The sequence below is a fragment of the Dermatophagoides pteronyssinus genome, unplaced genomic scaffold, assembly GCF_027571235.1.
Source record: "Dermatophagoides pteronyssinus isolate colony J.1.1.1.1 unplaced genomic scaffold, Derpt_VIB-CSIC_2022.12 sq0005, whole genome shotgun sequence".
Classification (NCBI taxonomy): domain Eukaryota; kingdom Metazoa; phylum Arthropoda; class Arachnida; order Sarcoptiformes; family Pyroglyphidae; genus Dermatophagoides; species Dermatophagoides pteronyssinus.
Window position 1 is genome coordinate 432,393 of NW_027461529.1, and position 267,552 is coordinate 699,944.

The 267,552-nt window shown below is 29.4% G+C and overlaps 48 protein-coding genes across 58 annotated transcripts; 22 read left to right on the plus strand and 26 right to left on the minus strand.

Annotated features, from left to right (window-relative positions):
* Positions 1 to 974: 974 nt before the first annotated feature.
* Positions 975 to 8,164, plus strand: LOC113789930 (toll-like receptor Tollo). Its single transcript, XM_027339529.2, has one exon. It carries the CDS (start codon positions 2,239 to 2,241, stop codon positions 7,618 to 7,620), a length of 5,382 nt encoding a protein of 1,793 aa, XP_027195330.1. The 5' UTR covers positions 975 to 2,238; the 3' UTR covers positions 7,621 to 8,164.
* A 21,634-nt stretch (positions 8,165 to 29,798) lies between these two features.
* LOC113789835 (uncharacterized) lies at positions 29,799 to 30,938 on the minus strand. Its single transcript, XM_027339425.2, has 2 exons — positions 30,788 to 30,938; positions 29,799 to 30,728 (listed from the first exon to the last, which is right to left on the minus strand). Exon 2 carries the CDS (start codon positions 30,702 to 30,704, stop codon positions 30,144 to 30,146), a length of 561 nt encoding a protein of 186 aa, XP_027195226.1. The 5' UTR covers positions 30,705 to 30,728; positions 30,788 to 30,938; the 3' UTR covers positions 29,799 to 30,143.
* Positions 30,939 to 30,985: 47 nt separating this feature from the next.
* On the plus strand, positions 30,986 to 32,206 carry LOC113789660 (protein-L-histidine N-pros-methyltransferase). Its single transcript, XM_027339229.2, has 2 exons — positions 30,986 to 31,696; positions 31,752 to 32,206. The coding sequence occupies exons 1-2, from the start codon at positions 31,098 to 31,100 to the stop codon at positions 32,077 to 32,079; spliced, it is 927 nt and encodes a 308-aa protein (XP_027195030.2). The 5' UTR covers positions 30,986 to 31,097; the 3' UTR covers positions 32,080 to 32,206.
* On the plus strand, positions 32,199 to 33,170 carry LOC142644989 (uncharacterized). Its single transcript, XM_075819930.1, has one exon. The coding sequence runs from the start codon at positions 32,248 to 32,250 to the stop codon at positions 33,037 to 33,039; it is 792 nt and encodes a 263-aa protein (XP_075676045.1). The 5' UTR covers positions 32,199 to 32,247; the 3' UTR covers positions 33,040 to 33,170.
* Positions 33,171 to 33,288: 118 nt separating this feature from the next.
* Positions 33,289 to 34,764, plus strand: LOC113789834 (uncharacterized). The gene is made up of 3 exons (XM_027339424.2): positions 33,289 to 33,781; positions 33,847 to 33,951; positions 34,013 to 34,764. The coding sequence occupies exons 2-3, from the start codon at positions 33,890 to 33,892 to the stop codon at positions 34,659 to 34,661; spliced, it is 711 nt and encodes a 236-aa protein (XP_027195225.1). The 5' UTR covers positions 33,289 to 33,781; positions 33,847 to 33,889; the 3' UTR covers positions 34,662 to 34,764.
* Positions 34,739 to 36,315, minus strand: Mcad (Medium-chain acyl-CoA dehydrogenase). The gene is made up of 2 exons (XM_027339422.2): positions 36,168 to 36,315; positions 34,739 to 36,097 (listed from the first exon to the last, which is right to left on the minus strand). The coding sequence occupies exon 2, from the start codon at positions 36,092 to 36,094 to the stop codon at positions 34,802 to 34,804; it is 1,293 nt and encodes a 430-aa protein (XP_027195223.1). The 5' UTR covers positions 36,095 to 36,097; positions 36,168 to 36,315; the 3' UTR covers positions 34,739 to 34,801.
* A 117-nt stretch (positions 36,316 to 36,432) lies between these two features.
* LOC142644987 (methionine synthase-like) lies at positions 36,433 to 40,657 on the plus strand. The gene is given in 3 exon segments (XM_075819928.1): positions 36,433 to 36,887; positions 36,889 to 39,757; positions 39,816 to 40,657. Coding segments are annotated over 3 exon segments (3,759 nt in total). The 5' UTR covers positions 36,433 to 36,776; the 3' UTR covers positions 40,595 to 40,657.
* On the minus strand, positions 40,588 to 42,185 carry LOC113789829 (glutathione synthetase-like). The gene has a single exon (XM_027339418.2). It carries the CDS (start codon positions 42,100 to 42,102, stop codon positions 40,660 to 40,662), a length of 1,443 nt encoding a protein of 480 aa, XP_027195219.2. The 5' UTR covers positions 42,103 to 42,185; the 3' UTR covers positions 40,588 to 40,659.
* Positions 42,186 to 43,140: 955 nt separating this feature from the next.
* LOC113789828 (methionine synthase-like) lies at positions 43,141 to 47,792 on the plus strand. 2 transcript variants are annotated; one of them, XM_075819927.1, is made up of 4 exons: positions 43,141 to 43,299; positions 43,363 to 43,840; positions 43,898 to 46,891; positions 46,951 to 47,792. In XM_075819927.1, exons 3-4 carry the CDS (start codon positions 43,912 to 43,914, stop codon positions 47,727 to 47,729), a joined length of 3,759 nt encoding a protein of 1,252 aa, XP_075676042.1. In that variant the 5' UTR covers positions 43,141 to 43,299; positions 43,363 to 43,840; positions 43,898 to 43,911; the 3' UTR covers positions 47,730 to 47,792. The 2 variants fall into 2 exon arrangements, with proteins under 2 accessions (XP_075676042.1, XP_075676041.1); XM_075819926.1 differs by having other exon boundaries at positions 43,142 to 43,299; positions 43,363 to 46,891.
* LOC142644988 (glutathione synthetase-like) lies at positions 47,723 to 49,363 on the minus strand. The gene has a single exon (XM_075819929.1). It carries the CDS (start codon positions 49,361 to 49,363, stop codon positions 47,795 to 47,797), a length of 1,569 nt encoding a protein of 522 aa, XP_075676044.1. The 3' UTR covers positions 47,723 to 47,794.
* A 214-nt stretch (positions 49,364 to 49,577) lies between these two features.
* Positions 49,578 to 50,502, minus strand: LOC113789837 (uncharacterized). Its single transcript, XM_027339427.2, has 2 exons — positions 50,156 to 50,502; positions 49,578 to 50,094 (listed from the first exon to the last, which is right to left on the minus strand). Exons 1-2 carry the CDS (start codon positions 50,365 to 50,367, stop codon positions 49,989 to 49,991), a joined length of 318 nt encoding a protein of 105 aa, XP_027195228.1. The 5' UTR covers positions 50,368 to 50,502; the 3' UTR covers positions 49,578 to 49,988.
* Positions 50,503 to 50,505: 3 nt separating this feature from the next.
* Positions 50,506 to 52,033, minus strand: LOC113789830 (uncharacterized). Its single transcript, XM_027339419.2, has one exon. The coding sequence runs from the start codon at positions 51,926 to 51,928 to the stop codon at positions 50,573 to 50,575; it is 1,356 nt and encodes a 451-aa protein (XP_027195220.1). The 5' UTR covers positions 51,929 to 52,033; the 3' UTR covers positions 50,506 to 50,572.
* On the minus strand, positions 52,031 to 53,645 carry LOC113789832 (bone morphogenetic protein 7-like). 2 transcript variants are annotated; one of them, XM_027339421.2, is made up of 2 exons: positions 52,521 to 53,645; positions 52,031 to 52,453 (listed from the first exon to the last, which is right to left on the minus strand). In XM_027339421.2, exons 1-2 carry the CDS (start codon positions 53,494 to 53,496, stop codon positions 52,131 to 52,133), a joined length of 1,299 nt encoding a protein of 432 aa, XP_027195222.1. In that variant the 5' UTR covers positions 53,497 to 53,645; the 3' UTR covers positions 52,031 to 52,130. The 2 variants fall into 2 exon arrangements, with proteins under 2 accessions (XP_027195222.1, XP_027195221.1); XM_027339420.2 differs by having other exon boundaries at positions 52,031 to 52,459; positions 52,521 to 53,636.
* Positions 53,646 to 53,984: 339 nt separating this feature from the next.
* On the minus strand, positions 53,985 to 57,470 carry LOC113789696 (uncharacterized). The gene is made up of 4 exons (XM_027339265.2): positions 57,130 to 57,470; positions 56,417 to 56,820; positions 56,155 to 56,337; positions 53,985 to 56,083 (listed from the first exon to the last, which is right to left on the minus strand). Exons 2-4 carry the CDS (start codon positions 56,793 to 56,795, stop codon positions 54,792 to 54,794), a joined length of 1,854 nt encoding a protein of 617 aa, XP_027195066.1. The 5' UTR covers positions 56,796 to 56,820; positions 57,130 to 57,470; the 3' UTR covers positions 53,985 to 54,791.
* A 9,167-nt stretch (positions 57,471 to 66,637) lies between these two features.
* Spt-I (serine palmitoyltransferase subunit I) lies at positions 66,638 to 68,987 on the minus strand. Its single transcript, XM_027339448.2, has 6 exons — positions 68,578 to 68,987; positions 68,255 to 68,513; positions 68,053 to 68,185; positions 67,740 to 67,959; positions 67,096 to 67,662; positions 66,638 to 67,022 (listed from the first exon to the last, which is right to left on the minus strand). The coding sequence occupies exons 1-6, from the start codon at positions 68,734 to 68,736 to the stop codon at positions 66,798 to 66,800; spliced, it is 1,563 nt and encodes a 520-aa protein (XP_027195249.2). The 5' UTR covers positions 68,737 to 68,987; the 3' UTR covers positions 66,638 to 66,797.
* Positions 68,988 to 69,089: 102 nt separating this feature from the next.
* On the minus strand, positions 69,090 to 71,251 carry LOC113789721 (uncharacterized). Of its 2 annotated transcripts, XM_075819892.1 has the most exons (4): positions 70,884 to 71,251; positions 70,499 to 70,807; positions 69,784 to 70,440; positions 69,090 to 69,696 (listed from the first exon to the last, which is right to left on the minus strand). In XM_075819892.1, the coding sequence occupies exons 2-4, from the start codon at positions 70,779 to 70,781 to the stop codon at positions 69,194 to 69,196; spliced, it is 1,443 nt and encodes a 480-aa protein (XP_075676007.1). In that variant the 5' UTR covers positions 70,782 to 70,807; positions 70,884 to 71,251; the 3' UTR covers positions 69,090 to 69,193. The 2 variants fall into 2 exon arrangements, with proteins under 2 accessions (XP_075676007.1, XP_027195095.2); XM_027339294.2 differs by having other exon boundaries at positions 70,499 to 71,251.
* LOC113789657 (uncharacterized) lies at positions 69,839 to 72,844 on the plus strand. 2 transcript variants are annotated; one of them, XM_027339227.2, is made up of 3 exons: positions 69,839 to 69,981; positions 71,803 to 71,880; positions 71,981 to 72,844. In XM_027339227.2, the coding sequence occupies exons 2-3, from the start codon at positions 71,808 to 71,810 to the stop codon at positions 72,805 to 72,807; spliced, it is 900 nt and encodes a 299-aa protein (XP_027195028.2). In that variant the 5' UTR covers positions 69,839 to 69,981; positions 71,803 to 71,807; the 3' UTR covers positions 72,808 to 72,844. The 2 variants fall into 2 exon arrangements, with proteins under 2 accessions (XP_027195028.2, XP_075676008.1); XM_075819893.1 differs by lacking the exon at positions 69,839 to 69,981 and adding an exon at positions 71,366 to 71,532.
* Positions 72,845 to 72,933: 89 nt separating this feature from the next.
* On the plus strand, positions 72,934 to 74,143 carry LOC113789569 (Golgi apparatus membrane protein TVP23 homolog B). The gene is made up of 4 exons (XM_027339123.2): positions 72,934 to 73,200; positions 73,265 to 73,736; positions 73,798 to 73,953; positions 74,016 to 74,143. Exons 1-4 carry the CDS (start codon positions 73,082 to 73,084, stop codon positions 74,076 to 74,078), a joined length of 810 nt encoding a protein of 269 aa, XP_027194924.1. The 5' UTR covers positions 72,934 to 73,081; the 3' UTR covers positions 74,079 to 74,143.
* On the minus strand, positions 74,107 to 76,102 carry LOC113789656 (uncharacterized). Of its 2 annotated transcripts, none has more exons than XM_075819895.1 (4): positions 75,986 to 76,102; positions 75,071 to 75,348; positions 74,712 to 74,984; positions 74,107 to 74,618 (listed from the first exon to the last, which is right to left on the minus strand). In XM_075819895.1, the coding sequence occupies exons 1-4, from the start codon at positions 75,996 to 75,998 to the stop codon at positions 74,286 to 74,288; spliced, it is 897 nt and encodes a 298-aa protein (XP_075676010.1). In that variant the 5' UTR covers positions 75,999 to 76,102; the 3' UTR covers positions 74,107 to 74,285. The 2 variants fall into 2 exon arrangements, with proteins under 2 accessions (XP_075676010.1, XP_075676009.1); XM_075819894.1 differs by lacking the exon at positions 75,986 to 76,102 and adding an exon at positions 75,488 to 75,966.
* A 2,965-nt stretch (positions 76,103 to 79,067) lies between these two features.
* Positions 79,068 to 106,396, minus strand: jeb (low-density lipoprotein receptor domain-containing jelly belly protein). Its single transcript, XM_027339159.2, has 6 exons — positions 106,027 to 106,396; positions 96,020 to 97,118; positions 94,105 to 95,877; positions 80,557 to 80,717; positions 80,388 to 80,452; positions 79,068 to 80,277 (listed from the first exon to the last, which is right to left on the minus strand). Exons 2-6 carry the CDS (start codon positions 96,723 to 96,725, stop codon positions 80,274 to 80,276), a joined length of 2,709 nt encoding a protein of 902 aa, XP_027194960.2. The 5' UTR covers positions 96,726 to 97,118; positions 106,027 to 106,396; the 3' UTR covers positions 79,068 to 80,273.
* Positions 106,397 to 107,263: 867 nt separating this feature from the next.
* Positions 107,264 to 108,241, minus strand: LOC113789763 (uncharacterized). Its single transcript, XM_027339342.2, has 2 exons — positions 107,691 to 108,241; positions 107,264 to 107,606 (listed from the first exon to the last, which is right to left on the minus strand). The coding sequence occupies exons 1-2, from the start codon at positions 108,147 to 108,149 to the stop codon at positions 107,352 to 107,354; spliced, it is 714 nt and encodes a 237-aa protein (XP_027195143.1). The 5' UTR covers positions 108,150 to 108,241; the 3' UTR covers positions 107,264 to 107,351.
* A 16-nt stretch (positions 108,242 to 108,257) lies between these two features.
* On the plus strand, positions 108,258 to 110,681 carry LOC113789759 (polypeptide N-acetylgalactosaminyltransferase 11-like). Its single transcript, XM_027339339.2, has 5 exons — positions 108,258 to 109,014; positions 109,080 to 109,476; positions 109,542 to 109,659; positions 109,726 to 109,878; positions 109,942 to 110,681. Exons 1-5 carry the CDS (start codon positions 108,384 to 108,386, stop codon positions 110,602 to 110,604), a joined length of 1,962 nt encoding a protein of 653 aa, XP_027195140.2. The 5' UTR covers positions 108,258 to 108,383; the 3' UTR covers positions 110,605 to 110,681.
* Positions 110,682 to 110,816: 135 nt separating this feature from the next.
* LOC113789756 (telomerase-binding protein EST1A-like) lies at positions 110,817 to 115,958 on the plus strand. The gene is made up of 6 exons (XM_027339336.2): positions 110,817 to 112,875; positions 112,951 to 113,744; positions 113,806 to 114,184; positions 114,243 to 115,296; positions 115,370 to 115,514; positions 115,583 to 115,958. Exons 1-6 carry the CDS (start codon positions 111,209 to 111,211, stop codon positions 115,735 to 115,737), a joined length of 4,194 nt encoding a protein of 1,397 aa, XP_027195137.2. The 5' UTR covers positions 110,817 to 111,208; the 3' UTR covers positions 115,738 to 115,958.
* A 1,040-nt stretch (positions 115,959 to 116,998) lies between these two features.
* Positions 116,999 to 120,311, plus strand: LOC113789758 (V-type proton ATPase 116 kDa subunit a 1-like). The gene is made up of 2 exons (XM_027339338.2): positions 116,999 to 117,574; positions 117,661 to 120,311. Exons 1-2 carry the CDS (start codon positions 117,430 to 117,432, stop codon positions 120,138 to 120,140), a joined length of 2,625 nt encoding a protein of 874 aa, XP_027195139.1. The 5' UTR covers positions 116,999 to 117,429; the 3' UTR covers positions 120,141 to 120,311.
* Positions 120,312 to 121,194: 883 nt separating this feature from the next.
* LOC113789761 (protein GDAP2 homolog) lies at positions 121,195 to 123,536 on the plus strand. Its single transcript, XM_027339340.2, has 2 exons — positions 121,195 to 121,875; positions 121,972 to 123,536. The coding sequence occupies exons 1-2, from the start codon at positions 121,439 to 121,441 to the stop codon at positions 123,434 to 123,436; spliced, it is 1,902 nt and encodes a 633-aa protein (XP_027195141.2). The 5' UTR covers positions 121,195 to 121,438; the 3' UTR covers positions 123,437 to 123,536.
* Positions 123,537 to 123,690: 154 nt separating this feature from the next.
* LOC142645037 (copine-9-like) lies at positions 123,691 to 127,833 on the minus strand. The gene is made up of 2 exons (XM_075820161.1): positions 124,478 to 127,833; positions 123,691 to 124,406 (listed from the first exon to the last, which is right to left on the minus strand). Exons 1-2 carry the CDS (start codon positions 126,498 to 126,500, stop codon positions 124,330 to 124,332), a joined length of 2,100 nt encoding a protein of 699 aa, XP_075676276.1. The 5' UTR covers positions 126,501 to 127,833; the 3' UTR covers positions 123,691 to 124,329.
* A 140-nt stretch (positions 127,834 to 127,973) lies between these two features.
* LOC113789765 (tax1-binding protein 3 homolog) lies at positions 127,974 to 128,790 on the minus strand. The gene is made up of 2 exons (XM_027339345.2): positions 128,529 to 128,790; positions 127,974 to 128,465 (listed from the first exon to the last, which is right to left on the minus strand). The coding sequence occupies exons 1-2, from the start codon at positions 128,574 to 128,576 to the stop codon at positions 128,139 to 128,141; spliced, it is 375 nt and encodes a 124-aa protein (XP_027195146.1). The 5' UTR covers positions 128,577 to 128,790; the 3' UTR covers positions 127,974 to 128,138.
* Positions 128,791 to 128,909: 119 nt separating this feature from the next.
* On the minus strand, positions 128,910 to 130,133 carry Ak2 (Adenylate kinase 2). The gene is made up of 3 exons (XM_027339341.2): positions 129,732 to 130,133; positions 129,505 to 129,672; positions 128,910 to 129,447 (listed from the first exon to the last, which is right to left on the minus strand). Exons 1-3 carry the CDS (start codon positions 130,131 to 130,133, stop codon positions 129,220 to 129,222), a joined length of 798 nt encoding a protein of 265 aa, XP_027195142.2. The 3' UTR covers positions 128,910 to 129,219.
* A 6,143-nt stretch (positions 130,134 to 136,276) lies between these two features.
* Rpe (ribulose-phosphate 3-epimerase) lies at positions 136,277 to 137,209 on the minus strand. The gene is made up of 2 exons (XM_027339344.2): positions 136,998 to 137,209; positions 136,277 to 136,933 (listed from the first exon to the last, which is right to left on the minus strand). The coding sequence occupies exons 1-2, from the start codon at positions 137,189 to 137,191 to the stop codon at positions 136,423 to 136,425; spliced, it is 705 nt and encodes a 234-aa protein (XP_027195145.2). The 5' UTR covers positions 137,192 to 137,209; the 3' UTR covers positions 136,277 to 136,422.
* Positions 137,210 to 137,526: 317 nt separating this feature from the next.
* LOC113789757 (uncharacterized) lies at positions 137,527 to 140,087 on the minus strand. Its single transcript, XM_027339337.2, has 2 exons — positions 139,809 to 140,087; positions 137,527 to 139,677 (listed from the first exon to the last, which is right to left on the minus strand). The coding sequence occupies exons 1-2, from the start codon at positions 139,989 to 139,991 to the stop codon at positions 137,527 to 137,529; spliced, it is 2,334 nt and encodes a 777-aa protein (XP_027195138.2). The 5' UTR covers positions 139,992 to 140,087.
* Positions 140,088 to 153,279: 13,192 nt separating this feature from the next.
* LOC113789817 (peroxidase-like) lies at positions 153,280 to 160,109 on the plus strand. The gene is made up of 7 exons (XM_027339405.2): positions 153,280 to 153,969; positions 157,908 to 158,470; positions 158,544 to 158,648; positions 158,710 to 158,986; positions 159,039 to 159,599; positions 159,668 to 159,837; positions 159,908 to 160,109. The coding sequence occupies exons 1-7, from the start codon at positions 153,467 to 153,469 to the stop codon at positions 160,090 to 160,092; spliced, it is 2,364 nt and encodes a 787-aa protein (XP_027195206.1). The 5' UTR covers positions 153,280 to 153,466; the 3' UTR covers positions 160,093 to 160,109.
* A 431-nt stretch (positions 160,110 to 160,540) lies between these two features.
* On the plus strand, positions 160,541 to 165,189 carry LOC113789646 (macoilin-1-like). Its single transcript, XM_027339213.2, has 7 exons — positions 160,541 to 161,593; positions 161,649 to 161,784; positions 161,866 to 162,016; positions 162,105 to 162,364; positions 162,440 to 164,120; positions 164,193 to 164,358; positions 164,431 to 165,189. Exons 2-7 carry the CDS (start codon positions 161,699 to 161,701, stop codon positions 165,063 to 165,065), a joined length of 2,979 nt encoding a protein of 992 aa, XP_027195014.1. The 5' UTR covers positions 160,541 to 161,593; positions 161,649 to 161,698; the 3' UTR covers positions 165,066 to 165,189.
* A 71-nt stretch (positions 165,190 to 165,260) lies between these two features.
* AspRS-m (aspartyl-tRNA synthetase, mitochondrial) lies at positions 165,261 to 167,416 on the plus strand. Its single transcript, XM_027339304.2, has 2 exons — positions 165,261 to 166,709; positions 166,767 to 167,416. The coding sequence occupies exons 1-2, from the start codon at positions 165,357 to 165,359 to the stop codon at positions 167,352 to 167,354; spliced, it is 1,941 nt and encodes a 646-aa protein (XP_027195105.1). The 5' UTR covers positions 165,261 to 165,356; the 3' UTR covers positions 167,355 to 167,416.
* On the minus strand, positions 167,381 to 184,349 carry LOC113789643 (uncharacterized). Its single transcript, XM_075820102.1, has 6 exons — positions 182,919 to 184,349; positions 170,721 to 171,283; positions 170,358 to 170,614; positions 170,138 to 170,282; positions 169,067 to 170,062; positions 167,381 to 168,993 (listed from the first exon to the last, which is right to left on the minus strand). Exons 2-6 carry the CDS (start codon positions 171,124 to 171,126, stop codon positions 167,666 to 167,668), a joined length of 3,132 nt encoding a protein of 1,043 aa, XP_075676217.1. The 5' UTR covers positions 171,127 to 171,283; positions 182,919 to 184,349; the 3' UTR covers positions 167,381 to 167,665.
* An 11,427-nt stretch (positions 184,350 to 195,776) lies between these two features.
* On the plus strand, positions 195,777 to 197,692 carry LOC113789543 (uncharacterized). The gene is made up of 2 exons (XM_027339094.2): positions 195,777 to 196,118; positions 196,227 to 197,692. Exon 2 carries the CDS (start codon positions 196,279 to 196,281, stop codon positions 196,873 to 196,875), a length of 597 nt encoding a protein of 198 aa, XP_027194895.1. The 5' UTR covers positions 195,777 to 196,118; positions 196,227 to 196,278; the 3' UTR covers positions 196,876 to 197,692.
* A 135-nt stretch (positions 197,693 to 197,827) lies between these two features.
* Positions 197,828 to 203,855, minus strand: Su(z)12 (Polycomb protein Su(z)12). The gene is made up of 6 exons (XM_027339093.2): positions 201,508 to 203,855; positions 201,123 to 201,450; positions 200,917 to 201,065; positions 199,178 to 200,856; positions 199,040 to 199,119; positions 197,828 to 198,954 (listed from the first exon to the last, which is right to left on the minus strand). Exons 1-6 carry the CDS (start codon positions 203,399 to 203,401, stop codon positions 198,243 to 198,245), a joined length of 4,842 nt encoding a protein of 1,613 aa, XP_027194894.2. The 5' UTR covers positions 203,402 to 203,855; the 3' UTR covers positions 197,828 to 198,242.
* Positions 203,856 to 204,777: 922 nt separating this feature from the next.
* Positions 204,778 to 210,338, plus strand: LOC113789786 (sulfate transporter-like). Of its 4 annotated transcripts, none has more exons than XM_075820155.1 (6): positions 204,778 to 204,797; positions 207,480 to 208,365; positions 208,441 to 208,871; positions 208,937 to 209,279; positions 209,345 to 209,547; positions 209,609 to 210,338. In XM_075820155.1, the coding sequence occupies exons 1-6, from the start codon at positions 204,793 to 204,795 to the stop codon at positions 210,207 to 210,209; spliced, it is 2,469 nt and encodes an 822-aa protein (XP_075676270.1). In that variant the 5' UTR covers positions 204,778 to 204,792; the 3' UTR covers positions 210,210 to 210,338. The 4 variants fall into 4 exon arrangements, with proteins under 4 accessions (XP_075676270.1, XP_075676271.1, XP_027195168.1 ...); XM_075820156.1 differs by lacking the exon at positions 204,778 to 204,797 and adding an exon at positions 205,032 to 205,277; XM_027339367.2 differs by lacking the exon at positions 204,778 to 204,797 and adding an exon at positions 205,035 to 205,277 and having other exon boundaries at positions 207,827 to 208,365.
* A 114-nt stretch (positions 210,339 to 210,452) lies between these two features.
* On the plus strand, positions 210,453 to 214,095 carry LOC113789818 (uncharacterized). The gene is made up of 3 exons (XM_027339406.2): positions 210,453 to 211,113; positions 211,182 to 211,737; positions 211,823 to 214,095. The coding sequence occupies exons 1-3, from the start codon at positions 210,606 to 210,608 to the stop codon at positions 213,882 to 213,884; spliced, it is 3,126 nt and encodes a 1,041-aa protein (XP_027195207.1). The 5' UTR covers positions 210,453 to 210,605; the 3' UTR covers positions 213,885 to 214,095.
* A 335-nt stretch (positions 214,096 to 214,430) lies between these two features.
* LOC113789799 (uncharacterized) lies at positions 214,431 to 223,531 on the minus strand. Of its 3 annotated transcripts, XM_027339382.2 has the most exons (10): positions 223,285 to 223,528; positions 219,862 to 220,157; positions 219,448 to 219,742; positions 219,138 to 219,361; positions 218,832 to 219,039; positions 218,551 to 218,762; positions 217,868 to 218,099; positions 217,146 to 217,780; positions 216,791 to 217,088; positions 214,433 to 216,732 (listed from the first exon to the last, which is right to left on the minus strand). In XM_027339382.2, the coding sequence occupies exons 2-10, from the start codon at positions 220,148 to 220,150 to the stop codon at positions 214,707 to 214,709; spliced, it is 4,419 nt and encodes a 1,472-aa protein (XP_027195183.2). In that variant the 5' UTR covers positions 220,151 to 220,157; positions 223,285 to 223,528; the 3' UTR covers positions 214,433 to 214,706. The 3 variants fall into 3 exon arrangements, with proteins under 3 accessions (XP_075676269.1, XP_027195182.2, XP_027195183.2); XM_075820154.1 differs by having other exon boundaries at positions 214,431 to 216,732; positions 217,146 to 218,099; positions 223,290 to 223,531; XM_027339381.2 differs by having other exon boundaries at positions 214,431 to 216,732; positions 217,146 to 218,099; positions 223,285 to 223,531.
* An 8,663-nt stretch (positions 223,532 to 232,194) lies between these two features.
* On the plus strand, positions 232,195 to 236,365 carry smo (smoothened, frizzled class receptor). Its single transcript, XM_027339087.2, has 2 exons — positions 232,195 to 232,696; positions 232,771 to 236,365. The coding sequence occupies exons 1-2, from the start codon at positions 232,580 to 232,582 to the stop codon at positions 236,293 to 236,295; spliced, it is 3,642 nt and encodes a 1,213-aa protein (XP_027194888.1). The 5' UTR covers positions 232,195 to 232,579; the 3' UTR covers positions 236,296 to 236,365.
* On the minus strand, positions 236,293 to 238,604 carry LOC113789537 (abl interactor 2-like). The gene is made up of 3 exons (XM_027339088.2): positions 237,821 to 238,604; positions 236,753 to 237,752; positions 236,293 to 236,690 (listed from the first exon to the last, which is right to left on the minus strand). The coding sequence occupies exons 1-3, from the start codon at positions 238,061 to 238,063 to the stop codon at positions 236,527 to 236,529; spliced, it is 1,407 nt and encodes a 468-aa protein (XP_027194889.1). The 5' UTR covers positions 238,064 to 238,604; the 3' UTR covers positions 236,293 to 236,526.
* A 307-nt stretch (positions 238,605 to 238,911) lies between these two features.
* Positions 238,912 to 239,716, plus strand: LOC113789541 (uncharacterized). Its single transcript, XM_027339091.2, has one exon. The coding sequence runs from the start codon at positions 239,000 to 239,002 to the stop codon at positions 239,648 to 239,650; it is 651 nt and encodes a 216-aa protein (XP_027194892.1). The 5' UTR covers positions 238,912 to 238,999; the 3' UTR covers positions 239,651 to 239,716.
* Positions 239,610 to 241,021, minus strand: LOC113789540 (transforming protein RhoA-like). The gene is made up of 3 exons (XM_027339090.2): positions 240,566 to 241,021; positions 240,419 to 240,469; positions 239,610 to 240,332 (listed from the first exon to the last, which is right to left on the minus strand). Exons 1-3 carry the CDS (start codon positions 241,004 to 241,006, stop codon positions 239,769 to 239,771), a joined length of 1,056 nt encoding a protein of 351 aa, XP_027194891.2. The 5' UTR covers positions 241,007 to 241,021; the 3' UTR covers positions 239,610 to 239,768.
* Positions 241,022 to 242,691: 1,670 nt separating this feature from the next.
* pasi2 (Protein) lies at positions 242,692 to 245,712 on the minus strand. Its single transcript, XM_027339089.2, has 5 exons — positions 244,545 to 245,712; positions 244,245 to 244,480; positions 244,031 to 244,160; positions 243,766 to 243,953; positions 242,692 to 243,703 (listed from the first exon to the last, which is right to left on the minus strand). Exons 2-5 carry the CDS (start codon positions 244,425 to 244,427, stop codon positions 242,954 to 242,956), a joined length of 1,251 nt encoding a protein of 416 aa, XP_027194890.1. The 5' UTR covers positions 244,428 to 244,480; positions 244,545 to 245,712; the 3' UTR covers positions 242,692 to 242,953.
* A 620-nt stretch (positions 245,713 to 246,332) lies between these two features.
* LOC113789939 (putative acetylcholine receptor chaperone) lies at positions 246,333 to 247,696 on the plus strand. Its single transcript, XM_027339541.2, has 2 exons — positions 246,333 to 246,991; positions 247,065 to 247,696. Exons 1-2 carry the CDS (start codon positions 246,643 to 246,645, stop codon positions 247,523 to 247,525), a joined length of 810 nt encoding a protein of 269 aa, XP_027195342.1. The 5' UTR covers positions 246,333 to 246,642; the 3' UTR covers positions 247,526 to 247,696.
* Positions 247,645 to 251,170, minus strand: LOC142645011 (uncharacterized). Its single transcript, XM_075820021.1, has one exon. It carries the CDS (start codon positions 250,800 to 250,802, stop codon positions 247,761 to 247,763), a length of 3,042 nt encoding a protein of 1,013 aa, XP_075676136.1. The 5' UTR covers positions 250,803 to 251,170; the 3' UTR covers positions 247,645 to 247,760.
* A 350-nt stretch (positions 251,171 to 251,520) lies between these two features.
* Positions 251,521 to 252,455, minus strand: LOC113789940 (mitochondrial pyruvate carrier 2-like). Its single transcript, XM_027339542.2, has 3 exons — positions 251,998 to 252,455; positions 251,860 to 251,926; positions 251,521 to 251,801 (listed from the first exon to the last, which is right to left on the minus strand). The coding sequence occupies exons 1-3, from the start codon at positions 252,121 to 252,123 to the stop codon at positions 251,629 to 251,631; spliced, it is 366 nt and encodes a 121-aa protein (XP_027195343.1). The 5' UTR covers positions 252,124 to 252,455; the 3' UTR covers positions 251,521 to 251,628.
* A 323-nt stretch (positions 252,456 to 252,778) lies between these two features.
* On the plus strand, positions 252,779 to 256,529 carry LOC113789642 (uncharacterized). The gene has a single exon (XM_075820020.1). It carries the CDS (start codon positions 252,991 to 252,993, stop codon positions 256,357 to 256,359), a length of 3,369 nt encoding a protein of 1,122 aa, XP_075676135.1. The 5' UTR covers positions 252,779 to 252,990; the 3' UTR covers positions 256,360 to 256,529.
* Positions 256,530 to 267,552: the final 11,023 nt, after the last annotated feature.

The window sequence follows — 267,552 nt, forward strand, 5'->3', positions numbered from 1 at the left end:
TGGTCTGGGGAATGGAATGTCGTTTTTTTTTGTTGTTGCAAAGTTTCTACAAATTCATTTGTAGACCACTATCCGAATCGAGGATACATTCATTCATTTGAAAATATCATAACGAGGCAGATGTATGAATGAATGATAAATAACACATTGGAATGTATCTGATATCAATACCACTTCCACATTGTGGATCCAAAGAGAACACACTATCCAATTGAATTGAATAACGAGAACAAAAGTAGCCAGACGAATGAATGAACCATTCAAAAACTGTTCACCGTCCGTCGGTGATAGCCGTTTGCAAGGGAATATTGCCGCCAAGATTTTTGTTTGATGAAATGTTTTTATTTTGTTGAAATGCCAATGAATTGACCATCATCACTGATATTTGTTTGAAAAGAAATTTATCTTCAAAAAAAAAAATGATAAATCCTCTAATGCCAATCATCAATCCATCTCTATCTTTCTTATTTGTTTGTGTGTGTATTTTATATTTTTAATCTTTGTGTGATTGGCTATTATTGTATGAAATAATACGACCCTCACTTGGTTGATCCATTGTCAAACTAACTATATCTCTCTCTCTATCGGTATTTCTGTGTTTGTGTGTGAATGTGCGCGCATCCATTAATTTTTTTAAACAAGTTGGATGTATCATCGAATTTATTTATTATTTTTTTTTTTTTGTTGTTGAAAAAAATTTAATAATAAAAATGGGTCACATTTAATACTGATTGGATTTTTTTGTTGTTGTTGTTACCATCAAAAATTCGGTCATCATTAAATTCTTGAAGTATCTATTGTGTGTGTCACGTCTTGTTTTTGTCTCTTGTCTCTTGTTTGTTGGAAAAGGGATTGATGTATTTTTTGTATTGTATTCATCATCATCATCATAAATATCATCCCGTTGGACAAACTACCATTCTTTTTTGTCGTCTTCATTTTGTTATTGTCCTCAATGCTTCTTTGATTGAAAGCAACAATGCATCATTTTTTTTGTTTTGTTTGTAACTTCAGTTGATAACTTGAATTGAATGTCCATTTTTAAACGTTAAAATAAATGAATAAAAATTTTATATTTCGCGTGTTACATAGGAATTTGTTTAATGAAGATAAAAATATCGATGGCAAAACAATGACAAATGATTGTTCTGTTATTCATCCAAGATCAAGTTTTTACATTTACCAATGTAACACACATCAACGATAACAAGAAAAAAGACTTGGTTTCCGTCACAAATCAATCATCATCATCATCATCATCATCGTCAAGATTATCCGAATCAATTTCATTTGATGATCATCATATCATATCATTATTATTGAATGTACAAATTTATTAATTAAGACGAATCATCAATGACAATGATGAAGAATTCTTTATGCTGACGTTTTCATTTGATTCTTTCTCAAAACACACATCATATGTTTGTTTACTTATTATTATTATTCGCTGGATCGATGTTGCCTTTCATTCGAAACAAACATAATATTCTTTCTTCGTTTCAAGCATCATCATCATCATTGGAAAAAAAATTGATGTGACCAAAAACAAATGTAAACAAAAAACAATGGAATGGAATATCATCATTTTTAGTATCCTGGTGACGATGCCATCAATTATGATTAGATGAATTGTTGGTTGATTTATTTATTTACTTACCAAAATACATTATTATCATCATCATCATCATCATTGTTTGTCTTGACATTTTTATCAATGAAACAAACAAGCAAAAGATTGAAAATCGATCACTTTCTCAATGAATGATTCCGTCATAGATGCGCCAATATCTTTATCTTTTTGTTTGTTTGTTTGTTTGGCCGTTCACCGTTTGTTCATCGACCACATATTTGCCTTTGCACATCAACCAACAATCGTTTTTATTTTTTTTCCTGTTTGGTTGATTTGTAATTCATCAATCGATGTGTTTTGTATAAGTGATGAGTGAATGTCCGTTTACCGGACGAATAAAAAACATTGAATCATAATTCAATTTTTGCACACTGTTTCAACAATTCTCACCGTTTCAAAAACAAAATAAAGAAAAAATATCGATTTTTTCTGTTATATACTCGGCATATGTTTGCTCACATAGCAAAGAACACTTTTTTCCGTTTTTCGTTTATAAAATATCATTCAAATGTGTCAATCGATTGATCGATATTTTCTCTAGCTTCAAGTGTCAACGACACCATCATGAATATCGAAAAATCTTTTATTTTCAATTATTCAAAACAATGAAATCGAAAATATTCTCAACAAAAGAAATGACCACTAAAATTCAACTGAAAATGAAAATGTCAGCAAATCGTCACCGGCCACCGGATCCTTTTCAAATTGATGGACAACAACATTTTTTTAGGGATCCTTCGCCATTACTGCCTAAGAATAATGTTGTTGATGATGTTGATTGCTCAACCAAATGCCAAATTAATAATTCAGTGAGAATGAGGAAATCGTTTTCATCAAGTTTGTCATCACGTTCGTGTATTATACCCACTGTGATCTCTTTGAGAAATGATTCCACTTCGAAGTGGACCATGATGAGGACCATAAGCAAAGATTATCATGATAATAGAAATGATAATACTCAACAATCATCAAGGTTTCATTGGCCAATACGGTTGTTGTCAATATTGTTGATCATTATAATTGTGATGAATTTATGTCCACCGATCCTAATGATTATGCCCACTGTGAGTGGTGTTTTAATTGCCAACAGCAATAATCATCAATCGGTAACACCGGCCGGTTGTGAATGGCGCCCGTTGCGTACATCATCACATCATCATCAACAGCAGCAGCCATCAACTGGCCATTCCGCAAGTCATTCGTCAATGGATGATTCATCATCATCACTAAGTCATCTTTCGATACAAGCTCATTCTTCCACACACACCACTACGATGGGCACTTTACCATCATCATCATCATCCTCATCATCTTCGTCATCATCATCATCATCATCGTTATCATCGATAAATCAGCTATTACAGTGCCATTTTCGTACATTGAATGGTGCCCTCGATTCTGGTGTCAATCTAAGTCTAATACCGGGTGATCGTACACATGCATTACGATTACAATGTGAAGATCTTCTATTTCAATCACAATTACCGGAACGGGCATTTCGTTCATTACATCAATTACGTGAGCTTTATATAGAACGTTGTAAATTAAGCGAGCTTCCGGCTGATGTTTTCATTGGTCTTCAAGAGCTACGTCATCTTACCATTCGTACCTATAATACTGATTGGGGTGATCTAAGTCTTCGTTTATCAACGACAACATCGTCAATATTTTCACCAATTCGCAATCTTGAATCACTAGATCTGAGTGAAAATGGCCTAAGTCAGCTGCCACCCTCGATTTTGTGTCCATTAAATCGTTTGCAATATGTCAACATTTCGGCAAATTCATTTCAAGATGTTGCATCATTAGGTTTTAGCGCTAAATCTTCATATGAAGCAACAACATCATCGGTTCCGGTGACAACTGGTTCGATGAAAAATGATTGTCGTCGGCTTGATTCCATATTGAATCTGGATGCTAGCCACAATCGAATCAAAGTGTTGACCGATCGAGGTTTTTCTCGTCTTCATTATCTTCAAGTGCTCAATCTACGACAGAATCTGATTGCTCGTGCCGAAGAAACATCATTGGCTGGTCTGGCCGAATTGAATCGTCTGGATTTAAGCAACAATCAATTGGTTGCATTACCGGCCCGTTTCTTTCAAGCGGTCAAAACAACATTATCGGAACTATATCTGCAGAATAATTCCATATCGGTCATACCACCAGGTTTATTCTCCGGTCTATCACAAGTGACTGTTCTTGATCTAAGCAATAATGAAGTGACATCTCATTGGATCGGACCGACAACATTTGCCGACATGTCTCGCCTATTATCGTTGGATCTATCGCATAATAAACTATCGCGTGTAGATGCGACTGTCTTTCGAGCACTGTATACATTGCAATCATTATCGTTGAAGAATAACATAATCGAATCATTAGCCGAAAATGCTTTCATCAGTAATCGTAATCTTCATACACTATCGTTGAGTGGAAATCGGCTACAAACATTGGATGCAGCCAGTTTCACCGGTCTAGAAGTTTTGAACGCCTTATTCTTGGACGATAATCGATTACATACTGTTCATGCATCATCTTTTGCCAACATTACCGGTCTTATGGAGTTGAATGTCGGCCGAAATCGTTTGTCAACAGTACCGCAAGCTATACAAACATTACATTCATTACGATCGCTAGATTTATCGCATAATCAAATTCGTGATATTTCCAACAACGCTTCATATCGTGGCCTCGAACAACTATATAGTCTTAATCTTGAGGGTAATATGATTGGAAATCTAAGTCGTGCAGATTTCCTTGATCTACCTTCACTTCGTGTGCTCAATTTGGCCAACAATTCAATTCAATCGGTAGAACAGGGAACGTTTGATAACATTCCGGATTTACATGCATTACGTTTGGATTCGAACAAAGTTGCCGACATCAACGGTTTGTTTGTCAATCTTCGTGATCTTCTCATGCTAAACATTTCGGCAAATCGCATTCAAATGTTCGATTATGCAATGATACCGGTCGGTCTACAATGGCTCGATCTACATGATAATCTAATTGAAAATCTGGGCAATTATTTTGAAATCGAATCCGAATTAAAATTACGAACATTAGATGCATCGCATAATCGATTAGTAGAAATCGATTCAAAATTGATACCTGATTCGATCGAATTGGTCATGCTCAATCGAAATCTTATTCGTAAAATAGCACCGTTTACGTTCCTGAAGAAAGATAATCTTACTCGTGCCGATCTCAGTGATAATCGATTGACCACATTAGATTTGAATGCATTGCGTTTAAGTAAGCCACCTACACGACGACCATCGCCCGAATTTATGATTGCGGGCAATCCATTTGTTTGTGATTGTAATATTGAATGGTTACAACGTGCAGCAGCATTATCGACACCACCATCATTTCCATCATCATTGATAGGAACAGATCCATCTAGACAGTTACCGCGTGTAGTTGATGCTCATCAGATTCAATGTCGACTTGCATTCGGTCGTGGTCAACAACCAATGATGACTACATTAGCTGCAGCTCGTCAATCTCAATTTTTATGTTCATATCGTTCGCATTGTTTTGCATTGTGTCATTGTTGTGAATTTGATGCTTGTGATTGTGAAATGACATGTCCGGACAATTGTACCTGTTTCTATGATCAATCCTGGAATACGAACATTGTGGATTGTGGCCGTAATGGTCATTTTCTGGTGCCTACTCGTATACCGATGGATGTTACCGATCTATATCTTGATGGCAACAACATTGCCCAACTAAGTCCGCATACATTTATTGGCCGTAAAAATCTTCGTCATCTTTATCTGAATGGATCACACATTCATACCATCAATAATCGAACATTTAATGGTCTAAAATCATTATTGGTGTTAAATCTTGCCGACAATCAATTGGATACATTATACGGTTTCGAATTCGAACGTCTTACCGATTTGCGAGAACTATATCTCGAAAATAATATCATCTCGGTGATCGCTAATCGAACGTTCTCTGCATTACGATCACTGAGAACATTACGACTGGACAATAATCGAATTGTAGAATTTGAATTGTGGTCAATGTTGTCAGCGTTACCATCATTACAGGAACTATATCTGGGCGGTAATGCCTGGTCTTGTGATTGTCAATTTGTTGGTCAGATGATGGAATGGTTGCCTTCGCGTCAAGATATAATTCGTGATATTGCTCATATCCATTGTCAATATAATGAAACTTATGCTCTTCCATTGGGAGCGGTTGCCGCTGCCACCACTATGGCCAATCTTTATCAAATGAATGAAATCGAACAGGCTCGTGCCAACATCTCAGCTGCATGTTCACTGTACACAAAACGTGAATCGATCGCCGCATCTTCATCATCGTCATCATCATCCAGTGTCGGCATCAACGGTGGTAGTATTTCGGTGAATGCAAATGAAACTGCTAATCAGATTGAAATGTTTCTACCGATATTGGCATTGATTGTGTTCTCAACATTCGGCGTATTGCTGTTGCTTGCTTCAATCGTAACAGCCGTTCTTTATCGTCATGAGATTTCTGTATGGTTCTATGCACGAACCGGTATTCGACTGGCCGGTGGTTCAGGTGGCGGTTCCAACGGTAAAGGTAGTCACGGAAGACGTGGCCGGCATGGTCGCGGTGGCCGTCATGGTCGTCATTCAGATCCCTATGATGCTGATTCTGGTGAAAAATTGTTCGACGCATTTGTATCGTATTCGAAAAAAGATGAACAATTTGTTCAACAAATGCTTGCACCGGAATTAGAATATGGAACTACACCAATGCGTTTGTGTTTACATTATCGTGATCTTCCTGTTGCATCGGGTTTTGTTGCCGATGCAATCATCGAAGCTATGGCTGCTAGCCGGCGTACTATTCTTGTCATTTCAGAACATTTTCTTCGAGGTGAATGGCAACATTTTGAATTCAAAACAGCTCATCAAGAAGCATTACGTTCCCGTGCTCGACATAAGTTGATACTCATTTTCGTCGGACCTGTCGCCGGTAAAGATTTGGATCCGGATATTCGTGTTTGGCTTAAAACTACTGGCAATACATGTCTTCAATGGGGTGAGAAAATGTTTTGGGAAAAACTTCGCTATGCAATGCCTGAAATACCAACAGCTAGTTCGGGCGGTGGATCCACAGTAAATTCATCGTCATCATCGACGACCAGTTCACTGTATGGTCGAAAAACCTTACAATTAAGTAGTAATAATTGTAATAAGAATTCTACATTGCCATTGAGTGTGAGCAACAATCAACAAATGATGAACAGTAATCTTCGCAACTTAGATAGCTATCAACATCATCATCAATTGCTTGGTGCACAACAATTACATCATCCATTGTTGGGCAGCGCACAGACAACTACCACATTAGGTCGGCAACAATTATCGTATGGTCATTCACCGATGATGGATCAACCATCATCGATGGTATGTGCTCATCCATTATATTCACCATCATCGATTCATAGTCAACAATCAACATATGCCTATCCTACCTATCATCCGACCGGTATTCCTCCGCCAAATGTTGCACCACCATTACCACCAAATCAATTGATGAATGGTATATCCCAATCAACACCGCCCCCATTACCACCATCACATCCATTGCACCAACGATTATTTCATAATCATTCTAATGGATCTGGTTCTGGTATATCGACCAGTGTTACAACTATGGAATCATCATCCGGATCTGGTGCTTCAGGTCCGCCATCATCACTACATCATCAACAACAGCAACCACCATCACTACCAGCAACTTCGACATCGGCCACAGTCAATATTGGCCATCATTTTCATCAGGGATCAACATCATCAACATCAGGTCGTCATCATCATATGAATCATCTGAATCAACAACAATCGGCCAGTCAAAATTCAAATGATTCAAGTTTGATACTCACATCGAACGGTTCGGATATATCCGGTCAATCAACAATGCCATTTGTACCATCAGCAACATCGACAACGGCTGTTGCTGTTCATATTTGACCAAGTAAACTGAACTGAACAAAATTGCTCACTTTTTGCCTCATCAATTCGTATAGCAATAAAAAGAATGTTTTATACTCTAATACATAATTGTAGATTTTTCCCCTTTTTCAATTTTTTCCTCTTACCCAAAATAATAATTGTAAATATTCAATTCTGATGACCATGAATGGTGATATCTCCTTTATAGAAAATAAGATAAACTTAGCAGTTTTTCAAAAAATCTGTTTCAAATTGTTTGGTGGTAGATTCGAATACTACCCTAACAAAATTGTTAATCATAAACCAAAATGTAACAATACAATGTATAATATGATTGAAATAAATTCCCAATTACAAAATCCCAGTTATTTGGAATGAAAATATATTTGTAAAATAATTTTTTTTTGAACATAATTATTTTTTGCTTGCTTTCCTTTTTTTTTGTTTGCCCTTTTCCCATCCATCCATCCATCCATCCTTACATCCATCCTTGTATCCAATAATTTTGATTGAATATTATTATTTGAATTATTAAAAAAAACAAAAATCAATGAACAAATTATTTTTCCTGTTTGGACTATGTTTTTTTTACAAAAGAAGAAAATCATCCTTCTTTTCAAAATCGAAAATAATGATGATTTCAATTTTAGATGTTTTTTTTTCCTGTTATCCAAACATTTAAACCAAATACAAATCTGGTTACAATCGAACCAGTAAAAAATGACCATGAAATTTGTTAGCATAACAAAATTCATGGTTCAGTTGTGTTTTTCTCTTTCTATGTGTGTGTGTGTTTAACAACAACGAAAATAATTAAGGCATCATCATCAATGAATCTTGAAAAAAATTACCTGAAATTTGGTTTTTGATTTTGTGTGCAAAAAAAAATTTGACATTTAAAAGTGCATCGAATCGTGAAATGATTGTTGGTTGATTAGATGAAAAGAATTTTTTTGTCATTTTTATTTTGATGATTGTTTGTTTGAATATTTTTTTTCTGTCATTAACATCATCATAATATATATTGGATTTATTTGCTTTTGATTTTGTTTCCGTTTGTTTCAATTCGATATTGAATGCAATTCAAATCTATATTATATTGTCCAAGTTGATTAAGTTTAGTTTGTTTGGCTTTGGCCAATATTTCATCAATTCGATTCAAAAGCAATGATCATTTGGATTTTGTTGTTTCCAATTCATTCAACATTTTTTTTTGGATAATGATCATGATCATTGTTAGCAAAGAATATTTTTCGATTTCATTTGATTTCTTTCATTACATTTCTTTTTTCTCGTTTTCCGGTTCTTTTTGTTGTTTGAATTTCTTTCCGGTCAAATCTACAATTCCCTTTCAATCATCATCGTTTGCTATTTTTTTAGATTTCCATGATTTCCAGGATTTTTTTTTGTTTATCAAGCATGGAGATTTTTTTTTGTTGTTGAAAATTTTCAATCGAATGGATTATTATCATTATTGTGAATGGTGATTGTTTTGATTTTTCGTTTTGTTTTGTTTTGGTTTGTTTCATGATGTTCATTGTTTTTAAGCCACATTTACAATTCTTTAACACTCACAGACAGCTCCTTTCAGATTATTTTATGTGTGTTTGTGTGTGGCCAATCTCGCTCAGTCAGCCAGTCAGTCAGTCAATCAGATCCAATAAGGACAAGGTCTGGCCTTTTTCTTGTCGAATGTGTGTTATTTTTTTTCGCCCATTGTTAAGAATATGGATGATTTATTATTATTATTATCAGTAGTTCTAGGATTCTAACTTTTTTTTTGTTTGGTCCCTCCTGGCCCATGACTATAATAATATTCTATGTTTTTTTTTCGTTGGTATGTTTATTGTGTGTATGTTTGTGTTTGCATATCTTCATCTCCTGAATAAACATAGTGTGTGTGTGTAACAGGAATCGATTGTGTGTGTTGTTATTATTATTTTTTTTTATATTTGTCATTCATCTTGTTAGAATCTACCATGTGTATGTTTGTATAGTATTGAAAGATGCACGTCATCATAAGTTTAGGGATTCATGAAAATTTTTATTGAAATTGCCATGAACAAACATGCATACAACATTTTGTTTGGATATTTACTTGATTCGGTTATTATCAACACTAATGATGATGATGATTATGATTATATCATCCAACAACAATTTAGCACTTGACTCCCTCTCTCTCTCTCTCACTCTTTTTCTAGGGAAAAATGTATGTTGTTGGAATCATTCTTCTTTTTTTTTGGATACTGTTCTGGTATGCGTGTGTGTGTGTGTGTCTGGTCTGATATCATTGGTTTCTTTAGATTCGCCCGCCGAATCATTCTTGTATTATAAATGGTTGTAATGTTAACTATATTGCTTTTTTTGCATCGTGTTTGTATTGTATTTGATAGTTGTTTTTGAACATGAAATCTCTGCATCAACCAATTCGATAGACTAACTTGGTTCGACTGAAAAATAGAATATAGAGATGCACAAAAAAAACATTGCAAACATTCGAGACCATTTGAACAGAAATCAAATTTTGAAACAAACAAAGATTTTGGAAAAGACCAAAATAAAAAGAAATGGATGCACGCACACATGTTGTTCAACGATGATGATTAGTTATCTTGCATGTTGTACATCATTGGCATTGGATCAAGAAAATCATTATGTAGAGAAATGCCAGTTACCTTCTTTGTGTCGTTTTAGTCATTAGCATTGGAATGGATTATGATTTTGGAATCTGGAATGGCCATTGATTTAGAATAGAATAGTTATGGATGTTGTTATTCTTTACAATCTCATTGTAGATCTCTTTAGAGATGAGAAAGAAAAGATAATGAAACTCTAAGTGAAAAGATGTTTGTGAAATAGAAATGAGATTTTGGGCTGCCAGCCAAAGTTCCACAATTCAGGAAAATTGCATATTCTTTTGCACCCACATGACAACAGATTCATTGAATTGGTTCATTATTTGTTTGCCTGCACCGTAAATATAGTGATGATGGTAGCAGTATTGAAGAATATATACTTGACAAAGATAAACGAAACAACGCGAACAAGAATTGGCCCGTAAAAATGGTTGGAAAAGAAAAACAATGAATGAATAAAAGTGTTGGTGCTCGGTAAATAATTCGCTAGTATTGCTCACGAGATAATAAATTCTGAAGCTGAAGTTTTTATGCGCCCGGCATCATCATCATCATCATCGTTGATTTTTTTTCAGTCCAAATAGTCAAACATTGAACATCTCATTGGTTGGTGTGTGTGTGTGTACGGACACTTTTTTTCTTAAATTCAATATCTCAATGCCACAAGCAAATTCAAGTGAAACTTTTTTCCTTTTTTTCCATTCATTCATGATGATGATGTTGTTGTTGGGCTAATATTTGATGTTGGGCTACGTCCATAAATTGACAGCAGTTAGTCCTGTTGTTTGAATTGTGCCTTATGAAGCCATCAAAGAACGAAGGTTCGATTTTTTTTACAGTAATCATTGATTGTGCCAATTCTTTCTTTCTTTCTTCCTTTCATTCTTTCTTTGGATCATTTCGTTAGTTATTTTCAATTTGATTGTTTTTTCTCCAAAAATCACTTTTAATTTTATATTGAGTTAATTTGTGTGTGTGTTTGTGTATGTTAACCGGACAAGCTAATGTGATGTAAGTTTGTCTTTTCGTGTGTGTAATGTGTTCGTTGGCCTGAGTTCGTTGATTGAGAAAATTAGCGAATAATGGGTCCAAACTGAAAACGAAAAAAAAAGACTCACTATATAGATTGAATTCCGTTTCAAAGAAGAGACTGAGGAGATTGAGAGAAAACAAAATCTCAACATGATTTGGGGGCTAAAAAAATGGGAAGGAAATAGCAAATTCTTTCATCGTCATGATGATGATGATGATTATTATTATTAGTGGTAGAATAACTTAAAAAGTGGAAGCCTGAGCATTCACCGAAACGAAGAATTCGAATGATGCTTGAATTGAATTGAATTCAATTGAATTGTGGATGTGATGTGTTTGTTCTATTTTGTTTGGGTCATATACTAAGGAGGTTGAACAAACAACAACAACAACAACAATATGGAATACTTGAGAATCCAAGACATTTACCGGGACTCATGATGATGATGATGATGATGATTATCATTACTGTGTCTGAACGAAAGTTTTCTCTTTCATTCATTGATTCATTCAGTTATCATTATGGAGATTACCAACATTTGCCCAAACAATAATAATGTTGTTTGAATGGAAAAAAACTTTGCCAATGATCTCGATTAAATTGATGTTTGTAATTTGCATCGATCTTCTTTTCGCTCTTGGTGGTGAGAGAGAGAGAGAGAGAGAGATAGATAGAAAGAAAATCACTTGCGTTCATGATTCATCGATCCCTTGCAATAAGGTGATCATTGAAAAATTATAGCTTGTTTGGCTATTGGAACCCTAAGAATATATTTTTTTCTGTTGCAAGTTTGAATCCTAATTTTTTTTTCTCTGTTCACAATTCCCCAATGATTCCGACCGTTGCCGTTTCCGAGGAGCTTCATTTCTTTCTTTTTGACTCTATGAAGAGCGAGAGAATGTGCCTCGCATTCATTGATTGATTCTTTCATTTTGTTTGTTTTGATGCTCACTATAAACAAGATTCCATCGATTTTGTTGCCCAAATACTAATGGCAGTGGTTGTGATGATGATGATGATGATGATGGAATTTTGGAAACATTTGGAAAGTAAAGAAAGAAAAGCCAGTTAGTAGTTGAATCTAGATAAGACCTTTGAAAAAAAATGAACATAAATACATGGTTGTATCGTAAAAAAAGACATTCTTTTTTATTCTAAATCGTTTTTGATCATCAAATTCAATCATCATCATTATTATTATTGTGTTTATTTGGATGTGCATAACATTGTGGCAAGCCAGAAACAGAAGAGAATGAAATGTAAAATGTCAATCATTTTCATTTGATGATCCAGTAACATTTTGTTTAGTCTGTAAATGGGAAAGTTAATTTCTTCGAAATGTATGATTGATACGACCATATGGGCATGGGAATCAAGAATTTGCATATTGCACATCACTCTTGTATTTTTTTTATTATTTATGTTTAATCATGTTTAGGAAGAATCGATAAGCGCAACAAATCTTTTCTTGGCTAACACCAAAACATACACTCGGATGGAAACAAAGTGACCAATCTTTAAGTTTTTTGATGATGATGATGATGATGATGATGTTGATGATCACGATCATCGTCGAACAAAATGGTTGAAAAAGTAAAGTAAAATAAAGTATTGCTACACAACAAGAATGATTTGACCGATCGCCAACTTGATTGCTTTTCTCATGATGATGATGATGATGATGATGATGATTGTGTGATGGTGATGGAGATGATAATGATCCTCATACCATTCTTTTCATTTTTTGTTGTTGTTGTTGTTGTTGCCTTTTTTTCATTCACCTTTCCCGCTTGCTTTAGATGGGTTCAGCTTTTAAATCGAAATTGTTCAACGATGTTGATGTTGATGATGATAATAATAATAAGCAAGTAATAATAAACAATGATAGACTATAGATTGAACGAACATAAATCTAAAACACGATGGGTGAATCTTTTTCTCCTAGAGAAAAAGAAAATGCCAATCCAGTTTTCGATCGAATCGATATATGAAAGGTAATGAATAAAATTGCTAGGTCTAAATTTGCCTCTCTCTGTCCGTGATTTTATCTTTTCTTTCATTTTTTTTTCGTTTCGGTCTATTATAATGATGTATAATCCCATAACACTAAGAATTGAATCCTATGTTGGGCCATCAACACTTTGCTGTGAATGAAGAAGGAAAACAATTTCGAAATTTTCGATGCTCACACCTGATGATGATCATTTTACATTTATGCACGGTTACCATAATAATCATCTTATGTGGTTTAAGCTTCAATTTTTTATAGAATTCACTGAATGATGGATTAAAAAATCAATGGATCAAAAATTTCTGTCAAAAATTGATCAATGTGTTTGTGAAGATGGTCGTCAAATAATTTACAAAAATTAAATCTAGGATATTTTTTGTTTACCCCTAGCGAATGTCCAGACAAACAATCCTGTTGACCTTTTGATTTTCGGTTGTAATTGTTAATTCAATAATAATTGTTTCGCATAGAGATAGATGAGAATGAAAAAGAAATTATTGTTTTGTAGAAATAAAATAAAATTAACATGAAACAAAATGGAAACAACAAACAACCATAATAATGATAATAATGATGATTAGTGTCCTGACATGGCTCATTTTCGTTTGCAAATGACAATTTTCAACAAGTTTTGCCATCCAACTTGAACGTGCCGACCCGGCATCTCTATGTTACTTACAATCATCATCATCATCATCATCATCAATGGAACTAACAGAAGGAAAATTTCCCTTTCCTTCATTCTAAATAATCCTTGATTCATTATGTGTGAGAATAGATAAAAATGTTAGTTTGAATTCATTCATAGTTCGACATGACTTCAAATGAATGTCATTGTCGTTGTATATGATAATAATGATGGTTTTCCATTGAAAGTTTCATCAACATGTAAAAATGCAAACTAGATCCAACTTTGATGATCTGTGAAAATGAGATGATAATGACAAGGTTTCATTGTTTGCTGCTGTTGTTGTTGTATTGTTTTCAAAATTTATATGTGGGTCTTGTATATTTTTGTTGCTTACAGGTTGGTGGACAATGGCCCCCGGGAATTGACTGTAAAAAAAATTATCGAAATGAATGGGCCTGGCCCACTCATTTGTCTGTTCTATTAGAAAATATTATGTACGTTATCCGGTTGATTTTTTTTTTGTTAGTCTGAATCTTTATTGGCAATTGACAATTTGTTTTCAATCAAACTTTACAAGAAAATAGAAAGAAAAGAAACAAGTTTGCCCTGTTATCAGTTATATATCATGTGATATGCGAATGAAAAAAAAAAATTTCAAATTGAAACCAATTCACGTACTCCACCCATTGAAAGAATTTTAATTTATTATTATCACTGATTTTATTTTTGCGTTGGGTTTGATTCGTTCGGATTTTTGTTTTATTTTTGTTGTAACAATGACCAACATCAACAAGATTGGGACCCCTCGATTGATGACAACACGATTTGCAATGATCATCATCATCGTTGTTAGTTTGTTAGTTTCATTTTGAGCTAAGAGGAAAAAAACTGCCCAAAATTAGATTTATTATCACTTTTGGTTGCTGGCAACATATACCGCTGCTTTCTCCGCTTTAAACTCGCTGCTCAAGTTTTTTTTTTTAAACTTTAAGATCAAAGAATATAAGATGCGCATGCCTTATTCGTGTTTCTATCATCATTATTCGGAACCCTACGGTCATGTTTTGCATCTATCCTGGCATTGTGTTGTATATTGATGACAGCCAGCATAAAGAACAAAAAGGACCCAAGTGCTCATCATCGATTATGACCGGTTTTCGAGTGTGTAAATGATACTTATATACTGGCCCAGCAGATCGATAATGAATTTTTCATAAACAAATGAGAAATATAGCATTGCACGAATTTTTTTTTTTTTTTTTGCTAAGGAAATTGTTGCACACACATATAACATATCCATATTGAGATTCATTTACACTATTATATGAATTCCTAGCTTAGGTGTATATAATTTTCCTTCTTAATTCATAAACGTGCGTGAGAATTTTTTTTCTAGACCAATAAACTACAATAAATCCGATATAATTTCCAATTGGTTGGGTGGTTTTTTTTGTTGTTTTTTTAACAAATCCTGCCTACGGGTCTAGAATCTTATAGAAAACAAAACTAAAGAATGCAGATCTCTGAATGTTTTTTTTGGATCATTTTCCTTTTTGGATAATTTGAATGATAATTGGTAATGCAATTATTATTATTATCATTTTGTGTGCCTATTTTTTTGTTTTGTTTTGTTTTGTGATGTTGTGCTTTTTTTCCATTTGCTTGGAAATAATTTTATTCAAATGTAATGATGATGATGGTCATTGTTGATAGCGAAATGGCCGACATTCGCGAATGATAACTTTTATGGTAAGCAAACAGTGCCACACACACACGCAAATACCCAGGGTAACTGATTGAGAATAAAGTGAAAATACAAATAATGACCATATTTCTATCCATGTTTGTGTTGTTGAATTGGAATTTGGTTTTTTTTAAAATAATAATTATGCAAATTTATGTTACATTCGTTGTCTGTTCAATTCATTCAATAATCTTTTGTTTTTTTGGTTTTGTTTTTGTAATAACTTTGTTTCGTTTAATAATAGCAACCATGAAGATTGAAGATGAGGCATATTTTTTTTTTAATTTTGAATTTTCTTTCTTTCTCAATAATCATTTGAATTGACTTGATTTGCTGTTGTTGTTGTTGTTGTTGCAAATCTAAATTTATCTAAATTTTTGGTCTGTCGTGAATCTCTCGTCGAATCCAATCCAATCGAGTCGAATTGAATTTAAATTTGAATTGAATTTGAATCTGATTTTCTTTTTCTGATCTCAAGTGATCAGGTCATATGATGATGATGATGATTATGATGGTTGATCAATCATCATTTCGACTATTGATTACTACGGATATTGCTGTGGCTATAATTATGTTTATTAACTACAAAATGAAAATGATCAGTGATGGTAAGTAGGCGGACGAGTATCGATTATCCAGAGAGTGAGAGAGAGAAGGAAAAGAGTCAGAGGCGTTGGTAAGACGGAACTCGGTCGTATCGATTGATTAATCAATCAGATTGAGTTATAAATTATAACAGTTTGATTAAATTTGATGAGAATTGACTTTTTATCCGACAAAAATGAAAACATTGAAAAAAAAATGATTTGAATTTTTTCAATGTCATTTTGAAAGAATGAATTTGAAAATTACTTATTTTTCAAATATGGCACATTGTCCATTTGTTTGTTATTGATGTTATTGGCGTCATCGTTTATTTTCATACAAAAATGATCGTTGGTGGTTTGCATTGAATTGTTATTCGCCAACGACAACAATAACAATGAATACAACAGGAGAAAGGGTTCGTAAAATTGAATGGTTGACCTGATTTGGTGAATTTCCATTATCATTTTTTTTTCTACACACACAATTGATGTCACGACAAACTAAGCTATTGAGCTATTTGAAAAGGGTAAAGTATAATGTAATTTATAAATATTACATAATGAACTAATGTTGGTTAATGAACTGGGCATAATGACAAGGGTGCAAAAAGGTTAATTCAATCTGATTTGTCGAATGAAATTTGGGAGAAGAATCTCATTGTGCCATCATACATACTTCCCGAGGCGTTTCGCTTAGTTGTGTAGAAAATAAACCAAATGGAATAATGACGATGATGATGATATCTAATGCGATTGGTTGCTGGGCTTTAAATTTTAAATTATAATTTAATTCCTTATAAAAGCATACACTATTTACAAACACACACACACACACCTTTACGCTCTTTCGTAATCAAGTGTTTGTGTGGCAAAAAAAATGATGCTTGGTTGATTAAATTGTACGTTTGTTACATTCATTCTTTCATTCAGATCAAGGTTCGGTCTCTCTGTCTCATACACATCCATCGATGGTAAAAGAAAAACCAGATAAGATGTGAGGAAACAAAAAACAAAAACAAAAAAAATATGAGGTGTGATCCATACATGGAATATTGGCAATTTCATAACTTGTTATAATAAACTTCTCACACACTGATCGACACATTTATCCATATGAAAACATGAATGAATCTATCTGTAATAGTCTTTGGAAAGAAAAAGAGAACATAATAAACACCACAAAAGCGCGAAAAAAGGTTAGGTGTTAGTCAGTAAGTTAATCAACGAAGAATAATGATAAATGCAAACCGGTCTTACCAGTAGACATTACACCTTATGATTATTATCATTAACCATATGAATATTCATTCAGGAATCATAAGCAGAATCGGATTGATCATGATGATCGACATGAGTTCAATTCGAAATATTGGTCTGGAATAGAATTGGTCTGATTTGCTTGCTTTTTAGCTTAATCATTGTCGAATTCGTTCAATGACCGTGTGTGTTCACCTATGATTGCGAACACCATCAACCTGAAGGTCAATATTGATGAATCGAACTGAAACTGAAAATGATAATTTTCCTTACTTAAGAAGACTTGCCATTTACCATGCCAAAGGCCAAAGATCATAGGGAAAAATAATGATAGAGAAAAAAAGCATTGCATGATTATTCACCAACTTTGGGGTGTGCGTGCCTTGTATGAAATCGATAATGATTGGAGCGTGATGGACAACAAGCCAGTACAAGACGATAACGAAATTGCTGTTGACATGGATCATTCTTTTATCCATTCGAACCCTTTTCAATGGATCGACTTTTTTCATATTTATTTATTTGCACGACACACATCAACACGATTGATCAAATTGATGATGATCTGATTTTGCATTTGTGCAGTGTGTTTATTTTTGGGTTTCTAGTTTTTTTCTCTCTCTCTCTTCGAGTATGGGGGATTTCCATCACAACATCGCTTCATCCATCATATCATTCATTTTGATTTTTTTCTTTCTGCCTGCTGCTGCTGCTGCTGTTGAATTATCCGTCTACACTGGCCGATGTCAGATGTAATAGATGTGTATGTATGTATTTATGGAAGAGAGGATTATTACTCAAATGGATCATTCACTCATCATCATTACATAATTAGAGATGGGGAAAAATGATAAATTTTTTTTGAAAAACTGAAAAAATATCTGAAAAAAAGACGAAGAAAAGGGATGCTACTGGCGTTTAATGGACGATCATGGATGCATTTTTCGATTCATCATCGGGGTTATATTTGACTTGGAAATGTTTTTTTTTTTTTGGAAAGTTGGAGTGAAGTGAAACGTTCAATCACAGAAAAAAATGGTAGCTAAAAATATGATGATCATGTTAATCGTCATGATGATTAGTGGCAAAAAAAATATGCTTAATCTAATCATGATTATTATGATTATGATGATTGAATGATGTTCATTGATTATTAATGAAAAGTTTCTGGATGAAAGAATTTTGTTTACTAATTTGATTCTTTAAATGTGAGCGATGAATGTGCAATGTTTGTCCAAGCAACACAGAGAGACAATTAATCAAATTGTAATTATCAACACTTTGTTGGGGAAACAGACCTATTCAATGATGGATAATTAATATTGAAAAAATGCCGGAAGATAACAAGTGTGATTGTAAGTAAGAAGTACAACCATGACCAATTCAAACTTGACAAATGAAAAATATTAATCAATATTCGCGATCGATTCAATTGAATTTCAATTGATTTTTTTGTGCAATGCGAATCGAATCAAAAAAAAAAAATGATGAATCGGTTAGTCCAGTTTGTGTGAATGATGTTGATTCACCGTGGACATCATCTTTCCATAATAATAATATTCAGGTTACAATTGATTCTATGATTTCGCAAATGATGTCAGTCATCTTTTTTCAAAACGAAATATTAATTAATCACCTTGCGTGTGTGTGTGTCAGAGAGTGACCAAACGTAACGGTATTTGCTTCTTTTACTTCGTTCAGTCGTTTTTTTGATTTGATTCGATTCGATTGAATTCAAGGAAATTAGAAAAATGTTCAATACAAAGTAAGCAAAAGTGGTCAGGACGAGAAAGAGAGAGAGAGAGAAAGAAAATTGCATTTGGCAAAAATTTGGTGATGTCGATGATGATAAGAGAGAGAGAAAGAGAAAGAGAAAATATTAGATTAATGAACTCTTTGTAATAATTAGTTTTTCATTGGATACATATATGTGTTGTAAATGTTCCAAATGTGATGTTGGAATTGTCCACCAAAAAAAATTCAATGATCATCATCATTGTAATCATTATCAACATTGACATGATGAGCATATTATTATACCACAACACCGAAAAGTTTAAGGTTAGCCACAACAAATATTACCCAAATGTAATAAATGAAATGAATGAATGAAAATTGTAGGGCACACCTTAAGGTTTGGTGGTATTCTTTCTCTCGCAACATTTCAATGATTAATCTTGATGATGATCACACTATACATGAATCTCGAGATGATTAGCACTTTTTATGCCAGCCAGCTAGCAAGCCAGATTTAGGTTTGATGGTCACTGTTGAATATTGTTCATGCAAAGATCATGCGACAAAGACAAACTAAACGAGTTCATCATAATCTTTATCGTTATGATGATGATCATCATCATTGAATCAAAATCAATAAGTGCCGCATTCACATAACACTGGTACTCTATATTTTTTGATTCCTGGCGATGACTTTAACATCATCATTCAACGTTATCGTAATTACCATTCTCATCGTCATCATCATCGTTATCGTCATCGTCATCGTCGGCAGCATCTCAATTAAGTCAATTTTCAAGTTTTTCTTGTCAATTTATTAAATGTCTCGACTATGATGGAATTCATTAAAATTATCAAACGATGAGATCGAGTTGAAAAGAATATAGCAGAATATGGTGGTTGAAGATTTGTGTGTGTGTGTGTGTCGGTGTCATCATCACCTGAACAATCATGACATGAAGAGGTTAATCCTTCAATCTCATTGATGACAATTTTCATTGAATTCGATGACGAGGTAAAAAGAGGTGAGAGTGATAATTGGATGAACGAAAAAAGAAAGAAAGAAAGATGAATTTCAATTGCTACACATCTTTATCAAGGATCTTTTGAATGTTTTCAAATAATGATTGCAAATAAAGAAAAAAATATATAATCCGATCTTGGTAATTGCCATAGTAATGATGTTAAGGATGAAATGTGAAAAACGTTCACATGAAAATGTTCGGTTCGGTCATTATCATTCACTATCTTAATGGTTGAATCTGTGAGATTTTCTTTCTTTCTCTCTCTCTCTACTATTCGAATGAATCAATCAATTTGACTAAAGTATTTTTGAGTAAAGAAAAATTCTTGTTGCCTGTTCAATATTTCAATTCGGTTACTTGGTTGAATTTGCAGTTAGCGTGATTATCATTATGATATGATGATGATGATGATGGGCTGCATATAACATGATTAGATTGAGGTGATCATGATCATGATGAACATGATTGAGATTATGATTGTCTTCAAACGGATCATAATCACAATAATAGAGCAACCAGGCTATGCAACAATATTATAATGATGATCAATTACATAATTTATGGTTACTATATTTAAATCCGCTTCGTTTAGAATGCCATCACTATAGTTGGTATGGATGAACCAATTCGAATTGATTTCCAATGTCTATTCATCGATTGTATAGATTTAAACAGAGACTGACCAGAATTGTTTGCTATCCACAGAATTAGCTTTGGGCACCAAAACAAATGCAAAAATGACCAAGTTTTGAACAGAACAGAACAACACACGCCTTGAGATTGTATTATTCATCTTAATTTTTGGTGCCTTTAGGCCACTCGTCCAACCAAACAAAAGGACCTTGCCCTTTTCAACATTGAACGTGCAATTGATGATAAAATAGATGAATTGTTTAAATCGTTTGATCCGGACCGTCGATGGTCGATGGTCGATGGCGAACTTTGACCTCGCCGCACCAGCATCGATGGATGGATGTTATGGATGATGCCATCCTTATGATCATTATTCTGATATTATTGACTGCGGTATATTTTGACAGGTTGATCAATTTTGTTCTGTTTGCCATTTTCGTGTCTGTTTTCAGTTCAGATGTCGAAATATGATAAGAAATAAAAAAAGGAAGGAAAAAGTGAATTGGCTAAACTAGCTTGGCCAGTCCAGTTTGGATTCACATTTCCAATCAAGTCAATCGACCAGTATTGCCATCTGTCTTACAATTGAGTCAAATTGTGTAAGAGGAAAAAGTTTGTTGTTTGTTTAATTGAATGAATGTTTTATTATTAATCCAAAAGTTAACCACACAAACAAAAGGAGAGACAGGAAAGAATGCTATCCGGAACAACTCGATTATTTGGCAGTTATTCACGTCAGAATTCATTTCGACCGAATTTGTTTTTCTAACGTTCATCATCATCATTGTCATTGTCGTCGGAGTTTGTTTAATTTGATGATTCGTTTTTTTTTGAACCAGTTCCGTCCGGAAAATCGCTTCTCTATCGAAAGGAAAAAGTGTTTTCGAGGAACCAAAAAAAAAGAAGCTCATTTAATTTCATTTTCATTTTTTCGATTGTGCCGTACGACGGTTTGGTTTTGGTTGAGAGAGAGAGAGAGAGAACGAAAGAGCTATTAAAAAAATTTTTATTCCAGGAATGAATGGGAAAAGAATCTACTTAAATTGATAGGATTCAATTGAAAATGGGGAATTTTTTCATTTCTGCCAAGTTTTATTTGGAAAAAAATATTCACTTAAAAATTGAAAATGATACTTGAAGTTTGATCTACGATGGAAACAAATGGAAATGGAAACTTTTTTCAAAATCAAAAATCATATGGTGGTGGTGTGGTGGTTGGGTTGATGAAATACGGGTATGGATAAGGGGGTGTTTGGCAAGCTAAAAAACCTAGTTGTGACCAATTTTTCACTTGAATGAACGCCTGAATGTCTTTTGCAGTTTGAGGAACATGTTTGAATTGGCCAAATGAGATTGTATGCTATATATATGAGCAAGTGAAAGAATGGTACTTATTTACTATCATCATCTATAGTTAATAGTGTGGAAGAATTGTTCATTTTTCTAACTGGGGAATGCCCCACGGCCTGTCGCCAAGCGCATGCTAAAAATTCCATTCGGCGATCGATTCATTCGTATGCGAAAAAAGAGATAATGAATGAATTTGAGAAATTGGAAATTGAAATGATGATGATGATCAAACAAAGAATACTGATGAATCAATCGACACTCGACTGCCGTTCGAGATTAAGAGGAAAAATTGGTTGGTGCTAAAAGATATTGTGACAACAGCACGTGTTTGGTTTGGTTTGGTTTGGCTTTTTTGATGATAACGACAAATCGACGAATCATTGAGCCGTATCGAACTAAATGATAACAATGATGATTATTTGTAATTTGTAGTGATAATTAAATATGACGCGTGCTCATTTATTCTGATAGGAAAAAACTAAAGAATTCCAATCAACTTTCTTTCATAGATGATTAAACAGCTAATTGTACTTGACCAAGTTGTTTGGATTTTAATGAAGGTGTTATTGATTCACTCATGGTATTAATGAGTATCATATTTCGATGATCATGTTTCATTGACATCAACAAAAAACAAAACTTGTCTTGAATCATTGATCAATTTGAAAATCAATAATTGAATATTTCTTATTGAATCGATGATGATCACTGTCAAAAAAACAAAACAGACAAAACATCTGATCCAAGTCAAAATAGTTTAAAATTTGTTTGATTTGATAAAATTTTTGGTTTCAGGTTTCTTGGGTTTTTCTACAAATAATAAAAAATTGATAGTGTAGTTTACACTCAATGAATCATTAACCGTCATTGATGTTGGTGAATTGAATGTGAATTTTGGTCAGATCTAATGATAACCTGGATGATATTTCATTCATTGTCATTTATTATTATCATTAGATCAACGGTTAACGACATATTGTGTTAGAATGTGATCCATATTTTATTCTTTCTTTCTTTTTTGAATATCGCACCGAAATCGGTTGGTTTCTTATTTTCCGTAACTTGATCAGTGAAAAAAATGTGACTAATTGAATAGGTGCTAAACCGAAAAACATTTTTGAAACCAACTTTTCCAAATGGCTGAATGTCTTGTTTAGATTCAAGCTTGCATGACGACCATGATGATGATTGTGGCAACAACCATGTTGACAGAGGCAGAAAAAAACAATTAACATTTTATTTTCAAGTGGCCAAGTTCGCCATCATCATCATCATCAACATGATGATGATGTTCTTCATCATGACGATAATGATGAGATTGAAAAGAATGTCAATTTCTTCTTTCTAGCTTATCATTATGTACCTTTTGCTTTTTATTTCAAACTTGGTTTTAATGTTTTCGACCATATTCAAACATCTTGATGATGATCATGATAATGATAATGATAATGATAATGATGATGATGATGACAACGAATAAACTCAACTCAACCAGGTATGACCACACACATATGCTCAGTCAACAATGACAATCTGATGTGGTTGTGTGTGTGGCGAACAGGTGAACAGTGTAGAAACGCCCTATATGTAAACGGAAATTATATTGGCATTTCAATCAGGAAATGAACAAATAAATGAATGAATGACTTTTGGGCGCCATCTTCTAATGGATCTTCTGCAAAACTTATGATGTTATCCATATTACCTGTTGTTGTATTACATTATCGTGATGAAAAAATAAAAATAAAAACAAACAATGTCAACAAAATTGATTTGATTGGACCAATGTTTCACAATTATAATCTCTCTCTCTCTGTTTGTCTGTCCGTCAGTTTTTGTTCATTTATCACATTGAATTGAAAATCTGGACAAAAAATAAGCAATAAGCTTCTTACAAGCGTCATTTATATCTAGACTTAACGATGAATCTAAAAAAAAAGAATTGGCAATTTCGTTTTTTTTCATGTTGTATAGTTGTTGTTGTTGTGTAAATCCTGACATATAATAATAATAATAATCAAATTTCAATAATTTGTGCTTCCGGTCGACTGAATCGGAACAAACTGAGTGTGCGAGATTCTCCTTATCTCTCTATATATAAACAGTCATCATATGATGATCAAAAGGAATGAATGTAATTTTATCGCAGATCGATATAAGTGAATGTTGGTGAAAATGAAATTAAATTTGGCAGACTTGAACATCTTGGAATTTTTTTTTCACTAAATTTCAATTTGAAGGATTTAGCAATGATTTAGCCAGCCTGCCTGCCTGCCTGCCTGACAATCATATCGATTGCTATTTTGGAAATTCCATTCGATCAATATAAAGGTGTAGTGTTTGGCAAATTCAATTACGTTCGCAGATGAAGATTAGAATTTGTCATTGAAAAAAAAGAACATTCATTGATTCATGTTTGGCATCGATTTATTGCATCTAGATCCTGTCTGATTAACCCAATTGCTATCGATATGACATCCATTTGGAAAACTGATTGGAGCTGAACGACAAAGACAAGTTAATTTATATTTAAAATGCATCGATGCATGCATTCTGGCTCCAAACATGCCATCAATTTCTATTCGAACATTCTGGTTTTTTTTCTTTGAAATTTAAATTTCTACATTTTTTCTAGAAAAGAATAGTAAAGTGAAACAAATGATAGGAACACACAATCCAATCCAATTGTGTGTGATTCGTTTTTTTTTGGTGAAGCAAGAAAAATAGCTTACCATTTCGACATAGGAAATCTTTATATTAGAAACAAAACGATAGAAGGAAAAGAAAGTAAAAAAAAATAAGCTTATAGGATTTAGATGAATTGAAATAGACAAAATGTGCAGGCATCAATGTTTGTGATGTAACAAACAAACAAACAAATGAACAAACGGTTGAATGGTGAACGACAAAAGAACATTGGAGCAGATTTCGATCCATTCAAGCATTATAACATTTTCCCCAACGACGACACTTTGGGATTTCTTTTTTTACATTGATTTGGATTTTCAGATTTTGGAATTGGAATTTGAATTTAATGTTAAGTATAAGATTGTGATTGGAAATTGGTTATCCTCCCTAAGGGACATTTGTTTACCAATATGAATATGATCCAATCAATGATACAACATTTCCTAAGGGTAATTTAAATCGATCATTTGATGACCATATCATGTCATGTCATGTCATGTCATGTCAATCAATGATGATGAGAATGATAGGATAGTGATGAAACGTTATATTGCATATATGTTTGAACCAAGTCATAAAATGTTTGTTTTTGTTTTCATTGAAAAGAGTATGACAAGATTTACGAGAAAAAAAAGAGAGACATTTCTTCAATTTTTTTTATGGCCATCCAGACGAATCATAGATCGAACTACTTTTAGCTTGAATCGATTCGTTGTTTGAATGAATAAAATGAAATGGTCGTAAAACGTCATTTTGGGGTGATTTGCATTGCTTGTTTTATGATGTTGTGTCTGGCCGAGCAGAGAATTGTTGACAGGTTACCACCTCGTTTATGAGATGCCATTGTCATCTCTTTCTTTTTTTTTCCTTCATACGATTTGAATGTAATGGGTAATGTTTTGGATGTTTTTGAAAATTTTCAAATTCTCATGTCGAATCGAACGAGCTAATCGTTTTGTGAAATGTTAATCTTTATGTTATCGGTGATGATGGCCATCTGGCTTCTGGATTTGCCATCCTTTGCTTGTTTTTTTTCACAACGATCATCATTAAAATTTTACGACAACATCGTATGATGATGCTATCAATAAAATTGTCCTTATCTTTCTTTTTCTATTTTTTTTCTGTTGAATGTTGGATACATAATTATCCTTTTTGATTAGCATAAATGAATGATTACCGGCTATGCAAGTGAATTTTTCAATTCCTCATACACTTGATTGAGTGATGAAACAAAATTCGATGCGGTAATAAAAATTTCAAGTTTTCAACGAGATGAATCCAGTATGTGAAAACAAAAAGGAAAACAGAGTTTATTCCTGTGGACCACATTGCATTACCTGGCTATAGCATGGCATTCTTGCGAATCAGCTAACGACATCTATGAGAGAATTGTTGGAATCAATGAGGAATGAATTTTTGTTTGTATCAGATAATTATGATTGATGATATAAGAAGCAAAGGTTTTTTGAACTGGGCAGTTTGCAGTATACGGCAATTGATATGAAAATTCATAATGGCTATTTTCAAACTTTTTTTTTCAGAAAAGAAAAAACATCCCATTGGAATCGATAACGATTGAAAAGTTTGCTTCTAATTTGCTGCTTTTTGTTTTGTTTGACACGTGGCTTTGCATTGATTGATTTGAAAAAGAATTTCATTTGGGTGTTTTTTGTTTTTTGTTTTGTTTTTTTTTTTTTTGCTCAACAACATAAGGTAATAAGGGTTTCTTTCTTTTTTTTCATAATCAAGTGAATTCATAAAATAAAATTGAATCCTTAGTGTTCCGTGTAAATAAAAACTAAAACATTTCAGAATTACGAAGAATTCTGAAGATGAATTCTGGCCCAATTCTGCTTCAGGGATTTGGATTTTGAACGAAGAAATTAATTATTTGAATGTAAACACACAGTGAATGAAAGTAAAGTTTTGAAACACCATTTCACTTTTTTCAAAACATTGATGATCCGATGGGATTCATGTTATTTTTTGAATGTAAATTCTTTTTTCACTTTAACATTGTCGAATGTTTTCCGTATAATTAGTTACTGCCGGCATTACTCACTCAGAAATTTCTCAGAAAGTTATTATTAATGATGTACCAACACTTAATGATTATGTGGCTGCCAAAAATAACAAAACAAAATGAAAAAAAAAATGAAACATGAACAAACAAAAATTTCAATGATGATGATGATTATGGCCGCAACAATAACAACAACAATAATCGCATTATCATCATGTTGATTGGACAATGCAATATGTTTTTGAGAAAAAAAATATCCTTTTCCGTCGAACTGGATGGAAATAAAATCCGATTAACCGTTGATGATGGAATTTTAAATTGGTCCAGTCCCCGTTCTCAATGATGAACCAACCGCCAATATTGATGTTATTTTCAATCCATTCGATTAGTGGTTTGATCACGAAGAAAAAATCACTGCTGGTTTTGAAACATTTTTCAACGAATGTCACGTATCAATCATATCGAACCGAACAAACTATGAAAAAGCAAAAAAAAGGCTTTTCAAAATGAATGAATGAACATTGTACTTTTTTTTGGTTTGAATCAAATTTAATTGATGCAATTATTAGATGATTCAGCGGTGCCTGGTTTCAGTTTTCAAAAATTATTATGATAATTTGTTTCTTTTTGCTCATTTGGTTTGTAAATCTTTGTGTATATGTGTGTGTGTGTTGACATGACAATTTGTTTTATATTCACCTGTTGTTGGCTGCTTTTGTCGGATTTACGAATTCTAATTTCAACTATTTAACTGAAGGACACAAAGAATAATTACTGAAAATACATATTTTTTTCGCTGAATGAATGAATGAAGAAGACAGTGATATGGTGGATGATAATTGATGATAATTGGTTTAATGCGAAAAAAAGTGCAATCTTTTTTTTCGATAAATGATGATAATTGGCAGAACCAACTACAAAAAACGATCGATTCGTTTTGATTTATTCTTTACTCTTTAAATCCTAGTAATACAAGAAGCTTATCATTGTGTGTAAGGTCTTAATGTAGATGAATGGAAAAAAAGGAAAAAGAAACATGGAGAGCTAATTACATGAAACGCGATTAAAGTGTAATTATTCTGTGTTGGTGGCGATGCATAACAACAACAACAACAAGATTCACACACCCAGAAACATGAGATGAGTTGTTTTGGTCATCATAATAGTTGTTACATCGAAAAAATTAGCATTTCTATTTCAAGCCGATAATGATGATTTATGACAATGAATGAAGGGATGAATGTTATACCTATATCCTTTATGGTCAAGATGTTTAGATGTAAAATAATGGTGACAACATCGTTCTATCAACGCCATCTGTGTTCGATGTTGTTGTACGAGAATATAGGCTAAAAATTGAGAAATTAAATTCGAATGAATCGATTGCCAGCGGCATGAGTCCGGCTTTCCAAAAATATCAAACAAAAAAAAAAACTTGATCTCGTTTGCTGTTCGTAGAGTGTGAATTGAGTGAAAACTTGTCATTGCATTTCGAATTCGTAATTGAAAATATTTTCACATGATTATCATGTATCGTATCGAAGAGATCATCTTGACTGTGAAGAAAAAGAAGAAGAAAAAAATACTTGATAAAGAGAGATAGAGAGATGGACAAGTTACTAATTGAATTAGCGAAAGATGTTTGGATTAGAAATGAGAAAATTTCAGGCAACAAACTTGAACAATTTTTCCCGTTCATGTATCCTGAATAATTGATGTTGGAAACGTTAATATATATCCTGACCATGTCCACAATGATTGGATGATTAATTTTTAATGGTCATTGCAGTACATACACAATGCACTATTGTTTATGAGATATTGTCTCCATAGCAGAACACTATATTCATTTTGATCATGAATGACGATTGTTGAGAAAGGTGATTAAATATTTAACCAGCCTTAACAATAATCGAAAAATTCTAAGGGTTTCCTATTTCAGGCTCAATGATAACATTCTTGCTTTATCATTATTCAGTGTGCAATGTTTGTGTGTGTGTGTTTTTTTTTGGATCGCGCATAAAGCAACGAATCGTGTTTGTCATACGAAATGCGCTGAAAGCGAAAGGAAAGAATAAAAAATAGTATGGTATAGTTTAATAGGTTTGTTGGAGCCAATTAGTCAATTGGTAGTGTGGAATGGAAAAGAATGATAGTCTTTTTTTTCCATAATTATTAATTAACTCTATCTCAATTGGTGTTGGTTTCATAAAGATTATAGAGACATCATAACATTAATCGATTCTGTTGCGTTTGAAATAAATTGTCAATGTCATCAACAGTTTCTTTTATTTCTTGGTTTTTCGATTGAATATTTTAATTAATCGAAAATGGAAGATGGGTTGAAGTGAACAATGTGAAAAAAAGAATGGGCGGAGGTGTGATGCTTGGTTCGTTTGTTTTTTTTTTTGTTTAGCAAAAAGAAAAGAATGTTTGGTGGCGCTAACATATAATTATCGCCCGTTACCGAGTGACCGTATCCCTACCATTATAATGGATTATTTCAATTAAGGGTTTGTTGCAATGTTGTCATTATCAACAACAAAAGTATACTCTATCTTTCTTTCTTTTTGAATCGATGTGAAGCAGCTGGCCACGAATTGAAATAGAGAAAAGACTTTAATTGAAACTTGAACACAATCAACAAATTATTCATTCGAAACATGAATGAATGCAAAGAATTTATGTTAATGATCGGTTTTCACCATGATCATCATGCATGGGGAAATCCGTTTTTTTTTCATTCTTAATGATCAACAACAACATTAATGGTTCATCATTATCATCATCATCATCATCCATCTTTTGAGTGTAATGCCCGTTTGGAATCGAAAATTGGTTTCTGAGATTTTTTTTAATGAAAAACTTTGCAACAAGTTCATTTTCAAATAAATCAGTTTTGAAATATTAAATTGATAAATAAAACAAAAAATTAATGTATTATATTGCTAATCTATGTATGTATGTATGTGTGTTGTGTATATGTGAAACATTGCCAGAAACATCAACAAATGAATTAAATTTATCTATATTATGATTGTTAGGAAATTATTTTGAGCAAAAGATGATTGTTTGTGTTTACATGTTGGTGTTAAAAAAAAGACCAGAATTCAAATGACCAGATGAGCAAAATGGTTCTGTTGTGATGATAATATATGTGTGTGTATTTATGTTAGAAGCTCAAGCTTGATTATTGGTCGAATCAATTTCTGAAACCTGAATTTTGGTGTTGGAATAGTGAACTATTGTCCGACTGTCATTTGAATTTTGTTTACCGCTGTCATGATTCTCTTTTTCCTCGTCATTTTCGTGATCATCACTGTCATCGGCATCGGCAACATCATCATCTTTTTCCTCTAGTTCCATCAATTCGAGCATCAAATTGACATATTCAAGTCGTGCTTCCATCAATAATTTCAAATGCTTATACGGATGCTTTTCCAATGGAATTTCAAGACGATATTGACTGGGATTTTGATCCCATACTGCTCTTGGATTCATCATATAGCCAATGTGTTCTTTGAGTTTTTCACCTTCTTCGATTCGTTTGATGATTGCTTCACGACCTAACGATGTCACATATCGATAGTAATCATCATTATCTTTGGTTTCAATTGTTGTACAATTTGTTCGTTCTCCTTTTTCATCACTGTCTTGAGCATTTGTGTCATCAACACCAGTATCGTTTTGCTCATTGTTGATAGTTTTTCGTTTACGTGACGAACTTCGTGTGTTTACCATGATGATTTGTTTGTTTGGCACACCCTGTTTAATTTTGACAAATTATGATATAGATCATTACCGTACTTTAGGAAAACACTTACCGAGAAATGAATTAGTCAAGGCACTTGAGATAATTTCAACAGTTGTCCCAAATATAAATATCTGCAGTAATATTGATCAAATCTCATGTGAACATGCTGGCTCATATTTTTTTTGATTATTGATCCAAAAGATGGCGGTTGTGCTTGACCATACAGTTGAACGGAGACTACTTTCAACATATAAAACATGAACAATTTCGATCCAATGTTGTTTACATTTTCCAAGTTTATGAATTCATCACATTTGTCAGTGAAAGAAATGATGAATGAAGCTTGATGTTGAAAAGAATATCATTTCTGAGTGTCTCAAATGCCTTTATTTCGACGTTCGGTACATCTTTATCTATTGGAACGACATCGTCGTGAAATGACATTATCCGGATTGGATAAATCACGATGGTATCGTTTGTGTTTGAATGACGTTAATGTCGACGATGAATTGTGGAGCAGATTCATGGAATGTCATCTGGATTCGGGCACTCAGCAATTCATCGACCATTGTTATTATCAATCGCAATGTTTTTTTCGTTCCTTATGGATATTGATAATGCGTTCCATATTGAAATTATTTCTATCATCTACATCGATCTGTGGCCTGCTCAACTGTGGTCGAATGTTTGTGTTTAGTGATGAACAAATTGAAAAGTTTTGTTTTAACACACTCGACATGCAATCGATTGATGGTCGTGTAAAACGACAAAACTACGGCACATTATTGGATATTGGTGCTGGTGATGGTAACGTGACGGACAAACTAGCCAGATATTTTCATCGTACCTATGTAACTGAATTGTCACGTACAATGCAAAATCGATTGATTGAACGTGGATTTCATCTGCTCAATGTGGATGAATGGCATAAACACCCCGTTCATTTTGACATGATTAGCTGTTTGAACGTTCTCGATAGGTTTGTTTAAAGCATAATGTTTGCCAAACTAATGTATGAATGATTCGATTTACAGATGTGATAGGCCATTGGAAATGTTGAGCCAGATTCGCCAATGTCTGCAACATTCGGGTGGTCATTTGTTGTTGGCAATCGTGTTACCATTAGTGCAGTATGTAGAGTCGAAACGAAATCATCAACCGGAACAACGTCTACCGGTCGAAGGAACGACATTCGAACAACAGGTGCAATCATTTTTTCACAATGTTCTTGTGCCGGCCGGATTCGAATTAATTTGCTGGACCAAGCTGCCATATCTTTCGGAGGGCAATATTGATCTTACTTATTTTTGGTTGATAGATGCTATTTTTCTGCTCAAACCGGCCACTTGTTATTCACTTTGATAATTTTTTTAATGTTGTCAATTCATTTTATTTTTATTTTTATTTTCGCACACGAAACGTGCTTATTCCAAATTTTTTGATTAAACATGAATGTCTAAATAAACGTGATAGGTATTTAATTTTCAAATTTCAAAGTTTGAAACTGTATTCATTTGATGATTCGATTTGATGATCGACAGATCAGATTTGGTTATGAATATGAAGTATTTGAAATCGATATCCTGTTTTACAGTTTTACTGCTGTCAGCCACTGTAATAACAGCTCAAACAAATTCGAATGATGATACGAATGGAAAGAAAGAAAGTTTTGTCATATTGCATGAACAACAAGATGAAGATGAAGGAATCCTGCGGCGAGAATTCGAACATCTGAAAACCTTTTTGGCAAACAATATGCCCATGGTGAATGTAATTTCCAATTGGATCTCGCCATCATCAAGAAGAATGGTCTTTGATGAATCAGCAGAGAAAGAAAGATCAATGATTGGTCGTTCAGTCATTGATGATACGATGAACGTCATTTACAATCGCCTGATCGATTATGGATTCCATTCGGTGGGCATCAGTGATTCATGTCGAGAGTTGGCCATATGTAATACATCCAATTACGTTCTTACCCAGATGCCTGCCTTTCTCGAAGCCTATGGTCGTGAACGTTTGATGAATTTTCCCACTTCAGTGTTTGGAAATCATGATTATACGAATGCCTGGATTGTTGGTCTAAGTTCAGCAGAACCATCATTTTGTCCGTCATTATTTGCATGCGATAATAATGATCAACCTAGCAGTATATCGGTTACTGAAATGCCTAACATGGCGACCGTAAAGATACCGATTCAGATGAATCAACAGACAGCCTATTATGTTTCGAATGCAAACGAACCGCAGCAACCGAAACCGCCTTTGATGCTTTTGATCGAGGTTATCCAACCCGGTCAAAATAATAGCAAACGGAATTGAATGTCCCAAAATAATTGTACCCTTATCTATGAATAGCTCGAACATTAAAACACGTGACAACAACAATAAATCAAAAAAATTTTAATGATTAAATTGTAATTTGTTCCATTACCATTATCCTAATTTTGAAATGAAGGTTTGTTGTTTTTTGTTGTTGAGATGAATGGGTCTGGGTCAACTTGGAAAATGATTGCGCACTAGAATTGAACTAGATTCTAATATTTCCAATAATGGCGACTACATTGATGCTTAGTCTATATATGTGTATCACTTATGTCGGTTGGATGTTTTTGGCCTTATTTGATTTGGCCCTATGGTCTGGCGCATCGCAAAACTGATTCTGTGTAGTATTAACATATTCTATATATAAATGAATGATTATTGAACCAGACCACAGAATAGATGATATAATTGTGTATTGTGAGTAAGTGAGTGAGTGATTGGTGATTTCCTTGAATTAGATTCAGCGATTGATGATGGCGAATGAAATATGTATTGATTATTGATTTGATAATAATATTCATTATTTATTTTAATCTAGATTAACAAACATAACATAAGCAGATAGAATGAATAGCTAGAGATATTGTGATTCGATTTGTTCATCATTGAATTGCTCAACGACAAATGATTTTTTGTTAAAATTAAAAATTTTTATTCAAAGTGTGATGATTGTTTTGGATAGAAATATATTTTGTTACCATTGTTATTTCGATTGAATCAATAAATTGTGTCGTGTATGGTATGTATTATTATAATGAAAATAATGGTGATATTGACGTGTGTATATTATGGATCAAAAAACAGATTACCGATTGAATCATCATCAATACTCGAAGACTCGACACTGATGGCTCACAAGACATCCACATTCAATGATGCTTTCGAGGATATTAATCTAGCTGAACAAAGGTAAATGAGTTGAATTATCATTGAATATCAAAAAGATTTAATGTTGATCCGAAAAAATTAGACGTCACCGACAGATGGGTTTTACCTGTGGATATTCGGTGGGCGAAGAAGCTGGCTGGCGTGATGGGTACATATTTGGTATGCGTAAAGGTGCTCAGTTATCGGCCGAAATCGGCTACTATCAAGGATTCGCTCATGCTTGGATATCGATCCTGGAACATGAAGATACGAACAAACAACGCAAACTTAATGCATTACATTCCCTATTAGAGATGACCCGAACCTTTCCTCGAACCAACAACCTGATGGAAGATGATGCTGTTCAAAAATTGGCTCGAATCCGTGCTAAATTCAAACAAGTCAATGCATTAATCCTTGGCACATCGACAGCATTTTTCAGTTCATCATTTACTGGTGGTGGTAGTGGTGGTGGCAGCGGAAGTGCCCCTGGTGGTGGTCCGCCAACTGCTAGTCAAGGAGCTGCTACAACTATACACGGTTCTTCACATCACACACATGCACCACACTTGGGTGGAATATATAATCGTGGCGGTACATCCTGTACTTCACAAGAATCAGGCGTCGGCACATCATCATTTCGTGGTGTATCGCCCACTGCAAATAATAATATGACCACATCATGTCCACATCATCACCACCATCATCATCATCAAGTAGCACCGCCACCGAATGTAGAAATGTCATTCTAAACTAAATAATCATAGTGTTAATCTGTTAAGTATTTTTTCTTTTCGTTAAATGAAAGAATTGTTTATTTTCGACAAAATCTCGATAAATTATTCCTTTATTGAATGCAATTGTAATCAATATTTTTTAAAAAACTCACACACTATTGGCCCATTGTTTGTTGAAAATGTTCTCGAGCAATGATCATACGTTGAATTTGGGCCGTACCTTCGTATATTTGAAATATTTTTGCATCTCGCATTAGTTTTTCGACGGGATATTCGCTGTTGAAACCGGCACCACCGAATATTTGTACAGCATCGGCAGCGCATTTATTGGCCACATCACCGGCTAGACATTTGGCGATGGAAGCCCAATATGTATTACGACGGCCATGATCGAAATCGTATGCGGCACGCATGTAAGCCATTCTAGAAGTGGTAATGCCTATAATCATATCGGCTAACATGAATTGAATGGCTTGATGGGTAGCAATCGGACGACCGAATGTTGTTCGTTGTAGTGAATATTGTGTGGCCTCATCGAGAGCTCGTTGCGCTAAACCGACAGCACCGGATGCGACTGGAGGTCTTGTAAGATCAAAAGCACCCATGGCAATACGGAATCCTTTGCCTTCGCCGACCAGAACATTTTTCTTGGGTACAACTACACCTTCGAATGTGATGCCACGTGTGTCCGAACATCGTTGACCCATATTCCATTCTTTACGGCCAATGGTAACGCCGGGTGTATCAGCTTCGACTATAAAACCAGTGAATGCTTCTGAAGCTTTAGCTTTTGGATCCGGATTCGAGCGTGCCAGAACGAAGAACCAGTTGGCATAACCGGCGCCAGTGATCCACATTTTTTGTCCATCAAGTACGTAATCACCATCAGCATTTTTTGTAGCTTTTGTTCGAACACCGGCTACATCGGAACCAGTACCCGGTTCGGTTACAGCATAGGCACAGATCAATGGTTCAGCAGCACATCGGCCAAGATAATCTTTCTTTTGTTCATCGTTGCCGAACAAAATAACCGGTGCCTGACCCAATGTATTGGCCGATAATGCAGTACCGACGCCTGTACAACCATAGGCAATCTTTTCAGCAATCATACAATGATCTAACAATGGTAATCCCATGCCACCGTATTCGACTGGTAAAGTTTCGGTGACGAGACCAAGTTCGTGAGCTTTTTTGAATATTTCCATTGGAAAATCACCCGTTCGATCGAGTTCGGCTGCTTTAGGCATTACCTCTTCCTTGGTGAATTTTTCGGCCAAATCCAGCATACTTTTTTGATCTTCAGTTAGTTCGAAACATATTCCACCTTCACTAGTTTCATTTGAAGTGGAAAAACGATTTCGATTGATTGTACCGAGAGAAGGATGATTCACTGTTCGAGTCAATCGAATCGTTTGTGATAACGCAGACCTTACCAGATTAAAAGCCATTATCTTTTTGTTTGATCAATCAGGAAAAAAATTAAAATCAGAATGAATTTTATTAAGAATCGAGAATGATTACCTTGTTTAATTAGTGTTTACTATGATGTTAGTCGGGTACAAATGTAGGACTAACTTAATTCGTGCGAGCCTAACTTAATATTGAATAATGTACTCAATATTGTTTTTCTTTATATAGCCACACATGTATCACTATCGATGATCTTATACATACAATCGATAGTTGGTCCATTTATTTAGAAGATTCATGTTACGATTCATTCGCGCGCGAATAAACTTGAAACCATAGGATTGCGCAATCCGAAATTTATGCAAAAAAACTATGGATTGTTTCAGGTTTGGTAGTGGTTCATCACAACACTATTCCAGGGCCACTTCAAGCTGTTGAGCGAGTAATATGAGTGCGTGTTATTTATTTTTTATTTTTTAAAATACAACTTGTTGCATGAAATAATAACAATGTAGTGATTGAACAGTTCAACAACTTGATTAGTTATTACGATTGTATTCGATTTATTGGATAAGATAATGTCATGTTGAATGAATAAAGCAAGCAATTTGAGTTGAAAAATCATCATTTTTGGCTATGTAAATTGGATGTAAGTCATCCCCATCATCGGTTTGTTTGTTTTATTCAAGTTTGAGTTTTGATTCAGGATTCGAATTGAAAATGATTGAAAAACAATTTCGTATCCAACGATTACTGGAATCGTTAGAGTCAAAAATATTGCTCATCGATGGAGCCATGGGAACTATGATACAACGGCATAGACTCGAAGAAAAAAGATTACCAAGGTTGTCTGTTTGATGAGCATTCGTGTCCAATGAAAGGAAACAATGATATATTATCACTCACTCAGCCGGACATAATCTATTCGATTCACCGGGAATATTTGGACAGTGGTGCCGATATTATCGAAACAAATACGTTTAGCAGTACTTGCATAGCTCAAGCTGATTATCGTTGTACGGATTTGATTACTGAAATGAATTATAAATCGGCGAAAATTGCCCGTAAAGCTGTGGAAGATTTTATGGATGAATATCCAGAAAAGGGTTACAAATTTGTTGCCGGTTCATTGGGACCGACAAATAAAACATTGTCAATATCACCTCGTGTGGAAGACCCGTCATATCGAGATGTTGTCTGGGATGAATTGGTCGATGCTTATCGTGAACAAACTCGAGCCTTATTGGACGGTGGTGTCGACATCATACTAGTCGAGACGATTATCGATACGGCTAATTCGAAAGCGGCGTTGTTTGCCGTACGATCTGTGATGGAAGAACGACATGAAAAAGATATTCCGATATTTGTTTCCGCAACCATAGTGGATAAAAGTGGTCGAACATTGTCCGGCCAAACAAGTGAAGCATTCATTATCAGTACATCACATGCCCAACCGATGGCATTCGGATTGAATTGTGCACTTGGTGCCGACGAAATGGAACCATTCATTAAACGGATTAGTAATTTTGCTAGCAATACATTCGTCATATGTTATCCGAATGCAGGTTTGCCAAATGTTTTTGGAGAATACGACGAAACACCGGAAACTATGGCTGCACACATTGCTCGATTCGCAGAGCAACGGTTGATCAATATTGTGGGAGGTTGTTGTGGTACTACTCCCGATCATATTCGAGCTATTGGCAAGGTGGTTAAAGATATTGAACCGCGAAAGATTAAAGGTTCATACAAGCAATTTTTGACCGGTGCTACTTATCTGGCCGGATTAGAACCATACATTTTTAATGAAACAACTTTGTTTGTCAACATTGGTGAGCGATGTAATGTGGCCGGTTCGAAACGATTTGCCCGGTTGATTCGTCAGAAAAAATATTCGGAAGCGTTACAGGTTGCGAAAGAACAGGTGGAGAACGGGGCACAAGTGTTGGATGTTAACATGGACGAAGGAATGATAGATGGTCCAAAAGAGATGGCCAACTTTATGAATCTGATCAGTACCGAACCGGAGATTTGCCGTGTGCCAGTCTGTATTGATTCATCCAAATTCCAGGTAATTGAAGCTGGCCTAAAATGTTCGCAAGGAAAAGGCATTGTCAATTCGATTAGTCTGAAGGAAGGTGAAGCTGATTTTATTGCCAAAGCTAAAGTGATCAAAAGTTTTGGATTTGCTGTGGTTGTTATGGCTTTCGACGAAAACGGACAGGCTACCGAAGAAGATGATAAAGTGAAAATTTGTGTCCGTAGTTATCGATTATTGGTGGATGAATCGATAGTTGGATTCAATCCATGCGATATCATATTCGATCCAAACATTTTGACTATCGGTACCGGAATGGAGGAACATAATTTGTATGCGATCAACTATATCAACGCTTGTCGACGAATTAAACAGGAATGCCCCGGTTGTCATATAAGTGGTGGTGTATCTAATCTTTCGTTTTCTTTTCGTGGAATGGAACGAATTCGTGAGGCAATGCATTCGGTGTTTTTGTTTCATGCAATAAAAGCCGGCATGGATATGGGAATCGTCAACGCTGGCGCTCTGCCTCCGTATACAGATATCGATAATGAACTGTTAGAATTATGCGAGAATATTATCTGGAACCGATCATCTGATGGGACTGAAAAGCTTTTGGAATATGCTCAGACACATGCTGATCAAGGCAAAGCAAAAGTGGATGTTCAGGATTGGCGTCTCGAATCGGTGGAGAAACGATTGGAACACTCGATTGTGAAAGGTATCGATAAATACATCGAACAAGATGTAGAAGAATGTCGACAGAATGTGGAGAAATTTGTCCGTCCATTGCATATTATCGAAGGACCGTTGATGAAAGGAATCAGTGTTGTGGGCGATTTGTTCGGTGATGGAAAAATGTTTCTGCCTCAGGTTATTAAATCGGCTCGAGTGATGAAAAAGGCAGTCGCATACCTGATACCGTTCATGGAACAAGAGAAACTGGACAATCCTGATTCGCAAGCCGATGATCATGTATCGACGGTCGTGATTGCCACTGTCAAAGGTGATGTACATGACATTGGCAAAAACATTGTCGGTGTTGTACTCGCATGTAACAATTTCAAAGTAATTGATTTGGGTGTCATGACACCATGTGAAAAAATTATCGAAGCTATCGAGCAACACAAAGCCGACGTTCTAGGTCTTAGTGGTTTGATCACACCGTCATTGGACGAAATGATTTATGTGGCAAAAGAATTGCAACGTCTCGACTATCGAATTCCGTTGATTATCGGTGGTGCAACTACATCAAAAAAACACACAGCAGTGAAAATAGCACCTCGATATGTTGGTCCAGTCATACATTGTTTGGATGCATCTCGTAGCGTTATTGCCTGTGCGAAACTGTTGGACGAAAACAGTAAAGATGACTATCTAGAGGAAATTGGAGAGGAATATGAAGAAATTCGAATCGATCATTATGATTCATTGGCCGATCGAGTCTATTTAAAATATGAACAAGTTAAACGCAATAAATTGATGCTCAAATTTGATGCGGATGTGATTAAAGAACCAACATTTCTGGGAACCAAAGTGTTTATCGATTATGATCTTGGCACGTTACGTCAATATATTGATTGGAAACCGTTTTTCGATGTATGGCAATTGAGAGGCAAATATCCGAATCGAAATTATCCGAAAGTTTTCAACGATGAAACAGGTAAAATAATAAACATTTGTTGATGAATTAATTACTATCTCGCTTTGTTTTTCTATAGTGGGAGCTGAAGCTCGTAAAGTTTTTGATGATGCTCAACGTATGATTGAACGATTTATCCTAACCGGTGAACTAAAAGCAAATGGTATTGTCGGATTTTATCGCGCCAATTCGATTAATGATGATGACATTGTTCTTTTCGATGAAAATAACAAAGAAATTGGTCGTCTTTTTGGTTTACGGCAGCAAGCAGCAAAAGATAGTCAGGACAATTCGCCATATATTTCGTTAGCTGATTTTGTGGCTCCACGAGAATCGGGTTTTACCGATTATGTAGGGTTGTTTGTTGTGAGTGCTGGTTTCGGTTGTCAAGAACTTTGTGAAAAATACTTGACCAATAATGATGTTTACAATGATATTATGGTAAAAGCGGTTGCCGATCGATTGGCCGAAGCATTTGCCGAACATCTCCATGAACGTGTACGGCGTGAGCTCTGGGCATATGATCCGAATGAACAATTTGAAACGAGCGATCTTTTGAAAGTGAATTATCGAGGAATTCGACCGGCTCCTGGTTATCCATCACAGCCTGATCATACCGAAAAGATAACCTTTTGGAAAGTGATGGATGTTGAACGGCAGACTAATATTCAATTGACTGAATCGTTAGCTATATGGCCATCGGCATCTACCTGTGGAATATATTTCGCTCATCCTGAGTCTAAATATTTTGCTGTTGGCAAAATTGACAAAGATCAGGTTGCCGATTATGCCCAACGTAAACAACAACCGATGCAAGAAATGGAAAAGTGGTTAGGCACTTCGTTAGCATATTCATAACTAAGAAAAAATGAAACTATTATTTTAAAAGAATAAAGTAAAAAAAGTTTTTTTCTCTCTTAACATTAAACTAAAAACGGTGTGTCGATAATACCGGCACCTGATAAAACTCCGGCTTCTTTTTCGCCATATATTTTTGATCGCAGTAAGTGTCCTGCGTTCTGGTTGGATACAATGTTGTTGCCATTTGTTTCGATCAATATGCTGCCATAGATGCCTAATTCACTGTCGACTGAATGATAGGGAACAGTGTTGGAAAGCGTATTTGATGGCAGTTGTTTTAATATCAATAAGGATTCAATTGGTTTTTGTTGGATGAATTCCATAAGGAAATGGGCATCATTATTGTTTTCGTTGTTGTTGAGCATTCCGTCCAGTTTGTCAATAATTTGTTCACCGAAAACATTGTTACCGCCACCTTCCTGATTGGATTTCAGAACAAATCCGGACGGGTTTTTCACAACCATATCACGACTCGATTGAGAGATATTCCAGAATTTGACGTATGTATTGAATAATTGGTCGGCATTCGGATGGCAACAAAAGCGATCGAAAATGGTTCGATCACTGAGCATTGGTTGAAATTGTTTGAAACCAGCCAATTGTAATTGTATGGATGGACACTTGATTGCACGTGATTTTTCCAATAAAAGTCGTAATTTCCAAGAATTTTCGTGCCGAAAACAATTGGACGAATATGCTGTTCGAAAATAAACCACAGATATTTCTATTTGCATACGGTCATTATCATGATCAAGGGTAAGCAAAAGTTGTTTGTTTGGTCCAAGCGATATGATTCCATTGTCAAGTTGACAAAATGAGCGTCTATAGATTTGCACATAGGGTTTTAATTTCCATTCGATCATTTTCTGATCCATGATGTTTGACTCGTTTTCCTGGACAACAAACAAAATGGCGGCTGAATCTGCATTAGGATAAAGTCGATGGGCATCGATCAATGATTGTGCTACACGATCCAATGAATCGTTGGTTGTAATATGTTGATCAATCTGATCATCACTAAGACCTTGATAGTGTTTGAGCGTGTAACGATGAAGTTTTGTTACTTGTTCGGTCAAGGCACATAAACCACTGGAAATGGTGTTTACTTCGACTTGTTTCAGATTTCTATGTTTGTCGATCATGTAATCGGATCGGAAAATGCCCAGCTGATGTGAAGCAGCATAGCCTTCTTTCATTACGGTTTCATAGATGTTGAATAATTTGACTACAAATTCATCGGGTAATTTGAGCAATGATTGTTCAAGAAACTGATGATTTATAGAAATGTTATGAATCAATTGATTTATTGGTGGCTGTAAATTTTGTGCCCGTTGAAAGATTGACCGTTCTATCGGAGTTGGGAATAAAGTAACCGGCAAGCAGCACATGGATCGTCGTTCGTCCATTGGAATCTTACGGCAACAGATTCCCAGCGATAAAGCATAAAGTCGTACATCGTCTTCCACATCGATCCAATTGAAACGTTTGTTCAATTTCATTACCATGTTGTTGTTGCTAGTAAAGTTGTTGGTTGAGCAAAAAGTGCGTGTGCAAATCGTGATATATATAGAGGGTGCATTGTATAAACAGCGAATGTAATCAATACATGCATGCATGTGATTATTATTCATTTGCGATTAGATGATTTTTGTTTTTTTTTTTTTTTTTCGGTTTAAAAGAACGAAATTTTATTGACTTTACTGTTATTTTGTCCTTGGCAGTGGCCAAGGTTGGCATATCAAATTACAATGTTTTATCAATTGGTGTATTATCTTGTTAGGCAAAATATATAAGAGAATGAAAAAGAAGAAAAAAAAGAAGTAAAAGAGTAAAAGAAAAAGTCTATTTAGTATAATTTGTTTTGCAAAATTTATTAATTGTATCTTGTTTTTTATTGTTATCATGATAGACTACGAGCGGCTGTGTACGATGGAGATTGGGCAACAATTGGCAGGATCAATCATCATATGGTTCTTTCGGCAGGATGGACAGCATAATTATCAATGAAAGCACAGGAAATACAGATAGCATGGATCAGGAATACATTGGGAGGATTATCTGGTTGTAGGCTGGAGTACTGGAATCGGGGTGTATAGCTATAGATTACGATATACCTTACCAATAGCTCTCTGGAGCATTCTCTGGTATATTGGACAATGATGATCTAGTGCTCCGTGTGGCTCTGTCTGTTGTTGTTTTACCATATTGCAGTTGCAGCATGTCGGCGGTTTTGCTTTGTTTGGGCATTTTTCAAATTCATGATTACCTGCGCAATGTGAGCATATGGATACTTTAGATGGACACTTAGTTGAGATATGATTAAAGCCCATGCATTTATAGCATTGTGTGAGAGGGTTCATGTCCTCTGCATGGATGGTTTCCCAGTCCAGCATGACCTGTCCCCCCATATCACTAATAATGGTATCTCTAATCGCTGGATGGACTTGAATAGCAATATTGACTAACTCCTTTGGACGTTTCCGATTGGTTTTTAGAAAGATGATTTTTGTTTGGAATAGAATTTTTAGCTCGGTTATGGTCGGGTCGTTATGGTTACTATTTATATGTTTAAGGTTTCATTTGCTAGTTTTTGTTGTTGGTGGTGGTTTTGGAAAATCAACGACAAAGCGATTCATCGATGTTACGATACATATTAATTATTACCGTCATATTAATAGTGGCCGTTGTATTTAATCAACGATGTTTGTTTCAATTACTTTATTCAAATATCATAATAATAATTATTATTCATTACATTTATACAGATAATAATCAAAAACAAGAACGACATCGAATGGCGATTCCTTTCGAAACACCATCGACGTCAGTAATGCTAAATGATGATAATGAGGAAGAGGAAGAGGATAATTTGAGACAATTAGGTATATCCGAATCACTTATAACAGCTAATGATGATGATGTGAACGATTTGGATGATTATTGTCATACCATTTGTCAGCTACATCAATGTGTTACCGGCCGTCAGGATTTACAAGGCGAGAATCTATTCCAGGGCCACTTCAAGCTGTTGAGCGAGTAATATGAGTGCGTGTTATTTATTTTTTATTTTTTAAAATACAACTTGTTGCATGAAATAATAACAATGTAGTGATTGAACAGTTCAACAACTTGATTAGTTATTACGATTGTATTCGATTTATTGGATAAGATAATGTCATGTTGAATGAATAAAGCAAGCAATTTGAGTTGAAAAATCATCATTTTTGGCTATGTAAATTGGATGTAAGTCATCCCCATCATCGGTTTGTTTGTTTTATTCAAGTTTGAGTTTTGATTCAGGATTCGAATTGAAAATGATTGAAAAACAATTTCGTATCCAACGATTACTGGAATCGTTAGAGTCAAAAATATTGCTCATCGATGGAGCCATGGGAACTATGATACAACGGCATAGACTCGAAGAAAAAGATTACCAAGGTTGTCTGTTTGATGAGCATTCGTGTCCAATGAAAGGAAACAATGATATATTATCACTCACTCAGCCGGACATAATCTATTCGATTCACCGGGAATATTTGGACAGTGGTGCCGATATTATCGAAACAAATACGTTTAGCAGTACTTGCATAGCTCAAGCTGATTATCGTTGTACGGATTTGATTACTGAAATGAATTATAAATCGGCGAAAATTGCCCGTAAAGCTGTGGAAGATTTTATGGATGAATATCCAGAAAAGGGTTACAAATTTGTTGCCGGTTCATTGGGACCGACAAATAAAACATTGTCAATATCACCTCGTGTGGAAGACCCGTCATATCGAGATGTTGTCTGGGATGAATTGGTCGATGCTTATCGTGAACAAACTCGAGCCTTATTGGACGGTGGTGTCGACATCATACTAGTCGAGACGATTATCGATACGGCTAATTCGAAAGCGGCGTTGTTTGCCGTACGATCTGTGATGGAAGAACGACATGAAAAAGATATTCCGATATTTGTTTCCGCAACCATAGTGGATAAAAGTGGTCGAACATTGTCCGGCCAAACAAGTGAAGCATTCATTATCAGTACATCACATGCCCAACCGATGGCATTCGGATTGAATTGTGCACTTGGTGCCGACGAAATGGAACCATTCATTAAACGGATTAGTAATTTTGCTAGCAATACATTCGTCATATGTTATCCGAATGCAGGTTTGCCAAATGTTTTTGGAGAATACGACGAAACACCGGAAACTATGGCTGCACACATTGCTCGATTCGCAGAGCAACGGTTGATCAATATTGTGGGAGGTTGTTGTGGTACTACTCCCGATCATATTCGAGCTATTGGCAAGGTGGTTAAAGATATTGAACCGCGAAAGATTAAAGGTTCATACAAGCAATTTTTGACCGGTGCTACTTATCTGGCCGGATTAGAACCATACATTTTTAATGAAACAACTTTGTTTGTCAACATTGGTGAGCGATGTAATGTGGCCGGTTCGAAACGATTTGCCCGGTTGATTCGTCAGAAAAAATATTCGGAAGCGTTACAGGTTGCGAAAGAACAGGTGGAGAACGGGGCACAAGTGTTGGATGTTAACATGGACGAAGGAATGATAGATGGTCCAAAAGAGATGGCCAACTTTATGAATCTGATCAGTACCGAACCGGAGATTTGCCGTGTGCCAGTCTGTATTGATTCATCCAAATTCCAGGTAATTGAAGCTGGCCTAAAATGTTCGCAAGGAAAAGGCATTGTCAATTCGATTAGTCTGAAGGAAGGTGAAGCTGATTTTATTGCCAAAGCTAAAGTGATCAAAAGTTTTGGATTTGCTGTGGTTGTTATGGCTTTCGACGAAAACGGACAGGCTACCGAAGAAGATGATAAAGTGAAAATTTGTGTCCGTAGTTATCGATTATTGGTGGATGAATCGATAGTTGGATTCAATCCATGCGATATCATATTCGATCCAAACATTTTGACTATCGGTACCGGAATGGAGGAACATAATTTGTATGCGATCAACTATATCAACGCTTGTCGACGAATTAAACAGGAATGCCCCGGTTGTCATATAAGTGGTGGTGTATCTAATCTTTCGTTTTCTTTTCGTGGAATGGAACGAATTCGTGAGGCAATGCATTCGGTGTTTTTGTTTCATGCAATAAAAGCCGGCATGGATATGGGAATCGTCAACGCTGGCGCTCTGCCTCCGTATACAGATATCGATAATGAACTGTTAGAATTATGCGAGAATATTATCTGGAACCGATCATCTGATGGGACTGAAAAGCTTTTGGAATATGCTCAGACACATGCTGATCAAGGCAAAGCAAAAGTGGATGTTCAGGATTGGCGTCTCGAATCGGTGGAGAAACGATTGGAACACTCGATTGTGAAAGGTATCGATAAATACATCGAACAAGATGTAGAAGAATGTCGACAGAATGTGGAGAAATTTGTCCGTCCATTGCATATTATCGAAGGACCGTTGATGAAAGGAATCAGTGTTGTGGGCGATTTGTTCGGTGATGGAAAAATGTTTCTGCCTCAGGTTATTAAATCGGCTCGAGTGATGAAAAAGGCAGTCGCATACCTGATACCGTTCATGGAACAAGAGAAACTGGACAATCCTGATTCGCAAGCCGATGATCATGTATCGACGGTCGTGATTGCCACTGTCAAAGGTGATGTACATGACATTGGCAAAAACATTGTCGGTGTTGTACTCGCATGTAACAATTTCAAAGTAATTGATTTGGGTGTCATGACACCATGTGAAAAAATTATCGAAGCTATCGAGCAACACAAAGCCGACGTTCTAGGTCTTAGTGGTTTGATCACACCGTCATTGGACGAAATGATTTATGTGGCAAAAGAATTGCAACGTCTCGACTATCGAATTCCGTTGATTATCGGTGGTGCAACTACATCAAAAAAACACACAGCAGTGAAAATAGCACCTCGATATGTTGGTCCAGTCATACATTGTTTGGATGCATCTCGTAGCGTTATTGCCTGTGCGAAACTGTTGGACGAAAACAGTAAAGATGACTATCTAGAGGAAATTGGAGAGGAATATGAAGAAATTCGAATCGATCATTATGATTCATTGGCCGATCGAGTCTATTTAAAATATGAACAAGTTAAACGCAATAAATTGATGCTCAAATTTGATGCGGATGTGATTAAAGAACCAACATTTCTGGGAACCAAAGTGTTTATCGATTATGATCTTGGCACGTTACGTCAATATATTGATTGGAAACCGTTTTTCGATGTATGGCAATTGAGAGGCAAATATCCGAATCGAAATTATCCGAAAGTTTTCAACGATGAAACAGGTAAAATAATAAACATTTGTTGATGAATTAATTACTATCTCGCTTTGTTTTTTCTATAGTGGGAGCTGAAGCTCGTAAAGTTTTTGATGATGCTCAACGTATGATTGAACGATTTATCCTAACCGGTGAACTAAAAGCAAATGGTATTGTCGGATTTTATCGCGCCAATTCGATTAATGATGATGACATTGTTCTTTTCGATGAAAATAACAAAGAAATTGGTCGTCTTTTTGGTTTACGGCAGCAAGCAGCAAAAGATAGTCAGGACAATTCGCCATATATTTCGTTAGCTGATTTTGTGGCTCCACGAGAATCGGGTTTTACCGATTATGTAGGGTTGTTTGTTGTGAGTGCTGGTTTCGGTTGTCAAGAACTTTGTGAAAAATACTTGACCAATAATGATGTTTACAATGATATTATGGTAAAAGCGGTTGCCGATCGATTGGCCGAAGCATTTGCCGAACATCTCCATGAACGTGTACGGCGTGAGCTCTGGGCATATGATCCGAATGAACAATTTGAAACGAGCGATCTTTTGAAAGTGAATTATCGAGGAATTCGACCGGCTCCTGGTTATCCATCACAGCCTGATCATACCGAAAAGATAACCTTTTGGAAAGTGATGGATGTTGAACGGCAGACTAATATTCAATTGACTGAATCGTTAGCTATATGGCCATCGGCATCTACCTGTGGAATATATTTCGCTCATCCTGAGTCTAAATATTTTGCTGTTGGCAAAATTGACAAAGATCAGGTTGCCGATTATGCCCAACGTAAACAACAACCGATGCAAGAAATGGAAAAGTGGTTAGGCACTTCGTTAGCATATTCATAACTAAGAAAAAATGAAACTATTATTTTAAAAGAATAAAGTAAAAAAAGTTTTTTTCTCTCTTAACATTAAACTAAAAACGGTGTGTCGAGAATACCGGCACCTGATACAACTCCGGCTTCTTTTTCGCCATATATTTTTGATCGCAGTAAGTGTCCTGCGTTCTGGTTGGATACAATGTTGTTGCCATTTGTTTCGATCAATATGCTGCCATAGATGCCTAATTCACTGTCGACTGAATGATAGGGAACAGTGTTGGAAAGCGTATTTGATGGCAGTTGTTTTAATATCAATAAGGATTCAATTGGTTTTTGTTGGATGAATTCCATAAGGAAATGGGCATCATTATTGTTTTCGTTGTTGTTGAGCATTCCGTCCAGTTTGTCAATAATTTGTTCACCGAAAACATTGTTACCGCCACCTTCCTGATTGGATTTCAGAACAAATCCGGACGGGTTTTTCACAACCATATCACGACTCGATTGAGAGATATTCCAGAATTTGACGTATGTATTGAATAATTGGTCGGCATTCGGATGGCAACAAAAGCGATCGAAAATGGTTCGATCACTGAGCATTGGTTGAAATTGTTTGAAACCAGCCAATTGTAATTGTATGGATGGACACTTGATTGCACGTGATTTTTCCAATAAAAGTCGTAATTTCCAAGAATTTTCGTGCCGAAAACAATTGGACGAATATGCTGTTCGAAAATAAACCACAGATATTTCTATTTGCATACGGTCATTATCATGATCAAGGGTAAGCAAAAGTTGTTTGTTTGGTCCAAGCGATATGATTCCATTGTCAAGTTGACAAAATGAGCGTCTATAGATTTGCACATAGGGTTTTAATTTCCATTCGATCATTTTCTGATCCATGATGTTTGACTCGTTTTCCTGGACAACAAACAAAATGGCGGCTGAATCTGCATTAGGATAAAGTCGATGGGCATCGATCAATGATTGTGCTACACGATCCAATGAATCGTTGGTTGTAATATGTTGATCAATCTGATCATCACTAAGACCTTGATAGTGTTTGAGCGTGTAACGATGAAGTTTTGTTACTTGTTCGGTCAAGGCACAAAAACCACTGGAAATGGTGTTTACTTCGACTTGTTTCAGATTTCTATGTTTGTCGATCATGTAATCGGATCGGAAAATGCCCAGCTGATGTGAAGCAGCATAGCCTTCTTTCATTACGGTTTCATAGATGTTGAATAATTTGACTACAAATTCATCGGGTAATTTGAGCAATGATTGTTCAAGAAACTGATGATTTATAGAAATGTTATGAATCAATTGATTTATTGGTGGCTGTAAATTTTGTGCCCGTTGAAAGATTGACCGTTCTATCGGAGTTGGGAATAAAGTAACCGGCAAGCAGCACATGGATCGTCGTTCGTCCATTGGAATCTTACGGCAACAGATTCCCAGCGATAAAGCATAAAGTCGTACATCATCTTCCACATCGATCCAATTGAAACGTTTGTTCAATTTCATTACCATGTTGTTGTTGCTACTAAAATTGTTGGTTGAGCAAAAAGTGCGTGTGCATATCGCGATATATATAGAGGGTGCATTGTATAAACAGCGAATGTGATCAATACATGCATGCATGTGATTATTATTCATTTGCGATTAGATGATTTTTGTTTGGAATAGAATTTTCAGCTCGGTTATGGTCGGGTCGTTATGGTTACTATTTATATGTTTAAGGTTTCATTTGCTAGTTTTTGTTGTTGGTGGTGGTTTTGGAAAATCAACGACAAAGCGATTCATCGATGTTACGATACATATTAATTATTACCGTCATATTAATAGTGGCCGTTGTATTTAATCAACGATGTTTGTTTCAATTACTTTATTCAAATATCATAATAATAATTATTATTCATTACATTTACAGATAATAATCAAAAACAAGAAAGACGTCGAATGGCGATTCCTTTCGAAACACCATCGACGTCAGTAATGCTAAATGATGATGATGATGATGATGATGAGGAGGAGGAGGATAATTTGAGACAATTAGGTATATCCGAATCACTTATAACAGCCAATGATGATGATGTGAACGATTTGGATGATTATTGTCATACCATTTGTCAGCTACATCAATGTGTTACTGGCCGTCAGGATTTACAAGGCGAGAATCAATGCGTGTGTTATGAGGATGATGGTCAACAACGGTGTGAAATTCAATCTTAGAATCTGTTAGTTTGTTGAAAAAAGATGGTCTAATAAATTGTTGTTATTATCATTGTTGTTGATGTATGTTGAAACGGCTGTATGTAAGACATTCTCGAAGAAATACATAGATATCATCGGGAGGCACACCCAATCGGATTAATGTCAAAACGTTTCTAGAATCATAATGGAGTAGTAATGGATTGATCACCAATTTATTATACAAAGTAAACTTACCTAGCAATCTCATGAGGCAGATTTACATTAACAGTGCGAGCTAGGTCACAAAAAGTAACTGTCCAATCGTTTGAAGTTGATCGATTGCGAGAATCTGGACTGGAAATTGGACCGACTGATCTGGATCGAGCGGAAGCATTCATTGAATTTTGGCCGATAAATGAGGAGGATAGACATTCCAAATTATCGTCAGTATTATTAAGATGAGACATTGCTCAAAATTGTTTTTTTTGAAATAGCTTGGTTTTACCAAACAATGTCAAACTATTTCTCGGTTGAACTTAAAATCACACTATTTCATGACATGTAACGTGATTGCTCAATTGCTCAAATAAAAACATTCGAAACCGTTCATAGACAATGTGGCTCGTTTATTCATTATTTTATTGTAAAAAAATAACATTTAGTTTTTTTCAATTAAGTACATGGTCGATTAATTAAATAGGCAACTAAAACAGCAAATATCAGAATGATGATGGATAGGATGAAAAATGTGGAAAGGGTTAATGGAAAGTTTGATCTGTGCACCGTCGATGTAGGGAGTAAAAAGTTAAAATCTGATAGACAACGCAACAATTGAGGATTATATTCGATGAAATCATTTGGATAAGATTCCAGATACTTGTTTACAATGAGCAATGATGTACTTTGATACGAAAGACTGAGATTATTGAGTCGAGCTGTGTATGGTGTACAATTGGTGATGAAATTATATAATGACATTTCCACACGACAGACAAAATCAATGACCATATAGTAACAAGTTGTGGTGTTGTAATCTGAACAATATCGACCTTTCATCAGCCATGAATGATTACAATGATGACAGTCCAATGGATTATTATAGATTTGTATCATTGTATAGTAACGGAATAATGGTCGAAATGTGTTTTCCTTCAGAAATCGAATCGAGTTGTTTGTCAGTCGTAGTTCGATCGAACAATTTATGTTAAATGTATTCGGACTGAATGATTCGTCTGTCAGATTATTGTAACTGAGATCGATGAAATAATGAATGTCTCGACAACGATATGAATCACAACATGGTTCACCTAACGACAGATTCAATGAATTGGCTGGCAAATCATTGATGAGATTTCGACTCAAATCGAGTATTCGTAGAGATTCCAGTGAATTGAATGTATTAGAATCGATTTGTCGAATTTGATTGTTACGAAGATCAAGACGTGCAAGTTTCGATAATCGATGAGAAGAATGGGCGAATGCATTTTTCGGTATGAATGGTAGGCCACAATTCTGTATGGTCAATGATTCCAGATGAACAAGATTGGCGATGATTGTGAATAGATTGTTCACAGATTCATCATTAGCGAATAGATTCGGATTCGAATTTAATGTCAATGACTTGGTCGTCGGACCACTGAACAGTTGGGGTTCCAGTTTAGAAAGGTAGTAATTATTTCGTATCGATATGGAATCAAATTTGAATCTGCCAAACATGTTGTTCAACAAGATTTCCAATGACGAATTCTCTATGGCCAGATGTCGGTAATGATAAAAACTATTGTCATCACTATGTGCTGCCATCATCAACGGGACACTGTCTCGAAACAGATACAAAACGTTCATTGGCACCGAGAAGCCGAGTCCACAACGAATTTCGTTGGTAATATCGTTACATTGGCATGGTTCGAATGATTGTCGATCTGGACAGACATTGTACGATGTGATTGAATCTGTGCTTGACGACAGAACTATCATCATGAAGATGATGGTGCTAACGAGCACTTGATATCGTTTCATATTCTGCATGTCATTGTAATTGAATTATATCTGAAATGACCACTGGTCATCGAAATTCAACAAGTGTCAACTACACACTCAACAACAAAATAACATGGTAAACTCAATCGATTAATGGATAAAGTGGCGATAGATGACACCACTGATACATGTAATTTTTATTATCATTAATGTTATTGTATTGTTTAAGGGATATTGAATAAAAGCCATTTCACACACAACCACAGGATTTGGCCACCATGTTATCGAATTTTCGAAGAATAATATTCGATTCGTTGTTCAGATGAAGTATCGATATCGGTGACAATGATATGGTTGCACAAACTGGTCTCGGTACTTTATGATGCATCATTCGATGTAGCTGTTGAATAATGGCATGATTAGTGGCATTCATAGAATCATCGGTTGGAAATGAACAGATTCCGTGACAATAGTTTGCGGAAAAGCCATCCGGTGCGATTACCCATTCGTCCCATTTTATATCACGAAAAGAAACGTATAGTGTATGGCGTTGACACTTATATGAAGCCTTTCCTTTCTCTTGGCGAATCAATTCACATAAGTGGACAAAGTGATTTGTAAATGTTAATCATATACTTACTCAGAAAAGGATATTTCGATTCGGTAGAATTTGAATTGAACAAATCAGCATCATTTCGTCGAATACGCAATTTTTTCCTTAATATTCGTTTTGATGGTGTAAGCAGCATATTTTTGGCATTCAATTTGATAAATGCCGTCATGAATGGTTTGTATTTTTTTGAGCCACGACGATTCACTATCCCAATGCTTTGAAGATTAAGATCTTGGTCTGTTATTACTGTGTTGTTGTTGGACAGTGCCCGAATCTGTAGATAGAGACCAAGATTTTGATCCGGAAATTGTAGCCAATCTATTAATGCCGTGGTAACATTAAATCGTAACCATCCTTTTTGTTGATGATTAATTTGAATTGAAACAATAGATTTGTTCACTATTTCACCGTGATTAGAGACAAATTGTAAAAGTGTCATTTGAAACGACTGCGCATTCGATTTGAGTTGTTGAGTTTCGTTTCGATAGATTCTCAATTCAGCGGCGATGATTTTCGAATCGCTTTGAATATCACTAATGTTGAACCAGAATCGTCGATTAAGTTTGTAGCTTAAATTTGAATTGTTTTGTTGTTTTCGAATTTGATTATTAAAACTGATGACCATATTTGATTTGGCCATATTTAGCAGATATTCGTTTGGAATGAGATTCGAATCCTGAACCGGAGATGGATGACCATTATTGTAAGAATAGTAAAGATTTATTAGGAAATTTGATGCTGATTCTTCGCTTTCATAGTTTTTCGGTCTAGGCTTGTGTTTTAAACCGAATGCAAGAAGCATTCTTTGTTGTAGTTGTTGATGTTCTTGCTTGTCGATTTTCAATTCTATACTTTGTTGCATAGAATCATCCGTATAGAAATAACGTCTTTGCATTGGTTTCTCCGAAATGGTCACATTGTCTGCAATAATCCAGGAACAAAGATTGATGATGTTGATCAAAATCAAAACCGTAGTAAGAATCGATTTGGCTTTCATTGTCATTTCTAGATTGATTGGTGAGGAATGAGATTTGAATTTGAATTGCAAAACGATATTTATAACATGATGATGATGATGTTATAATTTCTGAACAAAAATGATCATTAGCGTTGTTTGCTGATTTTTTTTTTTTTGATCATATTTGATTGACAATTGATGACGCATCCGAAAATTGTCAGTGTATAATTATTATTCATATCAATCCATTAATTTTATGGATTGGTGATGAGATCCTAAATCATGCATCATTCACAATTCTGAATGATCAATTTAAATGATAAATCCATTAATTTAATGTTTTTTTTTCTCGATTTGATCATGTTTAATTATCAATATTATTATGATTCATCTGTTGGGTGACAAGTATTTGATCTATTTTGAATATTTTAGTTGTTTTTTTTTATTGCACACGATATTGTGTTCATTTAGAACATTTACATCAAATGGATTACTATCTGGATTTTAAATAACAATAAAGATTCATAAAAGAATCATAACTATGATATTATTATTATTATTATTATTTTGATTTATTAATTATACATGAACAATATAATGATAAAATTTATGAAAATTCATTAATTTTTGTTTTTTTTTCTCGTGTTTGATATATCAAATATCTGTTTATATAAATAAAATTAAATCAGAATCAATGTTTGTGAGTGTATTTAAACATTAAAAATTATGCAATATTTTCGGGTTTATTTTTTATTTTTTTTTTTTGTTTTTGTTGTTGTTGTTGTTTGAAATCGAAATTATGGCAAAATTAAATTATATTTAATTTATTATTATTATAAACTTTAATGATGGCAATTAATGACAATGATGATGATGATGATGATAAGGAAAAAAAAATTCTAAATTGATGAATTTTTACGAATCATGATGAATAATAATGATGATGATGATGATGATGATGAATCATTGTTTTGACTGTTTTAATTGATTCAATAAACAAAACAATGAATGATGATGATTTTTTTTTCTTCTGTTTGTTAGTGTGATAATTATGCAATAGATGATGATGATGATTAAGTAGGAAAAAAACATGAATAAAAAAAAAGATCTTAAAGAATGAATGAGAACGAATGTGTTTGTGTGTTTATGTATGTAAAAAAAAGCGAAAAAAAGAGGCAGTTTCAAAAATTGAGTTCTCAGAATAAACATTTTTTTTTTTGTTGTTTTGTTTCTGTTTCCCATCATTATCTTATAATAACATAAGCATCAAACAGGATATTTATCGGTGTAATTACATTAGTATTTTTTTTTTGTCTTCGTCGTTATTGTTGTCAAAAAATCTAACAAACTTTCCATGATAATGGTCCAACTTTACCGCTGGAAGGAACAGCATTATTTCCAGTGTTCGTACCGAAACCACTTCCAAAGCCATTTGGTCCGAATGATGTTGATGTTGATCCAAAACCACCAGATCCACCATACCCACTACCAAAACCACCGCTAAATTTTCCATTTTCATTCTGATATCCTCCACCTCCTCCACCACCACCACTATTACCACCATTATTATTAGCTCCTACAAAACCGTTTGCAAAACCAGGACCAAATGTAAATGCATATGGACCATGATTATTGGAAGCAGCCGCTGCAGCAGCATGATTTAAATTCGTTAGGAATTTGTTCACCTGTGGTGGAATAAAAGCGGCACCTGGAAAAGCTGCCGGTCCAAATGGTCCCATCATTGCTGTCGGATTACCACCATACGATCCACTTGAACTGAAACCTTGTCCGACGAAATTTCCGGGACCAGAATTATGAAAATTACCAGGATGATTTTTGTTATTATTATTATTGTTGTTGTTATTGATATTGTTGTTATTATTATTTTGAACATTATTATTGAATGGTATTGGATTACTACTGAAAGTATTAGATGCTGAACCAAAATGATTATGATCAAAAGGTGATGAATCCATTAAATGATTAGTATGTTGTTTGTTAACACCAGATGGTGACATCAGGTTTGAAAAACCATTAAATTTGGTATTTTCAATGTTGGCATTATTATTGGTATTGTATGGACCAAATGGAACAATATTATTATTCATATTGAATGGTTGATTACCACCACCAACACCACCATTATTATTGATACTATGCATAAAGTTATCTATATGTTGATGACGTATATCTCGAATCGGTTTCTGTAAATTATTGACAAATGTTTCACCACCACGATAGCCTCCATTATTTGGAACAGTATTAAAATTCGAACCAAATGGTGGTGGAAATATTCCATTATTACCATGAAAACTATGGCTCATATGGTTGTTGTTGTTGTTGTTATGGTTATGATTATTACCATTGTAATTCGAAGTAGTTGATATTGATGATGGCGGTGGTGATGAATCCATTGTCATTGAATTATAATTACTTATTGATGTTGATGCTTGTTTATGAACAGAATTACTGCCAACATTATTATTATTATTGTTCATCATCATCATCGAAGATGTCATTGGTGATTGTAATTTTCCATTATTATTATTATTTGAACTACTACTACTTGAATCTTCACTTTTCTGTATGATAATTACCGGTATAACAGGTGATTCTTCATTAAAATCATGTACTGTATGAATATGAGAAAAGAAGAAAAAACAATTTTATAACAAAAAGTAACAAGAAAACGAATAAACTAACCGGAACTAGATCCAGAATCACCATAATTACCACTGGATGACATTGATGATTCTTGATAATCACCATCATTTGGTCCATTCGAACCTGAACCATAAGAAGATGCTTGTGCATAGCTACCCATATCGTTGTTATTGTTAACATTACCACCACCATGATGATGATTATTATTACCACCGTTCATAACTGAATTATCATCAACAAACAAAAAAATAAAATTATAGATGTTACAAGCCCAAAACTGAAAGATCAATTTCAATCATACCATTATTATTATTCGTTGTTGAACGATGTTTAGCCGTTTTGACAGGTATAACCGGAAGATAAAGAACTTTATATGAAGATTTCTTCTGTCCATTACCATTATTACCGATTATCGGATTATTTTGACCACCATTATTCGAATTAGAATCATAACCATGATTGTTGTTGTTATTATTATTATGATCATCACGACGATCATTCATCATAACAAAACCAACATCATGGCCAGATTTATGATGATCATTATGATTACGATTCAAACGATTATTATTCACAGGATTTCTATGACGATTTTTATTATAATCATTTACATCTGATTGACATTGGATCGATATAGCCAATGTAATGATGACAATGACAATCATCGACAATGAATTCATTTTATGTCGATGTTTATTTGATTTCCTGGAGAAAATAAAATTTTTTAGATTCTGAGGCAAAAAAAAATATTTTTGAAAAATTCATCATCATCATCATCATCAATTTCAAAGAAAATGAAAAAAAAATGCTAAATGAAATTATCCAAACAAAATCAATTAATCTGGATAATTTCATTTTTAAATTTAAGAAATTATTTCTTCTTAAATATCGATATTAATAATTTAACAAGGGAAAAAAATTTCAATTCATTTCTCGTTATTGATGAAAGATTGATGAATGAGATAAATCCAATCAATTTAATGATTTTTTATTTTTTGCAAAAATAAAACTTACAAATTCTCTGCTGAAATTCAACAACAATCCGAAGCAAAGAAGAAAAAATAATGTTGAAAACAATAAATTTGTAAAAAATAATTATTAATTTTTTGTCGGTTGCAAATTAATTAATTAATTAATTAATTAATATTGCATCACTCAACAAAAAAAAACAAACAAACAAACACAATCACATTAACAAAACACAAACACCGAATAATGATGAACAAACATTCATCAAAAAAAAATAATAATCACAAACGATTGTTGATTCAGTAATGTTAAACCGAAAAAAAAAACTAAAAGACAACAACAACAATATAAAATTCAAAATTGGTTGTGGGTTTTTTTAAAAAAAACTTTTTGAAAAGATAAAATGTTGAATTTTGTGAAAAACAACCTGTATGATGATGGTTTTTATATCATCACAATTACGATCCAAAGATGTTTGAATGTTTGAATTTGGAGAGACAAATTTTTTTTGTTTTCGGTATCATCAAGCAAAATAACCGTACTTTCTTTCTTCTACCATACTTCTTGATTTTTTTTTTTCTCTGGTCAATTTGTGTTCCACTTGTATTTCGGATTTTTTTTCTCTCTCTCTGGCTTTACTGTTTTGGGAAAAGGATTCAATTTTTTTCATTTCTTCTTCTCTGTCTGATTTTTTTTCAACATTAAAATAATTTCTCTCTTTTTTTCATTCAACTAACTAGGATAAATTGAAGGGAAAACAAGACCAAGAAAAAAAAATCGTGATAAATAATCATAGGTTTTTTCGGGGGTTCACTTTCTCTTGATTATTATTACTACTACTATTAATGATTGAATATGAATTAGATGAATTGAATTGATAAATTAAATTATATCTTCTAGTCGATCACGATTTTGTTTTTTATGTTATAATATATTTAATTTTGAAGAAAAACATCCGATCAATTTTCTTTTCTTTTTTGTAAAAAAAAATCGGTAGCCAATGATAAAAAGTGTTGACAATTGAAAATTATTTAACATTTTGGAACAGAATAAAGAAATGATTCAAAAAAAAATGAATGAATGTTTATTGATGTTTACGAGATATAGAATCTGATTTGGAAAAAAAAGATACGAACACGTTTTTATTTTTAAAAGTGAAAAAAAAAAATTTAAAACGGTTCTTTCATTTTAAAAAATTATATAACATTTTTCTTTTATTATGATAACATCACCAATAATAATCATAATAATAATGATAAATTGTCAGCCATAATTGGAATCAAAATTATATAAATCACATCACATTCATTCATTCATTCATTCATTCATTCATTTTTTTACAGACTATTTTGTTGTATTTTATTATATAATGTGTAACAAACTATGTGCTTGATGATGATGATGATGATGAATAACATAAATGTGCTACTACAACTTTTACATCAAATAATAATGAATATAATATGAAAAAGGGAAAAGAAGAATACAATAACAAGAAAAGTTTTTTTTTGTTTAATATTTATTTCGAGGTTAAAAATAACCTCGAAACCAATTCATTTGGCTTCATCATCATCTTCAAACCAATGATGATGATAATAGCTAAAGGCCAGTAAAATGGTAAGGAAAAAAACAAGGATAGTTCAAAAATGCCAGAGAAAGCTAATAGTTGAAAGAGAAAAGTTCTTGGAAAAAGTTTTTTTTAGGCAAATTCTCCTGTTTTCAATATGGATTCATTTGAAAAAATAACAACAATAATTATGTTTAGAATATATTTTCTGGTTAAAAATGTCACAATTTTTTTCAATCTTTCTTTCTCTCTGGGTTTTCTACTTTGTTTCAAGCGATTCATATTCATTAAACAAAATTATTTCATTTTGTTAACTCATTCATCATCATCAACAAAAAAAACATCATTATTGAGAATGCCAAATTGAACAGATTTCGGGAAATAGCCGTACATACATGCACACAATATTTTAATTTATTCAATATATTTGAAATTGATGAAAATTTCATTCTTGCCTACTAAAATTAGGATCTAAAATTATGTCTATAAAGATGATGATGATTTTTTTTGTTGAAAAGAATTCAACGATCAATGATCGAATGATTGATTGATCGATTGAATTTTCTATTGGTGATTTGTTTGATAATTTTCATTTTTTTTCTTACTGTTCATTCTATTCGATGATTATTCCGGTTCAATATTGTGTTGATGAAAAGATAATTTCATCACAACATACACATACAGATAGATAAAGAGACTATTTCGACCCAATTATTTACCAAAATTAGATTCATCTTTTTTTAAATGGGATTGTAACACCTATGAATTAATTTGATTCAAAGGATAATTACAATCTAATAATGTACAAAAATTGAAAAATAAAAATATAAAAAAACCAGAAGCTAAAACATCATTGATGATAATGATAAGAAAAGTAGCGAGAAGAAAAAAAACCGGCAATACATCCGATAATGATCACAGACACAAGAGAGAGAGAAAGAGATTTTCAAAGAAAAATTGATTTTTTTATTTTCTTATAAAATCATCAATATTACTAGGTCAAATAGGTATGGTATATGTGTAAATAGAAATAAAAATGAACAAAAAAAAATAAAAAATTAAATCCATTATAATGTGAAAAAGGAAATATTTTTTTTGCAAATGATAATGATGATAATAAACATAAAATAAATAATGAAAATTTTCGATCAACAGAAATTTTTTGGGAAAAAAAGATGTGAAAACTTTTCAATCATTAAAATGAAAAGACAAACTGATAACAATAATGTTATCATCACACACACACACATACACAAAATAGACTTATTTCATTATATAACATTATATAACACTCTGAGAAATGTCCATTTTGGAACAAATCAAGTAAAATGAAATCTTTTCTCGTTCGTTTTATAATAATCATTGTTGTTGTCATTTTTGTCATGTCTTTTTATTATTATCGTCATCTAATGAGATTAAGCAAAAAAAAAATATGTAATTTCACACATTTCATGATTGTTATATAAATTTCATCCGTTATCACTTCTTGTTTGACAAAAAAAAAAAACAAAAACAAAACAATAGTGAAAAGCCAACAAAACAATTATGTCCAAAAGTTCCTGGCTCGTAAGTATAATCCAGGCTTTCTCTAATAAGTTAACCTTGTCCTGGTCATACCAATATTTTTATTCATTTGAAATTAAACTATGAATATTGGATTTGAAAAAAATGAAAATAAATAAAATCAATTGAATTGTTGATTAGAATTGATCGATTTTTTCTGATCGATTTTTTCCATTATATAATAATCATCAGAAAGAAAAAAAAACTCTCGATCTTCAAAATGTTCATTTTTTTTTCTCAATTGAGTTTTAAGATTTTTTATATTTTCAACTTTTTTCTGCATTTGTTGTTGTTAAAGTTAAAATCAAAACTCTAAAAATGGACACACACAACAAACACAGATTCGGTCATCATCATCATCATCGTCGTCGTCGTCGTCCATCTCAATTTGAAGAGAGATTGAAGTCAACATTACACACGAACAAACAAGATGATGATGATGATGATGATGATGATGATGAAGAAAGGAAAAAATCTCCTAAAAATAGCCCGATTAGCTGATTGTATTCGTTTGTCCATCTTGACCATCCATCCATCCATCCATCTATCCATAGCTATATACCAATGGAAAAAAGTCTGTTCGAAACGAGATGGTCAAAAAAAAAAAGAAAATGTTTGAAGAACCACCAATGTTCGTTCAATCATCATCAATTGTCTGCCATTAAGTAGGTAGTAGTAACAACAGCAGCATATTTGTTTATAATGTGAATCTTTGTTCAAAAAAAAAGAAGAAAAAAAATCAATTCATTTTATAATTGTAATGAAAATTTAAAATGAATTTTGTCTTGTTATTTTTCTTACTTAATCTCGTAGAATAGAAATTAGCTTGTGACAAACTAAATAAATAAAATGGAAAAGACAACAAAAAATAAAAACAGTGGCCGGTTTTAAATCTCATCTGCATCTTGGATTTATCGATCAATTAATCTTTGTTTTTTTTTGTCATTGTTAAATGTGTGACATATACATAGAAATTGAATAATTGGGGACATTGATCATCATCATCAATACGATCTTTCATTCGTTTTTTCTTTTGTATAATTATCAAATAAAGAAAATAATTTTGGTTATTATTGAAAAGATTTTTTTGAAACCATTATTTTGATCATCAATTTTTTTCAGGTATCGCTGTTTGCGTTTGCGAATACATTTGAAAATTTTCACACTTTCACTCTATCCAGTTTGTCTGATTATAATCAAAATGTGTAGAACTATTTTTGGTAAATCTTTCGAAGAAAAAAAAAATTGTTCAGATTCACTTTTTTTCTTCTAATTGAATTATAAATCTGATTTGATATAGGAAAAGAAGAAGAAGAAGAAGAAGAAATATGAATAAAATTAAAAATGAATTATTATCATCATTTTGAAGAAAAAAAAGCCATATCTATATATATTTATAACGATTACAATCATCATAATAATCATCAACAATCATAAGATCAATGTGTGTGTTTGTGTGGTGTAGAAATAGCGAAAAATGAAGGTTTGGTCAACAATTTTTTTTCACGTTTGTGTGTATTTCTACTTTTCAATCAATTATCATTATAAATATAAAAATAAAAATAAAATTTACATAAGAAATTTATTTGAATTTCATAATTTTAATAATAATAAATTCTCTTTAGACATTATACACACACAAACAAACACAAGCACAAAAATGTGTCTGTGTATCTGAATTTTCTAATAAATTTATTCAAACTTTTTTGATTTGCTTTTTCTTGTTAAAAAAAACTTTCGCTTCAATCAAATTAAAACAACAACAAAAAAAAGAAACTAAATTCTGATAAAATCATCATTTATCGATAATGAAAAAATCAATCAATTAACATAGGAACATTAGTTTTTGTTGGACCAAAGAAGAAAAAAAAAATTGAAACGAAACTTGTGAATGTGTAAAATAAAAAACAAAATCGAGGTCAGATTGATTTTTTCAAATCAAATACAATTTAAATTTTTTTGGAAACTATTCTTTTTTTTGAATGAATGAATGAATGAAATGAAAAATAATTTCAAATCATTGATTTTTATCATCATCATTGAATAAATAAATCATTCAATGGGTTACATTATATAATGATGATGATAGGGTTCATGAATTCAAATAATTCTAATAATAATAATAATAATAATAATAAGTTGTACTGTAATTCATCAAACAAATAAAATGATTTGAAATTGAATTCAAAATTTTTTTTCGATTAAACATCACGATAATCATGTAAAAAATGGTTCATGATATATGTTGAATAGAAAAGAAATTTAAATATAAAATCAATTTGAAATATACATTTTTTTTGTTGATGATTATGATGATGATGATTACTATGATTGATTTTCAAAGAAAAAAGAAGAAATTTCTGAATTAGGGGTGATAATATTCGTTTCGATAACAAACATTTTGTTGTTGTTGTTGTTGTTCATATGGTTCATAATTTTTGTCATGAAAATATTATCATTCATAATCATTGATCATTTTTTTTTTTTTTTGATTATTCTTTAACCAGTTTTTTTGTGTTGTCATTGTTGTTGAATATCCGGCCAACATAAATGAAAAAAATTCGGTTTTTTTTGAAAAAAATTTCAATTTCAATATGATGATGATGATGATGATAAAAAAGGAAACTAGGAAAGAGATAAGAAAAAAAAATTCCATTGATGATGACGGATAACATGGTTGTGATGATGATTGATGGATGGATGGATGGATGGACGGTTAGATACGGTTTATTATGATTAACGTCAAAATCCATCGTACTTTAAAATCATAATCATAATAATAATGAAATCCTTTCAATCTAATCTTATGGATATATTTATATATTTATATTTTGGATCATAATTATGATTTATCACTTATGATTATCATCATAATCATACAATAATTATGATTCAATAAAGTTTTTTTTTGCTTTTGAAATCAAACAACAACAACAACAAAATTCAATTAAAAATTAACATTTATTGTTTGTGTGTGTTGGAATCAAATTTTTTTTTTGTTGAATATTTTATGTTGACCGGTAGCAAACGAAAAAAATTTCTTCATTTTCGTCTTCATTCGTCGTCGTCCATTTTTATTCACCCGGTATGTGTTTTGACCAATATTATAATAGTGAAATTTTTTTTTAAGTTTTTCTTTTTAAATTTTTATTTGTTCTATTAGAATTGAATGAAAACATGAATTGGCTTTCCTTGTGCACATTATCCACCAAACATCATTATATAATTAGATCTTTTAGATGTTTTATTTTTGAATTTTATTTTTTTCTGTTTTTAATGTCTAATCACATAGATGAAAAAACTGGTGAATATTTGTTTTTTTCATTTCATTTCTATTTATCCCATTTTGGTTGTCAAAATTTTCAAAATAAAACAACAACAAATGACTTTTGACATATGATGATAGTTCCATAATGTCGAACATACACACAATTTATATCCGCTTCGTGTTTTTTTCCTGCTCTTTTAGTTTCAAACATAAATCCATTGTCAAATAATTCGTGGTTGCATGTTAAATGGTAATAATCACATTAGTGAAAAATAATGCTTACAATAATAATAATGATGATGGCAATGTTCAATCAAGTTTTACAATCAAATGATTTGCATTTTAAAATTCAATTTTTTTTTGTTTGTCATGTTGGTGATAATAGACGAGCAAAAAATAAACGAGACAATTCTCACGAACGGATTACAGCCGGAAATTCTAATAAATTAATTAATTTCTCATAGAAATTTGTATTTGTCAATTTAATTCAATTGATTTTAAAATTAAAATTAAACAAATGAATCGATTGGTTTGAAATCAATCACTGAACAAAAGCAAAAACAAACAAACAAACAAAAAATACATTATTTTTTCGAATCGTTAGTTACGAATGATCAATCATTCGGCAAACAATTCCGAATTGGATAAACAAATTTTTTTTCTGATTTTTGTTTCAAAATGTAATCGATTTGGTAAAACGCATACAAACAAAAAAATCACCAGAAGAACTAACATATGAAATTTTGGCTTAACATTCATTATTATTATGGCTATATTTCTATTGAATTTAAATCGGGTTTTGGAAATTTTATTTCCGAAAAAAAAACTTGCGATTTGATTACTCAATTAACCGTGAACAACATACAAAACAGAACTTCTAAATTCACTTACAATTCAAACATTTTTTTTTCATTTTTTAAAAAACTTTTATTTTTCAATCACCTGTACATATACGGATCATTTTCAATTTTCAAAACAAAAGAAATAATGATGATGATGATGATGATGAAAAAAAAATCGATTCAATTCAAAAACGAAAATCAAAGAATGTCAATAAAGAAGAAAAGAAAAGATGAAAACAGGATTCAATTCAATCAAATTCGATCTAATAAAAATATGATTATCATCAAATGTATAGCAAAATGAAAGAATAGAAGATTGACCCACCACAATCAAATATGATTTTCCGCCCCCGCTTGCTTACAGTGCTTGTTGTTGTTGTTGTTGATTGCTTACAAACACACAAAACAAGTGAATTTCGAATGAATGAATTCTAAATTTAGCTCAACAACCAAAACCAAAACCAAACAAAACAAAACGGGAAAAAAAATTCAAATTCAAATTTTTTTCTTTCTTTCTTTCTTTCAAAACCTAACGTATATTATTTGTCACAAATAACAACAAATAATGTAATCATTTTTCCATCATCATCACAAAATAATGTAACGTCGTTCAGTACATCGTACAGTGTCTGTGTGTATATAAAAAAATATCATATCTCGTTATAAATTTCCGATGGCTATTTTGTTATGTGTGGTTTTGCCACACACACATAATATTTCAAATATTTTTTTAAAGTTTTTATTTTGTCATGTAAGTGATGAATCGCAAAGAAAACTTTTTTTGCAGAAAGAAAAACTTTACGGGTTTTTTTCCATTCTTTTTCTATTGTTTGTTTGGCAAAAAAAAAATCCTTTTTTTTTGTTGACTTGAACAGCTATCTATTGGATATAGGATGAATAGAATAGATGTTTGAGATCCATCGATCAAATCTTTATTATTGATCTGATCATATTGACAAAATGTTCTTGATGATGATGATGATGATAAACCTACTGATGATTGAATGAGATAGATGAGAAAAAAGAAAAGAAATTGATGAAACTATCGATGATACTCTCTCAATACAAACAATCGACATACCCGTATACCGCATGATGATGATGATGATTAACCCGTTAATAATGGACAAAATTGAACAGGAGGATATAGAGGACAACACTTTCTCTTCTTCATACCATCATCATCACCATCATCATCAATAGATTTTTCCCATCCTATTCTCATCATCATCATCATCATCATGTGCTAAAACCGACATCCGAAAAAAAAAATTTCCTTTCTTTTTTTCTCCATTTAATATAAATCATCATTATATTGCCGAAAATTGACTAATTCAAAGAAAACAAAACAAAAAGATGTCTAAAACATCATAATTCAACGACAGTGAATGAATGAATGAATGAAAAAAAACGGTAGTGATGATAAATGACTGATTGTGTTAGAAAAAATCAAAAAAAAAAATTAGAAATCAAAACCAGATTGATGTAATCGATTGAATGAAACAAAAAAAAAAAAAAAAAAGAAAAGAAAAAAGAAATTTTTCCAGCTTCAAAAAAAACTTACCACCAAATCTAATCGTGATCTTTTCGTAGGATAAGTAAAGTAAAAGTAAAACGATTGGATTTTTTTTTGTTTTGTTTATCTTCTTTTTGGTATTTTTTTCAGTTTGCTGTAATTATATAATCGGATATGATGATTTTACCAAAAAAAAAAAAGATGATGATGATGAAAACCGAAGAAAAGTGAAAATTTTCGACAGGAACTGATAAACAACGAAGACAAGGAACTGATAATTTAGTCATTATCATAATCATAATAAATAATAAATATAATCGATAAAATATGATCAACATCACCATCATATTGAAAATAATAATTTATTTTTTTTTACTATCCTTGTTGACAACAAGATATATGATTGTGGTCACACAATCAGTTTGCAAAGAAAAAAAATGAACGATGTACCGAAATATTTTGCAAATATTTTCTTAATTGTTTGCACGATTTTTTGTTGTTGTTGTTGTTGCAAAAACACGCATACTTATGTAATACCGATTTTCTTTTTCACAGCTAAACGCATGAAAAAAAATGATAATGATGATGGTTTATTGATATCAAATTGATTGTTTTTCAAGCAAAATGTTTTATTGAATTTAATTAATTAATTAATTTTTTGTTTTGTTTTTTGATCAAAAATTTTTTTAAAAGTGTTCATGATTGGTGAATATATAAAATCAAGTGATAATTATATAATTATTAATACAAGGCAGCACAAATTAATAATATATTGAAGAATATATAATAGAAAATAATTCTAGAAATAATTCATGATTGTTATTATAGATGGAATAATTAGAGAATAAAATAATTGTAATACTTGATTGAATATATTGAATAATTTTTGTTTGTGTTTGTGTGTCACTGGGTTGGTTTCATTCGGTTTTTGATTGATCGATTCATTTATACAATCATTCATTTGTTTGTTTGTTCATCATCTGATGATATGTTGAAAAATTTTCCATTGAAAAATATTTTTTCAACTTCTTCAAATGTTTCAATTAGCATAATGGATATTGATTCTAATTCTTGGCCAGTTAATAATGAATTAATAATTAAACGAATACTTGGATTTTGAAGTTTATATTCAGCATGTTCAAGATAACGAGCAACAGTTAAACCATAACCACGATTGTATGCCTAACGAATAATAACAAAAATATAGAAAAAATGATTTTGTTTCAAAGTTTTTAAAATGATTTTCATAACATACACAGTCGACAACTTTTTCTAATCGCATTGTATCCAATTTATGGGAAATTGAAATTTTATCATTTGAACTAGGATTTGTCATTAAATTATTAATTTGATCATCATAATCGGGACAACGTTTATCATTAAGCCATTCATCTATAGTACGAGTAAAACGAAGATGTTTAATTGGCGAAATATCTAATCCATTTATGGTAATTAATGATTGATGAGAACGTAATAATTCATCAATTCGAACACAATTATTACGTAATTGAACCAATAATTCAGGTGTTTTTTGTATCTTTTCAATAGCTTTTAATGCATATGCCGCCTGTAATGGTGGTAATGATGCACTGAAACAATAACCTAAACCGGAAAGACGTTGATGATCGATAACAAATATGGTACCGGTACAGAAACCACCATATGAAGCACATGCATATTCAAGACTAGCGGCAATCATATCGACATCATCTAAACTACAACCACTGTGTTCAACAATACCACGACCATGTTTACCAAGTACACCAAATGAACAGGTATCATCGATAAATAAACGAACTTTATGTTTACGTTTTAATCGAATCTGAAAACAAACGGTAATAACAATAAATAATTAATATTATTAAAAAAAAAAAATCATTTTGCATGGTTGTCAATTACTATTTCGGCCAATGGACAAATATTACCAGTATTGATGTATAAACCTTCAACTATCATAAAACGTGAAATTCGTTTTGCTTCTTTAGGATTTTTTAAATCCCATTCCGATTGATCATCCAATAATCGTTCTAAATCTTTCGTGTCATTATGTTTGAAAAATTTGATTCGAGATCGAGATGCAATCAGACCTTGTTGGATGGCAAAATTTACCGCTTCATCACTTTTTTTGGATTGGTTTTTTTTGATGAAATTGATTTATTAAAAAAATGTTGAAAAAAACAATTACCGATCGATGGTAAATGATTAGACTTACACAAAAATAATATCGTTTGATTTTGAATAGGCAGGAATGGCACTTGAAATAGCTGCATAACCATATGAATAAAGTATAGCCTCTTCAGTCTGCATAAAACGGGCTATTTCCTGTTCCAATGTCAAATGAATATCTGTCGAATTTAAATTAATGATTTTTTTTTGAATTAATCAATTAAACAATGTTTAATTATATTCATTACCTACAGTGCCGAAAAATCCACGTGGACCACAACTACCAACACCGTATTTCTTTACCGCTTTTACGGCTTCATCAATACAATCACGATCTTCAGCAAGGCCAAGATAATTATGTGTAGCTAAATTCAAACATTTTTTATCATTAACAATTAAATATTTGCCATACATCGATGATATGATTTTGGGATTCAATGCAAAATGGCTATAATCATAATAAGGTACTAATGGTTCCGGTTGCCAAGATTGTATCTTTTCCAATTCCTATTAATTGTATTTTACAACAAAAATGATGAAGATTATTATTTATAATCACATAAATATTCACCTCAGGTGTTAATTGACGATTCTGATGACGACGTTTAGAATTTGAACGATACCTAAACCAATACCATATACCAATGGCAATGGCTAAAGCATGAATTACGAGAAAAAATCTCGTAGATTCTAATAATTGTTGTAATGTTGCAATACAAGGCATCAACATATTTCTTTTCCTAATTATTCAAATTGACAACCTGTTGGAAAAAGAATTTTTTTTTTCGTAGAAATTCAGATACAGATGAAAAAAATTATTTAAATAAAATATGATGAAATAAATAATGAAGGCCACACAAAAAAAAATTCAACTTATCAAAACAAGTATGGAATAACTGTAATAATTTTATTTAAAGAATCAATTTTTTCAATAAAATTCATATGCTGAATGACAACGCCAATTGAAATATGAACACCTTTATTACAAACACACACATTGACATGTATACATAAACAAATATCAATTAACACTCATGTTGACAATTTGTCTCGAAATAGAATAGAATTTTCGGCCATCTAGTGTTGTTAATCAGAATTTATTTTGAATTTTATTCATTTAACTTTTAAAACAAGAGTAAGTGAGAAGAATTTAGGGTAAAAATAAATGATTTTTAAAGTTTCATGTTTTATGTTGAAGTAGTTGTCGAATTTGAATTCTGACCAATAGCGATCGAAACACGTCTTACTTTAATGTTTAATAATGGAAATAAAAATTGATAACAAACATACCAACTAATAAATGCCCATAACATAGCAATTAATTTCTCAATAAGACTATGATAGAAAAATATTGTCTGAATTATCATAAAATCCCATATAATTGATAATAATGTAATGGATAAAAATAAAAGACGTAATTTTTGACTATGTGAACGATAACGTGACCACGACAGAAATAATTTTCGATTCATTTCAATATTATTTGCTATCAATATTGTTTGTTGTGATCCAATCACTATATTCATAAATTCAACACTTAATGCATAGAGACGATCACCAAGTGGTTCCCAACCAGTCATTATTGTACATTCTTCAATGATCATTAGATTTGAAAAAATCAATATAAATATATGGCCAGATATATCAAAACCATTTGATATAACATTCACCTGTGATACGGTTGCCAATTCTGTTATTGAAAATATATTGGAAAATTTTTTAAATATTATCATTATCACATATTGATCAACAAAATTTCAAATTTTCAATAATTTACCATTTGATAATGATCGATTTCGAGTGGTTGAAAATTGTATCATAGTAAATAATGAAATCGATGCTAAATAGAAAGCACTACAAATTATGATACGAATCAAATCTTTTACCCAAGCAATTTGAATAATTTTCTTTGCCGTATAACCAAACCAACGTAATGAATAACGTTGACATTGTCGACATTGATCAGCCTGTTCAAGTATTGCTTGTTTATATTGTTCAATTAACAATTGTGATCGATTTTGATTCTGACATAATGATTGTAATGTTATAATGTTTGGTGTCTGTTTGTTTGAACCAGTTTCATTTGTTTGTAATGATGAATTTATAATCGATTTATTGTTTATTGTTGTTGAATTGATTTTACGTTGATGATAATCTTCAATAGATTTATCCACTTCAGTCAATTGTATTGAATCAAGTAAACATAATGTTGAACTTGATAACATGATCAATGGTACTAATAGAATCATATTCCAAAACCATGCTAATTTAACAAAATATTGATTTAAAAAATGTTCAGGAGATAAAGAAATTATAAATGCACGAATTATTAATGATGCAAAATCTTTTAGTAAGCCACCGATAAATATAAGAAATAGATAAATTATTATTCGTCTTTGTAACAATGAACGATTTATTATCTGACGACAAAGACCTATTCAATTATTTATCAAAAAATTAACAAATTAATTATCAAACAAAAAAAAACTTACTCATTATGATAAGACTAACAACATGAATAAATTCAGTGGATGAATTGAAAATTTTTCTTCGTCGAATTGTATCAATATTTCCAGCAGAATTCTGTGCCATCTGTGAATCTGATTGTTGTTGTCTTGAACGTGCCCATGTAACCGATGTATTGGAAAATTTAAGCCAATTATTTCCATTATTAAAACCTGATGATAATGATGATGATGACGAAAATGATGATGAAAATGGTGATGAATAAGGTGATAAAGATGAACGATGTGAACGATTTGTTCGTCTACTCATAATCAATCATTAATTATTTTTAAAATCTTAAGAATAACAACAAAAAAATTGATAATAATTTAATCAAATCGATTATATTTTCATTATTAATTAATTGAATACATTGGATTCAGCATGGATTTTTGTTTGTTTGTTTCGTCGTCGTCTTCGTTTGATGTTATTTTTATTCATATTGTCTTTGGTTATTGTGTAGCATATCAGATTTATGATTGGGTGGATGATTTGTTCTAAAAATAACTGTACTACCAACATTCACAATGATCATATAGTTGAAGAATAAAATTTTTTTCTTGTTAGCAATTCCTTTTCAAAAAAAAAAAAATTATTCAAACACGTCGTCTATGAACATATCGAATTCGAAAAAAAAAATCGAATAGAAATTCGAATACGAAACACACACACACACCAACATATTCGTTCGATCCGATTCATTTGATTCGAAATTATTGAAATATCAAACGGTGTGTAACAAAAAAAAAAAAAAAAAAAAAAAATTCATTCCATTTCGAAAATATTTGTTTGTTTTTTTTTGTTGTTGTTGTTTTCAATGTTCATTCTCATCGAATTGAATCAGAATCATAAATTTTAATAAATCTACAAACATTTAGTTTTTTTTTTGAAAAATAATCATTGTAATTTTCCATTATGGAAAATTTAACTTCTCTTACATCAATCATCAATAATAATGTTATTATTCGAGAAAAAACTACTAAAAAATCCATTTTAATTGATACAATGGACAATTCAGATTGTTTGTTATTTATTTACATTAATATTCAATGATTAATACACAGGAAAATATGAGATAAGAGCAAAGCAAAGCCAAAAAAAAATCAACAAACAAACTTGTTCCTATTCCATATTTCCATAGGCATTTTATTCTTAAATTATATGTTTAGATAGTGTGTGAGAGCGAAAATCTTTTTTGAATGTAAAATCTACAAAAATTAATAAATCAATTAATTAATTATTATAATTATTTTTATTCTATTTTCCTGTTTTAATTATTATTACATTCTAGTAACAATGGACATCTTAATATTTGCAACATTGATTATTTGTGTCATTCTGTTAGCATTATCATTCTATTATCTTCGAGGTAAATTTTTCAATAAATCAACCTGCTGCTCATAAAATGTCTTTATTTGTTTTTTATTTTTCATTGTTCATCTCATTATACTTTGTTTTTTTTTGAATAGCGTTAAAGACATCAAAACGAACAGAAATAACAGCAATGGCAGAACATTGTCGATTAGGTAGATTTATATTAGATGATGATGATGATGATGAATTCTATATGGAACAACGACCAACAGATATTATCTCCGAAACATCGACTATTCATTTTGCGGGTGCACCTTGCTCAACACCAAATGGTGGTATTCTTAAATTTTCTCGAAATGAATATTCAAGTATTAATCTTGAAATGAATTCACTAAAGCGACAACAACAAATATCAAAAATCGAAAATATTTTTCCAGAACCATCAACCATTCATTTATCAACAGGTGCAACTTGTTCATCACTGAATGGTGATTTTGAAATGAATCAACTAAAACCACAAAGAAATCCAAAACATGTTTCTTTTGAACAACGACCAACTGTAATTTATGTTGATATACATGAAAATCCAAGCCCAACAACCGATAAACAGCGAGCATCATTTTTAAATTCATTTATTAATTGGTCGAATAATGATGATTTTGATAATAATGACAATCGTAGTCGAATAGAATCTGTAATAGATAGAAATCAAATTATCAATGGAATTGGAAATATTGTTGAATGTTCATACAATCGAATTTGTAGCTATTTAAAATGCAAAGAAGAGCACAAACAAATTGATCAACATTTGCCCGATGATGAAAATGATAATGTTGTCGATGATGATGATGATGATGATAGTTATGATGAACGACCATTGCCATCATTTATTGAATTTCCAAAAGGTATTCGTCAGAATTTCGACATTTTAAATAAAAACAACAATGAAATGTCAAATTCTTTAAATAAACATTGTGCTTAAAATGTCAAAAGTATACTTATTTTTTATTTTATGATTTAAAAAAAAACAAGATTATAATTCAAAAATTAAAAGTTTTATATTTCATCTACTAGATGGTGGTATTGTCCATGTTTTTTTTTGTTTGATCAATGAACGGTGTGCTGTTGTTGCTCACCTGTACATTTTTTGAAGTGCTTTTTCTCTAATTTCAATGATTTTTTTTTTATTGATTGATTTTTATTCTGGATTCTTATTCGTATATGCTTATGAAATAAAAATTTCCTAATCATTACATATGGGACAGAATAAATCACGTCCAACGGGTGTTGAAAATGCCGGTGGCTATGGATTCAGTCAGGATGGTACATTCGGTGTTGTTAACGATAATAATGTTTCGATAAAACCTAAATTTCGGTTCGTTTTTTTTCATTACTCAATCCTTTAGATAATTATCAATCTTTATCTTTAATTTTTATAGACATCCATGGGCTGTTGCCTTTCATCTAATATTCAAGATTGGTGCAATATTTATCTATTTATTTGGTTCAATATTTGCACAGGATTTTCTCGGTGTATTTGTTATTCTAGTATTTTTGATCTCATTGGATTTTTGGCTTGTAAAAAATATTACTGGTCGTTTATTGGTCGGTTTACGTTGGTGGAATTATATCGATGATGATGGACAATCACATTGGATGTTTGAAAATCGTAATCAATCACAATCGAAAAATGATAATACAAATGTACAAAAGCCCGGCACTTCTAATGATGTCGAATTTATATTATTTAATCAACAACAACAGCAGCAGCAACAATCTAATGAATCACAATCACAAAAGTTAAGTGGTGGTTCGGATTCTACCGTTTTTTGGATCGGATTATTTTTATTCACTATATTCTGGTTCTTTTCACTTATTTCAGCAATATTTTCATTCAACATTCATTGGGTGGTAAATTTAATGTTAATGATGATTCTTTTTTTCAACAATTTTTAATGAATTTTTTTTCAAGCTTTTAGTTGGTATTGGCTTGGTATTGAGCGGTTCAAATTCCTATGGCTATATTCGTTGCCGTTTTGGTGGTGGTGAAACAAATGCAGCAACAATGGCCAGTAATTATACTAGTTCAATGTTTAGTCAATATGTTGGACCAAAAATGTTGTTCAATGTAAGGCCAATCATTAATTTTCATTTGTCCAAATTATAATTATAATTTTTTGTTTAATATAGATGATGCGAAATGCTGCTACAACATCAACATCGCAACAACAATCGAATTTAACTAACAATTAAATTAAATTTGATTTGATAAATTTTTAATTTTTGTATTAAAGAATAAAATATTATCCCAATCTTTATTATTATTATTATCATTTTTTAAAAAAATAAAAATTCCGTTATCAACAACAACAGATTTATAAGAAAATAAAATACAATTCAATGTAAAATAGAAAAGCAAAAATCAAAACATAAAATAAATAAATTCCAAAAAGATTCATATTAACGAACAATATAATTTTCATTATGAACACGATTTAGATAACCACATTTGATTGCATCTTGTCGTACATCATAAAAATAGATAATAGTTGTCATCATCATTATGATTGATGTAAATAGATTTAAAATCATAATTGTAATCATTAATATTTCATTAATATTGATAGATGTATGAGATTTTTTATCATTATCATCAATCGAATTCCAAAAACCATTTGAATCATTCACCTTACAGCATATTTGCGCATTTGTTGATAAACATTTTGGTCGTTCATATGCAATATATGATGCATATAATGTCGATATGCTAACAATGAATACTATGATTATTGACTGATGATGATGATGGAGAATAGAGATGAGAAAAAAAGTTGTTAATTATTTTATTATCATTATTATTATTAACTAATGAATATTTATACTTACGATAAAATGAAATATATATTTATGATCAACATTTTGTTTTGGTACAAAATCAATAAAACAATAAAGAATAATTAATGAAATACATAATAATGATATTGAATGTAGAATATATAATTTAAGAAAAAATCGGCTAATCAAATTACTAATCATTTGTTCTTGTTGATTTTGATCGGTTATCATCATTAATTGTTGTTGTTTCCATTCCGATGTAATTGATTGTGTTTTTGTACATTTTTGTGAAATTAATATCAATATTGATACTATTATCATTAGCTATTGATTTTTTTAAAAAAAATATGATTAAATTAATTTGATTAGATTTTAATTAATTTATTTATTTTACAAAAATTATAACTTACCATTGTTAATGGTCCAATTATTCTATAATATAATATATGTTTTGGAAAAGAACTTTTCAATACCATTCTTTTTGATTGTTTTAATTCTTGTCGTTGTAATGATGATGATGATGATTGAGGTTGTAGTAGTAATGGTGGCGATCTAATCAGATTAGTTAGTTGATTAATATTTTTTCCATTTCCTACACAATTATTTGAACAACAACACCCACCACCACTACTGTTACTACTGTTACTTGAATTCGAAGGTAGATGATTTTGATCAATATTATAATCGGCTATTGAATTCGAATAAATTAAAAATAAATGAAAATCATGATAAAAAACAAACAAATAGAAAAAATTTGAAAAATTGGGGGAAAATTTATAATTAAAGCAACGCAAAATATAAATAAAATACACGTAGATCTCATATACCTTGTGGCATATTAGTTGAAAGTGGATAACAATATGGACGATAAGAATTTAAATCGAATTGAATCATCATTTTTAAAAAAATAAATTGAAAAAAAACAATTTTAAATTGATCTTTAAATTTTCTAATCAAGAAAAATTCATTAAAAAAGGTGATTAGTAGAATGAAAAATTATTTATAGAAAAACAAACAAACAAGCAAAAATATAAAGTTAAATGAAATTGATTGGAAAAATAGAATTTCAATGTTGTTTGAAAGAAAAAAATTAATCGTTGAAAGAAAAAGGAATGACAGTAATTAAAGAAAGAAACATGATGAGATCTTCAAGCCAATGATGATGATGATGATTGCAAATCGAATCCGGTTAGCCGGATCGATTGATTTTTTTTATATATAATAAAAACAATTTTCGGGTATATGATTTCGTCGTTTATATGAATGTCTGTTCTGATTTTTTTTCTGTGTTTTTTATTTATCTATTTTTCACTTAAAATAATTACAATTCTGACACATCTTAATTGTTTTGTTTTCTTTAATTCAAGTGCCGAATTCTAAAAGCCAAAAAAACAAACATTTAAAATAAAGTATTTTCAAATGAAATAAACCAAGTGAAATTTTTGTTTTTCCCTTCGCAATTCGTTTTTTTAAATATTCTGTCGTCGTAAATTTGTTGTTTATCTTGTTGTTGTGTTGATCACATTATTTCTTTATATATTTTGACAGCAACAACAAAAAAAGAATATCGTTTTTAAAGAAGCAACAGAAAAAAGTAAATGTTGAAAAAGATATAAATTTCTGCTTGCAGTATTTTCAACAACAACAACTATGTTGTTGGCTTTGATTTATCCATTTCCCCCTCTCCTCAACCCCAACAACGCTTGCAATGTCTCACTTCGATAATGTTCATTGAGAATTAGTTGAGCTTTTTTTTAAAAAAAAAGTTTGAATTAAAGTTTTCTTTCTTTAAAGAATTTCTCGCCTAACTGACAGCTCAATGATGATGAAGATACTGGTATTGAATAAATAAATAAAAAGAGGTGTGTAAAAAGGGAGTATTTATACTGGATGAATTGAATTTTTTTTGTTCGTTATCAGGAAAAATTTTAAATCCTAGACCAGCGAGATAACAAACAAAAAAATAAGTTCACAAAATTCAATCTCCGATTCATAATTTATTTTGACCGGAATATTGAAAAAAAAATTGTAGTCTTTTTTTCCCATTTATCTCCTGTTTAAAGATAATAACAAATATTTGAATTATTCATTTGAACGAACCGAATCAACAAAATCAACAGAAACAATGAAAAAAAATATCCTGGCAAAACTAGATGGTAAATATTTGCAAAAAAAAAGAAACAATCCATCCATTCGAATAATCAAGAAGATCTTTATCCATGTTTTTTTTGTTGTTGTTGATTTAATTCAATTTTGTTTGTTTGTTTAGTTTTAAAAAACATTGGTATTTTCAATTATTCAATATGAGCAATTAGTGTGTGTGTGTGTGTGTGAGAGAGAGAAGGAGAAATTTAGAAATTTAATTTTCACTATTAAATTGGTCATTTTTTTCATTCGGAATTCAAAAATTTCCACTACCAAAACAACAACAATCTTTCATCAGTATTAGTTGGCCCAAAAATCAGCTCGAATCAAAATTCATGAATGTAAATGAAGAAAATAGTTTTTTTCAAAATATTTCAAATTCGGACGTGCAATAAACTATTGTAACAACAAAAATGCAACCAGAATAATAGCAATATACTTTACAAAAAAAAAATCCAAACTAAAATATCGTTGATAACAAAATGAATCATTCCGTTTTTCTCTTTTTCATTTCATTTCATTGTAATAATTCACTTTCATTCGGCTGTTGAATAATTCAATACCAATGAAGAAAAAAGAATGAAATAAAATGATGAATATATACGAGAAAAAAAAACATTTCAACAATTTTATTTTCAAAGATTTCAAAGCCAACAACAGAATTAAAATACAAAAAAAAAGAAAGAAAATCATACAGCAGCAGCAACAGTAGAAAAATGCATAATTCTGATGAGAGAATTAGAATGGATACATAGTATAAATCAATTTCATTCAAAAACATTTTTTTTCTTTCTCCAAAATGAATGATTTCATTTTATTCTGTTTTTTTTATTCGCAAAAATTTGATTGACATCTTGTCATGTAAGTGTTTGTTTCGCTGTTTTACATATTAAATGTAAATTGCATCTTGTAAATGATGATTCATTCATTTTTTTTTACAAAAGAATTTATTTTAAAAAAATTACAAAACAAAAACTATGCATTCTTAAGAAAATTAATTTTATTGTTATCTTTTATCCGATCAATCTATATAATAAACACGAGAAGCGAAGCTTCTCGAGAGTGTCGTGCACAGAGAAATGTGTTAGCAAATGCAATTAGCAGAGAAATGTGTTAGGAAATTTGACAAATGTGTTAGAAAGGGTCTGCAGAAAAAGTCAATGTGCGCAACATCGTGCGCAACATGAATGGCCTCGGGATAGAAACAATTGTTAACGCTTAGGCCCCGGTCTCATTGTAATGGGACTGCGGCCTTAGAGAAAAATTATGGTTTGCAAAAAAATCTCAATAGGAAAAAATAGCAAAAAAATGGAAATATTCAAATATAATTTAAATTTGGTTTAAGCAGGTTAGGTTAGGTTTGTGCAATTAGGTTTTCCGGGAGGAACTAACTAAAGCGCCAATATTTGTGGCTATTTTTGGCGATTTTCTCCACTATTTTTCTTGGACCGATTTTCGGTGAGACCCGAAACAAATGGATAGAAAACAAATAAATAATTGGATCGAATCCCAAAAGAACAAAACTTCAGCCAAAGATTTGGGCGATGGGCGGCGTAGCCGCTCATCTGCCAGAATCTACGGGCTGAAGCAAGTGTGCGTGCTGCTGGCCAAAGGCCAGCAACACACACTTGTTTGATCATAATCATCATCATCATCAGCAACGAAAAACATTGTCGACATTGTTAGATAATCATTACAGTGGTGCCATCAAGTGGCCATATAAAAATTGTATATTTAAATTTGATTTTTCTTGAAAAAAAAACTTTAAAGAAAATGATTTAGAAAATTGAAAACTTTATCGAAATGTCAAAGTTTTTATTTTTAAATGCCAAATATTATTGATTCCAATGGAAAATTCTTGGAAAACGAACCATTTTTACCTATTTTATTATTTAAAAATAAGATAATTATCATTATTTAGTTTGATTGGTTCTTATTTTTATTTTGGTTATGCCAATTATGAAAAGATTTAATCATTCTTTTTTAAATTTTGATTAAATGAAAATTCTCGAATTTTGCCGAAACTATTTTATTAATGACTTAAATTGGACAAAAGGTTTTCAAAAGAGAGAGAGAGAGAGAGATATTCGACCGCCGTGGTCGTCGTATATATATTTATAACAATAATATCGTAATATACTTTTCTGAAACTTTTTTTTTGTTTTGTTTACATTCGTAAATGTCAAATTTCGTTTATTTTTTGTTTTTGTTGTTGTTTCGTTTCGGTTGTGTTTATATAACAAAATACGTTTTTTTTCTCTCTCTCTCTCTCTTTCTCTTTTTCATTCATCATTGAATAAAGAGGTAATTTAGGAAATGTTTTGTTATGGTTGTTATTGGGTTGTTTGTGATGGTTGTTAGCCAGTTAGAATTAACTTTTTCATAAAATCAATTGATGACAATGTCAGTTGATATTTATTATGATGATGATGTGAAAATAAAAGAAAGATGGAAAGATGTTTTTTTTCCCGGAATGAACAATAACAATGAATAACAGTGAATATTTGAAACAAAAAAGAATGTCAAAGTATCAAATTAATTTTATCATTTATTTCTAATAAATTGCGACAAACACATAAAGAAAATAAAATGAAAAAATGACATAACATGACAAATGGTATGGTTTTTTTTCAAATTTTTTTATTTTGTTTTGTTTTTGTTATTTATATTTATAAAAAGGTAGAGAGAGAGAGAGAGAGAGAGAGAGAGAGAGAGAGAGAGAGAGAGAGAGAGAGAGAGAGAGAGAATCAAATTGTTGAAATATTTTGAGCATTTCAACAATTCGATATGATAATAATAACGATGATGACAATGATGATGAGGATGATGATGATGATGATGAAAGTTATTTTTTAGTCCATAGGTATAGCATACTGTAGTTTGTTTGGTTGTTGGAATGATATAATGAAAAAAAAACACACACACGTGCAAATTATTAAATGATGTTTCAAGATTGTCGATCGATTGATTAATTGATTGATTGATTGTTGAAGATATAAGGAATGTATGTTCTGCTATAAAGTATAGAGAATTGAAAATCAAAGATATAAAAATATACTTTGGGTGTGTTTGTTTGGATTTTTTATTTATTTATTAAATATTTTTAAAACTTTTCCATTGTTAAATTAATAAGAAAATTATAATTGAAAAAGAAGGAATTTTTTTTACTGAATAATTCAAGTATCAATGACATTCAATTGAAACGGATAGACAATAAACAAAGGTGTGAACTATTTATTTGAATTCGGAAGATAGATAAAGAAGTGGATTGACAATGGATTGATGGAAAATTTCAATGATAATTAACCTGAATTGATGTCACATTGTAGAATGGGAAAGTTTTTTTCCTTTATTGTTGAGTTATTTTCGAAGGGAGTGAAATAAAAATTGAAAAACAGAATTGAATGAATGAATCCAAATGATGATGATGAATGTAAGTTGAATGATCAATCTAGTTTTCGTTTTAGTTTAACTAGAAAAAAAACGAATAAGAATCAAAACAAAATTAAAAATTGATATTAATTAATTAATTTAAAAAATTGTTAAATCAATCAAAAAAAAAATAATTAATTAATTAATTACAGATTCTGTTGTCCACGAGCCCATTGTAATAGATAATCAGCAAGAACATCAAGATGTGCTTTTGTCTATTTAAAAAAAACAATAAAAATTTAGAAAAAAAAACAAATTATTCAATCATGATGATGAGAATCAATCAGAATCAAAATTGATCTGAAATCATAATACTTACACTTTTATAAAACATACAGCTTAAACGTTCTTCATCTTCACCATGTGGACAATCAAAATAACCATCGCATATATGTTGATCATCGATACATAAAAATCTACCCAATTCATCACGAGTTGGACAGGCAAAACGATCCATACCATTTTCTGAACTTGGACATTCTGTTATTTAAGTTTTTTTTTAAAAATATAATGAAAAAACAAAACAGACAAAATTGAAAATTTTTTTATTCTCAAAGTTAACATAATAATCAAATTAACTTAAACCGATGGATAAAAATTTGAAAAACAAATTCCAGAAAAAAAATACAAGAAAAAAAATTCTATTTTTATCGGAAATAACAACAACAACAACAACAGCAGAAAAAAATGATGATAATAAAAATGGGCGACTTTATTATCAATTTCTATTACGAAAAATTATGTTTTATCATCATCGATGATCATTATGGATGGATAGATTGAATGAGGAAAAAAGGAGCAAAAAAAAAAACAAACAAACAAACCCGAACCAGAAAATCGATCAATTTAGCTTGCGAAACAAAAAAAAAATTCCTTCATGTTTATCGTTATTTGTTTATTTATTGACTTGCTATTTGTTATTATTATTATATAACCCAATTTTTTTTCAATTCTGTAAAGGTTTGCCATTTGTATTTTAATTTCATTATTATTATCATTATTATCATCATCGTCATCGTCATCATTCAAGGATGAACATACAAACATACACAAAGTGAATGAGAGAATACATAGATCGTAAATAACACCTTTTATATAGTTTGAAATAAATTATGATCAAAAAAAAAAATTGATTCCCTATCACAAAACAAAAACCCTTCTCCCCCTCCCCGAAACAAAAACAACGGAAAATTCACATTGGGAAATAATAATAGAAAAACAAACATCTATTAAACAACAATAACAAAAATAGCAACAACCAACAGAAAACAATAGGTATTATTTCCAATAGCTATATTATTCACATATGCATTGTGTTTGTTTGTGTGCGTGTTTTTTTGTTAGTTTTTTGGATGTGGTTAAGTTCCGGATCAATGCTATTTAACCTAAATGTGAATCATGATCGAACAGATAAAGACAACAACAACAATAAATGAACGATATTTTGTAAATAACATCGATAACGTGTATTTGAAGTATAAAGAGAGATAAAGTGAGAATATATGGAAATGACATGTTTCGGTTTTGTTTTATTAAACATGATAAAACAAAATATCAATGTGGAAATTGTTCTATGCAAAATTTTCTTTTCATAATGAATATAATTGATTAATTATTATCAACTTTATTTTAGTCAATTTGTTCTAGTATATTTGGAAAATCTGTAATTTTCAATTAAAAAGAAAAACTCAATAATTGGTTGTTTGTTTTGTTTATTTGTTTGTTTGTTTTTTTTTTTTTTTTTGGCTACAGGAGCCAGAATATTCTGCTGATAAAACAAATTTTTAATTATTGTAAAACAAGCACTCTACCCCTCGCGGGATATTATCATTAGAATGAACACAATGAAAATGTCTAAACTTCTAGTGAAACCAAAATAGAAGTGATATTGATAATGTGTGTTTTGAGAAAAATTGCGAAATTAATCCAGGAAAAGAAATGAAAAAAAATAATTAAAAAATAAAATGAAATTTAAAAACAAAGAACGAGACCGACTATTTTAAGTTTTTTTTTTGTTTGTTTGTTGTAAAAATAAATTTACCTTGATATTTATTATTGGTAAAAAAAACTATGGCTTTTTTCTTCATGATTCAAAAAATCTGGATTCTATTCATTTTTGATTCATAGAAAAAAGCCTAGTTTCACAAAAAAAATGAGAATTTCCAAAAAAGAAAATCATTAACATTGTATTGAATTAAATTGATATTATTTTCATTCACATTTACTCTAATTAAATGATAAAAATAGTACACACCCTTGTGTGTGCGTGTTTTTTTTCCTGACTACCGAATGATTGATTTTGTTGGTTGACATTTTTTTTATATATGTCATAATTTTATTTAAATAAATAATGTATATAAATAATTATTCAAATTTTTATGATGATGATGATCATCATCAATGATGGGTGAAAGAGTTTTTGTTTTTTTTTAGTGAAAGAATCTTGTTTGTTTGTTTGTTTGTTTGTTTGTTTATTCATTCATTCATGATGAATATATCATGCAAAAAAATCCAAATCCAACTAATCAGGTAACAAAAAAAAAATTCATTTGACAAGCCACCTACTATATATTATGTTTTCTATAGGTAACTATGATTATGTAACATAGAGTTAATAATAATATAATTATTTGGATAATCAAGTTCCGGTCTCCATATATATATAAAGATTCTATTTATATTTTTATATAGACATTACATGATTGATTTGTTATGCGATACAAGATTAATCTAATGTATATGATAGACATATATGTGGAAAAAAATCAGAATCCGAAAATAAAAACCAGAGATGGATATTCAAAAAAAAAACAACTACAACAGAAAAGAGGCAAAGAAAAAAATATATTGATCATTGGAGAAAAACAAAACATACCTGTAATGAAAATGTATTAGAATTTTTGTTTCTCTCATTCTTCATTCTACAATAATATATAAACACATCATTATATTATATATGATTATCATAGAAAATATTTGTTTGTCCATTATAATACATCATCATCATCATCATCATTACACTACTAACCCAAACATTTATTTTGTCTTTACCTTACGAATTTTTTTTTTTTTTTTTTTTTTGCTACATAAACACACATTCACACAAACAACAATAGATCAATCATAATCATATGGAAAACCAAAAAAAAAAAAAAAAAAACAACATCGTAACAAAACAAAATTCTTCATTACAATTATTTGAAAAGATTGTTTGTCGTTCAATATTTTTTTTTTACGTCATAAATCAAATCCTATCAAATAATTTTTTCTTTCTTCACAATGGTAAATATCAAACAAAACAGCAAATTATAATTAAGAATAACATTTGTTTCTTTCAATCTATTCTTATATCTAAGCTATGATAAGTATCGATGATAAGGATGATGATGATGATCATTGCCATTTTTCTTTCTTTTTCTTGGATGTTTAATAATAAAAATATCATTCAAATTCTATAAATATTTGTTTTTTGTTTGTTTGTTTCATCCTTTACGAAATTATAATATTAATAGTGAAAAAAAAACTAAAACATCCAATATGTTTCAATATACATTATGAAAATCGTTTCAATTTATTCAAACACTTAAGAACACTTGTGTGTGTGTGTGTGTGTTTTCTAACGATAAATAATTCCTATTTGATTATGCATCAAACTTTCTTTTTTTTTTTGCTTCCTTTATTCAGTGAATAATCAAAGAATATTTATTTTTTTTCTTCATTAAATTGTTCTATATTTAGACAAACAATCTTTGTTTAATCTAATTATTATTATTATTGCTTATTTTTATCGAAAATGAAACAATTGGAAAACTAGTCTCGTTCTTTTTACTGGATTCTAAATGATGATCATTCTCTCATTAGAGAGAGAGAGAGAGAGAGAGAGAGCTGAAAATAAACATTGAATGAATTGAATGTTTTTTTTTTGTTTTTGGTTGTCAATCGATGTTTGTGTGCCATACATTTGTGTAGGTTGGAAATCATTTTTATTTTCTATAAATTTACCGTAGAAAAAAAAAAAGAAGAAATTTTTTTTCAATTGAATTTCATAAAGGTAGATTGGAGAAAAAAAATGAACATATTTCTTGTATTGGAAATAAGAAAATAAAAAAAGATTAGATTTAAGTTGTTCATTTTCGATATTTCTAGAAAATCTTATTTTTTCTCTATAAAATTGAGGGATTAAAACAAAAAAAAAGAAATTGAAATCCGGAAATGGTCAATGGTTCATCATTATCATTATTATAATAAACACAAATAAAATCTATCCAAACAAAATAATAATCAAGAGCAAAAATAAACATAAAGCAGTAAAAATACAGGTTTTGAAGAAATCTCGTATCAAATGTTCAAGGTTTTTTTCAAATTAATCTTTATATTTCATAGACTTGTTTGTCTCTTATGTCAACAATTTTTTTCACGGTATTTGTTTGTTTCGAATTAAACAACAGAAAAAAGTTTGTTTTTTTTCTATCAATGTAGTTTTTCACATAAAAAATATTACAACATAAAAATATGGAATAAAATGACTAAACTATAGAATTATTTTGAAAAAAAAATCAATATGACACATGGTTCTTTGTTCATCATAGACATCATCATTCTTTTTTTTTTTTCTTATCGATGATTATTTGATGAAAGATTATTCCATGATAAACCATGATGATATGATTTATCGAACAAATTTGACAGTGAAAAAAAAACGACAAACTTTTTTCTTTCAATTTGTTTGTATCATTCATCAATTCAGTGCGGTTTCTCGAAAATTTTTTGTCATTTGTTTGTTTGTTTGTTTCATTTACTTTTTTTCTCGAATAATTCATGAATAAATATGAAGATTAAAATGATGGAAAAAAGAGATGAATAAATTCTGTAGTATTTGTTGTTGTTTTGTTTGGGATTTCTATAAATAGATTTTTTTTTTTTTTTGATTATGTAGATATTTTCTATTTGTTTATTCTACATTTTTTTTCTTCTCGATAGAATTCATATCATTTGTATGATTAAAGTGAATGAAAAAAAACAGAGAGAAAAATCATGATATAATGAATACAAAAAAAAACTGAAAGAATTAAAGCTTAAAAAAATTCATATTTCAGTTTGAAATGAATAGAAACAAAAACAAACCTATGAATAAATTTTTAAAATTTATTCATGTTCAATCGATAAAATAAATATATTTGTAATCAAACAAAATATTAATCAATAGTAACAATAACAGCAATAAAATTCTTCGATAATTCATCTGTTAATCATAGGTAAAACATTAGATAAAATCAAAAAATAAATAACACTGGATTCTATAAATAGAAATCCAAAATGATATGATATGATATAAACAAATTGATATATATATAAAAATAAAAACTAATGAATATTGTATTGTTGGTTTGTTTTGGTTCGGTTTGAAATGATTAAATTGTAACAATTCTAATCTATGGTATCAGTAGAGTAAATAATACTGATTGTTGTTGTTTTTGTTGTTTTGGGTCAATCATCAACAACAACAGCTACAAAAATCGGCTTTTGGAATTTTCTTGTTCTTTCATTCTATACGGTTCGGTTATTTTTTCTTTTTTCTTTTTCATTCATTTCATTTTGAATCATGCACACACACACACACAAGCACGAAAAAAAGAGTGATTGAATGAATGAAGATGAAAAACCCGAAAATGAACAAGCAGTTGAACAAGACTCTCGGGACACCATATGGTTGAAAAGTGTATGGTATACATAAATGACAAATGATAACAACAATAATAATAACTAACAAAGAGAAAAAAAAACGTAAACAAACAAACAAACAAACAATCCAAAAGACACACGCATCAAAAAAGAGATGAAAAAAACAGAATGTGAAGAAAAGTAAAGTAAGAAAATATCAAAAAAAAAAAAAAAAAAAATTGTCAATTGTAATGACATTTATATTACAGATAGATATGACACCCAAAAACACTTATTATTAAGATAATAATATGATGTTATCAACATCACGATCATCATCATTATGTAATGATGTTGATGATGATGATGATGATGATGCTTGAAAGAAAATAAAAATGAAAAATAAAATTACAAACTTTGAAAGATCAACAGTCATGAAAAATGATGAAAAAAAATAAAGATAACATAATTCAACATGTAACAAATTAGTGTTGGAATTTTTTCGACCGAAGAACAAAAAATAAAATTAAAGTTAGGCTAAGAATGTTGAAATAGGAAATGTTATTGGTTATTTTTCTTTCAACTTTTTATTTATATGATAACATTGACATTATTGTAAATACAATCTTGAAATTGGATTAATTTTTTTTTGTTTGTTTTCATTTTATTATTTTATAAATTCCAATTCCAATTTCAAATTGATTATCGTCATCGATTTGTCTATCTCTATTTCAATCTATTTATTTTGCTATGTTTCGGCACTATGTTTTTGTTCATTAATTTTTGATTCAATTCAGTGACATTTAAAATTTTTTGTTTTGTTTTGTTTTGAAAGAGGAATTGAACTGAAAAAAAAACAAAACAAAACAAAAATTCAAATCTAAGAGTCCATCAATGATCTTGTTTTGTTTTTTATTCTTATTCTTAATTTTGTTGTTGTTTTGTTTAATTTCGCAAAAAAAACTCATTTAAATAAACAACAAAAAGGAAGTATGCAACAACAACAAAAACCATTTTCCACCATCATCACAATAGGGAACTAAAAATCAATAAAATTTCATTTGAAATTTTTTTAAATGTTGTTTTTTCACTACCAAAAACAAAACAAAAATAAAACAAAAATTACAAAAATATTTATCTAAGAAATTATAAGACTTAAAATAAACTTGATGAAAATGAAAATTGAAAATTCATAAATAAAATCACAAAACAAAACAAGGAAAAAAGTTTCCAACAAACCAAAAATCCAAAATAAAATTTATACTTGAGGCTGAATAAAGTAGATAAAAATTCTGTAATCATCAACTTTTATTTTAAAAAAAACCCCGACTAACTAAATGGAAACAAAATTTACTTATTCATTTTTGTTTTCTAAAATAAATTGAAGACAAGACCTGAATTGATAATAAAAAAAAAGGGAAAAAGAAAAAAAAAATGTTTTATTTTTCATTTTATAATACAATTCAATAACTTATGTAATGAACCTTGCACAAACAAAATACACGATCCATTGACATTCATATGTCTATAGTCTGATATAGATGTGTGTGTGTGTGTGTTTATTATCTTTAACATTTGCAAATAAATTTACATCTGAAAATAATTGGATAGAGTAAATTTTAACTTTATTTTCCGGTGGTTGTTGCTGTTGTTGTTGTTGATTTGATTTTTCTTGATGCCCATTACATGCATGCTCATCGCATTTATTTGAAAGTTCAAGGTTAAAAGAAGGTATTTCTAATTCTATGCATATACTTGTGTAGTTTGGAATAAATGACATTGAAGCGGGAAGAGAAAAATTAACCGAGAAAGAATGCAAATGAAAGGAAATTATTATTATTATTATTATTATTTGCTTATTTTGCATCATCAGCATCATTATAATTGGATCATATTTTTTTATATCAGTTGTTGTTGTTTGTATTTACTTTCAAAGTAATTAATTTAGATTAAATTAAACTTTGATTAGTATTTAGCACGCAATTTCAACATAATGATTCTGTATGGTATTTCGTAGATGCTTAATCATAATATCACCAACGATTTTTTAAATGTCTAACATTTTTTTTCCATCTTTTTCATACAAACTTTTAACTTTATCATCAATGTGTACCTATCATAATAATGATTGCATTTCTGATTGTTGTACATCGATTTTTTTCATCAAATAAAATGATTAAAAATTGATGAAATCAAAAAAAAAATCCAATAACTATTTGATCATTTAGTTTTTCTTGTTTGTTTGTTTGTTTTTGAAAAAATAGATTAATTAAATAATAATCTGATTAAGATGAAGAAAAGATATCTATATAATCTATAAATCCAATATTTGTTCAATGATCTTTATTGTTGATAATTCCTTTTTCATTTCAATTTATTTGTTGTTATTTTCCAGAATTTTGCCGGTGATTGTTAAAATTTTCACCAGTTTTTCTTTATTCGGTACGATTGAGTAAGATTATCAAAAAGAAAAAAAAATTCAACTTTTTTTTTTACTTGAAATGTTTTTTTTTCTTTTTTCCATAGAATAAGAAAAGGTTTGATGAAAATGTCATGATAATATTTAGGATTTTTTATGAAATTTTTTTTTTTTGTTTTCTTTTCTAAATAAAAACAAAAATTCTCGAAAAAGTAGAAAAAAAATTTGCAATTAAATTTTTTTAAAAAATTGGGTCTATTTATTATATATACACTAAGCATGAATTTACCGATTTGAATCTCATTAAATATCATACCCCTCCCCCAAATTCAATTTATTTTCATTTCTTTGATTGTTTTTGTTGATGTTTTTTTTTTTGTGCAACTCTTTATTCTCAATTGTTAATGTGGATGACATACATCATTGAGGATCATCATTTTATTTTCAAATCAATGTGCCAAAGAAAAAAAAAGAATACCAAAAGAAAAACCACTTTTTTCCATTATTATTTATTCATTCATTCATTTATTTTTATATATACCGTATAAGTAGTAACAGATAAATATGCAGAAAATATAACAAGTATTTTTACATTATCTACAGGCATTAGAATAATGTGTAATGACAATATTTTTTTTTTTTTATTTCGTACATTTCAATCATAATGGCTATTGTAATACAATGATGATGATGATGATGATAAGTGTTAATGGTTTTTCATATATAATGTACCATTATCATCATCATCATCATCATCATCAACATAATCATTCTTAACTATTCAAGAGAGACAAGAGAAAAAACAACCGTTTATGGACAAAATAACTTTATAATTTAAATAAAATTGTCCATAAAATTATTGGTTTTCATATTGTGTATGATGACAAAAAAAAATAAAATAAAATAAATATCAAGAGATTCTTGAAATGCTGTCGGGCTCTTTTTTCTCTCTCAATCACATTGAAAATTATTATTTCAATTGAATTAATCAGTTATGATTCAACATTGTAAATTGTTGTTCCATCATCATCATCATCATCATCATCGGGGAAGAACTGACATAGTTGAAATTGTCATTGTATTGAATATTCTGTACTTATTCTATATGACTTTTTTTATTATTATTATTTTTAGATGGTTGAATAATATGGTTTATGGAATAGAGAAAAAAAGAAAGAAAAAAGGCATGAAACATCTTTTTTTTCATTCGCTTACTCTTTACTTGAAATTATTGTTGGAAACCATTATATAATCATGTTTCCGAAACTCATTATCAGGCCATTTTTTTCCTAACAATTCTTACATTTTTCTTTCAAGTTTTCAATCAAAGAGTTTTTTTTGGGAGGGAGAGAGAGAGAGAGACCAGGATCACCAGAAAAAAAAGATAAAAAACAAGAAGAAAAAAAATTATTCTTTGATGGATTTGAAAAAGAGAAAGGAAAAATCAAATATTGTGAGAATTTTATTTCGGGAAAAAAAAATTCCAGGATGAGAAATCTTTCTACGCAACATTTTTTAACATTTAGCATTCAAACAGATTTCAGACATAAAAATAAATCGAATGACAAATAAATCAAAGAAAGAGTGAATCTTCGACCTTTTCTCGATGAATCTATGAATTTTTTTTTCTTACTAATCGATAAATATAGAAAGAACAAAATAAAAACCTAAAACATTTCTGAGTGAGTAAAAAGGAATTATCTTTTTCTTGTTTCATTTTCTCATTAATTTTGTTCATTTTCGTCTTTAATACAAACCTATATATTATTCTACAAAAAAAATTTATATTCATTAAATCGAATTGGAATCGAAAAGAAAATTACAATTCTATTTTGTACTGAAAAATGTTTGTGCTGAAATCTTTCTCTCTTTCACACACACACTTATTATGGAAAGTTTCTTCAATTGGAAAATCCTTTGTGTTTGAAACAACAACAAACAAAAAATTAGACATTATCATTATCATCATGGATTGAGATTGTCTTTTTGTTGTTTTTTTTTCAAATTCTAGATAAAGTTTTTTTTTCTTGATTTTTTTTCAATTTTTCAATTCATTTGCTTGATTTTCCTTACTGATTCTTAGCAAACACACATATAGAGAGTGAGAAATGATTCAAATATTTACAAGATAAAAATTGTTAAGAGAAAACAAAAGAACAATTGGAACAATGAAAATTTTCGATTGACAAACAGACAGTTTTGCCAGACAACAACAATGTCAAAAATTGATAAGAATGGATAATCAGAAACCAGTGCAACAACAACATTGAAAAATTGTACTAAACGAGAATCTCAACGATAAAACGCGCACACACAACCACAAAAAAAACAAACACGCAGAGAGAGTGAGAGAGAGAGAATCCATATCCAGTGGATTTAACCAGAGACAACAATCCGAATTGACGTCATCCGTTTTTTTTCTCTTATCATTACTATAGTAGTAGGGGAAAAAATATATTTTTAAGAATGAATCAAAAAACTGAAAAAACTACTAAAAAAAATCTGATGACGACATCATCTTATCTATTTGAGTGTGATAATAGTGATGTATAATATACAAATGAATCAACCAAACCAAATACGAGTATGCCACATGATTCGTTGTTTTTTTTTGTTGAAACAAAAAAAACTACAAATAAAAAATCAGCAGCTTACAATCAAAGCATCATATGGTGGATCATCATCGTCATCGTATAGTATATAACCACATCCCGATTTCAATGAATTAAATAAGCAAGATAGAAATTTTTATGCCTGTCATTTGATGTGTTTTTAGTCCAAATGAGTGAGAACGAAAAAAAACAGGCAAATTCTTAATTCAATTAGTGTGTTGAAAAAAAACGATGAAAAGTTTTTCCAACACTTTTATTGATGACATTCAACAATATCTATAAAAAAAACTTTGTTTCGTTAATAGAAAAAAGATAATCAAGTGAAAAACAAAAATGAAGAAAAATCTCTCTTTTAAATGGAAAGATGAAACCAGAAAAAAAACTGATAAAATCATTCAGCCAACCATAAGAAAAATAAGGGAATTCAAAAAAAAAACTTAAGTTTTCTTTTCTTTTTAAAAATTTTTAAAGAATTTAAATAACAAAGAATTTTTTTTTCTTGATGACAAAATGTTGTGTAGGTGAATAAATGGAATATAAATTGAAATGTAGAAATGGAAATGTGATATAACATTATTAGTCGTGCAACAGAACAAAAATGGATTTGAAAGAAAAAAAAAGAACAATGAAACTTTATGTTCAACATGATTAGAAATGAAAACGACTTAAAAAGTAAAAGAATAAATAATGTGGAAAACTAAAAATTGTTCATCCATTTGGTTAGTGTAATGTAAAGAACTTTTTTTTCATTCATTCATCATCTTTATCCACCCACCAATACTTATATGATGCATGCTAACATTTATATCCAATTGATCATAATATTTTTACAATTTTCTTATGATGCCAAAATCGAATCATTTTATTTCATTGATATTCAAAATAAATTTTATCATTTTCATTTTCATTTATATAAGCTGATTACTACTCATTAAACCCTTTCACATATTTTGAGAATTACCATTTAACAATTTTTTTTTCTTCATTCATTAACTATTTGATAAAACAAACAAAATAAAAATGGATGTTTATATAACATAACACTTTATGACATTTTATTTTTTAAATTATTCATTTTTAAATGACATGCAAATATCGTTTGCTACTTAATAAACACTTATTTATTGTATTGTTTAAACTTAACCATGAAAAACCATGATGTAATACATGATAAATGTCATCAGTGTATATGGCTTAGCTACCGTCATTAAATATTCTGTAAAGAATTTAAACAAATATCAATGTTCAAAAAGCTTATTGTTTGACATTTACCTATTGTATTGTACACACCAATTCATTTCAATTAAACATCGAATTTATTAAGAAAAATTGCTTTATTAAATTAGAAAAAATTCTCAGAATATATAAAAAAAAAATTGGAATTATAAATTGAAAAGTTCATCAAAAATTTAATTTTTTTTTTTGAAAAAAGAATGAAATTCACCATCAATTAATTAAATTTATTTTAAATTAATTGACATTTTTCATTTTTTTTTCTTCAGCCGTCTGGTTTTGTTATGTGTGTGTGTTTGTTTGTTTGCAAAATGAAATCATTTCATCATTATTATGATATTAATCTTGATATAAAAAAAACAAAATAATAATAAAAGTCAGAAAAAGATCAATGATATGATTAGATTATGGTTCAATTCAATTTTTTTTGTTCAATATTTGATTTTCAACCAAAACCAGCTAACAAACCAAACAAAAAAAATGAAAACATTGTTAAAATAACGGAAATGTACCTGATTAATTTTTCATTTGTTTGTTTTGCAAGAAAAAAACAACAACAACAACAACATACAATCATATCATTTTGATCATCACAATTTTGTTTAAAAGTTTAAACAAAATGACAAAAAAAAAAAAGATTTCATGATAGATGATTATATGATGGTATATGATTTATTCATGCTACACTAATACGAATTGAAAAAATAAATATTTACTATTCAGTTGATTTTTTTTTTTTGTTTTGTTTTGATTAATTGAATTTAAAATTATTTATGAATAAATTTTCTTTTGGTCATCAGATTTTATTTGGTATGGTTGTTTTGTTTCAAAACAAAACGAAATCCATACGTATATGATAAATAAATAATGATTTTTTCATTATGTTTTTTTTTCTGTAACTAAAAACAAAAACGACAAAATGCAAATGTCAAATGAAGAAAATATCATCTATCTATTTTTAAAAATGAATAATTATATTGATCTGAATGAAATGGAAACTTTCATTATGATAGAAAACTTTCTATTCGTTTTTTTTCAAAAAAAAAGAATAGAATGAAAAAATTCTTCTTGTTTTCGATTATCGATAATGTAAAAGAGGGTAAAAACAAATTATTTTACAGGAAAAAAAATTACAATATTTTCCTTTTAAAAAAAGAATCATCATCATTTTCTTCATTCATATAACCCATTTTTTTTTCTCCTAATGCAATCATTTTTTTTTCCTTATTCAAAAAAAAACATCAAAATATTCCTGGTTTTTCTTCTTTCTACAACCAATAAAATGACAACAAAATTAGAAATTTTTCGCTTATATAAGAATATTTTAAAATTTTTTCAAATAAAAAAAAACAAACAAACAATTCATATTCATTATTTTAAGAATATTTGTCGAATCGAAAATCTTGTCTTTGAGTTTCCTTCACAAACACACACACTCACTTTATTCATTGATTTTAAAATAAGAGTTTATTATGAGAAGCAAGATAGAAAAAACTTCTCGTTATTCAGGTAACAAAACAAAAAAGTTTTAGCAAAATGGTTAATTTTTATCATCACACACAGACAATGAGAAAAAAAACCGAACATAAATGCTGACATTAACATATTATACATACATTGTCAAAACTCAAAAAAATGAAAAAAAAAAAATATAGAGCAAAAACGAGAACGAAAAAATTAAACATCAAGGTTTCCGTTATACAGCCGCCAGGTTTATTTTGTTCAATTCTATTCATTCATAGGCATCAAACCATTTTGATTGTTGTTAACTATAGTTCATATCATTTTCTATTCAATTTATAATAATTTCCTGTTGTAATTATAATAATTATTATTTTTCTTTCTTTCTATTTTTTTAAAAAAAAAGATAATCATCGGTTCGTGTATTGTATAATAATGGTGATAGTGATAAATTAGAATAAAATTGTCTAAAAAAACTTACCAATTTGTGGAACATCATAAAGTTTTCCAGCGGTTGATGATTCACCTCCACCTCCATCAACACCACTACTGCCACCACCACCACCACCTAATAGATTTTGATCATTACTAAGATGTCGTTGTGAACGACTTTTAGCTACACCATATACTGGTTTACGATCATTCGGACGTTGTTGATTGACAATTCTTTCATTATTATTATTATTATTTCCGTTGTTGTTTATCATTATTTTCTTATTATCTTGCTCTTCTTGTATTGGATTTAATTCAGTTGTTGTTGTAATTATCGGTAATTCATCGAATAATTGTGATGGACGTTGTTTATTTGATTGACCACGATTTTTATTTTTTAGATTTTTACGCCATCCTTTTGGACGATTACGATTTTTATTCTTATTATTTTTGTTGTTATTTGTCTGATTATTTAATCGTTGTATTGATTCAATATTTGATTGTCTATTGAAAACATTGCTATCATTTATTGCATTCATTGTTGTTGGTGTTGTTGTTGTATTCAACATCGAATCTGGTTGTTCCAATTGTAATTTAGCAAATTTTTGTTGCTGTTGTCGTTGTCGTTGTCGTTGTCGATATCGATAACGTTGTTGTTGTTGCTGTTGTTGTTGTAGAGCTCTATTTCTTGAACGAGCATCATTGATTGTCGATTGATAATATCGATTACGATTACGATCAATTTTTATCGATGATGGACGATATGATGAACCATAATAACTATCACTATTCTGTAGTCGTTGTTTTAATTGATTGTTCAAATAATAATTATTATTATTACGATTAAAATTATTCAAACGATTACGGCCATCATTTCGATTTATATTCATATTGTTATTATCATTATCAATTGTTGTCCATTTGTTTGTCGAATATGGATTTATCATTCGTTTACGTGGACTTGATGAAGGATTGTTGGCCATCATCAACATCATCATCATTGATTTATCAATATCATTAATAACATTATCATCATTTTCTACTTTGTTTCGAAAGGGATTATATTCAAATCTTTTGGCCATATTTAACTTTGAACTTAAACTTTTATTATCAACATAATTATTTCTCATTGACCATCGTCTTGATGATGGCCAAATCGAATTAAAAGATCTACGACGCCACAATTGATTCTGTTGCTGTTGTTGTTGTTTTCGCTCTAAAAATAATTGATTCAAAAAGTTTTGCAATAATTTTTCTTCCGAATTTCGTTTCACTGATTCTATGGTTGGCTGATTGTAGTAAACACCTGTTCTTGGAATTTTTGATAACAATTCATTTTTATTATCAATGACATCATCATCAAAGTCTGGTTTATATCTTTTGTCTTTGTTGTTGTTGTTGTTATCATTATTAAGAATGCTTGAATCTGAATAAATGTTTTCTTGTCCTTTTGTATGTTGTAATAATGAAATATCATTCATTATTGGTGATAGATTTAACATTTGTAACTGTGGCAATATATGGGATTGATTTTGTTTCATCAACAACATCATCATCGTTGTTGGATCAACTACTTCACTATCAATAGCTCGACGTCGACGATTTTGTTCATTATTATTATTATTATTATTATTTTCATGATTAGAATCGATTAATGATAAGCTCAAATCTTGATCAATCAATTGTTGTGGTTGATGTTGTTCTATTAATATTTGATTTTGTTCATCACTAATCGATTGTTGAAGTTTATTTATTGGAAAATAATTATTATCATTATTTGGTTTATAATTTATTGATTCTATCAATTTCGTTGTTGTTTTATCTGTAAATAATGATTATTAATGAGTAAAAACAAAAAAAAAGAATGATTATTTTTGTATTTTCTATTCTCTATAAGTCTTGTTCAAAATTAATTCAACTAGAGATGCGTGGTAAATATAATTATTATTAAATAAATTAACTACCTTGTATGAATGGTGATTGTCCATCGATATTGATTCGATTCAATGATGATCGAGTTTCAAACTGCTGCCTACTGTTATCGATTCCTATTATTGATGGTATAGTTGTCGGCGATGTTGTTGTTGAAAAATTTTCCGTACACGAACATAATGATGATGTCATAATGATTGTCATTGTTATAATGAACAAAATTTTTGTCATTAGATTCAGTTGTCTATTTGTACGACGTTGAAATACAACATTTGTTTTATTCGTTGATGTTTTTTGATTATAATAATAATAATGAAGATTATCATTATCATTATTATTATTATTATTTTTGTTGTTATCATAAAGATGTTTATGATGTTTATCATTATTCTTATTCTTATTTTTATTATTAAAACAACCAATGAGTTTTGAATGATATTTATGAACAACAAGATCATTATTATATGGTGGTGATGTTGGCGATGATAGTGATGGCTGATTGTTATTATTATTATTATTAATACTGTTACTATTGTTATGATAATGATGAAATTGATGTTTATATTGATGATGTTTATGATTATTTTCCATTAACCTTATCAATAACAATGATGATGTTGATGATAATGAAATTGTTTTGATGGCAGCACATCGTAAACAAATGTTTCGATTCCGACCAATTTTATCATCATTGTTGTCGGTACTACCGGTAATACAGAAGCATTTTGATGAATACATTTTTGTTGTTGTTGTTGTTGTTGTTTTGTATCGTTATGATTGTCGTTCGCCAAACCGAAAAGAAAAATTTATTTCTTGCTTTCAATTCGATTAAATTTCATTCAATTGAATAAAAAACAACAACGATTCAATTCAAATTCTGTCAAAACATCTTTGAAAAATTTGTTGTCATCATCATTATTATTATTATTATTATTTTATTTGAATAATTTATTTTTTCGATTTGAAAAAACAAACACTTTATTTATAATTGATTGTGTTTGGCATCATCATCATCATCAGTCATCAAAATGGTTTCAGTTTTCGTTGTCTTCTTCGTATTTTTTTTTCTTTTCTTTCTTGGATCCAAATTTTTTTTTCTGGAATCGAACAGCCAAATGAAAAAGAAAACAACTGAATATTTAATCACAATAAAACAAAACAAAACAAAAAAAAAGTTTTAATATAGTTAAAATCAAAATAATTTAATGGAATTGTTTTTTTTTGTAAAGAATTTTTATTTTCATTTTTCATTTTTTTTTGATGATGATAAAATATTGAAAGGTTTCTAAAGTTAGAACAAACAAACAAACAAACAAGCAACAACAACAAACTAATTAATATTCATCATCATTATATTTGGCCTAAAAAAAATCATATTCTAAGGTAATATGGCTAAGATGATGACGACAATCTTCTTAAACATAGATTTACAAACAAACAAAAAAAAAAATCTTGTTCGTTTTATTTGAAGATTTATGGATTTTATGGATTTTTCTTTTCCTAACCAATCCAAAAAAAAATGCAAATATATGATGGTTTCCGGAAATTTTCTTCTTCTTTTTTAAATAATCTCCCATATGAATTGTCATCAACTAGAAAAATTTCCCTTTTTTGTTTAAAATCGGGCACTTTTTTTTTGCTATAAAATGATATTATATTTTGTAATAAAAACATTTATTATTGTTGCATATATAAACCTTTAAAGATGAAAATAATAATAATAATAATAAATGAAAATAAATAGCCTTGCATATCTCATTTTTCTTTTTTTCTTTTGTTACATCTAATAATAACATCTTTATTCAATTGTTACTCCTGGTAGTGTGATTGTCATAGTATATTAACGGGGATTAACTTGGATTTTTTTTTCGTTGTTGTTGCAACTCTTAAGATTTATGACCAATTTGATTCATTTTATTTTCTCTGGTCTTTACTGGTATTTTCTGTTAATAGGGTTTTTTTTTGGCTGTATTGTCTTCTCTTGTTTTCAAATGTATGTTATAGTCAATCATCTAATTGATTGATGGGATCAATTTATCAATAATAATTGTAGATAAAATATATTTGATTGAACTTTGAAAAAAAGAATTTCTCGGTCAAATTTTTGTTTAATAAAATTAACATTAAATTTCAGCGGCAAACATATATATTTTCTTTTAGTTTTTTTTTCTTGAAATTTTTAAAATTTTCCATGGAAAATCATTGTGTCATGAATGAGAAATGATGACAAATTTTTTTTTTTTTTTTTTTTTGCTAATAATTCACGAGAAAAAACGATCGAATCAAATTATACGATAACAACAACAACAAAAGACAAAAAAAAAAACTATTTTTAGATTCTTTTTTTTTCTTTTCTTTATTCCGAACAACACTTAGAGAAAAATATATTGTATTTTTGGGATTGAAAACTATGATAGATTATTTCATTCAAATAAAAAAAAAAATAAAATAAAATACCCCAATGAGCACCGTACAATAGAAATGTTGTTGTTGTTGCTGAATTTGGAAATATTATTAATGTTCAAATCGGACCCAAATCAAGAATAACAACAACAACAGCGATAAAAAAAACGTCTGAAACTTCAGATTCTTCGTCATCATCATCATCATCATCATCATCTTCATCTACAATAACAGTTATATTCAACCATCAATCTCTACATTAGTTTGATTTAATTATATTTGATTTCGATACAAGAAGAATATTTTTTTTTCGCTTATTGAATTTGAAGAAAAAATCAAATAAAATCAATGAAGGAAACAAAAACAAAAAAAAAAATAGTTGAATACCACTGAATAACATAATGATTTTGTTTGATGATGTAAGTTAATAATAATAATAAATTTTATTAAACACACGCTGCCCGAAGGCATTTGTGCGATAATATTAAAGAAAAATTAACAAAGTACAAAAAGAAAACAAAAAATTATTGCGAAGAGATACATTTTAAATGATAGTAATTTTTACAAAAAGAATTAAAAATGTGAAAATTGAATTTAGATGAAAAAAATTCGGACAAATTTGAAAAACTATGTATTCTGATAGAAGAGAACAATGGACAAGTTAGCAAAACATGTATTGAGTCCTGTTCATGAAAGCCACAATCACAAGAAGATGTATGAAAAAGATTGAACCGATGCAAATAATAATTAAAGTTACCATGTCCACTAACAAATTGCATGTTGAAGAAGTTTGGCTGGAAAACTTTTGGGATATTGGACGAATCAAAAAACATCTTAAATGTGCAATTTGTATTGGTATAATAACCGGTGATAAGTTTACTGGCAATATCAGAACGGACATATTTTCGAATAGATAAATCATCTATATTTTTGGTTGAGTTCAACAACAAGCAATAATCGGAAAGGTGACAAATATTACAAATAACCGCAACGATGTTTTTCGGAGTAGTACAATACGCATGAGTGGTTTTGATCAAAAATCTATGTTGTAGCGAATCCAATTTATTTTTTTGCTTCAGATTAATATGCTCAAACCAAATATCACAAGCATAAGTAATAGCAGGTCTAACCATACCCTTAAAAAGGTTTAATCTTTTTTTAAAAGAGATGCCCCACGTATTACTAATTAATGCAAAAAAAATACGGAAAAGATTTTGGATTTTATCAATAATATTATTGATGTGTTGAGAGAAATTCAATTTATTTTTAAAACGATGATTGCTAAACGTTAATCCCAAAATTTTGATTGATGATGAAGAATGAATAGTGTGGTTACGATGATGAATTATTGGATGATGATGTAAGTTAGTTACACTTATAGTTTGAGCAATTTATTTAATCACACACACACACACACATACATGAATCTTTTATTCTTAACAATTCATTCATTCATTCATTCATTTTGCTATTCCAATTTTATTCTGATTATTTTTTCTCTCCAATGTCCATAACAAATGATAATAATGATAATAAAAATAATTTTTTTTTCGGATTCTTTCATACGATAACGATGCTAACGATGATGATAATGATAGATTTGAATTATGAAACGCCGCAGGATACAGTTCAATTCAATGTTGTAGTTGATGATGATGATGATGTGGCACCTGATTCTTAACTAATGATGCGGCGGCGGAGGATGATTTGATAGAAAAAAACCGGAAATTTCTTTTTCATAAGTAAATTGCAAATCTTATCATCATCATCAACAACATAATCATAATGAGATGTTGTGATAGAAACAACTTGGTCATCATTATCTATGAAATTTTTTTGTTGTTGTTGTTGTTGTTGAAAATCTTTAAGAATTTTCATTCATTGCTTCTTATATCGATAGTATCGCGATTGTATATCGAATCAACAACACAGAAATACGAAAACAACAAAAAAAAATCCAATTCTATCTAATAACATAAAAAAGTAAAACACTGGCTGGCTGAGACGAAACACTTTTTTCTATTTCAATGCGCATGCTCGAAAAATGGATGGCTTGCACTTTTTATTTATAAGGATCTTTTGATTTTTACATAAACAAATGGCTGGCTTGCATTGGACTTGGCCTTATGACTAAGCTAGACTTCGTCTACTTAGTAGACGAAGCCAATGGCCAATGGCTTGCAATGCTAGTAATCCAATAATCATCAAATTCAATGATATTCCGATAACAATTTTTCTTTCTATGTTTTCCTTTTTTGGTTTCTTTTTCTTAAATGGATCTCGATTAATGATGATGATGATGATGATGATCATTATTATTATTATTAACCGAAAGAAGTTATTCAATGATTTCTCATGAGATTTTCAATAAATTAATACGAAAACGATAAATATAACATAACAACAACAACAACAACAAAATCATTCATGTACGCTTTGGTTAATTTATTTATTGCCTATCATCGATCAAAAACGACAATTTTGTTATTGTTGTTGAGTTCTGTTAATGGTTCACCAAAAACAAAAACAAATTTTTTTTACTTATAAATCAATTTTTGTTTATATTTACATAGAAAATTTACAACGCGGACCTGTACGAACGCTTTGGGCGTACAAGTATCTTGGGATACGTCAGGGGAAAAAGAATCGAATGGATGGGCCACGTTTGGAGAAACAACGGGCTGCTGAACCAGGCGTTCAACTATAAACCTGCCGGTTCCAGGGGCAGAGGCAGACCCAAGGAGAGGTGGCGGAACAGCGTGGAAAAGGACCTGGAACAACTTGGCCGACCACTTTCATCGAATATCCCGTATGACAGAGAACGGTGGAAAATTATTGTTGTAGAAGCAATGGCCCTAAATGGGCCGTTATACTTTTTGATTGATTGATTGATTGATTGATAGAAAATTTACAAATACCCTCTCGGAACGTTCGGAATCCTTTACACTTTGTAAAAAAATTTTCAAATACAAAATAAAATACAAATTTTTTAATTTAAAAATTTTCTTCTTTTTTCCAGACAATTATTATTATCTTTTGTTTTTACCTAAAACAAACATAATGAAAAGTATGAATTTGTTTTTTTTTTCATTTCATTTAATAAATATTTGCCTTTGTGTGTTTAGAATATTTTATATATTTTTTAAATTCTGTTATCCAATTCTATTAACAAATTCGACTAAATATTATGTTGATTTTCGTTTGTTTCTTTTTTGTTTAATCTTTCATATGACCATATGATGACGATAATGAACATAACATACATTTACCACACACTGTTTTTTTCAGATTTTAACTTAAAAAAAACAAAAACTTTATTTATTTCATTATTTCTGGTGTATGATAAGTCTTGTGATGATATCTGGTTCATATAATATAATCCGTACACATTTCTAGTATATGAAAATGAATGAGTTTTCATTGTTTTGTTTTGTTTTTGAGTCCTTGAACAAAACAACAACCAAAACGTAAAAAAATAAAATGAATTTAAATGAAAGTTGTATTTTGGATAATTTTTTTGGCATTTCCGATGATTATTTTGTTAAATCTTATGACGTTATAGTGACGAAAGCATGAATAAATCTAATGTTTTATTTTCAGGTAGGAATTAATGTTTCATTTGGTATCATATCCTTTAAATATGATAATCATAATGTTCTGGTTATGTTTATTTTGCATTTTCATTTTGTTGGTTGGTTGGTCTTACCTCATCAATGGTGAAAAATACCAGGAATTTTTAATTTTTTCTTTTGCTTTGAAAAACTATGTGAACAGAAAAAAGTGTGAACAAAAAAAAATAAGAATGAATGATGTGTAAAACAAAACAAAATATTCACATCGACCTTTAGGAAACAAATATTAAGTAATTTTCATTCATCATAATTAAGAAAATCATTTTTGTTGTTGTTGTTTTAGTTCGTTCTCATTCATTTTTGTTTTGTTTTTGTTTCTTTTCTGCATCCACTATTATTATTATTATTATTATTAAGAATCTTGTTTCTTGCAGATGATGATTCCGGTGAAAAAATCAAGATATACTTTTTTTTTCTCGATTTATTCTCGATATAAATCTTGATTCTCTTTATTTAAGATGAAAAATGATGATGATGTTCTCTTCTTTTTTTGTTTGTTTTGTTTCTTGTTTTATTTTGTTTGTGATCATTTTGCAATCGTTTCTTATCGCAATGAATTTAACGGTAAATTTTTTTTCTCTAATATTATTATTGATCATCCATCTTTTTCTATTGCTCTATATATCTGGTCATCTGTTATTTTTTATCTATAAAAAAAATAAACTATTGACTATATTGATTAATGTCAGTTTTATTTTCATGAAATGATAAATTCATTGTAATCGATTAATCCAATTCGTTGCAATCACAATTCGCTTCGTTTTTTTGATATTCCGGATACAATGACCCGAAATATAGATGAAATGAAAAAATATTTCTAGATCGACAATGTAAGTTGAAATCGATTTCATTCAATGTTAGCAAGCAGCAATTTTTTTTCTCTCTTCCTATTCCATTTGAATGGAAACATTTTTTTTGGTAACAATTTAATTTCAAAATATTTAGCAAAAAACAAAACAAATAAAGTTTTTTTTGGGGGGGAGATAACATTATCATTTTAGTTATTCGGTTTCTTAAGCATCATTATTAGTATTATTCAATAAATTTTTGTTTTTGTCTTTCCAAAAAATAGAGTTGTAAATTTTACTGTATTCAAAACATTTTTTTTTATTTATTTATTCATCAACCAAACTAATATAAATAATACAAACAAAAATAAATTAAACATACAAACAAAACAATAAAATAATAACAACAACAACAAAACAAAAAAAAACTTGACCATTGTGGATCAATGATCAAGTTTATTACATTTTTGGTTATCCATCTTGAAAATCTTTCTTTCATATAGAAAAACTAAAAGATTAAAATCCAAAATGAAATTGCGCATCCGCATCCGGCATTCATTCATATATTTATTATATTATATTGGGTGATGAATATCAAGGGTTCAACTTTTTAGTTTTAAACAGTACTATTTAGTCATTTGTAAAACAAAACAAAAAAAAAAAGGAAAAAAACAAGGAACAGTTACATATTGACATGAATGAATGAGACAAGTTATGTGTGTGTGTGTGTGTGTGTATGTTCCCATTTCTCATTTTGTTTTTATTTCGAACATCTTATATCAAACAAATACATCCGACAAATGATTGCATCTTCTTTTCTCTCTTTTTTTGATTATTGTTTCAAAATAAGCGTTGAAAAGTTTCGTTTTTTTTCATCTTCTTCTTTTTTTTTGTTGGATGCTGATTCATTCTTGTCTTGTCATTATCAATAATGTTTTCAATTTCTTTAGTGTTCAAATTCAATGGTCTTAACATTTTAACATAACTTTTTTTTTGCTATATTCTTGGTTTTTTTTTCGTTTTATACTAATAGTCGGACCGACGGAAATGCAATCGAATCGTTATATAATATGTATTTGTAGGGTGTGTTTGTCTGTATATAGAGGGTGGATATAGTGAAAAAGGTCATTGGTCAGTTTATAAAGATTTTGAAGAAAAAAAAGGAGACTAGTGATGAAAATTGTAATGAAAATTTACAGATCCAAAACAAAACCAACAACACAGCAATACGTGACTTGTTTTATATTTTTCATTTATTCATTCGTTCTTTCGGTTTTTTGATTGTATATGTGTGTGTGTTTACACATGAAGAGCTCATATTTCATAAAGAAATGAAAAGTTTTTCATCAAAATCATCGTGGAACAAATGAACAAAATATTTTTGACTAACCAGAATTTGCTATTGAAAAAAAAATTCATATTGACTTTGTTGAAAAATGAAAAACAAAAAATAAAAAACATTCGGATAGAATTTATTAAATTTATATTTATTGCAAATAAATTCAATGTGTGATACCTGATTTGTTTTGATTGATTTTCAAAATAAAAAAGAAACGAATAAATCTTTTGAATCGAATCAAAGTTCAAATGATGAATACTTGAATTCAAAATGAGGGAAATGAATTGAATAAATAAAAATAAAAAAAAAAAACGAAAAATTCACAAATAAAATGTGATGAAAACAAGAATAATAAAAATTAAATCAAATTTGAATTTCTAAAAGCAATTGATTTTGTTTTTTTTTTGTTAGATTTGACATAGAAAAACAAAACAAAACGAAGTGAAAATGAAAATCTATTTTGAATGAAAAATTCCTAACAATTTAATAAAGTTTGTTGAAGTAGTAGAATCGAATAGTTTACACACATACACACACACACATATATATCATCCATAATTACAATGATGATGAAATGAAATGAAAAGAAAAAAATCTCTACCGGTTATTTGTTGTCATCATCGTCATCATCATCATCGCCATCATCATCGAATAAATGAATAGAATTATCAAAGCTAATTATTTTTGTTTTCTCTCATCCAAAAATAAATGGGGAACAAAAATTATATATTCGAATGGAATTTCGATTGAATTGTCAAAATGATGATGATAATAAAATAAATTTTTTTCTGTTTATTTTTTTTCCGGAATAAAAAAAAAACTGCAATGAATGAAATTGGAAAGGCAAAAAAAAAATTGTTTGAGAAAAAAATGTTTTTTTTCTTCTTTTCATTTGGGAATTCACATTTTATTTTCATTTCATTCAACAAACTGTAAAAACAAAAACCAATGATAGAAAAGAAAAAACAAAACAAAAAATCCTAATCAAACTAAACTGTATTGTATATTTAGATATTTTATTAGCATTGTGAGTGGAATAGAAAACAACAAAAAAATGCTTTCCTCATCATCATCATCATCATCATCATTAACATAATGTGTGTGTGATGTAAAAATAGTAGAATTATATAATTAAAATAAATATATCAAAAAAAAAAAAAAAATTAAAACATCTTCAACAAACTTGAGAATAATCATGATAATGAAACGATTTGAACATCTTTATTATTATTATTATTATTATTTTGAAAATAAAATATTCTTAATCATTGAATAACTGTAAATAAACTGAGGAAAAGTAAATGTCAATATCAATGTTATATTCAAATAAAATGAATGTGAAAATGATAATGAAAAAGATTTAGTAATTGAAATAATTTACATTTTGTTTTTTACGTAAGAAAAAAAAAATGGTAAACATTTCATCAATCTAATAACACTTATGAATATTTTTGTTAGGAAACAATTTCCGGTTTTTTATTTTTTCAATGAAAACAAAAATTGTTTTATTTTTTTTGGAACTAAGAATTGCTTTTTGTTGAATGAAAAAAGAAAACGAAGAAAAACAACCGAATTAAATCCTTGTTTATCATTTTCATCAATGGAATCTTTATTTTTTTTGTGATTAAGATATTTAGAAACAAAATCGATCTATTAATAATTAAGTGTGTACAAAGTTCTCCAGAGGAAATAACAAAATTGACAATTCAATTGATTACAGTATTAATATGAAATAAGATAAACAAACAACTGAAACATTTCTAATATCAGTTAGTAATGATTGCAAAAAGCAATAAAAATATTGATTTGAAGAAAATCAATCATTAATCAATAATATTTGTATAAAAGTAAAAAAAAAGAAAATCATATTTACAAACCTTGATTAATTAATGAAAATCGATTTGATTTGAAAATTGAATAATTTTTTTGAATGATAAATTAGACTCCTTATGCTGAATACAGGATTTTAATTCAAACATACACACAAACGCGAATCAACAATTGATGTTGGAGAACATTATTTTTTTCCAATCATAAAAAAAAATTTCTATTACCGAACGACACATACACACACACATCGGGATTATAAGTGAAAAAATAAAATAATGCCGGTTTGATCAAAACCAAAACCAAAACTGAAACAATTCGAATGACTAACTGTCAGAATTGAACTGTGGTTGACTGATCTAGAGAATATGACGATCTTTTTTTTCTCTCTTTTATTCTATAGTTACAGTATAAAAAAAGATCTTTATTGTCCTGTCACGGTATCTTTGTTTAAAAGTTTTTCTATGGTTCTTTTCTTTTTCTTCTTCATTTTTTTTTGTCTTTATCTGGTTCCATACACTCAAAATGTTTGCTGGATTCTTTTGCTGTTGCGTTGAATTTTTTGAATTGAACAGAAAGAAAAGTTTCGTTTTCCAAATACGCAGGACTGACATTTACGTTTTGAAAAGGTTCTCAATTCCAAATAGCAATCCATTTCATTGGTTAGTTTTTTTTATGTATGTGATGTGTGTAGACTGAATCCCTTTTTTTTGTTTATATGGATTGTATTTTGGAAATTTCATTCATAATTTTTTTTTCACTGTTTCAAACCAATTTTATGCTATTGCGCTTGCATTTTATATGGTCGTTTTTTCATTGCATTTTTTTTCGTTTGCTTACTTTTCACAATAATAAATTTTCGTATATTGCATTACAATTGTTGCACATATTACACGTGAATATAGCAAGAATGAATTTATCGGATCGAAATATTCTTACATCAAATAATGATAATGGTGTAATCAAAATTATTATTATTATTATCGATTCTTCAATTTTTTTTGTTGTTGTTGATATAATGATGCTTAGCCAATATGAGATAAAAGCCATTTTTTCTCAAACAAAAAAAAAATCTAAACAATAATCAATCATTGAAATGTCAAGATCCAGTCAATGATAACAGTATTAGTTATATTGTATATGAACAACAACAAGAAAAAAAACTCGGACATTTTTATCATTTTGATTGATAATATATATACTTAACCTTAAATGATTGATTGATTTTTTACACAACCGGAAATACGAACATCGACCAAACAAAACAAAACAAAATAGGAAAAAAAATTTGGTTATCTTAATCAATCAATCGTTTATTAACATTTAACATATGAATTCCAAAAATATTTAAGCAAGTTTATTATTATAATTATCATTATGTACTAAACAATAAACCTTCATATGGATCACGTTCATAATTATCTATAGTAAGTTTATTTGTTTTACGAAATGAAATACGATAACGGCCACCACTTGCTGCTTTATCATCCAATTTTATTATGTTTACACGATTTACATCCAATCGGTCACGTTGTTCGATATTAAAACCACGTATCATATCGATTTCATCTCCTTCTCGTACTTCATAACTTTTTTTTCCTGCACGTTCACCATTCACACGGATAAGATCCTAATTTTTATATATTTTTTTTTGAAAATTAATCCATTAATTTTGTATGATTTAATAATAAATAAATTAAATGTATTTACTCACATTATAGAAACCTTCTTCGAATTTAGCTCTAGGCATATTGAAACATGTTTTACCAACGGCATCCAAACGCCATGACATTACGGTTGTATTAATCACACGTGAATCTAAATCCGATTCATCCATTTGTTCATCTTGATCAGAATCGCTATCGTCTTTGTCATCATCATCTTCTTCATCGTGTTTCGAAGGTCGTTGTGGTTGTTTACCAGCTTTCTTTTTCTTATATCGTCGTTGTATTGAATAAACTGATGAATTTAGCTCCACAATATGGTCATCAATGGGCATTGATAGACTATGAATGGCAAAAAGTGTACGATAATTTTGATTATTGATAGACCCATGACAACTTTGAGATGTTTGACTAAGGAATGGCTTAACTGGTGGATCGATACAACGCAAACGTAAACGACTAGCTAATTGATTGATTAATTGAATTCGAAAAAATTGTCGCAAATACATTGTCTTTTGCGTTTTGTTAAACAGCAAACACTCGTAAAAAGTGAACAGAAAAAATCACACATGTTTCTCGAAAATTACGAGCGCATCATTCATATACAATCGAACAAAAAGTATACTCATTATATTCATCGGGTAGTCCGCGTGGACATCGAAATAAACAATCCTTGTTAGAACGTTAACGTAGTTATTTTTTTCAATTATTAAATATGTAAATAATCAACGTACACAACGACGATGAATATATCGAGCTATGCATTACGTAATCGTTGCCTTCGTTATGGTAAACGTTATCGGCATTATATATTATTAAATCGATCGATTGATGGCCAATCGATTCTTTGTAATTGTTGTTTCTGTGATGGCTGTAATCTATTTATCATTACAATTATAGTTTTAGCTATAATGTCATCATTGATTTGCTTTTCATTATTCTGGTTTGAAAATCATAATAATTACCTGATAATGAATCATGGAAATGCTAAAGATATTCAACCAAATTCATTTTATTTACAAAATTATGTGCAAATTGTTCATGAAACAAATGAATCACGTCTTGGTATGATTAATGATGATCAAGATCGTGCGAAAAAAGAATCCGGTTTTTCTTTATATGCATTCAATGCATTAGTCAGTGAACGACTTGGTTATCATCGTCAACATTTGCCAGATACTCGACATGAACATTGTCGCCAATCCATTGATAAAAATATTGACATGAATATAACTAACACATTGAATACGACTGTGATAATTTGCTTTTTCAATGAAGAATTTTTTACATTAATACGTACCGTAAATAGTATTCTTGCTCGTACACTATCGAACTTGTTGGCTGAAATTCTTCTCATTGATGATTCCAGTGAAAGTCAGTTGAATTCTTCATTCGATTTTTTTTCGGTAGTATAATAAACTTTTATTTTCATTGTATAGATAATGTGCATTCTAAATTTGAAGAATATCGAAATAATAATTCTATCGATTTTCTTGATGATTTTCGACATAAAATTCGATATATTCGTATACCTGAACGTTCTGGCCTAATTCGTGCACGTAATTATGCTGTACAATTTGCTCGTGGTTCTGTTTTGTTCTTTTTGGATAGTCATTGTGAAGTAAATGTTGGATGGTTATCACCCATACTTGAACGATTATCATATGATCGATCATTAGTTGTTTGTCCAATAATTGATCTGATTGATCCAGATACTTTTTTCTATAAACCATCACCGATGGTACGCGGTGGTTTTAATTGGGCCTTACATTTTAAATGGGATTCCATTCCAAGCGATGAATTGTTGACCAAAGAAGATTTTGTTAAACCTATCAAGTAAGATCAATGTTTTTTTAAAAAAATTCAAATTTCAATTATTTACGATCAATCAATAATTTTAGATCACCTGCAATGGCCGGTGGATTATTTGCAATAGATCGCCAATATTTTCAAAAACTTGGTACCTATGATTCAGGAATGAATATATGGGGTGCTGAAAACATTGAATTTTCATTACGGGTAAGCATTTTGTTGAAATTTATTTATTTATTTTTTAAACCTCAAAACTTTTTTTTCAAAAAAAAGATTTGGATGTGTGGTGGAAGATTGGAAATCATTCCTTGTTCACGTGTTGGACATATATTTCGTAAACGACGTCCATATGATTCACCTGATGGTCAGGATACATTGGCCTATAATTCATTACGTGTAGCACATGTTTGGCTTGATGATTATAAGGTGGTTTGTTTTCCATCTTAAAATTTTTTCGAAAATGTTAGTTTTTTTCATTCTATTTTGTAGAAATACTTTTTGAAAAGTCGTTCAGATCTAGCAACAATGTCATATGGAGATATTGATGATCGAATTGAACTTCGGAAACGACTTAATTGTAAATCATTCGATTGGTATCTTCACAATGTTTATCCCGATCTTTTGGATCAGATTAAAAATCGATCATCGAATTCTATTCATACATTGGATAAAAAAAATCTAAATCTATTTGTTCATAAACAGCCGAAAATATTGGATAAATTTCGTTTACGTTTAAATTCGACAAATTTATGTTTAGAATCGGAATCTGAACTTTCATATAAAAAAAGTCATTTGCATTTGCAACAATGTTCAAAATCATCACGAAGACAACTATGGAAACAAACCGATCTTAATGAATTACGTATGGGCATGAAAGGATGTCTGGATTCAGGATCACCAAACAAAATTGATTCAATACGTTTAAATAAATGTCATCAAATGGGATCTACACAAAAATGGTCATGGCCTAAAATGACACAAATAAATAAAACAGATAAACAAACTAAAGCAATTCAAATCTATAACGATGGATCGGGAATGTGTTTATCAGCCAAAAATAATGGTAATCATTTTAAAGTGATCATGTCTTTCTGTAATTTGAGTGTTGACAATTCTACTATTTTAAATCATTGGATTATAGTTGGCCATTGATTGATTTTTTTTGTTTGTAATTGAAAAATTGCTCAAATATTGTTTATTAATCAGTATTTTAAATAATGAAATCAACAATTAAAAAAAGTTTACTTATTTATTTCAAATAATTCACAATACAAAACATTTTTTTTCGTACCATTTTTAATAACTATTTCGATCCATCATGGTAGATTTTATTTTCGGTGTTCATTTTTTTATATTTCACTCTTATATAATTCATTTTCTTTGGTGATAGTTGTAGTTGCGCGCTGAAGCCCGAATTTCAATAGAATGATGAACTATACGATAATGGGGTATTTTATGAGCAAACAAAATACAATATACGAACTGTATGCTATACAATGTACGAATAGAGAAAAATAAAATAAATACATAAGAAAGAGCGATCCACACAAACACAAATAAACAAAAATAAATACATTTCCAGATGGATTGATGGATTGTTTTCATGAAGTCATGATTTTTTTTAAATACAACAAGTCATGTGATTAATTTTGAATTTTCATTTTAATCGATGTATTGATCAGATAAATAATTAAATCAATACATTGAAAATTGTCATCGTTATTGTCGAAAATTTCGGATAATCAATCGAAAAAAAATGGATAAAAGAAAAACAATTTCATCAAGAAATTATCATTATGATGAAGAATCATTGGGTAAACGAATCTATCATCAACAACATTCATTTGATAATGATAATTATAGTCAATCACAAAATTCATCAAGAAATCATGGACATAGTAGCCAACGTTCAGCACAAGAATTATATCGACCACCTGGTTCACGTAATCATCATCAACCATCAAGTTATTATTTGAGCCAAAATCATCATCATTATCATCAACGATCAACATATTATCATCAGAATCGATTAACACAATCGAATCGTCATAATAATAATGTGAATCATTATTATCAGCATGGTAATTATGGTCGAAAAATAAATAACACAACCACCGGATCATCATCATCTAATTCTAATTATAAGATTAGTAAAAATACTCAGCATCATCATCATAGTGAAGATTCTGGTCAAAATTCCGTCGAGATTATGAATCAATCAAATGATCGGAGACGATCAAAATCCGAACGATATGAACAAAATTTTAATCAATTCAATAAAACTTTACAAACACTTTCTCTCAATGATCAAACATCAGTTATCAAAAGATTTGATCTTCCTATGTGTCCGAATTTAAAAAAATCGGAAAATCGTATGGAATTGATCAAAAGTATCAACAATCTAGTCCTGATTGATTCTTTACGAAATTGGAATGAAAAAAAATCTAAATCTCAATCGACAGCTGCTTCATCATCATCATCACCATTACCATCGTCATCATCGTCATCAACATCATCATCATCAGCATCATCTGAAATAAAACGGCCATCAAACGAAGGAAAACCAGGTCTAATCTTATTACCATTGAAACCAACAATGACACCGAAAATTATTAACGAACAGGGCAAAATGAATGATAAATCTCGTTCAAATGCCGGCATTATACGATTGAATCGTGATACAATGCATCAATTATTACAACGAAATTCAATGAATGAAAACAATCGTCATCATCCTCATCATCATCAACAACAACAACAATATTCACATCATTCAGACATCGAAAAGCATTCAGCAATGATCGATCAATCGCCACGTGATAAACGCAATACTCTTGTCACTCAAATGTCAATCGATTTCAATGAATTTGGAAATCTTATCGATAGGCTACGATATTATGGTGGCCGTCAAAATTGGCGAAATGGACAATCACAAAAATTTTGTCATACTGATCCAAATATTCAAGCAATCCGTATACGAATAATGAATAAATGTGAGCATTTATTGTTGATCGATTTGAATCGTTCGACCACACAAAATGTATTGCCCAATACATGGGAAGTTTGTTTCTATGATTTTATTCGAATATATCGTCAAAATAATGGCGGCAATGAACGTGAAATGGATAAAGAAATTCGTGATACAAATCTTATGACAACATTAGCACGTGAAGGTCTTGATTATTTTGGCACATTATATCATCGAATAATTGAAAAATATCAATTTCAATTAAAAACTCTTTATGATCGTCATAAATATCATTCGAATACATCATTTTATTCACATTTACAAGATATAACCTATGTGGTGAAAATTATTTTCATCTATTTGGGGGATTTATGGCGTTATATAGAAATTGTTCCATCATCATCATCATCATCAAGTAGTACACATCCTAGTGGTTATTTTATCAATTCTAAAAAGTATGTAAATCTTTTTTTTTTTAATTTTTTCTTTAATTCTCATTGTCATTACATAATATATTCACCATAAAATAGTTATTACATGAAAGCTCATATGTTGGTACCGAAAAATTCGCACATCTGTTCACAGTTGGCGTTAGTATCATTTTATCAGAAAAATTATCTTGATGCTATCTATTATTCAATCATATCATTTGAATATGATATTGTACATGATCGATGTTCGAATCGTTTTCGATCCAAATATATTCGTGTACAATCGAATCGTCAGAATTTTCTTGTATTTTTTGATTCAGTACGAGCTATACATATGAAAATGATGTCGATTATTCGTCGGGAATATGATCAAACAATGGAACGTGAAAAATTACAACGACAACGTTTAGAACGTGGTCATATACGTATTAATAAAAATTATCGTATTGAATATTGGGTACGACCAGATCGTACTATTGCCAAATGTGATATGTATAATTTCTATGATCTTGCTGCTGTTGTTAGCCGAAATGAAACCGAACCTGATCTATATAAATTTTATGAAAAATTTATAATCAAATCATCATCGTCGGCGACGACGACGACGACAACATTGTCAATAATTGCCAAATCACAATTTAAAGATCTTAAAGATCGTTTTACATTATCATTTTTGATGGCACACGCTATGCTAAACTATCGTGTTGGACTAGATCGATTCTACGATGTTGCCAATCAGATGATATTAGAATTTGATTCACTTATCAATCGATCGGATAATGAAAACCAATGTAATCGTTTATCACCCTTTTTTCTCATACAATTATTTACAATCAATATGTACAGTGTAGCCAATACAATGGATGATCATCAACGTGATTATCGATCACAAAGTGAGTTAATTAATTAATATTTTTTAATCAATCAATTTTATTCACTTAATTGCATTAATAGATGCGGCCTGTTATGGTTTTACACAAACAAATTCTTATTTTGTAATGTCGACAATGATATCAATAATATTGAAACGTATGATCAATTTGTTTGATACATTTCATCGTCATCATAATGATCTCATAGAATCAATAAATTCATTACCATTGATCTCAAAAGGAAAACTTTCGAAAAAATTATCTAATGAACCGGAATGTGTTGATGATTTTTTTGGCTCCATTTATCATACACTGATTACAAAGAATTCTAACATGGAAATTCAACAAGAATGGTATGATTTTTATTCCTTTCTTCCATGCATAAAGCTATGGTCTGATTGGATAATATCATTTAATCCATATTTTCCACCGCAAGAAATGAATGATATTAAAACACCTGGGTAAGTGAGAGTGTAAATCATTTGACTTTTGAAATTTTGAATTTAAATTCATATTTAGAATCGATCAAAATGTGTGGCAAATATTCGCACAATTTCTTACACAACTACATCAGATCAAACAATATCCAGTTGTTTTTTATTCTGATCAAAAAAGTAAACAACATTTATCGCTTTCATTACCAAAATTGGATATTGATCAAGGTGATTATGAATTAGTTCAACTACCTGAAGATAGATGTTTAGATGGTTTTAGAATACTTCGTGACACACCTGAATCATCTAAATTTGTTCGTATTCCATTTGTATCGGAAATTGCATACATTTATATGCGTATTGAAAGTATCAAATTATTTGGTGATTATCTTTGCGGTCTTCAACATCCATATCTACGATTTGATACAAAAACTTCTACATTCGAATCATTAATCAATACGGATGATTTAGAAAATCAGCCAGGAATTAAATTGAAACAAATTCAACAACGACAATTAATAGAAGCAATAAATCGTGATAAGAATAATGATAAAATCAAAGATAATGACAATAATGACGATGATGATGAATATTATTCGAATGATGAAGAAGCAATACGAGAGATAAATAATTTGAATCTAAATCCATTGGAACGACGAAAATTATTACAATATCGAATGTTTTGTCAACATGATCGCAAACATGGTCATTATTTTCGTATGATTGAACATATACATGAACCAAAACGTCGTTTTATTATTATTCCCCGTTATGTTGTATTCGATACAAATTGTTTTATCAATGATCTTTCATCGATAATGAAATTTGTTCATAGTAAACAACCGTCATCATTTATCGTAACTGTACCATTGATAGTTGTTCAAGAGCTTCAATCAATGATAGCACGTGGACAACGTCTTAACAATAATGTTACATTATCATCCGAAGATATTATCAACAATGATGAACAACAAGAATCAATAAATCTGCGTCATAAACAATTGGCTAAAAAATCATCCGAAATACTTGATAGTTTACAGGAAGCATTTGATTCGAATATGGTAAATATTCGAGCCATTACAAGTAAAGGATCTGTATTGGATCGTATCGATTATAAAGAAGAATCGAATAATAATTTGGTTCGTATTGATCATTTTGATTATTTTTTTTCGCAATTAATCCATTTCTTTTCTTTTCTTTTTTTGATCATAGGATGCAATCAATAATGATGATCTCATATTATATGGATGCATAAATCTTGTTGGAAAAGATCGACATTGTAATGATGATCATATTGATGATAAATGGATGCGTACATTGTTGAAGGATGCCGGTGAACAAAATTTAACAAATCAAGGTTTGTTCATTAATCCCATTTGAATTCAATACAATTTAAAAAAAAATTTAATTTTTCATTACAAATAGACGAATTTATCCATCGAGATGTAATACTCATCACAGACGATATGAATTTACGTATTAAATCATTAGGTTTTGATGTACCGGTTAAAAAATTTAAACAATTTCGTAAATGGGCAAATACTTTGGATCATCATCAGCCAACAGCATCGAAATCATAATTATCATCTACTTAGATTTAATCATTATCATCATCATCATCAACATTTATTATCGATACATTTTTTCATTATCGACAAAACTTTGATCTTAAATTTCTTTTGAATTTATTCGAAAAAATTTGAAACCATTTTCTATATGTTAATCAATTCTATTCATATTTGTTGAAACAATATATAAAATATATTTTATTCAAAAATCAAATCAAGTTTTTAATTTTAAATTATAATGATTGTATTTTTTTCTCCGGAACTAAGTTTTTTTTTTTGGATTGCAAATATAGATTGGATGATGATATTGATATATAAATTTATATTGATGAACTTGATTTTCAATTTTTTTCACAACTAAATTTGATATATGGTCATATGGGGGCATCTATGCAGATAAAATAAAATAAAAAATAACACAACTCATAAATCTAATCATTATATATTTGGGTTATGTAAACGTATCGATAGATTTAGGGGAAAGAATGAAAAACATTTTTTTTTTTTTTGGATATAACCTCAATTTTTCAAATCAAATCTGGTCGTCTGGACATGTTGGATTTTTTTGTTGGTGTTGTTGTTTGTTCGCTGTTTTGTTGATGATCGGTGTTACTGGGTTAGAAATGAAATTGTTATTGTTATGTATGTCGATTATAAGCGTGTTTTTCGGACAAATTTCACTATTAAATAGATGAAATGAATGAAATGACGATAATGATGATGATGATGAAATTTTTCCAGCCAGCTGACTATGTATTTTTTTTGGATTCATTCATCCATCCACCATAACCAGGACGATTAATGTCAATGTATGCTATAGGATTTGTTTGTTTGTTTGTTTTTTGTTTGTTTGGTTTTTGTTTTGCTTGTTTGTTTGGAGATTGACAAAGATTTTAATCCAATTTCCTTTGCCCCTTTTATTACAATTTTTTTTCATTTTTATTTTCATTTGATTAAACAATTTACTTTTTTCTTGTTCTTCTTTTTCTTTACCAGTATTTTTTTTATACTTAATTAAAGGATGAATAATATTACCAATCTTATATCCATTTAATCAATTTATTATTAATGAAATACACACAAACATCATCATCATCATCATCATCAACGACAATAATTAGATAAAGTAAAGTATTTAAAAATATTATTACTTATATTATTACTCAGAAATCAGTCGGATTGATTGAAAACCTGTCATCATCATCAGCATCATCAGTAATCATCAGTAATCAATATCGATCAAAACAAAAAAAAACTAATTGTTGCTGATTTGTTGTAAATTTAATAAATATAAAAAGAGAGAAAGAGAAATACAAAGGAAATGATTGAAAAAGAATCATATTTTCCATCTTACCTGTATGATGTATTTTTTTCCATTCATTAGGCCATAGACACTCCACCTGCACACACACCAAACAACACATACAAATTGTGGTTGAGATAAAGAACTTTGGTCAATCACTTGAGTTTGATTGATTTGTTCATGGATGTGAATTTCAAAATTTTTTATTTTTTAAAAATTTGATTGCCTCTTATCTAATTGATTGATTGATTGCGTTTTAAATTTACAAAAAAAAACCTTGATTGCATTTATTTTTTTGTGTGTGTTTGGTTGTAAGTTGTCCTTTCTTTGGTATTTTTATTTATTTATTTGACAAAACATCGAGAAAGTAACCAAAACAAACAAACAGGACGAATCGAAAAATGAATTCCACAAATCGATCATCATCAAAAGAATCAAAACGGCAGCCATGTTCCGGTGTATTTCGTTCGGAAGAAATGTTATTATGTCAGCTATTTCTACGATCAGATGTTGCATTTCAAGCTACATGTCGTCTTGGTGAATTAGGTAACTTATTCATTGTGTTGTTCATCAATCAGATAATGATTTTTGTCTTGTGATTTTTGTTTTCTATTATAAATATTTTACTCAAGGAATCGTTGAATTTCGTGATCTAAATGGCGATCTAAATGCCTATCAACGTAAATATGTGGATGAAATTAAACATATTGGCGAAATTCAACGAAAATTAATTTATCTGTATCAACAAATGTTGAAAAGTAATTTTCCCATTATCGAGCCAACAGATGATCCTGCCATACCAAAATTAAAAGAAGTGATAGCATTAGAAAATCAGATTGAAAAGTTCGAAAGCGATTTACGTGAAATTAATGAACATCTATATTCATTACGAATAGAGCGATCAGAATTAGTAGAAATGTCAATGATTTTGGCAAAAACAAATCAATTACTTGAAACAACACGTCGACAGCGACAATCATCGTTCAATGGACAATATCCAATGACCGATTCCAATATGATGGCCAATCAAAATCAGGCTCTGGATCTAGAAGAACCTGACAATTCGTTTGGTATTCCTAAACAATCTCAACAAGCATATGAATGTAATCGAATACATACTGTTACTGGATTATTGAGAGCCGAAAAAGCACTTTCATTTCGTAAAGTAATTTGGCGTGTTTGTGGTCAGAATGCGTTGATACAATTTTTTGATGTTGACGATGCGATCGATGATGCAAAAGCCGAAGAATTTGTACAGAAAAAAATTTTTCTTATCATGTGTCAAGGTGATAAATTGTTTGGAAAAATTAAGAAAATTTGCGATGGTTTTCATGCATCCCAATATCCGTTGCCCGATGATGAAGATCATTATCGACGATTATGTACAAAAGTTGAACAAAATTTGACTGACATTCAGTTGGTTATCGAAGAAACACGTTTACAATATCTTGCAATATTGACTACTCTTGCAAAACCACAACACTTTCCAACGTGGAAAATACAGGTGACCAAATTTCGTGCGATATTCACAACGATGAACATGTTTCAAAAAACTGAAAAAGGTTTTCTTGCTGAAGGATGGTGTGCACGTAGTGATTATCATTTACTTAACGGTATCGTACAGGAAATCAATGATCGTGCCGGTATTCTTGGCCAAGCTGTAGTGGAAAAGGTGTCAACAACAAGTACGCCACCGACATATTTTCGTTTGAATCGTTTTACACAAGGATTTCAAAATATTGTTGATTCATACGGTATTGCAACTTATCGTGAAATGAATCCAGCACCTTATACGATCATTACGTTTCCATTTTTATTCGCCATGATGTTTGCCGATGCTGGTCATGGATTTTTAATGATGTTGTTTGGTTTATGGATGGTTCTATATGAACGACGACTTAAAGGCAAAAGTAACAATGAAATTTGGCTCACATTTTTTGATGGACGTTACATCATTCTTTTGATGGGTTTATTTTCAATCTATACTGGCTCCATCTATAATGATATTTTTGCCAAAGGTTATAATCTTTTTGGTACAAGTTTTATTGCAAATCCACCAGCAATTCAAATGTTGGACAATCTAATCATAACAAATGAAGATAAAAATAATAACACTGTATTCGATAAAAATTCCCAATTCTACATTCCAAAAGGTGATCGATCATATCCATACGGAATTGATCCTGCATGGCAAATATCATCGAACAAAATTTTATTCTTAAATTCATTTAAAATGAAACTTTCGGTTATTGTGGGTGTCACTCAGATGTTTTTCGGTGTAATGATTTCATTTTGTAATCATTTTAATACAAAAAATTGGACATCAATTTTATTTGAATTTATACCGCAAATAATATTTTTATTGTCATTATTTGGCTATATGATTGCATTGATATTTGTCAAATGGATAAAGATTTGGTCACCACCGGCTAATGCACCATCTATTCTTATTGATTTTATTAATATGTTTTTGATGAAATATCCGAATGAACAAGCACCGGAAACTAAATATCTTAATCCATGGTATCCACATAAAAAAGAAATACAGACAACATTATTGTTATTGGCATTGATACAGGTTCCGATTATGTTACTAATCAAGCCAACAATCAAAGTATTTTTTACAAATCGTCGACAAAGATCACCTAATATTGAAGAATCAACAGCATCAACTAGTCAACAACAGGATAATGGTCATCATAATGAAGATGAGAATAGTACTGGTGATATTTATATCTATCAAGCAATACATACGATCGAATATTGTCTTGGTTCCGTATCACATACAGCATCCTATCTTCGTTTATGGGCATTATCATTAGCTCATAGTCAACTATCTGAAGTACTATGGACAATGGTTATGCATGCAGGATTTGCAAACGATAATCCTAATCTTATCGTACGTGTTATCATTACTTATTTTTCATTCGGATTTTGGGCAGTACTAACTGTTGTTATATTGGTTGTTATGGAAGGATTATCCGCATTTTTACATGCATTACGTTTACATTGGGTTGAATTTCAATCAAAATTCTATACCGGTAATGGTTATGCATTTCGACCATTTTATTTACAACGAATTCTATCTGAAACAAATATATTGATCGAATAGATTGGATAATCTTTTTAATTATTATTTATACTGATCAATCCATTTTATTTATTTAAACTAGAACAAATTATATTTTTCAAAAATTCATTTTATAGACCAGAAATTTTGTTTGTTTGTTGATTTATTTTATGTTTTTTTTTATCTAATAAAATAATTTTGACAAAAATTAAACCGTACATTTACTTAGGTACAGAACAAAAAAAAATTTCTTTTTCTTTTTCTTCTTTCAAGTTTGATTGATGGCCAATTATTTTATTACATTTACAATGAACAACATTATCATAAATTGAAAAAAAAAATCCAATTTTCGTCATTGATTTGTTGTTCATCACATACAATTTATATTGATGACGATAAACAAGGGTTAAAATCCGTTTTACATTCACATTCAATGTTTATTATTATCAATTAATGTTTACAATCCCGAATACAAATTAAAACATCATTTATAATTGTTTTCATATTTTATCTTGTAAAGTTGTATTTGTCAAGGAAAAAGGTGAAATTCACAATTTATTACACTTCGATTCACTTCAAATCGATTCGAGAATGAAAAAAAAGATCGATATTTTGTTCTCATTGATTTCAAAGTTAAATTATTATTTAGTTATTTATTTGTTAATTGTACAAGTCTCGCGCCCAATAATTCGAATTGCAATTCACTGCAGAAGCTTTTTTTTTCTCTCTCTCTCTTTCTTTGACTAAAAATCATATCTTTTCTAAATACATTTTCAAATAATCGGCTTTGTTTTTTGTTTGCCACACGATACCGATATTCAATCGTCATTCGCAAAGAAATCCAAAACAAAAAATGAGAAGAAAAGAAAAAAAGAAAAACCAATGTCGGACTTTGTTTTCGAGCCAAATTTTTTTCCTTTTCTGATATTTAATTCTCATCTCGAGCAGATTTTTTTCTTTTCTTTTTTTTTTTTTTTTTTTTTGTTGTTATTACTTATCTAATCATAATAAGACCTATTGATTGATTGATTAAATATGGTGATCAAAGATTGAATTATAATGAACATTATAATGATGAATGATGATGATGTTGTCATTGGGATTTTTTGTTTGTCGTTTTGTTTTGTTTCAATATAGTACGGAATCACTGCTTTTTTCTCTGTTGATTGAAAAGCTGGCTGTCCTGAATGACTGATTCATTATGATATATAAATACGATAAATATAATTGTAAATCGATGTCAGTCTCGTTTTTTTGAATGTTGATTTCAAATTTATTTTTCTATTAAAAATTTTTGAAATTTGTTTTTTTCGATCGTTCGCAAACCATTATTTCAAAAAATGGCTACATCATTTATTGATTTAGAATCATTAACTTCGACGACAACAACGACGACAACTATTGGTCATAGTAATTGTCATTGTCGATTACCATTGTCGATGCTAACACCTTGGTCACAGGATTTTATTCAATCAGAAATCAATGATCAACAATGTTTGATCCAAAATATTGATCAATCAACAAAATCGTCGTTGAAAGTTGTTACATTCAAAATGAATGAACATTTAAATTCAAAAATCATTCTCTGGAATGGTTGTTCAAGTTCAATGTTACGATTAAAAGTGGATGCTATTGTTCATCCAACAAATGAACGTTTTGAACGTAATTCAAATCCATTGACAAATGCATTGTACAAACATGCCGGTCCAGAACTTCGTAAAACTCTTTATAATAAACTAAAATATTGTCCAATTGGATCTATTAAAATAACCAAAGGGTAAGAGGGCTTAATTGATTTAATTTGATAATCCTTTTTGATTGAAATGCTAAAAATAACAATTTTTTGTTTGTTTGTTTTCTTTTTGTATAATAGATATTCAATTGCTGCCAATTATATAATTCATACGGCTAGTCCTCATTATAAATGCAAATATCATACAGCATCTGAAACTGCTTTATTCAATTGTTATCTACACGTACTACAAGCAGCTAAACATTATAATATTCGTATATTAGCTATTGGTAATCTAGCATTAATGGAACATCATTATCCAGAATTGGATGGCATTCATCTTGGTATACGTGTTATACGAAGATTTATGGAATCATATCCGGATGCATTCGATACAATAATATTGTGTATGCAAAATGAACATGAATATGATCTTTATCGATCGGTTTTGAAATTATATTTTTCACGTAATCAACAAGAAGAACAAATGCAATCATCACTATTACCAACTAATAATGGTGGCCCAATGGGTGAACCAATCATACCGGAACGAGCAATACGTATTCAAGAAAATCCAATAAAAAGTTTACAAGAAATTAATGATTCTGGATTAGATGATAGTGGAGATGATCTTGGTGGCTTTTCATATTCATCAAGCTATTCAACTGATGCTAATGGTCAAGGTACTGGAAGTGAGATCAATATCGATGAATGTCGTGAACGTTTAATCGAATTGAAATATCAACAGGAATTTTATCATTCACCATCATCATCTACATCACCAATGAAACGTTCATCATCATATGTTACATCATTATTTCATGCAGGTAATCATCATTCACAAGAACATTATAGTTCAATGGAAAGCATGACTTGTCCATCATCGCCTTCATTTGCACGCAAACAACATTATTATCATTCATCAACAGTCACACAAAGTCTGCACAATTTTGATGATTATGATCAACAGGATCAACTTATGCTCATCGAACATAAACGACAATTGAAATTTGAACGATTATTGCGTAAGATACGGCGACAAGAAAAAGAATCGTCGGAAACGGTTCGTGATAAGCTACAAGAATGTATTTATATCTCTACAATTACTACAGATGGCGGTGATAAAGATTCTGTTCTTATTATAATCGGTCGAGAATTGGCTAATCTTTATCATAACGAATTGGACGGCAATTTTGATCAAATTATTGTTCATATTGTAAAGATGTTGGATAAAATTTGTCATCAAGGAAGAAAATTTTCTGTCGTTTATTTTCATACAATGGTCGATAATATTGAATCAAATGTCAATGTAAATGATCGACCACCAAAAACACAACTAATATCACGTTTATATGAATTTATATCATATCAACATCAGAATTTATTGAAATTATTTTACGTAATACATCCATCCGTATTCAATCGGCTTTATGTTTGGTGGCTAAAAACATTTCATTGTAAATTCCTAAAGAATAAAGTACAATTCATACAGCGATTACAACAGCTTCAAGGTCATATTAATCGTAAACATTTTGAACAGCTACCATCATTTATTATGGAATTTGAAAATAAATCCAAATCAACAATCGCAACTAATACCGATTGAATTATACGCTATCGATTTTTAGTAATATTTTTCTTCTATTATTTTATCAAAAAATTTTTTTCATTTTCAATTAATAATAAAAAAACCAGAAAATTCCAAATCATTATCGATCGATTTTTTTTCATTATAATCCAAAAAATATATGGACTTGAAAAATAAGCAAACATAGAGAGAGAAAAAGAGAGAGAGAGAGAGAGAAAGAAAAAACTCTTAATGTACGTAATTTGATATTGACAATGATTCGAGATCAATGATTTCATGTTGGCTAAACATTTTTTTTAATTTTATTGCATTTATTGAATATTGATTGATTATCTTGTGTGTGTGATGTGTCTGTATATGGTATGATGATGATGATCTTTATCATGATCATCATTCGAGTTCATGTATAACATGTTCAATAGTTTCATGGGAAAACCCGAATAAATTAAGAAAAGAAAAAAATGAATGTTGCTATTTGGGAAAACTTTACAGGAAATAATTTTATTGAAAAACAAAAAACAAAAAAAAACAAAGACAAAGAATAAAATTTAAAAAAAATTTATTTTAAATTTGTTCACATCAATACGCATCATTTTAGCCAACACAAGAAACAAGTATTAAAAAATCAAATTCGAAATTTAACCCCAAAAAAACTAATTTATTCTGATCAAAAAAAAATTAAAATTTTAATGCTGATATTTTAAATGTGTTTTAAATAGTTGTATAGATGTTTAGTGATTCAGTGTTTGTTTGTTTGTTTGTATGATAAATATTAAAACTTATGCACAAAGTGATGACAAGACAAAGATAGATTGTAGATTGAGAGATTATACATCTTGGATAAAAACAATTTGAAAAAAATGAAATAAAATGAATTTGATCAATCCAAAAAAAAAACCTGGAAAAATTATTTATTGATCGATTTTATTGTTGTCTTCATTTTTTAAAACATCCAGATTTGGTATAAATCCTTTGGATTTCATATAGCCTGTTTGTAAGAAATTTTTATTTGTAATTAGAATTTAAACTTTAAAAAAGAATTAAATTTAAAATTCATACCAGTCATTTGATCAGGAATTTCAGCTAAAACTTCGCGTGCAAGATCAGCCTGTGATCGAATGTATGGTCCAGTTTTTGAAATAAATTTATTTAATGGTACAAATTGAACGATATCACGTTCAGCATAACGACCATTCACTGATAGACGTATATCATCGGAATCTAATTCATCCATTGCAGCAAAATCGGCATTACCAACACCGACAATAATAATGGATATGGGTAATTTAGATGCATCAATAATGGCATTTTTTGTTTGATGCATATCCGATATAATACCATCGGTTATAATAAGCAAAATAAAATAATGTTTTCCATCCTGAAATTTGCTAGCAATCTGTGTCGTATTATGTATGACGGAAGAAAAATTTGTTGGACCATAAAGTGTTACATTGGCAAGACAATTACGATAATGGGAAAGTATTTCCGATATACTTGAACAATATGGATGTGATGGATTGCCATTTAATGCAAATTGATGTGACACTTCACCGCTAGGCGGAATACGAGCACCAAAACCAAATGCAGGAAACATACCCGCAGAATCATATTGTTGAATAATTTCACCCACAGCTCTAAGTGCTATTTCATAAGGATTCAATTTTCCACCAAAAATATCAAGAAAATGTAATGAATGTGGATCTCTTGGCGGTCCATTTGATGCGGTAAAATCAATAGCAACGGCAAAATGCATTTGTGTTCCCGATTTAATATAATCGATGAATGTAATCTCTTCAGTAACAGTTATCTCTTTCAATATCAGCTGACCACAATTATCAGATGCTTGATCCAAACCATTCACAGGTATGATTGTTGCTTTACGTTTACCGGTTTCTGTACCGGTGGCAATATTATCAAAATTACCTGAATTGACGCGATTACTGCCGGATTTATTTCCAGACGTAAATGGTGATGAACTAGTTGATGAATGATGATGATGGCTCGGAGTTTTTGGCGGTTGCATTAAGAATCGTTTGTTAGCCGCTAATGATACAAAAACATTACGATTAGATGAGATCGGTGCAGTTACCGATGACTGTGTTGTGCATAGTTCTCGGAGTGATGTAAAACAGGTGCCAATAAGTACATGTTTACCATTGGATCGTGAATCATAGCAATCAATTTTGATTGTGCGATCATAATCACCATTACATAGGGTACGAACACGCATCGTAATCGGTAACCATAATGGACATTTTGATGATCGAACTGGTTCTGATTTAATAACCACCGAAAATGTACCATCTTCATTTGAACGTGAAATGACTAGAAATGGATCCGGACGAAATAAACCACAAATAGAACGAGGTAGATTTTCAGCTGCAAAATGCATCTGAACAATTTGTTTACAACTAGATAGCTCTTCTGTTACAATAATAATGGTACCGGAATTTTTATTCGGCATACCCGAAAGTGTACGAATATATTGTCTTGATGCAAATGAAACAATTTCAGCCAATGTTGTTTCATGATGACCAAGAAATTCTTTATCATCCGGATCTTGATCCCATACTTCAAAACGAATTTTTTGCACAGTTTCAAAATTATAATTAATTATAAATTTTTTTACCCATTCTGGATTTAATGTATCTTGTATGGTTTCTGTACGTCCTAATTCAAAAAATTTTTCCTGCCATGAATCTTTCATTAATACTAGACAAAATGGATCAGATTTTGATAAAATGTCACGATTCATTAATGAACGACATGATATTGTCATTTCAATTTGACTTGTTGGCATTATGGCACGTCCACCACCAATCGAATGTCTTTTTTGTGCTGGTTGTTGTTGTTGAACCGGAATTGTTGATGATGAAGATGTCGTTGTTGTTATTGCTGTTGATATAGGTGGTGGTTGAATTGAAGATGTTAATAATGGATTATTTATTGTCATTGGTGATGGTAATGGTGCTGAAGGTGATGCAACCTTTATATATTGTTGTTGTTGCTGGTGGTGGTGAATTGTTGTTGCTGTATTCTGTCCACCCATTATATTTGATTGTTGTTGATGTTGTTGATTCATTTGTAAAAAATAGATTGATTTTACTTAAAAAATAGGCTCAAATATCAAATAGGATTGAACAAAAAAAAAAAACATTAATTTCAATCCAACAGAAAACACAAATGATGATCAGATTGGATTTAAGAAATTTATTAATCTTTTTGTTTTTCTCAAATTACTAAATTAATTTAATTGGCACAATTGATTACATATAAACATCAATAAACGATGATGATAATGATTGGAAATATCGTTTATTATTTTTGCTGCTCAAACATTTTTGTTTCTCATAATAATAAATTTAAACATTGTAGGTTACTATCGATATATTGTTGTTGTTGTTATCATTTGATAAGAATTTCAATTTTAGATGAAATTTTTAAATATAAAAAAAGACATCCACACACACACTCACTAACAGAAGGGTGTTTAACCCTTTTTTCACATAGTATTTTTTAAACAATTTAGATTTTTTTTTTTCGTTGAAAACAATTTTCAGTTTAATATAAATGGATGTTGTTTTCTGAATGTTTTTTTTATTGTCCATTCGATTAACAAATATTGTTTGTTTGTTTGTTTGTTTGTTGTTTTTCGGGTTTTTGTTGTTGTTGTATAATACCCCGAGTGGCTATTTGGTAGTAGAATTTTTTTTTCTTTTTTTTTTTTGGATACTGCGCGTGTCTTGGGTAATATATTATCTGAAAACACTGAAACAAATACACACTTGAAAATATATTTACAGGACAGGCGAGTGAATAGACAAATGGGGGTGGAGGTAGGCGTGTGTAAAATTATATATTTTTTCCCCTGTGTATATCCGAAACAGCAAAACGAAACGAATGAAAGAAAATCCGATGATAAATCGAGAAAGTAAAAAAAAACAAAAATATTTATTAGTTTTGATGAATTTATTTTGTATTTTTTGCTTATTATAGACAGGATAGATTGATGGATGGATAGATGTTTAGCTATGGTTTTGGAAAAATTCTGTAAATGTTCAATTCATTTTTCTCCTCATCATCCTTATCATTTTTCTATGATCTGTAGATCTTGTCGTTGTTGACACATTGTGAACCAAAAACTAAAATTTTGGACAGAACTAACCAGAAACAAACAAATGATTTAAAGGGAAAAAAAAGAGAAACAACAACAACAACAAAAAGTGTGTTTATAATATGTTTCTGTTATAAACATCCATAATAATAACAACAACAACAAGCATAGAAGCAAAGATGATTGTTATAAACTATAATACAATTTTTTTTGATATAGAAAATTTATAATTTTATTTATTAAGAGTATGCGCGTATTTTTAATACGTTTGGAAGAATCACTATTCTATTAAAAATGTGTGATGACTATATTCTTGTTTTTGTTTCGTATAAGTTTTTTTTTCAGTCAAAGATTTTGATACATATTATGACAATTAGAACATTGTTTCACATCAACAACAACAACAACAAAAATTTGCTACACTGAGTTTCGAAAAATTGATTTTGTGATTTTGTTTCTGGATCACAATGGTGGTAGTGGTGATGATAAAAATTTCCCAGAATTGAATAAAACCAAAAATAAACATGATGAAAGACATATAATGATGATGAGGATGGAATTTTTGTTTTGAATTAAAATCATTTCAAAAAAATAATAAAATAAAATTCAATTATTTGGTGATGTAACACCACGACGTGCAACCAATAAATTTAACACTTTACGTGTATGCATAAAATTTACTGCCTGTTTATGTGTACACATTGTAAAATCCATTCCATTACAGCCAAGTATTTTATCACCAAATTGTAGACCAGCACGATATGCTGGTGCTTCATATTGTACATTTGTAACATAGATTCCATGATCGGGAAAATTATGTGGTGATTGACGATAATCTTGATCAATACCGCCACCAATAGAGAATCCAGAATAATAGAATCGTTGTTTTGTTTCCGGATTATAAACTTCATCTTTTTCCAATGGTATCATAAGCTATAAGTTGAAAATATATAAATTTTATATACAAATCATTATATAAAATTATATTCAACATACTGAAAGACATTCGATAGGTGCTCCAGGTTGATGTTCAAAAGCCATCATTCATTAAAAAAAAACAAAACAAAAATCATTTGAAAAATGTGAATGTTATGTAATGAATAATGATGATGATGATGATGATGGATTAATTGATTGTAAATGATCCAAAATGAACATGACAAAACTAAACAACAACCAAAAAATAATAATAATAACAACAAGTGGCGTGTGAGTCTATGTAATATAGACACATAGCATATGTATAAAGCGAAATACGATGCAATAATAGGCTTGGCTCGTATATCATTCCAAAAAAAAAAAAAAAAAATATGAAATGAAATGGCCGCTACCACCGACCACAATCACACATACACACATATAATTATCACAAACCACTAGATTAGAAAAAACAAAAATTTATTAACTAAAAAATTGGGATAAATCAATCGATTTGATTGGAATTCGATTGCAATTATAATCATCAGATTATAATATTTTATTTTTTTGTGTGTTTTGTTTTGGTTTGAAACAAAAAATTTTTTTTTTGTGAAAAAGCTTTGGCTTTTTTTTGAATGATTGATTTACAAATTGCAAAAAACATAAAAATTAATTTGATATGACAAGAATCATTTTTTTCCGTTTGCAGTTTTTTTTTCAAAATCACTTTAAATAACATTGCGGAGACATGTGGATTTTTTTTTTGTATTCATTTAGAAGAACCAATCGTTCCATGTTGTTTTAAAATTGAATCAAATATCGAATGAATGGCAGCAAAAACTTGATCAGTTTTTTTCGATGCATCAATAGTGGACAAAATATTTTTGGCACTATAGAATTGAACCAATGGTGATGTTTGCTGATGATAGGCAATCAATCGTGTTTTCAATGAATTTTCATTATCATCGGATCGTCGTTTTAATGGTTCACCGGTTATCTATTGATTAAACAATATAATTCAAATTATCAATTAATTATGCTTGCTAAAACTTACATCATCCACCATTGGAATTTTGGGCGGATTGAATACTTCATGATAAGTACGTCCACTTTTTTCATGCAACAAACGACCAGTGATACGTTTAATGAGCAAAGAATCATCAATTTTGAATTCAATCACTGAATGTAATTGATTTTTACGTTTTTCAAGCAATTCGTCAAGCTATTTATTGAAGAAATTTATAAAATTATTTTCAAATTATTATTTAAAATAATTTTTACTTTTTTGGCTTGTTCAACGGTACGAGGAAAACCATCCAATAGAAATCCACGAGCACATGCCGGTGAATCGATATTTGATTCAATCATTTGGATAACCAATCGATCATCCACTAATTTACCTTCACTCATAATGGATTTGACTTTTTTACCAAGCTCAGAACCGGATGCGATTTCGGCACGTAACATATCACCAGTAGCCAATTGACAAACACCATATCGTTGTTTAACCATTTGTGCCTGTGTACCTTTACCGGCACCAGGTGGACCAAGAAATATTGTATTCAATCGTCCAGCCATTGATGCAGATTTTTCATACGATTGAAGACCACGAAGCTGTTTACCTTCATGATCATTATCATCAATCAAATTTTCTCGTGATCGCAGTATTGGTTTTGTTGCCATTTTTTCGTTGAACAAAAATACTTATGCACCGGGTTGAACTAAATCTTTGGAAAAATGAGACTTTATCAAATCAATGTTTGAAAATGTGTGAGAGAAAGTGAACATCAGCTTTGAAGATAAAAAAATAGCTTTGCACAATCTTCACCAAGATTTTTTTCTGGTTCAAATGTATATTATTAACAATAATTTAAATGATATCGATCGAATGAATTTTCTTTTTTTTTACTTTCGAAGGACAACAGAAAAAAGCCACAACTTGGCCACACACAACACACAAATAGAACAACAATCAACACGGTTTGCGTGGTGCTAGCAACCAACCATTTAGAAACATGAACTACACTGAAAAAAAAGTAAGGTTAGTACTAACCTATTTGGGTTATTTTCTCTAACCAATTTAGGTTAGTACTAACTCAGAACGGTTAGTACTAATCACTTAAGGTTAGTATGACGGTTAGTACTAACCTGAATGGGTTATTACAAAGGTTAGTACTAACCCATATGGGTTATGATCAACGGTTAGTACTAACCTTAAGTGATTAGTACTAACTGTTTTGGGTTAGTATTGACGGTTAGTACTAACCTAAGTGGGTTAGAAAAAAATTGCAACCATTAATTAATGAATATTAATTGTTATTTTTATTAATTGATAGAAAAAAATCATCATATTGCCGAAATGGAAGTTATTTTCACCCATCAAACGGACTTGGTCAACTAAATCGATAATTATTAACGAATGACCATTAATCAATTCACATTGCAGATAATATTCCGGATTGTGCAAAAATAAGACCATTGCTTTATTTAAGAATTTCATGTACTTGTAACAGACATAAATATTTACATATGAATTTGATAATAATAATTATTTAAAGTAGTGATTTTGAATACAATTAAGTAAAATACAAATTGAAAATAAAAATAATAATAATAATACAATTAAAGAATAATAATTAAAAATCTATTGACATACGAATGTGGATCGTATCAGCGTTTGCGAAATTCTTATTCATGTTAAGTTGGAATTTGTCATTTTTTCAATTCATGAAATGATTTGGCGCGTTTTCTTTCTTTGAACAAATTATCGACACTATTCTAATATGATCAATGTGAATTGTATTTGCATTTCCAAGATTCTTCAAGATTCTTTTTTATGTTAGGTTTGTCATGGTACAAATCCAAATTGGTAATTCAACTTGAAGAATAACTTCTCATAACAAATCCAAATTGGTAATCTAAAATGAAGAATATCGCTCTTCAGCAAATCCAAATTGGTAATATAACATGAAGAATATCGCTCTTCAGAAAAATCCAAATTGGTAATATAACATGAAGAATATCGCTCTTCAGCAAATCCAAATTGGTAATATAACATGAAGAATATCTTTTCATAACAAATACAAATTCCAAATCTAAAATGAAGAATATCGCTCTTCAGCAAATCCAAATTGGTAATCTAACATGAAGAATATCGCTCTTCAGCAAATCCAAATTGGTAATCTAACATGAAGAATATCTTTTCATAACAAATACAAATTCCAAATCTAAAATGAAGAATATCGCTCTTCAGCAAATCCAAATTGGTAATCTAACATGAAGAATATCTTTTCATAACAAATACAAATTCCAAATCTAAAATGAAGAATATCTTTTCATAACAAATACAAATTCCAAATCTAAAATGAAGAATATCGCTCTTCAGCAAATCCAAATTGGTAATCTAACATGAAGAATATCTTTTCATAACAAATACAAATTCCAAATCTAAAATGAAGAATATCTTTTCATAACAAATACAAATTCCAAATCTAAAATGAAGAATATCTTTTCATAACAAATACAAATTCCAAATCTAAAATGAAGAATATCGCTCTTCAGCAAATCCAAATTGGTAATCTAACATGAAGAATATCTTTTCATAACAAATACAAATTCCAAATCTAAAATGAAGAATATCTTTTCATAACAAATACAAATTCCAAATCTAAAATGAAGAATATCTTTTCATAACAAATACAAATTCCAAATCTAAAATGAAGAATATCGCTCTTCAGCAAATCCAAATTGGTAATCTAACATGAAGAATATCTTTTCATAACAAATACAAATTCCAAATCTAAAATGAAGAATATCTTTTCATTACAAATACAAATTCCAAATCTAAAATGAAGAATATCTTTTCATAACAAATACAAATTCCAAATCTAAAATGAAGAATATCGCTCTTCAGCAAATCCAAATTGGTAATCTAACATGAATAATATCTTTTCATAACAAATACAAATTCCAAATCTAAAATGAAGAATATCTTTTCATTACAAATACAAATTCCAAATCTAAAATGAAGAATATCTTTTCATAACAAATACAAATTCCAAATCTAAAATGAAGAATATCGCTCTTCAGCAAATCCAAATTGGTAATCTAACATGAAGAATATCGCTCTTCAGCAAATCCAAATTGGTAATCTAACATGAAGAATATCTTTTCATAACAAATACAAATTCCAAATCTAAAATGACCACCCAATTGGTCACCCCTGATATAGCCTAATGATTGATTGATGGACCTTATTAAATTATCGAACTAATTAATTTGCATTTTCTAACTGTTCAGCAACATGCATTTCATTCAGTCATGTTAAGTTTGATCCGTTGAATTTGTCGTTTTCTTATTCCATGAATTGATTTTGCGCCATTTCTTTCTTTGACCATATCATCGACAGAATTCATAAACGATTAATGTGGATTGTATTTGAATTTTAAAGATTCTTGTTTGCAAATTAAAATTTAACATTTTCACTATTCGTGAATCGATTTGGCGCGTTTTCTTCCTTCGACCAAATTATCGACACAATTCTGATATGATCAGTGTTGATCGTATTTGTATTCTCGAGATTCTCGATCATGTTAGGTTGAAATTTGTCGTTTTCACTATCCGTAAAATGATTTGGCGCGTTTTCTTACGTTGAACAAATTATTGACACTATTCTAATATGATCAATGTGAATTGTATCAGCGTTTGCATGAATTTAGTCAATGTAAAGTTGAAATCTGTCATTTTTTCAATTCGTGAATTAATTTGGCGCGTTTTCTTACTTTGAACAAATTATCGACACTATTCTAATATGATCAATGGGGATTGTATTCTTATTTCCAAAATTCTTGTTCATGTAAGGTTTGGTTTGATAAATTTAATGTTTTCTCAATTCATGACAATGTTTGGCGCCATTTCTGTCTTCAACCGAATTATCGACACAATTCTGGTATGATCAATGTGGTTTTGTTTCTTATTTTCAAAATTCTTGTTTGTGTTAAGTTTGGTTCGATAAATTTAACGTTTTTAATATTCCTGAATGGATTTGGCGCGTTTTTTATCTTCGAACAAATTATCGACGCAATTCTAATATGATCAATGTGGATCGTATTTGTATTTTCAAGATTCTTGTTTGAGTTAGTTTGGTGGCAGTAAATTTAATATTTTCACTATTCGTGAATTAATTTGGCGCTTTTTTTCTTTTGAACAAATTATCGACACAATTTCTTTATGATTAATATTGATCGTTTTGTTATTTCTGATAATGTTAAGATTGGTTCGATAAATTTAACGTTTTTAATATTCCTGAATGGATTTGGCGCGTTTTCTTACTTTGAACAAATTATCGACACTATTCTAATATGATCAATGTGGATTGTATTCTTATTTTCAAGATTCTTGTTTGAGTTAGTTTGGTGGCAATAAATTTGTCGTTCTCTCCATTTGTGAATGAATTTGGCGCTTTTTTTTGTTTCACAACAAATTATCGACACAATTCTTATGTGATTAACATGGATCGTATTGAACATTTTCATGATTCTTGTTTCAGTGAATTCGCAGTTCATGACAAAGTTTGGAGCGTTTTCTTCTTTTGAACAAATTATCGACACGATTCTTATGCGATTGATATGAATATATTATGTTTTGTTATTCCTGGTAATGTTAGGTTTGTTATGGTAAATTGATCGCTTTCTTCATTTGTGAATGAATTTAGCGCCTTTTTCGTTTAACAACAAAATGTCAACAGAATTCTTATGTGACTAACATGGATTAACATATCTTCATTTTCATCATTCCGAGTCATGTTAGGTTTGTCAAACATATCTCCTAATTCACTCTTGGTTCTTTTTGGAATTAAAAATATTTTTTATTATGTGGTCCATCGATTCTAGAGGATTGATCATCTCTGAAATACATCAATTCACAAGTTGGAAATAATGATAATAAAATTAATTGTTAATGTTTTCCAATGTTAAGTCTATGGACAATAATAATGCATTATTTTTCCAAAAATTTTCAAGTTAGACAAATGATCATTTGCGCATAGTCAAATGCTAACTATTTTCAATACAAACACGGCCTGCACTTTTGATAGTGTAAATCGTTTTAGCGCGTAAAATTTCTCTCGCGGATAGTGGCGGCTAGTGGTAACAATTTTCTATACTTTTTCTCGTCCAATCAGAATGCAAGTTTCAAAAGTTCGTTTCAACGGTCTTCAAAATCGGTTGTCCTCGTCATTCTATTTCGAACTTTTTTCGGTGACGGTTGTTTTTTCGAACGTTTTTTTCTGGTTGATTTTATAAGTTATTTTTTCCATTTTAATCATTGATTTTGGTCCAAATTTTTGGAACAACCACTTTTATTGATTAAAGATTATCTTTGTTTATGCTTTTATTTGTTTCAGATTAAAAATTGACCACGAAATTGATGAAAATTGTTTGAACGAACTCTGATGCAATTGACGAAAAATGATCATTTTCACGATGGCATTTATTCAAGTTTGTAATTATCAAATTATATTTCATTTTAAATAAACTTTCATTTAATCACATCTTTTCCAGTTTATTTTTTCAGTTTCATTATGTTGCTAATTAACATTTCCAGTAAATCAATAAAGGTAATGTTATCATTTTGAGTAACATGAAAATGATCACAATTTTCCTTCGTTTTAGCATACAATTCGACATGGCAAAAGTCTATGGATAATTGGTGAGGAAAATACATTCTCCCAAATAAAACTGCTGGTAATAATCCAGGTAAATTTGAAATCTAATCCATATAATACCTTTCACTTTAGTTTCTCAAGTCTTTACTAATGAATGTCGAAACAATATTCGATTGATTATCATATTCCAGATTGATTTGTTGGTTTCATTGTTCATCGGCATCTGATTCAAGAATAGTTTGATAATGTTCAACAATAGGATAGGCTAGGTTAGATTAGGATTAGAGAACATGGTCTGAACTATTTCCTATTGAATTCGGTGTCGGGTGAAACTTTGTGACCAACATAACAATCGACAAATATGATTAAATCAGTCGAATATCGGCACAATTAACATCGATTTGGAATGATAATGAATGGTATGTGATTAAATGAAATGAACAAACTGACAACTTATATTTTTTTCCGTCAGGTATTTACCATTATATCTCATCATTTGTTGGAATGGATATAGCTATCGATCATAGTTGATGGACATTGGTATCAATCACTGATATTGGATATTGGCAACCTGTTTTATCGGATTATCTTTGAAATTTGGACATTCACTTTTGGAATTATGAATAGCACGAAAAGACGAGTACAATCGGAAGATAAAATATAAACAATTTTTATTTTTAATTTAATTAATTAATTATTTTAATAAAATCAATTAAATTTTAATTAATATGGGGTTAAATTATTTGGGGAGGATAAAAAGGGGGGAAAGGAGCCGCTGCAACAAAAATTGGGATAGTACTAACCCAAAAAGGTTAGGAAACCATTTGGTTGCAATCAGGGTTAGTACTAACCCAAAAAGGTTATAAGACCATTTGGTTGCAACTAAATTGATACTAACCCAAATGGGTTAGTACTAACCCAAAATGGTGTGCCCACGTGCCCCAACCCATTTGGGTTAGTACTAACCCACTTTACTTTTTTTTCAGTGTATGTTGTCGTCTTTCATCATGGTTACCGGAAAGATTCTTTTCATATTTTCGAATTTTTTTATCATAATTTCGGAAAATTTTCCACTGCCACATTCTTACGTATACGTTGACAATAAGAATGTTGACATTTTATCAAATATTAAATGGATCAAGAGCTGTAACACTTATTAGTTTTTTGAGTTACGTCAAACAATTTTTTATTTTATTTTGTATAAAATTTTTTTTGCTGTTGAACAAATTGATATGCAAAGAAAGGAAATTAAAGATTAATTTGAAAAAGCTATGGAATTTAGAAAAATTTGGTAATTAAAATAATCATTTAATCAATTGTTGAGTATAGATCACCACGCATTTTAAGTATATCTTCGGATTTTTTTGTTGATCGTAACAATGCTGAACCACAAACAATTCGATTAGCACCGGCTTTTCCACAAATATCGGTATTATCCGGTGATACACCGCCATCTAATTCAATATCGGCCATTGTTGATTGTTTTAATGAACGTAAATGTTGCACTTTTGGCATCATATTAGCCATAAATTTTTGTCCACCAAGACCCGGTCGTACAGTCATAATCAAAATTGAATCAACTAGACATAAAAATGGTTCGACTACTTGTACTGGTGTATCCGGATTAATAGCCAATGCAACTTCCATTTTTGATGATCGTATCGAATCGATTATTTCTTCAACACTGTATTTATAATCTGGACTACTATTTTTGGTCACTTCATAATGGAATATATAGCGACTAACACCAGCCATTGCCATTGGTTCAATAAATTTTATAGGATGTTCCACCATCATATGAACTTCGAATGTAATTTCACTATAATCAAATTATTATTGAAATTCAACAAAAAAAAATATATCAAACATTAATCAATGCTTACGGAAAATCAAGAATTAAATTGCGAACAAACGATGGTCCAAATGTAATATCATCAACAAAATTACCATCCATTACATCTAGATGTACAAAATCGATACCGGCATCGACTAATTTTTTCAATTCTTCCCGTATTCGTATAAAATTACAATTCAATATGGATGCACCAACTGCAGCATGTACACATTTAGGTGCCATTTTTTTGAATTGATTTAATTAATTAAAAAATGTAAAAATTTTAATAAAAATTGGAAACGAAACCAAATAAATGTTTAATGCAAATTAAAAAAAACAACGTGTTGAGTATTTTGCGATCTACAAGACTAGAAAAAAAAATAATATTTAATATTAACATGTATCGTTCGAATGTTGATAAACATTGACGTCGTTGTTTTCGTCGACTGAAATGGTGAAGTATTATTCAATGTAGGAAAAGGTATAAGGACATATTTTCAAGGACAATAAATTATTTTGAAATAATGATCAACAATCTGGATCGTTAGGAGGCGTTGCTGTTTGTTGTTGTTATTCAATCATAAAAATTGTCGCTCAATTTCATATCGTAATTCGGCAAATAATTGTTTACAATAATTCAAATCATTATTAATTGATGATGATAATTGATGAAATTGTAGATTGAATCTTATTAAGCCAAATAAATAATAATAAAATTGATATATTCGATCATTTCGATTCAATTCATTTGTATACAAAGGTAATGTATCGTTTTCAACATCAATCAACATCGTTGTCGGTATAGCTGAAAAATAATGAAAACAATGATGATCAACAATTACATTTTTAGGATCAATTATTGGTAATTTGGTATTAGTTTTCGAACGTTCAACGTTCATCATCTTATCATCGTTTGTAATAAAATTTTTAAAATATTCATCAACAAACGAATTGATTAATGGGCAATACATAGAATCGGTTAACAAATTCAATAATCGAGCCAAAACTTTTCGACGTAGAATCAAAATATCATCATTAGTAATGGATACGATTCGTCGAATTGTTTGTCCAATTAATCGATCAATTAAACTTCGATCATATGGTTGTTTTTTGATTGTAGTTGGATTCCAACAAATTTCGGCCAAAATTTTCAACGGAACAGGAACATCTTCATGATTCTCGTGATTTTCGCTAATATTTATTTGTCGTATTGAATGGCGACAACAATCTTGTATTGAACGAATGGTTGGTTTATCCAGTAGATAAATGGTCGATATGTCCGTACTTGGCATACAGGCTAACAATACAAATGTTGCGCCTAATATGATTGATTGTGCACCAAAAAATTGATTTTTGCCAATCAAAAACATTCGTTTGATGAATGGATTTGTCGTATTTGATTGAAATTTTGTAACAAAATTATGTACATGACTAACATAGATAGAAAGGCTATCATTGCTTAATACATAAATGACATCATGTCTAAGGTTGATAGCGAAACAATTTACAAATCGTCCATTAAAACTAATGATTGATATCGGAATCAAACGCAACGGATCTCGATGTGAACAGATTGCATGGACCCATATATGATCATTCCATAGAATGTAAACAATTATAATGTCATTATCGATGGTTTCCATTTCAATCTGATAGCTAAGATATTGTAGATTTTTATCATTATTGTTTGAATAATTTTTTACATCAATCAACGATGATGAATGATGTATTGGACGATTCAATGGAATCGAATCCATTGATAATGATGATGAAGTCGTAAATGTTCGACAATACACGTGACAATAGTTTGATTTATTCAGATTACCTTCACTATAAATTTTGAATGGACATGCTTTAGGCATCATTGATCCATATATTTCATGTTGACCAGATTTCACCATAAGATTATTATAATAAATTTGTTTGTCGTTAATAATTGTATCTTCATGTTTTGAATTTCTTTTGAATTCTTTTATACAAATAATTTGAACATGATTACAGGATAGAAAGGCACAATAACCCGAATTAAATCGAATAATATCGGCTATGAATGAGATTTGAATAAGTTTCATTTTAATAAAATCGATAATAGATTGGTGTTGATCAACAACAATAAGCTCATAGATCAAAATTTTCGGTTCATTAGCCAATCCAATAGCAATATGGCCATCGTTTGGACAACAGGCAATTGTACGTAAATCCGAATATTCATCATCTTCGATAATAATATTAGTTTCAATAAAATCGATATCTTTTTTGATATTACGACATATACCAGCAGGTCTAAAATGTTCATAATTGGAGCAATTTTTTGATGGAAAATTCGTATAGATCAAAATCTGTCGTCTACGAACTGTTTGTTTCTTTTCGATCAATAAAGCTAAATATGATAATGATGAATGTTGTTTGATAGGTTTAACATATTGATATGTGATCACTTTTATTTGTCGAACAATTGGAATGGTTTGAATAGGCAAACGAAGATCATCATTATCATTTTCATTAATATCATTTGTCGTTGACCAAGCATTAATCTGTTTTCGATCATATAAATCAATACACGCATATGAATCTCGTATAATAAATATATCATCATTATCGGTAATACCGATATGTGTTGCACCAGGTTCAGTTAAAAATGTTTGCTGTTTTTGAAACCAATACAATAGATCATCTGAATTTGAATGATCGACAAATCGACCATGTCGATTGTCGGCCATTATTTTTATCTATTTATATATTTCAACAAAAGAACAAAAAAAAAATCAACAAATTTGAAAAGATTCAAAAAATTTTTTGTTTGTTTAAAATCATCATTTGGCATTTGGCTTGAAATTAACCGAAAAAAAAACAAACTTACCACTTGTTGATATTGTAAAGCATCCATGTGTGAGTACACAAATGTATACATTTTGAATTGGATACTTATTAGGCCAAATATTAAACAACAACAAAATGAATCCAAAAAAAAAGAGCTACCACTACAGCCACCTTTTGGCCAATATCCAGAATTCTGGAACAAATGCAAATTATTTTGTTTCATTTTTTATCCAAATTGATTATTGTGAACCGCCTTTCATTTCGAAATCCAATGTCATTATTATTATTGGTGGATTAATCATTGTTTTGTTCTGTTCTGTTATTTTTGTTTTTATCCAACGAATGATTGATTTTATTCATTATTCATTATTGTTTGTTTTGTTTTTTTTTGGCCATCATCATGATCATAATATATTCTTTGTTAAGTCTATTTTTTGATGATAATAATAATCTACATTTTTTTGTTGTTGTAAACACATCTGGATCACTATTTATTGAATTTATTTTTTTTCGATATCGATCTAAACATAAACAACAAAAAAAAAAAAAAAACAAAGATCGTGATCGAATACGAATCGATTGTGTTTGATAACAAATGTTTTTCTTGTTTTTTTTTATTTTTTTTTCCAACATAATCGATGATCATCGTAATTATAATGGACACCATATATGAAAATCATAAATACATCATGAACAAAAAAAATGGTTATAATGTTAGTTTTTTTTCTGTTCATTTATTTTCGGTTGCAAAATCATCATCATCGATAGAATTATTCGTGAATATTTGAAAATTCCAAGCAAAAAAAAAATTCAAAAAAATCGATATTTTATTCATTTAGTTTGCTTGTTTGTTATACATTTTTTCATGATGAATCAATTTCATTGATCAAATCAAATTTTTTTTTGGATCATTCGATGATGATGATGAAGGCCATCACGAAAAAAAACTAAGAAATATATAGGGCTTGTTTGGACATTCATCGTTGGGCGTATCAATTGACATGATGATGTTTGATCATTGATGATGATGATACGACCTATGTACATTGTATTTAATTATTTAGTTTGATTTTTCCGTTATTAAAAATGTGGTATGTGTGTGTGTGTGAATGTGGCTATTTTTGGGAATTCTCATTAGATATGTTTGTTTGTGTGTGTTTTTGTTTTATTTTATTTTTTTTGTATCTCAAATTTTCACTTTCAATCACATTCAGATTATTGCCTCGCCCTGAATTGAATTCATTATTCATTTTTTTTCTTCTATGAAATATAAAAATAAATATTTGAAGAAAAAATCATGATCATGTGATCACAGATACACACACAAATATGGATTATGATGATTGAAATATTTGCTGAAATGTCTAGATGTTTTTTTGTTTCACTTAAATCTTGTTAGTTGTAAATTGTTTGATTGGAATTTTTTTCCCATCCAATTTTTTTTCATCAATGAAAATAAAGCCAAACAAAATTAGAATAAAATAAGCATACAATCAAGATCTTGACATTGAAGTTGAAACAAAAGTACATTTTTGATTTCTATGTTGTTGTTGTTGTAGTTTTTTCCGGTGGTATTCATAACAAGATTAACAATGGCAATTTAAGCGTTTATCTATTTGTTCTAATTCGTGTTATGTGGATTTGATTGATTTTTTTGTTGTTGTTTTCATTTCATTTGAAAAGACAAAAAATCCAATAAATAAATAAATAAGTTAGCTGTTGTCCATGGCATATATTTAATTGATTAGTTGATTAATAAATTTTTCTCAAGTTTTTTTTCCATTAGCACTTTTATCAAAACTATTTCAAATTCTCATTTAATAATCTAATAATTTGGAGAAATTTTTTTTTGTTGCTTATAATTGAATGGCTGTTGGCCAAAACAAAATGTTTTGTTTGGGACCAAAAAAAAAATTATTCATTGAATCAACCACAGAAAAAAAGAGCGATAATTTTAAATCATTTTGGAATTTATTTTTGTGTGAAATTTTTGGAACTTGATAAAGCAAAAATCAAGAGAGAGAGAGAGAGAGAGATCGTTAATATGAATAAAAACTGTATCCACTGTTCATTCAATTCAATTCAATTTATCCATTAATTTTTAAATGTTGTCCATTATGATTGTGTTGTTATAATGAGAAAAAAATGATTATCATTTTTTATGTCAAAAAAAAAAAGAAAGAAAGAATGAATGAAAAAACTATAAAATTTATTGATGCAATACCTTTATTTTGTTACTACGTTTGTGTTAACATTTGCAGGGATTATTATTATTATTATTATTATTATCATTATTATGAAAGAAAAAGCAAAAAAAAATTAAAATCTTTAAAAAACAATAACAATAATAACATCATTAATCATCATCATCATTGATTGATGATTGATCCATTAGAGAAAAACAATAATAATAATTATTATTATCATTATTGATGATACACAATTTAAACTTAGACTTTTTTTTTCAATCGTGATAAAAATCAATGTTCTTCTCTCTTTAATCATACGAATTTTACATGAAACATTTCCATGTTTTATTTTATTTTTTTTTCAAACGAGACAAACTGAAAATTATAAAATTTAAAAAAACAAAAATGATAATTTGTTTGAAACGAAACGAGATTCTGAAAAAAAATTTCATGTGCTGAATTGATAATTCTTTTCATTAATATTATTATTATTATTATTAAAACTATACTTTTGAAAATATAAGATGCAAAACACGTGCTTTGAACAATAAAACATTTTTTTTAACAACAAAAACGAGAACAGAAGATCATATCTTTGAAATAAAATCTTTATTTTTTCAAATTCAAACAAAGAAATCCAAATATTATGAATAGGCTTCAATTGTTCATGTTTTTTTTCGAACAAAAAAGAAAAGAAGAAGATAAGATGATGAGATGTGAATCTTGAAAGTCGTCGTCGTGCGATAATCGTGCTCAAATTCAACAAAATCAAACGAAACAAAACGAAGAAGAATATATTTTTGAACAGAAAAACACACAATAAAAGGAAAAACCATACACACGATATATATTACACGTTTACATTTAAAGTTAGTTAAAAATTACAAATCATTAGCAGTAAATGATGAACTAAACTAACTAAAGACAAACAACAACAACAAAAGCTAACATTGTCGATTCAATTCGTGTAAATATGTTACATATTTTGTTTTGTTCGATATAAATTACAATGGAATTTTTAAAAGAAAAAAAATTATTGCCACGTGTTTGAACTAAATAGATTTCTAATGTTTATCATGTGAAAATTTAAAACATTAAGAACAACAGCAACAAAAAATTGAATAGATTACAGAAGTCATTCTTGTTTAGTTTCAATTCTTTTGAATCAATTCACACCCTTTTCTGAATCGATAAATTTTTAAATAGCCTTCACCTTCTTTTTTTTTGGTATGATTTCAAAGTTTTTAAAAGTTTTCCATTTTCATATGTATCAATTCATCTTACATTTGACACATACTTGAAACAAAACAAAAAAAATAAAAATTGATAAAAAAAGGAATTTTACCATCGTCTCTCACATATTTAGATCATTGATCCATTTTTGTTTTTCAATTTTTCAGTCGATTGATTGAAATTGAATGAATGTTTTCAACAATTTTTTTTTCGTTGTTCGGATCATTATTATTATTATTTTTTATTATTGTCAACCAATTGATTCGAATTTTATGAAACAAAAAAAAACATATTAAAACGAGAAGGGGAGAACGAAACAGAAACTAAAACAAAAACTAATAAAATGAAACAGCCAAAACAATATATGCAAATGAAGCAAACTCTAGTAACTCCATTGATTGTTGTGATGATGATGATGATGATAAAATGGATCAAAACAATTGAATTTATCCAATCCTACCAATTTTATATTTTTAATGTTTCTAATATCTTGTTTCGTTTTGTTTCATTTTCATCACAATAATATTATGATAATTTGTATGATGATAATGATGATGATAATGGGATTGACAACATCGACAACAACAAAGCTAAGATTCTCAGGCAAAGATTATAAAGTTCAATTATCGGTGAAGAAGGTATCCATAACTGTTCGAAAAACAACAAATGTTGTAATTGTGTCAGTTTTTTTAAGGATGGTGTTCATCAACATGATATTTGTCATAGACCTAATCGTGACAGCTGCCCTTTATATAAAAAACAAATTGATCGTCTAATGAGTCAAACAGCATTCAAATCATACACTTTACCTGCCAGTAGTTCATCGTTAACAACAACCATCGAACTTTCATCACAACAATCAACTTCCGCTTCTCCAATGCAAATTCAATAGATTAAAAATTATACAACAAAATTTAAGAAAAAGTTTAACTGCACACAATGAATTAAAAAGTTCGATCACTAATGATAATATTGATATTCTTGCTCTCCAAGAGCCTTATCTTTTCAACAACGTTTTTCCATTTTCAATTTCCTCAAGAATTTTTCATAGTAATATGTTGAATGGTGTAATATACAATGGTTTTGTTATCCTTAATAATAACCTTATTGTTGAACATTTAATGTCATTTACCAATTCTTTTGCTACAACTATTTCGATTCAAACCAAATCTACTAATATTATTCTTGTAAATATATATCTTCATTCCAACGTTTTCTGTGATGTTCATCAAGATTTTTTTGAATCTCTTCTTTCAAATTTTTCAAATTTTCCTATCATTTTATGTGGTGATTTCAATGCTAGGAATACGTATTGGCATGATGTGATTGTCAATAAAAATGGATTTAAACTTAAAGAAATAATTGATAATCACGATCTTATTGTGATTAATGATAAAACCAAAACATGTCGTAATGCTAGTATTATTGATTTGACAATTACAAATTCTAAAGCATATAACTATATCGCAAATTGGTCTGTTTCTCGTGCCACTGAATTGTCTGATCACGAGACTATTAAATTTCACATTGTATCATCTAATGATGAATTTCAAAAACATGTTATTAAATCTACGTGGAAATTCATCGAATCTAATATACAAGATTATACGAATCATATCGACATTGATAAATTGCAAGAATTGAATTGTTTTATTGATAGTTGTTCATCACCTAATGATATCAATGTAGCTGTTTCTAAACTGTCTAATATTTACCTAGAAGCGGCATATTGTACTTTTCCTGTTCGCAATTCTTCTCCCTATCCGAAGAAATATTCTTGGTGGACTAATGATCTTGAATTGCAAAAAAGACATTTTCACTTCATCAAAAATTTATATTATAGACGCAGTTGTCTTGTCACCCAAGATGATTATAAAAGAATTCGTAATAGCTATATTAAAAATGTGCGTCTAGCAAAAAGAGCTAGTTTTCGCTCGTTTCTTGAAGAAGCTGATTCTAATAATCACTTTGGTAATACATTTAAATTACTAAAATCAATGCTAAAAAAGTCAGATAACCGAATTCCTATGATTGATCGCTCACCACCTTCGAACAAGTTATTTATTATGAATCAATTGTTGGATTCTCTTTTTCCTGATGATGATCCTTCTTCCGACAATACGTTTTCTGGTGGCATAAGAAATCATACATTGAATCTGAACAATCATACCCATATATCGTTTTCAATTGATGAATTAGTTTCTTATATTAAAAAACTTAATTCTAAGAAAGCTCCGGGTCTTGATTTTATTTCAAACAACATGATTAAAGCATCGGTTGATTTATTAGCTCCTTCTATCTTATCGATTTTCAATAAATGTATTCAATTTGGTTATTTTCCGGATGCATGGAAACTGGCCACAGTCAGAGTCCTTGCTAAACCTAATAAATCTGACTATAACGATGTCAAAAGTTATCGGCCGATAAGTTTGATTTCTCATATAGCCAAATTATTTGAAAAACTAATCAATAATAGAATTTATCGACATTTTGAATCATATATGAATACTAATCAACATGGTTTTGTAAGAGGTAAATCAACAGTGTCTGCTTTAAAATCGATTATAAATACAGCTATTGAAATGAAAGCTGATAAAAAAGTAGCTATTATTGCCATTGATATACAATCAGCTTTCGATAAAGCATGGTGGCCGGCGATTTTATATGAGATGGACTCTCATAATTTTCCAGCTGATTTAATATTGATTATTAAATCTTATCTTACCAATCGATCCATCAATTTTGACTATGCTGATATTTCTATTTGGAAATCATTAACGAATGGTTGTCCCCAAGGTGGGGCGTTATCTCCTTTATTGTGGATATTATTGTTGAACGATCTTCTTGAATCATACAATATTCAAAATTCAAAAATTGTTGCATTCGCTGATGATATTACGGTCATTTGCTGGGCTGATACGAAGCAAGAATTATCACATAAAATTGTTTCATGTGTTTCATTTATTGATTCCTGGTGCTGTAGTAGGAAATTGTCAATCAATCACAAGAAAACAAACATTCTTTATCTTTTTAATAAATCAAAACCGGTCATTAGATTAAACAGCAACATACGTGTAGAACCAAGTGATACGATTAAGATTCTTGGTATTACCTTTGGTAATCACCGTCATCGCAATAAAATTAATTTTACCCCTCACATCAATAATATTGTTGAAAAAACTAGTAAAATCTGTAATATTCTGTTCGCTTTGATTGGAAATACTTGGGGCATTAACTCCAAAAAAAGGATTAAATTGTTTATTGGCATGATTAGACCGGCTATTGTTTATGGTTGTCACATTTGGTTTAATATGATTCCGGTTAAATCTAAACTGAAATTGAATTCATTACAACATCAAATTCTAGTTAAAGCTATTTGTGCATATCGTACTATCTCTCAAAATATTGTTTCAGTAATCTGTGATGTCTGCAAACTGTCTGATTATTGTGAAATTCTGGCAAATACATTTGATTCAGATGGTTTGATTAAAGGCTTGGTTCGTGAAAGTAGGAAGAACCAATTCATCACCAGATATTATCAAGATACAAATTCTATTTTTCGTGATTTTTTTCCATCTTTACCCATACCAAAATTTTTTCACTCGAATTTTTCTAATATTCAGTTTATTTCTGGCCACGGTAAATTTAACAGCTACCTATTTCGAATGAATATAGTCAATTCACCAGAATGTGAGTGTGGTTACGAATATCAAAGTCCGCAACATATTTTGTTCAATTGCACTTTCTACAATTTAAATAATCATTATTTATCCAGTGCTAGTGAATTTGTAAATTGTAAAAATAATTTTTTTACTTTTCAATTATATTTGTAAACAGTATATTAATATGAAATTATAATTTTTTTTTTTTCTCTCTCTTCTTTTTTTTTCAAGTAAACACAAATGCCATCTTGTTGGCAGTGTGTTATTTAATAAAATTATTATTAAAGTTCAATTATTGTTTCAATGTGGAATTGATAATGATGATGATGAAAATTGCCCGTTTAAATGTTTTTTTGTTTTGTCAAAAAAAAAAAGAAAAAAGAAAAAAGATTTTTGTTAAACTTCCGATCGAATACAATTTTGTGGTAAACATTTTTTTTTGCTGATGATAATGATGACGACATTGCATTACAATTCAATTCAATTCAATTCAATTCAACATTTTTTATTTAGTTTTTTTAGTGTTTCTGTTTATTTGATTGAAAATCAATCATTGTTATTCAAATTTTTTTTTTTTTGAATCATTTTATTGCATAAATGAAATTGAATTTCTTTCTATAATCTTTTTTGTTGTTGTTGTTGTTGAATAATAAAATAAAAAATCATTCAAAAGTGTGAAAGATGTTTGTGTGTAAACACACACACAGGTGTACGATTAAATTGTGATTTCTTTTGCAACAAAAAAAAAAACATTGAAATGAATATTTGTCAACCAAAATTTTGTTATCTTTTTGTTGGCGAAATAGAAAAATTTGTAAAATGCTAAAAAACTTTGAAAAAAAAGAGTTTTTATCCAACAACAAAAATCTTGTAATAAATTAGCCGAATAGTTTATCATGATTAATAAATTGTTTGCAATTGTTTAACACTAAACTAATTAAATTAATTATTATTATTTGAAAGTTTAGATTTAAATTTTAATTGATTAATGGTAGCCATAGGTTAAATAATAATCAAGATCAATGTCACTATTACATGTCAGATGATTTATATTGATATTTTCATTCAATCAATATTCAATGAAATCGAGAACATTTTTTTGTTTTGAAAATTTTTGCTTAAAATGAAAAATTCAATTCTATTGTTCATCATGATTTTTGTTTTGAAAAAAAATAAAGAAGAGAAAAACCTTATTATCATCATCATCATCTTTATTCTGTAGACAAGCATATGATAATGATAATTTTTTTTTTTGAAAAGAAAGGAAATCTCAATGATAATCTTCACACAAATGCACACACATTATATATAAACAACAACGAAAATTTACCAAATTTTTTTGTTCAGTGATTTATTGTCTAAGATTAGATTTTGTTTTTGTTTTTGTTTTTGTTTTTGTTTGCTTCATTCATTCAATTCATATCTTTAAAATCAAAGATACGATTTTTATCATCACATTAGATGATGGTGATGATATGATGGTGGTCAAAACAAAACAAAACATTAAACGAAACATTATACAATAAGCACGACATTTTATCAGCAACAGCCAAAAGAATGATTATAATCACGTTTGTTTTGTGCAGTGAAAAAAAAGGTAAGTAACAAGACAAAACAAAAAAAATCATTCGGTTTTTTTAAACATTTGAAAAAAAATGAAATTTTCTTCGAAAAAAAACAACAACAACAATTCTTATAATCATAATCATCATAAAGTTGTAATAATAAAATGGAAAAAAACCGTATAACACACACACACACACACTATATGATCATCATAAACGATTAATATAAATGATGAGTGACATAAAATGTTGATGAGTGAGTGAATTACTGGACTTCGGTCAAAACTATATTTCTGTTGTTGTTGTTATTTGGAAATTAATGGTAATTAGTTTGACCCGTTTTGTTTCAAGAAACAAAACAAAACAAAACTGAAAAATCTGAAAAAAACAGCGGATAACAAAATGGATATTTTCCTTTCTTTCTTGTTGTTTTCTTATGAATAAATGAATGTCACATTGATGATTTTTTTTGTTTTGTTTGTTCATTGATTACAAAATTGATTTCATCTTATATAACTAAATGAATGAATGAATGAATAATAATAATGATTATCAATCAGACAATTCCTCCCCATATAAACATTATTATTTGTCATCAAATCAATGAGGGTGAAAATCATTCGTTTTCTTTCCTCCCCCTACATTGATAATGTTAAATGTCATTGTTATTTATTACTATAGTTGTTTGTTGATTGTTTGTTATTATATTGATTTCATAACAAACATAATAATCACATGAAATTGAAATTTATTCAGTTTTGAATTTGAAACGAATAGGAAACAAAAGTACACATACAAACACACACATACATCATATGGATATCATAAGTTTAAACGATAGGAAAAACTAATTCCAAATGGGAAAAAATTTCATTTTAATCTGATCGGGATGTTTGTTTTTTTTGCTTTTGGATCTGTTCTTTTGGACAGTTATCAACAACGAAAACAATGTTTGTTGATGATGTTGTCATTGATATTTTTGTATCGAAATTTGGGGGGGGAGATGACCAATTATTTTTGTCCAAAAAAAATTAATTGAATTTGAAAAAAGGAAAAAAAATTATAATTATAATTATAGTGTCCATTTCTAATCGAAAATAATGATTCGATCTGTTTTTTTTAAAAAACGATATTTGAAGGAATCAAATTTCATCATTTGATCAAACTGAAAAACAAAACAAAAAACATTGAAATCAATGAATATTTTAGCGAAGTTGATAAATTTTTTCAAAAAAATACAATACGAACACCCTGTATTAACATATACCTAATTTTATTCAACGTAATGAAAGAATTTTATTTTTCGGATATTTTCTTTTAAACAACGCCTTTTAACAAAACTCAAATCCAAACTAATAAAAAATGAATTGGGATTATAAGAATAACAATAAAAAGGTAAAAAACAAAATCAATCAATGATTTATCGATTGATATTGATTTTGTTTATGTGAAATTTTTTTTTCGTTTTCGCCTTTCGATGATGTTGGGTGTCAAAACATATATATTTTTTGCTTTTGTCTGATTATCACTATGTATGCAATTCAGTTTTGCTTTTTAATTGGCATATAGAAAACATTTATTTTATTCATTTCATTTCTTGTACATTTGATTGATTAATAATTGGATTTTGTTTTGTTTCTAATTCAATTTATCTGATTATTAATCATATTATTTCATTGAATTTTCAGTGATAATTTTGTTAATGGATAAAAATAATGATGGGGAAAAGGGTGGCTTCAAAGTGGATTAAAGTGAAATTGAAACACCTTGTCACATCTGAACAAATTTCACTTTTTGTTTCACTATTTGATAAAAAAAAATTTCGAAATGAATTTTGTTTGACAAGAAAAAAAACCACCGCAAAAATTTCATATTTTTTTCTGCAATTTGATTGATAAATCAATAAAATTATGTAATTATAAAGATATCAAAAAAAAAATATTCATGTTTGAAATAACTGATAACCTTTGGTTATGGATCATGGTTATAAGAATATTATCAACAGCAACAACAACAACAAATTCAACAAGGAAAAGAAATTCAAGAAAACTTGATCAAGGTGTGCCACGAGAAAATGAACATTTCATTTTCAATTGGAAAATTTTCCAAGTGAAAAAAAAAATTCCAATGGAATGAAAACAAACTGCTGATTAATTGATACATTTTTTTTCTAAAAGAAAAAAATCTCTTCAAGGATTTTCTATTCCTTACCAAAAAAAAAACTCACACACCTACAATTTCCATGTATCAAATCATGTTTAATTTGTTGTTTATTAGCTACCTTTGGTGTGTGTATCAATTGTGTGTATGTGTGTTTCTGTAATTGTCAAGTTGATGATGAAATCAAAGAACACATCAAAAAAATAAAAAATTCCATTTTCTATATCTCAACCAATTCATCAAATGAAAACTTGAATAATAATCATTTTGCCTTGATCAATGAGAATTCAATGGGAAAAAAAATCATTCAAAGCTTTTTTTCAAAAAAATATTTAAATGAAAATAATTATAATAAATTATTTCTTATTTTCTATGTATGTGGTAAAATTTATTTATTCTTGTTGATCATTCGATCAATCAATTTGATTGATCGAATGATTGATTTGTTCACATTTTCACAGTATTTATTCATTCATTCAGGCTAATAATTCAATGGCATTTTTAATCATTGTTGAATAATGAGTTGTAATAATCAAGAAAAAAAATGTGATCATTTTGTATTAATTTTTTTCGAAATGATTTATAAATCACATCCAAAAATGAGATTGTTTTTAATAATAATAATAATCGATAATGTCACCATTGAAATGGCCAAACCTAGCGGTGTTTTTTTTATATTAAATATGATTAATTCAGTTAATGAATGAATTTAAAGAAACAGAAAAACATTAATAAAACATTGCGTGAAGAATATAACATATATAAAACAAAACAAAATACAAAATTTTAAACAAAATAAAAAATTCATTTGTCACACATATCATGATGACGTTGATGATGTATAATTATATTATTTAAGACAACAACAACAACAACAAAAATTGTCAAATTATTTTATAAAAGTTATGAATTTTTCTATTATGATTTGTAAAATGAAATGAATGAAATGGGAGAAAACAAAAAATCAGGTAGCCGAAAAAATATGCCGAACCGACGCCCATCATCAGACTCCAGACTAATGATATGACCCAATCTAAAATTGTGTCTCTCAATTTTTTGTTGTTGTTGTGTGAAACTAAATGATGATTTTAATGAAAACAATAACAAAAAAAAAAACATTATGGTCCTATCATTTATCATCATCATTATCATCACTAACCTACTCTAGTCAATTAGATATCTATTGAAGATTTTTTTTTTACAAAACGTAATTCTATGTTCATCATCATCATTATTATTATACGATTCATTCAAGTCCAAATTAGTCATTTAAGTTTTGTTATAATTACTTGCATACAAACAAAAACAGAGAGAAAGAGAGTAAGTGAGAGACAAATGAATGATAATATGGATGTGAATTTGTTGAAAATTTTTATTTTCCGCATTTCGATTTCAATTCATTTTATCATCAAATCTTCATATATGATACTTTTATCCGCATATGTCTCTTTTTGATCTGAATGAGTTGAATGAATTTATTTTTAGTTGAAAAACAAAAATTCTAGGAGTGTATTGTCTTCGGATTAATATTATACCGGCTAAAATTTGTTTTCAGCAATTATTCCATCCCAAAACAAAATCTAATAGCTACTACTTTGCTTCTGGTTGTCAATCCTAGTGTATGAGTTCGATCCATTTAAATTATTATATCTATTCATCATCATCATCGTTTTTTTTCATTTATGACTTTGAAGGAATGAAAACAAGATTAGACAATTTTCATTTTTCTTCCTATCGTTTTAAAAGATTAAAGTTTTCACACAAATTTTCAAGTAGGTGTAGCCCACTTTATTCGTAAGCCATCATTGTCGTTGTTTTCAAATTTTGGATGAAAAAAAACAAAATTGATTAAGAATTTTTTTGATTATTTCGAATAATCACGAACAAAATAGTCAATTAATATTGTGTTAATTAGATGATGAAAGTGAAAATTGAGATTGATTTTAGGCTATTTTTTCCCCCACCACCACACCACCAATTGAATAAATTATCCATAAATAAATTATATAGGCAAATGAAATAAACTTGTCAAACAAATGTAAATGAGAATTGTTTTCTTGTTTTGGACATTCATCAAAAAAGCAGAAAAATGATTTTATTAACATTATTTTTTTGTTCAATGAAAATATGAATTATGCAAAACAAAAATGAATGATTTTGAGCAAGTTTTTGAAAGTTTTCAATCTAATTATAAATCTTTTTTTTTACACTGGAACAATCGAATATTCCATTTATAATATGTACGTAAAGGGTTTGCGAATTGTTAGTTGTTGGTATAATTTCGATATGAAAATGTTTTCAGAAAAAATGAAAATGAAAATGAATTCAAAATCTTAAAGTAGCAGTAAACAAAGTAAAAGAGACAACGAATTTTGAATTGTAAAAAAAACAACTGGAACTTGGAATCAATGATGAAATTACTTGGGAAAGGAAAGAGAAAAAGTCTAGCCTAGTATGTAAGAGAGAGAGAGAACAGGAGAAATGCCAAACTATTTCTCCTTGGTTTTTTTTGTTTGGATGCTCGACTTTTTTTTCCTACTTTGTTCTCTATCACTCTCTCTCAATTTATTTTCAAAAAAATTTTGAATTCGAATCCAAAAAAAAACAATTCAAATCTATGACGATGATGATGATAGAATACGTAAACGAATATATATAAAAGACATGTTTAGCTAAAAAAATTGTTTCTTTGAGATTTTTTCTGTTCAAGAATTTCTTTTCGGTTTTTTTGTTTGTTTCTGAAAGTTTATATCAGTTAAAGTGCTTTGTGTTAAGTTGTGTGTTTGTGTATCGCTTGCACAGATGCTTGTGCAAGCTTAATTTGTACGTATCCTTTGATTCAATTTATAATTGATTGAAAACCTGAAAAAAATATTCAAAAATAATAAAATGGCTGTGAACAGTTCATTCATAAGAATGGCAATAATTGCCATAACATTTATAATTGCCATGGTTTATGGTTTTTCTGCTCATACATCACATATTAGCCATATGCCAGCAAATGTTGATCATTTATCAGTCTATACAAGTGCATTTCCAGCCAAAATGGACCTCAGTACACCATTAGTATCGGGTATATCGGTTGGTCGTTATAATTCAAAACGTGAATATTCACCCGAATTGGCACGTATTTATACACGTTATTTATCAAATGATATGACTATTGGTGCATTATGTCCAAATAATCATGCTATACATGATGGTTCAACAGTTACTGAAGATGATATTAATGAAGCTATTTCATTTGCATCACAACAGATACAATTATATGAAAATGCTAATCAACAATATTTAGCCATCGATCCACGTGGTTTGAATTTTAGTGCATATATTTTTGGTGCATTACTTCAAGCACGTTTCAATGAATTTATTACTCAATATTTAACAAGCAAGTAAGTGAATTTATTTTAATTATAATCAATGATATCATTGATTAAAAATCATCGAAAAATTCGCAAAATATTTGATTGATTTGACAAAACTAAAAGAAACATAAAAATCCACAATGAAAAATTGAAAATAATAATAATAAAACAAATATAATAAAAACACATTGCCTAAGTCGATTGCTCAAAAAGAACAAGATAGGAACAAAAATCCCATAAACTTGAAAAAAAACGAAAGTATTTCAATCAATCTTCAACTTATATGTTTTTGAAATATATTTTTTCTCATAATTGTGTGAAATGAAAATATATAATTTTTCATTAGGGTCAAACATTGAAACATTGATTGAAAAGCAGCCATCAAAAAAAAAAAAGAAAAAGAAAAATCCATCAGAAATATATCATCATCAGAAATGATTTATAGTATATGACACATACAGGAAAAAAAAAGATTTATACGTTTGCCATTAAGCTTAGTTTTTTTTTATTTTCCAAAAGGAACTACAATACAACGATACACACACACAAATATCACATCATCACTTATACACAAAAAAAAAGATTTGTGATTAAGATATTAAGATATAATCGTTGTTGATCATCATCATCATTATCAACAACAACAACAACAACAATGACGATAATATGTGATAGGATATATACAAGTGAGAAAAATAATAATAATAATAATAATAATCAAGATTCGTTGTTTTCTATCTATCTATCATAAGCATCCTGATTCAAAACATTTTCGAAAGCAATTTCTTACTTTTTAAGTCTAATTATCAAATAGAGAATAGAATTATTAAGAATGAATAAAAAAAACAACAACATAAAATCATTGATTGTTGTGGACGGCGGTCATTGAATGTTTTCAACAACAACAACAAAAAAAGTAAAAATAAAAATCTGAATCAATCTTGTATTGTATATATGATGTGGTGCACAAAGTTCCACAAAGGATTGTGTGTGTGTGTGTGTTTTACGAAGTTAAAACAAAACAAAAACACAGCAACAACAAATGACAACCGTCTCTTGTCTTTTCTCTTTTGTTTTTATTTCTTGTATGATTATTATTATCCAGCGAAACATTTTTCGATTAACCCGGAAAGAAAAAAATTTTTCAAAAAAAAACTCTACACTTATGATGATGATGATGATGATAATAACAATTACCTACAATTGAAACGATGATGATGATGATGATGAAAAAATAATAATATCGTTATAAAATGTATGTACAATCGGATTTTCGAGGAATTTTAAAATAAAATTCCCCGTTTTAAACTTCATTTTTATTTTGGTTTTGTTTTTTTTATTTTGTTGTTGCTGTCATTTCTGAATGATTTATAATGATAATGATATTATCAAAAAATATATTGAGAAGAAATGAAAATTTCATTTGATTTCATTCTTTTTTTTTTAAGAAAAAAAAGAACACTCAAAATAATACGATCCGGTTGTCAACAATTTGATTATAATATCTATTTGAAAGAAATCAATCAATCAATAATCGATCTCAATTTGATCATAATAACTTGACCAAATTGTTTTTTTTTCTTTCGATATAAAATATTGATCGGATTTTTTGTTCCGTTTCTGCAAATATTCAACAACAACAAAATATATAAATATAAATAATGTAAACGGATGTTTGCGTGGCGATTATCATTATTCATTTCATTTTGGTGGCAGCATAACTAACAACAAAAAAAAATAACCAAAATGTTCCGTGACGAAATATTATACTCAAAATGGCAACATCTACCTAACTTACTAATCAATAAATTTTTTTTTATCCACCAATTGTATCGATCGAAAAGCAAAAATATAAAGTAAACAAAAAAAAAAGAGAGAGAGAAAGAATGAGATTCACATTTGAATAAAAGAAACAAAAATAGGCGAAACTGATCTACAACATCGTTGTAATGTTGCAATTTTCTTTTTCGTAAGTTTTTTTTACGAGTTGTCGTCGATTCAATGATGAATGTATGTTCTTGATCTCATTTTTTTTCTATCATTCTGTCCATTTGATCAATCAACCATTGATTGATTGATTGATTGATTTAACTTGATCTGATCTGATTGATTGATTGATTAATGACAATGGATTAGGCCACAATTTTATCTTGAAAATGTTTTTTTCCGACCTTTTTTTATTCTTCTTTTTCTTCTTTCGTTTGAAGGCTGTTTAATCATTTGAACAACAACAACAACAACAACAACAACAAAACTAATTACTTTCATTATCATTCGGAAAAAATTTATTTATTTTATTTTTTTGTTTTTGTTTTTGAGATGCGAATCATTCAGTAAAATTGAAAAATAAAGATGAAAATTAATTTCACGATTCATGCATGTCTCATATGATGATGATTATTATGGAACTCTGGAATGATTATGAAAACAATTATTATTATTATTTTTCATCGTTACAATATTATTTAGAGTAACCTGCTGAGTGTGTGTGTGTGATGTGTTTGAAATTAAAAACTCAAAAAAAAATTCAATTTCATAAAAATCTTATAAATTTTTTGTTTTTTTTCACATTATATAAACATCATCATTTTGATGAAAATCAAGCAAATAAGGAACAATGAATTGAATATGTGTGTGTGTGTAGGTGTGTGGGATTACTGTTAATGTGTCAGTTATTCTGAATAAATCTTTTTTGTCTGTTGTCAATTTTTGTTTTTGTTGTTTAACTCTATTTCATTTTTTGTTTTTGTTTCAAGGAAAATTGAAATTATTTTTAGTCGATTAGATTGACCACATTAAAAAACTAGATTTCTTTTTGGAATTTTGAGTCTATCAATCGATTTACGATAAAGAAGAACGCCAACAAAAAAAAAAAACTAAATCGAAAATTCATTTACATTTTTTCAAAGTAAAACTCAATTTGAATCATTCAATTCGTTGCAGTTTGTTCCAGTTAGATCAATAATAATTAGGCTTGAACATTTTTATTCAATATATAAGTTAGGCAAAAAAAAATAAATGCTAATTTATAAATTTGAAAAATTCAATGTCAAATATTTACATCCTGTACGACAACAATTTTCTAGGGCGTTTTCTTCATCGTTTTCTTTCTTTCTTTTCCCCCACACCACCTCTCCCCCTCTGGATTCAATCAACTTGATGCAACAATCATCAATGTATGAATATTTCATCATTTGTTTTTTGAACAGAAAAAGAATTCATTCATTACACATTCATTATCATATTTCAATGAATCAATCCATTTTGGAAAAAAAATTGTATCATTTCTTTTCAATCGTTTAGTGTTTTTTTTTTCTTCTTTTACTTTTTTGTCATAAGTTTGGTCATTATTTGAATAATTTTTAGATTCAAAATTAGAACAGAAACAGATTGAAATAGATTCGTATGTGGTTATTGTTTTCTTTATTTGTTTAGTTAAGTTTTTGTTGTTGTTGTTGTTAACTGAATATATCAAAAATTTGATTTTACAATCATTCGAATTTGAATGATAATAATAATAATAAGTGAATTGAATAAAAGAAATCTAAATTGGTTAATCGTGTTGTGTTTGTTCGTTCGTTTTGTTTTGTTCGTTTTGTTTGTTTGTTTTGTTCATTGATGTTCATTCATAAACATCAATGACCATTAATAATAATAATTTCACATTTTTTCTATTTCCATGGTCAATATCTTTTTGAGCTTCTTGTTGCTGTTGTTGTTGTCCAATTGTTCCATTCGAACAATTACTATCTGAAAAAAAATGGCTACTGGGCATTTTATTTTTAACTTTTTTTTTATTTGTTCCAAATCGATTTTGTTGTTGATTCGTTGGACATTCAAACAGTGAAAACACATAGAAAATAGAAATGTGAATTCAGAATTCAATGTCGATCAATTTAATGTTCATTTATTTTCTTTTGATTACAAAATTATCAATTTTTTATCATTTTTTTCCTTTCCATTAGAAAATGTATTAATAAATATAATACGGCAGCAATTTTGCCAACAATAAGAATACCAAAAAATACGAATCTAAATCAAGAATATTGTAATATTGATAAATCTGAATCCAATGATATTCATTGTGATCCAAATTATAAATATCGTTTAATGAATGGACGTTGTAATAATTTGGCTTTTCCTAATTGGGGTTCCTCATTTCATTGTCATCGTCGATTATTACCACCAGATTATTCAGATGGTATTAATCAACCACGTGTTTCAATTACTGGTGCACCATTGCCAAGTCCACGTTTGATTACACAATTTTTAATTCCGGATATTCTTGTACCGGATCCTAATCTATCCGGTATGAATATGGCATGGGGACAATTTATGGTACATGATAATTTCCGTACAATACAAAATCTTGGTTTGGCAATCAATTGTTGTCTAATACCAAATGCAACTGTTCATCCGGAATGTGTTCCAATAACAAATTTTCCACAAGATGAAGCAACAGCTTCATTTAATAATCAACAATGTATTAACACTGTACGATCTATTGCCTGTAATACATGTAGTCTCGGTATGTAATATGATTCATTTGAAAAACAATTTATTCTTACATTAAATCAATATTTTTATTACATTTACAATAGGTCCACGTGATCAATTAAACGTTGCAACACAAGTATTGGATCTTTCCAATCTTTATGGTGGTAATCTTATAGATGATTCATTAACATTAAGAAAATTTCAAATGGGTATGTTCGATTGTCTAAATCAATTTCAGCTTTCATTTTCTCTCATATCTAATTAATTAAGGTCTTATGCGTGGTTCACTTGATTTAATGGGTAATGATACATTGCCTGTACGAAGATTGCCTAAAGAACAAGATACATTAGATCTTACACCATGTAATGAACCATTAAGTAATCCACAATTAACCTGTTACCATACTGGTGATGGTATTCGTGGTAATCAAAATCCGGGTATCAATTCTATTCACATTATGTTACGTCGTCGTCATAATATGCATGCTAAAGCATTGGCCATTATTAATCCACATTGGGATGATGAAATTCTTTTCCAGGAAGCCAGGTACAAATCTTTTATTTATTATTCGAATAATATTTAATATTTTTTTATTCAGACGACTTTTGATTGGTGAAGTACAAAAAATTCATTTTGGCGAATATATGCCTTCAATTTTGGGTGAAAAATTGATGAAATATTTTGATTTGGAAATCTTACCTGATGGTTATAGTAAATATGATCCAACAATTGATCCATCAACTATACAATCAGTGGCTGTAGCAAGTCTTCGTATGGGACATTCACAAGTATTTTCATTATTCAATGTGATCAACAAACAAACACCATCTTATTCATTCTTGTTGAGAAATAAATTCTTTGAAATGTCCGACATATGGGCCGGTAATACAAACGGTATCCTAAGAGGTCTTGTTGAAGAACCGGATAATTCAGTTGATCAATTCGTTGTTAGTGATGTTAAAAATTTCCTTTTCTTCAATCCGCGTAATCCACAAATCATTGATTTGCCTGCTATCAATACGAATCGTGGTCGTGAACACGGTGTTCCTGCTTATGTTTATTTCCTTGAATATTGTACAGGATATCAGATTAAAAGCTGGCAAGATTTGATTCGATTCATACCGGATCGTCGTATTAAAGAATTACAAGCTATTTATGCGTAAGTTTTTAGCGTGTTGAACTTCTTTGAAAAAAATTAACTATTTTTTCAATATTGAAAAAAATCAGTGATTTCCGTGACATTGATCTTTTTATCGGTGGTTTATCGGAGACCAAAGCATTTGGCTCGATTTTAGGACCAACATTTGGTTGTTTGAATGGCATTCAATTTCATCATTGGAAATTTGGTGATCGATTCTATTTTGAACATGGTGGAGAAGCTGGCAGTTTCAGTATTGGTATGATATTTATCATTACATTTATGAAACAGATAATATAACTGTTTTTTGTTTTGTTGTAATTTAACAGATCAATTAAATAATATCCGACAGACAGCATCATTGGCAAATTTAATGTGTAAAACAACCGATGCTGAAACAGTACAAATGAATCCACAATTTCGACCATCCGAAACGAATCCAAAAATAATTTGTGCAACAATGCCAGAAATTAATTATGAATTGTGGAGAGAATATGGTCCATGGAAAAAATAATTTCAACAAAAAAGAAATTACTACCAAGTACTATTACTATTCATCATCATTATCATTATTACTACACACACACTTTTACATTAAGTATCCTTCCTTTGTAAGCCATAAAACAACAAAAACACTACTCGAATCTGGAACAACATTATTTTTAAGATATTTTTTTCTAAATAATCCTTTTCTTTTTTTCATTCATTCTTAAATTTTTTATCGTTATCAATAATGGAATCGTTGTTTTTTCTTTAGTTTTGAATATTCTCATATATTTTATTTCATATTTTGTTCGTTTGTTTGTTGCTGTTTTTTTTTAATTTGTTCAATTTGTCATATAAAAATTAAAAAAAAAATTCTTAATCAAAAAAAAGAAAAAAATCAACAGTATGGCCATCTATGATTCAAAAATCAAAAAAAAAACTATTAGAAATGAAGAAAAAGAAGAAATTTTCAAATAAAGTAGCAGTATTTATCAATGAGCAAAAAAAAACAAGTAGCAGCATTGTAGCGAAATGAACAGAACAAAATTATTATTTTTGGATACAAAGAAGCAGAAAAAAACTATAGAAGACGAATGAATGAATGAATGAAGAAGAAGTAGCTAATCAACTAACCAACCAACAACAAAAAAAAAATCAATCAAATAACCCGAAAAACGACCAGTCCAGAAACAGAAAAAAAAACTAAATTTATTTTCGCCACGACTTTTTTTCACCCAACCAACAACAACAACAAAAACAAAAACACTATTTGAGTCGTCTCGAAAACTGGAAATTAACTCAATCTCGTGTTGTATTGTATACATTGTGTGATGTTTTTTTTTCTTCGCTACATATTTGTGTGTTATGGGAGCCAATATAGAATGATGGCTCGATAGAATTGAAAATTTCTCAATGATATTATAATGGTGTGTGTGTATTATGTAGACATGTTTCAATGTTGTTTGGTGGGCAAGCATCAAAAAGAAAAAATTACCCAAACACACATATATCACATCACGTAATAATTAATGTGTGTGTGTGTGTGATATGATAACAAACCGCAAAAAAATAAAGAATATCATTTTGTTTTTGTTTTGTTTTTTTTTCGTAGAATAATTTTCTTGTTTGTTTGTTTTTGTCTAAACGCACAGCACCTCTTTAAACGAATGCATTTTTTTTCGTAAGAATTTTTTTGATCTTGTTGCTTTTATATTTGCTGATGAATTATGTGAATTCTTGTGAATTTTCTTGATTTCAAAAATCATCATCATCATCATTGAACAAATTTGAATAATAAGAAAAAATTACATTATTAAATTATTTTGCAATTTAATTGTATTAAAATTCATTTGATTTGTGCAAATTCATTTATTTTGTTTTGTTTTGCATTGTAATTTAATTTACGCGCTTTTTTTTATTTCTGACTTTTTTTGAAAAAAAATTATTATTTTGTAATCGAATAAATATTTTCTACAAAAAAAATCAAATTTGGAAACGAACAAAAAAAAATATTCATATAACCAGAAAGCGTAAGTAAATTTTTTTTCTTGGAATTGTTTCTGAATAATTTAGCCATTGTTCTAGTGGATTCTGAAATTTAGCCAGCTTAACAAGTTCGTAAAAAATATCCTGTAATGAAGAGAAGAAATGTTGAATCAGGAAATACGGCGGGCAAATTGAGACGGGCTGCTAAACGCAGCAAATTAAATGATGGTTACAGGTAAAGAAAAAGAAAGAATTAAAATAAAATTATTATACCGAATGTTATTTTTCATTTTTTTTTCAATTGCCATATACTCAGCCCATTGAACGTAATCATCAATTTTAAATTTTTATTCATCTGGTTATTGGTGATCATATTGGATTTTATATCCGAATTTCGTTTCGAATTATTATATCCATTATGGGCATTTTTTTCAAATTCAAGTGAGACATTTAGATATAAGGGCATGGTAAGTTTTGATGAAAAATAATTATATAATTGATTGATAATTTAATTAATTAAATCCATTCACCTATCGACAAAAAAAATGAAAATAGTCATATCTATTTTCCTATGTATTCATAACGATTACGATCGATATGTGTTGCTATTATATAATGCCGATACAATGGCTATTTTTTGCTTCAAGCACATATGTTTGGCTACAATTTACATGCTGGTATTCGGAACGTGGCCTAACATTGTTTACCATAATGATTTGGTTTATATTAATTATGATTGAAACATTCGTACGATTAAAAGAGATGAAAAATGTGCCATTTCAATATGAGATTTGTCGTCCATTTGCCGCACATGGGTAAATCAATATTTAACAATTGTTTGTCTATTTATTAATCAATTTTGAACAAATCTTGTTTCTTTTTTCGTATAGTGTCGGCTATCCAATATTGACATTCGGTATCGAATGTAAATCCTACGTACATTATCGTCTACGTTTACATAGGAAACGTATCGTTGCCAAAGAGAATGATTTTTATTATTCACTATTAAAACAGGCAATCGAACCTCCACCATCAATATCATCACAAACAACATCCAATACTAATGATGCAACTCATCAAACGACCACCGATTCATCAATGCCCATCATTGCCTCAACATCTTTGAATCATAATGATCATAATGAACAGCAATCAAATTTGAACAGAGCGTCGATACAGAACGGTATTCATGATGGTGTTTCAACATCATCATTGTCATTACGAATGATGTTAATGGCGAATAATACGATCTCATTTGTTCATACAAACAACGAAAGCAACAGTAATAATAAACCATCATTAATGTCTAATCGTCGTAACAATATTAATAGTAATGAACCATATGGGCGATTTCATCGTAGATGGCTTCAACGATTAAAATCCTGGGCCAACATTATCAATGGGCTGATCGTGAATATTGGAAAACAATTTTTCCATACGATTAGCCGGATATTGCATTTCTATCGAATGGCCATCATTTACATTTTATGTTCATTATCTCCACAAGTATTATATAAACGATTTTCGATGATCTTCAAACATCAATCATCAATGGTCATTCATAATAATAAGATCAAAATGATGAAATCATCAGATTGTCCCATTGCCAATGGTAATCATGATCATCTGCATCATTTATCAATAAATGGATCGAATGATGTTCGTAAACGATCGATGACTGCAAGTGATTTGGATAAATCAATCAAGAATCATCATATGCATCATTATCGTTCAAAATCTACCGAATCAAATAGTGATGAAGATTTTTCAAATGAATTTTTAAATAAACCGGAAAAGAGTAGTGATCAATCAGAAAATATGGATAAAGTGTCAATTTCTTCAGTGAAACGTATGAATAGCCAGTGCATAAATGTTGATTCAACCAGTGATTTAAATCTGATAAAATCGACGTCCAAAGATTTAAATAAAATTCAAATGGCGAATGGAAAAAAAAGTAAATCTAATAGTCATCATCAACGAAACAATGGATCTATAATTGGCGACAATACCACAGCAATGTCGACAATAGATTCTAATCTAAGTCATACACTGGAATTGATCAAAACAAAAGATGATCATATTTGGAAAATGGAACAGGATAATCTTCGATTGAAATCTGATCTACAAACAATACGTCAATGTGAATCCGATTTGAGAAAACAGATGGAAACATTTCGTAATGAAGAGAAAATCTTTCGAAATTCTATTGCAAATTATCAGCAAGATATTGAACATTTACAAAAAAAAATACAAAACTATTTGCAAGCTAAACAACAGGATAGACAAACTATACAAAAATTAGAAAAACAATTGGATGATGAGAAAAAAAGATCAAAACAATCAATTGAAATGCAGACAGTTTCGGAAAAGAAAGCTAAACAAGTCGAAGAAAATGCAGCACGACAAATAGCGATGGCTACCGCAGCAGCAGCAGCCGCCGCTAATACACGTTCGTCGACAATGGGTTGTTCGGACAATTGTCGTGTAAAGCAACGAGATTTCGAAATCGAATTGGCCAATCTTCGAAAAGAATTATCCGCTAAAGATGAACAATTACGAAGAAAAGAATTGGTACGCTTCATTTTTTATTTTATTCGAAAGAAATTGTTATTTGATTGTTATTTTTTTTATTATAACAAACAGTTAATCGAAGAATACAAGAATAATGGCGATAGATTAGTATCGGCATTGACCATCATACATGATCAAAATGCCCAGCTAGAAACATCATTGAAATTGGAAAAAGTCATACGTGCCGAAATATTTGCGACACTTGAAGAGGCTAAACGTCAGATGCATAAACAACGATGTAAGTATTTCTATATTCATTCATTCATTCAATTTTAACTAATTACTTGAATTTTTCATTATACACTCTCAGTAATGTGTTTAGATTACGAAAAAGAAAATCATGATTTGAAAACTAAATTGTTTCTCAACTCATCATCATTATCATCATTGACTAGTAATGTTAATGGATCTGGTATCAGTCTAAATCCATTGAACGGTTTTCATTCATCATCCTCTTCATCATCATCACCATCGACAACAGCAACTACAACAAGCGATTTGGAGCTTGTAAATCGATGTTTTTCTCGTTGTTCACCTAATTCAACATCAGCGACAACTGCAACCGGTTCCACAGCTACACCGCCATTGAATCATTCACAAATATCATTACCATTTTGTGGTAATATATCGCCATCCAATTCGAATAACAATAATAAAAATGGTGGTAATAGTAATTATAACCGAATGAATCGGATAACATCACCACCATTACCAACGCACAATTTGCATGATGCATTTGCTGTATCGGCACCAACGTTAGAAAATGGTTGGCCAACACATCATCATTCTCATTCATCACCATCTCCACATCTCCCGTCAAATAGCACAACAACGGTTTCAACTACTGGCCATATGATAACCATATCTAATTCAAATACCAATATCAATAATGCAGATAATTTGGGCAGCACAGCTAATTTGTCGTTTAATAGTTTTGATTTTTGACTGAAATAAAATGACTGATCAATTGATTGATTGATTGATTGATTGTTAACTAATCCCTAAACAATAAAAACTTACATTTTTATCCGGTCGAATAAAAATTCGAAATTGATTTTTGTCCATAAAATTTTTTATTTCATTTTTGTTCGTAAAAATTAATACCAAACGAATGGAATGTCCTTTCTGAACAGACCAATGCAACATGTGTTGCTTTTGTATTCGTTTATTTACGAAATTTGGTTTATTTTATTATCAAACCGAATAAATTCATTATTCATTGTAAATACTAAAAATATGTCCATTCAACTGATATCATTAACAAAAAGATTGATAACAATTAAACATCCATCATCATGTGTATTGGCTATGAATATAGTAAGAACTATTTCGACCAAACAGGATGGATCAAAAAAACGAACCATCAAATCAAAACAGAACGTTATGAATCAATGGTTGCCATTGAATTCAGATCTCAATCGATTCACAACTCGCACATTTAATTGTGCTCAACTAAATGATCGACTAATTGGACAAAAAGTTCAGCTATGTGGTTGGCTTGAATATAGTCGAATGAATCGTTTCATTGTTCTACGTGATAGTTATGAACGAATACAATTATTCGTAAAACGAAAACAAGATGCAGAAATTATTTCCAAATGTCATTTGGAATCGGTCATACAAGTAACCGGTATAGTTGCTGCTAGACCAGAAAAAGATATCAATGTTAACATGGTGAATGGCAATATTGAAATTCTAGTCGATCATCTTGAATTATTAAACAATTCGAAAGCAAACATGCCTTTTTTGCCACTTCGTGATTCAATTATGTCTACAACTGAAAATGTACGACTCCAATATCGTTATATTGATCTACGACGAGCACAAATGATCAAGATTTTAAGATTGCGATCATGGATGTTGATGGCAATGCGTAATCATCTAGTCGAACGATTTGGATTCATTGACGTAGAAACTCCAACATTATTTAAAGATACACCCGGTGGAGCGCAAGAATTTGTTGTTCCAACACGATTCAAAGATCAATTTTATAGTTTAGTGCAAAGTCCACAACAATTTAAGCAATTATTAATGGTTGGTGGTATTGATCGATATTTTCAAATAGCACGATGTTATCGTGATGAAGGAACAAAATCTGATCGACAACCAGAATTCACACAGCTTGATCTTGAAATGTCATTTACAACTATAGATGGTGTCATGGAATTGATTGAAGATTTAATTCAGAATTGTTGGCCGATTCAGAGCGAAAGAGTAAAACTTTGTAAACCATTTGATCGGATTCGTTATGAAGATGCACTAAACAAATATGGTTCTGATAAACCAGATCTTAGAGCTCCTGATATAATAATTAAGCAAATGAGCTGTCGTCGTGATTGCTATATGTTGATCATTCCTCAGGATTATGATACGGACTTTGTTATCAAAAACTTCCTTCAGAATGATCTCAATCCTCTTTTGAACACATCGAATTTTAATGGTCGATTAAATCATTTCAAGTATTCATCGCTACCATTTCAAACACACGATCTTGATAATGATATCTGTAATGAAATCCGCAATGAACAAAATTCCTTTCAAGCTAATGATTTTATCTGGGTCGCTTCTGGTAGCGATCAAATGAATTGTGTAAGTAAAATTTGTTAATTATTTATTTCTTAAATCAATGTTTTCATCATTTTAAAGCTTGACATTCTTGGTCGAATACGTGCCCATTGTATTGATATGGTTGAAAATGATCGTCTAAGTAAATTGGGTGATAATTCTGATGGTCAACGTAAGCTATCGTTTTGCTGGGTTTATGATTTTCCATTGTTTGCAATGGATCCACAAACTGGCCAATTAAAACCTGAACATCATCCATTTACAGCACCAAAACCTGAAGATCAATCATTGATTTATACGGATCCAGCTAATTGTACAGGACAATCATTTGATCTGGTCATAAATGGTCGTGAAATTGGTGGTGGTTCTATACGTATTCATTCGGCTGAATTACAAAGCTACATACTAAATGATCTTCTTAAATGTAAATCTAAATCAATGGATTATTTTATAGAAGCTTTGCAATGTGGTTGTCCGCCACATGGTGGTTTTGCTATCGGTATTGATCGTTTGATTGCCCTAATTTGTCAACAGCCATCATTACGTGACGTAATTGCCTTTCCAAAATCTGCACAAGGTAAAGATCTCATGTCCGGTAGTCCTGGGCAGATAAGTATTACAACAAAACAATTATATCATTTAATACCATCAGACCCAATTCTCCCATAAACTAGCATTTGTTATTAAATCATTAATTTTAACAAAAAAGAACAATAAAAATTTATTTTTTTCTGTCCAAAAAAGAAAACATAAATTAATTTACAATGAAACATGATTGATAAATACGATCATAGATGATGTCTCATGATGCTGATAATACTTGAATTTCAATGGTTATATCAAAAAGAAAAAAAATATATCCATAATACAGTTAATGACAAGGTAGTTGTTTCGGATAAAAATAAAGAAGAACAGAAACGTAAATGATAATTTGGCGATAAAATGAAGTGTGCAATAAAACCAGAAGGCAGGAAAAACAATCAAACAAGAAAATTGGCTAAATTACTCGACAACAGTTTAGATTCGGCAGTTTGTTCATCTGAAGATGATAATGATATATGTTGTTGTTGCTGACTATGAATAATGGGTGTTGTCGTCACCGTCGATATAGCTGGATGTTGTTGTTGGTGTTGCTGTTTTCCGGTTATATTCGAATTGGTTGTTATTGTTGTAGGCATACCATAAGGCTCAATAGTGTTGTTACAATTAGGTGTTATTGGAAATTTTGGACATCTAACCACTTGCTGATACAATACATCACACGGTACCATTGGACTATCAATCATCATCATCAATGGTGATGATGATTGTATCAAATTCGATCCAGTAGTCATCAATTCAGCTGATAAAAGTGACGGTGGTAACGGAGGTGGTGGCGGTGGTATCATATCAATGGTAGAAATTTTTTGATCATTCTCGAATGATATTGTTGTACCACGATAATTCGGGCTGGTAGATATGCTAGTAGTTGCTGTAGTTATCGGTGGTCGTGATGATGATGGCAAATCCATTACCATCATTGACATAGGTGTAGGTGTTTGTACGGCACTATCACGTAGAATACTTTTTGGCGATGTAGTGGTTGTTGTTATTGTATTGGGAGATGCTGATAATGATGTTCGAGTTGTCGTACCCGAATAACGTACTGTTGGATTTGAAGGCTTATTATGATGATGTTGATGATGCCTGGTTCGACCCAATGTTGAAATCAATGGTTTCGTACCAGTAGTTTGTTGATGTGGAAAAGAAGGATGATAATGACCATGTCCAGCTATGGTTGATGATTGACCACCGGATGTGGCTGATATATGACCTGAATGTGGTCGACGAATAGTGCTGTAACCACCACCACTAGGAGTTGATGCAATAGCCGAAGAAGTAGTAATAGTAGTAGTCATAGTGGGTGTGGTGGTAGAACTTCCAATTATACCTGTCATTGATTGACGTTTTGTTGATTGGCCATAATCGCAGCGACCAATCGATGTTGTTTGCATTGATGAAGGTCGTCGATGGTTATCCTTCATTATATGTTGTGTTTCTTCATGATCGCCTGCTACAGTGGCTTGTTGATTTCCATTACCACCCCTGCCACCCTCATCATCATCATCATCCTCTTCCTCTTCATCATCAAGATCATCTTCAAAATCAAATTGTGGTACAAATTTTCTTTGTTGTTGATGTTCTTGACGAATTTTTTTTACAGCCACACCTTTTTGATAATATAATCGTGCCGATAATACTGCCAGAAAACATACTAAAGATCCAAATAATGAGACTAGTAGATATAACACAAACAATTCTTGATTTCCTAAAAAAAACAAAACGAAAATTCTTATTATTTAATTTACATTCTTTTTGGAAAAAATTCTATATGAACAAACTTTTTACAAAACCAATAGCCGAAATCCAATCAGATATGAATCCAACAACTTGCATTTGTGTAGTCAATTCAGTACAATTAATAGCTAAATGATGATGTTGTTGATTTGGATTATCCATCAACACTTGATTACTATTGTCACCAGAAAATGTACCCGAAGAAGTTTGATGCGGTAATCGTGTTCGCCAAGATTTACCACTAGTTATTATTGATGTCGAATCCATCATCAATTTTGTATTCGAAGATAATGTTCTATTTTTGTTGTTATTATTGTTGACCGACGAAATTGATGGTGAAATATTGTCATTACCATTATTGATAGCTTCATTCAAAATGTTTGTTTTAGATTTTATTTTCTTTTTTTTCAATAGAAACGATGATTTCTGATTATCACTATCATCATCACCATAATCATTATCATGGATACTTTCATCATCATCATCATCGTCATCAATCAAATTCGTAGATGATGAAATAATCGGCTTCACTGTTGTTTCTGCAATGGTCGTTGTCGTCATCATTGTCGTCGATGATAACGTTGACGTTGTTATTGATTCAATACGATGATCATTTTGGAACATATGTTTTGATATACAAGTATAAACAACTTTCAGATAATATTTTACCAAAATTGGACAGGTTGGTAAGGCAAACGTTCGATTCGAAGATGATGATGATGTTAAAATATAATTATCATAATTGGCTAATATTGTACAATTACGTTGTCCTTGACAAATTCTTTGAACAATATCCGATGTATCTGGATCCTGACATAATGTATCAATATTTGTTTGATTTGGAAATCTATTTGTAGTGGCACTTGGTCCAAGCTGATTGATAGCACTGCCCGGACATTCTGGTACACCTTTCCAACTAGCACCAAACATTGCTGAAAATATGACAATTCGATCATCATCATGATGATTATTATTGTTGTTATCATTACATTGTAGCCGTAATGATCGTCCTTCGCAAGCAATTTTATTGATAAATTGATCTTGTTATTGTTCGAAATGAGGATTGAATTTTTTTATTTTATTTTTATTTCCGACTAAAAAAAATTACAACTTACTTGGTCGACATTTATAAGCAACTTCAGCAAATTTAATCACATTACCGCATGGATCTTGTTTAAAACCTAGATTGGTTGCATTTACCCGTAAAACGCATCGATGTTGTTCACGACAAGTTTCTTCAATTTTGAGCAAAAATTTATACTTAATAATTAAAAATCATAGAAAAAATTTAAGATAAATAACACTTTTACTGAAAAAAATTATTATAAAACTTACCCATAGATGTTTGGCTTCTGTACATCGATTCGAAGACAATGACAATGATGTATCGTTAGTTGATTTTTGCTGAATTCGATCAGAATTTGGCCATTCATTTGATGGTCGCCGTCTATAACACATATGACGTTGTGGTACAGGCTGTCCATAATTGGCAACAACAATACTAACAACAGTACGTGAATCACATTCTAAATGTAATTCTTCATTGTCACATGCCGATACTTGATATGTACGTAATGTTCCGGCAAGTAATGCTTTATGACAAAATGATGATAATTATAAGTAAGAGAAAAAAAATTACTCAATCAATCAATCAATCATTCAATTGAATGGGATTATAATTTACAAAGCAAAACATACGTAAATTATTATTTTTATTGATAGGCATCGAAATTGATTCGACCAAATTTAATGATAATGATGTTGATGATGATGATGATGATAGAATCCATATGAATATTGAATAATATAATAAAAATAATATATTCATTTTCGGTTGTTTTTGTTTAGTATTTGGCACATTTGTCACAGATAAATTTTGTCTATTATTATTATTATTATGATGATTATCATCATAATTCGAACATTGACTTGAAGATGTTAATGTTAATGATGAATGTAATTGTCGTTGTCGTCGTAATCGTAATCGTCTTCGTTTATGTAAACAACATTTATCGTTTTGAAAAATGCCGATATTTTCAAGATGATTATCATCATTATAATTATCATTATTCATCATTAAAACTAGATTTTTAGGCAGCCACATTATTTCAAATTGTTTATATATAAAATTGTTGACTAGATGTAACAGAAAAAAAAACGATGATTTTTGACCAGATTTTTACTTTTTTCTTTTCTCTCTTTCTTCGATTTGTAAGTAATTTTATTGAGATCAATTATAAAGATCATTTATGATTATCGTTCTAAATTGATATGTAAAGTAAAATTTAAAGAAAAAATTAATTAATTAACAAGAAATGTATTAAATCAAGAATTTTTGCTCTCTCTCTCTCTAACACACACACTTTCTGTTGTTTTTATTCAACAGCTTAACAACATTCTTGAATCCTGGATAATAAATGACAGGCAAGCAAGCTATGAAGAAGATGATGATGATAAAAAAACGAAAAAAATAAGATTTGTTTATACTAGATTTTAATGGTCAATTTGACATATTTCAACCAGAGAAACACAGCAACGAAAACAAAAAAAAAGCAATTCAATGGATTATGGACTATGGAGAATGAGAAAGATCGTTTCGTTTCGTTTTTTGTTTTCGGATGAACATATGGACCAAAACTTGTGCATATAATAATAATAATAATAATAATGGCTACTTACTTAAACATTTATCATTATAAACACAGCCACACACACACACACACATTAATTTTATCTGTTATTCTGTTTGGTATTCATTTTTGGTTTCGTTAGAACAAAAAAAAACATAGATAAATATATTTTCTTACAATCAAACCATTGGAAATGCAAAATGCAAATATAAACGGTAAGATTGAACTGAAAAAAATGTGTGTTTGAGTGAGAAAGAAACAAAAAAAAAAAAAAAAAAAAATCTCCTGCTGAAGATGTTTTAGAGGAAAAAAAAGCTTGAAGCATTCTGTGTTTCATTCCTATGGTTTCATCATCATCACAGACAAACACACTGCACATCCATCCATCCATCTATCTGGGTTTAATTCTTGGGAACACCGAACGAACATATTATCACAACAACCAATACACAATATAATGGTTTTTCGTTTGTTCTTAATTTATTTTACCACACACACCAACACAGATGTTAAAATTTTGGCATTTTTCTTTTTCTTTCTTTCGAGGATTCAAACAAAAACAACCAGAGAAAAATAAACCAAAATAAAAATTTGGACATTGATTGTTATTGTGTTTTTTTTTTTGAATGTAAACATTTTTTTACAAAATAAAAATTTAGATCAAATAACTAAGTAAGTAAGTAAGTAAGTAAGTCAGTCAGTTTTGATTAAGTTTAGAATGATAGTACATTTTATAAATTATAATCATTCAAACAACAACAAATTTAAATGTGTTTTGTGTTGTTGTTTGTTTGGATTAAGCTTTTGTTTTTTTTCTATTCCAAACACACAACATGATTCGTATTGAATAAAACTTGTTGCTTTTGAAAAATGAATAAAGAATTCAAAAAAAAACAAACTGTCAAATAAGAAATTCTCAGTCAATCAAACCAAAAAAAAGTACCATCTGTTTGTGAGCGCGGGTGTTTGTGTGTGTGTGACATGTGAAATCTTTTTTTTTTTTTTTTTGTTGAAGATAGTCGAAAACAGTTTACCGCGATTATAATCCCGAAAACACATACTGGTTACAAACAAACCAGATGATGATGATTTTTTTTTTCATTTGAAATTTTTCTAAATAATTAATTAAAAAAACAAAAATTCAATTATCTGAGTTAAAATGATGATTTATGGGTGAGAAAGAAGAAAAAATTTCTTTAAAAAGTTTTTTTTTGATCACCTAAATCATTCAGGCAATGATCATGATCATCATGGATGATCATAATCTTTTTAGGTGGTTCTGGTGGTAATCATTCATACAAAAATTTTCACCAGTAAGAAAAAAATTTATTCGACCAGATACCTGAATGAAAGAATATAATTTGATTATTGTCAAATTTTTACCCAGACACACACTTAATGCCAGCCTTTTCAGCAAATTTTTTTTTCACTTCGTTATTCGAACAAACCTCAATTACAAATTGGCCATTATCGTTCATTGAACAAAAAAAAATTCATTAGAATAAGATCCAGATATAAAGAAACCGGATGCTTTATTATGCAATATGTTTTTACGTTTTTGTTTTAAAGAATTTAAAAGAATCTATTTCAAAACGATCTTAAATAATTTGTTTTAAATATTGTTGGTCGGTTTATTTAACTGATCATCATTTATTGATTAATTAATTAATTAAGTGTTAGTAAGTAAAAAAACGACGACAACAACAACAACAAATTAATTGGAAAAAAATTTCAATAAAAACGATTAGTATTCATTTGACATGTTCGGTTTTTTTTCTGGATAACATCATTAATTTCAAATTGTACAACACATCATTGATGAGAATACTACGCAAACAAAGATGACATATCTTTTTTTTCGATTGGTACAACAAAAAAAAACATTAAATTAATTAATCATCTAATCAATCAATCAAGCCGATCGATGAATATATAATCAATCATTTTATTAAATGAATTACGAAACGAAACAAAAAACCAAACAACTATGGTTAGCCTTACATTTAGATCAAATTTATATATTTAATAAGATAAATAATGTCATTCATAAATGAAATGATGATGTTAATGATAAACGGGGAAAAATATATAATGATAATAAATAATATGGAATGACTTTTTTTTTGTTGGCTATATATCTTGGTACAAAATAATTATATTGAAAAGAAGATTAAATATGATGATTATGCACATCATCAAACTCCTACAACTACTTGTCGTATATCGATCTTAGATTGATGCCGCCTACATATCTTTCGTTCAAAATTACTTTTTAATATTTTTTTTTCATTTTTGTTTTTGTTTTAAATACAAACATACGAATCATTCATTGATGATCAAAATGATTATGATGATGATGATGATGACAATGATGTTTTATGAATGAATATAGCGATAGAAACAAGATTCACAGATTAAAAGTTATTGATATGGATTTTCTTTTTTTTTCTTGTTCAATTCCCGTTTCGTGCAACCACACACATACAAACAAACATAACGAACATCATTTCTTGTTAGCAGTTTTAGTTTGTATTAAATTGAAATTTTTTTTTTTAAATACATTTCCCCTATTGAGCATTTGTTTTCCTGGTTTTTTTTTCATTCATTTATTCATTCATTTAGAGAAATTGTAAGTATAATCTATCCTTGTCCAAATCTAAATTCAAATCCAATCAATTGATCAAATGAATTAATGAATGATTTTTTTTTCATACATAGAAATTTTCTTCTCTTTGTGTTTTTTTTTATTGCGAAATTAATCTACCCCTTATTTTATCGGAAATGATTGAATAAAAAAAAATTTTCAATTCAATTTTTTCCAATTTACCATTGAAAAAAAAACAACTAAAGATGATATTCAATGGGTGGTGTATTCTTGAAATATATTTTCTGATTCAAAGAAATTATATAATTGAATAAAATATATTTCGACTTTTATCTTTTGATCTTTTCATTCATTTATTCATTCATTCACTGTTATCTCATTATACCAAACATCTCAATCTTTATAAAAGCAAAACAAAAACTTATATATAATTACAATGATGACCAAACGAATATTAGATTGATAAATTGATTTTCTTCTTCATTCATTTCCCTCTTTTTCATGCGCAATGATTGAGTGAATTTTGATGTTATAAATTAGAAATCTTGTTCTCTGATCAATTCACATTTATGATTATCATCAAAAGCAAAAAGTAAAAATTCATTCTATGAATTATTTGGAACGATTTGTTATGGGAATATATTTGATGGATGTTGTGTCTATGTATGTGTGTGTGTGTGTGTGTGTTGTCTACTGATGTGACATGATTTATTATGTTTTTTTTCACTTCTGTTGTTTGATTTTTGCATAAATGTGTTATCATATGCAGATTTATTATTGTTTCCTTTTTATTTTGTTTTGTTTGGATACGTAATGACAAATGACATTCAAAAATCTGATTATAATTCTTTTTTACTTTGGCTACTGGTTGTTTTGTTTTTTTTTCAATTCAAGGATTTCTTTTCCGAATCGATATTTGTCGTTGTTTAATATGAAAAACTTTCAACGCCGTAACATTGTCAAAAGACCAAATTTTCATTGTTTTTGTTTTTTCATATCGATTATCCATTCTTGTTTTTTTAATGTTATTATTGAGGTCATTTAGGTAATAAATTTTTTTTCACTTTTGATTTTTTTCCCTTTTTTTATTGCTCCCGTGTTTATGTGTGTGTGTGTGTTACGCAATATATCAATAGAATCGATTGTGCATATTATGATGATGATTATGAATGATGAGCCCTGGTACAACCTGTTTTCAAGAATAAAAGAAAAAAAAATTAACATTTTAACACTTTTTGACTTAATCACAAATTTCAATTTTTTCTACTTTTTATTCAAATTGTGGTTATATCCGTTTGGTTTGGTTTTCCTGTTATTATAGCCTATTTTGAGTTTGATTGCATTCCATTATTTAGTTCATCATCATTAGGCCAATGTATTTTTTGTTTGTTTGTTTGTTTTTTTTTGGCTTGGAACGTGACATAAATTTGACATTAAAAACGATAAAGTAAAATGAAATCATTCACACTATAGATAGATATAAAAATATTAGACACACACACATCTTAACCAAATGTAAATGCTGAAGAAAAAAAATTATTCAATTCTCCAAAAAAATATATAGTTGAATTGTTACTGGAATTACTATCATTATCAACATAATCATTCAAACAGCCCATAAGGCTTTTTGGATAATTTCTTCAGTTTATCATTTATTATGATTAACTAAAACAAAAAAATTTTCAGTCTTGTTGATCGATTTGTTTGCTAATAAAACATTGATCACTGATAATATAAACAAAAAAAACTGAATACAGATGGTCAATTTTTTTTGTAATATTTATACTGATATAAATATAAATAGATTTTGTCTCTTCAATATATAAATTGATCAGATTTTCAATGATGATCTATTGGGCGTAAACTTGATTGAATTTTTTTTTTTTGGTTGGTTACTGTTGTTTAGTTTTTGTTTCCTTCTGGTTTATTCTACATGTTTATAGTAGATTAAAACTAAACAAAACAAATTGGCCATTCATTACAAACACACATAGACATTTGGATTTTTGTTTTGTTTTGTTTTGATTATAATCATAATAATAATTATTATGATGTTGTTGTTCGTATGTATATAAAAATGGCAATGGAAATGAATACTAGAGAAAAAAACAAACATTAATTTAATTGCATCATATATAGGAAGATTCTAGGAAAAAAAATTTTCAAAAAAAAAAAAATTCTCCGAATTGATCTGGTAAAAGTGAACATTTTGTTTTGTTTTGAAAATCCATATGGTCAATGTGTGAGTGTCGTAGACAATTATACATATGGATAGAAATTTTATTTTTTCTTTTCCACGAAAAAATGAATGAATGAATAAATAAATAGAAAACATCGAATACAAAAAATAAATATAAATAAAAAAATATTAACCATATAACATCAATCATATCAAGGAAAGATGCATTACTAAAAACACTAAAAAAAGTGAATTTTTGCTGCTGGTTTTTTATACTGTTTCGTTATTATTATGAATATGAATATTCATCTAAAGAGATTATTATAATTTTCCATTATAAGTAGCATTTATAATAGAATTTGATGATGATGACCGATAATGATGATGTTCAATGTGATAAGAATTTAGTTTATTTTTTTAGAAATTTTCGAAAATTCTGTTGCTAAACAGAGCAACATTCTCAAATTACTTTGATGATGAAACAACAACAAAGTGGGATAGGAATAACAAACAAAAAAAATGAAATGTCACACGCAAACATAGTAGTTTTTTGTTCTTAGTTTAGTTTCTTGTCAGAATAGAATTCTCATCTAATTCTTTTAAGTTTTATTCATTCATTCTTAGTATTCATCAACAAAAATTTTCTGAAAATAAAAACTCATTTTCACTCCCTCACACACAGGCATACACATATTGTCATCATCATTTTTTTTTTTTGGTTCTAAATCGCAATTGCATCGATGAGAATAATAATGTCTATAATTAGATACAGAACACGATAGTAGCAAGAAAAAAAACAACAAAGATCCAAACAATGATACGGATTGAAGTTTTCATTTTCTTTTTTATTTTTCAACACAAAGATGCTAGGCAAAGGAGAAATGATGATGATGGTGATGTGGTGGTGGTGATGAAAGAAAACAATGGCAAAAAAAAACTTTGGATAATTGGATCGATTCCCGATAATTTTTTTTTCAAATCATTTACGCTTGAATTTCACAAGTATATTCATTCAACTACAACAACAACAATCATCACGTTTTGATAATCATCATTATCATCGATGATTATGATGATGATGATGTTGAAATCATCAATTTATCAATCATTAAACAAACTTAAAGTAAAAGATAAAAAATTCAATTTAATACTTGTCGTTGGTTTTTGGTTTTTTTTTCGTTTGAATAATTGAAACTATTTCACAGATAATAATCAATTGATTCATTATTTGAATGAATAAAGGAATTTTCAACAACATCAACAACAAAAATTTAAATTGAAAATATTCCATTTGAATGAATGAAAAAAAATCCAGATTTAAAATTCAGACATCAGATTTTTATTATAAAAATTTCTTCAGGCTTTTTTTTAATTCACACATAACCATTTGATTCTTGATGATTATCCGATTAAATCTTGATATGAATAATAAAATTGAATTTCATTGTCAAAATTAGAATAAAATAAAATGAAAACATTAATCGTATACAACAAAAATTTGTTTATCATTTGTTGTTTAACATGAAAATGAAAACAATTTTTTTTTTTGGCAAATGCTTCTTGAATTTTCATTCATTCATTTGTTTTTTCTGGCTGGCTCATTATAATAATGAAAATTGAATCTTAATTACTGTAGACGTTGTCTAACATTATTTTCAATTTTATATAACATAAAGATTATCATTTTATTATTATTATTATTATTCCTATTACATAATTATAATCAAATGTTAATTTACATCAACAACAACAACAAACAAAAATTATGAAAAACATAGCATCACCTTTGTTTTATGGTTGTTTTGTTTTAAATATTAAAATTAACAACACCAAAAACATATAGTGTGAAAATTTACAATGGATCAAATGATGTGGGTGAAAACATCATCATCATCATCATTTTATTATTCACTAGCATTGCAAGCCATTGGCCATTGGCTTCGTCTACTAAGTAGACGAAGTCTAGCTTAGTCATAAGGCCAAGTCCAATGCAAGCCAGCCATTTGTTTATGTAAAAATCAAAAGATCCTTATAAATAAAAAATGCAAGCCATCCATTTTTCGAGCATGCGCATTGAAATAGAAAAAAGTGTTTCGTCTCAGCCAGCCAGCCAGCCAGCCAGCCAGTCAGTGTTTTACTTTTTTATGTTATTAGATGTTTTCACACTTTGTATGCTAATCTAATCTAATCTATGCTAATCTTAAATATTATATAATAGCCATTTACATAAAACATGTTTTGTTTTTGTTTTTTGTTTTTGGTGAAACAAAAACATGAACAAGATTTTTTTTATTATTTTTCATTTACTTTGATTCAAAAGTTTTCTTGTTTTCTTAAACAAAAAAAAAAAAAAATTCAAAACAATCGAAAATGGAAGGAAAACATTTTGTTAAAACGGAAAGAAAAATCAATTATGAATGTTTGTGTGTGCGAGAGAAATGGAAAAAGAATAAGAAAAGCTAAAGTTCTTTGTTGTTGTTCATACTTATTTTTTTTTGTTTTGTTTTGTTTGTTGGTTCTGAAAAATAAAATTTCAAATAATGTGATTATGAAACGATTAATGAATAATAGAAGCGTACAGACTTGACACACGCACACACACACACACACAGTATCAAGTGACAATTCGAACAATTCGCAATGGATATACATAAAAAATTAATAAACTTAAACTCATCTATAATATGAGAACATAAATTCAATACTCAAAAGTCGTTATACAAAATTTATTTTTCCACCATATTTTTACATTAAAACTAAATTGTTACAAATTTTTTCTTTTTTTTTTTCTTTCATTATCTTATACTTTTTTTTTCTTTTTTTTTCAAAAATATTAATAAAATTTTGGAGTTAAGCTCCTTAAAAAAAAAAAAAAAAAAAAAAAAAAAAAAGTATCAAGTGACAATATTTTGTTTCCACTTTTTTTGTTTATTTCATTGGGCTAACAACATTTCAGAATTTTTGTTTGCCATTATTTTTTTTCTATATGAAAACTAACATTTATCTATGAAGAATATTCTTGAGTGATTCCTTTGATAAGAAATAATACACCACACGTACATACATAATCGTTTACGGATGCACATTGTTGTTGTTGTTGTTGTTGTCGTCGTGGAAATTCGAAACAGTTGAAATGTTTGTGAAAGAATAAAAAAAAAAAATGAAATATTTTATGGATAATTTACACACAAACATCTAAGATTTTTTCTTTTCTTTTCTTTTTTTTAAACCATTCCATATAATGACAATTGAAAAATGTCCATTAAATACAACAATACTACCGCCACCATTTTCGTCATTATCATCATCCATGAAACAATTTTTCGAGAATTCAAATTCACATTTGAAAAAAATAAATTTCCTATAGAAATAATAATGATGATAATAGAATCGGGCATTTTTTTTGGTTTTTTCTCTATTTGTTTCAAAAATGTCAAGAATAATTTTATCCAATGTTATGGTTGAAGAAAATTTCGTTCATTGTGAAAAATAAACAAAATTTTTTTTGTTGTTGTTGTTGTTGAAAACTTTTCACTCTCTGACTTTTATATTATATTTCGGTTCGGCAACAATTAATGGTGATGGGAAAAAACATGGTTAAGCTACACATGATGAACAAAATGAAAAGAATTGATTAATTAATTCTTATCATGGTCATTGATGATGATGATGATGATGACCCGAGGATTCATTTTTATTTTCAATGAACAAATTTTGAAAAAATAACCCAAATGAATTGAAATGTTTTCCGGTGTTCATTATTATTATTATTATGAGATGAAAGATCGGGTAAAAGTTTCATTTTTTTTCTCTATCTTCATCTTAATAGATTTCAATAGTCCGATAATGATGGAAAAAAAATGACCTACGGGTTTGGATTTTGTTTGTGCAAAACAAAATTTTGTTCTTTCCCGAACTGGCCTAAAAACTAATTATAATGACAAAAAAAAAAAATATTATCTTTTTTCTGTTTCCAAACATATAAATGACAACCAGGAGGAAAAAAACGCCCATGTTTTTAGGCAAAAAAAAATAGATTTTAATTGACACATCATTATTTATCGATTATTTTTAATCATGTTTTTTTAAAAAAAAATGATGCAGCAATTACGTAACAATAACAAAGTAAAATGTAAAAAATATCAATTAAAAAAAATTCTTAGCCAAAAAAAAATAAATAAACAAACAAACAGAAAAACAATGAAAGAAAAAAGAAATTTTTGTTGTAAAATTAAATGAATGAATTTATGATGATGATGTAAATGAATTTTTTGCGTTTCTTTTCTTTCTTTTTTCTTGGAAAGATTCCCTGAACATAAATAGATATCAGTAAAGCAAAAAAAAACTTGTATAGCAAGCAAGCAAAAAAAAAAATGAATGAATGAATAAAATAGAATCGGTTAAATGAACTCTGTTTAAACACAAACAATTTTTACGCACACACACACACACACATCATCAAACAAACAGGAGTTATTATATTCAATTTGATGATGAATATTTTAAAAATGAAATTGATGATGATTATGATGATATGCGATGCGTTGATTGGTTTCAATTCATGAATGATGATGAACTGGGCGCTTAGCCAAAAAAAAAAAAAAAAAAAAGAAAGAAGATAAGAAAACACTGTTGTTTTTTTCTCAAGTAAGAATTACTAAAAGAAAAGAAAAAGAGGCTTGTGGCCAGAAAACAAAAAACATCAATCCGATTCAATGTAATGAATTTATTTACTTTTCTTCATTGTAATCTTAAAAGAGAAAAAAATGAAGAATAACATACACACAGACACACACACACACAACAAATAAATTCTAAGGAATTTGTTTTTTGAACAAGGCGCCATATGTTTAAAATATGTTTACTTTTTTTCTTATTTTTTCAAGTTTTTTTTCTTCAAAAAAAGGCTTGTTTATTTTATCTTTCTTTTTTGATCAATGTTTTATTGCGAATAAATAAATAATATTCATCATTTTTTTTCTTTCTTTCTCGAAAAATTCTTCTAAAAAATTTCAATTTCAAATATACCCATCTATCAAGAGAGGGAGAGAGAGAGACCACTTGTGAAACAATCAGTCAGCCAACCATTTGAAATGATAAATATCAGTTCATAAGTTAAGTGTTGTGGTACCCTTACTTACTTTTAAAATATTACACTGTTAATAAATTACTTAAGGCAACAAGAGAGAAAAAAAATTAAGTGAATGAATGAATGAATGAATATTTGATCTACTTACATGAAATTTTCAACAACAACAAAAAAAAAGTATTGGGTGTAACTATAGAACTACAACAACAGCAATTTTTTTTTTGCATCTTCTTTTTTGATCTAATTGAGAAGAATTCTATTTTCTTTTTCTCTAATTTGTTCGACTGGAATGGAATACGAATATCAGCAATGATTAAAAAAAACCACATTGAATACAAATCTATTATGAATATGATGATGAATGTATTAGACCAAAAAAAAAAAAAAAAAAAAAAAAAAAAAAGAAAAAAGAATCGATTGTTAGCTTCAAGCAATTCTCATGAACCAAACCAACAAACCAAGATCATGGCAAAAAAAAAAAAAAACACTAAATATAAATTACATTTAAAATTTATTGGAAATGCTTTTTTCCACCCAACCGTTTCAATTTCCCGTAAATTTTCTACACTTTTTTTTTGCAAAAATATATTTCAATTTGCGGTTGAATAGAATTAAAATATTTTAAAAAATGAAAATGAAAATGAATGAAATATGATTCATAGAAATTCATGAATCGAATCACATCATATCCTGTATTATATGATCATAAATTTCATTGAAAATGAGATCAATTTCTTAGAAATGAATGAATGAATAAATGGCTAGCTTAAATTAAAAAAAACAACAGTTATTTAAGCACCATACTTAAATGGGTTGACATCTGCATCGAGCCATAAGTCATATCACTATTTTTTTTTCTTTTTGGAACATTTTTTTGTTTTGTTTTGTTAAAGCTATGTGTTCATATGTTTTGTTAATGTTCCTTTCTCTAAATATTCATCAATAATTTACATTCGTAAATTCATTTCAAATCATTTCGACTATGAATAACAACTAATGACAATTATATTTTACACATGGCTACATTTACAATCATAATATTATATATGAAATTGTGAATTTTTTTTACGCTATTATTATCATACACATTGTCATTGAATTTGAATAATATGGAATTCCGTTTTTATTTCCTGTGAATTCATTGTTAATTACATTAATAATGCGGTGATGGTGATGAGACAAATATTTGTAATATTCATCATCATCATCATCTTGTGTTTCAAGATTGTTTTCTTTTCCACCCTTTTAGCTATAGATGATCAAATTTAATTACACACGCAATTATAATTATGAAAAAAAATATTTTCATTTACATTTGAAAATGAATGAAATTTTTATTGAAATTCATTTGATGCTTGATGAATTAAAAATAAACAATATTTATACCACATACCTTTAATGTTTTTTTCGTTTGTTTGTTGATTGATTAGAAATTGTGTTGAAGTTTTCACTATAGTCCAAATAGATTGATCATGAAGGAAAAAGAAAAAAATGATTGATTAACACGTGTTCATTTCATTTATCAAAGAAGAAGAAGAAAAAAATTACATATGAATGAATGATTTCCACCGATTTTTTCTCATTGGAATGTCATTCATTGATGTAACAACAACAACGACAAAAAAATAATAAATTATTCTCAATCATAGTTTACTTTTCATAATGAAATTATATTACCGGCTTCAATTTGGATAACAACAACAAAACTGCTATTAGAAAAAACATACACACATTACACACACACACACAGAAAATTCAACGGATCAATCTTTCGGATATTTTTTTGTTGTTTGATATTTGTTTGATATGATCTGATTTTTTTTCCATATGAAGCAATGGTAAAAAAGAACGAAAAGAAAAAAAAAGATTTATGATCAAACGGATCAGAAGCGCTCATATATTTTTGTATACTTTTCTCTTTTTTCCATTATAATATCATCATATAACATCAAGTAGCCGGGTTTTTTTCTATTATTTTCCCTAAAAAAATATTTAGTTCAAACATAAATCGTTGTTCTTGTGTGTTTGGCAAAAAAAAGAGAATATATTTTAATGGAATCCAAACAATAGGGTGTCCCGGAACAATTGGCCAATTCATCAATTTGTTTGTTTGATAGAAAATTTTCACTAAGAAACAAAAAAAACCGATGATGATGATGATGATCAGGTGTCGATTAGGATTTTTGGTTTTTTTTTCTTATTATAATCAATAAACGTGAGGATTTTTGTTGTTGTTATTTGTTTGCCTGATAGACTGATAGATGAAAACGTGATTAAAATCAATCGATAATTTTGTTTGTTGTTGATTTTTGGATTCGACAATTTTTTTTTTTTGATTGGTAGAAAGCAGCAAATATTAAAAAAAGCCGATAAAATCAATCAGAAAACAAAAATGAAAAATGTCATTTTTTTTTGGTTGAACTTTTTTTTTGACACACACGCAAACACAGGTGGTAAATATTTACAAACAAACAAACAGCCAACCAAATAAACACAGGTAAACAAAATTCAAAATCAAATGTCAAATGTTGCAAAATGTTATATTTTGTTAACGAACAAACAAACAAACAAACAAAAAATTCACAGATGGATTATTTTCAAAATAAACCAAAAGAGAAGCCAAAAAACATTCATTCCGTTAGATTCAATGATATTAGAATGAAGAAAAATTTCCCGCAAAATTTTTTTTTTTCATTTGCTGTGTCCAGTATCATGTGTGTGTGTGCATTCATCATGATCATCATCATGAATGAAATGCTCAACTAGTCGCTCAAATTGTAAATGATGATGATCATTTTTTCAAAAATTCGTATCTGTATCCGATGATTACACACATGTACGCATTTCAATGATAAAAGAGAGTCTTCTTTTTTTTTGGATGTGCGCATTTAGTTTTTTTTTCAAAAAAAAGACAACAACGTTATTTAGGATTCACTACATATTATGCACATGCTGGAATGAATGAATGAATGAATGATGTTTTTTTTGCCCGTTTTCCATCAATGAATGGGAATTTACTACTTATAGAGAAAATAGGAAAAAACATTTTCTTTTTTTTTCGAGGGCTATATCTTGATATAATGAAAAATTTAACGAATTAGAGAAAGAAAAAATTCATTTTATATATTACCCAGCAAACATATGTGTGGCTATACTATTTTTTACGGATTTTATTCAATGTTGTTGGATGATTAACACATAATTGATTTTTAGGTTTTTGACTTTGAATTTATTTTTTTCGGTGTCATTACATACATACAATGTTTTTCTTTTTTTTATTGGTGGTGGATTAGAATGTTATAATGGACATTTGCACACACACACACACACACACATTCGAATCAAATCCATATCCAGAATATGAAAAGAATATAGTTGTTGATGATGATCGTAAGATGCAAATAAGGCAGTGATTTTTTTCAACAAAAAAAAATGTTTACGACATTATTAAACTCAATCGGTTTTTTTCATTCTCTATCTAAATTCTTTTCTCCGTTCTATTGTATTTCATACAACACACACATTTAAATCACATATTTTATTTTTACAACGAAGCAAAACTAAATTGCATTTCAATTCAATTCAACAAAAAAAAAATGAAGAACGCCCATAAAAAGTAAAAATAAAAAACATTCAAAAAGAATGAGAAACGTCATTCCTTTATATATTTTTTTTTTTCATTTCACTATTGTAAAGTGATTATTGTCATGAAGCCAGAGAATAATAACTGATGAAGAATTCTTCTTCAGTTATTCAGTTATTACTAATATGATGTGCGTGTGTTTTTTCACTGTACACAATATATTAGTCATAATAATAGTTTTAGTATTATGGTAATAGCGCCAAACCAAAACAAAACAAAACAAAAAACTAAGTGCAATGAATTCTGGGTGAGATGCAATGCGATAGCATAGCAAATTGGCCAACCAGCCAATCAAACAAACAAAAAAAACAAAAAAGAATTCCCATTGCTTATGACCGAACGATGATGATGATGAATAGGAAAAAAATTCGATGACAAATGATGATATTCAAAAAAAAAAAAATTCTTTGATGATGATAATGATATAGAAAACAATGTGAATGAAAATGATGTTAACAAATTTTAAATATAAAAATCTCTATCTCATTTCAAATGATAATTTCTATAAATAATTTTTTGTTGTTTTTTCATACTAGTTATTCATATCGATTTTCACACACACACAAACTTTCATCATTTTTATCAAAAATTATTATTGAATTTCTTTTTCATCTAATCAATCATCGATCATAATCGATTAGGCAATATTTTTCTTAGTTATTTTTTATTTGAAATCAGATTTTATTTTTCTTTTATCGTTTACCATTAAATATTGACCTGATATAATTAATCTTTGATATGATTGGCAATCTCTTTTTTTTCAAATAAATCATCATCACATTAATCAGAATAAGGGCAAAAAGTAATATCTACAATTGAAGAATAAAACTAATTCATCAATATAATGAAAATTCATTAGAACCATCTGAACAGAGGATAAACCTTAAATAATAAAACCTGAATAAAATTATGATGATTATTAGTGTGGTTAGTGGTTGTGATTGACGGTTGTTGTTGTTATGGGCTTCATAACCAAAAATAAGAAGAAAAAAGCCGTAAGCAAAAAATAAAGAATTCATATTGGAATTCATGTCATGTCATGTTATTATTTTGTTTTTTCATCTCGTTCTCATAAAAACAAACCATATTTTTTTTAATACAAATAAGAAAAAAGCGTAGGATGCAACCAAATCCAATAGATCCAGTCACAAAATAACATTTTGTACTCGATTTGATTGAAAGAAAATATTAATGTTCTCATTTCAGAAACACACACACACACACACATGAATACATTTGATGTGAGGGAATTTTGATGATTTTGATTTATTTCTCTCGGTGACCACCCTGTATTATGATGATGACAATCGAATTGTTTTTTTTTTTGTTATTTTAATTGAGACAAATTATATTACAAGAGAAAAAAAACATGTTATATAAACAAACAACCTGATCCGAACTGATTGATATGTATTATGGAACATAACAACAACAACAACAACATATTGTTCATTTTTTTATAAGATAAAAAGCTATACACATCATCATCATCATCAAATAAAACTCATCAAAAATTGATGATGATTCAATTATATAATTTCTGTGTTTATGTTTGTGTGTGTGTGCGTGTGTTTTTTCAATTATATATTTTTGTCGTTTATCATTATGTTCATTTAAGATTCATAAAATAAATAAATATCCTACCTATGTTAAGAATCGAAAATAATAATAAATGTCAGTTATAATCATAAATCAAATGTCATATGTCAGTAGATCATCATCATCATCAATTATTTGGAACTGAATTTGAATCTAAATCGAAATGAGTTTTTTCTCTCTATGATGAAAGGATGTTTACATCATCATCATAGTCATTGATTGGGGAATGTAACTAGAATGAAAGAAAATTACAATATTAACATTATACAGGTGGTAAAACGAAATCTGATCTTTTTTTTATTGCCAAATTTGGGCAAAGATGAAAAAAACAATACCGGATGTGAAAGCAGAGATCAGAGAGAGAAAGAGAGAGTTGGAGAATGTGCGAAAGAAAAACTAAAGGGCAATAAATAAGATGCTGACCTTAAAGGTCAATCACACATTTCTTTCATATAGGTATTCCAATATGTCTTTGATTTCATTTATTATTTGTTTGTTTGTTTTTTTCTATCATTTTGATCGGAAAAGAATTTCTATTCCATTCTATTGTTTTCATTGACAAAATCGGAATTGTAATATACAGTGGGTGCATTTGTGTTATTCTTACAAACTCAAATGTTTTTCGTTAATAATGAATGAATGTATGAAAACAACAACGATGGTGATGATAATGATGAAAATCCTTACAAATGTCTTTGATGAAACAACAATATTCCAAATAATGATACCGGTACAAATTTTTGATCCAAGATCAAAATAGAAATAAGAAATTAATCTCTAAAGCAAATATAGAACACTAATACAATCAAAATCAATATAAAAGCATTGACATTGTTAATAGGAAACAAATGTTGAATTATTTTTAATGTTTGTTTGTCTATTTGATTGAGAGTATCAAAATCTCAAAATATTAAATATCATACGGTATTTATTCAATTTTTAGGAATGACAATTGAAAATAATGAATTAGTAAATGAATGTAAGATAGATGATATAATGTGTAATCATCAAATTATTTTCTGAGCCAAATATCCATTCGAAAACTTTTATAAACATTATAAATTTTTAATTATTTCCAAATCATTATAATCATCCAAACACGCATTAATTATTTAATTATGAACGTCTGATTTTTTTTGTTGTTAGAATTTATAACAAAATTCTTCAATTCATTCAATATCAAATTACAATTCTATACGGAATCTGCCATCTATCGATCATATTTGTTGATTAAATTTTGTTTTTTTGTTTGTTTGTTTATTTGATTCCAACAGATGTCGCCGATGAACGAAATCATTCGGAGGAAATATTTTTGGTTCATTTTTCACATGTTGCCCAAACATACAATTTGATTATTTGGTAAAAATAATCATTGATTAATTAATTAATTCCCTGAAATAATGTAAAAAAATAATTGACATTTAAATAGAAACACACATCTGACACGTCTAATTAATAATTTAATAATTATATATGTTGTATATATTTTGTTGACAAAATGAAAAATTCTTGATAATAATTGGATCGAAACCAAATTATTAGTATTGATCCACGTTCATATTTCGATCGGTTGGTTGGTCTTCAACAAAATCCATAACTGAATCCAATCATTCAAAACAAAAACAAAAAAAATGTTGACAGAGAGAGAGAGAGAGAGGGAGAGAGAAAAAACACCTGAAAAATTTTCTTGAGATGAACGAGGAAAAAAATCAACATGTAACGATAACAAATCTGATAATAATAAATGAATTTTGAATGAAAACAAAATTTTTTATTGTTTGCTTAGGTTCCATGCATGCATTTCTTTCATGCATGCATGGATATATTATCAATCAATTGATATTTAAAATGAAATTTAACATAATAAATTTTTTTTTTCATAATAATAATCATCATAATTTAATCATTCATTCTATAGAAATAATTGAATTTGATTGATAATTTTAGCAACAATCAAATAATAAAATTAGCTAAAAAAAATGATTGTCGCGTGTGTGGTTGTATTTTAATAATTATAATGAAATAAAATAAACATTGTAAACATCAAAATATTTTCTTATTTTCATTGGAAAAAACAACAAAAATTTAATTAAAAAGCAAATGAAAAAGTATTTCCATTGAATCTATTCAAAATTTGATTATTTCCTTTTTTGTTTTTTGTTTCGTTCATGGTTTCTGGCCCATTGAATTTAACGATAAAAAAACAGGATTCATTGAGAATTTTTAAATTTTGATTTTTTTTTCATTTATAAATTTAGTGTTGTGTTTACACAATTATTATCGCCATCATCATCATCATCAAATAGTGAAATGAATAAGCCGGTTGCTTAGTTGAGTTATTATCGATCAAATCGACTAAACTTGTTTTGATTTGTCGGTGTTATTCACAACTTGTTGTCAATGGTGATGTCGATGATGATGATGATTTGGGAAAGCCTCGCTATTTGTAGCGAGAAATTACGAAATCAATATTCTGTTTTTTTGTTTTGTTTCAATCATAGATATGAATGAATTTCACTGTTGAAGATAATTCTCATAAATTCATCAGAATCATGCGATTTAAATGTATTTTCCAATGTGAACAATGATAACTAATAAATTAGGAAAATTAATTTTTAAATCAATAATGTCTATCTCGTTGATTGCCTGTATTCTTCATTATAATTATTAAAGTTATATTGTTTTTTTTATTATTGTGTTTAAGTTTTTGTTTTTTATATTTTTGGCGAGCCAATATGGACTTTTCTATTTTAGAACCTCGTGAAATTCTAAATCGAAGAAACAATTTTATATTAATTTTGGAATCTAAGTTTTCCCTTTATGTTTCGCTGTTTGGTCAAGACGTCGTTATTGGAAAACAGTTTTTTAATTCCGAAATTGTTGCACAGAAAGAAAAGGAGTTAATTGATTTATTCGATCAATTTAGTAAATACAACGATTATATTATGTTAAACGGTCTTCCTGATGATGAAATTAAGCAAGAAAAGATTAAAGAAGTAACTAAGAAGTATGTTTCTTGGTGCCAGAAATTCCTAACGGCAAAAACCTTATTTGAAAAAGAATCAAATGAAGTGATAACAAATAATAAAGTTTCAGCGACGAAAATTTATAAAACCGAGGATTATAAATTTAAGGATGCGGATCCTTTAAATTTCCCGTTATGGTATTCTTACGTTAAAAATGAAATCGTTGAAAATGAAAGTTTTTCTACCATTGAAAAGATCATCAAAATTAAATCAATGCTACCTGATGATTTTATATTGATATTTGATCATAAAAAACCAAACTTAGATGATATCCTACAACAAATCCAAAAAAGATATGACAATGAGGTCTTAATTGTCAGTTCAATCAAGTCAAGGATTAATAATTTAGAAATTTTATATGAAAATTCAAGATCAACCGATTGGAATCAAGCATTAATGATAGCAAATGCAATTTTAAATTTGCATGAACAAGATAAAGTATTTGCTGCTAAAGAATTATCAAAGTGCTTACTGTTTAAGATAAAGAAAAACGATCTTTTATTTGCAGAAATTCATAACGATAATTTTCCGAAAATTCTGTTGTCAAAGATCAAAACATCTTTCGAGGCTGCATACAATAAAGAGTTGTATGATGTTAATAATTTCAATTCAAAATCAAAAAGACTTTCTTTGGTCACCGTGGAAAATATTAATTGTTTGATTTGTAATGGAAAGCATCTAAGTTATAAATGTCCTTTACCTAGACAAGAAAAATTTGAAAAAGTAAAGATTAATAGATTGTGCTTTCGATGATTATTTTTTTTGTCAAGAAATTCATTTTCCATGATTCTACCATAAATCGATTATTTTTAACCATAAACAAATTCATTATAAATAGCTTTCTATTTTTGGTTGTCGAAAAATTTCTACCTATTTTTTCCATTAAATCCAATGAAAAAAATGGTTAAAAACTTTTCGAATCACGTATATATACAGGTTTCGACTATATTCCAAGGCCAACCAAACAAACAAAACTGAAAATGAAAATTGAATAGGAAAAAAAAATTCAGACTCACACCATACACAAACACACAATATTTTCACCCGAAATCGGCCAATCAAACAGGGATTCTCAAGGATATATGACGCCATGTCAATTATTGTAGTTAAAAAAAAGGTTTTCTTCTTACACACAATTGTTTTAGGTTTGATTTTTTTTTCTGGTTGTTGCCTGACAGCCTCATCATCATTATTAATATCAATTAGGTAAAAACACAAGATAGATAGAAAAAAAAGCAAAGGAGAATAACTTTAATTGATGTTATGTGAGGGCCATTTATCCCCATTCAATAAAAAAACAAACAGCCAAAGGCCATATACAACATTCATATCTATCTTATGTTTGTTGTTGTTGTTGTTGTTGATGGCTTACGTGACCCAACAACAAACCAACAAGGTCATATTATGAAAAGCAACAACATAGGATAGGATTAAATGTAGTGAATGCCTATATACTTACTTACTTACTTATTTATTGTATTGTATATGACCTATGGAATCGTCAAAAAAAAGAGCGAACAAGATGAAAAAAAAATCATGTGATTTGAAAATGGTTTATTGTTGTTATTGATGATAATAATGATTATGGTGATGAGGGAGAATCATCTTTTCTATAACTCATTCGGTGTATTGGTTATGCAGTGGCCAAAATATCATTAACTCAGGTGATTTTTGTTTTTGCAAAAAAACATATTACCATATCAAGAATAACTAGTTTATTTGTTTGAATCTAATTATTTTCTGAAATTATTTTTAAAAGAATAATTCATGTCAAATCTATTGACGTAATACAAAGATTAAGATTTCTTTTTCTAATTTTTTTGTCGAAAAGATCAAAGAAATCTCTTTTTTCTTTAAAATTTCGAAAGTTTTTTTAGAATATTTTTAACATCATGATGATGGTAATCAATTAACAGAATTGTTCATAAGGAAAAAAGAATTTCGAAAAAAAATGACATAATATGGATGAACGTCATCATTATTGGATGAAATTCATGAATTTTCGTCGCCAATAATAGAAAATTTTTTGTTTTCGTTTTCGTTTTCCTGATTAATGACAAATGAATGCCAAGAATCAAGTTAATTCTGGTTAAAACTTGTTTTTTTTCCTTTCATTTTAGCTAATTAAAATGATCCATTCATTTTGATTAAACAAAAAGTTTGCCAATCATCAACAGCATCATCTACCATATCCACCATTTTATCCATCCGGTTGCTGGGTCGGTCGGTCGGTTTGGTAATTCCTCAACGATAAATGCACCCAATAAAAAATTGCTATGATAGGATTAATTAAAAATGTTGATCAAACAGATTTAGTTGGTTTTTTTTCGATGATAATCTGGTAACTAGACAACAATCATAATCAACAAACCGCAAAGTATATTTTATTCCTAGTTGCTATCATATGATTTTTGTTTTGTTGGTTTAAATGGTAAATAATAATAATAAAAAGTCACATACAACTTTTTTTTTTTGGCTGTTTTTGATTTCGGATGTCAAAAACAAACCAGTAAAAAATACGATATTAGTTTTTCAATTTTGTTTTTCTATGCCAGGATAATAAAAAAAAATCCATATAATCTTATTTTTTTCCAAATTATCGATATACAAATATTATACAATAGATTTAGTAAGGAAAACATCAAGTATTTTGTTTGTTTATTGTTGTTGTTGATTATCAAACGAGATTATCCTCATCAAATATAACTTATCGAAAACAAGTAGAAGAAATTTTTGTTGTTGTTGTTGTTGCTGTTTTTGTCAAGTGAAAAAAAACAAAATAAAATAAAATAAAACGAAAACGATAATTCAGATAACCAAAACCCAAAACCAAAAAAAAAAAAGAAAAAATTTATTTGGATCAAAGCCAAATTTCTTTGTCGCATCATAAAACACCATCATCATCATCATCATCAAAAAAGATGATATTAATGATGACATTGGTGACAATTCAATATGATAGAAAGATAGAATTGATATTATGAGAAAAGATTCATTGACCCTAGTTATATAGGCCATTTCAATTGCGAGGGTGTTTGTGTCTATATGTGTTTGGATCCCTAAGAAATATTAAAGAATTTCCTAGAAGTTTAGAATGATATATGGACATCATTGATAACACATACTACATATATACATTCGGCTTTTTTTCTTGCATGCTTGCCATATCGTGGAATCTAGGCTAGAATATTCAATTTATTTACAAAAAAATGCTGATGTGGGTGTGTGGAAACCAAAGACAAAAAAAATTGTCTATGTCATTCATTCGTTAGGCTTCCGTGTATGTGCTCTATACTAAATGGATCAAATCAAAATTCATATGATGCGCCGAATCATTGAAAAAAAGGAAACTGATCCAAATTAACAATGATAACAATTCTCGTGTCTGTTGAACCTAACTTTTTTCGAATCATCATCATCATTATCAGCTTAAAATCCAAATCGATTCATCATGATGATGATACGATTGTTTTTTTTTGTAAAAACAGAAAAAAATCCTTTTAACACAAATAGATGACAACCCGGTGAATTTGTAGAAGAAATCAATACAGTAAAAAGAAAGAAAAAAAGAATCCAGACGCCGAAAAAAAACCAAAGAAATTGATTGATTGATTGATTGAAATCCACGCGAAATGAAAAAAGAAGAAGAAAATAAATCTTATCATAAAACTTCAATTCAAATTTCAAATCAATATTGTTTGAATCATATTTTATAGATAAAATATAACATAAATAAATGACAAAAATAACCAACAACAAACAAAGAGATAAGCTTAAATGATTTTTATATGTTCTCTTCTTTCTGATTTTGACATTTTTGTTTTTAAAATCAATCACTATAGTATCGATTTTCAGATAGCCAAAATAAAACATAAACAAATTTCTTCATCATCAAAAAAATGTTGTCCATTTTATCGATAGTCGATTCGGAGAATCCATTCATCTAATCTGGTTTCATTTCAATCAATTGTCAATCATGTGATTTGCTAATTTTTTTTCATTTTGAATCTTCATTAGATGTAAATGATGATGAACTTGAAATTATATTTATTCAAAATAAATATCGACTCTATTTCCAATTTATTTTTCTATTTACATTCTAATGATAATAATGATTGAATTACAAATTGAAAATATATATTGCGGAGAGATATTAAAGAGAAAGTTTACTGTAAAAATATATATTAAAAGAAGAAATCACATGTTGTTTTGATGGATTTTTTTCCCTCTCTCTCTTTCTCCATATTTTCGCAAAGCTAAGCATATAGATAGATAGATTTTATATGGAAAGAAAGATAGTGATTGAAGTCCATGTATTGCCATCGTCGTTCAGGTGTAAATCCAAAACAAAACAAAAAGAAAAAAAGATGCAAAATTGAATTACAGTAAGATTGCATACTTGGCCTCTTCTTTTTTAAATATTTTTTTTTCAACAAAACATTTTATGAAAAAGGTTTAATCAATCAAATGAAGTGTAATCATATAATCAATTAGTTGATATCATCATACGAGTATGTTGACACGTGTTGACTGAATGACTAAATCTTATTCTTCCTATTTTTTTGTAGTTTTTTTTACGTATACATTTACATTTAAGATTTTGGCTTACGTGACCTATGTCGAATAACGACGAAACACGCAGTACACACGAACTCACTTATACACAAACAAACAAACAATCATTTTGAATTGTTTTGGATCGATATTTTTTGTTTTGTTTTGTTTTGTTGTTCTATTATCAAATTTAATTGCATTATTTTTTTTTTTTTTTTGTTTCTTTAACATAAAATGATAATAAATTAATCTCATTATTGTTTGTTATCGATTTGATTTTCCAAAAAAAAAATTATTATTGTTTTTTTCCATACCAAATTTGATTTTCATTCAAATTGTTCGTTTTTTTGACATTTTTGTTTTTGCATTCAATAATAATCAATCGATTAATCAGTTATTAAAGAAATAAAATTATTGATAAACGATATTATCAATTGGTTTTTCATTTATTTATTTTTTTTTGTTTATACAAAAATTATCTTTAATAGACAATCAATACATATACATGTATAACCTAATCAATTGATTTGTCATCATAAAAATTTGATCATATTTTTCCAAATTTGAATTGTTTTTTTTTGTATTTCACTGGGTTGGAAATGTCCACTGTTTAAATGTGTTGGTTTTTTAGAATCTTGACGATTTTTTTCGGTTTCCATAGAAAGAAAAACAAACTTAATGACTTGAGTTTTGGTGTAGAAAAAATATCAATATTTTTTTTCCTGACAAACCAGAATTTTCGAAATCAAGAATTCAATAAAAAAAACTTTTGAAAAAAAAATCAATGCGACTAAGCAAACTAAGCATGTATAAACTTGGTTTAAAAATTAAAACAAAAAAAATGGAACACCAGGATTGCGTTGTGCATCCATCAGGATCGGAAACCTCCCATTCATTTTGCTGCCAACAACAACCAGAAAAATTGATAATGCGATCACACTCCTTTTTGATAAAATATCAAAAAAAAAAAAAAAAAAAAATTCTACGGCGTTTGCGTTCCTTGATAAGGGAAAGCTCTAAATAGAAAAAAAATCATCTTGAATATAACGCCGAAATCCGCATACAAAAAGCAGCAAATGCAAATTCAAAATTATTCGGAAAAAATGATTAACCATTTTTTATATAGAATCTAATGGAAAAAAATGTAACAAACTTTTTTTTGTTTTGTTTTAGAGAATACATGCGCATTACTAAAATCACGTTCGCCAAAATTTTACTTTGCTGATGTTGATGATGATGATGAGAGATATTTGATATCAAATTATATACCACTGCCTAATTTTGTATTTTCTAATGTACGAGTGTGAGTTTGAATGCGAACAGCCACTGCTTCTGTATTGTGTTGTCGAAATAAACACATTTTTTTTAATTTTAATTTTGATTTAAAAAAAAAACACACGACTATAAAAGTTGCTCGACAAAAAAGGCAACAAGCTTTTTCTCATATTTCGATTCAAATTGCATTCCTTATATTTTTTTCCGAAATTTTTTTCTGAATTCATTTCAACAGCTTTAACAAGAATTTGAATACATTTGTAATTTTTTTTTTGTTTGAAAAAAATAAATTTCAATTAAGTCCCCTATTTGTTCTTGATTCTTTGCGTTCAAATTTCCTCTTTTTTTTTCTCATTGTTTATTTTGTTATTTTTTGTTTCAATCATATTTGTTTGTAAAAATTTTTTTGCCTTGCACTTTACACAATTTTTATACAAAAATAAAAAATCTCTGGCCGATTGAATTTTTTTTATATTCTTTATATCCTCATCTCCTGGTAAGTAATAAATATAAAATCCCTTCATGTCCCCCCTCTCCATTATTAGGTGATAATGTTTTTATTCTAATAAATTGATTCTGTTTCCTCCATTAAACATTTTAACAGTCTTCGATATATAATTTGGTTTAATCAAATATTTTTTTGATCATATAAATAAATGTGTTTGCCAATGGAATCATCGAAAAATATTAAACGATCGGAAGCAATTTGGATTTCAAATAAAAAATCCGTTGATGATATGAATAATAATAATACTAAGATGCCAAAAAATTCATATGACAGCGGTTTTGGTGCATTCTCCTATGGTAGTAGCTTGAATAGTAATAGTAGCACAATGTCACATTCACCGTTTGATTATCGTCGACAATCATCATATCCTGAAGGTCATTCGGATAATAATGATCAATCAGTTCCATATGCCGGTAGACGACGTACGATGACCGTTTCAAGTGACATCTATTCATTTGGTGAAAAACCATCAACGCCTAGCTATCAACAATCACCATTTCGTCGTTCAAACAGTATATCAGGTGGTGCTGAACCGAATTTCGGTGGCATTATTAAACGATCTATTGGACAATTATTCAATGCAGCGACTGTGAACACATCATTGGCAACAGCTACCATACAGAAAAGTGTACCGAAAGTAAAATGTGTTCCATCAATACAAACAGCACGTAGAAATAGTCATGATCGTAATGAACAAATTACTGATCATATGGTATCCTATCTATGCGAAAGTGCCATTCGTTAAATATTTAGGCACAAGGTTATCGCTACAGAACGGACATCGCGAACGAAATGCTTAGAGATAATGATCAAGACCAAAACCACTTATTCATTTGCGTTGTTTATGACCTATCAGGGATAAATGTTTCGTTTCAGTAACGATTTTTTTTCTAACTGGTCAAACCAGAAAAACGAAATCACAGTATCGAAACAACAAAACCACAACTAAACAAACCAAACCTGGCGACCCGAGTGTGATCTTTTCAATGAGCATCATTCACTCCAATTATTTGATTGAGTAGATGATGTTATATACCCGAAAGTGAGAACTAAATCATTATATCTCATCTCATCTCTCATACGTTCATATTCATTCATATGCAAACGGATTTTGTAATTCGATATCGCAATTTAGAAAAAAAAAACATTGCAAATCGAACTGCAAACCTTTCATCGATATTCATCATCATCATCATTTTTTTGGACATCCTGGGAATCGATAATTAATGGATAAAAAAGTATTGTCAAGAATCATGTCATCATACACATAATAATATTCAAAATGTAGAATATTAATCATCACATTATACATGTCATAATTGTCAAATTATTTCGATCCATATATAAATTTATCATGTTACAATTGAAAATACTATACCATTATGACTTTCATTTATCCATCATAATATGCATTCATTCATTTACATTTTACACATACATATGAAATGGAACGGTTTTTTTTCATGTTTTTGGCATCCAGGTTATTAATACTTACCGATAACAGAGATTCGAAATATATTTGTTTGTTTATTCTTTGAATAAAGTTTTTTTTCAGTTTATTATTTTTTCTTTTTACATTTAAGATTCTTATTTCATTTTTTTGGATAAATTTACTCTCACTTACAGCCTCACCTTATTATCATCGTTTATCTGTTGATTTAATTCAATAAAAAAAATTTTTGTTTCGTTTTGAAATGTTTAAAAAAATTTTTTAATCACCTTTTTCTTTTTTAACCATAAATTTATAAAACGAGTAGATTAAGTCTGTAAATAATCAATAGCTATAAATTTTTTTTCAAAAAATTTAAAAAATAATGATTTGGGAGTGAGAATACAATTCGGTTTGTAATCAGAGTAAGAAAAAAATGTAAATGAATGATGAGCATTTCAATTAATTATTTTAAATGAAATTGATTTGTAATTCGGGTTTCTGTCTGTCTGTATTAAATTTCTAGGTAAAAAAAGATTATCGTTGAGTGCATAATTCAAATAATAATCATATTCATGCAATACTTCAATTCGTTTGTTGAGTTTTGTTTTTCGGTATTGCCATTCGTTGTTTCATTGTGTTAAACTTTTGTATAATTTGTAAATAAGTTTAAAAAAAGAAAATTAATGCGTATGAACAACATCTGGTTCATCATCATCATTAATCAGTCGTAATGGAAGTTTTGTTGTACTCTGATTTAAATACATTTCAGCCATTCGATTTGAATTATATGATTGTTTCACTTGTTGTACATGTTGTTTTAATTGATCAAAACCACGATTCAATGTGATTGTATTTTGAACATTATTACCATCACCAAGTGATAATAATGCTAATAATGCAATTGCTTCAAGATTATTTATCATTCGAATTGTCCGTTGATTTTTCGATTTGTTTGGTAAGAATAAATGAGCATCCGGACCGAATATCTGATCAATTTCTGATTGATCAAATAATTTTGCTATAATATCGATATCATATAATTGATGATTTTTTTCGCCATCACCATCAACGGATATATCGGATAGATATTCGATAGGTGTATCCTTTACCTGGAAATATTGCATCATTTTGATCAGAGAATCTGGTAGTCTATCTAACGGATGTTTACGACGTTGTAGCATCTCTTGACATCTTTCATAATATGATTGCATTTTGTTCAAATATCGAACCGATTGATCAACAACATCTTGATCGATGCATTTATAGCGATACATATTGATCAAATGAAGAATACAATTATGACGAAGATTACATCTGATTAACATTGGTGTGTTGGTCACCATGAAATTTTTCACAGCATCGGACATATGGCAATCGGCAAAATAACGATTTCTGTTGATTATCGATATAAAGACATTAATATAAATAATTAAGCTTCGCTTTAAGAATTCAATGAATTTTGACAATTTGCACAAACCTGTATTTCATGATAAATTGATTCCATAGTCCCATCACAGCTTTTTCACCAGGATTAACATCGATAAAATCTTGCATCATCTGAGGCCAACGAATTGAAATTGAAAGACGAATTTTTGAATAGAGACAAGATACTTACATGACGTTTCTGTCGCATTCGCCATTGAATTTCATCTGTTTCACTATCATCTTCCATTTCGGCGGGCAATATTGGCAACATTGTACGCGAATGATAGAATACTCGACGTTGGGACAAGGCTTCATACGAACCGATTTGGTGATTTACATCAATCTGATAGTATCGTCCTTCATCATTATATGTAAACATCGTGCACAATGATCGATGGTCACGACCAATGGTTATCATCATTGTAGCTGGTTGATGATTGGTTGTCGGCCTACGTTCTGGCCTTGTACATCGCATTCGTGAAACTCGTCGTCTTTGTGTTTGATGTGTTCGTGGACAATAATTCAATGCTTTTAATAATGGATCAGTATCAAATGTGGGATCAAATTGTTCATTAAGGCCAACGTGTATCGATATAAAACGATTCATAGGATCCATTGTCATTCTAAATCTAAAACGTTCATGATTTGTAGTCAAATGAACTGCTAATTGAGCTAGCATAACAAATTGTCGTGAACACAATGGACAGCTTATATCTTCACTGATCAGATTGGATTGAATCTGTGAGAATTCATAGACAATTTTGAATGAATCTTTTTCATGAATTAAACGCGGTATGATTGGCTTTGACATTGATGAATTTTCTTGGGCTGAATCGCTATTGGTTAAGTTTTGTGCCGACACTGAAGAAACAGCCGCTGCTGCTGCTTGCCGTCGTGTATTTGCACGTAACACTCGTTGATTTTTAAGTTGGGAATCTTTACTATCGATTTTATTGTCATCGTCATTATGAGATCGAGCTTGTGCCAATTTTTTCCAGGTTATGAATTGGCCGTCATTGAAAATGGATATCAATTGTTTAGCTGAAATGGTCTGCTGAATGCTATTAGAACCGACTTTGCAGTATAATTTTTTCAAATTGCTGCTAAACTCATTTTCATCGCTATTGTTACTGAAATTTGTACGTAGCAAACGGAATGTAATGAAATTCATCTCAATTTGATGCTTAAAATTTCTGTCTTTTCGAGGTGATGGTCGAAGTTTACGCTTACAATCTCTATATCCATAGTAGCCACATTGTGAATCTTTAGAATTGTCTCGATAGAATATATCATCAGATGTTATTCGATGCCATTTGTTCAATTCCGTCACAATGTTAATGCGAGGTTTGTGACCTAATCGTGGCATCTCTGATTGCCATAGCATATGTGTCTCTTCACCTTTGATTAATTGTGATCGCCGTTTACGATGTTTATTATTATCTACAATCTGTTTATCATGACAGCTTGGCAATTCTTTCGTATAATGAATATCTTCAATGTTTTCCAACTCAAAACCAAAATGAAATTCCATTTTGTCATTGAGATCATTTTGAGCATTATTATTTGAAGATTTGAGCTTAAGACATTGATCGGGTGGAAGTGATTTTTTGTTAGACTTGTTTGGTGATAAAGACCTGACCTGTTGTCCATTCAATCTTCTACAATTGGCCATGAATTGTGATTTAAGTTGTGAATGACAACGAAAATAAGTAACAACAGCATTGATAAAATACTTATAATCTTCGCTTGAATGAACGAATTCATTTGAATCGATTTGATCCAATTCGAATAGCAATTTTATCGGTATGATGATACGATTGTTAATTATACGTGAAAATTTGGATCCAAAATGGACACAAGACGTACCAACTATTAAAAACATAGAAAATAAACAATAAAATATTTTTGATAAGAGGCAAGATGACAGACCGTATATTTTGGAATCATCGAATACATCCGAATCGAGCATCGTATTTGGGCCTTGTCTTCGCAATACGAAGAAATCGATTGTAGCATAATCATAGCCAATAATCGAATTCAATGCCAACGGATCCAATACCAACGCAGTTGAGACGATTCTGTGTAGAGCTCATGCAATTAACAAAGGCAATTAAAATGACGCCAATCAAACAAACCGTTCATCCTGTTCATCATCACTGGCATTAACATCATTGATATTTTTATTTTTATTGGCTGATGGTTGTCCATTGATATCAGTGATTAAGGGATTAGGCGTCGATTGTTGATTTTCATCCATATCGATATCCTCGTTACCATTATCATTGCAGCTAATGGAATTATCCTGTTGAATAATACCATTCAAATTACCATCATTATGATCATTTGGACCGAATGCAGCATTATATTCGCATTCAAAATGTTTCATATATGACAATGATGATGTCAAATATAATGGACTATTCAAATGATTGTATTCGCATAGTTTGTATAATTGAAATAACCCTTATATTAAAAAAAATAAATTAATTAATTCTGATTTCATTAACGGTAATTATATACTTTGATATATAGAAAAATTTCTGCCAATCAATTGATTTTTGTCATCGAATTCCAAATCACAATTAGAATTAGCAATCACATCTGATTTGTTAGATGTCTCTGAATCGTTCGCTGATAATTGATCGATATATCGTTTGACAATACTTTTCTTGGCCAAAGGATGTTTTTGTTCTAATGTTGAAGGTGTATGATTGATGGTCACTTTGTTGGAATTTTCATCATTAGCAATATTGAGATCTGAATTACTATTCGTTTTAATTGATGCCGATTGTTCCTGAGTATTTTTCGGATTCAATTTTCGTATTATCTTACGAAAGAATCTATCTTCTTTATCAATCGATTCTTCCTTTTTGATTTGCACTCGTTGTGTTGGGTGTTCATTAGATTTGATTGAATCATCTTTGAGAATAACATCGTTAGAGTTTTTGACATTACGTGCAACATTGAATACGGCCATACGAGGTTGCATTCGTACTGGACGTTTAGCCACTTTACGACTATCTTTTTGGTCATTTTCATTTTGGGATGATTTGTAGACTTCTTTTCGATTCAACAATGTCAGTTTCTGGCTAGCATTACCTGTTGAGCGACGTTTGTTGCGTTTACGATGTCTTTGTTTACTATGGTGACTTAATTGTTTGGCAGTTTTGATTTCTCGTGTAAGGTCTTGAAAAAGAATTTGATTTGATTCAAATTGTGTTTCGAAATTGAATAATGGTCGCGATATATCAAAAATTATCGATCCAGTTGGATGTTTAGATTTTTGTGCATTTTTAGATTTGAGGTGATTGGTTGCCAGTTGTTCATCCATCTTAAGCAATTCAAAATCGTCACTCGATGATAACTTAGTTGTCGTTGGACCTTTATCATTGCCATTACAAACAATATGACCATTTTTATCATAAAAATTATCGATAACATCGGGTACGATTGACGATTTATAACTGTTGTTGTTATCATTATCATTCTTATCGATATTTATATCAGTTACAGACCGATTCCCCGAAGCAGTCATAGCAACAGATTTGGCTTCTTTTCCCATTTCTATATCATCATCATAATCAACTATACCATTTTCATTATTATCATTCATTTTAGATCGACTTTTTCGGTTTTGGTTTCGAGTACATTTCATAACAGCTGAAGACTGTTGGGTTATATCATCTTCACTTCCGTGTATATCTTCTTGATTATAATTGCCGTTACATATGTTTGCTTGTGTAATAACTTCAGATGATGATGAAGATGATAACTGATTGTTAGTTATCAGTCGTTGATTTTTTGAAAATTTATCTGTTGCGATTGTCAATGGATCTGATAAATGATGAAAATGATGTCCACTCCCCGGCCAATCATAAATAAAATCTTGTTCAGTATGAATATTTCTCATATTTCTACCAGTTGAATATTGTTTGATACGAGCGCTTCGTCGAAGATTTAAATCAACTCCATTATTACCGTTTATAACTTCATCTTTGTAATCGTCGCAATCGTTCGAAGTATAGACCATTGTTGGTAATGAAAACGTTTGAGTATTATTTGCGAGAATTGTGACGCTAGTTGTTGCCGTGTGACAGTCTGCCAACCGGCATGGTAATGTTGATGATGATGATGATTGAACTTTATCAAAGGGAGTTGTGAGCTCATCATCCACTTTATCCTCATTATCATCAGAGTCATTTTTATGACAATGATGAGTAATAGTATTTTTATAATCATCAAAGTTAATATTGTTCAATTTTTCATCATGATAATCATTAGGATTGGAATTAGAGCATAACCGTTGACAAGCGGTCAAATTGTTTTTATTTCGTAAATGATGCCAATTATTACCGCTCAATAATGATTTTGATGTTCGATCATTGATATCATTAACCAATGATTGGCTCATCATATAATAATGATGAACTGATATGATTTGGAAAACTTGAGAATTGATCAATAATTTGAACACACAAAAAAATAGTCTTTAAAAAATGATTTATGATATAATGTTGGATAATTTTTTAAAAATTACATAATAATTAATTTGATAATTAAACATACAAGACAAACAAATACCGCACATTTACAAAATAAAGATATCAAACAAATATTCGAGCACAACGACTCGAGTTTATTGGTAGCCGTTGAACTTGTATGGTCTTTACCATCATCATAACACTCGTATTCCAATTCGAACGTTGTGAGTATGTTTTGTTCGTTCATTGATACGAACGAACGAACGAACGAACGAACGGACAGACAGACAGAACGACAGACATCATTATCATATTTCTTTTCAGGGGTCCGTGTATACCAATTTTTTTCTTTTTCATTTTTCATATATAATACTTCCATCCTTGGTGCGTTCGCTCTCAAATTTCGTAAATTTACAATGTATAAACGCGCATTCTTGCTTGCTTGATTTATCCTCTTGTTAAATTCAATTATAAATTAGATTGGAACAGTTCCCTTTTTAACTTAGTAATCGTTTTACGTTTATAAATATTGTTTTGGAATGTTATATCTGTTTGGATTTTGTTTTGATAAACGAACCAAGAATTTTCATGGGAAAATACGTTTGTTGCAAAAAAAATGAGATCAAATATTTTGCAAGCATGTATCCAACGTGTAACACACCTTCAATTTACAAAGTTGTTTAGGCAATGTGTTCTTTCATATCGAAATCATTTTACGACAATCTTTGCGCAATCTCAATCTATTTTTTCTTTTCTTTTTTTGTTGTTAGTATACTTTCAATCTATAAAAACGTAATTTTTTTTCAAATATCATTTGATTTGATTTGAAAAGACTTAGCGGGAAGCGGAAGTAAAGCGTTTTTTTTTTTGAAAAAATTGATAATCAAATCAATGATTAATTTGATTCATATCCATTCGAAGTTCATTGTGACATTGTTACAATAAGGAAATCAATTGATTGATTGAATTGAATTGATAATTATTTGGATGCCTCATCACATTAATATAAACAAATTTTTTTTCATTTTAAAAATTAAAGATTGGTCAGTATACAATGATGATAACAGACAGAAAAAATATGCCCAAAATATGACAAATTCAAATTTCGGCGGTTTTTTTCTTTTAGCGACAGAATAACAAAAGCTACTGTGGAAAAAAATTTCTGATATAAAATTCAAAAGGAAAATGTTTTTTTGGTTTTCTTTTGTTTTGAAATATAATTCTGAAAACATCCTTGAATCAAAGCAATTCATCATTGTTTTTCTATCTTTTTTTTATTATTTATTTTTGGCAATAACAATATGTGGTACTCTCATCTTTGTAAATGACGTAAATGATCATGATCATCATTCTTTATTGCAATTACATACTTTAAATTGAATTGAATTGTAAAAAAAAAATATAACAACATGTCGAGATGTTGAAAATCTAGAGGTAGAAAAATTTACAACAACAAAAAAAATCATTCAATATGAATATGGTAGAATTTGACATTGAAAACAAAAAAAAAAATAAAATTTCATAACAATTTTCCATTCAACAACAACAACAATTATGTTTGTTTGCAAATGTGAATCAATCAGCAAGATAAAATCATCAGATTGAACAGAATCGTTTTTATAATTTTGTCGTTAATTTTGCTCTTTTTATTCTACTGTTTTTTGTTCTTCTGTCAATATCAATTCAATTTTTTTGAAGAAAAAATAAATCGAACAATGATTAAAACCTGTATATCGTCACCATTAACACATGATGTTGATGATGATTGTGATCATCATCATAATAATTTTGATGATAAATTTCATTACCGTAAGTTAAAAAAAATAACGTACAAATATTATTTTTTTGAATGAATCAATTGATCATTGATTTGATTGATTGATTGATTCATTCATTTTTTGTTGATATTTTCATTTTAATCACCTTAAAATTGCGATAAAATATTGATATTATTTGGTAAAGGTTTTTTCTTTCTTACTATTTTTTTTCAATTAATTCTATCATATTTCCTATCATCATCATTCGATTTCCATGATTGATCAGTAAAATTAATCAGAATCGATATTCAGATCAGAACGTCATGAACAAAAATTGGAAAAATAAAACTAAAAATCCCATTTGTTTATTTATTTATTGAAAAGAAAAATAAATCGATTTTATCATCATTCGAAATAAATTTTGTCAATGATGATGATCGATTGCATTGACAAAAACTGATTGAGATGAATTTTGATCTTTGAACAAAAATCAATTTCCCATCATTTTCGAAATGGAAATGGAAATTGCATCGATTTTTTTCCAACCGAAATTTATATGTTTCATCTGAGTGTTTCACACATAATTTTTGAGATCATTGAAAAAATTGAATGAAAAATCATTATTAGTTTGAAAATATAGGTCTCTTTGTAATTATCCAATCAACCAACCAAACATTTTTTTCTGTAAAATAAAATATGAAAATAGACTAATCACTATGATCATCATTTCCGTCGATTGGGTTTTTTTTTGTCTCTCACATCACTCCAAACAACATGAATAGCAATAAAATAAAATAAAATATAAAATCCTGATGATGAGGAGGATGTGATAAAAAAAACATTAATAGTTTTTTTAAACTGTAAATCCTATTTTATAAAAATGATGATAAAAAATCATCTCCAGAAAAACACATGATTTGATGACGAATATGACGGCGACGACGACGATGAAGAAGATGTACACAAGATAATTTCAACAAAAAAAAAACTAACTTCATTTAAGAATCACCGACCCTGAAAACTTGAAAATGACAAGAAAATTGTCATCGTTGAAGCCGCATTTTATCTCTTTTTTTTTGTACAATATTTCTTGTAAATTAATTTAATTTTTTTTAGTTAATTAATTGATCATTTGATTGATTGATTGATTGATTGATTGATTGGATTGGGTTGATTTGTTTTTATGATTCAAAAAATAACCTCCCCCATCTCAATATACCAGAAAAAAAGACGATTACTGTTATCGATTGATTGATTGATTTATTGCAATTTCTTTCAGTAGTTGCTGTTGTTGTTGTTATTGATGTTATTGTCAATCTCTCAAATCAAGTACAGACCAAAATTCAAATTTCGATATTTCACTTTTGGTTTTTGTATATAAATATAAAAATTGTACTGGCATTTCCGAATCGATCCTTTATTTGAATCGTTTATAATTACAAAAAAAACAAACTGGAAAATTTCATTTTTTTTGTTTCATTAATTATTATAATGGATTAATTGAATTTTTTTTCTCGTTCTTATCAGAATTAGAACGATCCAATGGATTATTTTTTTTCATGGTTAATCCAACCAGTTTTGTTTTTATAGTGATTAAACAAAAACTAATTATTTGCCCTCTCTATACGTGAAGATCATTATCATCATCATTAACGAATGATCAGTATCATTAAATAACAAAACAAAAAAAAAAATCATAAATTATTATTTGACATTAATCCTTTTTTTTGTAACAAAACAACTTTGATGACCCTTTGATTCGTTATTTTTGGGGCTGTTTTTAATTTGATATTCAACTGACTGACATTTAAAATTCATCCATCTATTTTTGATCTTTTTAATCCATTTGAATCCATGTAACACATTTTTTTTTCTAATTGGTGATACCTCTTTTTTTGTAATTGTTATCATTACTTAGTACAAAATAACCTGGTTGTTTGTCGACAATTTTTTTTCATCTTAATTTTAGAAATGAACGAAAGAGCTATCATCATCATAAAAAAAAATATTATCATCTCGATAACGAAACCTGTGTGTGTTTGTGTGTGATATAAAATAAAAAATTTTTATTAAAATTTATTGGCCAGTTTTCTATATTTTTTTTCTGGGTTGGAAAATTTTTTTTTCTTCTTCTCAATCTCTTAACATCATATCAAATTTATCTGTTGAAATAGTTAAAAACGTTAAATTTTTTTTTAATTAAAAAAAATTTTCGAAAAATAAATCCATCAAATATGGATAACAAATCATTCAGTATGGATGATGAACAGGAACCGCAACGGTTGCCGAAAACATCCTCATCACCCTCATCATCATCATCATCATCATCACTACGACCGTTAAATAATCGTTTTATAGTAAATGGAAATCAAAATTTATCATCATCAAATTATGATAATAATTGTGATGAAGCATTTGAAGAATTTGTTTCATCAATATCATCAAATTCTGAATGTCAACCAATCAATATAAGGCGACATATTTTTTATACAGAAGATTTTTATAGCAAAAATTCAACATACAATCATCATCAACAAAATCATTCAACAAAAAATAATATTGATAATAATGAATCAAAATCTTGTTGTTCATTTATTACAGATCCAATAAGTAAAGTATCCCGTTCATTATGGTCATCACAAACATCACCCAGTCAAATAAAATCAAAATCAATTATTATTACTTGGTTGCAGACTGTTATACCAATATTACATTGGTTACCTAATTATGATTTTCGTCATGATTTATTAAATGATATTATTGCCGGCTGTACAATACTTGCCTTACACATTCCACAAGGTTTGGCCTATGGACGATTAGCCGGTGTTGAACCAATTAATGGTTTATATGTTTCATTATTTCCTGTAATCATTTATGCTATTTTTGGTACAAGTCGACAAGTATCCATCGGTACATTTGCTGTCATCAGTATTGCATGTCGTGATGCTCTCGAAAGTTTCGATCTACATCAATCGGTTATTCTAAAAGAAAATTTTCATACAAAATCATTATTATCATCAACAACAAATGGAACGACCATTAATCATCTAATGACAACAACACCATCACCTATAGCAGAAGATTTACCAACTCCCATTGAAATATTGTCTACACTTGCATTGTTTGTCGGTATTATACAGGTAAGTTTTGATTAATAATCTAATTGATCTTCAAATTAATGATTAATTTCATTTATCTGTATGATATATCAACAGTTTCTTATGGGATTTTTAAAATTAGGCATTCTTTCAATTATATTATCTGAAACATTAATTTCAGCATTTGTCACAGCATGTTCATATCATGTATTTACCAGTCAGATATTTGCTTTGATCGATGTTGATTCCAAAGCTAATGGTGATGATTTTGAATTACCATTACCTTTTGATATTCTTAAATCATGGTCACGATTTATTGTACGAATACCGAAAGCCAATCCGACTACAGTAATCATATCAGCCATTTGTATTGCTATATTGATTTTATTTAAATTTGGTATTTCACCATATTTAATGCGACGTTTTAAACTAAAAAATCTGGTCATTCCAATCGATATATTGGCCATTATTTTTGCTACATTAATATCATCATTGATGGATTTAAATGATAATTATCATGTGAAAATCATTCCGGCCATACCAAAAGCGTAAGTTAACAAAAAAAAATTATTCAAAATTTATCTTATTTTGTTTGTTGTTGAAAAATTTTTAGTTTTCAAGGTTTACCCAAAATTCCTGATGTATCATATATGGGACAATTATGGGTGACAGCAATATTGATTACATTTGTATCGTATATATCCACTTATTCATTGGGTAAAATATTTGCTAAAGAACATGGTTATGAAGTATCCGCTAATCAGGAATTAATAGCAATCGGTTCAGCCAATCTATTATCATCATTTTTTCTTTGCTATCCATGTTCTGGTTCATTAGCACGATCCGCTGTAATGAATCGTGTTGGTGCTCGTACACAATTGGCCAGTATAGTATCATCAATATTACTTATATTGTTTTTGCTATTTTTTTCCAGTTATCTTCGTACATTACCAATGGTAAAAAAAAATCCAAGCTATTATGACTTATTTATTTCTAATATTTTTATATTTGATATAATTAGTCAATATTGTCCTGTATAATTGTCGTAGCATTATGGGGTAATATGAAACAAGTTGTACAGATAAGACATGCATGGCATGTATCAAAATTGGATGGCATTCTATGGATTGTTACATTTTTATTAGTTCTTTTATTTGGTATTGGACATGGATTACTTTATTCAGTTATATTTTCATTAATCATTCTTATCATTAGACTTATAATGTAAGTTGTCAGTTTTTAATACCATTCGAGATAATGATATTTTTGTTCACAATAATTTTAGACCAATCATCAAATTAAAACGTCAGATAAAAGGAACTGAAGTATTTGTAGAAATAAATCATATTTATGATGTATATGATCCAATAACTGGACAAAATAAAAGTAATGAATCTACTAATCAACCAAATCCTAATAAATGGGTTGTATTCGAATTTCAAGGTCCACTTATATTCATAAATTCAATAATATTTCGAAGAAAATTTCATTCATTAATTGGACGTTATTTATTAAATCAACGAACAATCAATAATCGTCATGTATCAATTAATCAAGATCAATTGAATAGGAAAAAATCTGGTATACAAATAGCATTAGATTTGAATGATTCGATAACACAATTACCGATAATCGAAACAATTATTTTTGATTGTACACGACTTACTTATATCGATCAAAAAGGTGTTGAAATATTAATCGATACAATAAATATTATTGAAAAATATGATGCTCATATGGTATTGGCATCATGTTCACAATTTGTTTATGATAATCTTGAAAAGAATAATTTTTTTAAAAATTTTAATCCAAGACATTGTTATATGTCAGTTATGGATGCTATTGCCGATCTAGAACATAATGATCATCATCATCATGGCAACTAAACAAAAAAAAAAAAAATACAAAAAATACATTGTACTTTTCATTAATGTAACAAACTCGTTAACAAAACCAAAAACAAAAATTAAAAATTAAATTTAGTTAATAAAATAAAATAAATTTTCAAAAATTAATTAACCAATTAGTAAAATGTTAATTTAAATTGGAATTGTTTTTTGATTTTTGAAAAAATATAGCTACGGTTTATATAATGTAACCATTACTTTCAACATATAAATTGGTTTCGATTCGGAATACAACAGAATAATATTCCCTCGTGTATCTCTTTTTTTTTGTTAAGTTTTTCAGAATATGCTACTCGTTTTCAAAAACTATGCGACAATAATAATTGATTATGATTCTAATGAATTGTTATCAATATCCAAGTGAATAAAGAAATTATGTCGGCCAATAAAAAAGGAAAATCACAATCACCAGGGACATCATCAATGTCCACTAATACAGCAATATCAAACTCAAAAACCGTCAATGACAATTCCACAAATGAATCAGCACGATCTCTTCCACCTCCAATCAATATGATCAATATGTCTGTCCAACAAGATTATCTATCAACATTGGTCTGGGATGATGAATTTTTACAGAAGCACAATAAACAACGAGAATCGATCAAACAAACATGGAATCGTAGGCAAAAATTATGCAAAATAATGGCCTTTTTTTCACATAATATGAATAAAGTTCCAACAAATAATGCGATTTCAGATTATCATCAACAATCAACATCGACCAGTTCATTTGATGATCGAACATATGATGAAATGCCTTTCGAAAAACCGGCCAGTTTCAATAAAAACAAAATGAAAGAAGGACAAGATCTGACTCCATATCATATCTATGTTTTTCCCACTGCTTATGATGATCTTTTTAATGCTGGTATTCAATTCGGTAAATGTTTTTATTTTAATTTCTGATTTTTAATTCAAATCAATTAAATTTATTTCCAATTTGTATAGTACTCACACCGATCATATTGACACGTGAAAAATATATGATTAGCATGAAACGGATCAACGCCAGAAGTAATGATGAGTTGAACATTTTATTGGATGCTTTAATTGATTATGAAATATTATGCCGTCTTTATGAGCTAACGTCTAATGATCATTCATATTCACGATCAATCCTTTTGTTGGCCATGGAGAAATTATATTACGCCATCAATTTGGGACAATTTCCAGATCATAATATCGGTATCCTTTCATTGATTAGTACAGTGAACAATATTCATCTTTTCGACAAACGTTTATTTATCGAAAAACCATCGATCAAAAAGGCATTCAATAATTTCTTACTTTATTCCATGGATAAATTGTTATATGATCTTTATCATATTAAAAATTTGTTCCGAGTATTTCGTCGTTTTGTTTATTTTTTAGATCATTTCAAATTGCCTATGCCAGAATCTCTAAAAAATAACAATCCGATTGATCAATCAATCGATGATCGAACATATGCTAAACATTTTGCTCATTGGTTTGCTGCCTGTGTTTTACCTACTTATGCTAAATGGTTTGTCAATTATTGTATTAGATTGAAAGATGATGATAACTTATTTAAACCATTTTACTTTTGACCTATTTGCACATGAACATAGTCTCAAATCATATAAACCGTCCGATATATTTGGTTATACATTCATTCGAGATTTATTGCCTATTCTATTTGAAAATTTTCGTATAGCCATTTCCAATGCTGATCCGGAACTCGAAATCGATATATTCATTGACGTATTTAAGCTAGATTTTATGAATCCAAATATGCCATATTGGTCCATCACTTATTACCAGAATCGATCACCATTAAATTATTTAATGTTGAGGGTTCAGTCTCAACTAATGGATGCATATTGTGAAAGTAGAACACTCGATAATGGTGAAACAATAATTATTGGTAATATTTATCCACCTGAAAAACTTGGTCGTTTGTTACGTTTTCATGGAGAATTAATAAAACTTCGACCATATTATAATGAATATATGAAAATATGCGATGAAAATAAACCGAATCATAGTTGTCAGTATTGTGATGTTAAAAAATATGTTTTATGTCACATACATAATCGTATCAATGAAAGTGATGATGATATGACTAATGATATTGTTCTCACCCGGCATCCAATACCTGATAATTGGCTACAACGTATCTTATTCAAATTGGACAGTAACGAATTAGTTATCTTCATTTTTCTTACTGATAAATTTGATCCGAAAAAATTTGGACTGCAACCAAATCGAATGGATTATTATTATTCCCTTGAAGACAACTACATGGTTCCCGAATGTTTTCGTATGGCAATCAATGATCCATTGTTACGAGGAAAACGTAACCAGCTTACTCGATTTATTGAACAAGCAAAACCACGTAGTCAATTCCATCGGGAAGTTTATCAAGTTTTTGATCGTATGATACGAAATGAATTGCCAGAATTTCTTGATCGTGCTCAGCTCATCAAACGATTGGGCAATGGTTACGGATCATTATCACCATATGAAATTGATTTTAATCGAATTATGTTTACATCATTCATGACTTCTGTTAATACGAACATGTTGAATTCATCTGTTATGAGTCTAATCGGTCGAACTCCTTATTTTGATCCGGCTATTGGCCTTGCACCACATGAAGGAACGGTACAATTCATATTATTAAATAATCTTTTTATGCGAATATGGGAAGAACGATTTAAAATGTGGATGATTGAATTACAAAATGTTTATAGTCATCAATTGCCACGAATGGGACGAGATTACATAACTCGTTTGGTGTTTGATCCTCGACATATTACATTGATGCTTATCAAAGATGGATGCAAAGTGATTGGTGGCATTACTTTTCGTCCATTTCAAACTCAAAATTTTTCCGAAATCGTTTTCTGTGCTGTAAGTTCGAATGAACAGGTCAAAGGTTACGGTACACGTATGATGAACTATCTGAAAGATTATCATCTTTATCAAGAAATTTATTATTTTCTCACCTATGCCGATGAGAATGCCATTGGTTATTTCATGAAACAAGGCTTTACAGAAGATATACAAATGCCTAGAGAACAATACTATGGTTTCATTAAAGAATATGATGGAGCTACACTTATGGAATGTAAGCTTAATGCGCGAATATCTTATAATGCTATCAATCAGGTAATGCGAATGCAGGCTAAAGTTGTACAACGTCTAATCGAATGTCGACAGCAAAAAAATCATCACTCATTTCACTATGATTTTCAATCTAGTAAAAGTCGTATCATACCATTGGAATTTATTCATTCTATGAATAAAAATAATGTCAAAATTGATTTCGGTAACAGTGATTTTACTGATCATAGTGAACGATTGTTTCCAACACTTAAAGTTATTCTACAACAGATTAAAACGCATCATTCAGCATATCCGTTTGTAAAACCAGTGGATGAACAAAAAGCACCGAATTATTATAAAACGGTACGTTTTCCAATGAATCTACAAATGATGATGGAACGATTAAAAAATCGTTATTATTGCAATGTACATCTTTTTAATTGTGATATGACACGTATATTTATTAATTGTCGTAGCTATTATGAAATTGATACAATTGAATATCGTTGCGCAAATGTACTCGAACGTTATTATATTAATAAGATGAAAAAACATAATTTACATGTTGAAACAAATAATTAATTGTAACCGAACTAAACAGTGAAAATATTCAGTCAACTTTGATCTCAATTTGATTTGATCTTTTTTTCATGTTGTAAATTGAATGTAACATTAATTACAAACTTGTATATATATATTAAGCATGCCATATTAACCAATAGAATTAATTATTTTATTTATTTTATTAATTTTCTTATTTTATCATTAAATAAAATTATTTTATATTCGCGAATATTATTTTTATTTTTATTTTCAAATTTTAATCTTATTTTGTAAAAATTTTTAAATGGTGCAAACTTGTGTAAAGCAGCACTTGAATGAAATTATTATTTATTTCAAATTTTTTTTTCAAATTAATCAATTAAAAACCTGTATTTGTACAACGATGATGACAAAAATGTGTACGGTAATGTAAGCACAAACATTCATACGAAACATAAAGGCCTTATAATAATGAAATAAAATCTATGTGTTGATTATATAAAGCCAATATATTTCGTCGAATGGCAGGCTTTAATTTCCGAAAATTTTCAGCAAATTCAATTTGATCGTTTTATCTTGAAATTTTTTTTTTAATTGAACAAACATGTTTGATTACTTAATGGTTCATAATGATGATTCTTAATATCAAAATTTTTTTTCATTTTCTTTTTTTTACATAATACACATCATTTGAGCTATATATGCATAATTTATACTATTAATTGAAAATTGGAAAATATGAATTGGTTAAGGATAGAATGGATAATAAAATGGACAATTGGTGTTTCAAGTTATATTTGATGATGGCTATCAACAAAAGAAAAAAAAATAAAAAACAAATAGACAAAATGAACATAAATCCTAATCATCTACAATCAAAGAAGAATGATGATGATGATGATGATGAGGAGGATTTTGGTGATGTTGATGAGGATGATGGCCATGTTGTTCATGTTGTTGATGATGATGTAGATAGTTTGTATTGGGAGTGGCAAATACATCCGATTGATTATGATGCCATGTTGATGATGATGATGATTGTTGTTGTGGTTGTTTTGATTCTGATGATGACGTAGATAAAATCTTACCGGTATTCTGTAGACGTGATATTTGATATTTGCGTAAGCTTGATACCATTGATGGTTGTGTTGTTTCATGTATTGAATGATCCAATTGTATTGAATCACTTTCTTCACCGTTGGTTGTTAGTGTGTCACTTTTATTATGATTATTTAATGATCGAAGTAATGCTCGTTCTTCATGATCGGTCATTAAAAGATAATCATCATTCCCTATAGTATCTTCTGATTGTTTATTACCCAAAAGGCTACTATTGTCAACATCCATCAAAAGCATCATATTATTGTTCATAGTATCATCATCACCATCAATACCATTATCATTAGCATCATGATCATTATCATTCATTACATCGTCGTCAACATCATCATCATCAATGGTGGTTCTGGTAGCTCGTGATAATAATTGTCCAGCTCCACAGCCACTATCCATACTATCCATCGGTGGTAATATTGATTCAATCTGATGTGCATTACCGGACGATGTATTATGATGATGATGATGATGATGTAAAGATGATATTAAATGGTTATTGTTATTCGTTATCGGTGATTGTGATGGGCAGTGTTGTTGTTGTTGTGCTGATAGTTTACTATTGCAATCATTAGGTAATGTACAATAGGGCGTATATGGGGCATTATTGGCAATAGATTTAAATGTTGATGTACGTGAATCTGTTTGTCTACTTAATGATCGATTAATCGTCATAGCCATTGATGATCGATTATTATTACTGCTATTTGTTGATGAAGCAAAATTACTACGTGCTAATGTTGATGATTGATAATGAGCATGATGATGGCCAGTAGGATTAGCATCTGATTTGAATGTACCACAATGTGTGTTTGAAGTTGGATTTGATATAGTGTTATCTCCATATTGTTTACAATTAATCAACGACGATTGACGTAAATTTAATAGGGAACGATTTATTGGAGGTGGTGGTGGTGGTGGAATGGGTGGTGAATTTGAAGCTCCTAACGGTTCATTTGTGGTTGTATTTGTTGTGTTGATTGTATCCATAAACATAGTATCTGACTGTTCACCAGTAACAGCCGTAGTAACATGTCCAGAATCGGCACTATTCGATACTGATGGCCAACGAACATTTTTCATTGTTTGATGATGACTGGCAACAGCACCACCAGTACCAGTTCCAGTTGCGCCAGGGGTAGTCGATGATGATGATACTGTAATTACATCAATTAATCGATGTGGAGTACCAATTCCCATTGTTGCCGTCATATCCGATTGATAATAAGTAGAATAATCAGGTGTAGTTGGATGAGCAAAATAATGTTGACAAGTCTTATCAATGATATGGCTAACATTTTTCTCATCACCGGATGATCGTCTATACCAATTGATGATCAATATGATAGTCAAACAGATAATACCGACGGCAAAAAATATGAACATCAACATTCCGGTCATACCTCCAACTAATTCGACAATATTGATTTTAACTTCATGAATACAATCATTTTCATCGGAATCATCATCAAAACCACAATTTTGTATGCCATTACAATGAAGTTTTCCTGAAATACAATAACCATGTTTTTGACACTGATATGGCAAAGCGTTGACTGAAATTTCCAATGATGATGATGATGATAATGGTGAGGGTGATGTTAGTTGTTGAAGCTCTTGATGTTGTTGCTGTTGATTTGTTGTTGGCGTACAAGGACCATAGGTTGTCACATTTTTTATTCGCACGTCATTATTATTATCGGATGGCATATCTATTTCGGTCCAAATGGCTGAAAATCCTAATGCTCCAACAGCTTTTTGTGCGGTTAAAAATCTATAAAACAAATAATGGTTATGAAACATTATGATTTGCTAATGATCATTGTACTTACGTGATACGAATTACATTATTTTCAGAAATGTATTGTTTATCTCGTCGATTTAATTTTTCACCACATAATTCAATTGGTTTTTGATTTAAATTTGGCCATACACGAACAATAGCACCAGGACAACCACGACTTGGTGGATCACCTTCTACTGAAAATTCATCAAAATATAATAGAACTTTGGATCCAGGACGAACTGTTATAAACCAATTGCAAACTTGCATTGCAGCTGGATAATTATTAGGATAATTAGGTGTTTGAATGATACCATTTTCCAAATTTGTAAAATTTCCTCCACAATCTATTAAAAACATTATATATGATTGATTCGAAAAAAAAGATTTAAAAAAAAACTAACCTTGTACACGATCGGAAGCTCGATCAAATTTATAGGTAGCGCTAAAACCGCTGGACACTTCATTTTCATCGGTATTCATAATCACTTTAATTTGACTAACACCGGTTTCGGTTAGAATTGGTCCCGGTGCTGTAAATCCACAATAACGTCCATAGAATTGTTCACGACCAGTTCCACTATCAACACTGTATACTTCAAGCCAATCATGTGTACATTTTTCATTATAACCAGGAATACTCAATGATGCAACTTCAGCATCACTGAATTTAAATTGATTGAAAACAACTTTGACCTGTTCATCTGGTTCACCGAAAAATTCAAATATACAATACGTATTTGATGGATAATTGGATGGATGTCGAGGTGAATTAAATTCACCGGATTTACTACCGCTGCTTACATATGAAAAATGACATTGACCAGGTGATGCTTGTGTTCCCATTATTTTATAATCCGTTTCAAACCAATAATGTGCTTTAAAACCTTGTCCTTGAGTTGAACCAGAATTAAATACAACTAATAATAATGGTCCATCCGATACAACTGGTGGTGGTATTGTTTCACCACAAAAAACATAATCAAATTCATCCATAGCTTGTAGCTGTGTATATAGTCGAACATATGCATCAGTACATCTAAAATAAAAATAGTTAACAAAATCAGCAATCATATTAAATTGATTGATTGATTGATTTAAAATGAATGATACAAAAAAAACATACTCGTTAACATCTTTAGTAGGTATTTGCAACATTTCAAAATGAAAATTAATACGTTCTAAATTTTGAGCATCCTGTAATCCGTATAGAAAATATTTGCACATTATATTTGAATGATATAAAAATGGATAATTTGGTGCATAAATTGTTCCATTCGATTCTTTACGACTAAATATTTTCTGATCACATTCTGTTCCACGAATATGTTCACTATTTTCATTGTTTAAAATGAATCCTAATGGAAAAAAATATAGAAAAATTAAAAAAACATTCCAAATCAATAACAATAACAACAATGTTTGTTCATAGAAATTTCAGTAGTTAGTTAATAGTATTTTTTTGCCATCATCATCATTATGATCATTGTTAATGATTACAGTGGGAAAGACATAAAAGTTCAAGTCATAAATCAAATTCTCTATTCATTTGAATCGCATGAATGAACAAAGTTTTATTCAAGCCAAAATCCTACAAAAAAAATGTGTTCCATTCGCCATAGTATAATCATAAATCACTTAAATAAAAGAAAAGAAAGGAGTATGATGTGTGATTTGAACAACAATGGATTTTGTTGTGCAATGTGTTACATCACTGTTTAACTGTTTGGTTGTAATTGATAATGGATCTTAATGTATATAATGAACATAAAACACAAACCGGATATGTATGTATGTGATCACACTTACCAAGATTGACAAATTTTTCAGAAAATTCATAATAACCGGAAAATCCACGATTCTGATTTACCGATGATATTCGTTTGAGCGTTGTAAATTGTACTAATAGATTGATTCCGGATGAAAATACAAATAATTGTCGTTGTTGACCACAATATATATTAATCAATGGTGATCGTGTTGTTTCACCATCAAATATTTTAACATAATCATAAGGACAACTTTTTGTTTTTGATTTAATTTAATAATAAAATAATTTAATTGAATAAATTAAATTATATAATACTTACTGTGGTCCACCATAGAATAGATCAAAATCCATAAATTCCAATTTCACACGTTGTCCTTTAACACCTTTGAATAGATAATAACAGGTAATATTTTTTGGATAAACACCCGGATATGTTGGAGTCATAAATTCGCCTTCACGTCGTGCTTCACTATGGATTGTATAGCTACATATTTCATTGGGCATAGGAGTTCCAGCCACATATGGTGCTATACATTGTGTAATAAATAAATAAATATGATAATTTTGAATTTTATTTTTTAAAAATTTTATTATGTTCTTTAATGTAGTAAAACAGAAAACCTACCGGCATTGATAAACTGATATGTACCCTCGAATATATCGCTACCATTTAATATTGAACCATCGGTTAGTTTAGCTGTATAGAAACTGATCACAATTGTTTGAAATAATGAAATGCGATCATGTGGTATGACTAGATCACAGTAACGACCACCAAATGGTGTACTTAATAGATCCGTATCTGGATTCTTTAATTCAGCATAAACATCAACATATTCATCTAGGCATCTTTAGAAAACATTGAATTATTTCAAATCAAAATAAAAAGTTTATTTAAAATGTACAAAAAATAAAATAAAATAAACACATCTTACTCGGGCAATTCAGAACGAGGACTAAATTTAGTGAATGAAACTCGTACACGTTCATTTGGTCCGGCAATAAATGTATAGATACATTGTCTTGTATAACGATTTAAATTCGATTCATTATCTGATGATGGATTCACTGCTGTCGATTGATCACTAGTATTTGATGATGATGATGAAATAATACTTGAAGAAACAGTTGTTGCTGGCATCGGTATCCTAAATGATGGTCCAACAAATGTACCATTATATGTTCCATTTGTTATATTGAGCGTTTTGCTAATGAATACTTGATCACAATCTTTATCAAACAAAAAAAAATCAAATCGAAACAAAAACAAAAATAATTAAATCTATATTAAATCGAAAATAATGAATAATGGATTTTGTTTTTTTTTATTTACAACAAAAAAAACATACCAGTAGATGATGTAAATGGAGTTGTCGAATGTTGTATTAAATCATAATGATGGGATGGTAAAAAAAATTGATTACCATCCACCAATGATGTTGCTGTTGTTGTTGATGATGATGTGGCGTATGCAAATGACAATAAACATAAAACAACAACAATAACCATCATCATCAGCACTTGATAGAACAAAAAAAATCCTGCCATTAATGATTTTGCTTTTAATGATGAAGATGATCGAGATTTAGATTTCATTTTCATTGATTGTATTGAATTTGTTTTTATCATCATCATCATATAATATCTATGAGAGAAAGAGAGAGAGAGAGAGAGAGAGAGAGAGGAGTAATAATATCCAATAATAAAAAGATGCTTATTATTATTATTATTTTGTCACTTTATATACAAATTCAAGCAGCAAAAAAAAACGATAAGTGGAAAGATATATAAGTCATTACATTAGGTCATTTGATGATTGCTATTGATGTAAATCACATAATCATAATAACCATGATCTATGGATGAACAGTGAATATTATTTCCAAAATTATTCATGAATTGTTTCATCTTAAATTGATAATAAACACATGAAAAGATATATTCGCTACAATTGTTATAATTGTATAATAGATTTTTTTTTCGATATATAATTCACATTTATTTGATTGAATTTTTTTCCCTTATTTGTTTTGTTTGTTTTGCCTGATTGAATCAAGAAGCAAAACAAAAAAAAATCTATTTAATGAAAATTGAAAAAAGAATCAGGAATTCAGGCTCCATAATCACTACTATTGAATGAATGAATGAATGAATGGATATGTTCGTTGATATTTGAAAAAAAAGAAAATTTTTTTGAATTTTTTTGTTTTGTTTCATTTTTCTGAATTATATGGCCTGTGGTAATTGATTTTAATTTTTTTTAAATATTAATTCTATTGATTGAAAGATAAAACATGGTTTTTTTTCATAATTCTTTTCATCATCATTATCATTATTCTCGTGATGATGATGATAGGCTTATATGGAAAATGATGATGATGATGATGGAGATTAAGATGGCAATTTTTTTTCATTATTTGGGAAAAATGAAATAAGAAAATTTTTATATTTTTTTTTCTTTCTTTCTACTAAAGAGAAACAATAATACGATTATAAATGACTAATAGCCTAAATAGATGGATGGTTGGTTGGTTGGTTGAAATATTGAATGATTCTGTATAGAATATTGAAGCCAATATGTGAAAATAAAAAAATAAAAACAACAGAATAAAGAAAAAAAAATAAAGGGAGATTGTATTGGAAAAAAAGTCATCGTTTCTTTTCAATATTGGCTTCGATATTTTTTTTTCAATCATCATCAACATTTTTGTAACATCATACTACACACTTATACAACTTAATTTCATCCGAAAGAAACTTTTTTTTAATTAAAAACTATAACCCTATATAGTTTTTGATGGTGTAAAATAGTGTGTGTGTGTTTGAACAAAGTAAACTTAGTTTTTTTTTTGTTTTGTTTTGAAATAAAAGACGCCTATTATATATTGATTGTTATTTGATTTTTTCTCTAGAATTCCGAAAAAAATTTTGAAAACAAAATCTATGATGTTAAAGCACGAAACAAGGTAAAACTGTATTGAGAATATTAACACTTTTCCAATAACAACAAACAAAAAATATTAATATGGATACCTTGTATTCAACAAAAAAAAAATAGATTGGATCCATATTTGATTAGTAGTTAATGTAATTATTATTAACATGATTATTGTCTGGAATAAAAAAAAATGAAATAAATCCATTCCATAGTGAGAAAAAACAAAAAAAATTGGTCATTTGGTTGAATAAATAAATAAAATGGAATATGAAGAGACTATGTGTATAGTACTACTGGATGACATTCAAAATGCTTCAAATAATTATTTGGTATTAGATGAATGAAGCAAACCAAAAACAATACAACAAAAAAATTCCTTTTTAAATCAAATTTTCGTTATGTCTGTTTCATTTTTTTTTTCATATTTTAATAAATATAATGGATAACAAAGAAGAACAAACGGAAAAAAAATTCACTGAAGCCTGAATGGAAAAAAAATCTAATTTATTTATTTTTTTGTTTTGTTTTGTTTTTGCTGTTGTAACACTGAATGAATACAGGAATCATGAAGAAGATCCAGATACAGAATTTTGCTGTTTTATTTTAATGAACACAATAATTTCAATTTGACCAAGTTATGTAAATTTTTTTTTCTCACTCACTTTGTTTTCTTTTCTTTTTTATTCATAGATTTTGACTATGTTCTGTTGTTGTTGTTGAAACTTGGGCTGAAAAAAACATTCAAATTTTAACAAAGTGGAATAATGAGATCTAAACCTAAAATAAACTATTTCACCTAATCTTTTTTGGTTATAGTAAAAGAAACATTAACTAAAATAATCATCATAATGTTGTTGATGTTTGAAATTGTTGAACAAATTGTACCAATTTCTCCAAAAAAATAATAATGAAATTCAAACAAACCAGTTTTAAGCCGAAAACGAAAATTTCCGGAAATAAAAAAAATTTCCAAATAAGGTTATATTTCCTTTCTTTTATTCATTCATACGGTATTTTTTTTTGCAAAATGTGATTGATTCCTATCCATTTCTCTAATAGTTCAATCAAACGAATAAACGAAATGTTTGTTTTAAGCAAACAAAACCTTTCAAAAAAAAGAATGAATGAATGAATGAACATATGGCCACAGGCTAATTTGGATGAGCAAAAAATAAAAAATCTTGAATTGAAAATGAATGCACTGAAAATCTTCTGTTCTTGGTCACTATTATACAAATTATTAGTTTTTAGTTAGTGATAAGAATGGTGTGAAAATTCTCGCATTCTTTTTTATACGAAAAAAGAAAACAGTAAATTATTATGATTGTCATTAACTAATAATCATCCATTTGTTCCATCAAATAGCAACATTTTTGATGAGAAACAACAACAACAACAACAACTTTCTCATGAAAATTGATGATGTCTAGCCATTATTATTGACTATAATAATCATCATCATTATTATTATCAACAATCGAACAACAAAAATGTCAATATCATCATTAGTAATCAATGATGATGATGATGATGATAATGATCAGATGAAAAAAAATCAAGAATTCAATAAATTATAACAAATTAGGTAGAACAAGTTATCATAAATATAAATTGTACTTGTACAATAATCATCATAAATAAATGAAAAGTTTTTTCATTTCCTTTTTTTTTTTGAAAGAAAAATTCTTCATCATCATCAAACGTATCCAGGCATTTAAACTTACAACAAACACGTACTCATTAGTAAAAAAATTCATCTGTTAAGTTTACAACAAAAAAAAATTTTTATTTAAATTAAATTAAATTAATGAGAAGAAGAAGAAGAAAAGCATACCATACCAAACAAATGATTGTGAATGGACTGAATGAATGAATGAACAATTCGATCAACGAATAACGATTCTGGTTTTCTATCGTGTAGTCGTTTATATTTGGAATTTATGTCACATCATCATCATTTTATCGATGAAACTTTTTTTTTTCTGTTTTGTCAAAATTATCATCATTATATTTCATTAAATTCGGTGAACAAAAAAACTTTTCATTTATTTTTCAAACACACACACACACAAAACAAAAACAACAAAACAAAACAAAAAACACTTTATTTAAAACCAGGAAAAAAGCTTTTGAAACACACAAACAAAAATTTGGCTATATATAAAATAGAATAAGCTTAATGGAATAAAATGGAAAATGAATAAAAAAAATGGGAATGAAAAATTCACAAAATCATTTGATGATGTGGTGATTCAATTCACTGTATTCAGATCATAATTTATTTTTTATTTTTTTCCATCAAATAAGATTCAATAATCAATCATTTTAATGATTATTGTGATCCATGTTTGAAATGCAATTCAATTATGGATACCGGTCATACAAAATGATGATGATGATGATGATGATAATGATAATTTTTCAATTCACAACACACATGAGCAAAAGAAATTAGAAAGAAAAAACAAATAGAAAAAATAATGATTTTAACAACTTAATCAAAATAAAGTAACATAGAACAGTTTTTTTTTCATTCTGTTGTTGTTTTTGTTTTGAATCCGTTTTTGATTAATACGTTGATGAATTTTTTCTTTCTTCAAAAATCCAATAAAAAAAACAATACACTCATCATATGTCAAATTCTTTGTTGTATGTAATCATCATGAATGAGAATGGAATGATGATGATAAATTCCAAAAAGAAGAAGACGACAAATACTTTTTTTCCAGAATGTTTTTATTTTATTTTTGCGTCTGTGCGTTTCAAAGTTTCAACGTATTTTTTTCAAGTGAAAACCAGGAATTTTGGTTAAAACATACCAATACACACACACATGCACAGAATATTCTTAACAAACAAAAAAATTTTGGGATGCTACTATAAACTTACACAGTAGTTGAACAAAAAAAAAAATGAAAAGAATCAGGCTGTGTATACAATGTGCATCCGCGCGTATATTGGATTCTGGGGACAATTTTTGTTGCTTTTGTTCTGCTACTGCTATACCGAAAAATACGCTTACTAAATTCTACTATACATACTGATGAAAACATGTTCTATTTCATTTTTTTCTTCACTATTCCTTTTAGCATCGTATTCTTTTTTTTCTGCCTCCGATCCAATAACATAGCATTATCATTATAATAGTAAAAGCCTGACAGAGATGTATATATAAAATATTCCATTGAGTTGAATCAAAAACAAAAAAAAATTCTGATTCTTCAAAGTTTTTCCAAGTTCCATTTGGTTGTTTGTTTGTTGAATAGATGAATAGCATCTTGTGTTCAGAACAGAAAAAAAGCAGAAGAAGAATGCAAGCAATGGATTTTGGTGTTATACTGATACTTGGATTCATTTTAGTTTAGTTTTAGTTTTTTTTTTGGAAATATTTTTGGAACAAAAAAAACTTTATAACATGCCAACACATATAACGAATATTTTACTATACTTGTATAAATATCATATGATGATGATGCTTATATTCCTATACCAAACCAAAACAATTTTATCGTTTTGAATCTTATCCTCATTATTATTTTTTATATTTTTATCATTTTATCATTTGTTTTCCTTCATCCATACTGCTCTCTCTCTCTCTCTCTCTCTTTGGTTTTCATAGGCAAAAATATTCTTGATATTTTTTTTTTTGTATGAAGCAAATCATAATGATAATGTGCGACGACTAAGAAAAATTCTATTAAATTGTTGAGACATACCCATATTCCATAACCTACATACATGAAAAAAAATCCAGAAAAGAGGAAACATTATCCAAATATATCCAATATTAAAGTATTTAAATTGAATTGAATAAAGAGAAACAAAACAGAAAAACATTTTTGGAATCTTTTTCTATCAAAAAAAACGATCATTATAAATAGCGCATGTGACAAAGTTGTTGTCAACCCGGAAAAAATAATGATTTATTTTTTTTTCTTGTCACATAATTCACATAATGATGATGATCAATAAGATTTTGTTTTTGTTAACTCGGGATAATAATAATAATTGCGTTAATTTGCTGTTGATAAATCATATTTATTTTCTAATTTAAAAAATTCAGACTAGAAATTCAATTAACATTTTTTTTTCTTTAAAACTCCTGTTTATTTCCAAAAATCAATAAAATGATTTGATTTTGATGATGTAGTAACAAAAACAAAACAAAACAAAACAAAAAATTTAAATGCAAAATTAATAATAATCCTAAATATTTCCGATTCAATGAACATTATAAAGATCTTTTGGTTTTTTTTTGAAACACACATCATCATTGGATTCTCAATCAAGAATACCACACAATTTTTTTTTTTTTTTTTTTGATAAAATCTTTTAATTTCTTTGCACAACACTCAGAATTCTTTCATCTCTTTTCTCACCACCACCACCACCATCGACCAACCAGAAAAAAAAATTCTATACACGCACACCAACTGTAGGATTCTATAATATAATCTGGGCAGCAAGCAAGCAATATGTTCAGCTTGAATGATTTCTGGTACGCACCATACACCACACACACACACACATTTATTTTTTGGTTTTCATTTCTTTTTTTTCCCCACTTTTTTTTACTTTCAACTATGTCCCACAGCCAAAAACTAAAAAAAAAAATAAGAATCAAGAATGTAAAAATGAGAAAAAAAAGCTAGAATTTTCTTTCTCACTTATATTAATAGTTTACTAAAACTGTTACCGAACCAAACCAACCGAACCCTAAATCATTGATTAGATGATTTTCTTTTCTTTCATACATTTGAGGCAATTTTCTTCTTTCGAAAAAAAAAATTTTCTTGTGTTTCATAAGAATCGAACACACACACACACATAAGGCCACTATAGTTTAGCACGATAAAAAAAAAGTTTAACCATTCATCCATTCACCATATAATAATAATAATAATAATAATAATGCTTCATTTTGATGATGGCAGTGGCGGCCGTGATGATGATGATGATATTATGTATGATGATGCTATTCTGGTTCATTTCAAAATTCAAAAAGACAAAAAAAACCAAAAATTTTTTTTCCTATTTCGACATTGTGGGCCTTATGGATGTGTGTGTGTGTGTATGTCGTATGAGGTTTTGATTAATCATCATCATAATCATAATGTTAATGTTATCGATATATGTGTGTGTTTGGAACATAACAACAAAAAAAAAAAGAAAAACAAAGATAAAACTTTATGTTGATGATTGATTTTCTATTTCTTTTAAATTAAGAAGAAGACCAAAAAAAAAATTCTAAATCAAATCAAACAAGGAAAGATATGATCAAATCAAATTTTATTATTGATTATTGATATCGACATTTATTATTGAAAACATTTCCAACAAACCAAGATCCTGATGAAAAAATTGATGATGGAAAAGTTTTTTTGTTGTTGTTGTTGTCGATTTTGTTTGATGTTGTTATTTTTTCCTTCCTTTTGTCAAATAAATAAATGTAAATTGAAAATGAAATAAAATAACATTGAAATTTTCTCCTGGAAACATGATTCATTCAATTGAGTTTAAGTTTCATATTTCAGTTATATTCTTATTGAATTTTTATTTTCAATCAAACTAACAAAAATAGGACAGAAAAAAAAACTTTTAATTTGATATGACAATCACAAACAGAGATGAAAAAAGATTTAATCACCCTGTATTATATATACAGGGTGTTTGGTTCATTCTAGCCAAAAAAAAAAAAATGAACCAAAACTTTTTCAAAACATCATTCAGTATTCCGGTATTTTTTCCATTCACACGAGAATTTTTATATATATAGAAAAATTGATATGACCGATTGAATTAAGAGAGGGAAAAAAAAAAGAAAAAAACAAACAAAAACTAAAACAGGAAACAAAAATAAAAAAACAAAACAAAACAAAACAAAAAATTCTGTTTTGATTTTTTTTTCCAATTCCGATACTACTTGGCTACTGTCTTTCTCTGTGTGTATTTCACATTGTGTATGTGTCATGAATTCTGATCATCATAAACTTTGATGATTTTCTCTATATAATCAACGAAAAAAATATATAACATTTTTACCGTTATATATATGTGTGTGTGTGTGTGTGTGTGTGATGTACCGTATCTAACTGGGAAATTAATGACAAACTCTGGATGTTAGTATAGTAGTTAGATGCTTGTTTGTGTGTGTGTGTGTGTGTGTGTGTGTGTATGTTTTTATATATAATCAAACAAAATTAAATCGATTCAATTCAAATTGAATTGTATTGTTATATTGAATCGAATTGAATTAAATTAAATTTCCTTCCGTCAATTTTGTTGTTCCATCTTATGGATTCGTATCATTTTCTTTTTGCTTTTGGCCCCTCACAGAAAAAAAATACTTTTTTTTTATGAACAGCTTTTTCCAAATAAAAGTTTGTGCAAAAAAATAGATAGATTTCAATTGCAAATTTAAATTTTAAAAAATTACATTGAATATCAAACGAAAAAGTTTTTTTTTGTATCGACCTACCGAAGAAAATATTCAAAAATCATGATTTCATGAGAAATATTCAAATGTGAAAAGAATTTTCATTTTCAAATGAAAAAATGAAAAAAATTGGGAATTATTTGTTGGATTAGCTTTTGTCTTATTTGTCATTTTGTCTTATATTGAAAACTGATTTTTTTCCCAGTCCGGTTATCAACTATAGTGATTGAATGAATTGATTTTATACACATAGAATTGATTCTGGATTAGATCGATTCCTTTCCAATTGATTTATTTATTCCAATATTTTTTGTTGTTGTTGTTTTTGTTCAAAAAAGTCAATTTTCCTCAATAATCATAATAAAACTATAAACATATTTTGTTCATATTTAATTCGAAAAATACAATCCTTCTTTAGGGTTTGTGATTCAAACAAATTCAATCATATTCTGTTCATCATAAAATTATTATTATTTGTATTATTATTTCTAATTTATAAAGAAATTATATTATAACACTTTAACCAAATAATAATCAGAATAATAAGTTTGTACTTTTTGTTTTGTTTTCATTTTCGTTTGCAAAACTTTTGTGAGATCATGTGTTCGATATATAATAATAATAATAAATCTTGAAAATCGATATCGATTTTGATTCAATCGAAATTTTTTTTCTGTGATCAAATCGAAAAGAAATACAAGATTAAACGAATGAATGAAAAAAAAGAACAAAAGAAAAAATTGAACAAACAAAAACTAGAAGAAGAATGAAAAACAAGGGCGTCATTACATATACACAAAGGCGTCAGATTTATAATCAAAAGCTTAGGCTTTTTTTTGGGGGGGAGGAAAAGGAATCTATTTCCATTTTCTTCTGGTTTTGAGTAGATAGGGGAGACAAAAGTGGAAATGTTGTTGATGGTGGGGTTTTTCAATTCATGTATAATACGAGCTTATTATGAAACTTCAATGAAAAGAAGAAAAAAAATCCAATCGATGATCAAAGAATAAAATGATGATGATGATGATGATGAGTTTTTCGGTTCCACAGCTCCGTTTTTCTATCCACCATCATTTCACTCCAATAAAAAAAAAGGTCCAATAGTCAATCAATCAGTCATAGTCGATTTGTTTTTTATATAATATTTTTTATTGGTTTCTTCAAAAACTAAGCTAGCCTCAAATTGATCTAAAGCTTATCACAAATGTCAGCCTAAATGATGCTAATCTTGATGCAATTTTTTTTACAGTGTTTATTTTTTCGAAGAAAAAGTTGATGACCGTTGTTGTTCATAAATTGATCGAAATGAATTCATTTGGAAATAGAATAAAATAAAGTGAAATGAAAATTCTTAGAAAAAAAAACATATAATAATAATAGAACCAGAAAAAAAAACACGTACAAACAATTTATTTGATGATGATGATAATGATAATGATGGATTCCAATGAATTTTTGTTCAACACACACAACAAAAAGTGTGTGAAAATTTACACACACTTTTCTGTGTTTCGTTGATTTATTCAATTCAAATTCTCATTGTTCACTGAATACAGTTAGGCAAGCGCCTACAATCAGGAACAAAAACAAACAAATAGAAAAAAAAATAATGCCATCATTTTTATCCACGGAGAAAAACTTAAATGTAGAAAAGAAAAAAAATTATTTTTTTTTCTTTTCGTTCTCACTACTATTTTATCATATCCATATGGCCCCATATACATAAATGTAAAGAAAAATAAATTGTCGTATTGAAAAGAATAGAACAACCGAATGATCAACGAATGATGAATATACGAAAAAAAATAGGTCTATACAGGACTTAAAAGCTTCGATGCGAATTACAACATACGAAGAATTTACGCTCTTTTGTTTTGTTTTCAAAGAAAAAAAATATTCTTCCTTGTTTTGTATTTTTTTTGTTTTTGTTTTGTTTTGTTGTTAGCTTTGAATTACCGAAAACTTGATTGAAGTCCATTTCTTTTATTTTCAATACCGTTTTATTAAACACTAATCTAAAAAGTACATAATTATTTTTTTTGTTCATTTAATTGATTACACCATTAATGATGAATTGAAACAAAACAAAAACAAAAAAAAACAAGAACAAATGATGTAACGAATAATAATAAATTCTATTCATCATCATTGAAATTTATCAATTTCTTTAGCAATTGTTTCAATCACAATATGAATAATATGAATACCAGAATAGAATTCTTAATTTCAAATTCAGTCATGCGTTTGTGATGATGATGGTGGTGCTGATGGTTAGTTTTTTCCAATTTCAATCTTTCCCTTTTTTTCTGTATACGATAGAATGAATGAATGAAAAACCAAAAAAAAAAAAATCTTAGTCGATCGAAGTTTCAATTTAATTCAAAAGAATGAAAAAAAAAAATGTCGTCAGCTGAATCAGAATTTTTTTTTGTTCGTTTTTTCATCAAACATTCTTATATAAGCCATTCATTGAAGATATAATCATTTGATGTGATTTAAACTTTTTTTTCGCCTATACACTTTTCATAGTTAGCATTTTTTTGTTATTGTTGTTATTTTTTCCGGGCCAAAAAAATGGGTCAAAGTTTTTGTATTTTTTTTTCCTTCAATGAACAAATCAAGCATAGAATTTTTGGGTTCTATATTTATTTTTACCAACGATGATTACCCCATCAATAATGATGATGATAATCATAGTGAGAGAGAGAAGAAAAAAAGTCAAGAAACTTGGATTTTTCTTTTCTTTTTTTTTACTTTTTTTTCAAAGATGAAAAAATGACGATCCCTATATCAATCGACTTTTTTTTTGTTGTTGATATCATTAGGATATTAGATGGATCAATATGGTTTTTCTTCATCGTAAACTAAAGTAATGGTGTGTTCAAAAATCAAAAAGAAAAAAAAGAATCCAAAATGCCATATCGATAAGATTTTTTTTTTCTATATTTTTCGGGTAAACTTTTTTGTGTTTCATCATTTTAGATTGAGACAGGAATTTTTTTTTTGATTCTAAAACCAGCTATTGAAATCATTGAACTCGAATGATTTCTACAGTTTTTTTTCGTTGTTGATGATGTTGTTGTCTTTTCTCTTTTTCATCATCATCATCATCATGTTCATCGATTTTGATTGTTCCATCTTCTTTCTACTATCATCATCATCATCATCATCATTTTTCTGTTATTTATTTATCTCTCTCTCTCTCTCTCTCTCTCTCTCTCTCTCTCTCTCTCTCTCTCTCTCTTTCCTTCTCTTTTTCTCTTTAGAATAATTCCAGAATCCAATTGGAACGATCATAACCGCCTTAGTATTAGAGAGTAAAGTGAATGAGTGTATAAGGGAAAAACAAAACAAAAAAAAAAATTTGCTGAAGAAGAACTATCTCTCTCTTTCTCTCAGTTTGTTTGTGTGTTGTGGATGTCAAACAAACAAACAAATAAACCAAGCAAATAAAGCAAACAAATACATGAAACAACAATGAAAACAGGAAAAGAATTTAGAAGCGAATCAAAAAAAAATAGCTTCAAATATCGGGCAGCTGTCGTATTTTTATTTATTTTTTTCGACCAAGCTTTTTTCCACATATCCTTCGATACATCGATATTGTTTACTTGGCTAGTTTTTTTTTCTTGAAAAAAAAATTTAAAAAATAAGAAATACATTGAAAAAAAATGAAATAAAAACGAAACATTATCATTATATCAATTGATATTGATGCCCTTTTATAAAGAATATCATTTTTTTTCTATGTTTAAAGTATTTGACAAATTGTATATTTGTATCATTTGAAAAGTTGCTTCTTCTTTTTTTTTAGACTGGATCAATGTTGTCAATTTATTTTTTATTTTTTGTTGTTGGCGTAATCAAATCGAAAAATTCAAAATTGATTTGAATCGAATGGACAATTCAATTTGAATTTAATTTAATTTTTTTTTCATTAATTGAAATGTCAATCATCATCATTGATCTGTCATCATTGTTGATTTGAATTGAGACATTTTGCTATAAATTATTATTATTACAGGTAAACACGATTGACAAGTTAATAATATTCAAATATCTGAATTTTTATTTTTTTCAACAACTCAATTTTTTCAACAACAAAAAATTCGAATTCGAATTCTTTTTTTTTTTTTTTTGATTTTCTCTGTGGGATCTTCAGACACTACTGACATCTATCGAAACATAATCGATGCAAAAATTTTGTTTTTTTTGTTAATTTTCAATTCGAAATTAGTGTATACAGGACAGGTAAAAACTAATGAAAAATTCAAAGTTTTTGAAAATTCTATTTATGTATGGTGATGTTATGGCAAATCGCGCGCGCTAATTCTAGCAATAACAAACCTGTTGAAAATTATGGTTGCTGAATTGTTCTAACTTTCACTGGTTACGAATTGGACATAGTGGTGGTAGTTGGAATTCCGCCATGAATTTGTTCGGGGACTGTATAAGGTATGGTATGGTATGGTGAGTGGTGGTATCCCATACACATCATACCACTATCTTGGTTTTAGCCTGTTGCATGGCATTTTGAGCTTCGGTGTTTGGTTATATTTTCACAAGTGTTGTTCGGGAGAATTTTTTTTTGTGTTGATGATTATTGTGTTTTATTTTGGATTTACGAATCTGTGAAACCTAATAATGAATTTTTTTTTCAATGACGTTTGATGATACCAGCTCATTATAATTGATGAGAATGGATAAAAAAATGGATCTCTCATTGATCAAATTGTTGATGATCATTTGGTCAATCAATCTATATCGATCTCTTGTATGGGCTAATCTGGATAATACTTTTTTTGCTATGGTAATAAATTATTCTTGTAATTTAATTCTCTTTGAAATCAATGTAATTTTGTTCAAATTTCAATCCTTATTTAGACAATGAAATCATATAGAAATCCGGCAAATTGTTATCGACCGGTAAAAAGATGTATTCCATTAAATACATCATTATCTTGTTTAGATGTATCTTTACCGTATAAATTCACCGCATATTCATTACCATTCGAACAATCATCATCATTATCATCAGTATTGATAGATTATCAACAAATGATCGAAATGACACGTTCCTATTTAGATGGCTGGAAAGGTTTGCGATCAATACCACAATGTTGGAAAGCATTACAGACTGCATTATGTGCATCATTCTTTCCACGTTGTGATAATGACAGTTCACGTGTCATATTGCCCACATATGAAATGTGTCGTCTAACTCGTGCACCATGTCGTATTATTGATGAACATTTTCGTTGGCCATCATTTCTTCAATGTGAAAATGAAACATTTTTTTCAACCAAATGTCCTAATTCGTATACAGATTTAAAATTTTCGACAACAATTGTTCAGAGTCGTTGTCCAGCACCATTAGTATCCACTGATGATAGCCGTATCTATTATCATGGATTCGATGGTTGTTCATTGCATTGTATAAATCCTGTCTATAGTGCCGAACAGTATGAAAAAATGTCCAAAATTATTACTTATGGATCAGTATTAGGATTAATAACAACATTGTTTGCCATTTGTTCGTTTATTATTGATCGTGCTTGTTTAAAACGACGTTTTTATACATCGGTCATATTTTATCTAAATTTATGTATGATGATGTCTACTACCGGTTGGATGTTACAATTGCTCAAAGGACGTAATGATATTGTATGTCGATCGGATAATACGATCCGTTATGGAGAACCATCAAAATCCGATCATTTTTATTGTTGTCTATCGTTTTTGCTCATCTATTATTTTTCATTAGCAGCATCCATATGGTTTGTTCATTTGTTTCGTGTTTTTTACAAAACATTTTATGGACTTTCCACTGGCATGAAAATGGATTTCAATAAATTTCATTTTCACATGTTCGCCTGGTCGATACCACTTATAATGACCATATTGATATTTTTATTAGGTGAAATTGATGCCGATCCATTGCGTGGCATTTGTTTTGTCGGCACTGTTAAGCCTGTTTATCGAATTATTTTTGTACTGGTTCCGCAAACAATTTGTATTGGAACTGGTCTATATCATGCATGTCGTACAATGTTCATATTATACAGTGCCAAACAAAAATGTGAAAATCAAAATTCTCGTCGAAGTGATAACATTTGTTGGGCATTAATACGAATAACATTCTTTTCGGCTGCCATATTAATCATCAATCTAGTCACCTCTGGCACATATTTCTATGAATTGTATATTAAAGATAAAAATCTAAAACAATTCAATGATCATCTTGTTTGTGAGCTCAACATAAGCACCGTATTACCGGCCAAATATCTTTTTAGTAATGGATCATTGCAAAACAATTATAGACATTCGATTTTATCGTCTAATGAACATAATTATGAAATGTATGGAAATGGCTATGTTAGTTCATGTCGTCAATACGAACCGCCAAATTTATGGTTCGTTTGTCTACAACTGATAGCCATATTTTGTGCACCTATTCTAACATCAAGCTGGATTTGGACCCGAGCAACTATTTCTACTTGGCGAAGATTTCTTAATCGTCAGCTTTGTAATTCAAGCAAAGAATCCAAAGAATCTTTACGATTAAAACCATATGAATTGATTGCCAATTCATATCAAAAACGTGAACAAATCCAACAAGGATTATATGTACCAAGCCTTGCATCTAATCACAATGATCCAGTTGATATGGACATTAATTCGGCTCAATCACAAAGTGTATCAACAAATTTTCAGCAAAATTTTGCTGCCTTATTGAATCGTAGATATGCTATTTGGGGTGGTAACAACAATAACGAAAATATAGTATTTGTTAAACATCAATTTGATCAGAAAAATGTTCGACAAACTACCAATTATCCGACACCAAATACGATACGACCATCATCATTTGTATCGCAAAATTTATCTATATCCGATGTATCTCAGCAACAGGTTTCATTCGAATCAATGGAACAACAAAAAATGACCGAAATGGCTACTTATCATCGCAATCAACGACGTAAGAAAAAGAAAGAACGTGAAAAACGTTTGTTTACTCGTCGTGATAGTGATACATCCGGTAGTATAATATCGGCTGCATTTACTGCCACTAAAGCTGCGAATAGATTACGAGAAACGACGACACAAAGAATGGCATCCAATCACACAACAACTGCCAATACAAATTCATTTGTCACAAAAGCTACATCAACTGGCGACTTATTCAACATTCTATTTGGTCCAACATCGGCAACTACAGCCATGATGAATGGTTATAATCCTTATGCTATGGCTATGATGCAAACTGCTGCAGTAGCTGCAGCTGGTACAATTCCTCAACCATCAGTACATTCGCAATCGTTTATGACGCACGGATCGACAACAGCAGCAACAGCTCCAATGTCTATGGCTCAAATTGTCTCAAATACTTCACCAAATCATGCACAAACGATTATTATGAATGAAACAAATTGTCGGGCAACAAGTATGGCGTCTAATTCAAATGAACAACTTGTTACCGGTGGAGGATGTGTACGTATGCAAAAAGATCAATGTGTTTCAACATTTGCTTTCACTCATGGTATGTCCGATCAAACTAACCATACTATTGTGAATCCTATGATGGAGAAACGTCGACCTGATAGTTCTATACGCACCACTCAACAACAATCAAAAACAAACATCAATAATGAAGTTGGCTTTTCAAATCTGGTCATTGTAAATCAGGCTTCGGCTGGTGCAACGATCAGTCCCTTTTCCAATTCTAACTATATTATGAATACGATGTCAACGACAAATCATGCAGCAGCTGTCACACCTGCCATATATCCGGTACCGAATGTTGCGGCCGCTGCTTATCATCAACATCAAATGTATACGAATAGTCAAGCAGCAGCATTAGTTGCTGCAGCTGCAGCTGCCTACGGTGGATATCATCATCATCCACCACCACCCCCAACGCAACCATTACCAACTAATATGTTAGCAGCTGCAGCAGCAGCCGCATCAATACCACGATATTATAATACACAAGCCGCATTTCTTGCTTATCAACAATCAAAAAGTTTGGCCGAAATGGAAAACCTAATGCGTGAACATGAAAAATTTAAAAGTTTAGTTACAGCTCATCAAAGCGATACCGAAAGTAATTCAGAATTTCTTCCAATAAATCTAACCGAATCAGAATCATCAAGGAATGGTTACTATTCGGATGATCATCGACAATTACAATCATCACGATTATTGGTGCAGGAACGAATGAAACAGGTTGAAGATCAAGTAGATCAACAACAACAACTACAACAAGAGAAAAGTATTGTCCAAAATGACGATGATGATGATGATGATGACGACGATGATGATGATGATGATGAGGAAACTGAAACAAATTCCAAAGATGATGATGATAATCAAGTTGAAAATCAATTAATTCAAAACAAAACCAAATAATAACTGAGAATCTTAATTTTATTATTTAATTATAATAACATGTTTTATATAAAATTAACGTTAACTGAAATGTTAAATAAAATTTGCTTGAAATAGCCAATAATATATTCGGGAAAAAAAATTCTATATGTAATATTGCCATAATTCAATAACAATTGCAATAAAAACATTTTTTTTAACGATTATCATAAGAACTAAGGAATGTGTGATCATCATCAACATAATCATTGATCACAAACATGGTTCAACATAATTTCCTGGAAATAAACCAGTAATACCATTCAATACACCTTCCCACCAACCATCTTCGTTTTTACGTATAACATAGATAAGTGAATTTTCCTGAAATGATAGTTCATCATCTTTATCCGCTGTATAATCATAGATGGCTACAACTAAATTATAAAAAAAAAGAATTATTCAATTGATCTGATTGATTGTTTTTTTTTGTGTTTACCTTTTTCAAGGTAATTTGATGGAATCCAATCTTGACTGGCAGGTGAAGATGAACCGACCGAAGTTTCGACCTTATCCAATACTAATGATCTTTCTATTTTTACCTGTTCTGTTTGTTGTGATGATGATTTATCATTGGCTGTATTTGGTTTATCATTGTTGTTCCCTGTTGTTGATACATCTTGTTGTTGATGTTGAACGCAAGATTTCGTTGATAATTGTGGCTGTGGTTGTGTTTGTAAATCCTGTTTATTTGAAGCATAATTTGGAGGAACTTGTGGCGGTGGAATTACCAACGGAGTTGGATGATGATGATGAAAGCCCATACCAGAACGATATGAATCTTTGGAATGACGTGCCAAACTGTTAAACATACCAGCACCTGAAGTCGGTGGCGTTGATGGTCGAATAGTTGATATTAATGTATTATTAGTAGTACGTCCATACATAATAGCTTCATTTGTAGCTAACAATGATGATTGACCAGTGTTTGATTGTGATGATGATGATGATGACGATAATGATGATGGTTGTGAAGCAATTATAGATGAAAGATTCGATGATTTAGATGGTCGAAGTGTTGCCGATTTTATCGTCGGTAGCATTGAACGATTATCGAATGTATTGGATTTGTCATGTTGTTGATGAATTTTGTATGCAACACCTACATTATCTAATGAACTAAAATCGATCGAATCCTGTTGATATTTATATGTTGTTCGTATTTTTGGCCGTTCAGGATAAATAACCGGTGGTTGTACAATCAATCTTTTTGATTTTGTTAATCGACCAATTTCACGTCTTGAACATTTTTCATTGTTAAGCTGTATTTTTCGTCCAATATTACGAGTTTGTGATTCTAATGAATCGAATTGTTGTTCCAATAAATTGATCGTTGACTGAATATTCGATGCATATGAATATATTTGACTTGCAATCGATGCCAATGCTTGTTGTGTATAATTCTTTGTAACAGTAAATGCTTCGTCTTGATTATCGTTCTATTGAGAATGATGTTTGTTTGTTATAATAATTTCAAAAAACTTTCCAAAATCAAATCAAAACTTACTTGAAAATAATTTGAATCACAATAGTTGGCAATTTTGTCCAAATTAATTTGTGAATCTTTTAACGATTGTTGATTTTCCGGTAAATGTTGATTGAGCAATGATTTTAATGCTTGATTTGTTTGTTTCAAATGTTTTGAATCATCTTCTTTATTATCATCATCATCTTCATTATTATGATTTGATTCAATTGATGATGATTTTGTTATCGTTTTCGAATCATTTTGATTTACTTTGCCCGTCATTCTTATTTAGTTTAATTTTTGAGAAAATGTGAGCTTGAATTGCGAATTACCAAAAAGAGAGAAATTTAAAACAGTAATGATGTTGAGCGTATTTGCATTGCAATGAAATGAGATTAGAGAATTGCTATAAATATATATTGAGTTAACGATATATGAGATTTTTTTTACATAATAGTATGGGCGTCGTTGTTACCCGGTCGATACTGTTTGTGATGATTGAAAAAAAAACAATTAATTTGATGTCTTTTTTTTTGCTTCACAGATGTGAACGATGTTGACGATTCTAGATGAATATAATTTTCTCTCTTTTTTTTGTTGTTGTTATTGGTTACTGAGGAACAAAATTTTCTTCTTTATAAATGATTCATCGATAGATGATGAAAAAAAACAACAACAACAAAATGAATGCCGATGATTCCTAGGCATCATTTTTATGATAAACTGAAACAAACATCATCAAAACATATTTTGTGCTCCAAGTTGTGGAACGATTTGTTTTTTTATTATTTCGGAAGACTAATATTCAGAAAAATAAGAAGAAATTCATCCGTTAAGTAGTTAGTTATTGTTAGTCAGTCAGTCAGTCACTCGGTCAATCAATTCAGACAATTGAATCCTATATAACGTTATATAACGCATAACGTTCAAAAACGTTATATATATAGACTTAAATGATAATGTTTTATATCATACATAAGATTGGATTCAACTCTGTTTCGTTATTCAAATAAATGAATTGATCAAAATGCCGAAATAAAATCTATCCATATATATATTGTGTCCGCAATCATCATCATAATTTTGAAATTTGAATTCTATTGGAACACCGACTAACTGAGTAACGCCATCTATCACCGAATGTTGTATATAAATTGCGAATATACATGCGAGTAATGGATTCATTTTTGTTTATTATCCTGATTTTTATATCGGATAATGAATAATGATAATTCATTAAAGCAGCCATTAATTGGCTTTTTTTGTTCGACAAAAAATTCATCATCATCTATCCAACAACAACAACAATTTGATAATAAAACAATTGATCCAAAATCAATTGGTGATTTTTACAAAGAGATAATTACGCAATCACCATCACCATCATCATCATCAAGATGGAAAACGAAAACGAAAGCAAAAACAAATTCGAATCGAATGCTAAAATTTTATTGTGATGCCTGTAAACAAAACGTACAATCGATTAGTATACATTCACATAATCTTTCTATTGAACATCAATTTCGTTCAAATCAATTTAGCGAAATCGATACATCATATGCACAATATGCACATTTAAATCGATCGGATAATCGTGGCTATCAATTACTTCGAAAACAAGGTTGGTCTGGTTGTTCAGGTCTTGGTCGTCAAGAACAAGGTCGAAAATTTCCATTGAAAACTGTTAAAAAACAAGATCGAAAAGGTGTTGGTTATCAACAACAAACTAATGATGAATCGAAAGAAACTTCAACAAACCGACAACAACCGTTATTCGTGCGTAAAGATCAAATTCGACGGCGACAAAATTATGAAAGAAGTCTTGAAATTGAATTCCGTCGTCAATTTATTGACGATGGTATCATTTAATATTGTGTAAATAACATAATAATCATTTTTTTTTGTTAATAAATCATAATTTTCATATTAGAAAAATAGTTATGAATTTTTTTTGTGCATTTGAAATAATCTAATATTCAGATATTTTTCAAATAATACGGCATAAATTTGGTTTGATCGATTTCTTTTTTACAATTTGTCTACAATGATAACAATTGTTATCATTGTAGTTGTTGCTGTTGTTGTTATCGGTATTGTTGTTAATGTTGTTGTTGTTGTTGTTATAATTTTCATTTTGGTTATTGAAATTTTGTTGTTGTTGTTGTTCGGTACCATAATCTACTGTTGATTGAAAATCGTCTTCAGGTTTAAATGCTGTTTCAATAATAGCTTCAATCAATTTGTCGATACCATCACCAGTTTTAGCTGAACATTCACAATAACCAACTGCACCAATATTATCAGCCATGAATGCCCTTTGATCATAAGATGTTTCAATATTTGATCGGTGTTGTTGTTGTTGTTGTTTATCATTCTGTGTGATTGTCTGATATAAGAGATCTTTTTTTGTACCTACCAAAATAATTGAAGCTTCTGGGCAATAATGATTCAATTCAGGTGCCCATTTTCGTTTGACATTCAAAAATGAACCGATTGAATCAATAGCAAAACATAACAATATAACATTACAATTTTTATATGAAAATGGCCGCTAAAAAATAAAAAGTTCATCGATACAATAAACACAAAAAAAAGAAATTAATTAATTGATTTAACCTGTTGATTTTGCATACTGACCAAACGGCTTAATTCTTCACTACCAGCCGTATCCCATAATGCTACTTCCATCTTGAATGACCGTAGAGATAATAAGAAAAAAGAATGTTACAATCAAATCGAAATAAATTATAAATCATTGAATTGAAATAAACAAAGATTTCATACCTCTCGACCATTATGATTCAAAGTATGAAGAGTGGTTACCAATACGGTTGGACAATAATTTTCAAGAAAATATTTATTCTGTTCATCGCTATTAATTTGCAGCGAAGATGAAGATTTACTTAACAAGCCGTTAAATAATAGACAAGTTTTACCAACACCGCAATCACCGACTATAACTAATTTTTTTCTTACATTCATTGATGACGATGACAATCGCTTTGATCGAAAATATTTAGTTGTAAATGCTCGTTTAGGAAATGATAATAACGATTTTGTTGCCGATTCTGCAATCAATATAGAATGCTGTACACGTAATGGACATTTTTTTAATTTTTTAAAACTCATATTCTCATTGTTCAATTGAATTTGTTGTTGATTGATTTGATTATCATTGTTAAATGATGATAATGATGAAGATGATGATGATAATAATGTATCCATCCTTTTAGAAAAATGTATAATGTCTGCAGATAAAATATATGATTAGTTGAAATGAATGTTAATGATGTTAACCAAAACATCATCATCATCATAATCATCATTACAACATTCCAATTATATGATTTATTACAACAACAAACAAACAAACAAACAATTGAATCATTTAATTTCTAATTATGATAATAAATAACAATTAAATCAATTTGGATTGATAGATTATTTCAAAACAAAACAATTACATTATCATCCATCGATTATATCTAAAACGTAGCAAAAATATTTTCGCTGTAAGATTGATATTTTGGACAACAAAAAAAATTGTTTTTTTTTATTCTTGCTCTTTGTGGGGTCAAAAATAACAATCTTTTTGAAAAAAAACAGAATAAAATCAAATAAATCAAACAAAAATGGTTTCAGGCAAGCAAAACCAACAACTAAGATTTATCGGATTTATATTCACTTTTCTCTCTCTTTCTCTTTAATTCTATCTAATAAATAAACAAAACGATTCCGAGATCGACATATATATTTGGAAACAATTCAAAACACTTACAATTTATTCTTTATAGCTATACCAACTATAGGAACCAGGATGATTCAATTAAAATCAATTATCAGATCAAAAAAAAAAAAAATATTTTTAAAACAAAACAAAACATGAACAATTCATAAATGATTCAATCAAATACGAATGATTAATGAAATTTTTTTTTCTTTCAAAAATCAATTATCAATGACAATAAATTTCTTTTGATCAGATTTTTGTTTTTCATTTCATTTATTTTATTTTATATCGGAAAACCCCCAAATTTTGTTCCTATTCCCTTTTTATATAAATCAATCTATGTGTTAATCTTCATAGACAGAATTAACCGAATATTTTTTTTTTTTTTTGATGATGATGAATGAATAAAAACGCATGCGTTTTTTTTGTGACAAAATTTTGAATCCACAATGTGGCCACCAAAGCTTATTAACTATTAACCAATTACAAGAATTTTTTCTGTTTATTATCATTAATTGGTTATGTAAGATTATAATATTATTCTGGAAAAAAATGACGCCAATCGTATGGTAATCATTAAAATAATAATAATAATAATATTTCAATGTAGGTGTTTTATATATGTGGCTGACATGATTCTGGTGAAGAAAAAAGGACAAAAAAAAAAAAGAATTTCTTCAGTTTTTTTTCTGATGATGGACTTTTTTTTTGGTTCCGAATACAAATCAAATCAAATTATTAACCTTGAATATTTATTTTATTTCCAACAAAAAAAAGCACCTACATAAAACCAAAGAGAAACTTCTTAAAGCTTCAAAAAATCACAAAAAAGCACGTTCAGATTCGGTCTGCAATGTTGCTGTTGCTATCGAGCACTGTTGCTGATGCTGATTATGCTAATGTAATGGTTTTTTCTATTATCAAAAAAAAAAAAAAAAAACAAATTGGTTTATTTAATCCGAATTATAACAGGGCTAATAAATTCTTTTCTTTCTCTCTCCTTGTCGAAAGCAAAAGCAAAAGCAAAAAAAAAAAAAAAAATGATAATTATTTTATCAGAAATTTTCAAATGAAATATGATTGGCAATGACATTTAGAGTTAGGAAAAGATTTTATTTATTCATTTATTTAAATTATGCAATTATTTATCATTTGCAAGAAAATAGAATTAGTTTTGTAAAAAAATGAGAATTATTTACATTGCACAAATACCGATTGATCATTTGAAAAAAAATCAATCATCGGAATTTATCCTATACGACCATAACCATATTTTGAATTTTCATGTATAATTTAAAAAAAAATATGGTTATGGCTTAATATTTTTAATGATAATGATGATGCCATTGTCCAACTGAGTTTCAGTAAATATAAAATTTGATGAATGATCAATTTTAATCAAAAATAAAACATTTTTTTTTCATTGATTGATTGTTGTTTGTTCACATTGGTGTATTATTATGACGATTTGAATATGATGAAGAAAATGCTGCCGATCCATAATTAATTGGAGCATTATTTAATCGACTTTGTTGATTACTAATCATATTGTTTATTGATTGTTGATTATTATGATGATGTTGTTGTAAAGATGATGATGATTGCTGTTGTGGTTGATTGTTACTATTACTTGTATATGATTGCATAGGAAATGCATTGGCCATTGAAGAATTCATCGATAAAGATGCTGCCGATGATTGTCGGCTTCTTTGTGATAATGTATTTGAATACATCTGTAAATAGCTTGCATGTAATGAATTTTGTGATGAATGATGTGAACGTGGTGTTGTAGGCAGTGGTGGTTGATGATGATGATGATGATGAGAAGCTGATGGTCTTGAGTCACTTGAAACTATATTCTGATGACTTTCATGTATGGTCAATGGTTGATTGGTTACCAAAGAATGATGATAGATTTGTGGTGATGGTTGTAATGAACCGGTACCACTACCAACACCAGTTCCGCCATATCGTCCATAAGGATTAGCTGAATCAAGACTATGATGCGAAAAGGAACGTGATGCATTCAACGAAGACAATGTGGACATCTTCAATTTGGCCATATCCTCTAGTCGAGTTATATCGCTTAATTCTTGAAAATTAGAATATACTACTAGCCAGGTGAATACATTGAGAGCTGTGAGCAAGAACCAAATGATCAACATCGCTTGATGATAACCAAAATATAAATCCTAAATGAATTGAAAATCATGTAAAATTATTTTAAATTTAATGATTAAATTTCTTCACTTACATTCACAATTGATTGATAGATGATAGTAATAAGACGGAAACAGATAAATATGGCCATTGCACGAAGCCAGTGACGAAATTTAAGCTCATGTTCTTTACGTAATGCTGCCATTAATATTACTGATGTGATTGATAAATATGCAGCACTAATTGCTAACAATAATGCTATAGCCATTAAACTTCGTCGAACTGGATAATAGAATTTGAATAATATTTTTTTTTTGTCAAAAAATCAATCACAAGTTTTTTTTCCAAATCATACTGACCATGTTGATTACCACTGTAAACAAATAAAAAACTTATACCAAAATTGCGAGAATGTTTCGAACCGGGCGCCGCTTCGATTAAACAATATAAATCAAATATAGCCAAACAAATCTGTAAAATGCTTTCCAACTGAAAATTTTTAAATTGATAAAATCAAATAAAGAATTTTAGAAAAAAAAAACAAAAATAAATAAATAATTTGATGATTATTACCAAAGTATAAATGGCTGCCAGATAGCTACCCTTTTGTAAATCAATAAAAAATGCATTGGCTAATATTGGTCGTCGTTCCCACCAATGTAATTTAATCTTACGAGATCCATGTAATGTACGGGATCGATTTGTTGCGATCGATGTGGTTGATCGTGCACCATACGAATGTATCGATGGTGGCATAGTGTTTTTGAATTTGTTTTTTTTTTTTAATTTATAAATTTTATTTATAAATTCTTTTTATGAAAATTACAAAAAAAATCAGATAAAGAAATCAAAAATCAAGAAAAAAAAACTTACCAGCAAATAAAACAAAACAAAAAAAAATGAATCCAATCAAATTGAATCTCAAATAATGATGATGAATGAATTTTTTTTCAGGTGAAAAAAAGAAAGAAAGAAGGGTGAGGTCTGATTTTTATTTTGTTTTTAAATAAACAAACAGAAAAGAATTGAAATTTCAATCAAATTAAACAAACAAACAAACACACTTTGAAACTAATGCAAAAAGACACAGAAAAAAATAAAATAAAATATTTTTCATTGATGGATCATTGATTTTTTTTCTCTCAATTCAATATGTCAATTTGATAAAACAGTTGAAAAAAAAATCTCGATTCAATTGATTGTGAACAACAGAAAAAAAAATTAAAATGTCAAAATTTTTGATAACCCAATAATGATAATAATCGGAAAAAAAACAAACATTTTTGTACTGAAATACTATTTTCATAGATTCTTTGTGTGTGTGTGTTTCATTCATTTAGTTTTTTGTTGTTGTTGTTGTTGAATCCGTGGCAACCATGTTCGCCCGGTGTGTGTGTTTGTGTGTAGGTATTATTTATCTGGGTTGTTTGAAAACTGAAGAAAAAAAAATGAACAACAAATAGGAAATATTAAATTGTGCATATAATACTAAATTACTAATTTGCATATGATTTTAGAATTTTTGGTTTAAATTTGGGATTTTTGTGTTTTTTTTAATACAAAGTTTTTTTTTCTCGTTTCAACACAGATGAACCATAAATTGAATTTTTAATTTGGATTTTTTTTTTATTGTTGAAAATCATTGAAAATTCAAAAAAAAAATAAATAAACAAATATCACATCGTCGTTACACCGGTTGCATTTATTTATTCATTTGTTGTTGTTGTTTTTTTTGGTTGCAATTAAAAAAAAAAAATATATTTTTTGATTTTGGTTATTATGATTTTTTGTTGTGGGCTTTTATAATTTGTAAAATAAAATTATTCTTATACTTCTGGATTGATTTCATCAGCGAAAAAAAAGAAAAAGAAAAGAATTTATCGAAAAAGCCAACACAACATTTTCAATTCAATTCAATTCATATTTAACAACAACAATCACCATCATAATCATCGACATCAACAAAATAACAAGAAAGAACCATGGAAAGAAGCCATGAACAACGCTCAATTTATCTAACAAGCCATACACACACACAATTAATGAGCGAAGCAAAAAAAAAAACAAGATACACCTGAGAGAAAACAAGAGAGAGAGAGAGAAAATGCCGAAGTTTATAACTGACTGTAATGTGAAACGATGCATGATGGTTGATTCGTTCAGTGTCCTGACCATCATCATCATCATCATTATGATCATCGTCATCATACGATAATGAAGCGCGTATTTGGTTGGCGTTATTGTATTTCTCTGTGTGAATCTAACCACTACAATGAAATTTTTGTTCTTTTTTTTTTTTTTGATTTCAGATCCACACAAATCTTAGGTGTGTGTTTATATTCTTCATCCATCTATCTATGTCTCTATACACCCAAATCTTAGGTAATATTAGAAAAAAATTCAAAATTTTGGCGTGGTGGTTATAGCACACAAAATACAACAACAAAAAAGTTACCTGTTGTTGTGATCACATAATGTCTTTTTTTTCTCAAATTGTGCATTTGACAACAACATCATGCATACCTGGATATATTATTCATTGTTGTTGGTACAGCCTCTACAAGTGGTTTTTCAAGTTATAATAGACACAACGGCAAATTTTTTTCAAAAAAAATCTAAACGAAAAGTTTACTTTCAAATCCGATAGATGACGTATTAGTTTTGGGATTTTGAAAACAATTATATAAAGCCCTACCCTAACCGTTCATTTATCGAATACGCCTACAATGTATATATTTTGGAAGGGGTCCATTGAAACAACACACACAAATAATTCCATAGACAAAATTTTGAGTTAGAATCATTTTTTGTTTATTTATTTATTCAATTCTGTAGAATACACAGATAGAGAGATACACACGTGTATCATGGCCAAATGTCAATCAGTTAAATATTCTGGTCTGACAAATTTTAATTTAGTTTGATTGAGTATTTATTCATTCATAAAAAAAATCTAGTCAAATAAACTATAATGGCTCGAATAGCACGTATGGTATTTACTTCGTTGTCACTATTTTTGGGAATGTTCTTTTTTTTCTTCGGTCTTATCAAAGTATCACGATCATTGAATTCAGAAATTCATCGAGAAATGCGACGAAATTTTGTCCGTTATGCTAAAGTAATTCCATTGTTGACCACCAATTTAGGCTGGAAAATATCACCAAAATATTATCGTTTGTGTGTCGGATATTCCGAAATTATAGCCGGATTATTGTTAGCATTCTGTCCGGGTCGTACAAAACAATTGGTCAATGTCTTCCTTATCGCTCTATCTATTGGTGCCATTCATACTCATCTGGCAATTGGTGATGATTATAATAGTAAGTATTGCTATTATTATCATATGTAATGTATTTCTTATTTTATTCAAAATTTTTTATTCGTTTTAAATAGAAATGATACCAGCGATAGCCTTCTTTTCGATGCTCACTACTCGATTGATTTTATACTTTCTTCTCAGACGTATTGATCAACAACAGTCAGAATCAGTATCATTTCCATCCAAAGTCGAAAAAACAGAATTCAATACAACAACAACACCTATTATTGAAGACAAACAAGCTATAAAAATTCCTGAAACAAGTCAAAAATGGTCATCAATTTTTACAATGAAATGGTGGTTTGGTCGAACATTCATGGCCACTATACCGACAAACAGAAGCGGTGGCAAATTTGATGATTTGATTGATGATACATTTCGAATCGATAAGCCAAAAACCAAAAAATCAAATAAAACCATTAAAAATTTGATGGAAAAAGAATCAATTAATACAACAACCTCTTCCTCATCTTCCATCACAAGTGGTCATGGAACAAAAAATCGTCGCAAACGAAATAAACAAAAAAACGAATAGAAGAGTCGAAAACAAAAACTAATCAGGAAATCGCACCAAAATTATTCACATAAATCAATATTATGTCATATTACTCTTTCAAACATGCTAGTCACACAGTGTTCTTCTATTTAGTGTCATAAATTTTTGCATTTTTTTTTAATTATTTGTAATCATAAAATATAATAGAATCGAATTGATAATAATAATAATTTAAAAATATACAGAAAAAAAATGGTGATCTCTTGTACAAATGTTATCGATCACGATTCGTATGATGCAAAGATGTTGTTTTTGTTGTTGATGTAATTCGACCACTTTGATTTGGAATTTTTGTTGTTGGACCATTTAAAGGATGGTAACGATTATTTTCCATGACTGTCGATGTTCGTTGCATCAATTTACATCGTTTATTTACGTCTATTGTAGTAGATGATCGAGTCATTGATGATGATGATGATGATGAAGCTCTTGATGCTGATGGTGATGGTGATTGATGAAATCGTCGACGACTGCCGCTACCACCAACACCAGGTCTAATATCAACATTATTCTTCAAATGGAGATTATGATTCTTTTTTACAACAATCGGTGACTGTGATGATTGTAATGTTCCATTTTTCATTGTTCGGCTATGTATTCGGTTATCATTCGAATGACTGACAAATGATGATTGCCTTACGGAAGATGGTGATGATGAATTTTTTAGCTTCGATGTTAAAGATGGCAGCGGCGGTGATGGTGGTGTGTCGGGTTTTTTCTTAGGTATTTTATATGTACTACTAGTAGTTTTTTTACCATCTGGTTTCAACATCATCGACATTATTTTTGGAATTTTTTCATCATTTTTTTTATTATCAAAATCATGATCATAACGATGATGATGATGGTTGTGACCATTAATATTGGTCGATGATGAGTGTTTGGATAAACGATTTTTGGCTTCCATCGATTTGCGTCCAATCACAATATCATTAGATTTAGATTTATAATGATCCATACTTTTTTTCGATTCATTCGATTTTATTAGCTTTTTTGTTTTCGATGCTGATGATAATAGCTTTGGTGGTGTAGACGGCGTTCTAGATGATGGTGGTGTTGATGCTGATGCTATCGGGATTTGTTTATTATCATTTACATTGAGATCTTCATCATCGTCATCATCATCGAACGACATTGATGAATCTGAAGAATCGATTGGTGATGTTAATAATGACTGAAGAGGTGATGATGGTGTTGTCGTTGTTGTTGATGATTGATGGGATGGTTGCGATATTGGAAGTTTGTCATTGTTTTTTTCATGATGATGAAGACCATTAGAATTTTGATGAGTTGATTTAGACGATGAAGAAGAAAATGATTGATTTTGGCCTGTATCGACAAATTTATCTGGTTGTGATTGCGGAGGCAGCGGCGGTGGCGGTGGATTCAGTCGATTATTAGTCGGATGTTCTCCTGTTAGAATCATTTGTTTCAGTTGTTGATCAATGATTGTTTGTCTATTATTAGACCTTGTACGAACGCCTACATTATTCTTAATCTCTTGCGTTTTTACATTATTGATACGATTGTTTTCCGATGTGGCGATAACATCTGAATCAGTGTCATCTTGTTCATCAATAACTTGCTTCTTATCATCTATGCTGATAGACTGATTGATTGGTGGTCGATTTGGTTCATTATGATTGCTTGTTTGCTGATTAATCATAAACATTGTTTGCCGAATCTTTGATAAACAATTAAACAATAATTTTGATTTATTATCATTATCACTGGTGCTGGTGGTAGTAGTGGTCATTGTTTGTTCTTTTTGAAGACGATATTTTTGTTGTTGTTTATTGGCAAGTGTTGATGATAATGTCGGTAGATTAAATAATCGGGTGAAAACTGATTGACTTTCTTGTCGTAAACGTTTTTGCGCGCGAGAATGACACCAAATTCTATACAGAATCAATGGCAGATATCTAGATGATTTTATGTAGATCATACGAAGGTGAATTTGAAATATTCTTGCTTCCTTATCGGGATGTTGTCGACAAACACCCATCACTATTTTATGGCGACAATTCATTCCATTCAAACGAAAATGACCAATTACCGTTCTGCATTTTGGACAATAAATAGTACGATGGTGTAGTGAAGATTGTTTACTTTCGTGGGATTTGAACATCCATTCCATTGGTTCAATAAATATCGAAGGACAATATTGTACATTTTGATTTACATTATACTCATAATTTTGGGCCGAAATCGATAATGATGGTGGCTGTAATACGTTTGAATCAGTAAACAATTCATATGAACATCTTTGACAAATATAAATCGATGCTAATTTGGCTAGGAATTGATCATCATCATTGTTGGATTGCGCATGATGATGATGATATTGTCGTAATAGGATGGCTAATTTTTTAGCATTATGATTAGTGTATGATGTACCTATTGGTTCCAATTGATCGAATTTGTTGCGACGAACAAATTCTAAAAATGAATGATAATTACTTAGTTTATTCAATTCGCAATTTGTTTGTATTGAATGCATCAAAAGTAAAAATCGTTGTATCATGGCGGTTTGATCTCGATAATCGGATAGATGACTATAGGTTGGCTGAGATGAATCAGCAACAATATTCAGTCGACAACGAATATGATGATAAGTAGCGGCTATCGACATGGACATACATTTTGAAAGGGAATACGATGCAAACGCTATGACCAGATCAGATTGTTCTTGTATGTAGGTAATGAGGAATCGATGACGTCGTGATAATTTGGTCATAATAGTATCTAATTTCATTAGACAACTATAACATTGTTCACCTAAAGGACCAGCATCATTATCATCATCATCATTATGATCAGTATTCCCCGGTGGTATTCTTATGAAATGTCGTATGATAGTTGATAATGATAGTTTAAGATGATTAGGACGAACAGATTCTTCAATTAAGGCTGCCAATGGTCGTCGATTATGTGGATGGCAATCATAATAGATCATTATTAAATGTTCAATTGCTAAATCTTCGATTAGATTTCTTGATGAATGGAATAATTTTTCCACAGAACACATATATGCACCATTGTATATTGGTGTTATTAGTTCGCATGATGTTAATGGATCGAATTTTTTTGTATTATTGGTGGTCATACGATTCAATAAATTCAATCGTAATGAACATTGATCAAGATAAATTTCATCATCATGCTGCAATGAATTTGTTGGCTGATTATTAATATATTGATCTAATTCAACATCAATATGGTCGATTTGAAATCGATCATCAGCCATACTGCCCATTTCAGTGCACTTAATATTTTTTTCAATTAATTTGGTATTGATATCCAATTTATAGTCAACAGATACATTGTTTGCTTGTTTTCGTTCTCTATCTCACTAGCGTAACGTAACAAATAAATTACAGAAACAAAAAAAAAATTATTTTCGTGGCATGGATCTTGTGCACCAAAAACAAAACAAACGAATTTTTTTCTCTAATAAGATTGTTTAGCAGTGTAATTTGTTATTTTTTCTGAATTATATAACAAAGATAAATAATGGAATTTGAAAAAAAACAACAAAAATTAATATTAAATAGATTAAATGTTGACTTGGATTTTGTTTGGTTGTCGTATAAATAAAATGTGAAATAGTTTATGTGATTTGCGTATTCTCTTTACTTTCTACATGCTCTTTGTCGGGTAATCACCATTCATTAAAGACGTTACTAAATTTTTTTTTTTTCATTTTTTTATTTTAATTTTTTTTTTACTTCTTTTCATCGAACAATATTGTTAAACAATGAAAACACGATAGATTAAAGATAGGCCTTTTTTTTGTCGTACGCAAACTCAAAAACAAGAGTTATTGAGCGCGCTCAATAATAATATCGCAATATAGAGTGCGCTTAAACTTGTTTCCTTATTTCTTCATTTGTATGCCACTACAATTGTAATCCTTGCAGTAACACTAAATGATGGCGTCAATATTTGTAACATATGAATTTATCCAATTGATATACTTGTCATGTATAAAGAATTTCATTTTAATTTTATTTTTTTTCATAAGAATTTGTGATTGGAATGATTTTGTCATGAATCTTTAATTCAAAATTTAATTATTTATTCTATAAAGAAGAATCATTGGAAGATTTTTGATTTGGTTCATGTAAATAAATACGTCCTAATTGAGCGAAATTAGTTGCAGCAACAAAAAAGTTTACTGAAAAAAGGCCCCAATTTTTTGGAATAATTACCAACGAATATCGAGACCAAATTAAACCAGTAGCTGCCAATGATGCTAAGATCAAAAATTGTTTTATTAATATTATATTCATTATTAAATATAAACAATTTACCTGTTTGGCGAGCTGAAAGATTTTCTACAGGTCTTGATAAATCAGAGATTCCAGCTATAACAAGGCCCTAATTGAGGATAGAAAGATATTGAATAGATTTAATGATATTTGAAAAAAAACAAACAAACACAATCATACCCATTTGATAACTGGTGACCAAAAAAATACGGTTTTAGGGCCAGCTTCATGTTCCCAAATTGGACGTAATTTTATTGGAATCAATGGATCTAATTTACGTATCACTGATCGATATATGAATGACATGGTAAAAATCTTTTAATTTTAGTTGTTAATCGTAATGATGAAGAAATATAAAACAATTCGAATTCGATGTGATTTATTATTGAATGTTTTTGGTGATGCTAGTGTTTCGATCATTTGAAACTTTGAAATTCGTATCAATGAAAATGTAATCTGATCCGATTTGTTGATAAACAATCAAACATTTCAGATTATGATAGTACTGCTGCTCAAGCAGGTCAGCAGTTTTTCATCATTACCATCACTCGATTTTCGATATTAAGAATTAATTAATGTTGTTGTACTCAAAATCAAAAAAAAACAACATATTTACAACCTTGAAATCGTATAAGCATATGAGGAAATCCTAAATTATAAATACACATGCATAACATTTACGTAACAACTTTCATCGTATAGAAACTTAATTTATTCAAAAATAAAAAAATAAAAAAAAACTTTCATTCTCTTGCAATAGATGGCACGAAAGTCCTGAGATCTTATAGAATCTCGCAGAATAAGGCGGAGATTTCGAAATGTATCTAAAAACATTGTAGAGGGTTGGCCAATAATGTAGTAGCAGTATTGATTAATGAATGAAAATTACAGAAACGAATATACTTATTGGACTGGTAGTAGAATCACTTGTAAATAAAATACCAAGTTTTTTCGATTCTAATTATCAAATCAAATTTGGCTTTCATTTGGTTCGTTTCGGTCAATGAAGAAATGATCTCACAAACAACAAGTTTTTTCCCACCACAATCATTCAAATGATTAGCTTAGAGAATTTTAACCGATGTTCACTGACATTGTAAATTTTTTATTTTTGGATTGTTTGTAGTGTTGTGTTTATTGTGATTAATTAATTTGTAACTAACAACAACAATCATGTCAGCCATTAAATCATTATTTTTATTGTGTTTTGTTACTGGAATTATATTTATTATTCCAATCGATGCTGCACGTCGATCCGAACGTAATGGTCAACGAAAATTACGTCAACAGCAACAACGACCACAATCAACATCAACAATTTCTTCAACGATGAACATTGATCATGGTGATGATCATCATTGGAATGATGGTCATCATCAATTTGCAGCATTATCTCATCAACAACATCATATGGAATCTTTCGCTGAAGATGATGAATATTTTGATGATATTAAACCGGCTGGTCATTCTTGTGAAGATATTCGTATCGAAATATGTCATGATGTTGGTTACAATGTAACTTCGATGCCGAATTTTGTTGGCCATGAACTACAATCCGATGCCGAACTTCAATTACAAAGTTTTATTCCATTAATTTCATATGGATGTTCATCACAATTGAAATTTTTCCTTTGTTCAGTATATGTTCCTATGTGTACGGAAAAAGTACCGGTCATGATTGGACCATGTCGTCCATTATGTGAAAGTGTACGATCACGTTGTGCTCCCGTCTTATCGGGACTTGGTTTTCAATGGCCAACTGCATTGAATTGTTCGAAATTTGTGCCGGAAAATACAATCGATCATATGTGTATGGAAGGTCCACCACCACATGAATCAGAATTGATTGTTGGTGCGAACAAAACACCAATTATTAAAAATGTTCTCGGAGGACACAATTCGATTGCTTCTCAGCCACCACTCAATGTTTATCACAGCACCAATAATAATAATCGACAATCTCATCCATCAGTTCATTTGATGATACCTGGTAGTTCTCGCCATCATCATCATCATCTAATTCCACAAACGTCTCAAATTTCGCCATCGGTTCCTCCTCAGCATAACTTTGGAGATTTGCTGTATGGACCATCATCAATCGATACGAGTAATCGTAATCGTAATAAACCGCTACAACCAAAACAAATGACGCCCGAAGTGATTATGACAAATGTTATTGATGCACAAGCACAAGATGAGCGATCATCATCAATTGCATCAACCGGTGGATCTAATCAATGTTGGCAATATCGACGATCAGAAAATTATGTTTTTCTTGAACATCCTCGTGGTCGTTGTGTAGCACGTTGTGAATCGGATGTTTTGTTCACTGAAGAAAATAAAAATTTTGTTGATTATTGGACAATGGTATGGGCATGTTTATCATTGGCTAGTTGTCTTTTTACATTAATCGCATTCATGACCGGATCAACTGATCGATTTCATTATCCCGAACGAGCCATATTTTATATAGCATTATGTTCAATGATCTATGCTTCGGCATACATATATCGAACATTAGTCGGACGAATAGCTGCATCTTGTTATCAGGAAGGTCCCGATAAACAACAATTGTTGCTTGTTCAAGAAGGAGCTCATAATCCACATTGTACATTTTCATTTTTGATGTTATACTATTTTGGTATGACTGGTTCAGCTTGGTGGCTAGTATTAGCAATAACATGGTCATTATCGGTAGCATTCAATTGGTCACAACAACGTTTATCCTATCATAGCCAACTTTATCATTCGTTAGCATGGACATTACCTGCATTACAAACGTTAGCAGCATTAGTAATGCGAGCTGTTGACGCTGATGAACTTACCGGTATATGTTATGTTGGATCACAAGATGACAGCAATCTGTTGCGATTTGTCATTATACCAATGGCCATTTATCTGACTACTGGTCTGTTATTTATTATCATATCATTCATATCGGTTCGATTTAATGCAATCACTAACAACAATGATTCGGATGCTAATCATCCTTGTTGTAATTGTTGTATCGGTGCAGCTGGAAGTGATGAAGAGAATAGTAGCAATAGCGATAGCAGTAATGTTGATGCCGAAACTGATCATCAATCAAGTTTATCACAATCAGATGCCGCATCCGTTGGTTGTGGTGATTTTTGTCGTCGTTTGCGAAGAAATTATGGCCGTTATGGACAAAATAGTGGCCATCATCATGGTCTTGGAAGAGTTGGAACAACTGCACAGGCTGGTTCCGGACATTCATTACTACTGTTGCCAGCATCGAATCGACATCATAATCATCATCGTCGTCAGATGTCAAATAATTTTTGCTCGGCAACCGTTTCTTCATCAACATCTTCATATTCATCATCAACAATGTCCACTTCTCATCATCATCACAATAATAATAATAATCCAATCTCAAAAGATAAACACTGCATCAATGCTAATGGTAATGGTCTTTGGTCTAATGTTGCTGTTTCGCAAACCAATCCGAATCGTGCCATCATTGGTCGATCTAATAATAATCATAATTTAACGGCATATCCATCTCATCAACAACGAGCTGTAGCAGCAACCATGGCTATTAACGATGCTTTTGATTATGATAGCCATGAAGATGCAGCTGGTCGTCGTCATGAAGATGATGCTGCTCTTATTCGTAGTGGTATATTTGCATTATTCTATACACTTCCGGCTTTATGTGTATTATCAACCTATATCTATGAATATCTATATCGACAACAATGGCTTTTAAGACAAACCGATACTACCACCGCCATTATGACATCTACAGCTACAAATATGATCAACAATTCACCAACAATGATTGAATCACTTGAATATAATCGTCCAAATTTCGAAATATTTAACATGCGATTATTTATGTCATTTGTTATCGGCATCAAAACCGGAATATGGATTCTAACAGCACGATCACCAATAACTGCTTTAAGATGTGTAATAACACGTTGTATGACAAAAAAAGTATTTCCAGTTAATAATACTATTAATGGCCATCATCCTACACATCATGTTCATCATCATCATAATCAGATATCCAGAACATTACAACAACAACAACAAATCCAAAAACCGAATCCAGCACAGATATTACCACCACATTCACAAATTCTTTATAATAATGATGGTCAAACAATGATTAATCAGCATCATCTAAATCAACTAAATATTGATTCAAACAAAACATCTTTAGAACACACAAATACAAATATTGGTCATCATAATCAACAAGCAAATCATTTTTTCTTTATGAACGATATGCATTTGGCAGCAGCAGCAGCGGCAGCCGCAACAAAAATTCCATCCATTATCAACAATAATGAGACAACATTTTTTCCTGATATTACTAATAACAACAACAACAATGGATCAACAACAATGTCAACGACAATCAGTTCATTAACACATCATTCTAATCCTCATCCTCATCATCATCATACGGATCATATTCAACGACAACAACAAAAGCAACAATTGGCCGATATTCATCAGAATCGTGCAAATAATTCTGGTGGTGGTAATGGAAATGAAACTGCAGTCTAAAAAAATGTTCGATCTAGTGTTTCTTTCCAACAAAAAAGGCATAATTCTAAGTCATTTTTATTAATTATTATTTTTTCTTTTCACCATCTTCATCTCATATATTTTGTTGTTGTTGTTGTTGTTTAATTCGTTTTTTTGTATCATAAAAGAAAATGTATTTCATTTTGTAAGATATAATTTCATTTGCAAAAAAAAATCTAAATAAATAATAAATTCTTAAATCAAAAAAACAAAAATCATTGACAATGATTTGTTGCACAACTTTATTTTCGATTATTTATTCATGGTTTGTGTTTTGGGTGTGCAAATGTGACAAGTGTGTTTGTGTGGGTGAATTGTGGTCTTTTTTTTTCTTGCCAAGAACATCTGGTCATAGTGAAAAATTCTATCTGGTGACACTAATGGAAAAATTTTCTTAATAAGAAAGAAATAAGGAAAAAATTGTCCTTGAAAAAAACCATGAATTCTCTTAAATGAAAAAAAACTGAAATGTAATTAGATCTGCTAATGTTTTTTTGGTTTTCGAGAAATAAAATGTCTAGGCTAAATCTATTTTCCTGACTGACTGACTGACTCATTCAGTCAGTATCTCTCCATGTCCCTTTTGATCACTGATCAATGTTCAAATGGAGGTAATTTAGCTAAATTGAATGAATGACTGAGAACAAAAAAGAAACAAATGAAAATAGGGAAATAAAACAAAGAATAAACAAATATGATCCATCATCGATCATCATCATCATTATCAACTAATCACAATATTGGTCAAAGAAAGAGTGAGAAATGATCATAATTACCAATCATATTATATAAGGTGATCGAACTTTTTTCTATGTTGAAACTCATAAAAAAAACTTATCACCCTATACAGAATAGATGAAAAAACTGTCTTAGGCAAAAAGTTTTATGTTTATCACATATGTGATGTGAAACAAACCAAAAAAAAAAAATCCATACTGATCTTTGATCCAAAACACATGATTCTCAATAATGATGATGATCATTTGCGAATACGACGAATTATCACCACACAACCAAATAAAACGATTTATGACATGCTGTGTGTGTGTATGTGTTTATCAAAAAGCATCGATCGAGAGATACAAATCACCAAACATTAAACAAAGCGACGACTTGAATTTTTACAACCCACATATGATAATGTTGGTTTCATTTCAATTTCAAATTTTTTTTTCAATTCAAATCAAGAATTCTAAAAGAGAAAGAGAAATTTTTTTTGGATTTAAAGAAAAAATTTTAATTCAGGCTTCTTGCTGTGTGTGTGTTGATTGTCCATTCACTTTGCTATCAACAAACAAACACTACCAAGATAGGAACATTAAGAATGCTTGTCACACATGTACAATATCTGCATTTTATTTTGTTTGTCATGTCATGAAGAAAATATCATCATGATCACGACGATGATGATGATCAAAATCAAAATCAAAAAACCAACAATACTGATGATGATTATTTATACTGGTGTGTGTTTGACAGGATAGAAAACATCATCATTTTTGGATTACATAAGATCTTCTTCCACATGTATGTTGTGATGTGTGTGTGTGTTTTGGCTTAAATCTATCTAAATATCTATCAATCAATCATTTATGTTAAATATTTGTAACCGGAAATACAAAACTTATCAGTTGTTGTTGTTGATGATGATGAATTTTTTATTCAGTTTTTACAAAAATTTTTGGGCTTTAATTTTCCGTTGTCGTTGTCATTGTCAATTTTTTTTCTGTTTTGTTTTGTTTTGACATTTATTTCAATTAATCACATGGCCTGTCCACCATGCTTTTGTTATAAGGAATTCGTATTTTTTTTTTTTTTTTTTGTTGAGAGAAATAAGAAACCATTAGTGAATGTTTTTTTCCTTTATTTTTTGCATTGCTTCACTTTACTTTCCTTCTCTCCTTGTCAAATTTGGTTTCAAATTTATTTTTTCAAATGTCATTGCAGTTGTCCAGCAATGTCTACCACCCCACCACCACCGTTGTTGTCCACATTATTGTGTCACTGTTACGGTGACATTTGAAAATTTTCAAGAAAAAATGACAAAAAAAAAGATAAATAGACAATTCAAGTTACCCTGCTGAACTTTATTTTAATATCCCCTACCCACCCACACACACACACACACATTCGCAAGTTCTTATCCAAAATCAAATTGAGAGTGAAAAAGAATAAAAAGATCAGAGTCAATTCGAGACAATTTTTTTTCTTTTTGAATAGAGTTCCTGTGAATATAAATAAATAAATCTTTCGAACCAATCTTTTTGAATCACAAAGATAGATTCAAGATTGATTGAGAGAGAGAGAGAGAGAGAGAGAGAGAGAGAGAGAGAGAGAGAGAGAGAGAGAGAGAGAGAGAGAGAGAGATTGAAAAAAGTCAATATTGAAAATATTTTTGGCAAAACTTTCTTGTAGTAATCTATTTTCATTGTCAGTTTTACAATGAATTTTAGTTTTTTTTTGTTTGACCAGTGATTCCTACCTGATTGATCACCTGAATTTTTTGGTTTTTGCTCAAATAGATAAATGATTAGATAGGATTTTTCTGCATGCATCTACCTGTTGTGTTTTTTTTTTTTTGCTTTAGGCGCCTTACCCACCGTCGTCGTCTTCGTCGTCATATGGGCTTGGGTAATTGAGAGGTAATTCTGATTCTGAATAGAGTGTGTGTTTATCACATACTGTCACACACACACACACACATACAGGGACAATAAATTCAATCCCATTTGATTTGACAAAAAATCAATCACAAATAATAATGGTTTATAAATTGGAAAAATATTTGTTATAGTAAATGCTGGAATGTTGGTTGGTTGGTGGTTATTGATGACACCATTGAGATATTAGTTTAGACCTGAAAGTTTTAGTTAAAGTAAATAAAACGAACAACAAAAAAAAACACACACGAATATCTTGATGAGATTATCGAAAGAGAACAAAATAGAAACCAACAAATAAACAACAGGTAGTCACACAAACACACAAATCATGGTGACATTTTTCTGTTTTTTTTTAAACATTGGTGGTGGCCAGGTGTATATTATCTTTGACTATTTTCATCAAAGAAGAGGCCATACCATTATCATTTAAGGCTTTTTTCCCTTGTTACTAAAAATGACTGACTGAAAATGGAATTTGTTTTTATTTTTCATACTGAAATATTCATTCTATCATTCAACAACAATTGTTGAATTAAAAAATACTTGAAAAAAATTATTCACCACTTATGATACATTCATATTAACAAAAACTACTAATAGTAACCTTATTTAGAGTTTAGTTTTTTTTAAATTATTTAAAACTATTCAAACAGCTTAAACATTTCTCTTTTTCTTCAACAACAACATCCGGTAGATTAACGACAAGAAAAACAAAAATGTTGATCATCAATAAGTAAAAGAAAAAATTTTATGTAAACAAAAACAAATCGAGAAACAGCGAGAAACTGAAGAATTTTTTTTTTCATCAAACACACTTAAAACAGCATTTTGGTTTCTATAGAATTTCTGATTTACTTTTTTTTTGTTGCTGTTGCCTCTCTCTTTTTCACTCACTGACATTTTGTTTGTTTGTTTGACCAAGATCAACTATAGTGATTAATAGTTGCTGATGTTGATGTTAAAAATCTTAAAATTAATGCAAAGAGAAAAAGAAAAACAATCATTTGTTATTACCTAAGGAGAATAAGGGAAAAAAAATTCCACTAACCAACTATAGCAAGCTATCATTAATCTCAGTATTCAAATGTGTAGAGTTCTTCTCACATCATCATCATCATCATCATCATCATCATCAATGATTCTACAAGTCATTCAGTCAAAGAAAAACGAAACAAAACTGTCAATATGCCAGCGAAGAAAAGAAACAAAAAAAATGTATAAACTATTTTTTTTTCAATTCTTAAGCTGTTTATTTATTTATTTTGTTTGTATTTGTGTGGGCTTTACACATCACATCACACCACACCACACAAACACATCATCTTTATATCATCACAAATACAGTATGATCAATACAATTCGATTTTGATTCTGATTTTGATTGATTGATCGTCTCTATATTCGTATGTCGAGTGTAAAACAAACAAAAACCAATCAAATCAAAAACAGAAGATTTCGAGGCCATATCAACCAAAACCAAGAAAAAACTAAGATCAATAAATTTTGCTGATTTGTTTTAACTTGAAAAAAATAAATCTCAATGATTTTAATCTTTGATCTAGAAAAAAATAATGAAATTTTTTTTTTTTTTTGAATAAACTTTGGTTGAAAAAAAATTGACTTTGATCATCCCAAATTTTTCATTTTCAACCAAGTTGTTTTCTCCTCTTGGTGAACCATTTTGGTGGAACTACCGTGGAACAAAACACACACACACACACCACGCTTAACAATAAAATTTAAACGAAAGAAAAAAAATTAGTCAAAGAATAGATTCGAAATTGGAATTGAATTTTTTTTTTTTTTGAACAAACAAAACAAATAGACAATAACAAAGAAAAAACTAGAAAAATCACTGGTCAGACATAATTGAAGGTTTTGACATTCAATTTTTCAAAAATAAAATTGCCAACAAAAGAAAATAACCCTATTGTGTTCCAATGTGTGTGTGTGTGTTTTGATTATTTTGGTCTATTTATGTTTTTTTTCAAGACTGGAAAACTTGCTTGGAACCGTTTTCAAAAAGAAAATTCAATCCAATCAAGAATTTTGAAGCAAAAAAAAAATCTCTGATTGTATTGATTGGGTGAAAATAAAGAAAAAAATTTCTTATTCATTTTTTTTACCCCAAATTTTTACCCATTTTTCATTCAATAGGAATGGTCAGTGAAATATGTCAAGAATAATCTCTTCTGCAACAAGCTGTCAAAACATCAGAGTTAGGAAAAAAAAGAAAATGAAAATCTACCCTTGTTCTTTTTTCACACAAATGATTGAATGACCATTATTGGTTTATATGAATGATATAGTAGTGAATGATGGTGGTAGTGGCACCTAAGGTTCCATACACAACAATACTCGATCCTAAACAAAACAAAAAAAAATGAAGGCAAAATTAAATCAAATAAATAAATGAAAGAAAAAAAAATCCGGCTTCTGAACTTTATTGAATATTTGACAAATAACAAATCAAATTTCTTTTTATTTTTTATTTTTGAATAAAAATTGAATTCCAAATTTTAAAAAAAACGATGTGATAATTCATGATAATAATTATTTTGTCCAAAGAAAATGAAAAGAAAAACAAACATTAAACAAATAAAGAATGAACATCCTGATGATTATTATTATTTTTTATCTTTGTATAATCATTATGTGTGAATTTGTTAAGAAAAAAAAAATAGAAACAAGCAAAGAAGCAATTGTTTGCATATGTGTGAGAGAGAAACCCAGAGAAGAAAATGATGAGTGAAGCTTGATGGGCTTATTCATTCATTCATTCATTGGATCAAAAATGAACAAATGTAAATAACATAACCATCATCATCATCATCATCATTATTATCATTATCATAATTATAAAATGAACAATCAACAAATGTTACAATGTTATAAAACGACGACGACGATCAACAACATGTCGATGATGTTTATTATAACGTGCAGTTTCATTATCGTTTGCCTAAAGACAGACAGATAGAACATGAACACACATTGGTGGTTCTGGTACTGGATAGTAGACATAACAAACGAACCAAAACGCACAAAAAAAAAGATAATTGCTGGATTGGGATTCAAGTTTAGTTCATCATCATAATGTTGATGTTGATGATGATTGGTCAACATCAACATAAGAAGTATGTATGACCGTCATAGGTTCATAGGTCAAATGAACATACATTTTAAGTGGATTTAGAGATGGAAATTTCCATTTGATTTTGTTTTTGCCTTTAGGAATCTAAACGATGTTTGATAATTTGATGGTGTGGAAAAGATTTAGCCATTTTGTTTTTGTTTTTAGTCAAATGAAAAAGGCAAAAAAAAAATCAAGTGGACAACAGAATGATATCATCATCATTATTCTTCCTACCAATCATCGCCAATCCCAAAAAAATGAAACAAATTTTATTGAAATATTTATTTGATTGATGCATTTCATCGATAAACATCGTTGATATTTATGGATAGGTTTGTCTAACATAATATTATTTGACAAATAAAAATATTTATGTGAATATCATTTAGCTGAGATATTTTTTTTTGTAAAATTCATTGCTTAATTTAATGTGTGTGTGTGTGTCTCCAAAAAAAAGAGACATTTATTTATCTTTTTTTTCTTACTTAATACGAATCTTTTATTCATGTTATATGTACATTATCATCATCATCATCATCATCATAAACATTAATGTAGAATGTTTTTTTTTTATATTAAACAAAAAAGTCATTTGTAATTTATGATCAAAATTCTTAATTGATATAAACATGATGATTATATAAAGTGGAAAAAAAAGTAAAAAAAATTTTATTTCAAAAAAAAGTAAAGCAATTAAGATGAGCAATAATGATTATGGCAATCATTTCAAGAATATCACAATCAAAATATAATAATGATAAAATATTCATAGACATTTTTTTTTTCTTTGGATATATAAATTATGTTTATCTATTTAGCTTGTGTGTGTGTTTGTTTGTTTGCACTAAAAATCAAAATTTATCAAATATGATGATAATAATGTTGACATCTTATCTATATATAAAACAAACCAAAATGGTTTGTTGAAAAAAAACGGTCTAAATAAATAGATTGTATATGTGATCAGGTTGTTCAATGATTTTGAATAATGATGATCATTCTTTGTCCAACCCTAAAAAAATGTTCAAATCAAATTTGATTAATAAGATTTTCGTTTGTTTGTTTTTGTTTTTGTTTTGTTTGATGGTTTTCGTGACCATCAACATTTTCGACATAAAGTTTCATGGCCTCCTACCTGTTGACTACCTGTTGTTTTTGTTCATAATTGATGAACGAAAACAAAATTTGAAAAATTTGAAGGTTAATCCGGTTCCAGAAAAAAGAAAGAAAGAAAAACTGAAACTTAACTAACCAAAAAATGATCAATCCACAAAATCTTAAATGAAGGAAAAAAATCGAAAATGAAACAGACAGAGATAAATAGATATTCAGTAAGATAAAGAAGGGAATTGATTTAAAGCCATTTGTCTTGTTGTGTCTGCCCGAGGAGAATTTAAAAAAAGAAAAAAGAAACATGAACATTTAGTCTCTTTACTTTCCAATGATCATTCTATGTCTGCTTTAGTGTACGATAGTGATCATGATCATCATCAATTATAAGATATAGGAAAGATAGGTAAAAGATTGAGAAAGAAAACGATGGAAATTCCATGGTCAATTCAAGACATGGTTAATTTATGTGAATAATGTTGCTGATGATGATCATATTTTACCACTATTAAATGAACAAATTCTATATGATCATGATTATTATTTTAAAAAAAACTTTAAAACATTCAAATGTCATCATCAACAACAACAACAACAACAACATTAATATTGTCATTTTGATTCATGTTTATTGCTTATTTGATTCGATTTTTGTTTCGTTTTTTTTTATTCTTCTGCTTCTTTGATATGAATTTATTGCCATTTCAAATTGCTACCAGATTTTTTATTTGCCATTGCCAAACGAGGCTTATCATCATCATCATCATCATTACCATTATCTTTATCATCGTTGATTTTTGAGATCTTGGAATCAAAAAAAAAAGAAAAAAGAAATTAATGTTTGAATGTTGCCTGTTTGTTTGTTTGTTTGTTTATTTCATCCATTCATTATTTAGGCTATAACATTTCCTTATGTTTGGAATATATTTTGGAAAGATTTTTTTTTGTTAGCTTTAAGTTTGGGGATTTTTTTGTGTGTATGGTGCATTTTTTTATAGCTTTTTTTCTCTATCAAACACACTTGTTACTCTTGTTTCTTGGGTTGGTTGAGTTACTGTTTTAGACTTATACTACAGTGTTTTTGTTTTTTTTATTAATTCTTTTCCTCATCAATAGAATCATTTATCATGATCATGATGATGATGTTCATTCAGGTTTGATTCAAAATCAGCAATAATAATCGATTGATTTCTTTTCATTTTCACTGCTAACCAATAAACAAACAAACTGGAAAAACAAACAGAAAAAAATCTTATAAGATTTTAAATCAATAAACTACCAGTATTTGTTGTTGTTGTTAATAAGAACATTATCAATTCCAGTATGGTATTTAATCAACTGGGATTAATCAATATTTAAAAAAAACAAAATTTTAATCATTTTTGATTGACATTTTTTTGTCAATAAATCGGTTTGATTGAAAAACCAAATAATCGATAACGATCGGGATACAGAAAGAGAGAGAGAGAGGAAATATGGTTTTCTCAATGCGTGTGTGTGGTATTTTGGGTATGCGAAAATGTTTTTGCTTGTTCTCAATTTTGTTTGTTACAAAATGTTTGTTGATTTTTGTTGTTGTTGTTGTTATTTACTTATTTATATGTATGTTATATTTACTTTTACTTACTTACTTACTCTTGATAATCATTATCATCATCATGATTGACATTAAACATCCATGTGATGACAATTTGTTATAACATTCTATTTTTTTCAAGTATTTGTATATTATTATTCTAATAAAAATACTGTCGTTTTGTTGTTCATCAACCAAACAAACAAAAAAAAATCTTATATAGCAAAAGAAAATATGAAAAACTTTAGATCCGAATAAATGAAGTGAATGAAGAAAGAGAAGACGATAAATTATGATTTTTTTTCCACTTTTTTGTTTAGTAGTTTGGATTGACTTTACATAAATAAGTTTCTGTTCATTTGCAAATATACAAATAATCAACCATAAACTGTAGGGAATTTTTTTTTTCTGGTAAACAAACAAAACGGAAAAAAAATTTTCGATATTCAAATTCATTTTTTCCACCCAATAACAATAATAATAAATCTAGCTACCTGTATTTCTGTTTTTTTTTCTTCTTACCATTTGGTTGATTCTTTGCTAGTTTTTTTTTGTTTGTTTGTTTGTTTATCTCATGGAAAAGAAGTAGAAGTGCAAAAAAAAACCATTGAAAATTGATTGATAATATGATGGCATATGGTTTTTTTCAAGATATATCTTTTTGCTATTTCTCATTTGCTTTTCAAGTAATCTTTATTATACAAATCTCTATAGAAATAAATCCAATAGTAAGTTAGTAAAGTAAGTAGATTACAATAACCATATTGGATTTTTTTTTGATTTGTTATCCTTAAATTGTGTGTGTGTGTGTGTGTGTAATAAGGATGCGATTTGTAGCAATAAAAATATTGTAGATTATAATTTTAATTATAGAAAATTCCATGGAAATAAAAATGAAACATTAATTTTATCGAAAAAAAAATAAAAATCTTTTGCCCTCTATTGAGATTCATTCATTCATTAGAATTTTCTGCATGATAAACTTTCGAAAAAGAATTTTTTTTTAATGATTATTCAACGTACTTATCACCTCCGCCCATTCTTTACCTTTGACTTTTTTTTTTTGCTTATTACAATTCTCATCATCAAGACATTGGAAAAAAATATTCAAGAGATAGAGAGGGAGAGGATGATACGCACGTCTGATCTCAGACAACAAGGGCAATGGCATGATGTTGTTGATAGAGACCATTTTTCATTTCAAAAAAAAAAAAAATTCGTCGGTTGATAATGATGATGATTATATGATGGTTGAACTATTGTTACAGTGTGTGTTTATGTGTGCATATAACATGTATAAGTATGTGATGATTGGGGCCAACTTTGATCAACAAAAAAAAGGCGAAAGTTGATCTCCTTACTTATGGTGAATGCGAATAAGAATCTCAGAATGATCTTGAATTTAATTTCTGTTAAACAACAATTCAAAAAAAAGGAAAGAAAAGAAAAAATGAATGGCTAACAAGACAGGTTGGTTGGTTGGTTGGTTAGTTGATTGTTCAACAAACATTTATCACTAGTACAATTATTATTATCATCACTACTACCACAACCAATCATGATGATGATGAGGTTTGTATTAGTAGAATTATAAAATTTCGTGCTTAAAAAAAAATCAGAAGATTTTTTTTCATACATTCACGCACACATCCACTTTTGGATTAGAATTTAGAGAATTGATGGTAAACGGATCTTGACTATATTTTTTCCTATTTCTTATTATTTTATTCATCCTTATATCATCGATGATTATATCGAAGAAACTGATGAAGTTGAAAGAAATTCCATTCATTCTCATCATCATCATTATCAATTGGCTATAATTTTCTTTTTTCTTTTCGCAAAAAAAAATTCTTTTTACCCATATCAAAAAAGAAAAATTTGAAATCGAAAGTTTAAATCTAATCATTTTTCGTTATCTTTTGTCTGGAAATTTTTCTAGTCAAACGGGCATATGGCACGCTATTCGGAAATGATAATGATGATTGCTGTTCGCTCAATCACACACAAACACACACACACACACATAATGACATTATTTTCAATTCAAATGATTATTGAAAAACAATTGTTGACATTTGTTTGATGAGAAAATTCGTTTTTTTTTGTTGTTGTTGTTGTTTGAAGAAACCTGATGTTCACCTGTCTGATGTAATGGTATCATTGGATTTTTATTTTTTTTCGGAAACAATAGCCATCATCATCATCATCAAGATCGTCAATAAGATCGTGAGGATGTCAGAAAAAAAAGAAAAAAGAAAAATCAATCTTTATCCAATGTCTGTCTGGTATGTATGGTGAATCTTTTCTTGTTTCCATCATAGTCTCAATCATTTTATTATTCTGATTATTGTATGCATTCCATTTGAATGGTTTTTTTTGTTGTTTATACATTGACCTTGTTAACCTTTATGACCTTTTCTTACAATGAGAATGAGAAAGAAAAAAAGATTCTTTTGATTTTTTTTTTTTTTTTTGATGAAAAAAAAGAGAAAATTGGGAAGAAAAAAAATTGGGCTTGTTTCAATGTCGGTAGGTCGATGTGGATTTGATGATGATAATGATGATGATGATCATCTCAGCATAAAAACAGAAACAACAACAACAACAATCTTCATGGACCACATATAATACAGGTTTTTCTGTTTTGTTTGGGACGTGACCAAAAAAAAAAATGATTGGCATCG

Bases quoted from the DNA above. Each gene is read 5' to 3' on its own strand.
- LOC113789696 (XM_027339265.2), bottom strand. From the start codon at position 56,795: ATGAATTCATTGTCGATGATTGTCATTGTCATCATTACATTGGCTATA. The intron at 56,338-56,416 runs GTATGATTGAAA...ATGATAATTCAG, and splicing joins AACAACGAATAATAATAATG to TTATGAACGGTGGTAATAAT. The intron at 56,084-56,154 runs GTTAGTTTATTC...ATATTCATACAG, and splicing joins TGATTCTGGATCTAGTTCCG to TACATGATTTTAATGAAGAA.
- LOC113789660 (XM_027339229.2), top strand. From the start codon at position 31,098: ATGCCTTTATTTCGACGTTCGGTACATCTTTATCTATTGGAACGACAT. The intron at 31,697-31,751 runs GTTTGTTTAAAG...TTCGATTTACAG, and splicing joins TGTTTGAACGTTCTCGATAG to ATGTGATAGGCCATTGGAAA.
- LOC113789657 (XM_075819893.1), top strand. From the start codon at position 71,427: ATGGAAAATTTAACTTCTCTTACATCAATCATCAATAATAATGTTATT. The intron at 71,533-71,802 runs GTTTGTTATTTA...ATTACATTCTAG, and splicing joins TACAATGGACAATTCAGATT to TAACAATGGACATCTTAATA. The intron at 71,881-71,980 runs GTAAATTTTTCA...TTTTTTGAATAG, and splicing joins ATCATTCTATTATCTTCGAG to CGTTAAAGACATCAAAACGA.
- LOC113789818 (XM_027339406.2), top strand. From the start codon at position 210,606: ATGTCGGCCAATAAAAAAGGAAAATCACAATCACCAGGGACATCATCA. The intron at 211,114-211,181 runs GTAAATGTTTTT...CAATTTGTATAG, and splicing joins TAATGCTGGTATTCAATTCG to TACTCACACCGATCATATTG. The intron at 211,738-211,822 runs GTTTGTCAATTA...ACATGAACATAG, and splicing joins TTACCTACTTATGCTAAATG to TCTCAAATCATATAAACCGT.
- LOC113789786 (XM_027339365.2), top strand. From the start codon at position 207,460: ATGGATAACAAATCATTCAGTATGGATGATGAACAGGAACCGCAACGG. The intron at 208,872-208,936 runs GTAAGTTAACAA...AAAAATTTTTAG, and splicing joins ATTCCGGCCATACCAAAAGC to TTTTCAAGGTTTACCCAAAA. The intron at 209,280-209,344 runs GTAAAAAAAAAT...TGATATAATTAG, and splicing joins ATCTTCGTACATTACCAATG to TCAATATTGTCCTGTATAAT.
- LOC113789758 (XM_027339338.2), top strand. From the start codon at position 117,430: ATGAATTCCACAAATCGATCATCATCAAAAGAATCAAAACGGCAGCCA. The intron at 117,575-117,660 runs GTAACTTATTCA...ATTTTACTCAAG, and splicing joins ATGTCGTCTTGGTGAATTAG to GAATCGTTGAATTTCGTGAT.
- LOC113789656 (XM_075819894.1), bottom strand. From the start codon at position 75,557: ATGATGATTCAATTCGATTTAAATTCTTATCGTCCATATTGTTATCCA. The intron at 75,349-75,487 runs GTATATGAGATC...CGAATTCAATAG, and splicing joins TTCAACTAATATGCCACAAG to CCGATTATAATATTGATCAA. The intron at 74,985-75,070 runs GTAAGTTATAAT...AAAAATCAATAG, and splicing joins TAATTGGACCATTAACAATG to CTAATGATAATAGTATCAAT.
- LOC113789939 (XM_027339541.2), top strand. From the start codon at position 246,643: ATGGCTCGAATAGCACGTATGGTATTTACTTCGTTGTCACTATTTTTG. The intron at 246,992-247,064 runs GTAAGTATTGCT...CGTTTTAAATAG, and splicing joins AATTGGTGATGATTATAATA to AAATGATACCAGCGATAGCC.
- LOC113789537 (XM_027339088.2), bottom strand. From the start codon at position 238,063: ATGACGGGCAAAGTAAATCAAAATGATTCGAAAACGATAACAAAATCA. The intron at 237,753-237,820 runs GTAAGTTTTGAT...CATTCTCAATAG, and splicing joins GTGATTCAAATTATTTTCAA to AACGATAATCAAGACGAAGC. The intron at 236,691-236,752 runs GTAAACACAAAA...TTTATAATTTAG, and splicing joins ATCAAATTACCTTGAAAAAG to TTGTAGCCATCTATGATTAT.
- Mcad (XM_027339422.2), bottom strand. From the start codon at position 36,094: ATGGCTTTTAATCTGGTAAGGTCTGCGTTATCACAAACGATTCGATTG.
- LOC113789721 (XM_075819892.1), bottom strand. From the start codon at position 70,781: ATGAGTAGACGAACAAATCGTTCACATCGTTCATCTTTATCACCTTAT. The intron at 70,441-70,498 runs GTAAGTTTTTTT...ATAATTGAATAG, and splicing joins TGTTAGTCTTATCATAATGA to GTCTTTGTCGTCAGATAATA. The intron at 69,697-69,783 runs GTAAATTATTGA...TTTCAATAACAG, and splicing joins AAATCGATCATTATCAAATG to AATTGGCAACCGTATCACAG.
- LOC113789765 (XM_027339345.2), bottom strand. From the start codon at position 128,576: ATGATGGCTTTTGAACATCAACCTGGAGCACCTATCGAATGTCTTTCA. The intron at 128,466-128,528 runs GTATGTTGAATA...TTCAACTTATAG, and splicing joins CACCTATCGAATGTCTTTCA to CTTATGATACCATTGGAAAA.
- LOC113789646 (XM_027339213.2), top strand. From the start codon at position 161,699: ATGAAGAGAAGAAATGTTGAATCAGGAAATACGGCGGGCAAATTGAGA. The intron at 161,785-161,865 runs GTAAAGAAAAAG...CCATATACTCAG, and splicing joins AAATTAAATGATGGTTACAG to CCCATTGAACGTAATCATCA. The intron at 162,017-162,104 runs GTAAGTTTTGAT...AAATGAAAATAG, and splicing joins CATTTAGATATAAGGGCATG to TCATATCTATTTTCCTATGT.
- LOC113789817 (XM_027339405.2), top strand. From the start codon at position 153,467: ATGGCTGTGAACAGTTCATTCATAAGAATGGCAATAATTGCCATAACA. The intron at 158,471-158,543 runs GTATGTAATATG...CATTTACAATAG, and splicing joins CTGTAATACATGTAGTCTCG to GTCCACGTGATCAATTAAAC. The intron at 158,649-158,709 runs GTATGTTCGATT...TAATTAATTAAG, and splicing joins ATTAAGAAAATTTCAAATGG to GTCTTATGCGTGGTTCACTT.
- LOC142645037 (XM_075820161.1), bottom strand. From the start codon at position 126,500: ATGAATCAACAACATCAACAACAATCAAATATAATGGGTGGACAGAAT. The intron at 124,407-124,477 runs GTATGAATTTTA...TCTTACAAACAG, and splicing joins AATTCCTGATCAAATGACTG to GCTATATGAAATCCAAAGGA.
- LOC113789643 (XM_075820102.1), bottom strand. From the start codon at position 171,126: ATGTGGCTGCCTAAAAATCTAGTTTTAATGATGAATAATGATAATTAT. The intron at 170,615-170,720 runs GTATGTTTTGCT...TTTGTCATAAAG, and splicing joins CAATAAAAATAATAATTTAC to CATTACTTGCCGGAACATTA. The intron at 170,283-170,357 runs GTAAGTTTTATA...TTAATTATTAAG, and splicing joins CAGAAGCCAAACATCTATGG to TATAAATTTTTGCTCAAAAT.
- Rpe (XM_027339344.2), bottom strand. From the start codon at position 137,191: ATGGCACCTAAATGTGTACATGCTGCAGTTGGTGCATCCATATTGAAT. The intron at 136,934-136,997 runs GTAAGCATTGAT...ATTTGATTATAG, and splicing joins AATTTAATTCTTGATTTTCC to TGAAATTACATTCGAAGTTC.
- LOC113789799 (XM_075820154.1), bottom strand. From the start codon at position 220,150: ATGATGATGATGATAAAAACAAATTCAATACAATCAATGAAAATGAAA. The intron at 219,362-219,447 runs GTAAGATGTGTT...TGTTTTCTAAAG, and splicing joins CCTCGTTCTGAATTGCCCGA to ATGCCTAGATGAATATGTTG. The intron at 218,100-218,550 runs GTAAGTGTGATC...TTTTTCCATTAG, and splicing joins TGAAAAATTTGTCAATCTTG to GATTCATTTTAAACAATGAA.
- LOC113789642 (XM_075820020.1), top strand. From the start codon at position 252,991: ATGTCAGCCATTAAATCATTATTTTTATTGTGTTTTGTTACTGGAATT.
- LOC113789930 (XM_027339529.2), top strand. From the start codon at position 2,239: ATGAAATCGAAAATATTCTCAACAAAAGAAATGACCACTAAAATTCAA.
- LOC113789828 (XM_075819927.1), top strand. From the start codon at position 43,912: ATGATTGAAAAACAATTTCGTATCCAACGATTACTGGAATCGTTAGAG. The intron at 46,892-46,950 runs GTAAAATAATAA...TTTTTTCTATAG, and splicing joins AGTTTTCAACGATGAAACAG to TGGGAGCTGAAGCTCGTAAA.
- LOC113789569 (XM_027339123.2), top strand. From the start codon at position 73,082: ATGGGACAGAATAAATCACGTCCAACGGGTGTTGAAAATGCCGGTGGC. The intron at 73,201-73,264 runs GTTCGTTTTTTT...TAATTTTTATAG, and splicing joins TCGATAAAACCTAAATTTCG to ACATCCATGGGCTGTTGCCT. The intron at 73,737-73,797 runs GTAAATTTAATG...TTTTTTTTCAAG, and splicing joins CATTCAACATTCATTGGGTG to CTTTTAGTTGGTATTGGCTT.
- smo (XM_027339087.2), top strand. From the start codon at position 232,580: ATGAGAATGGATAAAAAAATGGATCTCTCATTGATCAAATTGTTGATG. The intron at 232,697-232,770 runs GTAATAAATTAT...ATCCTTATTTAG, and splicing joins ATAATACTTTTTTTGCTATG to ACAATGAAATCATATAGAAA.
- LOC113789541 (XM_027339091.2), top strand. From the start codon at position 239,000: ATGAATAATGATAATTCATTAAAGCAGCCATTAATTGGCTTTTTTTGT.
- AspRS-m (XM_027339304.2), top strand. From the start codon at position 165,357: ATGTCCATTCAACTGATATCATTAACAAAAAGATTGATAACAATTAAA. The intron at 166,710-166,766 runs GTAAGTAAAATT...ATCATTTTAAAG, and splicing joins GTAGCGATCAAATGAATTGT to CTTGACATTCTTGGTCGAAT.
- LOC142644989 (XM_075819930.1), top strand. From the start codon at position 32,248: ATGATCGACAGATCAGATTTGGTTATGAATATGAAGTATTTGAAATCG.
- LOC113789835 (XM_027339425.2), bottom strand. From the start codon at position 30,704: ATGGTAAACACACGAAGTTCGTCACGTAAACGAAAAACTATCAACAAT.
- LOC113789540 (XM_027339090.2), bottom strand. From the start codon at position 241,006: ATGGATACATTATTATCATCATCATCTTCATCATTATCATCATTTAAC. The intron at 240,470-240,565 runs GTATGAAATCTT...CGGTCATTCAAG, and splicing joins TGAATCATAATGGTCGAGAG to ATGGAAGTAGCATTATGGGA. The intron at 240,333-240,418 runs GTCAGTATGCAA...TTTATTTTTTAG, and splicing joins GTGAAGAATTAAGCCGTTTG to CGGCCATTTTCATATAAAAA.
- LOC113789837 (XM_027339427.2), bottom strand. From the start codon at position 50,367: ATGTCTCATCTTAATAATACTGACGATAATTTGGAATGTCTATCCTCC. The intron at 50,095-50,155 runs GTAAGTTTACTT...TTATGATTCTAG, and splicing joins CTGCCTCATGAGATTGCTAG to AAACGTTTTGACATTAATCC.
- LOC113789829 (XM_027339418.2), bottom strand. From the start codon at position 42,102: ATGGTAATGAAATTGAACAAACGTTTCAATTGGATCGATGTGGAAGAC.
- Spt-I (XM_027339448.2), bottom strand. From the start codon at position 68,736: ATGTTGATGCCTTGTATTGCAACATTACAACAATTATTAGAATCTACG. The intron at 68,514-68,577 runs GTGAATATTTAT...TACAATTAATAG, and splicing joins ATCGTCAATTAACACCTGAG to GAATTGGAAAAGATACAATC. The intron at 68,186-68,254 runs GTAATGAATATA...TAAATTCGACAG, and splicing joins TGGATTTTTCGGCACTGTAG to ATATTCATTTGACATTGGAA.
- LOC113789761 (XM_027339340.2), top strand. From the start codon at position 121,439: ATGGCTACATCATTTATTGATTTAGAATCATTAACTTCGACGACAACA. The intron at 121,876-121,971 runs GTAAGAGGGCTT...TTTGTATAATAG, and splicing joins TCTATTAAAATAACCAAAGG to ATATTCAATTGCTGCCAATT.
- LOC113789834 (XM_027339424.2), top strand. From the start codon at position 33,890: ATGGCTCACAAGACATCCACATTCAATGATGCTTTCGAGGATATTAAT. The intron at 33,952-34,012 runs GTAAATGAGTTG...CGAAAAAATTAG, and splicing joins ATTAATCTAGCTGAACAAAG to ACGTCACCGACAGATGGGTT.
- pasi2 (XM_027339089.2), bottom strand. From the start codon at position 244,427: ATGCCACCATCGATACATTCGTATGGTGCACGATCAACCACATCGATC. The intron at 243,954-244,030 runs GTCAGTATGATT...TCTATTATCCAG, and splicing joins TTACAGTGGTAATCAACATG to TTCGACGAAGTTTAATGGCT. The intron at 243,704-243,765 runs GTAAGTGAAGAA...CAATTCATTTAG, and splicing joins TCTATCAATCAATTGTGAAT to GATTTATATTTTGGTTATCA.
- LOC113789543 (XM_027339094.2), top strand. From the start codon at position 196,279: ATGTGTTTGCCAATGGAATCATCGAAAAATATTAAACGATCGGAAGCA.
- LOC113789759 (XM_027339339.2), top strand. From the start codon at position 108,384: ATGAATATATCGAGCTATGCATTACGTAATCGTTGCCTTCGTTATGGT. The intron at 109,477-109,541 runs GTAAGATCAATG...CAATAATTTTAG, and splicing joins GATTTTGTTAAACCTATCAA to ATCACCTGCAATGGCCGGTG. The intron at 109,660-109,725 runs GTAAGCATTTTG...TTCAAAAAAAAG, and splicing joins ACATTGAATTTTCATTACGG to ATTTGGATGTGTGGTGGAAG.
- LOC142644988 (XM_075819929.1), bottom strand. From the start codon at position 49,363: ATGAATAATAATCACATGCATGCATGTATTGATCACATTCGCTGTTTA.
- LOC113789763 (XM_027339342.2), bottom strand. From the start codon at position 108,149: ATGTATTTGCGACAATTTTTTCGAATTCAATTAATCAATCAATTAGCT. The intron at 107,607-107,690 runs GTGAGTAAATAC...TATAAAAATTAG, and splicing joins TCGAAGAAGGTTTCTATAAT to GATCTTATCCGTGTGAATGG.
- LOC113789940 (XM_027339542.2), bottom strand. From the start codon at position 252,123: ATGTCATTCATATATCGATCAGTGATACGTAAATTAGATCCATTGATT. The intron at 251,927-251,997 runs GTATGATTGTGT...ATCCTCAATTAG, and splicing joins GGTCACCAGTTATCAAATGG to GGCCTTGTTATAGCTGGAAT. The intron at 251,802-251,859 runs GTAAATTGTTTA...TTTTGATCTTAG, and splicing joins TCTTTCAGCTCGCCAAACAG to CATCATTGGCAGCTACTGGT.
- LOC113789757 (XM_027339337.2), bottom strand. From the start codon at position 139,991: ATGAAACAAAATAATTTGCATTTGTTCCAGAATTCTGGATATTGGCCA. The intron at 139,678-139,808 runs GTAAGTTTGTTT...ATATATAAATAG, and splicing joins CTTTACAATATCAACAAGTG to ATAAAAATAATGGCCGACAA.
- LOC142645011 (XM_075820021.1), bottom strand. From the start codon at position 250,802: ATGGGCAGTATGGCTGATGATCGATTTCAAATCGACCATATTGATGTT.
- LOC113789832 (XM_027339420.2), bottom strand. From the start codon at position 53,496: ATGACAATGAAAGCCAAATCGATTCTTACTACGGTTTTGATTTTGATC. The intron at 52,460-52,520 runs GTAAGTATATGA...TGATTCGCCAAG, and splicing joins ATCGAAATATCCTTTTCTGA to AGAAAGGAAAGGCTTCATAT.
- Ak2 (XM_027339341.2), bottom strand. From the start codon at position 130,133: ATGGCAACAAAACCAATACTGCGATCACGAGAAAATTTGATTGATGAT. The intron at 129,673-129,731 runs GTAAAAATTATT...TTCAATAAATAG, and splicing joins CCGTTGAACAAGCCAAAAAA to CTTGACGAATTGCTTGAAAA. The intron at 129,448-129,504 runs GTAAGTTTTAGC...TTTAATCAATAG, and splicing joins AAATTCCAATGGTGGATGAT to ATAACCGGTGAACCATTAAA.
- jeb (XM_027339159.2), bottom strand. From the start codon at position 96,725: ATGTATTCATCAAAATGCTTCTGTATTACCGGTAGTACCGACAACAAT. The intron at 80,718-94,104 runs GTAAGTTTTTTT...CTTAAATAACAG, and splicing joins TTATGATGTTCCACAAATTG to AATGTCCAAGTTCAGAAAAT. The intron at 80,453-80,556 runs GTAAGTATTATG...TTTTTTAAATAG, and splicing joins GCTGTATGTTTTATAAAAGT to ACAAAAGCACATCTTGATGT.
- LOC113789756 (XM_027339336.2), top strand. From the start codon at position 111,209: ATGGATAAAAGAAAAACAATTTCATCAAGAAATTATCATTATGATGAA. The intron at 112,876-112,950 runs GTATGTAAATCT...ACCATAAAATAG, and splicing joins TATTTTATCAATTCTAAAAA to TTATTACATGAAAGCTCATA. The intron at 115,297-115,369 runs GTTCGTATTGAT...TTTTGATCATAG, and splicing joins AAGAATCGAATAATAATTTG to GATGCAATCAATAATGATGA.
- LOC113789830 (XM_027339419.2), bottom strand. From the start codon at position 51,928: ATGCAGAATATGAAACGATATCAAGTGCTCGTTAGCACCATCATCTTC.